This window comes from Perca fluviatilis, chromosome 2, assembly GCF_010015445.1.
Source record: "Perca fluviatilis chromosome 2, GENO_Pfluv_1.0, whole genome shotgun sequence".
Taxonomy (NCBI): Eukaryota; Metazoa; Chordata; class Actinopteri; order Perciformes; family Percidae; genus Perca; species Perca fluviatilis.
In genome coordinates this window covers 39045205-39333562 of record NC_053113.1, presented here as the reverse complement: position 1 = coordinate 39333562, position 288358 = coordinate 39045205, and the positions used below count along the sequence as shown (strand labels likewise).

At 40.5% G+C, this 288358-nt stretch overlaps 7 protein-coding genes across 25 annotated transcripts in view; 1 reads left to right on the top strand and 6 right to left on the bottom strand.

Moving 5' to 3' along the window:
• stard13b (StAR-related lipid transfer (START) domain containing 13b) overlaps positions 1 to 55093 on the bottom strand; it is a 90573-nt gene extending 35480 nt beyond the window's left edge. Inside the window, exons 1-7 of one of the 4 annotated variants that reach the window (XM_039781261.1) lie at positions 54982 to 55093; positions 54094 to 54241; positions 38781 to 39233; positions 38161 to 38603; positions 26174 to 26317; positions 24904 to 25050; positions 19130 to 19166 (exon numbers count right to left, since the gene is read on the bottom strand). In XM_039781261.1, coding sequence (XP_039637195.1) covers positions 19130 to 19166; positions 24904 to 25050; positions 26174 to 26317; positions 38161 to 38603; positions 38781 to 39114 — 1105 coding nt within the window. In that variant the 5' untranslated portion in view covers positions 39115 to 39233; positions 54094 to 54241; positions 54982 to 55093. Of the gene's footprint in view, positions 1 to 3444; positions 3603 to 19129; positions 19167 to 24903; positions 25051 to 26173; positions 26318 to 38160; positions 39234 to 41126; positions 41380 to 54093; positions 54242 to 54981 lie in introns of those variants that run through there. The other 3 variants (XM_039781242.1, XM_039781253.1, XM_039781278.1) reach the window with 3 other exon arrangements.
• Positions 55094 to 57484: 2391 nt separating this feature from the next.
• Positions 57485 to 60309, top strand: hdac12 (histone deacetylase 12). The gene is made up of 8 exons (XM_039781626.1): positions 57485 to 57685; positions 57777 to 57920; positions 58709 to 58868; positions 58947 to 59143; positions 59263 to 59413; positions 59689 to 59805; positions 59872 to 60014; positions 60134 to 60309. The coding sequence occupies exons 1-8, from the start codon at positions 57572 to 57574 to the stop codon at positions 60155 to 60157; spliced, it is 1050 nt and encodes a 349-aa protein (XP_039637560.1). The 5' UTR covers positions 57485 to 57571; the 3' UTR covers positions 60158 to 60309.
• A 3740-nt stretch (positions 60310 to 64049) lies between these two features.
• trmt9b (tRNA methyltransferase 9B) lies at positions 64050 to 73134 on the bottom strand. Of its 2 annotated transcripts, none has more exons than XM_039781509.1 (4): positions 72826 to 73134; positions 67539 to 67738; positions 66404 to 66577; positions 64050 to 66080 (listed from the first exon to the last, which is right to left on the bottom strand). In XM_039781509.1, the coding sequence occupies exons 2-4, from the start codon at positions 67693 to 67695 to the stop codon at positions 65113 to 65115; spliced, it is 1299 nt and encodes a 432-aa protein (XP_039637443.1). In that variant the 5' UTR covers positions 67696 to 67738; positions 72826 to 73134; the 3' UTR covers positions 64050 to 65112. The 2 variants fall into 2 exon arrangements, with proteins under 2 accessions (XP_039637443.1, XP_039637453.1); XM_039781519.1 differs by lacking the exon at positions 72826 to 73134 and adding an exon at positions 71220 to 71427.
• Positions 73135 to 82837: 9703 nt separating this feature from the next.
• n4bp2l2 (NEDD4 binding protein 2-like 2) lies at positions 82838 to 93425 on the bottom strand. Its single transcript, XM_039781462.1, has 6 exons — positions 93297 to 93425; positions 91794 to 92815; positions 91234 to 91358; positions 90360 to 90448; positions 90188 to 90264; positions 82838 to 83127 (listed from the first exon to the last, which is right to left on the bottom strand). The coding sequence occupies exons 2-6, from the start codon at positions 92813 to 92815 to the stop codon at positions 82938 to 82940; spliced, it is 1503 nt and encodes a 500-aa protein (XP_039637396.1). The 5' UTR covers positions 93297 to 93425; the 3' UTR covers positions 82838 to 82937.
• A 689-nt stretch (positions 93426 to 94114) lies between these two features.
• Positions 94115 to 110802, bottom strand: brca2 (BRCA2 DNA repair associated). Of its 2 annotated transcripts, none has more exons than XM_039781207.1 (27): positions 110638 to 110802; positions 110196 to 110294; positions 109737 to 109970; positions 109458 to 109521; positions 108707 to 108759; positions 108583 to 108611; positions 108358 to 108463; positions 108222 to 108277; positions 106977 to 107067; positions 106152 to 106817; positions 101701 to 106044; positions 101288 to 101386; positions 101128 to 101197; positions 100573 to 101042; positions 100297 to 100487; positions 100008 to 100195; positions 98549 to 98719; positions 97805 to 98177; positions 97559 to 97714; positions 97326 to 97473; positions 97102 to 97211; positions 96813 to 97011; positions 96555 to 96721; positions 96300 to 96438; positions 95248 to 95504; positions 94740 to 94883; positions 94115 to 94644 (listed from the first exon to the last, which is right to left on the bottom strand). In XM_039781207.1, the coding sequence occupies exons 2-27, from the start codon at positions 110248 to 110250 to the stop codon at positions 94288 to 94290; spliced, it is 8937 nt and encodes a 2978-aa protein (XP_039637141.1). In that variant the 5' UTR covers positions 110251 to 110294; positions 110638 to 110802; the 3' UTR covers positions 94115 to 94287. The 2 variants fall into 2 exon arrangements, with proteins under 2 accessions (XP_039637141.1, XP_039637149.1); XM_039781215.1 differs by having other exon boundaries at positions 109746 to 109970.
• A 1231-nt stretch (positions 110803 to 112033) lies between these two features.
• On the bottom strand, positions 112034 to 182667 carry frya (furry homolog a (Drosophila)). Of its 14 annotated transcripts, none has more exons than XM_039781161.1 (63): positions 182561 to 182667; positions 159820 to 160019; positions 155449 to 155502; positions 153974 to 154113; positions 153769 to 153859; positions 153492 to 153571; positions 153317 to 153397; positions 152178 to 152346; positions 150844 to 150936; positions 150623 to 150721; positions 149605 to 149706; positions 149163 to 149266; positions 148424 to 148532; positions 148200 to 148286; positions 147774 to 147945; positions 147233 to 147365; positions 146715 to 146822; positions 145097 to 145355; positions 144722 to 144904; positions 144549 to 144635; positions 142257 to 142516; positions 141887 to 142079; positions 141509 to 141633; positions 140998 to 141055; positions 140655 to 140746; positions 140152 to 140324; positions 139532 to 139692; positions 138763 to 138873; positions 138082 to 138236; positions 137684 to 137786; positions 137418 to 137589; positions 136785 to 137041; positions 136555 to 136701; positions 136283 to 136451; positions 135909 to 135999; positions 135740 to 135822; positions 135078 to 135228; positions 134645 to 134748; positions 133681 to 133866; positions 129000 to 129201; positions 128351 to 128472; positions 127924 to 128111; positions 127290 to 127384; positions 125565 to 126145; positions 123090 to 123187; positions 122837 to 123007; positions 122608 to 122748; positions 121905 to 122084; positions 120935 to 121099; positions 120702 to 120776; positions 120424 to 120594; positions 120081 to 120089; positions 118525 to 118725; positions 117564 to 117707; positions 116565 to 116728; positions 116277 to 116484; positions 115778 to 115927; positions 115583 to 115681; positions 115401 to 115484; positions 114263 to 114280; positions 113866 to 113976; positions 113554 to 113759; positions 112034 to 113463 (listed from the first exon to the last, which is right to left on the bottom strand). In XM_039781161.1, the coding sequence occupies exons 2-63, from the start codon at positions 159937 to 159939 to the stop codon at positions 113205 to 113207; spliced, it is 8904 nt and encodes a 2967-aa protein (XP_039637095.1). In that variant the 5' UTR covers positions 159940 to 160019; positions 182561 to 182667; the 3' UTR covers positions 112034 to 113204. The 14 variants fall into 14 exon arrangements, with proteins under 14 accessions (XP_039637095.1, XP_039637035.1, XP_039637024.1 ...); XM_039781101.1 differs by lacking the exon at positions 182561 to 182667 and adding an exon at positions 176268 to 176627 and having other exon boundaries at positions 129000 to 129198; XM_039781090.1 differs by lacking the exon at positions 182561 to 182667 and adding an exon at positions 176268 to 176627 and having other exon boundaries at positions 137684 to 137783.
• Positions 182668 to 200672: 18005 nt separating this feature from the next.
• b3glcta (beta 3-glucosyltransferase a) lies at positions 200673 to 285208 on the bottom strand. Its single transcript, XM_039781475.1, has 15 exons — positions 284955 to 285208; positions 269508 to 269551; positions 248487 to 248526; positions 234845 to 234954; positions 227294 to 227370; positions 226483 to 226594; positions 223143 to 223279; positions 222955 to 223018; positions 221778 to 221909; positions 218081 to 218150; positions 214230 to 214343; positions 205562 to 205661; positions 204839 to 204958; positions 203826 to 203970; positions 200673 to 200933 (listed from the first exon to the last, which is right to left on the bottom strand). The coding sequence occupies exons 1-15, from the start codon at positions 285016 to 285018 to the stop codon at positions 200766 to 200768; spliced, it is 1497 nt and encodes a 498-aa protein (XP_039637409.1). The 5' UTR covers positions 285019 to 285208; the 3' UTR covers positions 200673 to 200765.
• Positions 285209 to 288358: the final 3150 nt, after the last annotated feature.

The window sequence follows — 288358 nt, the reverse complement described above, 5'->3', positions numbered from 1 at the left end:
CCATGCATCATTATTCAGAACTTAATCTCATCTTTAGAAGCAAGCACCCCTCGAGCAGCTGCTGGGTTTTCCCCAAAACATGTGTGTCCCAGGATATTCAGGCTTCTAACTTGCATGTAATTATGTAATATATGAGTACAAATAATAGTATGTAAAAATAAAATGTACAGGAAATAAATAAGATATGGAAGAGGCACGGTATGCTTCTTGAATTAAAATTGGGGGTGAATAGATTTCACATCATATCCAATTTAAGTATAGGGGCATTGTCATGATTTCCAATTACATGAGGGACGATCTGGCTGAGCACTTTGACTAATATGGCTGATTATAACTCCAAAAAAAATAACTTAACAATGCATTATAAAACACTAACTGTCCCCTCGCTCGTTAATGATCTCAACAATTTTCTCATCATCTCCTATTTTCTTTCCTAACATTTCGGCAGTGCCTTTTCACAGTTAAGGCTTTTATATTGTTGTGTTATTCAAAAAAGGGGAGGTTGGGGGGGAAGACATGCAGGAAATCGTCACAGGTCGGATTCGAACCCTGGACCTCTGCGCCGAGGCATAAACTTCTCAGTACATGTGCGCCTGCTATACCCACTGAACCAACCTGGCCACCAAATTTACTATTTTAATATATCTGATTTGCCTAAGTTACAGCTCAAGAGGAAATCAAATTTCTCGGATAGTGTTTCACAGTATCCTGTATTTTCATTCATCTGTGGGAGTTGAGAAATCGACTCAACTCAAAGTCAAACCCACACACGGTGTAAAAAGATTTCATGCATATCTTCCTTTAATTAAAAAAGCTTTGTGATATGCATGCTTCTCTATGGAATCTGACAGCTCACATCCATCTGTATTTGGCTCTTAGCCTGTGCCAGTTGACACCTATTAATCACACAGGAGTAGATGAACCCGGCCGTGTCTTTTTAAATATTTGCTCACTGCAGAACAAAGCAGCGGGGTACAGATAGAGTATCCCAGTCAAATAATAATGTTTCATGCAAAGGCTCCACGCTTCTTATCTGATAGACTGACCATCTGTGATGTGACACAACTGGATTTCCTTGTTGATTGGCCACCATATCAGCTCTAAAGAGCTAGAAATCAGCGGCCAGGGGTCTAAAACACCTGACCTACATTTTGTATAAATCTCTCTGATTTCCCTTAAATGTTTTGGACATGAAAGATTAAGTTTTCTCCTGTCTGCCCTAAATATCACATCAGCCTTGGCTGCAGCCTGATGCGATATTCCTAATCAACATAAATAGTCACAGAAAGCAAAAAAGAAGTAGGGAACTTCCTTGCAGGGATCAAACCGAGTGTAACAATATCCATAACTTTTAATGCATCTGTCAAGTCAGTGCATCAGGTCTATATGTGTCCACTTGTTCAATGTGTACTGTATATAAGCAGCTCAAGGCCTCGAGACGGCAGAGAAAAGAATGCAGTGTTAATGTGTCTAATATCAACGCAGCGCAGGACTCAGTATCGTGCCTCAGCACACACAGCTGAGCGGAGCACGAGTCATACTTTCTGTACAAAATACAACAGCTTTGTGTGAGAGCTGAACAGCAGTTTTGAACCCTGCCAAACAAAGTGAACACACTTGGTCTTGTCTCTATTTGTATGACATGAGGAAGACGGAGCTGTTTTGTGATTTATGCGGTTTTCCCACACAAGGAGCTGATGTGTGGTCAATTCACAGCACCTAGTGGTAGACTTAGGTTACTGCACAAACGATTGATTTCCACTCTTCACACACTCTCAAGACCTTTGACAGAATCATTGCACCAGGGCATTCACCTAAAATCTTCAGTGATTCTTTCAAATGTTTCCCAAAGTAGCTTTAAAGTTATATCCAAAAACAATTATCTACACTTTAGGCTATGCACATATATCGCCCGCCCCCCCTCCCTTATTTGAAGCAATATCTTACCTATTAAGTTTCTATCCCATTCTTCAAATGTCACCAATACACATCATTCAGGAACTATAATGTCGGTTTGAAGAGACTTAATTTGGGACTTTAATAACAATAACGTTCGGTGTGACTGAACAATGCTTGGCGGCACAATATGTCTTGTCCTCCAGAGAGACAGGTGCATTTTAAGAGATTTAAGAAAATATGGATTAGACCATTTCATTTTAATTGAATTGCTAGGAAAACTGCAGGTCTTTAAGTTTATTGATAGCAATGTATTCATATAATAAAACAGAGTAAAGGGAGATAAACTTGTAATGATATATAGTATATTATCATGTCAAATGAAATGGTCTATACTATCTCAAAGAAAGTGATAGAAAGTGAAAGATCCGCAATATTATCATATACACTACAGAAACAGTAAACGAATGAAAAGTGAAAATATATGACAAGCTACAAAAGATTAAATAAAATAATTAAAGTTATCTGCTTGATAGATAGATAGATAGATAGATAGATAGATAGATAGATAGATAGATGGAGGGAGAGATAGATAGATAGATGGAGGGAAAGATAGATAGATAGATAGATAGATGGAGATAGATAGATAGATAGATAGATAGAAAGAGAGAAAATTATGTTTGAATTAGTTTTATTGTTAATTTAAGGTGCTCTATGAGCACGTGGAACCCTTTAAACCACAAATCAAACATCAAATATTGTCCACTCTCACTCAGCTTTCCATTTCCCAGTGAAACCCACTCATCAGCGCCACCCTGCGGCAGTAGCAGGCCCGTGGTCATTGAGAATGGAGAAAGAATAGCAGTGTTCAATAATGCCATGTAGTCAAGGATTTCTTACACGTGTGCAAAAAGTTATAAGTTGATTATATTGTTTTTGTATTTAGCCTGGCATTACAATCACATACAACCCATTGAGATGCATTAGCCTTTACATTTTCAAAACCATTAGCCTATGGAGCTCAAACGAGAAAAAAAGACTCAAATGTACCCTTAAATCTCCAATCCATTTCCAAAAATCGTCCAACTTTTTCCCACAGCTTTATAAAAGTAAATACAGTTGGACCACTATATGACACTGACCTAAAAGCAATATGACAATCGGTGGGATTTTATTTAGGACTACTCAACAGCACACAACTTCAATAGAAAAATTATTAGAACTTAAATTTGTTTAAATGCATTGGACAACATGCACAATGAATATCTATCAATTTAGGATAAATAGCCTAGATGTATTACTATACTGCACCTAAACTCATTAGACAAACAAAATCCAATAGCCTAACAAGACAAATTAATACGGTTTTCAAAAATACATTTTCCCCTCTAGACTACAATTAACCCGGTTGCAGCACCACTGTGATGACACTTAATGCACACCATGACTTAGCCTATGTCATTCAGATTACTGCTATCCAAATGAATGACATGCCCTCTGTGTTGGCTCTCTCAGCGGGCTAGGGTGCGCCTGCAGCGGGCTACTGACCTGCCAGTCTCCGCTCTCTGACATTCTTCCAGAGTAAGTCCCAGGCTTTGGATGTGGAGCTCCGCAGCTGCTCGCTGAAAGAGCGCCGGAGCTTCAGCTTCGAGGAGTTTCTTCTAGATGTCATGGCAAATCCTCCACTCGGACATAATAACTAAATCCTCCTCGTTCCACAAAAAAAAAAAAACCGTTATGTTAAAGTCTCCAGCAGAAAAGCACCTTTCCTTTTCCCGGTTAGAAACTTTGTTTCCACTACAGCAGCAGCAAACCTGACTTTGGAGCCCGCTCTTCAAACGCAGTTGTCAACATTTTGTGGAAAAATAAATATATTCCTCTCGCTTAGAACGAAAATCGATAAAACGAGTAAAAGTTGTAGAGTGATTGTAAAGCACCAAGACAGACTTCACACTTCATACCAGATGTGTGTGTGCGCCTGTATGTGTGTGTGTTTGTGTGTGTATGTGTGTGAAGGGATCCACGCACAGCGAGCGCTACTCAGCCGTGATACCTTCAAATGCTGCGGGAAATATGGGAATTATCAACTGAGCACACATGATCCAGCTAACAAAATGCCAGAGTATGACTGGAAAGGAGGAATGGAGCTTGGAGCACTGATGGCAACAGATGGTGAAATTGATCATCATTTTATAATTGCTATTTTCCATAACATGTAGCTTATATAAGTAGGTCTATTTATGATATGTAGCCTATGTGGGCTATTGAATGTCAAGCTTTGTTTGATATTAAATGTCACACTTTATGACCTAGAAAACTTTTCTGTAATGTCCCATGAAGGTTCCCCCTCGGCAATATTTGATGCAACCTTTGGAAAAGATCACAAGGAGGCCTCCATATAATCTTCGGTCATGGTTGTGTGAATACTGATGGTTCCCGCATGATGATTCATCCCAAAGAACACTAAAAGAACTTTCCCTGAACGTTTCCATAACCATGCAATGTTCTGGTCAAAAAAATATTGATCTCACAGGACTGTTGGAGATACAGTAGCCTATGTTGAGCAAACTCCTGGGGAGGAAACCCCATATGTATTGGCTTTTGTTAATTTTTAATAAATAGAACACGTAACAAGCATAATCATTAATAATACACAATAACATAAATAAGTAATTATAGTGGGCAACACGTTTTAAATCCATATAAACTAAAATGATAGAGTAATATAATGTAGAAATGTACATCTCAGAAGTACAACGTGGATGAAGTAACCATTCAAAAAGCATTTCCTTACACTGTCCTTGAGACTGCAGCTGCAAATAGCAGAAATACCACAGTCGATTAAGATGACAAAATAGTAGTTGTAACAATGCTGTGATGTAAGATACAACCATGTCTGGATGCCATGTCTAATGTCCATTTCTCCAATGTCCATTTCCCCTTTAATCTCCAACCTCAAGTCACATGATCACTGGAATAAAACAAGCACCTGACAAAGTTGCAAATCCAAATACATTCTGTCTCTTTATTTATTATTATTTTTTTTTAGATCAGAAGTGCCTCCAACAGTTCAAATTTAAGACTCTGAAGTAGGAAATAGAGATCTACGTAGAGCACCTGAATGCATCACAAGCTGCGAACCGCTCAACACACACACACACACACACACACACACACACACACACACACACACACACACACACACACACACACACACACACACACACACACACACACACACACACACACACACACACACACACACACACACCTCAGCTCTCATATGACACAATTCCAAACTCAGCAATCACTTTCTCTAGTCCAGTCTCTTATTTTATTATCATCCCAGAAACAGTAAGATGTTCAGAAATGTTCAGTTATAGGGAATCCTGTCTCCGTGGTGATCAATAGCTTCACAATCATAGCACTTAATGCATCTATTATTTCCTTTAAACTGTATTGTAAAGGTTTTTCTTGGTATCCTTTTTTTTTGGGGGGGGGGGATGCTTCGAAAACATTTGATTGACATGGACCTAGTTATTAACTATTATTAGGATTTTGACCTACATTTCCCATCAGCAGGATGTCGTCTGTTATTTTAGAGTTCAGCGAGTTCTCCCCAGGTAGGCTAGAGTAGGTCACCCCTTCAGCACAAACATTGGCTCGGTTTCATTACTTTTTGTTGTCACAATATCTTGCACCGCAGACGGTGAAATAAATAAGAAAAACAAAAAAAGTAAACATGATACGATCTTCTGTGAGGCTGCATACTAGACACCAGCTTCAGTAATCATTATACCATAATTATTTTAGGAATTTCCTCCTATTATTGTGTGCCCATTCAGGCAGCGCATGACCTGGGAGCCGTGATATCATATCGGCTGTATTCATTTCTTTCCTCCCCAGCTGGGATTACTGTTATAACAGGTTTAATACCATAATAAACACACAGTCTTAACACAAAGTGACTGGCTGAAGATTGACAGTTTCTTAAATGAGCAAATCTCTGCTGACCTCAGCTTGCCCTCTCTGTGTGAAGCTGAGCTAACATTACTTCATTTCAATAAGGAGATAGAGCCCATTTGCCACCGAGCAGGACGGGTGATTTACAGATTATTACAAAGTCACATAGTGAGACAGGAGTGTGCAGCTGAGGGGAGAATATTAATGAAGGGCTCAGTTTTCCATTTGTTCCATCTAAAAGTGAAATTATGTGCAGCCAGGAGGAATAAGAGGAGACCCAGTAAACTGCTCTGATCTTACTGGATCCGACATGAAAAAAACATTAACATCTGCATATTTTAGGTTAAGACTCTCTTCTGAAGACGGAATAACAGAAACATCATAGATTGTACCCTCCTACGAAGCAAAACATCAAAACCATCTGCTTATTTGCGGCGCAGGAACTAAATAACTCTCAGAGCGCGACAGCTTTTCATTTGCATTTGGATCTAACTGAATTTGTCACTGTAAATCTTAAGGTTTGGAATGAAAAGAATGAACGTTTAAGAATGATGTGAGAAAACATGGAGGCTTTTTTGGTTCAGCGTGGGTCAGAGGGAGGAACCTGTTCACCGCTGATCAGCATGTTGCTATATATAGCCCTACTTGTTGACACCCCAGACTAAAAATGCAGCTTGGAGGACAGACAAAACACACACACACACACACACACACACACACACACACACACACACACACACACACACACACACACACACACACACACACACACACACACACACACACACACACACACACACACACACACACTTCATTTGATCCTTTGCCCTTTCAGGAAGGGTCAGGGTTAGGCCGAGTCAAGCACCTTGTTTTCCGCTGGTCACACAAACAGGGAAGCTTACAGAGAAAAAAGGCTTAACGTTAACACGCAAATTCTGGAAATGTAACACAAAACCGCTTATAAATTAATCCTTAATTCAAAATAATACCGATAGTCTATTTCCTACAAAAGTGAAGGCATTAACTTCATACAGAACCTATAAACAATCTAGAAAACATCATCTGTACATCATTTTACTAATCCTTTGGTTGATATATATATCCTGAAAACAGGATAACGAATGAGTGTTCTAGATGCCAAGTTGACTAACAAGGCAGGAATGGACAGACAGACAGACAATAGCGTTCCTGTCAGCCCCTGACAGTAAAAGTGATGGAGGAAGCGCAGCAACAAGGTTCTGACCTCTCTCGACATGAATCACCAGAGAGGTAAACGCAGCCCACCGCTGTGCCTCTCCTTTCTTACTTTATTAAAAACAAAAAAAAACTTGTACAATAAAGATGAGCATTATGGCTGCAAGGATCATTGTGGCTAGACGATGACTTAGGTTCTGGAGCGGTCCTTGGCAGTGAAAAGTAATAGCAGATGCAAGGAGAGGAAACATCAATCAGCTTGAGAATGTTTTCCCTTTCGCTGACTCAACCACTTGTTTATTTTGGCCGGCCGGCTTTTTAGAGAGCTCGTTTTTCCCGTTATCCCTGAAAAATGGCCACATTTCCTGGGCTAGTTTTTGTCCACTCTCTCTCTCGCCATCTCCCTTCCCAACATACAGAGACACACATATTTATTTGTATCCAAGTTATCTTAAATTCCAGAGTTTGAGTGTGTGTGCACTGTGTCCGTCCGGTGACTGATGTGGAATTCTGCCCCTTAGCTACAGTGGGAAAATCCCAGATGTGAGGAAACTGGTTTCTCCTCCGTGATTGGGTCATGTTGTTGGCCAGGAGGTCTTACACCAAGCCCTCTTGAATAGTCTGGGAGCCTGCTCTTCCCAGCCTAATGGAAACAAGGCTCGGCGAGTGGAGAGACCTTCCCTCCATCTCCACCCCCCACCGGCCCCTGAGGGCTCGTCCCAGGCATGTGCTATAAATTTCCTGACCATATATTCCCAAGTCGAGTTCATTTTTCCAGAGCAGCCACACATGTGGTGTATATCTGGGTTTAGATTATGGGGTTGGGGAAGGAGGAGTTGACTTTGGTCCCAATCCATTAAAGTGGCCACTAATTCTGTTTTCTTAGAGGGCTGTGTGTTGTAACGTCATGGTTTTCTCCCTTAAGTGGAAGTTGTTCTTGATAGAATCATTAATTCTCAAACAAATTAGACATTACATCAAACCTGTTTTCAAAATAGAGATAATAATAAAGAATATGCAGATTTTCACACGACTCATCCATTATGTTTATCCATGTTGTTACATAACTTGACGTTTTTGCATTAAACTGCAACACTGAGGCAGGTAGAAATAGAAAAACTAAAAAGTTTGTTTCAATGTCATAAAAATGCTAAAAGCTCGCTGGGGTCAAGGTTTGTATAAAGAGGCTTGAAGAATGTAAAACTGGCATGACAAGCGTACGTGGCTATTGTTTCATTGAATGACAAAGCATGTAATGCTGTCAGGTCTGAATCTGTTAAGGCTGCGTTGCCCCCAAAAATGCATGGGAAACCATTTACACCACTGTCCAGCACCTGGTTTCTATCAGAGCAACGAGGATCTAATCGCAGAGGAACATTTCTGCCTCCATTTCACTCGTTTGGTGGCAAATGGAAAACAAACTCGTGTTTTATTGATTGTAAGTCATTTTCAAGCTGGGTGTAAGTATCTTTTTTTCACCAGGGACTAATTTCCATCACCTTTCTGGTGATGTGAAATGCACATTAGGGGAGTTGTGCTCCAAGGCATCTTCACAGCAATCACCATTAAACACAGCTGACAGGATAACTCTTCATAAATTACAGCTTACTGTAGCATGACATTAGCCTCCATGAAACAAATTCAAACAGGAAGTTGTTGTTTATATTTCAAGATGAGCGTCGTCCCAAGAGAGAAGCTGGAGTTAAGAGTCTGACAAAGACCAACGGGGAAAATAACAGCTGCTTAAAATTAAACCTTCTGTAGGGCTTGTAGTTCCCCCTCTTATATGACAGATGTCTGACATTTAGAGCCCTATTTGAAATTACAGTTTTCCTCCAAAGGTCCCAATCTGCTACATATAATTCTCAAAATTCTAGCAGAAGTATAAAGAACATTTCCATTTAATAGAAACCAAAGTGCTATCAACGTTTGTGTAAACACGTTATTCTCAGGCCACAAAGCTCATGTCATGTCAGCAACACAGAAGAAAACTATTTTCAATATACAAGAAAAAGTAAATAGTTTTTTTTTTTAATGCCTCCACTCTTTTGTGCTTTCATTATCTCTGTCTAAAACATCAGCCAATGAATGATCAGTTTCATTAAAGATGCATGTGTGTGTGGCCGGTTAGCTTAGTCGGTGGAGCGGGCGCACATATGCAGAAGGTTCGGGGTTAGAGTCCGATCTGTGACGGTTTTCCTGCATGTCTTCCCCCCTCCCCTTTAATACCCAGAGGTGTCAGTACAAATACTTGGTTACCTTACTTAAGTAGAACTTTTGGGTATCTATTACTGGGGTAATTATTTTACAGCAGACTTTTTACTTCTACTCCTTACATTTTCACACAATTATCTGTACTTTCTACTCCTTACATTTGAAAAATAGCCTCGTTACTCATATTTCAGTTCGGCTTGTTTTCATTCCGGTTTGTCATCGTTAAAAAAAAACAAAAAAAAAACTATCCAGATAAATCGCTCCATCCGGAGAGAGTGAATGTGATTGTGGTTGGATGAGAAGTATAAACATATACCATTCCAACACCCTATTGGTTTGTACGCGATCCATCGCACCTGCACGACACAAATCACGTCACACTCCAGCAAGGAAATAGCAGCCGTATGTAGCCTGGTACCAAGATGTCCGTGGCAGAGACTCAAGAGGACTCGAGCAAGATGTCCCGACCAAGCACCAGCGAGGAGGCTGGTAGCCAGGAGGACCAGCCAACCCTTCTACAGCCCTGGCCGTACCTGGAAGAATTTTTTTGAAATGGTTGGATGCAGAAACAACTCCTTTCGAATGCGCCGCAAGCTCTGCCCACCCAAGTACCACAAGCTAATTGTTTCCAAAACTCAACGTCTAATATGAAAAAGCATATTGATAATACATTACTTTTACTTTTACTTGAGTAAAAAGCTCGAGTTGATACTTTTAAACCCTAGCATCTATACTTCTACCTGAGTAATGAATGTGAATACTTTTGACACCTTTGTTCATATCTCAGCTTTCCTATCCAATAAAGGCAGAAATGCCCAAAAACGAAAAAGAAATGCACGTGTGGACCGCCCAACTATTCTGCTTAACTCATCAGCCATGATAAGCTGGAAGTACAGTACAGTGCAGGTATTGTTTTCAAACCGAGAAACAAACAGGTCCTGCTGGGCCCTTAACTTTTAAAGCCGCTGAGCCACAGAGCAGAGAGGATACAGGAAGTCTGCTCTGTCTCGGCCTGCTATTGCTCTTTGATTACTGAGCCAAATTGTTTAATCAGGCCTGAAACCACGTGAAGGCTGCAGTGCTACACTGCCCCGGGACAGAGCCTCTTTTAACACCGCGCTGTGCTTTTTGTTATCTGGGTACAGGTGGAAGTGCACAGCTATGTAAATCTCCAGTAGCATGGTTACCCGCGGCCCTGCTGCAGTGAGGATTAACACAGTGTTTGGTGTGAGCCGTGCCACGCGCTTGGCCATCCTGAGGATGGGGAGCTGAGGGCTGCAGGCCCAGCGGAGGAACAGACTGTTTGCCTCCATGCAACATCTGGAATCTCTGTGGTTTATGTGGGAAATTTGGTTACTGTATCTAAACCGACCCTGCGGAAATGTTCTTGGCTTGGAAACCGTGTGTGTGTTTGTGTGTGTGTGTGTGTGCATGTAGGAGCACTGAGGAACTACAAAGTGGAGCACCAGATTTGATAAAGCTTTGGATGAGAAAGGAGTTATTGTTGGGATTTATTTCCAGCAGAGTTATGAGCATTCATAGGAAAGGCCCATGTGCACACACACACGCACACACACAAAGGGAAATAACAGCACTTGAGCCTGTTGACTGTGTAATCACTACATCCATGTGCAGGGTCCTGAAGTGGTGTGGACTGTCCTGGCTCATTACTTCCTAATTCTTGTTTCTGCCTTTATTCTCAGTTGGCAGCTGAGTGCTGGACCAACCTGTTAGCTTTTGTGTTGCTTCACACACACACACACACACACACACACACACACACACACACACACACACACACACACACACACACACACACACACACACACACACACACAAAAAAAAAAAAAACACACACACACACACACACACACACACACACACACACACACACACACAGTGCCTGTTCTCCTGCGACTGCCCTGCATCCTGACACGGCGGCCCACGTCTCCTTCCACTTAGTTTACAAAACCCAGGCCTAAATTCCTCAAGGCACACGCACGCGCACACACACACACACACACACACACACACAACACACACCAACACACACACACACACATCAACACACACACACTAACACACACAGAAAACGCTCTCACCTTGGTCGTTTTCAAGGAAGTTGTCCCCCAAAGGATTTATTGCTTCTTTTCTAATTACCAGTGTGCATATAATTGGGAATCAGAACAATAAACCTGTTTCCTCTCACCCTCTAACATAAAACTGTCAGATAATACAGTTTCTGTTCAAACAGCTCCATGAACACATGTGATCAAACCAGATGATTTATAATTGGCAATAAATTATGTCCAAACATGATGGGAATGGTTAAACATGATAATCTCATTCAGTAAAAGGGCCTTGAAGACGGTATTTAATGAAATTATGTGCTATTTTATGTATGATGGCTACGATAATTGCAATGAAAATGCTGAAATTGCAATAAAAACGTTTAAGATTTCAGAGCAGGTTAACCAAATAGTTTCTCTAATGTTTTCACAACCTTGACAAATTACTGTATATACAAAGAAAAGTCTAGAAATACTACCAGGCTTCTTTTTTTCCCTCTCTTTCCCTGTCAAACAGCCGAGCTGGCCTCTGCACTCAGGAAACCACAAGTCATTTTCCATCTTTCCATGTGTGGAATTTTTCATGCACTCGTCATGCCAGCAGCACCCTTTATAGTCTGAGCTGGATCTACAAATGACGACTTGCTTTTAAATTTAGCGCATGATGTCACTGATCTTGCACTGGTTAGGCATCGGACAGACGGGGAGCAAAAATAACGGTACAATCTGATGAAAATGGATTTTCCTGCAGCTATATGTAGGCTTTAAATCAAAGGGGTTTCACAGTGTCCAGGTCTGTCTTTAAATAGTCAAAGAGCAGATGAGAATGCTTGGCCATATTCAAACATCGGGTTGGAAAAAATGTGCTACGTTGCCTTTTCTTCTCAATCCTGAAGCCACCCCTAATGCACCACACATATCCTTTGGGGTGACAGAGAGGTAAGACAGATTCATTAACATGTCTCCTTTTCAAGCACGTTTAAAAAAAACATGTGTTGTGATGAATCCTACATCATGGCTCTTGATGCATTCCCTTCACAAAGAAGACAAAGGTCTCTTCTCTCGGTACACTCAAGCTAATCCACATTGTTGGCCTTCAAGGGATACATTGGTTCTTTTCAAATTTGACATTTTTTCCCGTGTTTACCCAGAATTTAACAGACCTGTTAATGTCGTCTGTATGTATTGCATGCAGTCGAAAGTTACACTGCATCACGGTGAAATGAGCAATGGCTTTTTTAATTGCTGGATGTCTGTAGCAGCTCCACTCAAAACTATGGAAACGTAACTTTAAACTTCCAAAGAGTGACAGTTGGTTTGTCACAAATTTTACCTTTTGGAGCAAGAATATATTGTGCTAAACATTATATAACAGATATATAACAGATAAAGTCAATCCAAAAGATGATTACAATGTACGCTAATGTCCGTGACCATAAGTACCCTTCAAATTAAGAGAAATCTGGATGTTACAGCAGTCACTGATATTTTAGACAATAGTGTGTTTCCACCTCTGTGGTAACAGTGAGGCCCTTGTTAGAGGGATAGTCAGTGGCGGTGTCTATAATTTGAATATAGATATGTAATATTCATCTGTAGTAGGGCGGGGCTAAAGACTGTAGTATTTCTCATCACGCTGCAGCCTCTCTACTGCTGTGTGTCGGGGCTGAGCTCCTGTGTGCTCACGCACACACACACACACACACACACACACACACACACACACACACGCATACACACACACACACACACACACACACACACACACACACACACACACACACACACACACACACACACACACACACACACACACACACACACACACACACACACACACACACACACACACACACACACACACACACACAGAGCTTGGACCCAAGTCAGCAGACAGCAGAGATCAGAGAGGTTTGAGGTTCGACTGATCCTACGGTCCTGCCAAAAAATCTAAATCCATAAAGAAATGTTTTTCCCAGTTTGGTGTGAAGACCTTGACTGGTCTGCACAGAGCTTAACCTCAATCATATCCAACATCTTTGGGATGAACTGGAACGCAGACTCCAAGCAGCACGTCAACAATCATAGGTTTTTGAAAAATAGTACAATTCTTCTAAAATGATCTATTCCTTTAAAACCCCATGGCCTCCCCTTGGGAACTATGTGACACTTAGCTCAGTTTGGACCTTTTTCTGTCACAACAAAAAAAGACTTCATAATAAAAAAACAGCGCTGAGGTCAGAATCCAATAGAGACCATTAAATACCAACAGAGTTAATAATTCTGTTTACAGCGTAAAACATCCAAAGTCACATATGATTTCAATTTTCTGCCCACCAGCCCCCTTATCATGTTGTACATGTTGTGATTACAACTACGTATGTGCCAGGCTATTTCATAGTTCCTCATTCGCAGCCATGAAGCCTTTGTGATGTGTATATTATGGTGTGCAACACAGGCCTCCAGAGAGAGACAAAGAGAGACAGTGCAGCTGCCCGGGGTCACAGTCAGCCTCCACCAGCAGGCAGTGACCCTGGGTGAGACTGAAAGGCCAGGGCTCTGGGAACGGCGGGGGAACATGCAGGAGTCAAAAACAGATAAGACAACCCTGCTGTCATGCATTAGCAGCTATAGACATTATACAATACCCACTGGAGCTTTATCTGTAGCTGCACTGGTGATTTATAAGGCAGTGTATGCTCGCTGAGGTCCCACAGAGGAAGAGTTTTTTTACACTGAAACTGATGTAGGGATCGACCGATACGGGTTTTTCCAGGGCCAATACCAAATATTAGTATAAATTAGCAAAAAATTGCCGGTGCAACACAGATGTCTTCTTACTTGATGGTTTTATTTCTTAAGGTGCATAACAGTGACTAACGTTTCGATGTAAAGTTACATCTTCATCAGAGTCCTTGGAGAGAATGGGCAATGAAGCCCTTAATAAGAATCATCAACAGGTGTGATTGTGCACAGGAGAGGCGGTGACAATCTAAAGCTACACCCATCTCAACCAAGGTGTTACACTCAGTCATTAAAGGGCAAGTGCCCACAACCAAGTCAAAAGTGAATACAAACATACAAAGATGTAAAAATGTTCACAGTGCAATGGGGACTAAAAGTATATTTATCTTAGATACTATACTGTAACATACTTCGACATTAGAGAAAGCAAGTCAGATTAAATTCTTCATTTAAACCTAGAGGTTCTAAAGTGCCAAGTGTATGTATCCAAAAAGCTTCCCTGCATAGGAGTTTATTAATGATATCACCACCCAGATGTAACTTTACATCGAAACGTTAGTCACTGTTATGCACCTTAAGAAATAAAAAGTAAGAAGACATCTGTGTTGCACCGGCAATTTTTTGCTAATTTATGCTGTTGTGTCCTGCCTTGGTTGCACCGGATTGTTGTGGTCTGCAGAAGCGCAGAGAACTTCCCCTTTTTTTTACCGAATATTAGTAGTTAATGAAACCGATAACTGATTTTTGGAACCCATACGCATTTACAGTGAAAATGAAAATCATTAAGTAAAAAAAGATTTTGGAATGTTACATACTCCGATACAAATCTGTGTTTAAATGCTTTAAGCAATTATTTAATAAATTAGAAACATTCAACATAACACATGGTAACAGATAGTCAGATAGTGTTAGATGTTTTTTTTGTTTGTTAACCCAATAATCGGCCAGTGCCGATAATCGGTCTATCCCTAGTCACAACTACAAGGCTGGCAAATGAAAAAAATTTGATGACGTTTCACATAAATAAATAAATTGTTCACATTCTGATCAAAACATCTGATTTCAATCAGTGACTTCCAGCACAAATCCTAAATAGGTGACATGCTTTGAGCTACTGAAGGCAGCACAACTGAACAGGGATACACACTGTGGATAAACCTACACTATAAAGAAATACAGCAACTACAAACTCTCTAACTTAATCTACAGATGACTCAAGAAAAAGTATGTCACACCATTCAATTGACCTGTAATACAGTACATTTAGCACAGTACATGCTGTGCCAAAACACCACAGCTATTACTGCTCATCAGAAATGCCTGAAACAAAGTGTTTGTTACATTCGTTGCCAAGGGCTACTCGATTTAGACATTTCTCTGGCTTTACACATTCTTTTCTTTTTTCTTTTAAGATTTTTGGGGCTTTTTGTGTTGGCAGTGGATAGACAGGAAAGGTGGGAGAGAGATGGGGGATGACACGCAGCAAAGGGCAGCAGGTCGGATTCGAACCCCCTACACCCTACACATTTACTCACGTTTACTTCATCTCACTTTCACAGTCCAGCGCACATGCCAAACACACTACTCTCAGTGCGATGAACAGTTTGCACCTTGATTAGAAAACTCTAAAATCAGAATCAGTAAAAGCAGCAAGGCATTCATTTGGGAATCCATCACCATGTGACATTTAACATGGCAAATGAAGTAGAAATGGCCAGATTTAAACACTCAAAACATCCCTCTTCCCTCTTTTCAACAGCTTTTTATTTCTGGGAGTCCTTCACACCAATGTGTGAGGGAGACAGGGCTTTACATTACTTTCCTTACAAATAGAAGGAAGTCTCCAAGGGATTCACAGTTTCCTCTTTGTATTTCTTATAACCAGTAGCAGGAGATTTCCACATTGAAAGTGGATTAGCATATTTATTCAGAGAGAAGATCTGTGTAAATGCCCACAGTCTGTCTGTTTAAAAGCTCAGAGTGGGAAACTTCGGCCTGACAGTTCTGGGCCACAGAGTGCTGTTTAAGCCTCATTTTCCCTCCGACTGGTGTTTAGGAAGGTGATGTTTATCCTAACAAAGCACATGACTATTTATTTATGCGATTTAAAAGTCAATGAGTTCTGCGTAACTGCTTCTCCTTGGACCCTGTCAATCTTTCTATTTGCCTAAGCTCTCCACTGCAATCTTTATTTTTATGTTAAAATATACATTAGCTGTGCACAAAATCATAACCATATCCATTACAAAATCTTATATCTGCCCACTAAAGACATGTCTCAGGCCAGACAGATAAATGCAGCTTCATTCTCCTTATCTGTAGCGTATCTCTGACAGAAACCTGGCTGGATGTGGAGCCCTTGGCGATGCAGTGTCACTGCAGATTCATTAATTCTGTGATTAATGTCAGTTAAGGCAGCAGGGTTTTTGAGGATGAACATAGCTGCCTCCTCTCACCAGAGGAAGCCATTAATTTCCACCCTCAAATTAAAGAGGCTGTAGGGAATAGATTTCCACACAAATTACGCTGTGTGAGAGGGAATAAGGCACTTCATGCTCATCATGTACTCAAGACTTGAAAAATGCTCTATAAATGTTGAGCAATGCCTTCAGAAAATAAACATTTGAGAAGTAGCATTAAGCTTTTTTTTTTTTCCACCTCCATAGACCAAATCTTCTCTGAGCATATCCATATGCGGTTTCGGGATGGAGCTCTGGGTTTTGTTTTCCGCCTCAGGAAAAACAAACCAGCAAGTCAAGTGGACTAAAAAGTTGAGTTTTTTTTTCTTCCCATTAATGCCTTGCATGATTTAAAATAAATAGAGTTTTGAAATCCCTTTTTAAAAACCTCTGCTTACTTTCCCCATCCTAAATGGTGCAATGCTTTTTATCAGTGCTGACTAGGAGACAAACAGGCAGGCCATTGTTCAGCAGAATTCAAGGCTGTTAAAAACACTGCAGAGATGAGTGAGATGTAAACCAATGAGAGTTTAAGAAACTCACTATTGGCTCCTAAAGGCTCCTTAAATGTTTGTAAGTCCAGTATACTTGTGGGGTCCCGACAGCTTTGTGGGGCCAAAATGCTGGACCCCACAACTTTAAAGGGCTGTTTGAGGGTTAAGACTTGGTTTTAGGATTAGGGATAGAATTAGGTTATGGTTATGGTTAGAGTAAGGGTTAAGGTTAGGCATTTAGTTGTGATGGTTAAGGTTAGGGTAAGGGGCTAGGGAATGCATTATGTCAATGACGGGTCCCCACAAAGATTGTGCCACAAACCTGTGTGTGTGTGTGTGTGTGTGTGTGTGTGTACTTGCAAACACACCGAATGTGTAGACCATGTGCATATGAGAGCAATAAAAAGACACTGCACATTTATAGCACAGAATACCAACGCTTTTCTCACTGCTGCTTTGCTATTTTGGATCTGGACCCAAAGAATGTACTTTCCTCTCCTGGACAATGTCATTTTAATGAGGTGGACAATGTTGTTATGGACGATACTGAGAACCATCTGGCCACCTCGTATCCGTGTCATAAAAAGAGGTCTCCTCAGCCCAGCTGTAAAATACAAACAGGGAATATCACACCTAATGTGTCTGACACTCTGCCAGCTTTGTCCTTTTTACAACATTCATCATTCTCCAAGTTATTTTATTATTAGATTCCAGCTGAAACCATATGTTGATTTCATTACCTTGATAACTAAATAACGTTAAAAGTGACACTGTCTCTGGTCTGGTTTATTACAGCCAAGATAAACCATAAAAGAGAAAGAATGTACGCAGCTTGCTATGAAAATCACATGGGAGAAAAATAGAATGATAAATGTATTTGAAGTGAATCTCATTGCCGTGTTGACAAACTTGTTGATGTTCTTCATGGTGGTCTCACACTCAGGTTTCCAAGAACTACAGTTAAGAAGGACCGGCGATCGGTCACAGCGCATATCTCATACACACCAGCAGACCACACATTAGTTCACTGCTGCATAAAAGTGACATGGAATTTTTCCAGACCATAATGTCCACTTGTGCGTTACCATCCTGCACAACAGAGGTCATGTGAGAGTGCAACCTGAGCCTGAAATGGCATCTACCCAAATCCGCAGCTGCCCCCCAAGGGCCACATCACACAGGCCAAATATTTCCCCTCAGCAAAACAGAAACAATGATCTGGCACGCTGCCTAATTTTAACTGCATCCCGCCAAGCGACCAATATATAGAAGGCATTTTAAATAAGAGACATTCTCGAGACACCGGCTGGGAGGGAGCTCGCAGACACCTGTGGCTGCCAGTCTTAGTAACATTGTCTGAGCCCTGAGCAATGCCACCGCGCAAGCCGCGACACAAGCCAGCGCAGGAACTACTGCAGGGAGCTTTTCATGACGTGCCAGACAGCAGCGCAGCAGGACTGACTGTAGGCCGACACACCGAACAGATTCCCTGAAAGATCGAGCTTAAAAACTAATTCAGACGAAAAAAGTCAGTCAAGAACACAAATCATTCTTAGACTCAGCATGTAAGCAAGAAAATTCCACAAGGCAAGTTTAATTGTACATTTCAGCAATAAGGTTGCTTTTCTTGTTACATTTCAATTCCATTGCCCAGTGAACAAGAAAGATGTGACATACAGGGGGATTCTGTGCTCTTCCAGCTAGATCTGCATTGACTAGACATTCCTTTTCAATTCCAGTGAATGTAAATGTGTTGTACCATTACATTCTATGTAAGAAAGTATAAATATGAAGGCAATGTGTGGTCTAAAAGTAAGTATTTATTGAGTATTCTGATAACCATTTGGTCACTATTGTACCACATTTACTCATCCATTTTCTCTACCTACCAGGGTCACTGGGTGATATCCCAGCATGCACTGAGCAGAGAGGAAGAGAAATGTTCCGGACAGATTGTCAGTGCATCACAGGCTCATGATGGACAGAAAGACACTCAGATTAGAGTCTCCACTATTCTGAGGAAGCAACGTAAACACGCTGCAAGAAGCAAGAAGCTGCTGGAAAAACCACACAACAAACATAAATAATATCTTACCTGCTGCTGCTGCTGCGTCAGTCATCTTATTGAACATCTACAAGACAAAAGAAATAACAAACGATCAGTAACTCTAGCACAGTAAAGATAATCATTCATTTTGAGAGGAGGCCACACATCATGAGGTGGTGGATAGAAGAGAAATGTAACAACCAACAAAATTGAGATTTTGGCTTTGGCTACTTGAATGTAGCTCCACTCTAAAAGCGAAGAAAAACATGGCATATTATTTGGCTGTGAAAACCATTAGAGGCACACACCCAGTTCCCTGAATTCATGGATAGAGGATGTCTCCCTGCATTCTTCAATAGTGCAATCACTGCCGTAGTGACAAAGTCAACTACAAGGGCACTCTGAGAGTGCAGAACTCCGCCAAGGCATGCCCTATCTCACAGCGTTAATGCAGTGTGGATGGTCCCAGTCGGGAAGTTATTTTTCTGATTTTTCAGACACCACATGAATGCAGCGCTAATGCCCTATCTTGCAATGTTAACCAAAGTGAAAAAAATGTATTTGTGTATCTAAAATGGGTTCTTCCATGGCCCATGCTACACCTTTCCAGCAAGTTTCATGAAAACCAGGATAGTCATTTTTTTGTAATCCTGCTGACAGACAGACAAACTAACCAACAGATAAACCAAACCAAAAACATAACATCATTGCTGGAGGAAATTATAGGAGAATTCACAGCAGAAATGGTGCCATGATTTAGCACTTGTTAACTCAAAGGCTGCTGTGCTGCACATCAGTCTGCTGTCCTCAATTATCTGTTGGGAATACAGTGGTGAAAGGGTTAGGAAATAAAAAGAAAAGAAAAGAAACACTAGGAGTTTTAAACTTTAAGCTACGTATAAAGGACATCTTTTTAGCCACGTACTGTTTTTCTGGAATGTTACATTGTTTGTATTTGAAAAGTGGTAGGGAAATGGATAAAACCTGTTACTGCAAAATGAAAGCAAAATAGGATTCTCACTTAACACACTGGGTGATAGAGGTCCTTGGTTTTAATGGTTAATTTAGCATAACAACTAATAAAATGACTGCCAGAGGCGAGCGCACTGAAAGCGCCTTCCGGATATGGACCAGTCAGGATTGCTTTCCCCTCTCTCGCAGAACTCTCTCCTCCTTTTTACCCTCTGTACCCCACTGGTCTGATTTACGCTCGGGTTTGCTTCCCCTGTTACCACGTTTCTCCCCCGGCAGAGACAAAACGCTGCAAAAACTCCCAGCCTGCCTGTTTGCTATACTGTTGACCCTCCGTCATGACAGTCAATTGGCCATCAGCCCACACGGTGCTGATTCAAACTTCCATCAACATATCTCCAAAGGTTTTATTGGCCAGTTGGACCCAACACAATAAGTTGGTCGTGTACTGCATGTTTCATGAAGGCCACGGCCCCCCCCAGTGTTGTCATGGCAGCAGAAATGCTTGCCGTGTAAAGAGGCACTTGGCTGAAAGAGTGACCTATATGGCTGCCACTTTGCTGTGACCACAAAGAGACCTGATTGGTTGGATTAAACAGGACAGGTGGTTCTGTCTTTATTACGTGGTCTTTGACACTTTTAGGCCACACGGCAAATGTACAGCGGGCACCCGGGAATCCATTTTTGATTTATTCAGGAGGTAGAGGAAGATTTAAAGCATAGAGAGAGTCACAGCCAAGAAATGTCTGGCAGGTTACTTTAAACCACCAGGGGTTTCCATGTGGCTCCAGGGTTAGCAGGCTCAACCAATCGGTTGTCTCCGTGCACAAAATCCCAACTCTCTGACTCTTACAGAGAAACAAGGAAAATGGGAAAACAGGTCATAAACGTATGACTCATACCCTTACAGATGTATATTTTTACCTCAGTTTAAATATGGAAGAGGGGAGTTGGGCCTCTGAAAACTATGAGGTGCAGCAACTGAAGTATCCCTCATTATTGACTGTGAGATTTGGCACAGTCTGGCAGAATTTCACCACACATCTAAACACTTCTGTAACACAGTTCAAAGGCTGGGTTTAATGTACAGAAACATGGAGCGCCATCATCTCTGTGCTTTCAAAATCTACATGCATGTGTCTTTGAAGAGAGGGAAATGCAAACGGACCTGATAAGTTAGTCTCCGAGGACCAGCTTTAGACCCAGTTTCAGAAATAAACTTGTGAAAATTAGCACTCCAAAAACCAGATGCTGGGCCCCGGTGGAGATGTGCCGATTTGACAAGGCTTCAAAGACTTGAACACATCACTCTTTCTTTTTTAACAGCCAAGAGAAAGTATTTCATCCTGGCATACCTTGAGCGCTGACCCACTTCAAACACATCGCCGTGGTTCAGTCCAACCAGAGTCAGATGGTGGACACATGTCAGAGGTTGCAGCTCAGGAATAGTGACATCCTCTCTCCACGCAGGAGCAGCACCAGTCCCTTGCAGGGCTGTTGTCAGAGGGAAACCAAGCCTTTGCTTTCACCAACAAGGATGGTTACATGGAGAGACAGGTCTGTGTCGCTGAATGACAGCTGCTGTCCCAGCACAAATGACACCCTGCCTGGGTGTCAACAGGGCAATTACAGGACCGGTCAGTCCCAATGACCGTCTCTGTCAACACCAATTAAAAGTAGGAACCCTCAACCCAAATATGTCTCTATCCAACATTAACCTAGATCACAGTAAAGAGCTGGCCTGAACCAGATTTTGTGCTGACCAGCAAAGTCAGGATAACCACTACAAACATAAATACAATCAGGACTGCAAAAATTCATCTCTTGATTCTTTTTTAAACTCATCAACTGTTTTGTCTATAACACGTTAGAAAATAGGGGAAAATAGTCATTACATTTTTCCAGAGCCCAAGATTGTTTTCACATTGCTTGTTTTGTCTGCCTAACGGTTCAAAAACATTTCATTTACAATGACTGAGAGGCTGAGAGCTGTAAATGTTGAGCATTTTTGGCTTGACAAATGATTTTTTTTTTCTCTACTAGCTGACAATTTATCAACAAATCATTTCAGCTCTAAATACAGTGTATAAGTCATACAAGAATGGTTTTAAGAATGACTAACACATTTGGTAAAACAGACAAAACTGTATTTTTGGAGCAACTTTTCAAACTAACTTTAAATGAAAGAATTTTTTTTTCTTTACACACTTTTTATTAGCAGTATTAAAAACTGGCTGTGATATCAGGCTCAGAAAAATACCTTTCATTGTATACGACAGAATAGTCAGTACCTTAAGTAGGGTTAATTGTTAAAAACTTGGAAATTCCTGATTTTAGGACAATGGCTGTTATGAAATCTTTTGACAAAAGGTTGCATACCATCTTCCTAAAGTCGTGCAAGAAAAGATATAAAGAATAAACTATATATATATATATATATACACACATATATATACACACACACATATATATACATATATATATATATATATACACATATATATATATATATATATACACACATACATACATATATATATATATATATATATATATATATATATATATATATATACACATACATACACACACACACACACACTGTATATATATCCTTCCAACAAGACAAAATCTTAGTCAACACCCAAGACATTCCAGCTAAGATTAGCTCTGCCTGCATGATGTGCAGCAGATTGAGGGAGATATGAGATGCATTCCAGTTTTTAGAGATCATACAGAGGCAAGTGGGGGGGGGGGCAAAGGTTGTCGGGCATGTGCCAAAAACGTTTACCAGATACTTCCATAAAACATCTCTCACTAAAGCCATAACTGCTTGTTAAAGCAGGATGTACTGGCTCACACATTCGGCCTGTTGATTCGTAGACTCCGAGACTGTGATCTGTATCTGTATCGCATTCTCCCTCCCTGCTGTCAGATGTTCCGTACGGACTCCAGAGCTCTTATGTAAGACTCAGAGGGGACCGAGGAGAAAAAAAAATCTCCCTGCATATGCAAAACTGCGGAAATGTCATCTCCTCCTGTTTATGGAAACCTCTGTTCATGGACCACACTGAAAACAGTGCACAAAAATAAAGGAATGGCATTTTGGGGATTATCTTTATTTGCGTTCTGACAGAAAATCAATAAGTTTCCCAAAATGTCAAACCTCTCCAGAGCACCCAGTTTTCCATGCAGTAAATTTCTCAGACATCACTTTGCCCTGCTGAGTTGCTGTTGTACAAAATCCAAGTTTTAATTCAAACCTTACAAGAATTAGCAGTGCAGTATATGTGAAATTCATTGTTTTATTAATTTATGATAAAAATACATCACTCATATAATCATCAAACGCCCTAAAACATGTCGCCACTGACCAACGTGATCTCATTCTACTCAAGGTTACACTGCAGCCAAAATACCATTGTCCCTAACATGTGAACATTCCCAGCTGTCCTCGAGCCAAATTTTAACTCATGCTGCTGTCTTTTTCTAGAGGTAGTTATGGGTTCTATAAAAAAAGACAGGTGGCAGCCCATCTGATAACTACACTTCATTTCATCTGAAGTGTACCCAGCAGTGCCCACAGACTAAATAATCCTCTTCAACTTTTGAAGCTGAGCTCTATCTCACCCCAAGAACTCTCAGTGGGATTCCAACATTCAGCAGTCTGCAACATATATTGGATGTAGGCTAAAAATATCACAAGGTAACATGGTAAAAAGGGGTATCACTAAATGAAATGATGAAGTGTAAGAGAATATGCCCGGACGGCTACGTTTTTCTCTTATAAGCAGGCACTGCAGCAGAGCCATCAAGAAAGCACAAAGCACAAGCTGAAAGCCTTTGAATTTAAACCCGCCCGGCATTCTGCAAATCTCTCAGTTGTCGGTTTCTTTTAGGGCCGTTGAATAGTGACATTTATATACTTTGTCCAGCAGAAGTGAGTCCTGCTTGTTGAGGAATGCCTAAGCTGCCCTTATTCTCAATGTAAACCTCAAATATTTACAGATGTAGAGAGAAGAGCAGCTATACAGAGGGGAGTGTCTGAATTTCAGCTGACTGGTGATGGATTTATCTTAAAAAACAATCCGCTTAAGCAATTGGTGATTTTTTTCTTCTTCTTCCTCTGTCAACACAGTGACCATGGCCAACGGATCAAATGTGCGATTGTGAAATGTAGGTTTCACCGAGTCTGATTTTATTCATGAAGGAAAATGATAAGAAAGCGTGTTTTGTAAGAGGGGAAATAATTCTTTTTACTTTTTTTTCTACAAATGCTGTCATTTTGTTTTTTCCATGTCAGTTTTTGAAAAACTCAACTCAAAACGAAACCGGTGTATAAACACCTAGAACATGATTGGATCTGGATGTTGATACAGCATCTATTGAAACAAGACTGTTCAGCAAAGTTCAACAACGACTAAAAGGTCCAACTGAATTTCATTTGATTAGTTTCAGATAACGTAATCCAGGGATGAACATTTTAGATATGTGCTAATTAACACAAAGGGCTCATTTAGGACGGACACACAGTGAACATTTCCCAGCTACGGACAGACAAGAACTTTGAATTAGCTGGGAGAAATACTTTGTGAAGGGCAGGAAGTAAACAGGTCATGGAAGTCACCCAAAAATGCTAAAGCCAGATTTGAGCTGAAAAAAGAAAAACACGTGCAACCAGTTGTGGAGTTAGACTCGAAGTAATTTAGCAGCTCATAGCCTTAAAGATGAGAATTGGACAACAATACCGCAAGTTTGCATGTACTGGACACACTGGCTGATTGATTTGTCATTGACTCACTTAAACTGTGGGACGCCTACAGGAAGCTGCTATTCTCAGAGAAACTTACCGTCTTTTTGGTTGTTGCTTGTGTTTCCATTGAGGCGCTGCGAGGAGCAGAAGACCTGTCCTGGCTCGGACATTCCCCGCTGTCTGGTTTCTGGAGAACTTGGTCGTTCAGGGCTGGGTTTAACGTGGACTTTGAAACAGCACCCCACTGCAACAACATCACAACAAACAATCAGCACTGGGTCCGTCTCTGTCTGGCCCAACAGACTCAACGGTGGCCAGGGGAAAAGAAAACAAGATGCTGAGGTCAACTGCTGGGGAAGTGAAATCTCCTCTCTCAATTCAGCTCTACTGAGACTCACAAAGGAGCCTGTATGTGCGGATCTTCTTTTTAGAGGAACAGAGATTATGACCTTGTCAAATATCCCAGTAAAGATGTCTCGTCTTGCCCAGTCGTCGGTCATTAGTTAAAGCAAGTAATAGTGAATGCCTGGGATGGTTATGCAGATGCCTGGGAGGCATGTGAGCCTCTCTCAACCATTCCTAATGGACCAAATCATACAAACTCCCTTCAATACAAAAGCTCCTCTGTGCGGTACGTACATATGGACCCCGAAAGAGCACTTTTGTTCCCAAATGCTAACTCTAGTGGGATATTTCATGAAACATGTCACCATGAGAAGAGCCCTTTTTTAGGAACAGTTGCTTGGTCCCAGTCGCAATCTCAAAAGCACAATAGCTGTCTGTTCCTGCCGCACCATTCTGACCCGGCTAAAGCACTGTACACTACAGTATCACATCTGAGAGCTGCAGACCTACATCGTAAAACAGACTCAAGTCAGAAGGACACTATAAGATGGCCTTGACAAAGCCCATAGTGTTGCAGACAGACTATATATTTACACCATATCTCACAAGTCACAGACACAGTTAGGACCCACAAGAGATCAACACACTGAATCAACTTTCACAAAGGCTACTGGGTTTATGGCTCGATTTGAGACAGCTTGTTTGAATCCAAACCTTAACGTGAAACACTTTCTAAAACTCAGCAGGACGTCAAATTCCGATGAACACCTGTTGCTCACAGGTCCGTATAATCCATCGGGATTTTCTCTCCACACAGCAAAGTAAATTGATTTAGCGTAAAGTTTACAAGCATGACCAAGTATGCAGCATGCGATTCACAGGAATGTGTACAGTACCAACCGTGACCGGGCACATACCACATGCTGCCTTTTAACACAGTTCATTCCTGTGTTTATGTCAAAGCATAAGGGACAAAACAGTAAGGGAAGTCATGATGTCAGGGTGCGTGAACACACACTCACCTGTTTCTTGCGGGTGGTGCAGGGTGTGTCGGAGGGGGAGGAGTTTGCACTCAGAGCCTCCTCTATGTCTAGATTAAGCTGGTCCAGTTTCCTCATCAGATGGCTCATTGACTCCGACCAGGGAGACTTGACCTGTGGGGACGCCTGTGGGTAATCAGAGAAGCACTGGTTTAAGAGAAGACAAGCTTTGGCTGCTATTAGAGTAGTGAGTCAAAGATTGAGCCAGTAGCAGCATGTTGATACACTTTTGGGGTCAAGTTTTATCCCAGTTTTCAGTTTACATAATTTGTGTATTTGAGCACACTTACTTAGTCTTGTTTAATCAGTTTTTTATTATCACAAATTGAACTTTGAGTATTTTATGTTAACCACATTTTGAGACCCCCACCCACCCACCCACACACACACACACACACACACACACCCACACACACCACACACCCACACACACACACACACACACACACACACACACACACACACACAAAATTATCTGGAATTTTTTCATGTCATGTCTCACTTTACTTTTAAACCAATTTTCAGGTGCTGTTTGAATACAATTTTCTGATTTCTCCTCAAAATCTCAGCATTTTTCCATCAGGGAAAATTCACATCCATAATTCAAGAAAAATAAATTGTTTAGTCACATAAACTACATACATAATGCCTGCACACCTTTTCACGTAGGCTACAAACACTCACAGGACTTTGATGTTAACGTTTAATGTAATGTGTTAATGTCAAGTTCAGCTGCTGACACTTCATCAAAACGGCTTGGTATCTTAATTATACGCTTCAGCTAAACTTCATCAAAATCAGAAATTCATTTTCTTAATCTGACTTTCAAACCTGCAGTAAAAATAATTGAAATCCGGGGTAAAATCCGGTTCATTAGTTAGTCCAGTAATTGCCTGTCATCCTTGCCAGACTTAGTTAACACTTTCAGGTAAGGTGTGAGCATCTGTCAATTTACCACACTGCCCTAAACACAAAAAGAGTTACAGGCAAACCCAAAAAAGTATCTTGTAAATTGCAGACGCTGTATCAGTGGACTTCGCTGCAGCCACACATGGAAATGTGATCTCCTCTGCTGTGTCTCGGGGTGAAAGAGCAAAGGCGGAGGGCTCCAGACATGTGTGCCATTCAGAGCATGATGGAATTCCCTGCACTGGCTTTCACTACTCCCCAGACACACCGTGGATATAAATAGACCATCCTTCCACAGACAGGAGCGGTGTCTGAGGATCTGGAGGTCCAGCCTCATAAATCAGCAGGATACACCTCGGTCACCCAAGTATAAATTATGATTGTTGTTCTGCTGAGTCCTGGACAGGCTCACATGCTTCATACTCTTCGATAGCATCACTGTGAACCACTTTCAAAAATACCAGACTGAAATCCCCAAAACATTGAGGGGTGGATTTTCTAGAGAATTTCTCTTGTGGATAATTCCAAAGTTTTTAAAACAGTAGTATATAATGTATTTCCAAGGAAGCCCCTCCTAAAATATAGTTGTTGCAGGAAGTCTGTTAGGATTGTATACCAGTAATGAGGGGCAACTGAGAAATTTGGCCAATAGGAGGAGGCCTATTTGGCCCATAGTTTGACTTTTTGGATCGAGGAAGATTCATTCTCAGTTCATCCAAGAAATTAAAGAACGGTAACACTTAAAGTAATAACCATCTGCGAGTAAAGGGTTACTACGGCTGAACAAACAAAGAAAAGACTGATGACTTAAGACGATGAAACTTCAAAATCAAGAGAACACGAGATCCAAAAACACACTTGCAGTTACCGCTTATCGCCATAGGTGCGGTCAGAGAAAATAAAGTTCGAAATTGTAACTTTAAGTTCCCCAATTTAGCATTCATAAGCAGTATATAAACATTTAATAAATGGTTTGTAACTAGGGGTGTGAACCAGAGGGTACCTCACGATACGATATACACGATACCGATAATATCACCATACAGTAATTCTGCGATAATGAATTTATTGCTAGACAATCCTATAATGATACATCACAACATCGGTCTAACTATGAACACAAAATGCCCGTGAAAAGGTTAAGTGCAGGTTTTCTTTCTTTATTTACTGCAAGTCTAAACAGCACGATTCTGCAGCACAAGTTTCTCAATCTGTAAATTAAAATTACAGAACTATAGAGCAACTCTGGGTCCAGACTTTGGACTTAAACGTGGCTGGGGCATCTATTACTTTCCTCAGACTGCGGTGTGCCATCCCGTTGAAAACCTCATCCTCTTTATATATAAGTTATAATATTATGCTAATTTCCAGGTTCATAATTGTATTTAGAGGTTGTGCCAGAATAGGTTTACATGGTTTAATTTTCAAAAAACACCATATTGCTGTTGTACTGCACATTGCTGCAGCTCCTCTTTTCCCCCTGAGTGTTGAGCTCTCTGTTTTAGCTACAGAGTGAGGCATCTCACTTCTGTTCCATCTTTGTTGGGAGTCGCACATGCACAGTAGAGTATGAGGGCGTGCCCTGACATTACCTAGGTAAGGACTACTAGCCAGTCAGAAGCAGAGTATGAGGGCGTGTCCTGACAGTACCTAGGTAAGGACTACTAGCCAGTCAGAAGCAGAGTATGAGGGTGTGCCCTGACAGTACCTAGGTAAGGACTACTAGCCAGTCAGAAGCAGAGTATGAGGGCGTGCCATGCTAGCAGCTAGGCGAGCATTATAACGTGTGTTCCAAAGTGACCCCGTTTGTCTCTGAAGTAAAGGCTGGACTACAACAGAGCTGTTTGGAGCAGTTTGTGAACAGTGTTTTCTGTTGGCGATGGTAAGTCCCTTTAGGGTGGACTTTGGGCTTTTTCACTTTGTAAACCTATAACATGCACAAAAAAGATACAGTTAGGTCTGAAAATATTTGGACAGTGACACAATTTTCATAATTTCAGCCCTGTGCGCTAACACAATGGATTTGAAGTGAAATTATTGAGATGGAATTGTAGTGCAGACTTTCAGCTTTATTTTGAGGGTATTTACATCAAAAGTGGAGGAAGGGTTTAGGAATGACACACATTTTCATACATAGTCCCCTTATTTCAAGGGACCTTAAGTAATTGGACAAATTAATATAATCATAAATAAAATGTCCATTCTTAATACTTTATTGAGAATCCTTTGCAGGCGATGCCTGAAGTCTGGAACCCATAGACATCACCAAACTTTGGGTTTCCTCCTTTGTGATGCTTTGCCAGGCCTTGACTGCAGCTGTCTTCAGCTGTTGTTTGTTTGCAGGTCTTTCTGCCTTAAGTTATGTATTAAGCAAGTGGAATGCATGCTCGATCGGATTGAGATCAGGTAATTGACCATTGTAGAATATTTCACTACTTTGCCTTGAAAAACGCCTGGGTTGCTTTTGCAGTATGTTTTGGGTCATTGTCCATCTGTGCTGTGAAGTGCCGTCCAATCAACTTTGTTGAATTTGGCTGAATATGAACACACATAATGTTCCTATAGATTTCAGAATTCATGCGGCTGCTTCCATCTTCTGTCATATCATCAATAAACACTAGTGACCCAGTGCCACTGGAAGCCGTGCATACCCATGCCATTTAACTGCTTCCACCATGTTTTATAGATGATGTGGTGTGATTTGAATCAAGAGCCGTCCCAAGCCTTGTCCATACTTTTCTCTTCCCATCATTCTGGTACAGGTTGATCTTAGTTTCATCAGTCCAAAGAATGCTGTTCCAGAACTGTGCTGGCTTTTTTAGATGTCTTCTGGCAAACTCTAATCTGGCTTTTCTATTCTTCAGGCTTATGAATGGTTTGCACCTTGTGTTGAACCCTCTGTATTTGCTCTCGTGAAGTCTTCTCTTTATGGCAGACTTGGATAATGATACGCCTACTTCACTAGATGTTGTGAAGGGGTTCTTCTTTACCATGAAAAGGATCCTGCGATCATCAACCACTGCTGTCTTCTGTGGACGTCCGGGCCTTTTTGTATTTCTGAGCTCAGCGGTGCGTTCCTTTTTTCTCAGAATGTACCAAACTGTTGATTTGGCCACTCCTAATGTTTCAGCCTAAAGATGGCCTGCTTTACTTACATTGAGAGCTCCTTTGACCGCATGTTGTGGATTCGCAGCAACAGCTTCTAAATGAAAATATCACACCTGAAATTAACTCCAGACCTTTCATCTGCCTAATTGATGTTGAAATAATGAGGGCCATAGCCCAAACCTGCTCATGAAACAGCTTTTGACTCAATTGTCCAATTACTTTAGGTCCCTTGAAATAAGGGGACTATGTATGAAAATGTGTGTAATTCCTAAACCCGTCCTCCAATTTTGATGTAAATACCCTCAAAATAAAGCTGAAAGTCTGCACTACAATTCCATCTCAATGATTTCACTTCAAATCCATTCTGTTAGCACACAGGGCCAACATTATGAAAACTGTGTCACTGTCCAAATATTTCCAGACCTAACTGTATATAACAAAATAAAGGAAAGGGGAAAAAGCCAAACAGCATAATATGAGCACTTTAACTTATGTTCAAGTTTCCCTCATTCATGTGTTGAGCGCCACCTCGAGGAGCCATGAAGTAGCAACGTGGAGAGCAGGGAAATCTAATAAGAGTGCCTTATTTTATTCATTCAAATATAGATTTTTGGCGCCAGAGTATCGATTATCGTATTGCACGAAGGACGTTATATTGCTGTATCTATATTTTGTCCCACCCCTATTTATAACACACCATAATGTAGTTGTATGCAGCTATAAGGATATTTTTCAAGTGTTTATTAATGCACACTAATAGCCAACAGTAACTTCTGCTATGAAGACATGTTATTTTATGTTTTACTATATTGTCTTTTTTTTACACCAGCCAGTAGTTATAGTGCATCAGAAGACAAAATCTACATTATTTCTGATCCTCAACAATAACCATCCAGTAAAGTAAATTATCTAAATATTTAAAAATGTAATTGGGGAAACCCCCCAGTTCTCTCAAGAGAGTCATAGTGCTTGATCATTCCACTGCATTCTACTCTGGCTTCATTACATTGTTCAAATTGAGCTTTTTTTGTGATAAACCCAACTCCAGGCTTCAACAGATAGTATATGTGTTTCTACCATAGACTGTATAATATTAATGGACAACGCATCCGGTTCGGCGAAGTGCTGCAAATGCCTAAGTGCCTTAAACCTGCATTCTATTTGAATTCCAGCAGGGGGAGACTCCTTAAAGCTGCATTCTATCTGAATTCCAGCAGGGGGAGACTCCTTAAAGCTGCATTCTATCTGAATTCCAGCAGGGGGAGACTCCTTAAAGCTGCATTCTATCTGAATTCCAGCAGGGGGAGACATGTGCGGTTGCAAAAGGAGGTCGGTTTCTGTAGAAGTCTATGAGAAAGTGACCCACTTCTCACTTGATTTATTACCTCAGTAAACATTTTCATAATGAGGTTATGGTCTCAGTCGCTAGTTTTAAGTCTTCTGCAACACAAAATGTTAATTTTTTAAATTATGATCTCGATTTTAAAATCGGCGATAAAGCAGGGGGTGTTTTAGGGCGTGGCTATGATGTGATTGCCAGTGAAAGTGTGTAACGTAGAGTGTATGGGCTCCTCCCTCACTCCTCCCTCTCGTCGAAAATCGCCGCATCCCCAAACAGGATTGCTGCGCCCATAATGGCAAACTCGACGACTCATAGCAGATCTCCACAAACCAATGGGTGACGTCACACATGCTCTGTCCATTAATGTACAGTCTATGGTTTCTACAGTCAATGGTCCTTTGATGTTCATTGACTCCACCCTAATTTAAAAATGGCCTACACAAATTCCTTCTCTGGAATTAAACTAAATACTGTGACTGAGCCCTGGATACTGCTGGTCATTTCTAAATCAAGCCATTATTCCATTTATAACATCAAGTATTTAAATGCACAATCATTTCATTGATGGGACTGGTCAGTGAATTTAGTCATGGGAAACCCCCACTGTGTCTTAGACAGGGGGGTGTGGTTCCTGTCAGAAGGGCTTTGATATACTTTTGAAACTTGACACTTGTTTTAGTATTTGAATTGATTCACTGTGGGATGACTAAAAATAGAAAAGAGAAAGTGGAGTCCAAATCAGGACAGGCCAGCATGTGGCATATTTTGAGAGGTTTTGTAATCACTGTACAATCCATAGACGGTTTACTTCCTGCAACAGTCAAAAAAATACTATTCAGTTCAAGAAATTGAGAGTTTGGTTTCATACGTCTCTGTAAATATGTTATCATTTGGCATATGTCAGTAATAGTATGCCTTTCTACAGCTGTGACAAGCTTCCCACGAGCTGCAAATCATTCTCCATCAAGTAGTACATCTGACACGTTACAAACTAAGGCACTGACAAACCTGACACTTGACATTCTATGTTGCATTCTCCCTAAATTGTGAGGAATTAAGGGACCAGACACAAGACGGTCCATTTACCCTGCTGACCACCCAGTGTCAGCTGACTGACCCAGCAATGGGAGAAAGGGCCTTTTTCCACTCATTCCCTTAGGAATGACCTAAATCTGGCCAATCCCCTGCTGACCTGTGAGGCCTGAGGGGTCCCCTGGGGTCACCGAGAGGAAAAAATAAAGCTTCCCTTCTCTGCTACGTCAGCCCTGCAAGCGTGGTGCTGACCAGGGAATATCAAAGGTTTGTCGTGGGCTCAATATGTTTAGACAGCTCAATCCTGCTGTGTCTGCTTAAAGGGACAGTTCACCCCAAAATTAACAATACATATTTTAGATTTAGATTGTTTTAGTGTGAGTTACCCAGGGTTGGAGATCTTGGCTGTAGAGATAACTGCCTTCCCTCCGAAATAATGGAACTAGATGGCACTCTGCTTGGCAAAAACTCAACAGCAATGTCTATTTCAGAAACGATGACCTGTAGGAACTATTTTCTTTCTTACGAACTACAACCGCCAACCATATCACCACGGAGAAGGAATCGTACTCATGGACGAGAGGCTCGTGGCCCGTCATTGCTAGCTTGTGGAGATGCTAACCGATACTGCTAGCTCACCCGAACATCTAATAGTTCCAACGTGAAACTGCACAAAACCAGGTCTTTGGATTATCAGGTCATGATCTTTGGAAAGATACATTGCTGTCGAGTGTTTTTTTTGCCGCTTGCAGCTCAACAAATAGAAAAACCATACTTTTGTACTTAAGACTGATCTATGACGAACTGTGAACATCCACTCCACTTGCAGTCTACAGATACCGCTGTAATAATAAGTGCGACAAGAATAATGTAGATTAACCTTTGCTCAAACTTTCCTCTCCATGGAAGCCTAATAATAGGATACTAGTTCAAAGAAATGAACACTGACTACGTTTACAAGCTGTCAATTTTCGGGTTATGGTCGGGTTAAGGTCACTATTCGGGTTACTGAAACATTCGGAATAACCCGTTTACATGCGTGAGCAGAGAGAGTTACTCCTACATGGAATTTGTAATCAATTGGCAATATCCCGACGTAAACGGCGACGCATGGTTAGCGTCTGGACGTAGCCCTACGGACAACCTTAAGACGCTAATAACTACTTTTCGGTCACCTTCTTATAAATCTCACTATCTCGGTACTTTCTGCCGTCAACAAAAGACATTATATTCATGGTTTTCACCACACTAATAAAGAAATTGGTTTCCTCCTGGCTCCAAAAGTGTGGTGCTGTGCTGCGTCTCGCCATGTTTACCTCTACTTCTTGTTTACTTCCGGTATACTGCGCGCAGGTTTTCTGCATTGACATATATATATATATATAAATAACTATATTATTATAGTATATAATTATTATTATAACTATGTTTTCTGGCGCATACAAGAAGTTCCTCTACTCAAAAGACCAAGATTCCTTGCGAATAGAACATGCGCAGAACACAAATCAATGTTCCTTTTGATGGGGATATGCCAATACGCGTTTACATGACCAAACTTTCGGGTTAGAAAAGGGGTAACCCAGGTAACCCATATTCGGGTTTTTAAAAACCGGAATATGAGCATATTCGGGTTTTTGCCGGTGTTTACATGGCCGTGCGCGACCGGGTTATTGCTAATATTCCGGTTTTGAACGGGTTATTGGCTGCATGTAAACGTAGTCATTGATTCCCAGAAAACCCTCCAACACACTTCAGTTTCTTTTTCCATCTTTCCAAGATATTCTCCAGGGAGAATCAGTGTCCTCACAGATTACAGACAAGATAGTCCTGTTGCTATTTATAGAATAAGAGACTTAAAGTTGTCAGCAGTGTTGACATTTGTGTGATTTGAAGACTTCGTTTTATATTTTAAGGTGTGACAAAATTATGGTGGTATGGTTGGTATATGGTTAGAACACTAATAACTTACAAATCGACCTGTGACCAGGAACATATAACCTATTCATGGCTGTAGTTTCTTTTTATCATCCGGAGATCAATGTAGCCAAAATGTTTGGACAATTAGTTAATAAGCACCACATTCAAAGGAATGAGAAGAATTTTCAATAAAAAATAAAAAAAATCACATGTGAGTTGCGAACAAATCCTCCCGTCTGCACCTCAGTGGGTATACATTCCTCCAACAAATAACAAGACAGGGACTGACCTAACTGAACTGTTTGAAAGTGAGTCTATGGATATTATGTATTGACTTAAAGATCTGGATTCAAGTTGTTATGATGGAAAGCACCAACCCTAATATTCTAAGCCAAATTAATGGATTTTGTATGAGAAAAGAAAATGAAAGAAGCTGAAGATCTTGCGAGCTGGACTCCTAATTGACCCCTGGAGTCAGACAAACACAAATGGAAGAAACAGATGCCCTATTTTGGCACATGCTCAAGCCAAATCTGGAACACATTCACGCTGTCTCTTTTCAGTGACATCCCCACTAGGTGCTGTTTAGGTATGTGGGCACTTCTACTTAGAATGAGACACATTCCACAGAGGGCTTGACGCTCAAGTGAGACACTACCCTTAATTCATCTCTTCGTGCCTTTCCCCTCGATCCGGCCCCGGCAATTGTGTGAAGTCCTCACACCATGGCAACTGAGCTGGTATGAGTCAATCCGTTAGCTAAATTCATTAATGTTATCTTCTGGGGACAACAAAATGTGAGCTGACTATAACTTTATCAGCGCAAATTGGCCACATTGTTAACCCGAACACAGCGGCTTTGACATGGAAATGAGGAGTTAAGTGTGTGAGCTCTGGGCTCGGTGCCTAGTCTGCGCCACCCACAGAGAGTGCCACAGATCACCATGGACGTAGCAGCCGGTCATGCGAAAGGGCAATGGCTACCTGGCTACTTGGAGGAATAAATTACACTCTTAATATCCTGGGATGCAAAACAGCAACTGAACACAGCCACTGCCATGTCTGTAGAGTAGGAAGGATAGGTAAAGAAATGTGTATTTTAGGGGCATTTAGTCACAGCTGAGCTAAACGATGCAAGCAGGGGGGGGGGGGAGTCATGAGATGACACACAGTGGAAACACTATGCATACAGTGCCCTCATATGGTTCATGTGAATAACTGCATCCATGTGCTATTCCAGTAACTTTCTGACGCTTGAATATTTTTTATAAAAAATTCAATGTATGTTTACAATGTATCAACAACTATACTAAAACATGAAGTTCAATCAATACTGACTCCAGTTGGAGCATTCTGCAGTCAGGTTATTTCTTAAATTTTTGACAGAGTTGTATATCAGGTACTATCATGCCCATACTTTCTACTTCTTCATTCTCTGGTCTTTATGCTGTCGTCATTTTGTCTTTACATAAAGTTTTATAAACAGCGTGGGGTTATTGGGATGCAGTTCAAGTGTTTTTTCTTATACAAATAAGACTCCTTTTCAAGATGAAAAGAGGTATTGGGCTCTTGTTTAGCTTGTTACTCTTTCTAAGCATTAGTTTTAATGATTGTTTAAGAAAAAAATCATTTAAGATAAGTGCATGGCCATTTCAGTTCAGTTGAATTTTTCATGCAATGATTGGCTTGTGTGTGTGTGTGTGTGTGTGTGTGTGTGTGCGCGCGCGTGCGTGCGTGCGTGTGTGTGTGTAAAGTAATATGTAGTTGAGAAAAATAGCTTGTTTTCAATCTTATTTTCAATCAATTTTTCTCCCCAGTTGTCCTGTCCTGTTGAAATTGAAGAGCGTCCGACAGCGATGTGGACATCGCAGCCCCCCCATACGATAACAGAGCTTGTGGTGTGAGAAGCATTAACCTGCTGCCCTATGATAATATGAACAACAGGCTCCCTGGATTCCCTGCATTCTTCCACTCTTCTCCAAAACAACTCATTCAAAGCAGACTGTCATTCTGCACATAAAGCTGGCATTACCTCTACATCTTACTGAACAACACACAGAGAAGCTATTCCCCACCTGCCATTTACTCTGCTTTCTGTTTAAGAAAAGGAGGACAGTTAAGTAGTCATTGGATATGCTCCCTCCAGCTGTAACTGAACACATATCTAACGGATTTGAACATATTTATGAATATTCATGTGAGGCTTTAAAAGGACAATAACAAGCAGGGATGAGAGGTTACAGGATGGTACCAACCGAGGTCAGGGTAAAGGTTGTATGAAAAAGAGACTGACATGTGCCTTGACCTGTTAAAGATAAAGAGAGCGCTTCAGTAATGGAAGTCTAAGTTCAGTGCTAATACAGCCCGCTTTGGGCTCTGTCAAAACACTGCTGCCTGTTGAGGGAGTGGACAGAAAGCAGAAGCAGTTTGCATTCCTTCTGGATCGGCATTTCTCCAGTACAAATGTGAAGTCAGTGTACTCCTACACACTTAAACCAACTATGTATTATATTACAGTGTAATGATGTCAGCTGCTGGGAGCTGGCAAAAATGGACTCTCCCACTGTGGTCCTTTCCTTGAACAGACCAAACGAAGCTAAATAATGCTACTGCAAGTCCATTTTCTTTTAGATCACAAAGTTTTCTAGATTTCTATACACAGGGTTTTAATTGTCTTTGACTGATTTATATTCTTCTTGTATTTGGGGTATTTGGGTGTATCCATCACCGAACTGTTGCTGCAACTGTATTAGCCTACTTGTCTAAAATGTTTTACTTTAATTCCCCTTAAAACGCTCATGGATTTATTACATCTGAAACACAATTTGCATATTTAACAGTGATACAATTCCATGCACACAGGATTTTCGGACACGGCTTTAAGGTATTTCTCGTGTGAAATGTAAGACGTCACATGAGAAAATATACACAAGACTTCACATGCGCTTTTTGTAAGGAACAAAAATCTCATGTGAAATAATTGATCTCATGTGAAACAACATTTTGCATGTAATGAAGTGACATACGGGCACATGTGCTATTTGGACATTTCCCATGTGCGTATTTGTAGTTGTATAAGTTATTGACTCTACTCGCCAGAGGCTTGATCTTATTACAGTGGAAATCTCCGGCACCACCTCTGCATAGCCGTTGGAGAAGGGAAGTTCTTGGCTTTGTCAAATTGGAAAGAATTAGATGTACTGTATACTAAGGGGCTCACTGAGAAAATTCAATTAAATATAGGACCCCTTCTTTCAATTCATTCGAGAAGTGCATTTTCCAAATATCCCGGAGCGATGTACTTACTGATATGATATGACGGACAGCAGACCAGCCCACAGCCTTTGGTTGTTGTTGTTTTTTTTCTTTTTTCTTTGTCTCGTTTGTAGTGTTTGTATTGTCTTAATAGTGCTCTGTCTTTGCTTTAACATTTCCATTATACCCTGTTTGGACCAACTTGGCACTGTTCATTGTAATGTCTACATCATTGTTGAAAAATTAATAAACAGACTGGGGAAAAAAGTTATTCAAATAATACATTATAAAACAAGAAATAAAATGATTATAATAAATCTTGAGATGAATCAATACGTGATTAAGTCTACAATGCAAAGGGCAACAGTGAATAATAGTGGATGCCTTGCAATCAACAACAGCGTACCTCCTTGCTGCTGGTGTCCTCCTCTGCTTCATAACCCCAGTCTGTGGCCGTGGGAACCATTCCTGCTAGGGCACTCGTAGCGCCGCTCGTCTTCGATTCGTCCGACTCGTCTTTGCTCCTTTGTCTGTGGTTGACAAGATACCCTCTACTCTGAGGCAACTCTGGGAACACATCATCATCATCCCCATCATCGTCACCATCATGATCATCTTCCTCCTCCTCCTCCTCCTCGTCCAGTGAAGACTGTCCATCGTCAGAACTCTCATTGACAAAAGCGTGGCCGTCGGCTCCGGGGGGACAGGTGTAGTGGGAGAAGGTGATGGAGCTCGGTTTGTGCTTCACGATGCGTGGGAGATCCAGGACTCTCCGGTCGGAATCAGGGACAGTCACAGGGACCGCGAGGGTAGGAGTGGAGTCCACGTGGAGGATGGGGCACGGGTCCTCTGGAGGCACAAAGACATGGCCATTTAAGATAGGCTCTAAGCTCCTGAAGTCTGTTTTCAAGTCTACTGTCTGACCAGCATGATTATAAACCACCTCCTTGTCTGACTGGCCTTCTGCAACAGGAACAGGAAGTGAACAGCAGCAGTCATTTGACCTAGGTAAAGTGGTCAAAATACCTGCACCATGAAGATGAGCCGGGGCCAGCGGACTTGGGTGCGGGGGTGCTTCACCGGGAATGACTGACTGTTCACGCTCCTGTGCACACACAACTTCTGCAAATTCAATGTTTTTATGACTGACACTAACAAAACTCTTCTTCAGCTTGTGTATGTCCTCATCTGGCTCCAACAGCGAGCTTTGGGCTTCAGGGAGACAATCTTCCCCTCTGTGGTCCGCTGAGAGAGCAGAGCTTTCTGAGGTCAACTCTTGTCTTGAGAAGGCTACTTTGTGCAATCCTGAAGCTGTCCAAGACTCACGTCCCTCCAAATTCACCACGGGTGGAATCTCCATTATTGTTTTATTCTACAGTTTCTCATAATTCAAAACATAAATCCACAGGTACTTGTGCTTGATGTATCGGATGGCCATTTTAAATCCGAGATGTTCACTCAAACCACACAGCAGATGACCTGAAATAAACAGAAATGAAAATATGTGAATGGAATGTAACACATCTGACAAGCCCAGAGAGATGGAGATTATTTCCAAAGACAATAAAGGCACCACAGCATGTACATACTTCTTAGATTGTTTCCATAAGTCTGTGTGCCCTGTAATGAGTCTCAGTGTACTACCAGAGTTTAAGGTAGAGCTTATAGCTATATTCATCTGACTGCATGCCATCCAGCGAGAAATCTGCTGTGAAATTCAACATCTGGCTCAGGCTGGGCTGTTCAAGTCTGGATCTGTTTCTCACACGATCATGGTGACATCACTGCACAGAGGAATCTGACTGCTCGGTCCCAGTCGGTGATTTACTACGCGCTACACCATTCATCAGGGCAGACGACGTCCCGGGTCGACTATGGTTAACATCCCACTCACCCCTTCATTAAGCCCTTCTTCAAAACACACCTTGGACAGGTCCGAGACATCCGAAGTGCACACACGGAAAAGCAAACAATTGCATTATTGCGCTGCTACAGATGATTATGATCTTGTTCAAACCACAAAGACTTTCCTCAGAGGACGTTTACAGACTGGATAACAGTGCAACTGAACCAAGAAACTTCCAAAACAAACATAACCTACACAAGACCTGCTGAGTCCAGTTCGACATGTTTCCCCCCTCATGTTTAAACAGCAACAACACTTGACTGAATAGATGGAGGCCCAGAGATTACTCTGGAAAACAATCCGTTGTTTCAGTGTGTTTTTGTGAAATGCATAACACGGCTACAGAAAGTTAAAAGTTAAACTGATTTACATAATTTACACACGTGTCTCTGCTGTTACTGTGAGAAAGCTGCAGTTGGCAGCACCTTTACCATGGCCTTGAGACACTTGACAAACATACACACACACACACACACACGCAAACACACTCTTTGGCTTTTAGGACACAAGCAGATAAAGCAACCTCAGACAAGGACACAATCTAACTCTGAAGATAATTTTTTATAAATCTGGCAGGATAGTGGAAAAGTGGAAAGTCCTCCATATAGCATAGTATGAATACAGTATAAATAATAAGTCAATTAAATGCTGTGTAGTACCTCCCGTAAAACCTGTCCCTACATGTTTTTTTTTTATTTCACCATATATCACATACATACACGACATTCAAAAAATATCTAAATCAAACCAATCCCCTACCTGTGCACCCCTCATACAAAACCAGTTACAATCATATTTGCCGTTTTCCAATTTCCATCAAATTTTCATTCATTTTTTGTCTTCTATAGTGACTTTAGGAATGCTTCCACGGGTGCCCATGTTTCAGCATATTCCATCTCATTCTCTCGCAGTTCAAAAGCTATCTTTTCCAACTTAATCATTTCAATAGCCACAGTGATACATGCTTTCTCTGTAGGTGTATTAAAAGCAATCAATTATTCATATGACCTTTGTGACCAAAGGGCTGCCTTAGATTTTTCCTGTCCCCACATGGTGAATGTGAAGGGAGTGTACACAAGATTAGGGTTCCTTCCAAGAAACCCCTCTTTTAAAAAACACTATGCAAAGAGGCTCTCATTGTTCTCAAATGAATGCAGAGCAGATTTAACTGGAGGGAAGAAGTCACAGAGAAGAGAAAATGAACTGGAAGTGTCGACTGGCAAGCCAAGACCACAACTTATGTGGGTGAAAAAAAAAGAAAAAAAAAAAGAAAATCCAGCGTTGGAAATTTTTTTTACAGAAATGTCCCGAACAAGTCTTCTCACGCAGAAACAACCTATAGTATAACTTTCTCAACTCAGCCAAGGAGGATTAGGAAAGAGAAGAAATTAGGAGCTGTCATTTCTTTCTTCATCATAAGCAGACACCAGTGAGATTCAAAGGGAAACAGACATAATAAGACTCACCTGTTGGGTGGAAAAAAGCCGTCTGTGTTGCCCAAACAGTGTCACCGAGAGCATGGCAAAACAGTGGCAGTGAGGCTCGTTCCTGTAAGAGCAGAGAGGGTTGCCCCTTGCAGAGCCACACTTACGTCCCCATAGGACTATTCTGCTAAGTGGCAAGCTTGTCATCACAACCACCACCCCCTTCCTCTTGTGTTTCCCTAGAGGGCTGCAGGAGTGTTCGGTTAGCAGTGACTAAACCATTCAGAATATGCGTAAGAGCAGGGAGTGTGTGTGCTCGTTGGGAGATGGAAAGAGGAAGAGAAAGGAGGCCGAGGGTGGAGGGAGAAAAGAGGGAGGGAGCGGGTGGATGGGAGGTGGAGGGAGCAGCAGTGGTTGGCACTGTAAAAGAACAAGGTGTAATGGCTTTCTTTCCAGCTCTCACTAACAGGCTGTGAGGAATGGCTTGACTTCACCGGCCCAAGCTGAGCAGGAGCAAGATGAACTGCAGCCCTGACCCATGGCTTCAAAACTCCGGGCCGAGGAATGCTTTCAAGTCAAAGGGGAAAGCTGGGAAGCGCCATGATTTACTGGAGCATATTAAATATAGAAGATGATATCTCCACGAGAGGATTTGATGCTGAACTGAAACCAAAAACATGTTTGCCCAAGTTTTTATATGACACTATATTTACAAAATCTGCCAGTTAGGAGCAAGCCAAGTTGTGGTGTCACATTATATGAACTGACAGGATATCGAATGGTACGTTATGGCCAATCACTCAGTATTGATTGATGACTCACGGTTGATTCCCATTATGTGTATTAAAAAAAGCAAAAAATGTACTTGAACAATCAGGGAATATCCAAATAATCAAGTTAAATATCTTCATCTCAAATTCATCCTTTGATATCCTTGTAATATTTGCTTTCTTTTCAGTGTTTTGCCTATAATCTATGACCAGCCGTACAGAAGCTGCAAGCAATTCCCATCCGACCGACGTGAACGATAAATGATCTTGCAAAAGCATTTCTTAGTAAACAATTTCCTCTTGGGTGGTGCTGGGTATAAAACATTCATTTTCATTCAGTCTCTTCACCAGGAGAGAGGTGTAAAGCCACAGCCACAAATCAACACTTGGACTCAGTTTGACCTCTGGCCAGGGGCTGAATTACTTCTCTCATTCATAAAATATTTTGCCCATGGCTGTCATTCTCTCTCAGTAATGTTTCAAAGCTTCCTCTAGTAAAAGTCATCCCCAGCCTCTGCCATATGCTCTGAAAACATAAATGGAGATCCCCATAATTGGTTCAGACTGTACTGACTTCTAAAGTTATATACTAACAATCTTCAGAGTATTTTGCCAATCAAAATTTTTATACAAGTAATGAATTACAAAAAGGTAGAAATATTCTGGAATGCTCAAAGAGCCATGCTTGACACTGCAGTCATGCAATTGCAATAAATCCACTGTTTGACCGGTTGGATAAGGTAGGCCTGTGTGTGTAAATGTTGTTTGTTGCTGGATCTTTTGTTCAGAGCGAGTGACATTCCTGATGTCCTTGTTGGATATCTGTGTTTAGATTTCCACTATTGTCTGAAAAGTTATATGGAAAGGTAACAGGAGGCAAACAAGAGGTTTGGCTTTTGCCAACTAATCATATATAAGAATCGTCCTTGTAAAAAGTCCTTTTCAACAGTTTATTTATTTATCTAAACAAAGTTTAAACCAAAAGACATCTTCTTAAAATAATTTTCTTGCCTAGGTTGTGTAAACACATAAATGTGTGCACAACTTGATTATGGAGCAACTGCCAGAAAATGTGCTCTGGGCTTGTTTACTCTGTCTGAGAACACTTTAGGTCAAGGAAAAATATTCATGACACAATTATAATGTTCATGACAGCCAATATACCAACCTCTTAATGACATTTTAATGTAATGTTAACACATACAGCTAAATAGTTTATTAAAGTTGTATAATTGGGTCATGAGGTATTTATGACAGGTTATGTTGTCTAGGTCAATGTCAAGTTGACATTACAAAGACATCGACAGGTTGTACTGTCTTGCTTAATTTCAAGATGTCATAACACAGAGATTGTTGTCTTCGTTAAAGTGAAGTTGTCATGACAAAGACGTCTCGGACAATGGTAGATTTGCATTAAAAGTGTCCTCATTTACTGAATGACACTTAATGACAGAATCGTTATGTCATAAACGTTTATGACTTGTTTGTAATGTTTATGACACGTTCATGACAGTGTCGTGTCACTCTTATGTAGATATCTTCAAGTAAAGTGTAACCAAAAAAACATTTGACAAACAAGTTAAACAATTGGCTGCACTTAATGAATAGCAGCCTTTTCTCTGCCGGATCTATCTAAGCTGTGCAGGTGACCAGTCGAAGGCCAGCGGGAGAGAGAACAGTTCTGCTCAAACACAGCTGGATGTTCTCACCAGCTAACCTGGGAGGCCCTGTCTGCCCAGGGTTCTAGTGGAGATAAGAAAGAAATAACACCCTTGGTTGTGTCAATGCAAGAAAAACACGGACTTTGCTTCCACATAGGATGGAGAGCAGCAGGGAGGAAGTAAAAGAGAACAAGGTCTCTGTGTATTTAAATTAGTCACTTTACGATGGCCAAACATCAAGCTCTGTCTCCGTGCTCCAGGCTGTCAGACTTTTGCTTACTAGCACTCACCTCAAAGTACAGCCATAGACTGTATAATATTAATCAACAAAGCATCCGGTTCGGCAAAGTGATGCAAATGCGGATCCAATTGTGGAAGTGAATCTGAATTCCAGCAGGGGGAGACTCCTCAACCCCCCTTTTTTTCACAGTTTGTTTTTGCTTTTTCCAACATTTTAAATTGTTAAATTTTTCTTCTACACATTTTCAGCGCTTAATTCTACGTCCCATATTTTCTGATGTAAAACAAAAATTAAAGACGGGTCAATGTGACCCAAAGTCAACACAATGGTTAATCCTGCATTCTATCTGAATTCCAGCAGGGGGAGACACGTGCGGTTGGAAAAGGAGGTCGGTTTCTGTAGAAGTCAATGAGAAAGTGACCTACTTCTCCGTAAACATTTTCATAATGAGTTTATGGTCTCAGTCGCTAGTTTTTCTGTCTGTTTTCTTCTGTCTCATCATAACAGGCTGCGCCCGTAACGGCAAACTCGACGACTCATAGCAGATCTCCACAAACCAACGGGTGACGTCACACATGCTCTGTCCGTTAATATTATACAGTCTATGAGTACAGCTGAGGCTGATAAGAATGTCATACGTTTTGCAGGTAGTTAGTCATAAATCAAAGTATTGGACAAAGTCAAACTTTCATTATCTGAATTGAAGGTCTAATTAAAGAGGGTGTCGTATGTTGTACAGATATTAAAGCCGTTTGAAGGAACTTTGTGATATAAATGAAAGTGACTTGACATGAGTCTCAAATACAATGTACAATACATCACATGTCCTCAAAGTGACATGTTGTGTTTTCTGTATTTATTTTATTTTTTTATTTTTCATTCTAATGGTTGAAATGAAAGCTTGCATCTCCTCAGTAACAATGCTTAATGTAACAGAGCTGTGTTGAATCAAATGGAAACAAGACAAGGCCTCCTGCTGCAGATCAACGCTATAACAACTATGTCAAGACAGGACTGGGGGGGGGAGGGGGGCAGACATACCAAGGAGCAGACACAGATCCTCAGCAGGCAGAGAAGCTCAGTGTCAACATCTCCAGAAGCAAATCTGAGGATATTACTGTTTGTTTTTGGCTGATTTACAGAGTGATAAGAATGGTCATTGCTCAGTCTGTTCCGCATTCACTTCAGCTAGAATAGTTGAACGGATGGAAATTGTTTGACAGAGTTCATGACCCGTTCACTAAAGAATTGCAACACCTGAGGGTACAAAATACTTCTTCAATGAATTATTCATCTCAAACTAGGCTGGAAATATACACTTTTTAATATAACATTTGAATCTATGAAACAATTTGTTTCTGTTTGTGAATATCTACTGCTCTGTTCGCATTTTAGACTTGACAGTTTGACACAAGTAACATTCTGACTCAAGCTTGTGCAAGATATTTCAACCCAGAGTACACACAGCCATCTGATACACTGTAAAAAATATTCATCATACATCTCGGTGCTTCAAATCAACTACACTAGTTACATTAACATACACTGACTGAATATGGAGCTCAGCGCAAATTCTTTCAAGACGACTTCTAAATAACTTCAGTCACCACTATCTCTTCCTAAATCTATTCAGCTGTTAAGAGGCGTTCACTTTTCAGTAAACCCACCAGAAGTGGCCACGAAATTCATGATCCAATCACAGCATGACATCCTGCTTTAAATGTCTTCTCAGGTAAACATGCAACCCTCCTCCTCCCCTTCCTACGGTGGGGGGGAAGGGCAATGCAACATTACAAAGAATGAAACACTTTTACAAAGCTCGAGACAAATTTACATTTTGGAAAACAAATTTACATTTTGGAAAACAAATTTACATTTTGGAAAACAAAATAACATTTTCGAAAACAAATTTACATTTTGGAAAACAAAATAACATTTTAGAAAACAAATTTACATTTTGGAAAACAAAATAACATTTTCGAAAACAAATTTACGTTTTAGAAAACAAATTTACATTTTGGAAAACAAAATAACATTTTCGAAAACAAATTTACGTTTTAGAAAACAAATTTACATTTTGGAAAACAAAATAACATTTTGGAAAACAAAATAACATTTTCGAAAACAAATTTACGTTTTAGAAAACAAATTTACATTTTGGAAAACAAAATAACATTTTAGAAAACAAATTTACATTTTCGAAAACAAATTTACATTTTCGAAAACAAATTTACATTTTAGAAAACAAATTAACAAGATGCAAAACACTTTTACCAGTCCCGAAACAAATTTACAAATGACAGATTCTTCACGGAAAGGGAATGTACCACATACCGGAAGTGATGAGGTGTTGTTGGTGAGCGCAGTCAATTTGTGTTGTTGTGAGTGAGTATATGGCGTGAATGAAGTTTATGGTGACTTTACGTGTGGTCGGTGTTTGGAGTTTTTATATGACGCGGACCTGACGGAAACATTGGAAAAACAGGGAACGTATCGACAGCCGCGGCCGGATCGAAGCTACAGCAGGGGGGCAGCTGAGTCCGTCTGCAGCTGCAGGACCTGGAGCTCACTGCCCATTCCTGGGAGCCAAAACCGACACCACGCAGCTGGAGACCCAGGCCGTATTGCTGGGCCCGCTGGAGGGAAGGGAAGCCCGGGAGAATCAGATCCAGGACTAAACGGAGCGGACTGTCACAGCCTGCTGAAGTTTAAATCACAGGTTTCCTAAAGGGAGTCTGGCGGGACTCGGACTGTGGACGACGAAACACGACTTAAAGTCTCGTTAAATAAATAAATACATGCAGAAATAAATGAATCATTAGTGGGGGAGTGAGCCTGGACATTTCAGTCTGTTTAAACTTCACTTTGAAGCAGAACCTCTTAGTTCAGAAGGGTGAAGTTTCCGTTTGTACTCATATCTGTGAACTGATTATAATAAATATTCTTTGTATTAACACATTAATTAGTCTCTTTGTCTTTTTGTTTAAAAAAACAAGAACATCGCATGAGATTTTGACGATTTATAGTGATTTTATTTCCGTTAGACCTTTGCCTACATTGACGCTGATGCATTAAGGACGGCCCATAGACAGTATATAAGGCAGTGCCTCCCCTGTTCCAAGATGGCGGCTCTATTGACGCATTCGATCCATAACTGCCGTAGTCAAGGCGACATGTATACAAAACCTCATCACTTCCGGTATGTGGTACATTCCCTTTCCGTGAAGAATCTGTCATTTGTAAATTTTTTTTTTCGGGACTGGTAAAAGTGTTTTGCATCTTGTTAATTTGTTTCGAAAAATGTAAATTTGTTTTCTAAAATGTTATTTTGTTTTCCAAAATGTAAATTTGTTTTCTAAAATGTAAATTTGTTTTCGAAAATGTTATTTTGTTTTCCAAAATGTAAATTTGTTTTCTAAAATGTTATTTTGTTTTCCAAAATGTAAATTTGTTTTCTAAAATGTTATTTTGTTTTCCAAAATGTAAATTTGTTTTCCAAAATGTAAATTTGTTTTCTAAAATGTAAATTTGTTTTCTAAAATGTTATTTTGTTTTCCAAAATGTAAATTTGTTTTCTAAAATGTTATTTTGTTTTCCAAAATGTAAATTTGTTTTCCAAAATGTTATTTTGTTTTCCAAAATGTAAATTTGTTTTCCAAAATGTAAATTTGTTTTCCAAAATGTTATTTTGTTTTCCAAAATGTAAATTTGTTTTCCAAAATGTAAAAGTGTTTCATTCTTTGTAATGTTGCATTGCACTTCCCGGCCACCGTACCTTCCACCTCTGGTCATCGTCAACCACGGCACCCTGAGTCCCTTTCTGGCAGACAGCTCCTTCGTTCGGTCTCCGGGTTCCCTCTCCACCATCATCAGTGTCTAGGCTCCATCTGGGGGGGTATGTTTGGCTTCTCTAACCCTTTTCTAATCCCCAAAGACTCTGTACATTTCATATTATGCTTATGTACAATACATCTTTGCATATCGGCAACGAAGTCCCCCCTTATTGAAATGAACTGCTCACAAATATCTTGTTTAATGGTTATCTTTTACTCTCTAATCTACTGTAATTGTGTTGGATCTGAAGACATAAAAGACAAAATACATTATTAGAACCTGCAGTGAAAATATCTGTTTGAGATTCATTTAAAAGACATGAGGCTTTGCCAGGAAGAGAGGGTCTAACCAAAATACGCTGTCGATTTTTTGGAGACTATATAATGAAATAAAAGTATATCTGCCTCTGGTGCAACCATTTTGGCCATTCGTTTTTTATATCTTTCCACCGGCCTCCAGAGGGATATCGCCTTGGCCGCCGGCCTCCAGAAGGGCTCAGCCGAAAGGATTCCGCTGGCCTCCAGAAGGGCTCAGCCGAAAGGATTCCGCTGGCCTCCAGAAGGTTTTCGTCTTCGCCGCTGGCCTCCAGAAGGATTCTGCCTTCGCCGACAGCCTTCAGAAGGGTTTCGCCTTCGCCGCCGGTCTTCAGAGCGTTTTTTCGCCTTCGCGGCAGACCTCCAGAGAATCATCACTGTCCTGTCCGTCCTCCCAAGGGACTCAGCCTTCGCCGTCCTGCTCATTCTCCAGAGGGTAACGTCTCTTTCACTCAAAAAAATGTCCAATGTCGAAGTGGAAATCAAGACAATAGTGGCAGCGCCACACCAGTTACAGAACAACATGCATCTCAGTGTCAGTCCAAATTACGCACAATAAGCAGTTTGAACTCACTGATGTAATGCCATTTATTTCTTTTTTAAGTGTTAGTATGCTCAGTGAAACTGAGTCCAGCGCGAGGGAGACCCGACTCAGAGGAGGAGAGGTTAGTGAGGTCAGCGTCTCCACGGCAGGTGACAGTGCGCACGGATCCGCCGTGCCACGCATGGATGAAATAATGAAATAGTAAACAGAACTACAGTAACAGAAATATGTGCAGAATTAAGACAGTCAAGACGGCCCAGCGTTTGGTGGACCGGGTACACCTTGTTCACTTAATAGCCTAAAAATCATCCACGGGATTAATTACGCATCACATGAGTTTGCCCACCCGACACAGCGTTTGTTCCTGGGAAGATGGATCTGTGCGTCCCGCCTCCTGTGCGCCAAGGATGTCTGAGCCTCAGTGAGCAACTACTAACTATAAGATACAATGTGCCTGTTCCCAGCATTAGCACAACACTTTGCGATGGTTAGCTTGTTACCTGTGACGATATATGCTAAATGTAACCTCTCTTTCACATTAGTGTGTGAGTGACTGACCTATCCGAGTGCGTTTTGAGATGCCTGATGAAGTCAGACGTTGTTGATCCAGTGCCACACACCTTACATGTAGCTGTTTGCTTACTGCCACTATTTACAAAGTTATTGAAAGCAAAACTAATGACAAAAGGCACAACTCTGGGAGGACTTGGTTTTCCTCGGGTCAAATTTGACAGAAATATGGGTCTCTTTCAACCACATTGCCCCCAAACAACATTGATGTACGTTGAATGGCAATCTTCATAGGTAAAATCAATGATTATTTTCATTCATTGTTTTATTACATTTTAAATTTTTTTTAAATGGTTTCAAAATAGCATCCTGACTAAACTTTGACATAAACAGTCTGTGATCCACTCAACATCCTCTGATCTTAACTAATACTCAAAATAATTAATAGTTTCTGCAAAAATATTAGGTATAATGTCACATACAGTACATTAGGTTTATTGACCAGGAATAAAATTTAAAAAATGCGTTGAAAAAAGTGACAAAAACGTTATTTTACAAAAATAATCAAAAACATCGAAGAAAGTGAGAAACACGTTGGGGAAAGAAACAAAAAACATTTAAAATATTGACCCGGAAGGACAATAAGTTCATAGTCGACAGTAAGGCAACACAAGGATTAATACTGGACTAATTTCAAAGATTGTTGTTCCCATCAGTCACTTAGACACCAAAAAACGTAAGAGAGATAGAGAGACATAAAGAAATAGTTACCCTTTAAGTTAATATACATCCAACCAGTGACGGACTGGGATCAAAAAACGGCCGTGGCATGTACTACACACGGCCCTATTTCTGTCAATAGCTAGCTTGGAGTGAATCTGTCCACCCACCCCACTGCGGTACTTGAATATTTGTGGCTGCATGCAATAAATAACTTCAAAATTAACCAAAGACAAATCAGTAATCAATAATCAAAATTATCAGTAGTGGCCCATAGGGGTCCATAGGGAGGCGGCCCTTCTGGCATTTGCCCAAATTCCAGATGGCTAGCCATCCGACCATTGAATGGTTTATGGCCTGTGAGAATGTTTTACAGTGTATGAGGAGAAACACATTCTGCGCTGTCATTTCACTTGCTCTCTCTTCTCTCCCTCTTCCCCTTATCAGCGGTATCAACACGGCCGTCAAGATGGGGCAGAGGATCTGATGTGCCTGTGGTCTTCACATGGCATAGTGAGATTAAAGTGAGTGGAAAAGAATGGAGCAAGCTGTGTTGCTGAAACATGTGGCTATATAGTCGCACCTTTGCCTGCCAGCAACGCAACATGTTATTGCTGCACAGAACAAGCGTGAGTCTAAGGTCTAAGTCTAAGGCAGCAAAGACTGACAGGGGTAAAGTACATCTACAGTATGGAAATGCATTACTTTTTATCAGCTCCTTCAACGCCGATTCACATCATGCTGCATTTACATCCAAGGAAAATATGTGTAAAATCTATTTCAGTGTTTTTTATGCTGTTGCACGCAGCATTCTTATGTAACATGAACCGTCCCCGGCTGTGGAACACAGGCGAGTACAGTGCAAAAAGTAAACATCATTAGAAAACATTCCAGCAATACCGCAGTCTGACTCAATATCTCTGCTGCTTTCTGACTCCCCTTCGGATTCCCTGCATACCACGGCCCATTGGGCAGATGTTCTGCATTATCACTTCTCTCTGTGGGTGCAAAGATAATGGCCTTAATGTTCCCACTATTCAGATGGTGTCAGAGGTGGCTATGGTGTAAATTCTAATTCACGTGTTTTTGTCACAAACTAACTGCTCCTTTAAACGTTTATGAAACATTTTTTCATAGATGAGCAATAAGCAAAAGTGGAGCTATAAGTTCTGGAGGTGATCTCATAATTTGACTGGACACATAAACACATTCATTTCAAATTAAGATTTTTGGTTACACTTTACTTGAAGGTATCTACATAAGAAGACACAGTCATGAACGTGTCAAACATTATAAACAAGGGTTAGAGTTCATGTGTCATGACAGTGTCATGTGTTCATGACAGTGTCATGTCACTCTTATGTAGATACCTTCAAGTGAAGTGTTACCAGATTTTGTTTCTCTGTCTTATTCTGTTTTTCAGAACATAGCAACCGATAGCTTATTAAAAATATCAGCTATAATAACAAGCAGCTTTTCAGAGCAAACCAGAACAAATGGGATAGTTATAGAGAATCAAATGTAACAGCTGTATCAGATGATAAATAGATGTTTATCGCTCAGCAGGTGACGAGATCCACGATGAAGACAAGACTGATGAGGTTTTCATTTTTGAGCACTTTGATGTGTAGGAGCACAAAATTGTAAAGGTGTAAAAATCCCTGGGTTTTATTTAATCTGATGTAAAATTCAAATTGTATCCATTGAAATAGTCCAAGATGTCCAAAGTCCATATTTTTCATGCAAAATGGTGCACACATCCTAATGAAACAACTGTGGTATCAAGATCTAAATAGTGTGTCTCCCCCCTCCACCCAGCATGGACTTAAATCAGACTTTTTGTGGAATTAATAAGAATCATACATCCAACTGCTTCTATAACATCCAATGAGAACTATTACTTTTATAAATGCAGGTTTATTACTTTAATTCAAAGACAATTGAAGTTGTTTTCTTAGGTTGTCCAATCGTTCCGATTTGGCTCCTAGTATAGTGTGCCTGAACTATTTGGAATTGAAGTTGAAAAGCTAATTAAATACTGAACTTTATAACCTCTGACGATCAAACCACATATCAAACACCACAAGAGCAATGTTCCCATTCACAACTTAACAGAAACCCAAAGTATGAACTAGTACGTTTGTTAATTGTGCGAAAATATCTGACCTAAAAAATAAAGAAATAAAAAAACGCTTTGGAACTTGGCAAATATTTGGGTAAGTGCATTCTTGGCATTGCTCGTATTCGTGAATTCTTGGTATTTCATTGGCTCACACATTACTGCTTTCTGACAACACATGAGGGTAGCACCCGCTGCTCACCACACGCCACAAAACAAGATGCCAGAACTTAGTTAACAGCTGTAAGGACATTCCCAAACAATGAGTGGTGCTAGGAAGATGTTCATTCCAGTGATAACGAGGGGAGACATAAACATTGACTAAAATGATGGTAAATTATACTTCTGCACAATGATTCCACAGCCTATGTACAGTATGTGATTATAGGAGGACAGGGATAATGAGAGGTGAATCAGCTCAGCTTTTCATTTGACCGGGGGGGCGGGGGTGGGGGGGGTTGCCTCAGAGGGACGAGGCAGCAGGCCGTCACCATCACACACACAGAGAGCAGCTACTGTACAAATGAATTCACTCCAACAACAACCCCTGTCCTCGCCTGCTGCAACACGCTCTGCCAGCACTCGCAATCAACCGCCGAATTCCTTCCGCTGTGAGATGCGAGGTGGAGGGTGAGGACGGTGGGGGTTTCGCGGGCTTGATGTTATGATTGGGAGTTGAGTAATTGACAGGTATGTTTGAATCCAGTGTCTGATACACCGCCCACTCCCCTACTCGGGTCAGCCAACAATCAAAAAGTTGGCTTCCAGCAACGTGAAAATACATGCCAAAATGACAGGGCTATTCAGAGACGACAGAGTTATTCAACACACATTGCGTGCAGCAAATCATTGATCCCATCCTTGTGTGGAAGATGTAAAATATGTTTGGTCCAACAAGTTCTTTGAGTCAAGTCTACATGTGGCTTTTTTGGTTGAACATGTCTACCGTAAAAGCAAGGAAACAACTCGGTGACACCTGAAATAATTTGACTGTAATTTATGACAACAAAAAGCTGCTGAGAGTACAAAAAAACTGTATTCAGATGGCTGACTTAAAGTGCTCATATTATGCTTTTTCCCTTTCCTTTATTGTGTTACATATCTTTTTTGTGCATGTTATAGGTTTACACTGCGAACAAAAATATGGTGTTTTTTGAAAATTAAACCATGTAAACCTATTCTGATATAACCTCTAAATACAAATTATGAACCTGAAAATGAGCATAATATGAGCACTTTAAGTCTGCCTGCTATCATTTTGCTGAAGAGAGAAGAGAGCATTAGATCAAAGCTGAGCAGTTGTCAGCTTCTTCTTTTGTCTGTGCTTGGGATGAGACGCAGAGCTGCATGGCCTTGAACGCAGCTGCCTGAAGCTGCTCACTCACAGCTGACTGTCAGCTGTGGTTTCTCTTGCCCTGGTGCAAAATAGTATAGAAGCATGCCAAAAACTCTACAAATCAAAATCAGAAACTGAAAAAGGTTGATTGCCAAGAACTTACAAGGAACCATGCATATTTTACATTTTGTTGACCTTTTTCAAATGCGTTCTTTGCAGTTTTAGATTTTTGGATGCATTGTCACTGCTGTTCCAGGCAGCCACTGGTTTTCATTGATTTCTGAATGGTATGGAAATCTCTGAGCAGATTCTTGAAACTTGCTCGAGATTTGCCTCATCAATCACAATCAAGTCTGCATTGCAGTTTGTTAATGTTACTTTATCATTGCATGGTAGACTGATTAGAAGGGTCTGCTCTAATTGCTAACTGCTCACAATTAGTTGATTAATCTTTAAGTCGTATATATATATATATATATATATATATATATATATATGAGTCTTTCATTTGAAAAGGGAGTCCCCTTCTACTTCTACTTCCCCTCTCCCTATTTGAAATGCCTGTTAATAAGGCTGAAATCAGTAATTCTCTAATCTCCTCTCTCTATTATGAGGAGATTTCTCCTCTGCACCTGGGGCCAACGCTCTCATCTTTTTTTCTTTTCTGTCAGTGAGTACAGTGGGGGCTGCACTAATCTCTCTTTCTCTCTCTCTCATGGGAGAACTCCACAGCCAACAGTACGCCAGACATTGCCTTGAGCTGCCTGCTAGCAATGTGAAACAGAGACAGATGGAGAGGCAAAACCAGACACAAAAGTATCTAATCACAGGCCATTATAGTGACAAGGAAACTACGGCGTTTTCAAGCTAAAGAAACAAATTTTTTCATCCAAATAAAGCACCAATATGTGAAAATGCAAACATTTTCTATACATTGCAAAATACAAGTGAATGACTTACCCTGCTGCAGAGTCCTCTGTCACCTTAAACTGTAACATGGGGGAGTGAAGACAGTAGAAGAAGACCATACATGATCCTGTGCCACTGTGATTAACCACCTCGGCCACAGCACGCTCTGGCTTAACAGGAGGGGAGTTGGCAGTGAAGGCTGCAGAGGAGGACAGAGGAGGAGTGGATAAAGGTGGCCAGGGCACTGACAAACATAGGAGAGGAAATCTCATGAATGCAGAGAAAAAAAACAACTACTCTCATGTAAATAAACTAGAAAGGATGAGCAATTTGTCATTGGTTGAAAGCTGGAAACTCAAAATGTAAAAAGAGCTTTGATCATTTGTAATCAGAGAGTGCCGAATAAAAAATAACAAAAAACAAATCACCTCATTTGCATGGAGTCTCCAATCATCCTGACTTTGCTCTCAGAAAGATCAGTATAATGCAGAACAAGAGTCATCGTCTGACAGGACAGACTCCAAGTCAAATTGGCCACTGTTTTTCATGTACAAGAAATTTAAACCTCACTGTCTTATGTGTTTCTGTCTAACTATTTTGGACCAGAAAACACAGATATAAATGCCTTGGTGGGTTGTGATTAAAAACATGTGCTAAAGACACTAACATTTTCATTTGGTGAATCATTTCTAGCGCTGATCCTTTAAATGCCAAAGTTCAAGTTCAGATAATGCTTTTCACACTGCAGGATTAATAATAATAATAATAAAATAATTATTATTGTTATGGTGAGCAGGTAAAAAGAGGACCCAAACGCAGGGAGAAGGCAGGCATGTAGGCAGGCAGAAAGTTAGAACTCAGGGTTTTATTTAACAAAAAGTGGCAGTACAGAGACTGGAAAAACATGGGGGAAAAAAAAAAAAACAGGGAATAACTTACTGGAACAAAAGAACGCTGGGAAGATTTCAAAAAACCAGGGCACAAAACAGACAGGGTGGAAACATGAACTGACCAGATGAAGACACAAACTGACGGGCAAGACACAAGGAAGCAAAACAATCTGACAAGAGACAAAGGGAACACAGAGGCCGCTAAATACATGAGGTAATGAGTAAACCAGGAACAGGTGGGACAACAGGTGAAACACATCAGGGCGGGGCAGGGAATCACACAGGCGGGAAAACACAGGAAGTAAAACTAGACAAGACAAGACAGAAAACCAGACATCAAAATAAAACAGGAACCAGAAATAATCACCAACGAACAGGAATACACAATACAAACAAGTATACACAGTTAAAACAGGATAAACAGAAACACACAATGAACAGGGGAATAAGGAACAGAAATATACACAACAGAGAACAGAAATACACACAACAGGAATATACAAAACCAGAGAGCAATATACAAAACAGGAAACCTACAAAATTACAACAGGCAACAGAAATGTCCATAACCATCACAAATAATAATAATAATAATAATAATAATAATAACTTTTATTTATATAGCGCCTTTCAAGAACCCTAAGGACACTTTACAGAATTAGAGGTTTTAGGCTGTGGTGAACAGGTGGTGTTTCAGGTGTTTTTTTGTTTTTTTTTAAATATGTCTAGGGATGTAGCATTTTGGATATCCAGAGGGCTGCAACACTAAAGGCTCTGTCTACGAAGGTACAGAGTCTGGTGTGGGGAATGGAGAGCAGGCCAGCGTCTGAGGACCGCAGGTTTCGGGGTGGGGTGTATGGATGGAGGAGGTCGGAGAGGTACAGTGGGGCCAGGGGCATGGAGGGATTTGGAGGTGAGATGGAGGATTTTATATGTGATGCGGGACTTAATTGGGAGCCAGTGAAGGTGGATGAGGGTTGGGGTGATGTGCTGCCAGGTCTTGGTGTGGGTGAGGACCCTGGCGGCAGAGTTTTGGACATACTGGAGCCTGTCTAGGGTTTTGCTGGGGACCCCAGACAGGACTCCATTGCAGTAGTCCAAACGACAGATAATAATGGATGTCAGAGAGTGATGGCTGGAGTCTGGAGATGTTTTTTGAGATGAAAAATGGCTGATTTGGTGATGGATTTGATGTGAGTATGGAAAGAGAGGGTGGAGTCCAGGATTACACCAAGTATTGATTGAATATGTTTGCCTTTACCATTCAGATAAATAAAAAGCATATGTCAGTGTCAATACATTTTATTGAGAGTCAGTGGTAATAATTGACTTAATAATGATGACAAACTGTCATAATATTTATTAAAAACCTGACGTGCACCATTTAAGGACGTATCAGGAGCAATGTGATGCATTCATAGGGAGATGAAAGCATAACATATCTGAGTCTGACTGATAACACTTTTTGACCATCTGCAACATTCACTCTATATCAGGAGATGGTGACAATCAACCAATAGCTGTAACCCTATTAATTCAAACCTCTAATATTGACTGTTGATTTGTGTCTATCCTACTGTCTACTTTATTCCCATATAATGTCCATATTTAATGCTGTCTTTTTTTAAACTTTATCCTTGCACTGCCATAGTTTTTATATTACTATGTCTACGTTATTCTCTTATATAGTCCATATTTAATGCTGGTCTCTAGACTGTATCCTTGCACTATTGGACTTATTAGCACCATACCACCATGGCACCCCCTCTCATAGAGCACCTTACCATGCAGACTGACTCACAGGGTCGGTCCCTGCCCTGTCACTGCAAGCGTCTCATGCTTATACATCTCTTATAGTAGTGTAGTATCTGAAATGTTGTTGTATTTTGAGTTGCGATGCTGTGGTGATGTGTGGAGAGGAAATCCGCTTGACACTGTACTTGATCATAAAGGTTTTATTACATCAAGTTTCCAGCATCAATGACGGGTCTTGCAACACCCCGAGAATACAAAGCCAATATGTACTCAGACTTATCTGCAGCAAGAACATGGTTTATAAGGGGTACGTTTAGGTAACATGTTAGATAAAGTAAACAGTTTGTGAGTTGGCAAGTAAAAGTCTGAGTCCCTTTGAGGTCTGAATCTCTTTGGGGGCTCCAACACTACACATAAAATCATTGATCTCACTCAGCCACCTAATCACAGAATCAAATAGGACATCCTCTTCAACACATCACTCTGCTGAGTGAGGAAGATCATGAAATTTACATCACTAATACAATGCTCATGATTTGTCAGCACATTTGAGCTGGTATCTTTTCTTTTATTGTCCATATTATTCATGTGGATATGTTATTTTATCATCCTCTTTGTGATGTATGTGTATGTTGTGTGTGATGTCTGTAAGCTACTGGGACCTTGAATTTCCCCCTTGGGGATCAATAAAGTATCTATCTATATCAATATCTATGTACGGTAACTGTAACCGTCATACTCCGTGTTGTTTTCACTCCATCCCAGCAGATGGCAGTATTACACAGGACAAACACAGTGACACTTCCGTCAACACACACAGGACACCTTCAGCACGTCTCGTTTTCTATCAACAAACTGGAAAACATGTAACATCTCTCTGCCTAATGCGAGACAGTCAGAGAATAATGACCTGCATGACACCAACGTTTTCTAGAAGAAAAGTCGGACGGCTGCTCGGTGCAGCTTTCACCTCCTGCAGGTGTTTCCACACTGAACTAGTAAGAACTTCATCTAGTATTCATAAAGTATATAACAAACGCAACGCATTGCATTCAAACTGACCTTACAGTGAGCCTTTCCCCCCTGCAGGGAGGACTGGAGTCCAGCGCCCTTCCGATCGTTCATCACAGCAGCTATGCGTGCGAGCTCCCAGCCGGCCACAGGTTCCCCATGGCCAAGTTCCCCCGGCTTCTCCACTTTCTGATCAAGGATCAAGTCATTACAGAGAAACAGGTGTGCGAGCCATTGGTATTTTCAACTAGTAAGATACAGTTGTGATGATAACTTTTATTATTTAGCGCTGAAATATCATATTGAAATATTCAATATGATTGATTAGTCAACTGATATTCCTGCATTGTCAGACTGCGGAGGAGGGTATGGCTAGAAAAAAAACGTGCTCTGGTTTATTGGCATGCCTTTAAACCAATCACAATGGTCTAAGCGCCAGACGGAGCCACGGTGCCTCTGCAAAATAGCCTCGGGAAGGGACTTGTTTTGGTGGAACATGTGTACATTCAAAGGTTGTTTTAGTCGTGCAACAGACAACTCCGATTGGACAGATAGTCTAGCTAGCTGTCTGGATTTACCCTGCAGAGATCTGAGGAGCAGTTAACCATAGTCCTCAGAGACCAGCCAGAGGTTAGAACGCCAACACAAAGGAAGAGGAAGGTTAGGGACATCCAGCCGAAAAAGAGGGACATCTGGCGGAATTTCCAGCGGCCCCTGAACAATCCCGGAAATGAAACGTTGACTATGGAAATATGAATCAACAATTATTTTTACAATTTATTAATAATAATGGGACTTCCTCTGGTTTTATATCACTGTCAATATTGATTTAGGACTGTTGGTTGGACAAAACATTTACAGATGTTACCCTGGGGTACTTTCACTATTTCACACTGATTGATCAATAAGAAAAATACTGATTGATTATTTAATAGCAAAAAGGAATTGATACTGCTAGAAGTACTTTTCTCACATGTTCCTGTTAATGTGAATGTCCTTCTTCACCGTAGGTGTGGGTCCCCGAAATTGCCTCCGAAGCTTTACTCAGCTGTGTGCACACTGAGGAATACTTAAACAACTTGATGAATGGGACGATAAATGAGCAAGAACAAAGGAGGACAGGTTTCCCCTGGAGTGAAGGCATAGTGACACGCTGTCGATATGAAACAGGTGAGAAGATCGAGCCTCTGGACGACCTAACAGCCGAACAGCCCACTATATGTACTTGTCCTTCTGTGTTGTTGCCAGGTGGGACTGTTTTAGCTGCTGAAGTAGCTCTGCAGAGGGGTCTGGCCTGCAGCACAGCAGGAGGAACACATCATGCTTTTCCAAGCTACGGCTCAGGCTTTTGTCTCCTCAATGACTTAGCAGTTGCCGCCAAATACCTGATGGGCATCTCCTCGCCCAAAAGAAAGGTTCTGATTGTGGATCTAGATGTACATCAGGTAGTGTTGAGGTGCCTCTGCTAATTTAACGTTCTGGGAGCAACATTTGTCTTTGTTCCTATTGGATAAGCTCAACCTTTTCATCAGTAGTTTCACGTTTATCTTCTGCTTCCCATCAGGGTGACGGCACGGCTTTCATTTTCAAAGAGGAGCCGTGTGTGTTTACATTCTCGGTGCATTGTGGGAAAAACTTCCCCCTCCGTAAACAACAAAGTGACCTAGATATCAGCGTGGAGGATGGCATGAAAGACAAGGAGTACCTCTCCACAGGCACGTTAACACATGGACCTAATAATAAATATAATGTGTTCAGAGTTTAGATCCAAATATCAGGCTGTCAAGTCACACAATTTTGAGTATGAATGTCAAAGTTATAAGTTTAGGTGTATTTTAGATATTTATTTTCCATTTTCTCTTTGCTGGTTTCAAATGCGTCTCAAAATGAGCAAGCTAAATGAAAATCATAACACAAATCGATTGCAATTAAGTCAACAGTAGCTTGAAAGAAGTTTGTTTCTCACTAACATGTCTGATGTTGTGGACAGTGGAGGCCCACCTCCCCTGGCTGCTGGAGACCTTTGGTCCAGACCTGGTTCTGTACGACGCAGGCGTCGACCCTCATGGGGAAGATGAACTCGGGCGGCTGCGTCTGACTGACCAAGGTGAGTGATAACTTTGACATCCAAATCATTGCTGGACGTTTATGAATGACTGCGAGTATCCCCTAGGGCTGTATCAGAGAGATCTGTACGTGATGAAGACTGCGGTGAGCAGAGGGGTTCCTGTCGCTGCCGTTATCGGAGGAGGATACTCGAGAGACATCGACAAACTGGCCCTCAGACACTCCATCCTCCACAGAGCGGCAACTCAGGTACAGGTTAACAGGATGTTGGATGACCCGTTTCAATACAGAACCGTTTACTCTAACAGTGGACAAAATGTCAAGACTTTCACTGGACATAAATGGTATTAATGTTCTTCATATTTCAGGTTTGGAGGGAGTGTGGGATGTAAAATCTTCATGCCCTGAATCAAGAGGACCCTCAGAGACTTGATCTTTAGGAGCCAGTATTAATATTTGTGACTACTTTTTTTTTGGTAATTCTCTCTTAATCAGGAGAGACTTCATTAATGGAAAACTAAGTGTAATTAACATGGTGCATGATAGGTTGATATGTTAGTCTTTGGCGATTAGACTCCATCGCAGTGCTCCATTTATAAGGGCTAAAGAGGCCGTGGGTATAAAGGAATATTCCCCCCCCCCGATTAGGGTTGCACGATATTGACCGAATGTGATATTGCGATATCAATATTAATTTCCATATTTTTAAACATATGTAAAATTACACAAGTTATGGGAAAACGCATCAAAATAGATTAATAACAAATAAAACAAATTTTCTTACAACACAAGGTTTATTTCAACTATCGGTCATATTGGACTGGTACAACATGAAGAAATAAATAAGGACCATGTCTACAGAACAGGACATGTTCTACTGGTTGGACAGTATAAAATATATAAATAAGGACCATGTCTACAGAACAGGACATGTTCTACTGGTTGGACAGTATAAAATATATAAATAAGGACCATGTCTACAGAACAGGACATATTTTACTGGTTGGAAAGTATAAAATATATAAATAAGGACCATGTCTACAGAACAGGACATTCTACTGGTTGGACAGTATAAAATATATAAATAAGGACCATGTCTATAGAACAGGACATGTTCTACTGGTTGGAAAGTATAAAATATATAAATAAGGACCATGACTACAGAACAGGACATGTTTTACTGGTTGGACAGTATAAAATATATAAATAAGGACCACGTCTATAGAACAGGACATGTTCTACTGGTTGGACAGTATAAAATATATAAATAAGGACCATGTCTATAGAACAGGACATGTTTTACTGGTTGGACAGTATAAAATATATAAATAAGGACCATGTCTATAGAACAGGACATGTTTTACTGGTTGGACAACATAAAATATATAAATAAGGACCATGTCTACAGGACAGGACATGGTTTACTGGTTGGACAGTATAAAATATATAAATAAGGACCATGTCTACAGGACAGGACATGGTTTACTGGTTGGACAGTATAAAATATATAAATAAGGACCATGTCTACAGAACAGGACATGTTCTACTGGTTGGACAGTATAAAATATATAAATAAGGACCATGTCTACAGAACAGGACATGTTCTACTGGTTGGACAGTATAAAATATATAAATAAGGACCATGTCTACAGAACAGGACATATTTTACTGGTTGGACAGTATAAAATATATAAATAAGGACCATGTCTACAGAACAGGACATATTTTACTGGTTGGACAGTATAAAATATATAAATAAGGACCATGTCTACAGAACAGGACATGTTTTACTGGTTGGACAGTATAAAATATATAAATAAGGACCATGTCTACAGAACAGGACATATTTTACTGGTTGGACAGTATAAAATATATAAATAAGGACCATGTCTACAGAACAGGACATGGTTTACTGGTTGGACAGTATAAAATATATAAATAAGGTCCATGTCTATAGAACAGGACATATTCTACTGGTTGGACAGTATAAAATATATAAATAAGGACCATGACTATAGAACAGGACATGGTTTACTGGTTGGACAGTATAAAATATATAAATAAGGTCCATGTCTATAGAACAGGACATATTCTACTGGTTGGACAGTATAAAATATATAAATAAGGACCATGTCTACAGAACAGGACATATTCTACTGGTTGGACAGTATAAAATATATAAATAAGGACCATGTCTACAGAACAGGACATATTCTACTGGTTGGACAGTATAAAATATATAAATAAGGACCATGTCTACAGAACAGGACATGTTTTACTAGTTGGACAGTATAAAATATATAAATAAGGACCATGTCTACAGAACAGGACATATTCTACTGGTTGGACAGTATAAAATATATAAATAAGGACCATGTCTACAGAACAGGACATGTTTTACTGGTTGGACAGTATAAAATATATAAATAAGGACCATGTCTATAGAACAGGACATGTTTTACTGGTTGGACAGTATAAAATATATAAATAAGGACCATGTCTATACAACAGGACATGTTCTACTGGTTGGACAGTATAAAATATATAAATAAGGACCATGTCTACAGAACAGGACATGTTTTACTGGTTGGACAGTATAAAATATATAAATAAGGACCATGTCTACAGAACAGGACATGTTTTACTGGTTGGACAGTATAAAATATATAAATAAGGACCATGTCTACAGAACAGGACATATTTTACTGGTTGGACAGTATAAAATATATAAATAAGGACCATGTCTACAGAACAGGACATGTTTTACTGGTTGGACAGTATACAATATATAAATAAGGACCATGTCTACAGAACAGGACATATTCTACTGGTTGGACAGTATAAAATATATAAATAAGGACCATGTCTATAGAACAGGACATGTTTTACTGGTTGGACAGTATACAATATATAAATAAGGACCATGTCTATACAACAGGACATGTTCTACTGGTTGGACAGTATAAAATATATAAATAAGGACCATGTCTACAGAACAGGACATGTTCTACTGGTTGGACAGTATAAAATATATAAATAAATAGAACAGGACACAACTTTTCTTTCCCTTCTCTGATTTGTTCTGTTTTGTTGTCTCTATCTATTGCTTCACTCACACTGTCACTCTGTTGAAATAAGCACACACGTGGTACGCAACATGGGGTTTGTCACGTAGTGGACCCGTGCGCTGACGTGCACTAACGTGCAGGTGTGGCGGTAACTGGCCAATGAAACATGATCATTACAGCGTTTCAAGCTCTAAATCAAACACAACTAAGCCACACAGCCAACGGACGGGACGCAGCGCTCCACAATATAAACTAAATATTGCATACTTATCGTGACACTTTCGATATAATATTGCACAACGTTATATTGCGATAACGATATTGAGTCGGTATATCTTGCACCCCTACCCCCCGATGGAGTCTAGACACTAGTGGTGGTGCTGAAGGAATAGCCTGAAGTTCTGGATGGATGTGATTGTTCTTTTGAACAGATGGAACATATTGTTTGTAACACTTTGTAGATATTGTTTTCCTTTTGTGTGTTGCTACACATTTATTGTGTTTTTATATTTAATTTCATTGTTATTTTTTGTTGGAAATAAAAAAAGAAAAAGATGTGGAGCGAGGCTTCTGATGGAGGAACCGTGGGTGCTGGGAATGATGAGAACTGGAGGTGACTGGGGGGCCCATCTATTTAGCCTGAAATGACAACTGACAGCAGCGGAGAGGAGAACAGATTTATAGTTTGAATGAAACAACGTGATAGCTCACAGAGATCGAGGCATAATCTGGTTGGATTACCTGAAAGAGTCAGTTGATGAGGTTGGGAGTGAGCGTGAGAGAGAGAAAAGGTAAAACATAAAAGTCTTCCTAAATGAACTTAATGTTACTTAATGTTAATATGATAAAAGTGTAACGCTGTACAGTCAGCATAACATTTTCTATCAAGAATTCTGAAAAAGACATTGGAGAAGACAATGGATTCCTAACAAATTCCACCCTCTGCTCAGAGTATCCGAGCTCTACTCCGGATATTTTAATTTGGGAAGTCGCCCGACATGGTCATGCAAGTGACTCTATAATACAGTATGTGGTATGTTGGCAGAAGAGATGTTTCACTTACTGTTTACCTCTCAAGATCCTGTATCGATACTTCTTAAGTGGTAACTGTCTGTAGTACTAGTAAATAAACTGTAGTTGAACGATTGGCACTGATTGTAGCTCCACCAAATGATTACAGGTTTCATTCATGACAGTGAATGCAACACAACAAGACTCATGATGAAAAATATTTAATAAGGAAAAACAAATTCAAACTCAAAAGTATTTACATCAGGTCACAGAAAGACATTAAGGTACCAGTGTCCGTTCAGAACAAACTGTTGGTCCACACTACTGAGAAGAAGAGGCGCGTCGTCCGTGGCACAAAGGGAACATTAGTGGGTTTCCAATTCCACCTATTCTTTCTAAGCAGCGACAGATTCATGGTACAGTGCAATGTTTATTCACAGTATATGAGGCAGTTGATTTGCTGAAACATACCGGTGGTATTAGTTCAACACAAGACAGCACACGACTATCACAAACATCGAGCACACGCACACGCTGGCAACACGTTCTCTGAAACACTTGAGAGAATAAAACGCAAATGCACAAATGTTCTTGAAGATATTCTGCTTATGATGGAATACACATGGCCCACCAAGAAGTTCATAACAGATACTTGCTGCAAGTTTAGCTCGCAGTCAGCGCTAAGGAACATGTCACTGTAAAACAGGCAGACACAGAACTACTTTATTCTCACAAATTCCTCTTTGGCTAATATTAAAAGTCTGAACATCTCTCTTGCAGACATGCTCTTTAAAAAAAATAATAATAAAGAGTTAAAATCCTTAGCGGCGCTGGAGCTCGCTGTGGTTTGATAATAAAAACTCATTCTTGATAATAAAAGAGAACACACACCGGATATCTGGATACTGCTAGTTGGTTTCATGACATCGAATAAATACTTAAAAAAAATGTGGTACAGTTTAGAAGTGACAGCCATTGCTGAACATCCTCTACTGCTGCTGCAAATCACTTACAGTGATACCATCTAAAACATTTAATGCTCCAGGGACTACAAAAAGCTAATAAGATAATAATAAATTACATTTTCCAAACAGCGAAGTAGAGAATTTCAGCAGTGGAGTAGTTTAGTGTTTCATGTACTGTACCTTCAGCAATGGCTACATCTGTATATGTATTCACTTTTTAGGTCACACAAATGTAATAATCTTCAAGTGTGTGATTCAGTGCTAAAACTTGAGGCAGAGTTGATGCAAAATGTAAAGTTCAAATCATATTCTCCACACTTGAACTTTCTCTGCCACCACGCACCAGTTGGCATGATCAAAGTAGGTGTGTTTGACATGAAGCTCTTCAACGTGATTCTCTATCAGCTCCGCCAGCTCTCCCTCCCTGAAGACGTGATAGTACCTCAGGCAGGAGCCCTCCGCCTGGCCCTCGCTCCCCTGAGGACTCCTTGTGCTCTGCTGCTGCTCTTCTCCCTGCAGCCCTCCTCTACTTTCGTCTCCAGACTGCTTCAGGTGCTCCTGGAAAGGGACCAGATCTGGCAGGGCCAGAGAGCCACACTCCTGGGCTAAAGACACTGAGACACTCTGGTTTTCTGTGCCGTTGTTGTTGTTGTTGGTGGTGGTGGTTGTGGTGGCGTTGTTGTTGCCTCCAGGATCATTTGGTCCCTTGTTCAGGCCGGGCGCCGAGTCAAAGACGTCCTCCTCTGATCCGATGGCAGACGGCGGGTAAAAGAAGCTGGAGACCTGTTTGATGAGGCCTTGCCGTCTCCCGCGCCGGCTGGCCTTCTCGCCTGTGGGTGACGCTAAAGTGCTAAGGTCTCTGGAGGACGAGCGGGAGACGGACAGGCTTCCGAAGTCGAAGACAGAATCCAGAGACCTGGAGAAGAACCACAGTCTCTGCGTGCTCTGCTGTGGCGCGGTGCAGCTCAGGTCTTCTTCGTCCGCCACGGACGATGTGCTTCTAACCTTCCTGTGCTTGTCGGCGTTGTCGATGGCTTCGCTCGCGCTCTGAGCTGCGGCCCTCGTTCTGGGTGTGGCGTGCTCCGCGTTGAAGCCGGAGGGCGAGTGAGGGTTGGGGTTCCAGGGAACGAAGATGTCCTGTTTCTCAAATTTACGGCGTTTCTGCTCCATGGCCCACACGTAGATCATGATGCGTCCGCCCACTTGCAGGGTGCGAGCCATCTCCTTTATTGCTCGGATACGACGTTCTTTGGTGGACAAATGATGGATGACTGTGACAAAATACATTCATTAATGTCCGAATTGAGTGGGCATTTATTTAATGATGATATCAAGTCACATTTAGCACTTGGCAGTCAACAAAACAACACACTGTGTACACTGTGTATGGCACACAACACAAAGGAATAGTGTGGGTGTCTGCTGTCTTTGCTCCCAATTACACTCTAATTTTTTCACACTGTTGGCTAGGCAACACAAGCTTGTGGTAAACTGATGTTTATCATTATTAGATTATTAGAGTTTACTTAATTTGAGGCAAATGGAAGGTGTTGGGCTTCATGCATATGTGTGTGTGTGTGTGTTTGTCCGTTACCTGCAATAGAGAGCACAGCGTCGAAGCAGCCGTCTCTGTAAGGCAAATGCAGCCCGTCGCACATCTGGACCTCGTGTCCTTGGCTCCAGGCAAAGTCCACCAGGGGGCGACAAACATCGCACCCCAGCTTGAACACCTCCTTGTTGATGTGGAGATACTTGCCATTGCCACAACCTGCCAAGGACAAGACAGTCCAACTCATCAGGAAAGACCAGTGGGCCGGGCGCCCGGATAGCTCAGTCGGTAGAGTGGGCGCCCATATATAGAGGTTTGCTCCTCGACGCAGCGGGCCAGGGTTTGACTCAGACCCGCGGCCCTTTGCTGCATGTCATTCCTCCTCTCTCTCCCCTTTCATTTCTTCAGCTGTCCTGTCAATAAAGGCCTAAAAATGCCCCCAAAAATAGGAAAGACCAGTGGTCTGATGAGACTTCAAATACTCTTCCCTCTCCTTAAGGGAAGACAGACTTAGAAGGACTTATTGTCTTTCCAAAAATAAGCACAATGTAATAATGTAGAGCTTCAACTAAAGATTATTTCCACTGTTGATTAATCCGTTCATTATTTTCTCAATTAATTGATTAGTTGTTTGGTCTATAAAATGTCAGAAAATTGTGAAAAATGTGGATCAGATTTCCCCAAAGCCCGAGATGACATCCGCAAATGTTCACACTTGTTTTGTCCACAACTCAAAGATATTCCATTTACTGTCACAGAGGAGAGAAGAAACCAGAACATATTCACATTTAGGAATTTGTATTTCTTTCTATGTTTTAAAGTTTTCTTTTGTGGCATTTTAGGCCTTTATTTGACAGCAAAACTTAGACATGAAATGGGAGAGAGATGGGAAATGACAATCAGCAAAGGGCTGCAGGTCGGAATTGAGCCGGCAACCTCTGCGGCAAGGACTGAGCCTCTGTAAATGGGGCGCACGCTCTACCAGGTGAGCTACCCAGGAGCCCAGAGAATTAGTATTTCTTTCCGTAGAAAACTGAATCAAACTAATTACGGATTATCAAAATAGTTGGCAATTCATTCGATAGTTGACAACTAAATCGATTAATCTTTGCAGCGCTACAAGAATGACAAAGTGTCGTGGGATTGCCAGGACGACATAGCTGCTGGAGGGGACACCCACCGACGTCAGCCACGATGCTCCCCGGCTGCAGGTCCAGCAGGAACTGGCGTACCTTGGGCCAGGCTTTATAGCGGCTGTCGTTGAAATACGGAGCGATCTTGTCATAGACGCTGTGCACGTGGTCTCTCTCCAGCTGACTGGCAGCCTCCTCCATCATGCTCGTCCAGGCTGCCGCATGCAGCCGCCTCACAGTATCATGCCTGCAGGGACAACAGAACACATCTCCACGCTTATTATCTAATGATAAACCCATCAAATATTCAGTCCATGTCATTAGGAAAATTAAGAAGTAGCAATGTGGACCCCCTGAAGGGGACGGCACAGTGGCGTTCCTCTCTACATGCTTGTTAAGGGTCCAACAAGGTCGGCTGGAAGCCTTAATCAGCAGACACACTCAAACACCTGTCAGGCAGCGAGTGGTAATTTAACACCAGACCCTCTGCTTTGTACTTGTAGTACCTGCTGCGGTCATGATCAGTCTCCCTCCGCACATCCACCCTGCAAGGACAGGCTGATGTTAACCCTTGTGTTGTCCTTCGGGTCCCAGTGACCCGAAGGACAACACAAGGATTATGTACTTCGGTTTACTTTGTTGAGAATTGCTCTCTAAACCCGGTTTCTTGTAAAGTAAGTAAGTAAAGTTTATTTCTAGAACACATTTAAACACAGTTTAAGCTGACCAAAATGCTGTACAAACAAGAACTAAGGTGCTGTATTAACCCTTGTTTAGAGAGCAATTCTCAACAAAGTAAACGGAAGTACATAACCCTTGTGTTGTCCTTCGGGTCACTGGGACCCGAAGGACAACACAAGGGTTAAGCTCTATGGATAAAAGGTTTAACCCTCCTTATCCTCAAATGTACTAACATCTGTTATCCTTGGGGTCAATTTGACCCCAGGATTGGAAACCTCCAGAAAATGTTAGTAATTAAATCTTTTACCAATTTTTTTATGTTGATAGCCTAAACTGGCAACTGGAAAATGTTGACAAATTGACCCCAAGGAACACTGATGCGTACAAAATGCATACAGGACATTGAAAATATATCATCATGTTAATTTTATGTTTACCCAGTTGTCCCCATTAAATTAGGAAAAGTCATTCAATATGAAGCCAAAAAAATGATGTCAAGCACTTTTTTTTAGAGATGTTAAACATTGAATGGGGTCAAATTGGCCCCAAGGATAACAGGAGGGTTAATGTGTCATCAATCGGGTGCAACTGTGAAAAAACCAGAGCGGGGATCAGAAATGAACTAACAAGGTAACCGTGAAGAGGCGGTCCCCATCTCGCAGAGCAGCACTCAGCCGCTCCATTTCCACAGCAGCTGGGTCAAATAGTTTTTATGGTAACGCAGACGCAAAAGGTCAACACATTAATCAGTTTCTGTTGGCAACAAGATGCAAAACAAATCAGTAATGTCTGCGTGAAAGTTCCATTTGACAAGATTTTCATGAGCCATGTTTTACACTCTGTCAGAGAGTTTTATATATTATAATATTGCATTCAGTGTCACAAGCAATGGAAGATTTCAGCATCAGCTTACATTCTAGGAATCACTTTCACCTATGCTGACCCTCATTGATTCTGAGCAGGACTTTCAATTTCCCTGGAAATGCAAGACTAATAGATATTTATGCGGATGGATTTTCAGTCTGACTACATTATTCTCCATCATCTGACAGCACTGCATACCTGAATATCATTTTACTGTGTTACAGCTTTACTGTAATTGTCAAAAGAAAAAAAAGATGTTTCTTTTCCTTTGATATGAATTTGTGGCTACTTTTGTAGTCATTTCACAATTTGGTTTTAAATTGATCACTACTGAAAAATGACATTATGATAATTTGTAAGAAAAGATGATGTCGTCTAGCCGAGCAAAGTGCCAAGTGGCGTTCATTTTTGTTCTTTTTTAGATAATAGCTTATCACATTAATGAGGATTTTACTGTTTAACTTTCCTAGATGAATCATATAATTTCAGAAGTGATTTGGGGATAATTTAATTTATGATGTTTGTGTTGTTTCTGGTTTTCACAGCTCCCACTGCAGTCATCTCAGTTTATTAGAATGCGGCCCACAGCTCCTGCAGTGCTGCTTCGGCTCCCTCAAGCACTATATATATATATATATATATATATATATATATATATATATATATATATATATATAAAACCAGTTTTTCTACGTTATTATCCAAAGGATAACATTGTTGTTTTAAGCAAAGGACACCTCAGTATGCAGAGTTCTCATTTGACCTGTGTGGTTATGTTTCATATTATCATGTGGTTGAATTAGTTTCATGCAAAGCTAACCCACAAAACACAATTTCCATAACACGTTGACCACAAAGATTTTAAAAGCAGATGTGTACAAACGGCACATTTGCAAAGCTGAAGAATTTAATCTTAATAAGATTGTCAAGCTGATTAATTTTATTTTTCAATTAAAAAAAAAAAAAAAAATTTTTAATTTTTTTAAAAAAAATGTGGGCTGTTGTGACGTTTGGTTCAGATTGGTAGAGAAATTTTTTTTTTTTTTTTTTTTTTTTTTTTTTTTTTTTTTTTTTTTTTTTTTTTTTTTTTTTTTTTTTTTTTTTTTTTTTTTTTTTTTTTTTTTTTTTTTTTTTTTTTTTTTTTTTTTTTTTTTTTTTTTTTTTTTTTTTTTTTTTTTTTTTTTTTTTTTTTTTTTTTTTTTTTTTTTTTTTTTTTTTTTTTTTTTTTTTTTTTTTTTTTTTTGTATACTCGAGAGGTTTATTTTTTCTTTTTTTTCTTGGAGGAGGTGAAGGTTGGGGTGGTGTGTTTTTTTTTTTTTTTTTTAAAAAAAAAAAAAAAAAAAAAAAAAGGGGGAAAAAAATTTGGTAAGGGGGGAAAAAAAGAGGGGTTTTTGTCTGCATTCAACACCTGATGGTACAAACACTGATACTAAGCAACAAATCATCCTCCACTCACAGAGTGCAACATCAGTGCACAATATGTGTCCGTTTGCTGCTTTGAAATCAACCCAGTCTTGTGACAAGGATTATCTGCTCTATGTGATCTACGGATCATTTGTCATTTTAAATCCCGAGTGATGAATGAAAGTTGTCAGTGCCAACTCATACCATGCGTGCGTCATAAATCACTGCCATACGCTGCAGAATCAATAAGCGCTGAACATGAAATACAATTTGGCAAATATACCAACAGATACTAGGGAAACATTTACCATTTACCGTTTATCTCCAATTTCATAACATTTCATTACAATTCACTTGAGTGTGAAAACCTGCTTATGGGGGTTTTAGTGCTCTGTTAGATAGCATCACATTTAGAAATGAACAAATTAGACTAGTCTTTCCAGTCGACATCCGTATCTACCTCTGTCTTAAGACTGTCTGCCTGTAAAGACATTCACAACAACAAATCTAAAACAGATGCAACCTAATGAACCATGTAATGCCACAGTGCACTTTGCTGATGAGGTTAGCCAGAAGGAAAGCTATCAGTCACTTCCCCTCCACCTCTCTTAAAAGACATTAGACTCTGCCCTTGAATGTAATATTGTCTGGTGCCCCCTTGTGTGCGCCACTGTACACAATGAATACTACTGGGAACATAGGATAATAGTAACAGAGGCCAGCCTGTGCTACGTGAAATGCAAATATTTCACTCTATAAATTCAATGTCAGATCCGTACCCTCACTGTGCATTTCCAGACTTGCCCGTGTTACTCCTCCACTGGTAAATATATAGTGTGTGCAGCATCCCTTCTTCCTTCACTCAGACCTATTTCTGGACCACCACCATCTGCATCATCCCAGCCAAGTGGAAGGAAAACATCCCTTATGTAACGTTATGATCTGGCCTCCTTCAGTATTGCCGCTGCTCAATTTTGCCTGCGTTTCCACGTCTGCTCGCTAAACTGTGACAGTCCTCGGCTGATATTATGTAACCGGCAGCTGGGGAGGCTCAGAGCACCGTCTCTGACTGACAATGGGAACTAAAATTAAGTCAGGGGACAGAGGCAACGTCTGGCACTCAGATTTGTCTCAGGTATAAAATCAGCCATCAACCATAGGCTTTGGTTTGGGAATTTAGCTTCCCTGGTAAATCTCCAAATATCAAAATAAATTCCATGAAAAGATATTTTGCTCACAACATGTAGCACAATATGAGCAGCGGCTTGCCTTTAAAGTTGTACAATTCTGCACATATCTAACTTTAGACAAATGTTGGTGGATGAGTGAGCCCTCAGGTCAGACCTCAGCAGTGCTCTACTGAGATTAGTGGAGATATTACGAACAGACAGGGCTGCACAGTCACCCTGCCAGCTGCCACTAACCGCTGCATGAACTCAACCACAGAGAACAGGTTCACCAATCAGCTGTTAGCAGTTTATGACTCAACATCAATATGTAGCCTGCTATACTTAGACTCCCATCACTGCTGCAAGCATTTATTGTTCTCACCCTGCGTGTAGATGACCCATATTCTTACTGCATGTTTCTCCATTTAAATATGCAGACAATAATGACTTCATGTAGGCAACAGAGCACAATCGTTGGGCAGACAAAATGCAACTCAATTTAATCAGAATCATTTCTTTTAGGGGGATCAACTTTATGTGCTTTGAAATATTGCAAAGTATACAGCCGAATATATTTTAAACTAAGAATGGATAGGCTATAGGGTATCAGACCTGCCCTGCATATAGGCTACTACTTTATACAGTGGTGTAGTCTACGTGATACGCAGGTATACGCAGTAGTATACCCACTGAGAAAGCTCCAGGATTTCCATCTACCCACTTAAAAATGCCCAATGACACGCAACAACATACTTTCCATTATATTTTTGATACATTTTGAATTGTCAGCTGTGTTTTTCTTCTTCACATAGGCTAAATAAAGGGATTTCCACCGTAAATTGGTGCATAAAAGTGTATCCGAATACAGGAAATTAAGTTGTTGATGCTCAAAAACTTCCCTCGGGGAGGACACCCCCCCACAATATGATATGCCCCAACCCCAAAAAAAGGCAGATTTGGGTTAATATATATAGTAGACTACAGTATACCCACTAGCCTACAATACATTAGACTCCACCACTGACTTTATGTCCCATCAAAGTTTCTTCAGTGGAGATAAAATCAATTCAGATAAAAACAAATATATAGGCAATCCAATGTCGGATTTAACCAACACAAATATAATTCCCACCCTGCAATAACTGCTACAATCATGTCAATATTTGCACACCATCTTCTGCACTTTATGACTGACTGAAAATGCAAAGCTTCTTACCGTCCGACGTGTAGCCTATAAGTTAACGCGCCGTGCTGCGATTCTCCGCCTCTATCCTCGGGTCGCTGGAGGTAAACTTCCCTCTCGGTCTCCGATCTATATGATCTATATGATCTATATGATCTATATGATCGACCTGTGATCAGGATCAGAGGCACGCGCTCGACACGGCGGCACCGGCACCGGCACCGACATCGCGCGGACGGGTAACGTGAGAGGAGGGAAGTACCTGCGGCGTGTGCCCGCCAGCAGCGTACCGTGCACCGGACGGTATCAAATCCATAGCATGTTGACCTCCAACACCTGTCAAGATAAGAAGGAGTTAGAGCAAGGCTTCCGGTGAGATGTTTCAAAATTAAAGCCTCATCGGTGAAAGCGTGAAACCGTTCCCTGCCATGTCAATATTTGGTGTCAGTTTTTTTGTTGAGCTTTCCCCTCTACCATAACACAAGAGAGAGTCTACTACTGTGTGTAAGTAAAGAAGAATATTGTACAAAGCTACCTTTTTAAACGTGTGTTTTCCACTCCTACGGGCAGGTTTGAAACAAACAGCAGTAATTCATCCCACAGAGTAAAGGTGTAAGCATCTTACAATGCATACAGCAATAGGAGATAAAAGCAAAGCAAATGTTAGATGAAGATGATTCCCAATAATGATAGGAAGAACATCTCATCCTTCCCAATGACAGTGATTTAATGTATGATGCAAAAACAATGCCTTATTTCACATCATTATAATCACAGTTAAAATAGAGATCACAATAATTACAAACCTCAAGCAAAGCCCTGTGGTTTCCTAGATGTGGTGGCTTCAAACACTACTGGCTTAATACTGTAGGAAACTAAACATAAAAACGAGTGGAATGACCAAGCGTGAACAACTATTTGGGCACAGTATGCAATGGGACACATGCATTCAACTTTAACACAATTGTTCTTGTTCAGTGCTGCCGTATTGATTGAGGATTTAAATGTTTAAAGCTTTATTGGGTCTCTTTTCGACTTACACAGCGCTGTGGAGATGCAAGACGGCTCTTTGGCTTTGGAATGGATGCAGATGTTGAACAGTTCCAGGTCAGCTTCTCTTGAGAGAAGTGGGCTATAGCTTTGGTATTACCAACATTGAGGAATATATTAAAATGACAAAAACAAGCAAATTGAAATGGGAGAAAATAAACATAGTTAATCTGATCTCTGATCTCAGTCTATTGACCGATATTGCACTATTCCTTCCCTCTCTTTTGTATATTTTTTTCTAAAATTGTAAATTCTTGTATTGTTATACTGTACCCTGTTTTTTTTTATATTCTTACCGTCATCTCTGTTTTTATTCTTAATATGTTAAGTGTTGTACTTTTGAGAGCAAAGATTACCGGAGAGTCAAATTCCTTGTTTGTCTACGCAAACCTGGCCAATAAAGCTGATTCTGATTCTGATTATTTTTCTGAGGCGACCTTTTTTATATATATCATATGCAATTGTATTCACTTGAGTCTTTTCCAGTATTTACTCCACATGTATGTATTTGTAGCCTATACCGTAGGCCTACTTCTATTTCTATACAACTGCTCACAGAAAATAACACAATTCTACGCTTTTATTTTGAAGAATACATAACTTAGTGTCCTGTTTCATTGTGATTGACTTGACTCAGCTGATTGGTCGATGGTGTGTAAAAAGATGACACGCTGTGCGGTTGCAGAGCACGGTTGTCATTGGCTGTCAGAGTCACGTGACAACCACAATAAACAACGTGCAATGTGTAGAGAGACAACATATTTAAGAGCCGTTTCACAGGGAACATTTAGAAAATGACTAATGTTTATACCTGTAATTGCAAAGCCAAACAACATCATTATTCACTAATGTATGTTGTTCTCGTGAAAGCCTTCATTTTATGCCTTATCACCTTTCAGGCTAAATGGATTTTTAACTTTTCATTAAATCCCTGTTTGGAAATGAGGGCTGCACCAGGAGGAAACTGAACAATTTCATCTAATTAGTTTAATTCGAGGTTGACAACAATCTACAAGACATTGGCAGTATGCTACATGGTGACTAGTTGACCTTTACTCGTGAGAGCTATGACCATGTTTTTTTTATTAAAAGAAAAAAAGAATGCATTATTTGAAGCCTTGCAGAAAACACGTCCTCTCTTCAGCACCCAGCATAAATTATAAAGTGAGTCACAGTGTCCATCAGTGTTTCCTGTTCATCCTGATCTTGCAAAGACATAAATGAAATGGAGGTTATAATAATACAACAACTGCCAGAATAATAAAAATAAACTTAGTTTTACATCATTATGCTTTTCTTGGCGGGGGTGGTAATTTGCACACATTAGCCTGAGTATCCAGTTTTGGTAGTTCTGTGCCCGAAAGGTGTCAGCTGTGATTTCATCTGCCCTTTCTGTCTCTAGATGGGTAATGGCAGTGACTTAATTGTGTCTCATCACTGCCATTCAGGGAGCACAAAGCGTTCATCACATCTTCCTCACATCATCATCATTCAGAGCACACATGCTATTTTTCGGCCTCACATTTGCAATTACACACCTTGACGTCTGCAAAGTGCACTGTACAAACACACGCTGTTGACCAGTGAACAGGGTGGGATGTTGAAAACACATGCGTCGCCTCCAGGTGCGGTCTAGAGGCTCGTAAACAACAGTGACTTTGCAAACCTCCACCTCCACATTGCTGCCATTACTCTCGGCTTCTGTTCCATCGCTCTGTTTATGCAAACGTGAATTCAGATAGTAGTCAGGCTCTATCCTTCATAATGTTTGTGTTTCAAGGACTCTTACAGGCCCCCCAGCATGAAGATCAGTGTTTTTATAGAGCTGCAAATGTTCCTCAGAGGCAGAAACAGTCTCACAGGTTGAGGAAAATCTGAAGAGAGGCTCTCTGGCTGCGGACACCAAAGCACAGTAACAGTGCAAAACGTTAAAGAGGAGGTAACTAATAGCCAAAAGCAGCTAATAGCTCAAATGTTTATGCATTTATTAACTTTAGTCACACAAACAGACAAAAATGTAGAAACAAAAGATCATACGTTTATCATAATTAATGTACTTTTCCGTTTTCAGATGTACATTTTTGCGTACAGACTTCTTTTCAGTGCCAAAATATTTGTTATGTCACCAATGCAGGAAGCATGGGCATGTTAGCTCCTCCGCAGATTCAAATTTTTCCTGTTCCTGACATCCTGTTGTTAAAAAACAGCAGGATATTGTGTCATTGTTGCACAAATTACAGTCGGCGGTCGGCATAACCTTGCTGGTAGTTTCACAGTCTACTGAAGAAAGGATTACTAGTTTTCTGGGTGATCCCTGTGGAGAGTACTGATACACAGTATATATTAGAGTGTGTACAAAAGATTCGCTATAGCATGACAAATGTAACTACACTTGTACACTTATACATAGCCATATTCTACTGCTCTTCATACTATTCATCCTGCACATACACTTATTCTTACTACTCTTATAATGGTACTGTTTCTGCACTACAATGGTGCTGTTACCACACTGCACATAGCTGTACATACTGTACATATCTGTCTATATGGTTCATACTGAATATCCATATTTATTCAGTTTTTCTTATTATACATTCTGTTAATACACTGCATATATCTATATTATTCTTACTACTATTATAATGTCACTGCTACTACATTGCACATATCTGTACATTTTCATACATTGTTCATATTACATAGCCATATTTGTTCTGCTTTTATAAGGTAACTGCTAATACACTGCACATATTTATATTTCATTTATATGACTCTAAACCACCTCCTGTTAACCAACTGTATACTACTGTCTTCACTGCACTATATTTCTTGTCCTGTCTATGCACCACCTGTCTATACTTTGTTTATCGCATTGCACTCTTCTGCTTTTTTTGCACTTCTGCACAAACTAAATAAAGTTGAATCTAATTTACTCTATCTAATCAAATACAGTGATGTAAAAGGCTTCCAACGGTTTATTGTGTATGTAGTGTGCAGAAATATTACTTCGCTTAACTTAATGTAACCATTTTAATCCTCATCAGATAAAGGTTGTTGTTGAAGAGCTGGAGGTAAGATTCAGAGTACAGTACAATGATTGGAAGAACTTCTTATCCTTTCTATTAATAATAAGAATATTTCTGAGCACGCCTGAAGAATGTCAGTGACTGAAAGCTTCACAGAACGGATGGGCAGATTGTCTTCTTTTCATTATAATCAAAGTAAAACTACCAATATAAATCACACGCAACGCCCTGTGGTTTCCTAGATGAGATCACATCTCAGATCATCTGTGTGTAAAGGATGCACGCGGTCTGACCAGCTGTTTCAGGAGCTCTGTGTTAACCACAAGCTTGTCTGTATTAGGTCAAACTGTTGGAGTATAACCCAAAAGCCACCAAGCCCCCGGCTGTTAATGAGCCACAGGGCGCTCTTAAGAAGCTGATGCTTGAAATGTATCCCTTTCATTTGCACAGAAGCTGTTTTTGCTGACATATGTCTTCAGGTGGAGTCATATGACAATAAGTGGAATGCATTTTTAAAGATGACAGTGATTTATGTTTGATTCATGTAAACGATCAATGGCCACAATGTTGTTGGATTCAATTAAAGTGTTGGATTCGATTCAATTTTATTTTATTTATAGTATCAAATCATAACAAGAGTTATCTCAAGACACTTTACAGATAGAGTAGGTCTAGACCACACTCTATCATTTACAAAGACCCAACAATTCCAGTGATTCCCCGAAGAGCAAGCATTCAGTGCGACAGTGGAGAGGAAAAACTCCCTTTTAGGGAGAAACCTCGGGAGATCAGGTTTTAAAACAGAATAATCAGATTCCATATCACCTGGAGTCCTTTTCTGCAACTCGCAGACAATCTGCCCTTCTCTTGAGCCTCAATTGCACATGTCAGCTGGACTGGTGCGGTGCTGGGTGCAGTACAATTGCATTATTTATGAATAGTCATTCACTAACAAAATGTACAGGGTGTCTTTCAGAATGTTTAATGTTTTTTAATTTATTTAATTATTTATCTATTTATTTTTTCCCTTTCTTTGACTGTGTGTATGTATATGTATTATGTGTACCCTTGGGTGGGTGGGATCAGGGTGTCCAATGCTCCTGCTCATGTACAGAGCCTGGCTTTCTCAAGGTCCAGGATGTTTGACAGCTTCAGGATTACAATGGTCAACGCTTTCCCTTTAAAGCTACAGAAGGCAGCTAGGAGCCTGCTTCTTGGTGAGAATATGATGGCGTTCTTGATTTGATTTGCAAAGAGGTTATTTCATTCTACGTTAAATATTCTAACAAGAAGAGTGGAACCATCGAAGCCTCTGAAATGTCTATGAGTGGCACCATTTTATACACAAGCAAATAAAAACCACATCTACAAAATGTCTGTAAAAGAATTGGGCCTAAATAGTTTATAATTAATTACAGGAATATCTTACATGAACGGATGGTGAGTTTTGCTTTATAATTCTTGTCCAACATCCAACAGTCTTTCTCATGCAGTTTTGATTTCTTGATTTATTTTTGTTACTGATTTACTGATTGATCTCTGCTCAAAGATATTGCCACAACTTTAAGCATCAGTGGTTTAGATTCCAATAAAATAAAATAGAGTCATTCACAATGACTCAAACTGCTAACATTGGAGAAAGGGAGGCATTTCCATCCATATGATGGAAGGTAACCCCATTTAAAAGCTCCTTTAAAACTGCCTCCACATTGATTTTCTTACACAGGGTCATTGTTCTCTCAGGGAGAACCAACTAAAACAGCTTAGCCTTTATATCTACTCAAAGGCTACGTTCAGACTGCAGGCAAAAGTGGCCCAAATCAGATTTTTTTTGGGGGTCAAGTGACCAGGTCAGACTTCTTCACAAGTAGTGTGAACACTCAAATCTTGACAACAATCTTTTTTTTTTCAAATCAGATTTAGACCACTTCCACATGTGGTCCTGGATCAGACCCAGGTCTTTTGTCAATGTGGCCGCAGTGTGAACAACCAAGGCGGATTTGATGCGACTTTTACGTCAATCTACATCGACATTTGTCACAATTATGCACCGGTGGGAGAAAGCCCTATAGACACAGACAGTAAAATTAAAAACTTGACTAGGCCTACAACATGGAGAAGAGTGATGGAGCAAGTCAATGGAGGGAGAGGGAGGTGTTAGACCTAATTAGTGTTATGCTCATTAATGTTACGTGTGCCATTACACATTTTTTAAATAAAAGCGAAAATGCTTACTTCCTCCATAACCTCCCTAACTTTAGTGCAACAGCGTGTTGCGTCTGATGTCGCTGTTATTGTTCTTTTGTGCATGCGGGTCAGTTCAAAACAATTCAGAATCTGATATAGGCATATTTAAAAAGGTAATGTGAACAGAGAAACAAAAAATTGGATATGAGCAAAACAATCCAAATTAAGCATTAAGACTTGCAGTGTGAACGTTAGCCACAAAAATATACAGTGTGCAGATTGGATGTGCAAAAGGGAGGTTATTATAAATATGTTCAAAAGATGCATTGCACTTTGCTAGAGTTACAGAGAATAATTGAGAAGATTGTAATCCATTACACAAAATGATTGTAATCAGTTACACAAAATGCCTTCATGACCTGTTACCCCGTCAGGACATTAAAACTGGTAATCGAGTTATAAATTAATTATGTTACTTTAATCCCAAATCATGTATGTCCTTTTGTTACTCCCCAAGATTGACATTATAAAACCCCTATATCAACTAATATATCTATATATATGTATGTATGTATGTATGTATGTATGTATGTATATACTGTATATATATATATACACTGCAGAAAAGACTCTAAAAACACTTTACTTGAAGGTATCTACATAAGAGTGACATGACACTGTCATGAACACATGAACCCTAACTCTAACTCTAACCCTAACCTGTCATGACAAAAACCAAATGACACTAACTGACAGAAGCGTTATGTCATAAACGTTTATGACTTGTTTATAATGTTTATGACACGGTCATGACAGTGTCATGTCACTCTTATGTAGATACCTTCAAGTAAAGTGTAACCGCTTACACATTGGCACTGGTGGACTCTATAGATCAAGACCAGTGCTGTGTTAATAAACCTCTGGAGAACAGCTGCAGTCCAATGCATACTGCAGTCTCCATCAGTCAGCGATATGTCTCTTAACTCGTTCCAACCAGGAACTTTTCTTTCATCTCAAAAATCATATGCTAACACACAAAAACAAAGAGAAAGAGAAGGAAATGTGTAAGTAGATGCTCGCCATCACAGACTAAATTAGACTGAACAAGCATATTTGCTCAACAACAATATAATCAACAGACTCAACAACAAAGACGAAAAACTGACCACATTTTTACAGCAGGGCTACTATTGTAAGGTGTTTCTGTTATTTTTGTCCATACCCACTGTTAGTGTTTCAGTCTCAACTGATTATTTATTCAAACACATAGTTAAATAAATAAATAGTGTATATGAGTGTATGTGCACCCAGTGTTCTTTTCCTTTTTGTTGTTTTAAAACAGGAAATGGTGTTGATGAAGCCAAGCAGAGAACAGGGAAGGTAACCCAGATCTGTCACATGAAGCTCCACAGAAAAAATATCAACATGACCCAAAATCCACAGGGAGCAATAAAACACTGAGGTCCAACATGATGATGTTCCAACGTGATTTAAAAACAAAACCAAAAAAAACATATTAGCGTAATGATTTTAGATATCTGTCTAGAATACCTGAACAACATGATCATATTTCCATGCTCAAATTGAGACATCATGCGTAAAAACAGAACAATAATGCCTGGCTCTCAACAGGACTCCACTGATTGGAAAAAAAACATGAAGTCAACAACACAGCATCTCTGTGTGCTGCTTTAATGAGCACCAGAGGGAATACAAAGGCAAAATGGGAAAATCCAGCAAGACCCAGTAATCAGTGCTGCAGTATCAGACTCAGTCCCTGTTACTCTGCTGGATATATCAGGGCTTCCACTGTGATGGGGTCTCTATTTCCCCAGTTATTTAATGCAGGTGGACTTGGGTTTTTCTGTTTGGGCTCACAGGTTCAGTGGGTTTATCAGGACTCAACAATTATTGCATATTTTGTTCATTGCTTCACTTAGATTTTCAGAACAACATTTTACACTAAAAATACTGCAAATTTGGAAGATATCCGCTTGATTTCTCTAACTCAAGACTGCTAATAAAGCTTCATGTAATATTCAGATAAACTCTAAAATAATGCACAAAATGACGACTGTGGATTTTGTCCCCCCCCATCACTTACAGTGGCTTGCATAACTTTACACACCCATGCTAAAGTTGACTAAAAAGAGGAATACAAAAATCATCTTTTGGAAATTAATCTTAATGCCTTAATTAAAACAATGAGGAAAAATCCAACCTTTAAGGACACCAATTTTCTTTGTGAATGAATAATATATCATAAATAAATAAATGTTCTTTCTTAAAATACAGGGGGCATAAGTAAGTACAACCCTATGTTAAATTCCCACAGAGGCAGGCAGATATATACATTCAGCCAACTTAAAATGCGTACAACTTTGTATGAACATAAAAAAATTCAGCTACTAAGAACTAAACTGAACAACATTTCACAGACATGTGACTAACAGAAATGGAAAAATGTGTCCCTGAACAGTTAGCCACATGTCTGTGAAACGTTGTTCAGTTTAGTTCTTAGTAGTTGAATCTTTTTATGTTCAAAGTTTTACGCATGTTAAAAGCAGTTGAAAGTGAGAGGACGTTTCTTTTTTTGCTGAGTATATATTTTTAATATTACTTTTTTGAAGATACTTTTGTAAAAATCTAAATAACTTTAGAGATCTTCATTGTAAAGGGTTTACACAATGTGTTCCATGCTTCTTCAATGAACCATAAACAATGAATGAACATGCACCTGTTGAACGGTCGAAAAGACAATAACAGCTCGCAGGCGGGAGGCAATTAAGGTCCCAGTTAAAAGAAAATTAGGAAAGTAAAGAGACCTTTCTACTGACTCTGAAAAACAGCAAAAGAAAGACGCCCAGGGTCCCTGCTAATCTGCGTGAACGGGCCTTAGGCATGGTGCAGGGAGGCCTGAGGACAGCGGATGTGGCCAGGGCGACACACTGCAACGTCCCTACTGGGAGACGCCTAAGACAGCGCTACAGGGAGACAGGAAGCACAGCTGATCGTCCTCGCGGTGGCAGACCACGTGTAACAACACCTGCATAGGATCGCTACATCCGAATATCACACCTGCGGGACAGGTCCAGGACGGCAACAACAACCGCAAGACCTGGCCAGTCTGGTGCAGTACATGAGGAGATGTACTGCAGTACTTAATGCAGCTGGTAGCCACACCAGATACTGAGGGCTACTTTGATTTTGACCGCAAATATTTGCATATGTTAAGTTTGCTTCAAATATAAAAGCAGTTGAAAGTGACAGGACGTTTCTTTTCTTTTTTTGCTGAGTATACATATACTGTATATCACAACACACTCCTGAGTGTTTTTTAATGCTCTGTCTTCGTTATTGAGTCTGTTGATTATATTGTTGTTCTGTTTAAATTTAAATGTGGCACTAGATGAGCCTGCAGTCATCGGCAAAAAAACAACTCCTTACCTTAAAAAAGAATCATGTTGGCATAACCAAGGGGTATATCAACTATCAAACTTTGGTTTACCGGAATAGAATATTGTAATCAAAATACACCGAAAACTCTTCTAACAACCAACCAACATGAGGCAGATGAGGACAACCTTTTGGTTTTCCATGTTGTTGCATATTGTAAATAACACAAACTGGATTTCTGAAATACCTGTCTTGAATTAAAAAAATGCCAAAAATAATGCAAATTTCCTTTCCTAGTAAAAATGAAAGTTTAATTATGAAAACTTCAGAAAAAATATATTTATTCTTTCTTTACATACATTTACAGTATACAAAAATAATTGATTAAAAATGACATAGAAACAGTAGTTAATATTAAAAAAAAAAAAAAAAGGTTTTGTTCTTCAGGGCAAATCATTTGGGTGGTTAAGTTCCTGTGAAAACCTAAGAGAAATCTGGGGTTTTCCTCCTCATCATCATCATCATCATCTGCTGCTGCTGCTGCTCTGGTCCACGTCTGTGGCTCACGTGAGGCGGCTCTCGTGAACTCATGACGATGTCCACAGATATGGGAAATGAAAATCGATCCATCATCTGGGCGATCTTCTCCTGGGGAACACCGTGCTTGTTCCTCCTGGAGGGAAAACAGGGCAGCGGGGTAACGTAAGCTTCTAGAGGTTTGTGAATGAATGAATGAAATCTCAAACGATTTTTCAAACGATTCAAATAAATGATATATAAAATGTATAAACAAATTTGAAAAAAAAATGTATAACTAAAAAAAACTAATACAAAATGTCAACATAACACTTGACCCGTTTGAAAAGGGGCTAGGTAGAAGCCCTAGGCTTCACAGGTCCCCCCCCCCGCTTCACCACAGCTAAATCACAGCCAAGATACATCAAAAAGAACATTTTAAATAATACAAAAACAAGCAGCAGTAACATCTGTGTACCTCTTTCCTCACTTCTGTACTTTTCAAAAACAGATCTTTTATACCTTATTTTTTTACTTTGGTTTTTACTGAATTTTCAGTACATTATAACAAATGAACACAGTCACCTCAATATGTGAGTAATATATGGAAAAACAAAACAAAAAAGGAAACGGGTCCTGTGAGGAAAGGTGATGATAGCCACAAAAATAGAAATAAAATGTATAAATTTCAAGTCGCTGCTTTATCCACTAATGTGTCCAAGCTGTGAACCGATGTCCTTATGTTTTATTTAAAGAGGCGCCACTTTTTTTTCCCCACCTTGATGTCAATCATGCCCCTACATTCCATAATGATTTCATAAAACAGAAATGACTTTAACGCAGTTACTATTTGGCCTATAAGCATTCATCATATAACTGAATCAAATTCTTGCGAGTTCTCCATTTTCAATTCTTTGTTGTAGTAGTCTCTAAATTGTAAATCCAGATTGTGAATGGAACATTTTTCTTTAAAATGTTTTCTTGTCTATAATCGTACACACTACCTTAATACCTTTTACTGCCCATTCCTTGAATATGGCATCATTAATTCCTGGCTTAAACTGGGTGTCAAAGGCTATCCATCTAAGTACTCTCTGGTCTTTCCTTAGTGTTAGCTGGCTCACAAAGTTCAACCAGAACTCTAGAGCACTGGAAGTTAAAGGGTCCTATCTTGGACCCGGCGCAGAGCAGCACAAAGCCCGAGGCAGTTGTCTATTTCCTGCACCTGCGCCCATGCTGGTCTTACAGGGAGGTGTGTTCAGGTGAATTCTTAGCATATTGCTATCTTGAGGCAGCCGGAAGTGATCGTGCCATTGACCAACAAAAACCTGGTCTAAAGTCAATAGCGCAGCATTTCATTGTTATTTTAACAGCTAATTAGTAAAATGCTCCTAGGCTTATGCACAGCGTGCACACTATGCTTGTCACACACACACACACACACACACACACACACACACACACACACACACACACACACACACACAAACACACACACACACACACACACACACACACGATTACAAATAAAAATATTACGGTGCAAATCCTCCATCATAACAGCAATGCTCCAAGATCCAAACGCGCCTGGCTTTTAAAGGGAATGGGAGATGATCTCTGATTGGTTTATTACACACGGACCTTTGGATTTGGACACGCCCTAAACACACCTGCGCCAGGCGCTTCACGCCGTGACCTTAGATTGGTAAAATAGGGCACATTGAGTCCATTTTACATTTGACTAATGAGGGGATTTCTTTTTCTCCTAGTACAGGAATTTCCCCAGTGTGGGATTAATAAAGTCTATCTTATCTTAAAACTGACTGGATCTGACAGCCTCGATTTCCTTCCATCTAGCAAAATAGTTGTCATTACACCAAAGAAATAAGGGGCGGAACTGAGCTGCATAAAAATAATCTTTGAGATTTGGGAGCACCATTCCTCCTTTATGTTTGGCCAACTGAAGCATTGCATAATTTACTCTAGGCTTCTTTCCGTCCCAGATAAATCTAGTAAAAAAAGCATGTCCCAGGTTAAGGACTGGTGAGGGACCTCTACTGGCAAGGCTTGGAATAGATATAGCAATATAGGTAAAATGTTCATCTTAATTCCGCTAATCTTACAACTAAAATCCAATGGGTGGTAATATTTTGAATTATAGTTCCCCTCATCTAACATCATATCTACATTTTATTTCCTTTGAAGGATTATATTATTGAATGACAGAAGTTGTGTCTTTAATATTCATTTTATAACCAGCATAATAGCTAAAAACCTTTAGGATTTCCATCAATATAGGTAAGAAGGTCTCAGGGTCCATCAAATGAACAAAAATATTGTCAGCAAATAAACTAATCAAGTGATCTTTGTGTCCAATTTTAATACCTCGTATTTTATCATGTTGGCGAATTGCCTGGGCCAGGGGTTCAATATAAAATGCAAATAGTGTGGGACTGAGACAACAACCTTGTCTAGTGTCCCTCTCCAATGTGATAAATGGAGACAACAATCCATTGACTTTTATTATTGCCGCTGGTTGTTGATAAAGTGTTCTAATGATCCCTAGTGATTGCTCGCTAAAGCCAAATCTATTCAAAGTTTGATATAGGAAATGCCAAAAGCCTCTTCACCGTCAAGGCTTAGTAGTATCGCAGCTTTATTTTCCTTTTCTATTCTATCAAATGCAGCGTCCTTCAGCGGCTTTAATAGCTGCAATATGTGTGTTCATTGACGTGCGTGTGTGTGTGTGTGTGTGTGTGTGTGTATGTATATATATATATATATATATATATATATAATAAGATAATTGTGAATAAGATATAAATGTGTTAAATTAAATAATAATTTACTGAGTTATGGAAAAGGGGTAGGATTAAATAAGTGTATACTTCTACTCCTTTTCAGACATGTCGATGTTGGTTAATGTTACTTATTGTTTATTGGAGGTTTTGCTTATTTAACTTATAAGCAAAACATTATTCAACTATTTTTGATGTTTGGTTTATTTTTGATATGTCTGAAATACATTTCTTCATTCATTCATTCTTCTGATATTGTCATGCGTTGGCCAGTTTTTAACAAACCCAGTTTGGTCTTGGTCAATTAATTCCGGGAGAAGATTCTCACGCCTTTTTACAATAATCGCTGTGTACAATTTTTAATCTACGTTGAGAATTGAAATAGGTCTATAGTTACTGCAATATTCCCTGTCTTTTCCCTCCTTTGGGAGTACTGTAATACCTTCTCCTTTAATCCAATTAAATGCTTTCAGCAGGAGGGGAGCTAGCTCTTCTTTAAAGGTTCTATACCACTCTGCTGGAAAACCATCACTACCTGGAGTTTGACTTGACTTTAAGTTGGCTATTGCATTATTAATCTCTTCCAGTGAAACCTCTGCTATGATACAATCATTCAGTCTCTTGCCAATACGAGGTAGATCCAGATCGTTAAGAAAATGTTCCATTGCTTCAACTTTAGTATTAGAGGTTTTGGTATATAGTTTTTTGTAGCAGTTTAGGAAAATGGCCTCCATTTCTTCTGGATGATAATTTAGTGGATTTGTTTCTGGGTCCCGCATCTTATGTATGGTACTATCCGCTTGTTGTTTAAGCAAGCGTCAGGCAAGTAATTTAGCTGCCTCTGGGCCTGATTCCTAATATGTCTGTGCAATCGAGCTTTCTTCTCAACATCTTGTTCTAATAGATCATTAATCGGTTTCTTCGATTGTTGTATTTGCACAATAGTTTTGGATCGCTGTTGTTTTTATGTTGCTGCTCCACATTTGATAGGTCTAATACAAGGTTATTATATTCCATGACCTTCCTCTTTTTACTTGATGTTGTCAAGGCAATCAATTTGCCGCGAATCACTGCCTTCAATGAGTCCCATAATATAGATGGATCCACCTCCCCATTGTCATTAATCTTCACATATTCGCTTATGTCTGATTATATTTTTTCTGCAGCTGCTTTGTTATTTAACAAACCTACATTTAACCTCCTTCCTTCTAGCTGAACTGTCAAATACAATGCACTATGGTCAGACACATCGGCTACCCCAATTCTACATTCCTTCACCCTATAGTAATCACTTTTTGGCATTAAAAAAATGATCTATCCTGGAGAAAGTAGAATGTGGGGACGAATAGTGAGTATAATTTCTTTCGAGTGGGTGAGTACACCTCCAGATATCTCAAAATCCGATTTCATCCCAGGCTGTTTTGATAAATTTTAATAATTTGATTTTGTTCTTTAGACTAGTTGTATCCAGGTAGTGATTCAATAGTACTATATTAAAATCTACTCCACATAAACAGGCCCCCTCTGCTTCCAGTGCAATTACATCCATTAGTGATTTGAAAAATAGTTTGTTACTATTAGGAGGTACATAAACATTTACTAAGGTTACTATATCCTTTTCAATCCTTCCCTTTACAATGAGATATCTGCCCTCGTTTTCTTTTATTTCCTTATTGACTTCAAACTTAAGCGTATTTGCGATAAGAATTGCAATTCCTCTCCTGTGACTTTGCACAAATGAATATCATAATAATAATAATAATAATAATAATAAACCAAAACGTTTACATTTTTCATGCTCTTGCTGAGAAAGATGAAAAAAAAAAATGATACGTGCGTTCTCCTTTTTTAATTCGGTCATTACCTTTGACCTTTTAATTGGGTTTCCCAACCCATTCACATTTAAGGACATTAGCTTTACTTCGATAGACTGCATCACAGCTGAGCTGAAACTATCTTACACAGTTATGTCCCCAATGTTGAAACCATAAGCAAAGCTAACTGGAGCACAATAACGAGCTTAGAATGGGTTAGAACAAGCATTATGACAAACCCCAAATAAGACTTCCAAAGGCTGAAGAACATTCTTAAGTTTTAAGTGAAGGAAGAATGATACCTTTTACAGAAAAAGGGCCCCCTCCCAATTAGTCCGCTACAGGCTGTCTCTGAATTTAAGTGCGAGTCTCTCACTGCCCCCCGCATTAATACAATATAGCGTATTACGGGACAATTATGTCTTTTTTATTTATTTTTTTAAACACTACTTACTAACATCCCGTTGTCGGCGCTGAAATTACTGAAGGCGCACTCTAGCTCGTCTGGTACTACTGACAAGGTCTACACCTGTGTGTGATCCATAGACTGTATAATATTAATGGACAACGCATCCGGTTCGGCGAAGTGCTGCAAATGCCTAAGTGCCTTAAACCTGCATCATATCTGAATTCCAGGAGGGGGAGACTCCTTAAAGCTGCATTCTATCTGAATTCCAGCAGGGGGAGACTCCTTAAAGCTGCATTCTATCTGAATTCCAGCAGGGGGAGACTCCTTAAAGCTGCATTCTATCTGAATTCCAGCAGGGGGAGACATGTGCGGTTGCAAAAGGAGGTCGGTTTCTGTAGAAGTCTATGAGAAAGTGACCCACTTCTCACTTGATTTATTACCTCGGTAAACCTTTTCATAATGAGTTTATGGTCTCAAGTCACTAGTTTTAAGTCTTCTGCAACACAGAATGATGTTAATTTTTTGAATTATGGTCTCGTTGATTTTAAAATCGGCGATAAAGCAGGGGGTGTTTTAGGGCGTGGCTATGATGTGATTGCCAGTGAAAGTGTGTAACGTAACGTAGAGTGTATGGGCTCCTCCCTCACTCCTCCCTCTAGTCTAAAATCCTCACATCCGCAACCAGGACGGCCGCGTCCGTAATGGCAAACTCGACGACTCATAGCAGATCTCCACAAACCAATGGGTGACGTCACACATGCTCTGTCCATTAATGTACAGTCTATTGTGTGATCCCACTCTTTGCCAGGGTGAAGACCGTTCTCCATCAGATGTTTCCTACCAAGCGGTTTCTCTGGCACCTCCACACTGTATCCTCGCTGTCGGAGGTCCTGCGCTACCTCCCAGGCACTGCTGTACACGTGCACACCGCGCTCCTAGTGGATACGCATCCTGTCTGGAATCGGATGCCTTTATCTATCAGTGTCTTTTTGATGCCGCCGTATGCCTTGCGCTGTTGGAGAACGGTGTTCTGTAAACTAGTCGTGGTCAAAAAAACAACGGTTTCTCTCCTATTGTGATTTTTCTGTCGCCATCCTTTCGGAATAATCATCTCCTTAGTACTACATTGCTGGAAATGAACTATAATAGATCTCGGGGGTGAGTTGGGCCCCGGTTTCGGCGCCAGGGTTCTGTGGGCACGCTGTATCTGCAAGTCCACCTCATCACTCAGCTTGAGTTCGGTTTGTAACAGTTTTTCAGGAAAACGCCATCATTGAGCCATCTTCTGCACTCTCCGGTACACCGTGGATCCGCAGATTGTTTCGCCTCACTCTCGACTCCAAGTCGTTCAATTTGTCCTCCAGCTTCTGTTGGTCCTTCATCATTTGTTGGAAAGTGGTCTTCAGCGAGATAGAGACCAAGTCTCTATCTCGCTGATTTTCTCGTTTTGCTCTTGCATAGCCTGCACGTATGTCGCTAGCTGCTGGTTAACGTCTCGCTTGTACTCGTGGAATTCTTCTCTCATGTCATGTTTAATTTCTTCTTTAAATATTTTTAGATCTTGTCGCTGATCTGCTTACTTATAGCCTTGAATCCCGTGCACCCCGTTCCCGTTGTTGAGTCGTCGCCATGTTGACCTTCTTCCCACATGTCGTCCTTAACGTGTTCTGCACGGTGTAAATCTTTACCCGCCGGTTTATCTTGCGTCCCTCTAAATTTGCCTTTGTACGCCCCCCTTCATAATCTTACTTCATTTTCTTTTAATTCAGTTCATGGGGGTCGTAAATATGCCGACTGTCAGGAGCTAAGCACTCAGTCTGCCATTTCGTTCTGTAACCAAACCGGAAGTCCTTTTTTTTAAATTTTTATAATTGCAATGTTTGATCGATTCAGACTATTCTACAAAAGCACCCCACAAATCCAAATACACATACTTTTAAGCTTTTTTTGTTTCAAATTTAAAACCCCTCTCAAGTTATAACCCACCCCCTCCCCCCTCTCTATCTGCGAACAGTTGTTGTAAGTTTCCAGGCAGCTTTTTATTTTTTGCTTAATAACTAGATTAACTGTGCAGTCTTAAAATCTACCAGATCTGTCAACTTTAAAAGGTGTGTAATTTTAAATACAGTAAATTAGTATGCTCAGCACTGGCATGTATATTTAATATGATAATAATAAAAAAAAAAAAAATCATACTTCTCCAGCTCATAAGGATCAAACTTCCAGCTGGTGTCAGGTTCACAAAAGTCCACTTTGTATCCTCTCTCCAAGGCCTGTTAAAAACATTGGCAATTTGATTAGGATTAATGAGGGTGATGTGGTACACCGTAACCAAACACTCAAATTATATTCAAAATCCTATACCCACCATTTTGACATATGGCTTCATTTCCCATGCTTGGGCGTTTGTATTATCAATAATAATGGGAGATCGGCCATCATGCATGGCTCCTTCAGCTGCAAGAGAATTAAACCAACAAAACAAAAGAACGATTGAAATCATTTCTGGCGAGAAAATTTAAATTTCATCAAACCACATTTTCTTAAACTGTTATCCATCTAAGAGAACTTGTTGCTTTCATAATGCATCCATTTTATTAGCTCATAGGGCATAGATTGTGTGGGTGGGGATGACATTTTACCAGCAGGCAGAGACACTAAACTAGACTTTTATTCTGGCTTAAACCAAAGAACAGTGCAACTACTCTTTTTTTATTTATTTAGTATTTCTATATTTAAAAAGGGACAACGCACATTAATCAACATGAGTACAGAGTCCAACATGTAAATGTGCCAGATTTAACCACACAGGCTAATTTTCATCTGCAGTCCCTAGCAAGTTGATGGCTAAAAACAACAGATACGCTACAACAATACAACAAATACACATAAAACAAGAAAGATATAGGCAAAGACAAGTAAAATGACACAACCACTATTCCAGATCAGGACAACTGGCAGGTTGATGGCATGAGAAAAACATAACACAAGTACATCATACACAGTAGACACAGGTGAAAGTGCATAGACACACATTAGGACGCATCAACAACACATAAGCACACAGAGAGAGACACTACTGCTATATAAACTTCATGTCTAAAAAAAAAAAAAACTGACTGTGAAGAGAACACAGCAAAGACGGTCCTGATCATAGTTCGACAGAAATGCCTTTGTGATGATGTGATGAAAACTTATTGCGTTGACCATCTAAGCCATGTGAACATTTAAGAAGACAATACCTCTGTTCTGGTTCCATTCGTGGGCTGCTCCAAGAAGGTCTGGATCATAGCAGTACCCATCTCTGTGAGCAAAGTAGTCATCTGTGCTCAGTATTACCCCCCGGGGTCCAGTGGAGAGCCGCTCCCTGTGAGAAAGATAGCACACAAATGAACAATGAAAATTTATGCTGGGCTATATGACCAAAACCCTTGTATATAGGTAATTTCATATCTCGATAATGATATATATCACGATAAAGCATGTTTTCTGGATATTCAATAAACAGTCTATATGAAATTACCATCTTGATAAGCTTTGAATTAAATACTTGACAAAAAGACTGAGTCTTTTCTGATTTTATTATTAAGAACTTTAGTGCAAAATGAACATTATGTGCAAGGATAAGAACGTAAAGTGTCGTCCAAATGACGTAAATATTGCTGTAACTCAGTTCGGCCGCTGGTTTTTGGACATTGCGACACAAATGATATAGAAAAATATCACATGTCATCTCACCAATGACATGACTCATTTCAACTGACAATGCACTCATTTATGAGACTCGTGATTAGAGACGTACCTGGCCAGTGTTGATTTCCCAGATCCTGGTAATCCCCTCATCAAGATCAGCACCAGGGAAGAGTGGTACGCATTAGTGGTTTCAGGGGGTCGGCAGCGATGCTCCCACGGCTCATTTTCTGAATCATATCTCTGGCACCTGTCATAATCTTCACCAACCTGACATGATTGTTCTTTTCTATCTCTGGACCATCCATCATTTACATCATCTGAGAGTGCATCATAGCTCCGTTCGTCCCTGTCAAAGTGGTGTGGAGAGTCTCTATAAACGCCCTGAGACGGGTTACTGCATACATTCGGAGGTGGGTAGCTGGAAAATGTTGGAAAGTGGGAGTCCTCTTGATACTGGTTTGTTGTGCCCAAATTGCTCCAGTTAGGATTCACGCGTGATGGCAGGTTTTGTGGATTTGGGAATGCAGATGGGGGTGGCGGGCGATGGAATGGGGGTCTGTGAAACCTCGGGTTTGGTGGTCTGTTCAGAGTTTGAGGAAAACACCACTGGTTTGGAGCAGGAGCAGCTGGTCTCGGTCTTCTGGGGTAATACGGCTCATTTTGATACCGGTGTGACCAGGATGGCTGTTTCTGCCCACTGCTCCTCAGGGGGCCGTCTGTTCCTGCAGATTTGCTCGTGTAAACAATGTTCTCCTCGCGTCCGTCCCAAGTCGGTTTGCTGGTAGATGTTTTGGGTGGTATGTGCAGTTGAACAAAACCTGCATTTTGTTTCCCTGGGTTACCGTTAGCAGCATCAGGCGTATCGATCTTCTCAAGCTCTTTGTAAAACTCGCTCAGTGTGTCTTCGATGTCAGACTTAACGGCGGCTGCTTTTGGAGGAGGAAAGGCTGGACCAATGAATGTGGTGCTGGTGAGTCCTACCTGCTTTAACACGCGCTCCCTCACACTTCTGTCTGCACTGCTGGAGTCTTTGCTCACTAATTTAGCGTCTCGACAGTCTTCGGCTCTTCCACCCACACAAGGCTTTACTGAGGCATGAGAGGTCGTACAGGAGGATCCAGTATGAGACATCTGCAAAACAGATTTAACACACTTATTACATTGGACAACTACAAAAATACTAGCTATATCTGCCGTGCGGGCTTACGTGCAGTTTAGTGTCCCAAATTATTTCCCAAAAACTGAGTGTCCCAAATGATGAGGGTCTTATTTGAGACAGGTTAGGGTAGCACATGTGGTTTAGCAGGTTCATGATTAATTAAGGACATTTTATGGGGAATTTGGGACACTAAACGAGCGGGTTATTTCATTATTAGTGTTAAGTATTAGTGTTAAGTACCGTGAATACATCGTTACAGTTTACGTAAACAGGTATGTAACGTTAAGTATTTAAACTTTGTTAGCGCACTTTAGCTAAAACCGAAACTAGCTAAGCAAACGGTTAGCTAACTTCCCCTCACGAGCTAACAAACCCAACTCTGTTCCGTTAAATTATTCACCCTCTTCTAATGTAATTTATTATAAAGTAAATATCACTATCATCAACACTCACCGTATACACTCAGGATGCATAAATTATAGAAAAAAAAACACGACATTAACAAAAAACAGCCAGCACACAATTTCTACATAGCAAGGTGCCTTGTGTTTATGGAAGTGACGTTAGTATTCTTCTTCTTCTCTGCATTGAACCAAGCGTCAGCGCCATCAGCTGGACTCAAAGTGTGTGACAGAGCCGGTCATCACCCAAAGATGCCAATATGATATTCAACCTGTATGAAATATAACATAATGGTGTTGCTTCCATTCCTCTTACTTTTCCTTGGTGGGCTATAGTGCTGTCAACCTTATAAAGTAAAAAAAATAATCTTCCTATAAAAGTAAATTCGTAACAATTTTCTGTGATAGCACTTATAATCAGCTTTTTTGGGATTGATTTAACACAAGAAATGTAATTTTTCAGTGTCACAGTGACACTCCTAGTTATTAACCTTTTGCTACTCATTAGCACATTTACTATTAAAAACACAGAAAATCCCTTTTTTGTTTTCAAAGTAGCCCTTAGTAACTATTTTAAGTAGTTTACATTTTTGTCTTTAAATAACTATTATGAGCCTCCGTTTGTTGAATATTGCACTATCTATCTATCTTATACAGTATATGTGTTATTTTAGAATTTGTTTACTGAAAAACAAAAACGACATACAATATGTCACTATGTACAGGTGTGACAGTTGACTCCCGGTAAGCCTTGTTATTTGTCCTCAAACATATATAGCGGATCATGGAGCTAAACTGCAGGAATGCAATTCTAAATGTGTCTTACTGAATTTTACAGACAAAAAAGTAGACTAAAGAATGTAGAAAGTATAAAGTGATTACATGATTTTACTAATGTGAAGTGATTTCACTTCTTTAATGGGTCCAGTGAGACCACAAAACAACCACAGAATATGTGCCATACACAGCCTTTACATTCACTCATTTGTACAGTTTTTTTTTGTTTTTGTTTTTTTACAGTTAAAAGTTACAGTCTTATGTACCTACAGTAAATCACCAACACGCAATGCCTGAGTATCAATCATAGCCAGTTCCTCGTCATTCACCCAATCATCCTCCATGGGAGAATTGACGGGTTTGCAAGCTGGAGTCTGTACAGTTTTTAAAGTGCTAGGTGTCCCAGACCTCCGAGGGGGGTTGAAGGTCTTATTTATACATGGAGACGCCACTGAGCCCAGATGGGAGAGAGGTGGTGGAGACGGGATGCGAGACAGATAGTCCAGAGCTCTCTTCCTCTTCAGGCTGATAGGGTCTTTCTCTGACAAACAGTTTGCTGTGGGAGGTTTCTTACTGACCGGCGTGAATGCTCCAAGGCTTCTGACTGGCTGCTGAGGGGTCACCTGCATAAAATGACACATATTCAGTTTTTTTTTTTAAAATCAATAAAAAATGGTCATGAGAGCAAATGCTTTGAACGGCGAGTACATAAACTCACACTTGTTTTTGTGTCTTGTCTTCTGACCGTCGCAGAAGCTGGGGTTCGTGTTTGCAGCGCTGGAGAGGAGATGGACTTTAGGCCATCAGAATTGACTAAATGTGAAAACTTCTCCTCAGCCATTGGAAGGAAGTTCTCCTGACCCTGAAGACACAGGATGAAAAGGATAGTTATGCCATTTTCATAGTTTGCAACATTTTATTGTATCCAAACCAAAAGATGCAGAAAAGTAAGATGAGAAAGCTCTACGTGGTTCAGGTCAGGTCAACAGTAAATCCTTTTAAACAATCTTCATCTGATCATTAGTCGATTAAATACATATGGCACTCATACTGAACCATTATACTGTATGTGTCATGTCTGTGCAGTTCTGCATATATGTTTTATGGAATGCTGTTTAAAGTAAATTAGTTTCTTTTCAAGTGTGTGACAAGTGTGCAATAAAGACAAGGTGTAAAATACTTGTCAGACATCAATATGAGAGGCAAGATTGACTAAAGTTTTGTACCTGGATCAGGTTTTTGAGTTGGCTGAGGGATTCCTGTAGATGTACTTCCTTGGGGTTTGTTGAGAAGAGGGTCAGATCTCCAGCGTACACAACGGGAGTGGGAGATGTGGACTGACCTCTCAGCTGCAGGTTGCTCAGAGCCAAGAGCACATGTGGTTTTACCAAATCTTCTAAGCCAGCCTGAGCAAAGCTGCTGAAACAGCGCACTTTAACAAAGTTCAGTTTCCCATCGGTCAAATAAAATGCAGGAGAGAAACCTGTGTTCAAAAGCACCAACAATCATTACTATAACATTTTACCGTAACAATACAGTTAAGGCAGAAACAGTTAAAGTGCTCATATTATGCTCATTTTCAGGTTCATAATTGTATTTAGAGGTTATATCAGAATAGGTTTACATGGTTTTATTTATAATATTTTATAAATATAATATTTTGTTGTACTGCACGTTGCAGACATCGCACTTCTGTTCCATCTTTGTTGGGAGTTGCTCATGTGCAGTAGCTAGGTAAGGACTACTAGCCAGTCAGAAGCAGAGTATGAGGGCGAGCCCTGACAATAGCTAGTTAAGGACTACTAGCCAGTCAGAAGCAGAGTATGAGGGCGTGCTCTGACAGTACCTAGGTAAGGACTACTAGCCAGTCAGAAGCAGAGTATGAGGGCATGCCCTGACAGTACCTAGGTAAGGACTACTAGCCAGTCAGAAGCAGAGTATGAGGGCATGCCCTGACAGTACCTAGGTAAGGACTACTAGCCAGTCAGAAGCAGAGTATGAGGGCGTGCCACGCTAGCAGCTAGGCGAGCATTATAACGTGTGTTCCAAAGTGACCACATTTGTCTCTGAAGTAAAGGCTGGACTACAACAGAGCTGTTTGGAGCAGTTTGTGAACAGTGTTTTCTGTTGGAGATGGTAAGTCCCTTTGGGGTGGACTTTGGGCTTTTTCACTTTGTAAACCTATAACATGCACAAAAAAAGATATATAACACAATAAAGGAAAGGGGAAAAGTCAAAAAGCAGAATATGAGCACTTTAAGAAAAAAGATGCTCTTACCCTGGCCATCTACGATACTGATGACATATCCTGTGAGATCAATTTCTCCACACAGCGGCTGGAATTCTGGGTTTTGAAGATCCACAAAACGGGTAGAGACCCTCGGTTGAAAATGTGTTGCTAACAATTCCTGAGAAGCCTGAATGATAAAACAAATATAAGGTATTATACATCATCAATCTGACTTCAGCAATAATGGATCTACAACTCCATATGCCCACTGAGTGTGCTCAAGATAGTTAGTTTCTACAGTACCTGTAGGTCCTGAAACTGGGATTTCTTTGTCCCAGTCAGCTGAACTGTTGTGCTACAACCATGTTTCTTTCCATCCGAAGTGGTGAGGTTATAGACTTTGTATCGACAGCCTTCCTTCACTAAAGACTGAAGCTCCGAGGAAGGTCGCCAAAGATTCAACTGGTAAACTTAAAAATAAATAAAAATAAACATCATTTGAAAACACAATATAATATACATTAAAGTAACCATAGTACATTTATAAAAATAAAGACACACCACTGCCTGGTTGGTCCATGGAGTCAGCAACGCAGAGTCTCCACACAGGTGTAACCTCTCGCTTGGGACAGATGCCTTCGCTGTCCTCTGCACTTTCTAAAGCCCGCCGGTAGCGATCCTGCAGTACAGCCTGCTTCTTCTCCATCAGAGAACACCGGTAGGCACGCAGAGTCTCCAACTGCTCTTCACTCAAATGAGCCTTGGACACGCAAGTGAAACGGACGTGCAATTAAAACTTTATTCATAGGAGAAATGAAGTAAACGATCTGTAAAGCAAATTTCTTATCACCTCAAGGTAAGCTGGGTCATTCCCCACTGCTTCATAGAGCTCTTCTCCATCTTGAAGACTTGAAATCTCCTGACGGGTGATTGTCCGTCTTCTATGTTGAGGTTTAGTACCTGAAAATTACAATTTTGTTAAAAGGTATCCCATTTAAAAATTTCCCTGGGGATGAATAAAGTATCTATCTATCTATCTATCTATCTATCTATCTGCTAAAACAAGATTCCTACTTTTGTCCTCCTTTTCAAATTCAGCTTGAATTTTGGCATATAGGATCTCCATAGCTTTTTGTTTAATGCTGTTGTATCGTCTCGCCTCCTTCTCTTCTGCACGAACAGAACGGAACACTACGCCTCCGTCTGGTTTCCTCTCCATCCACTGGAAAATGTGACAAGCATTCAGTCAAAAGAGACCATAACATGAACAGAACAGAAACAATACAGCAATGCAAGACTAAACACACCTGGATGGGGTAGCTTCTCAGAATGATAATGTCCACACATCCTACTGGTCCTCCGCTGCTGTACAAACAGGAGACAGGAAGCAGGAATGGCCGTGGATCCCTGTGAAATCCCAGCTTAGCATCCCATCGTGTAGGTCTGCTGCTATTGGCGCAAATCTAAACACATAAACAATTAGTTAGCCGTGTTGTTACTTAGTTGTCTTGTGGAAAGATAGAATAACTTGAGCCGTCGTCCCCTTAAAGTACCTTTAACATGAGAGATTCAGGTGCCTCCAGAGGGGAGCAAGCATCTTGAGATCCCACCAGCTGAGCTCCATGGATGATCAACTTCCCACCGACAGCCACTCGACCTTTGTTAAGCATGGCAGTCAAAGGTTCATCCAGCTGGGCTTTAATGGTGTACCATCCATCTGTCAGCCAGACCACTGCAGAAGGGTTTTCAACCTTGGCATCAGCACCTTGTGGAGTCTTAGTGTCACTGAAACTCTGTCTGTTTGGGGAGTGGCCCCTGGAGACGACCCCGCATACACAGAGGACCAGGGTTTTGGCTGATGTGTCGTCCTTTTCCATGATCTTTCTCAGAGCCGGCCTGCGGCTGTGGTCCACCTCTACATCATATCTGATTCACATAAAAATTTAAAATAAATGCTAAATAAAATTACATTTAAAACTTAAACAGACGTTTTATTTCACATAAACTACAGTGTAAGTTTAATTAAAATATATGTTATGTAATACATTCACTGTGCCTGATATAATTAGCCAAAAAGCGTAATTCATTAGTAAACAATATATATTTCTTCTCATTTCTTTTGACTAAATGCTATAAAGTGTAATTACATCAAGCCTTAAAATCATGAACAAAATGGCAGTGGTCGATGTGTAATACAATAGTTGGTTCAGGAATATATTTACACACATTTTGCAACAAGATGTGTGTGGGTGTCAACAGGAAAACATTGAACTAAAATAAGCTAGAATCTTAAGTACCTGTACTTGAGTTGTAGGAGGACCTGCTCTGGGGTGAGACAGAGGCTGCCCATTGTTTCTGGAAATGATCTTTCCATGGAGGCCTGCTTCCATACAATCCATCGGTAGTGATTGTACACCCACCCCTCACTGATCAGTTTAGGGTCCACCCCTGGGGTGTCACATAATGCTCTGTGGAGAGTGTAGAACAAGATGATATTCAGTACAGGCAGCCTGCATTTGGAGATACCAAGATACACCTGGTTTCTCAAACACTAGAATAGGTTCAACATTACAAAGCCTGTTTTAAAGTGCCCATATTATGAAAAAATTATGAAAAATCCATCCATGCTGTTTTGAGTGAGATACGGTTTCTGAATGTGTCCTGCCTTCAGTCTCCTGGTGAGCTGTTCAAAATCGGCCCGGCTTGTGACGTCACAACAAACCGAAACGAGCTGGCTAACCACAACCGTTAGCTCGTAGCATTAGCATGCTAACACTAATGCTAACGCTAGCATGCTACCTCGTTCTCAATAGCAAAGCACTGCTACAACACACACAAGTTCACCATAATCTACAAAAGAACTACTTACATGTGCGCCCTCATTTAGAAGTCTCCCAGCTAATCCTGCCTTGTAACTAACCAAAGTTGGAGAAACAGGCTCTCTTTTACTGTCTCTAGAGTTAGCTAGCTGACATGCTCTACATCTGAGCTACTGCGCATGTGCGAGTGCAATCAAAGATAGTACAGAAGAAGAAGATGAAAAGAGGTCTCACTCTGTAGCTAAAACAGAAACCAGGTGAAAAGAGGATCTGCAGCAGTGAGAAAGAGCTGTGCAGTACAACAACAATATGGTGTTTTTTGAAAATTAAACCATGTAAACCTATTCTGGTACAACCTTAAAATACAGTTATGAACCTGAAAATGAGCATAATATGGGCGCTTTAAAGCTCCATTGTGTAATGTTTTGAGTTGATTCTTAGTTAAAAAAGAAAAAAAAAAAAAAAAAACTTCTTTCACAAATATGTGCTCATTTATTTGTAATTAATTCCACCAACTAATCAGAGTAATCTCAAAAGCGTAGAATCTGCCATTCAGAATCATTCAGAATACAAACGAGCGACTCGCTCGAATGGCGGCAGCCATGTTGCGCCTCCATCTTTAAAATACATTAGCCAAAGAGGGACATGCCTCCACCTTTCGTGCTTTTACACTCAGTGGCACTGTGACGAATGCCAGCCGGGAGATTACTCGCGACTGTCGGCAGATTTGAAAGCCTGTTGAAGATGGAGGATCGATAGCACTGATACACTGGAAGCCATGTTAATCTTGCCACACGGCAACCGCAGGAGTTAAAATGCGCTCGGAATGGGAGGGGCTAGAAAGTAATATTCAGTTGGTTGTCATATACAATTTCACCACTAGATGGGAGAAATGTTTACACAATTTATCTTCAAACTAAACTAAATTAAATATTACCTATGAAACTCTTCTTTCCCTGCAGTCCCATCATTGCTGGGGATCAGTAATCCTCCATCAGCAAGCTGAACACCACCGCCGTCTATAAAGGATTCCTGTTTGAGGAACTGCTGTAAATTGAAGCGAAAAGATTCTGCCGTCTCACTGGTGATCTCATAGACATGCTGATGAACTCCATGTCCATACAGCTGAAAAACAAAAACAAGAACATGTCAAAAAGCCGTTTTAATGTGATCTCATTTTTAACCAAATACAATAAAGTTGACTGACAAACCAGTGCTGGCCTTGCCTGTTTTTGGCTGTATCTTGCAGGAGGCTTTCCATTTACTGCAGCTTTTAATGGTATCCTCGACACTCCTGAGGTTTTGGTTAGAAACAAACTTCCCGGCAAAGGTCGAATGGTCTGGCGCTTCTTTTTCCTGATCCTCATGTCTTGCATATCTCGTGCCAGCTCTACGTTATGAAGATCCTGAAACATGTCTGTAGACCATAACCACATCATTATTTGACCTATGTTATGCAGAGTATGGACAGTGTATCATACTGACCAAAAAGGTTAGCGCACCTTGGCTTGTGGACACAGTGTCCTCCACACGGGATGCCTCTGCAGCAGAGTCCTCGGATCCACAGCTAACAGGAGAGTTTTGATTATTCAGCGGATTATCATTTGTAGTGTCAGTCGAGGCCGCCGTCTGAATGTCTTCTTTGCTTTTATTACCAGTTACATCTGTATTGCTTTGTGTTTTTTTAGTGGGCGGTACATAAGTGTTGCTGTTAAAGGGTGTTTCCCCCTGGGGTTTAGAGGAGCTCTCTTGGACAATAGTCATTTGCTTTTTGAATGGAGGAACAAATGAAGTAGGTGTTTTTGTGATGTCCTTAAGCACTGTATTCTTGTGACTCTCTGTCTTTGCATCCTTGAGGAATGGAGGAACAAACACTGGCATCTTGGAATGTGCTGATCTGCTGTCTTCTGGGGTTGATTGTTGTGTTGGTTTTGTCTTTTGCAATGTGGTTTCCACATAATTCTTTCCATTCCTGTTAGACAAAAAAATACATTACAAGAGCTGATAACATGTGTCAGCCTTTTGAAAACCTGGCCAACAATTCACAGGCAACTTACCTGTGTGGCCTCGTGATGTTTGGATGGAGAGAGACACTGTACTTGAAAACCCTCCTGTCTTTCATTATATCTTAAAAAACATTTTTAAAACAAGTTATTTAATTTATAATACAAATACATGTATGATGTATTCTTTTGCTAACTTGTGCTGGTGATTTACCATTTGGAAAACTTTTTTCCGGATGGAGGGTTGAACATCTTGGGCCATCGACAGTTCTGTCGAATTCTTCCAGTAATCTTCTTTTCAGGGGAGGCTGACCTACAATATTCCAAAAAACAGTAAGGCAACAGTTAATGGTTAATAGCCATGTTTGTAACAGATGAGAGGCACAGCTTAAGGTTAGTAATATACAAGCATTTAGTTAATCAAAATAATGGTTTATTTGCAATATGGAAACAATCTTTTTAACTTAGAATATCCAATGAAGCTAAATTGGTCAAGACGTTGGCCTATGTAATATTGTTCTTCAAATAATTCGGATTCAAAACAATCTGAAAACTCTGAAACAATCTGTGCATTAACAAAAAACACATGATACTATTACATTTATGAGTAGTAACACAAGCACTTACCAGTCACATCTGGGTCCTCGACTGATCTTTTCCCGGTTCCTTTTTGTTCCTCTACAGATCTGTGGCTGGATTTGGGGTTTTCTTGCAGTGGCACATTTTCTAAAGTCATTGAGAGACTTTGGCCAGCTAAACTTTCATCCTCTAACAAAGCATTAGTGCAGTCCAGAGCTTCCTGGGCGATAAACCTCTGCTGGGTTTCAGTGCAGCCACTTAGGTTAAGTGACTGAAAGTTTACAACTGAAGACTCTTGTGGCCTTTTGACATTAGATCCCTCGCTGCTGCTTGTCTGATTTATTTCACAGTCCAGCACACTTGACATTTCCTCTTCAGGGCTGAGATTACAATTCAAAGTTCTTTTCACATCTTTCACTTTTGATAGATCTGACTTATGGGTGTCATGTGGGCTTGTTGAGTAGGAGTTTGAATGACACTCCCCATCGGCCAATTCTGTCAAAAGGTTTTTTGCTTTCAACAGATTTTTCTGTGACACATGGACTTTTGCCCCCCCTGCAGTTGTGAAACCACAATGTTTTTTCTCTGTATTGTCAGCATTGACTGGTTTCTTGTCACTGTTCCTTGTGTCTGGAACAGCTGGGATCTCTGCACTCAAGCTGATGTCACTGAAGAGATCTTTTGCCTTCTGGAGGGCCTCGGATGAAAATGCTACTGGCTTACCACTGGCTGCAAGAAATCCACTATTCCGGGATTGTGGACCAGGGACTGCCATCTTGGAATCTGTTGGTTTTACACAGATTTTATCCTCAGCTTTATCACATTCACTTAGAAGAGTTTTTGCTTTCTTGAGAGCTGCAGATGAAATCGTAACTCCTTTGCCACTGGCCATCTGAAATCCACCGTTCCGTGTTGGAAAGAGGTCTTCTTTGTGTTTCAGTTGTTTGTTTGCGTCCTCAAATGTAGCACTTTCATTCAATAGAGACTTTGCTTTTGTCATTGCATCATCTGAAACAGATACTTTCTTCCCACTGGCTGTAGAGAACCCACCACCTTTGCTCAATTCATGGTTGGCTGAGGAACCAATTGATGTTGTGCACAACCGGAGAGAAAGTGGCTCGTTCATCAAAGTTGAGTTTCCATGTAAAGAAGGTGCTTTGGTAGAATCCAATGTGTTCTTAACAACACCTTTGTGAATCTCCACATCATCAGGATGCAGCATCCTTTCATGGTTTACAACTAATCCCACGTTCACATTTTCTAACTCAGTACGCCCACCTCCAGGCTCTTCAGACATTTGTATTGACACCTTGTGACCTTTTTTTAATTGTGAAAGGTTTTTCTTCCCAATGCCACTTCCGCTCACAGATGCTATACTTTTCTCATGTTTTACTGACATAGCATCGTTATCATCCATAATGTCACAGTCCTTGAAGAAAGCATCTGCTTCTTGCATTGCTTTTGCTGAAATAGAACCATCGTCAAATTCTTCCAAAAGGTTTTTTGCTTTCAACAGATTTTTCTGTGACACATGGACTTTTGCCCCCCCTGCAGTTGTGAAACCACAATGTTTTTTCTCTGTATTGTCAGCATTGACTTGTTTCTTGTCACTGTTCCTTGTGTCTGGAACAGCTGGGATCTCTGCACTCAAGCTGATGTCACTGAAGAGATCTTTTGCCTTCTGAAGGGCCTCGGATGAAAATGCTACTGGCTTACCACTGGCTGCAAGAAATCCACTATTCCTGGATAGCGGACCAGGAACCGCCTTGGAATCTGTTGGTTTTACACAGATTTTATCCTCAACTTGATCACATTCACTCAACAATTTTGCTTTCTTGAGAGCTGCAGATGAAATGGCCACTCGTTTGCCACTGGCCATCTGAAAGCTACCATTTTTAGATGGTGGAACCTGAATTTGATTGTTGAGATGGCCTGTTCTTAAAGCGTCTCCTTTTTGTTTTGGTTGTTTGTTTGCATCATCAAGTGTATGAATTTCATTCAAAAGATGCTCTGCTTTTTTCATTGCATCAGCTGACGTAGATACTTTCTTCCCACTGGCTAAACAAAATCCACCACCATTGCTCAATTCACCGATGGCAGAGGGGCCAATACTCTTTGATGTTGTGCATGAGAGAGATGAATGTGCCTTTGCAGTCGAAGAAGGGTTATCACAGAAAGAGGCTGCATTTGTTAAAGCCAGTGTACTCTTGACACCAAAATTGTGACTGTCCACATTATGTTGTACAACCTCTGTATGGCGTGCAGCTGGACCAGCATTCACATTTTCAATCTCATTGATTGGTTCTTCAGAAAGGTTTTCTTTTATCCCTTGAACATGTTTACCTTTTGGAAGGGTTTCCTTAAGACTGACACTTCCAGGCAAGGGTATGCTCTTTTTAGGTTTTACTGACATGCCAGCATTACCGCCGATAGCATCGCAATTTTCGAAGAAAGCATCTACCACTTGCATAGCTTTCGCTGAAATAGAAATCCCTTTCCCATTGGCCATCTGGAACCCCCTTTGACGCGTGGCTGTGTCCGTTATGCTGTTTTTCAACGTTTTTATAGCATCTTCATCTCTGCGTGGTTGTTGGTCTGAACAGACAGACTCCATCGCGTTGGAAAAACAGCTCTGAACCCGTTCTCTGGTATCACCTGTGAATTTCGAATTATCCTTTTTACGATTCAAAAGGTCACCAGTGTGATTATCCACACTGCGCTTATGCGGTGTTTTAGCATCAGTTTTGCTATTTTGTTTGTCAGGTGGGTTTTGACTCGTCACACGATTCTCCTCTAAATCTGCAAACAAAGCTCTAGCTTTGCTCAGACACTTTTTTGAAACTTTCAAAACATTTCCTCCTGCAGTCTTAAATCCCACACCACCAAGCATTAAAGGATTTTTGTTCTCTAGGTGGCTTGTTTTAGTCTGCCCATGTCTGTCAAGATTTTTGGGTTCAGCTGACAGAATACTGCTACTGTCTTCAGAGATGTGCTTTGAAGAGAAAGACACATCTTCAGGAGAGGAATTCTCTTTTTTCATTGCACTCGACACTGACAGACCTGTGGATTTACTTGTGACGTTGGATGTTTCACAGTTTGGTTTACCATCTGAAACTAAGGCCATTTTGCCATGCATCACAGTTACTGCCAGGTGCTTTTCAGCTTCTGAACTAAAACTGTCATCAAAATCTATATCTGAAAGAAAATCCGGGTCAAGTTCTTTGTCAACTTCTTTTGGGGGGGTGGCACTATCTTGACAGTGTTGTTTCAGCTTTGCTGTTTTAAACTGTGTAAATTCAAACTGGCTGTCTGCTTCTTCCAAGAGAGTGCACAGCTCAGTCACATCAGCTTTTTGTGAAGCTGTTAACTGGCAACTGATATCCACATTTTTTTCACTTGAAGAAAATAGTTGGTTTGAATAAGTGGTTAGATTTTTCACTGATCCATCACTCATGCTCATTTCATCTTTAGTAACATGTGCACATTTGGTAGGCTGGTCACTTAAAGTCATTTCTTCCTCAGTCTCTTCTAAGAGACGTTTGGCTCTCTCCAGGTTGGCTGAGGAAATGTGTATACCCTTATTTGAAGCCGTTTTGAATCCTGATGCATGGACGGAAGGAAGATAAACAGTTTTCTCTGGTAGACTGCCATGAACTTGACCATTAAGTGGAATCCAATTAATGTTATCAACAGTTCCTTTTGTATTGCCAGGTAGTTGTGTTGATGTGCTCTCAATGTGCAACTCACGCTCTCTGCCGGTGCCCAGTGTCTGGCATTCCTTGATTGCACTGGACAGCCTGTAATGCATTTCAGCTTCTGGTAAAATATCATCCAAATGTGCTTCTCCGTTTTCTTTATTTGTAGATGTGAAAGGAGTGGTCCTGTGGATATCAGTCTTAAAGCCAGTCCACTGTTGACTTTGACCATTGATCTCTGAGCTGGGAAGAACAAATGATGATGCAGTCACGCGAGTGCCATCTACAACAGCTGAATGGAATCCACTGTCACTTATCGTGCCCTCATTGATGGGGTTATTTTGATTAGTGTTAGAAACATGTCTTCTGTTACTGACGGCATCACAGTCAAGGTGAAGGTTCGCTTGCACTGCTTTCTTCTTAGCTTGTTTCAAGGCTGACAGACAAGCTGATGGAGAGAAGCCATTTTGAGGAGTATCCTCTGCTATTCTACTCACTTTGATGGGGTCTGACATTTGACTGAAGTCTTGAGCAAAATCTCTGCAAAGCTGCGACATGTCCAGATCCTGGACTTTTGCTCGTAAAGAGGGAGGTAGATTGTCTTCAGCGAGAATTCCCTGTTTTTGCATCTCATTCTTCCCATTGCTGCAACAGTCATCTGGGGATTTCCTAAACTGCTTCACATTAACTTCTTGTCCTAAAATAAAGCATGACAAAGGATCAGTTTAGTCATTGTAGAAAAGGGTTTTGAATGTATCACAGCATTTTTTTTTTTACACTTTACATACATGAGAAATGTATTACCAGAGAAGTCTGGAATCCCTGGGGATGAGTCCATCTTCCGAGACGGTGTTTCTTTTCCTTGAACCTGCGTTTTTGAAGTCTTAACAGTGTAAATAAATTGTCTCTTTTTCTTAGTGAATCCAGAGTCTGCGAGTTTCATAGGTGGCCTGACTGGCTGGCCAGGGTCACCCCGCAGTTGTTCTGTTAAAATATTGTTTTCCACTTGTTTAACAGGATTCTTATCATGGCAAGAAGTATCCACAGTACAACGTGAAATTTCAGATAAACTCAGCGGAGACCACTGGGTGATTCCAATCTCTCCAGTTTTCATTGGTGGGGGTGAGGGAAGCCTGCCAGGCGCCTGATCAGCTGTTCTCTGTTCACTGGATGCAGCGCTGCTTGTTGGTGAGGTGTCCGCAGAGTTGCAGTCATGTTCTTTTGTCAGGATGATTTGCTTTCTTTTGATTCTGTCAGTTTTCACTTTTCTCAGTGCTGAACTACTGTTGGTGAAAAATATAGAGAGGACATTTTCAGCTCCATCAAGAACACTTGCTACAGTTCTGCGTATATCTCCATCCTCAATAGCGTCTGGTAGCGTCTGTTTCCAAACATCGTCACGCTGATTCAGTGAACTCTGGGGGGAGTCGTGGGACTCTGGATTCTGACCAGGCTCAGGGGAAACAACACCTGTCGATTACAGACCAGCAATCAGTACCAGTATCATTTTGCATTTTGCATCTAAAAGCTTGTGCAACACAAATAAGATAATCTGTTGCAATGCATAGTCTTGTAATTTATATTTAGAGCCACTGCACAATCTTGGATATTCGCAATTGTACACTGTACCTTGGTGAACATTAGGTATGTCATTCTTGTTGGGTGACACGACTCCAACTCTGGATGCATTTGAAAGAGAAGGGAAAAGCTTCCGTACCAACTGAGAAAGACAAGATAGAAAAACTGAGATTCAGAAGCATTTTAAATGCCACACCTGCTTATTAACCATATTTACTGTAATGGCATGTTTCCACAGTCGGAAAAAAGTATAAGTACATGACTCCTCTTCCTGTGGTAGACACGGGCTCATGCAATTTAAGACTGCCCATTGTGTCCGAGAGATGCTTACAACACATGGATTTAACCAAATCCTTTAACGGGCATTTTTTTGGTGTAAAACCAGAGAATACTGCCAGGTCTATGAATACTTACTATATGTACCTGCCTGTTAGCCCGCTGTCTTATACTATTTCATTGGAATAATCCCAAATTGCCTTTTCATGCCAGGTGGCTGAAGGATGTCATGTTTCAATCAAAACTAATAAGAAGGAAATCTGATCTGATTTAAAAAATGTTTTTTTAAAAAGGAACACATTTTTGGGCACCCTGGTAGCTCACGTGGTTGAGCGTGCGCCCCATGTACTAAGGCTCACTCCTGACGCAGCGACCGCAGGATAATTTGAGACCTGCGACCCTTTTATGCATATCATCCCCCCTTACTTTCCCCCCTCCTGTCTTAACTATCCTGTCAATAAAGGCCTAAAATGCCAAAAAACAATCTTTAAAAAAATATGGACACATTTAAAATCCCATTTTTCTATGGACCCGGGAATAAAGATTTAAGTGTAAAAGAGGCGCTTATATGCATGTATGTAGGGTCCCATGAAAAAGTTGTATCCTGTACATGTCATTACCTGTTTTAAATAAACAAATACATTGTAATTCCTATGTTTCATTATTTAACATTTTCAATGTGTGGTAGGCAGTTGTATGTCTGTGTATGCTATAATGAAGTTTTTGCTGAGCGTGTTTGATGGGATACTTTTGTATGCAACTTGGGAGATTAAATTAGGAGTTATAAAAAAAAAAAACTAAAATCAATGTTCACATCTTCTGCCTTTTTTTCTTCCCCTTGATTGCTCATCTATTGACATTTCACATAGTATGACGTGAAGAATTTGTGGTGTCAATATATTCTGTCTTTTACAGATTTTATAATGGAGAAGAAGCAAAACATATTTAACTCTTATTTCTACATTCTACAAATTGGGAGAGAAATATGTGTTGTATGTTTGGGCTGGATGGAGTACTCACAACAAAATTTTTTTCATCAGAAAGACTCACTGGACAGGGACTCTCATCTGTTTTAGCTATTAAAATGAGAAGACAATTATTTCACAAATCTCTTATAAAGATATTTTTAAAACAACCAATTGTGTTATTTGCTTACATAAAATCAGGGTGGATGGTGGTGGAGTATTCAGAGAACTGGTCCATGACATATCAGAATGAATGTGTGCTCCGAGACTTTCAGATACATGCTTGGCATAGCTGACCTGTATCATTCAAAAAGTATATGAAAAGGGTAAACCTTAATGTAATCCATTACTCCACATTCACATACTGGCATTTGCTGAAAGGAAGATAACATCACTGTTAGATTTAATACACTTACTGGGGATTTTTGTGGTGTATGAAGCAGATCTGTACAGGTGGCAAACGCAAACAAATTAACAAATGTTGATTCAACCTTTTGTCAAATGTAATTTAAACAGGCATGCAGATATGCTATAGCTCACCAAAACTGTCCTCACTCTGAGGGTGGAAACCTCCATATTTTGCACCTCGGACCCTATAAAGAACAAGATAGACATCTAAAACTGCCAACAGCAGAGACAATACAAGTAACTTTGGAAAAAATACCTTTAAAGTAATTCCATAATAGGGATGGGCAATATATTGATATTATATCGATATCGTGATATGAGACTAGATATTGTCTTGGATTTTGGATATCATAATATTATGATATGACATAAGTGTTGTCTTTTCCTGGTTTTAAAGGCTGCATTACAGTAAAGTGATGTACTTTTCTGAACTTACCAGACTATTCTTGCTGTTCTATTATTTGCCTTTTCCCCACTTAGACATTATGTCCACATTACTGATGATTATTTATCTAAAATCTAAGTGTGAAGATATTCTGACGAAAAGAAACAATTGTCAACCCTAGAATATTGCCGCAATATCGATATCGAGGTATTTGGTCAAGAATATTGTGATATGTGATTTTCTCCCTATCGCCCAGCCCTATTCCATAAGCACTGAATTAACAATGTATGGTGATGTATTTAAGTTGTAAACGTAGGAGTCTTTTCTCAAAGAACAATTCTTTACCATCAAGAGTTGAATATAAAATCGATATTCATTCTTTTCTCGCTTTAACTGATCAGCCCTTTAGAATGCCTACAAACATTGAAATAAGAACCATGCAAAAACAAATTTGGAATATTTAATAAACGTATAGTTTTTCTTTCAAACAGCACTCACCCCTCTTTTGACATCCGAAACAAATATGGACTTTGTGTTGCTGTCCATGGCAATGTTTCTTTTTCTAGGACGTACCACAGAGAAACATTATCTTTAAATACATCAAAAAAGCTTTTCAATGCAAACACAAGTAGGTAAGTACAATTTACAACAATGAATTTAAAAAGTCCAATACGGACATTAATATTCCTGTTTAGAAAAAGTTTATGTAGTGTGCTAGAAAAATTAATTTAGATTACTGCAAAAATACATAAACGGTCAACTTTAATAATACATTACCTTGCTCACCAGTGAACGACTGCTCATCCTCAGTTTCAGGAGACACAACGCGCCGTTGTCTAAAAACTTTGGGGGTTGAAAACAGCTGACTTTCTACTGCAGTTCTGTCAAAGGGTGTTTTGAAATTTCCCTCTTGGTTGGCACACAGGTCATCTTGATCAGAGACATTTCCCTCGTTAGTGAACGTCTGAGCTGTCAGTGCCTCAAACCAGTCAGGGTCCAGGGGTCCCAGCTCTAAATTGGGACATTAAAAATGATTAATAGAACAGTAATGACTACACAACCTCCACACACAGAATGTTTTGTCTTTTGTGATTGCACACAACGTACCATTTTCTGATTGTGCAGCTGGATTTAAAGGGTAGGACACAATATCAGGAACAGCTGGTAATGCATTACAACAGTCCTGCAGCGTATAATGTTCAAGTTATTGTGACAAAGACACAACTGTTGTCTTACCTTTCCAGATTTCATCTTTGTATGTGTCGTACATGTTTTTTGAGGGTAAATCCATTCCAGTAGATTTATGTAATCCCTAAAGTTTGTTATGTGGCACACCTGAAAAGACAAAGTTTTCAACATGACATCAGTTAAAAAAAATCTGACTGTTATCTCACTTTAAGCTGAATGATAGCCTAGCGTTAGCTGCTAATCCACTACGCTAGTTTACGTCAACGTTGGGTAACTGAATAGTAAAACTGCTTAGGACAAATTGTCGAGAAAGTAACGTTAGCTAACGTTTGATTCACAGCCCTAACGAATGTTATAGTTAGCTGACAATGTCTAGAAAGCATACACATAAGCTACATTGACTGCTAACGTTATGGTTACCCATTCACAAAAAAACACCGGAACGGCAAAAGTAGATTTAACCTTTGAAGTTAATGTTATTCTAACTTACCATGGTAAGTGTACGAAAGTGTTGACTTTCATTTCGTGATGAAACTCTTGACAAATGTTGACGACAAATAATTAAAACCACGATGATAGAGAAGTTTTAATAAGAGTCAAACATAGTCATCATCCCGTTTGCTCCTGCTTCGAAAACAAACCTCGCGCACCGGAACTCCGGAAGTCCGACTTCAAAATAAGAGTCCTGTGGAGACGGTTGTGTCTTCTAAATATGGAGTTTATGCCTCTAATTAACTGAATGTCCACACAGTCAAATAGTTTGGAAAGCTTTGCTCAGTTGTTTGAAATGGCATATGCCATATTTCATTATTTGGCACTTCCAATTCCCATGGCAATGCCCATGCCCGTGCCCCATATACTATAGGTCAGGGGTCACCAACCTTTTCTAAACTGAGAGCTACTTCATGGGTATTGAGTCATACGAAGGGCTACCAGTTTGATACACTCTTCTGAAATAACAAATTTGCTCAGTTTGCCTTTAGTTATATATGATTATTAATGATTAATGATACTCATCTATGTGAAGACACTGGTCATGTTAATAATTTCTCACAATAATTATCAACAATGACTTAACAAGGTGGGAAATATTCAATTTTAATTTTTAGAACAGGCCTGAGGGCTACTCATGTGGTCCTTGGGGGCTACCTGGTGCCCGCAGGCACCGTGTTGGTGATCCCTGCTATAGGTTAATGATTAACCTATAGTATATGGGGCATGGGCATAGGACATGAACTCTACCTAAACACAGTGTATGATCACCCCCTACAGGACCGTTCATTAGTAACAAAACCACATCCACGTTATTCCACATCAGTATAAACCATAGACTGTAAAAGTCATTGGTATAAATAAAGTAAGGACCTAGTTTATTACAGTCTATCATGGGAAGGATTCCTTAACATAATAATAATGAATAATACTATGTCCTTATTCTCAACAGGTAACTATCATCAATATTACTAACATGTCTGTATCCATAGGTAAGTATTTCTAGTAACTTAACGTTAACAGGTTTCAAAAGCTAGGATACCACAGAGACTACAGTTCAGTTTAGTTCATTTTTACATTCAAGGATAGGGGACTTATTACATCAATATTAGGATGACTCTGTAACGGGGCAATTATGGTTGAATATGTCGCATTCTTCCAATAACAGAAGAAGAATATGCTTAAAATGTGTGGGTTCATTCATTCCCTAGCTCCTAAGCTTCCGGCTGTATACCCTCACCCTCCTCCATCATGAGAAATGGCAGAGCCAGATGTCATGCTTCCTCTTTCTGTCAGGGGTGTTCTCAAAGCTGCATCTGACAGGTAGAGCTTATACGCACCATAGTTCCCAAGTTTATAAAAAAATAAAACAGTAATATCACACAAAATGAAACCATAGTTAACAAAGGTTTTATTTTTATTGTTACATTAGTGTGCAGAACACCAAAGAACAGTACATTGCAAAGGCAGTAGTATTTACAAGGCGAGAGGCTACACACACCGTTCTTGTGGAAGCTTTACAAATATGTAGCTATCTTTCACTCTACATGCATCTCAAATTGTAAGTTCATAAAAATACAATCTTATGAGTCTGAGCAAAGCCCCCATTGCACTATGTACAATTATTCAGTTAAAATAATTTCTGTTTTTGTCCATAAGCATTACTATTACACTTTATAGTACATAGAATTTGCAAGCTTGGCAGGTTGAAAGATGAAACAAAATATTTATTTTTTTATAAATCTAGTCTGATAAATGCATGTTTTTCTAATGCAAATAATATTAAATAATTTACCTAATTGCTAAAAGCTGCACAGTTAAAAAGGTACAGGAAGATGTTTTAAGTAACGGGTAACTCACACATCAGCATGTAGTGTAGGTTTGGGAAACGTTACAGTAGTTTTGCAGCATGTCGAAGTAGTTAAATGTGAACAATTTCTATAAATCAGTATCCATAATTCCATCCGTGATGGTAGTCAGGTTTATATCACACACTCGAGCACCCGCACACACACACACGCACACGCACACGCACACAATACTTTAACCAAGTAATGAAGCCTCCCTTTTTCTGTACGAACAATGTTCATGTTTTCCAATGCTATGATATTCAAATACATTCTTTCAGGATACAGTAAAGTTCTTCCACTTCAGTGTAGGATTGCACATTTTCCCTTGACAATTAAAACAACATAACTGAAAGAGAATTACTTAGCTTTGGTATGTCATTTGTTAAATGTAAGAGTTGTTGACCTCAGTAGCAAGTGGTCGCTTTGTGACAATTTTTATAGTTAGTGCAATAAAAGCCTAAGTTTCTTTGTAACAGCAAAGTCTCTCATCTTTAAAAAAAACAACAACAGTATTGCTGCACATCTGAAGATCTGACTTTAAGTCATTCTGATGTGCTGAGAGCAAGAAGAGGAAAGGGGGTTTGGTTATTCCCAGGAGAGAGCAGAGTGCCTGTAAACCACTGAGATGATAGCAGCAGCCCCAGACAGGACCAGAGGCTAGGCATGGGACAGGGTGCTGTGCAGGAAACCGGTGTCACACACTGTCAGACCACCATCAAAGAGTGGAGCCTGAAACCCTGGAGTCTGGGAGGAAAGCTGTGATGGCTCGGTAGCCGTGGGCTCGTCGGATCATGTCCCGAATCTCCCCGTTAAGTTCCATCAACTTCACAGAGATTTCTGTCAGGTCCTGTTTGGAGCCCACCAGAGCAAAAGTTCCCGTCTGACCCAAGGTTTGATGTCTGAAGGAGATGTTGAGTAAAGTCTGGACTTCATCCTCGGAGTGGCTGCCAAAGATGTCGTTAGGCCACAATGTTCTGCAATGAAAAAAACTACATGTTATTCGTCTGGCTGGAGGCACATTTTGACCCTTAAGTACAGAAAAACAAGCCTTTTTATTTTCTCACCTGCACTCACGAATGTACCGGATGGCTGTGGGAAACTCGCTGTTCTTCAGACACTCGAGGATGGCCTGCACAGCAGTCTCAGAGGAGCTGAAGGTGGGCTCAGAGCAGGAGCTCTCACGGGCAGCAATCTCATCATTCGTCACCGAGGCTGCTGCTACTCTCAGGTTGCTCTTCAGCTCATTTAGCTCTCTGGACATATTTGTCAGCTAAAGGTTAAGAGAGATTATTATTATTATTAAACAGGGATGTGGATTAGATGGTGGGTGGCATGGTTCCAAAAAGAGAGGACAAGCAAATGCATGATGTACCTACCTCGGGAATAGAGCTTATTACATGGACCAGTTCAATCAGCTTACAGTAGGACTGAAAAAGCAGCAACAGCTGAAAGTGGAGTTTGTAGAGTCTGTGACAGAGCTCCAGTTGCTGAAAGGAAGAGAGAAGTGGTTGTCAGCAAAAGACCATTTCAGTGGGCTAGGTTTCTCCTTCTTAGATATTCATTTATACTTGATCAGGTAGAGTTCTGCATTTGGTGGATAATAAACTCACATACAACTACTGTAGAAGTACTTGTAAATATATGTCAGACCTGCTGTAGTTATACAGAAGACTTTACAAGTGCTGAAAATGGGATTACAGTAGGCCAAAGTTTTGCTTTAAAAAGAAAAGAAAAAGAACATTGAAAACAACAGAGAGGAACTTTCCAACTTACAGCCAGAGATTCCATTTGCTACAAAGCAAGCATGTTACAGGACAGACAAGAAGTAGGGAAAACAGAATCAAAAGAAGGGCATGCAACTCCTCATTATTTCCATTGGAAAGTGGGTGAAAAGTATTAGCACACATTTTATTGGCATGCAGAGAAGGAGAAAAGTGAGGGTGAGGCTGGTGGTCGCCATGAATTAAAGGTTCCCTGTGGAGTTGTTGACCTCTAGCAGCGCTATGGAGGGGTTTAGCAACGAGTGGGTCCACGTTTTGTTTGTCCTGTGCACGTGCAAAATGACGTACATGGTGACGCGATACACAACCTAGTCCCGCTGATGGTGTCACATTATTCTACGGATCTGCAGGTGGCGGTAAGACACCAATGTGCCAAGAAAGACAAGGAAGAAAAAGACTACAAGCTAGTAAACAATGCTGAATTTAAAATATTTTGCAAATGTTTGTAAATGAGTAAGAAAATGCACTCGACACGTTTGTTAGAGCAGGATGCACACAATGCGTTTTGGTGAGTAACACTGAATGTATCCATAACTTTCGTTTGTTAACAAGAAAACTCCACAGGGCACCTTTAATCAAAGCCAAGTAAAAAAAGCCAAGCAAAGTAACAATTTGGCCTGTTAATTAGCACAAATGCACTCACTTTGGTGGGAATCTCTTAGCTATTAAGTACCAAGTTTTAGCAGCAAAACTTTCCATTTAGCTGTTTCCTTTCCTCAGTTGTGAAGTGAGCGTAATTGTTTACTGCTAGATCAAATGCAACTTAAGAGAACTTGCTCCCATGCCCAGCAGAGCTAAAAATGATCACAATGCACATTGGAATGAGATATCAATGTGATGTGCGGCAACTCAAGGTTGTCAGGAACTTGACATTTACATATACATAGAAAATTAGAGGTAACACTCACAGAGCTACAGTATCACACAGTAATCGTAATGCAGAGAAGTGTACAGTATAAAAAGTCAGTTGAAGTGGAATCTTTAGTATTTCCAGTCATTTTTGTAATTCCATTCTTACAGAAACAGTATAAATGTTCCTTAAAATCATAATTTTTTTAAAATTATCATTTGAAATGATAGCATGTCAGAGTTATAGCTCATATTCCTAAAAAGGTATGGTTTTACTGTACCTTTTCCTCATGCTCCGCTGGTTGACATGTTATCACAGTGCCCCCAGCACTCCTGGGAAAGGTGGCCTTACAGTTGTGCAACCACTGTTGGTAACAGAGACAACAGAATCACAACTTAAACAACTCAGTGACAGCATACAGGTAACATTCAGACTGGAAGGCATAATATTGAATGTCCTTACAGTCAGAGCTGCCTCCTTTCTGTTGTTGTATGTATCAAGATACTCTTGAAGTTCCAATACGCTGAATTTCATTTTTTCCAGGAATCCATTGGACATAATCTGAAAAAATAGAGGTTTGCTGTTGAATTTGTTCAACTACCAAAGTTACTACCAAAAGCATTTGAAACCTGAAAAAAAAAATCTCAGGTTACTCACAGTGTCCGCATCAATAAATAGTGTTGGGCACTCTGAGCAGGACGTCAGCATCTGAGAAGACCTCAAAAGCTTTGATCCCAATCCTCTCAGGCCATCACCGAGGTAACTCACAGCGTCACAGGTCAAGGAACAGAATTTGGTCTGGATATTCTGCAAAGCAAGATAAACAGGCTGGCTGTGATACTGTCAAAGCCACCCCTACATCATTTAAGGCACTTCCATTCTGTCATTATTTCTGAAATTCTCCACTGTCAGCTTTGGTCAGTGAAGTGAACAACATCTGGTTAATGAATCCCTGAAGATTTCCGAGCTGAAAGCATCTACAGAGCGCCCTCTATTTGTAATTAATCAGACCTCTTCTGAAAGGAAGCCTCTCCCTCTAAAGGTTAATCAGCCGATAACTAATCCTGTTACCCTTTCAGTTTAATTATTCAGTTTGGCCAGGCACATGATAAATGGAATTTAGGTGTATGCTGGCTACAATGCCGTGGTGTAATACCTGAAACAGTGAAGAAAACACATGAAAAGTGTAGACTGCACAGGATCCATCGGAGTCGGACACAAGCTGGTTGATGTGACTTCGCCAAGCCTCCTCTGCATCATCGCATACCGCTGGTTGGAAAGCTGCCAGGATGGCGGAGAAGAAGGGCGAAGGTGGCGGTGAAGATCGGGACTCCAGCATGTCGTCTCTCTCCTCCTCGGTGACACTGAGTGGACATAAAGCCATGTTATTAATGGCATTGTTATCTAACTTTATTTAATATAGAGAGAAGTTGGGAGTAGGTACCTGGGTAAGAAGCTGTCAAGGTCCAGTCCTCCTTTGTCATCAATGTGAACCATGTCCATTGTCAAACTGTCGCCACAGTGAAATTCCAGGGGTATGTCACTGATGGAGAGAGAGGGGTCGTCCTCGTGGACGATGGGGTTTTCCTCTTCTTGTGACACATCATGCTAAAGGAACACAGGGAGGACACGTGCTTTCTCAGCAATTGGCAAAATTAACTAGTTATGAACAAATACTGAGACAGCATGCAGTAAAGGTTATTATGAACTGACATGTGTTCCCTCTGTTATACTTCATTATTAAACAGATACGTTCGTGGGTAAAATGGATACACTAACCTTGGCGTGGGACCCTATGGACACTCCTTGTGGGGTTTTCTTTTATCTTTACTTTAAATTTAGTGTGCATAAATTGTGCCAATTAAATAGATATACTTTTTTTTTTTTTTTTTTTTTTATTAAATTCAGCCAGCAACGTGGCCCTGCACACTCATGTTTTGGGATAGGCAATGTGTAAACCTTTCTTGACCTCCCACATGCCAAGAGTTTTTAGTTGTTGCTTAGAGCCACCCACACAGAAGCAATAGGTATACACATTGCCTTAAACAGACAAACACAGAAGGAAAAAGATTGTTTTTCTATTGCTGGCTACAACCCCCTAACACTGCCACAATTAAAATAAGGCACAAACTAGCCCATAGCCCAAAGCGTTATAGACTGCCTGCGTACAGGTTTTAGTTCATTCTCCTTTAGCATGCACCGACTGAAATATCAAGAAAAGACCGGCTCATGCAGAGCATGAAGAGAGGAAATGTAGAAAAGTAACAACGCCACATAATAATACTTAACATAGACTGAACCCAAAGCACCTAAAACATCCAAGACACACGAAAAGATGCAACAGAATAGCTTATTTGGCAAAATTAGTGAAGAACTCAAGTATGGAATTGTGATAGGAGTTAGTAGTTCCCAGTATCTCAGACACTCTGAAGCCCTTATTCACCCGCTGCTTCGAGTCCTCTGGCTGTTGGACCTCGAAACTAGGATTTTTGCTGTTCAGGGGAGTTGAATCAGCTGAAGTTGTATTGAAAAATGCAGAGGAAGAGTCCCTGTTACTGTTCTCTGCTGTTGTAGAGAGGCTGACCATCTGCAAGAGAGACAAAGCATGACATTTTCTCTAAATAGCATGTGTCATTTTTCAATAAACAAACATTTTAGCTAATACTGAAAGAGGACCAGTGGTCATGGAATAACAAAGAGACGATGCAAAAAAGACAATAGATGATGCAAAAGTTTAAAGCTCTGCAAGCAGCCCCTGGATACTGCAGTGTTCATTAAACCCTACAATTTGTGTTGGATTAACAAACAGCATGGGGGCCATTTTGCTATTTGTAGAGTTTTCAAATTTGGTCCTGTGGTTGTCACTAGAGGAGAAGCTACGTGATCATTCATGATCAACAAATTAAATTATGAGATATCTTGTGTGCAAAGTTGACAATAACCTGAGGGTGGCACAAGAGGAAAGCACATGGAGGGACCAAGATCAAAATAATGTATCCTCTGAATGCCCTAAGTAAATGTCATCTGCCAATTGGATTTAATTAATGTTTTGTTAGGAATATGGTTGAAATCAATATCATAATACTGATAACAGGTTTCTGCAGGGTTCATCAAGTTTAATGTAAGATTTATTTATTATGATGTTTTTAATACCACACAGAATAATGCAATGTAATGTAGTTTTACAATCCTGCCTTCACAGAAAAAGGATTGAGCAGCCGTTAGTTAGCGAATTACCTCTCAAAATGAAATTTAAGATGTTTTTAATACATTCTGAGCTAATTTAAAGACATTTCAAGACCTGCAGAAACCCTGTAATAAGGATCGTTTTCCTGATGCTTCAACAGCTTTTCCTCTTCATTATGACATTTATATATTGGTATACAAAACAAAGGTGAACTTACAAGCTGTGAGTGGGAGAGTATCTGGCTGGCCATGAGGGAATCTTCTTCAGACGACTCGTCTGAGTCTTCATGGGTGATCTTGCTGAGGCTGGGCATGCTGCTGGACAGCTGGCTCTCCTCCAGGGGCTGCAGGTCACTCCGGTCCAGACTGTCCATGGAGCGTCTACGCACACCCCAGTTGAAGTTGTCTATAGTCTCTCCCTGCAACAGAGAATGGCTTTGAGTTACCAAGTACCAAGAAGTAAACACAAACACATGCACGCACACACACATACCGTATATACACACATTCACACAACCATGCAGTGCAGGTTCAGGGAGGGGGCAGTCTCTGAGGGAGTTTCCCCCCTTATAGCTAAGAATAGAAGGAATACTGGAGCTTTACGCAGTGTTGTGAGCTTGTTACAGAGGTTCCTCAAACTATAACCAAAAACCAAGATGATGATAAAACTGGCAGACAAATGTGGGTTAGGGGTTTGGGAGTGTGACTGCATCTTGCTTAAAATGCAGAGTGACTTTTCAACAGGACATTACTCTGGAGATGCCAGCCAACATTCCACCAAAGCTCCACATCAACGGATCAAACAAGGGAGACTTCCTGTGGCGATTAGCCTAATGCTTGAGAGCAAGCACAGGCTCTGACTTTGACATTTGTGATCAAAAACAAGGTTTGCATGTGGTCAGAAAACTTAATCACACCTTATCAACTTATAAAAAACTGTCTGTGGTGCACTTTTGTTGACCAAAGCAGTTGTTTTAGTTTTCAGTCCGTGTGAAATGTTAGCAGGCACAGAGGGAACAGCTGACACTGTGTTCCAGGATACAATGTCTGCAGCTTTAGATATGCAGATTGCATCAATTTGCCGAAAATGCCAAGATGTTACTGTGGTTTTTAAGCTGGACTCCAAAAGCGAGATATTCACAATTGAACACTGCAACATGATGTTAAATTTAACCAGTTAAAGCAACAATGTTATTGCTGTAAACAATGGAAACACCAATGTGTATATCATCAGCATTTGGGCCTCAGTGTAATTTGACAGAACTGACTCGAGCAAGGTTGGGACATACAACTGTGTGCAAACAAGGATTTTATTTATTGAGTCAAAAAGTAAAAGAATTAAAGATTAAACTCTAATTAAGGTCAGCCATGTGTACAATATTAAAACGAATACTTGATTTCTCTTCACAACCAGACAAAATATAATAAACACTGTTAAAGTCCCCTGAAGGTACAATTACTCATCAGCTAAAGAAATTGTAATTGTGGTGAAAGACACCTTATGTTGGCATGCATGTCACTGGTGACTATCAGACTACTAGTCCTATGTAATGTGTATGAGAAATATGCTAAACATACTGTGTTTCTAATACTTAGGAGTTGCGTGGATAGATCTTTTACACTACATGAACGTTGCTGAATCGGTTTTGAAAATGACACGCCATGCACCCGCATTTGCTACACTTTGCCATCAGTGTCGCAGGCCACTTAATTATCAGCACAAGCAAACTTTGAAAGAACACAGCAAGGACAAATTGAATATGACTAAACTTACCTGTAGCTCCTAGATAGCACAGACAGAAAATAAAAACAGAAAAAAGAAACCCCATTACACAGAGCAGGCAGACCTGACCCAGTACAGTATACATGAGTGCTCAATCATGTTTTTGAGGGTTTTTTTTAAGATTATTGTTTTTGGCATTTTTGGCCTTTATTTGATAGGACAGCTTAGACATGCTGCTGCAGCAGGGACGGAGCCTCAGTACCAGGTGAGCTACCCAGGCGACCCTTCGTCTTTACAAGGTTGACTATATCCATCAAATGTGTGAGGAGGTGAGGAGGAGGATAAATCCTTTTCTTTACCACGGTTATTAAACGTTTGAGGTCCTGGGACTCACCTCTCCATCTTCAAGCTCCACATCCAGGAAGTCAAAGTCTCTAAAGACTCTGAACTGCTGCTCTGAGGTGGTGTCATCCGTGTTGTCTGGCTCTCGGGTCCCATCATCGGAGGACACCAGGCTAGGCTGGTGCTCCATGAGGTCCAGCTCCCCACAGCTGGAGAAGATCACCTACACAGAGACACAAAGAGACACACATGAACAATGGTTAATGGGTTATTTTTGAATGCATGATAATAAAAAAAACTGGCCAGCAAGTGTTGAGAAGTGTATCTTACTGAAGGATTTTTTGTGAGCCCCACTTCTTGTCCACACAAAGACAATACATTCACCAGTTTTTCCCGTGTTCTTTTCTGCAGAGAAAATGGAAATATTTCAAACAAAAGATACAGATCAAATTTTAATGCCAGGTGTAAATGGGGTAATATTGTGTTTAAATAGGCACCAAATGCAGCTCTCACCCTTCTTACTAGGAGCATAATTCTAAGAAGGAATGGGAGGAAGTGCTTACCTGTGAAGACTGAGGCCTCTTCCAGCTGACCGGCACCAGGACGTTGTTGGAAGCGGATCCAGAGGAGGTAGAGGAGGTGCTGCGGGTCACTGCTGTGGTCCTGCTCTTCACATCTTGGCCTGGAGAACGCTGCAGGTCATCATAACGCCGACCAATCACCGGTGTCTGACAGCGCGGACACAAACAAACAGACATGTGCAGACGGAAACGTCGATGAGTCAGGGAAAGTTTGAAAAAGTAAAGCCCCTCCCTGCTTAGTCGATCCGGGACTCAGGCTCCATAGCAGCTCCTGTTTCTTCTGGACTTTGATCGTTCCAAAATGACAGCAAAGTGATCAATGTTTTTAACATAACTGGCATTTATCTTTTATCAATGTTCACAGTTTTTATTCCTCTTGGCATTTTGAATGCGTGAAGTATTTGTGTTAAAACAAACTTACTTTTCCTGTGCTTTATCCCTCAGTGTAAACGTATCTGGGTATTTCAAGAAATATCAGTGGTTGTCCAGTGTGTCTCAAGTTTAAATACACACGCTGTTGGCTATCCAGTAAAACTCACTGATTCACATACAAAGGACGGCAGCAAAGAGCTGACATCATTTCCTGCCATTCATGGACTACACAAATAGCTCCCTGTTCGGTTCCCACACATCAGCCACTCCGTCTGTATCTTTGACATTCTTTCCACTTTTCAGGACTGCGCTGCTCGGCAAATTGTGTTTACCTTTCAAGCTTTCAAGCTAATCTCAAGGGGTTTGGTCAAAAAGAAATATCAGCATTAAGGAAGGGGAAGAAAAGCTTCCTTTCCAAAAAGCTTAACACGATTCCACACAAGCTCAACAAGCACCACACCCTGGAAAATACAGGAAAAAATACAGGGGAAAACATACAAGCATTAAGGTCTTCTAAAGCGACAGGGGCTTTCAAACCAAAAACACGGTAAAAAAGAAAGTCAGAGAAAGAGTCTCTAACCTCCGATATGTCAAAGTGAAAATTCAGCGTTTTCCCAGGCAAGGCCTTGGAGGAGCGGTCCCATACGCGGCTGACGTCCTCGTAGGAGAGGTCACTGTGTGGGGATGAAGGATGCACCAAACTGGCTGATCGAGAAACCACCAGCTTCAGGATATTCAACGCTTCCCCCCAATGGACAGTCTAGAGTCAACACAGACATACACACACCAATTCACCCGTACATGCAGACAAAAACCAACACAACCACATGTTTAGAAAGAAACAACCTCAAATGTCTTTGTGTGTGTTTCTATTTTTGTTCTAGCAGTTGGCTTACAGTAGGAAGCTAAAGGAAAATGGATTCAGCATGAGAATAAGCAGAGGCCTAGCCTGCAGCAGGAGGGCAGACTGTTTATTGTTTGGGTGTGTCTACAAATTTACTGCGCCGACACAAGACAGATTTTTTTTCTTCCCATGAACACTTACAAAAGGAACAGGAAACACGAGTCTCTTACTCAGAGCATGATGCCTAAAGGTTTCCAATGATCACATCTGATGTAGGGGGATCTGAATGTTCCACTTTCCGAGCACGTCTATCTCATAAAGTAAAAGTTACCACAGAAATATCCTAAAAATATAAACAGCCATTAACTAAAACAAATAATCTATAAAAAGGTATACAGGTGCCACACATAATCTGTGTTAATGTTCTATTTGAACTCACCTGGACAAATTTCTCAATTGTCTTGAGCACCTCCATGTTAAAGGGTTTGGCTTGAATTCCACTCAGGTCCATGTGGCTGAGGAGGCTGTAGATGATTTGTAAAAGGGTCTGCTGCATACTAGGGAGACCCTTCTCCAACAGCTGTCACAACAGAATGAAATGTCATTCATTCATTTAGCATCTTTTGAGAAGCTGTAGTAACGATTACTGTACAACTACTTTTACAAACCTCTGCCATGTAAGTGACCAGGTTGAGGGTGATATCTGAGAAAGCTTCGTGAAGATATCGACACACCACATTGACCCAAGAGAAGCAGTCTCGTGTGTAGGCGTGCGTTTTATAAAGAGTCATGACATGAGCAAGGTTGGAGAGCTTGGCGTTCTTCTCCTCAAGGCATACCTACACACAGAAAGTGCATTAGCTTAAAACTTATTAGTATCTTTGAGCGAAAATGAGGAAAGAAACATTTATAAAGCCAAACCTGGGCTATCTTCTCAGCAACATCTTGACAGAACTGCGTGGGGCCATCAAAGTTCTGCACGAGATGCGGGAGCAGGCAGAGAACATTCAAGGGAAAACCTAATGGATGAAACAGACAAATTCACCCAATATTCCATATGAAAAATGAAAAATCATTTTGGAGGAAGTTCACTGGCATGTATTTTGTGTGAAATTAAGTGGATAAAAGGTTACAGCAATGCTAGTTATTTGTGTGCTTCACCTTTGTCATTGTATTAAATTTAACAATATTGGCACAAAGTAACAGCTTACAGACACCTAAAATGGAATCGATCCCTACAGCGTACCTAGAGCTGGGCACTATGGAGAAAATCAAATATCACGATATTCTTGACCAAATACCTCGATTTCGATATTGTAGTGTTGACTATTGGTGCTTTCACAAAATATTTACACAATGACATTTGTGATGAATAATCATCAGTAATGTGGATATAATGACTAAGTGGGTAAAGGCAAACAATAACAGTCTGGTAAGTTCAGAACATTACATGAATTTAGTGTAATGTAGCCTCTAAAGCAGTGGTTCTCAAAGTGGGGTCCGGGGACCCCAAGGGGACCTTGAAGGGGTTCCAGGGGGTCCCCAACAAAAAGGGGAATAATTTATTTTCACTATAATTTCTTCCATAAATAACACAATGACAGATTGCATGACTATTTTGCTCATGGCTTTCTTTTACTTTCTGTAATAAAACATGTAAAAGCAAAAATGATATCAGGTAGGGGACCCTGGGACAAAGTCTTAAGCCTGGTTCAGACGGCAGGATAATTAGGCCGATTTTAGCCCCGATTCACCCCTCCCAACAATCTTAAGGATGCTCCGATTATCGTAAAATAATCTGATCAGATATTCCTGCCGTGTGTGGTGTGTTAAGACTGCTCTCGTCTGCTCGGAAGGCCGTCGGGACCGCTCCGATCTCAAATCGGGGATATCCAACATGTTGGATTTATTTGGCCCGATTTCTCCTCGTGTGTGGTGTCCCCCGGGGACAAACGAGCACGCAGCCTGTGTAAAATAAATAAAGTCGATGGGCATAACTACATCAACAACTGCAGTCCACCAGAGTACATGGAAACGAATATATGAACGTTTATTAATCTGTGTAATACCTAACGACATTTCTATGAGAAAAAACAAATCACCTCCATATCATGATGTAGCTATCGAGTATAGTCCATGCTCGCGTTGTCTTCTTTGACCATCGCCTTTTCTTTTGATAACGTTTCTTTTCGGTTAAAAACACACTACAAACTATCGCCACTGCATCCTCTTCGTCCGCAATGATTGTTTACTCTGAAGTCACGTTTGATCTCGAGGGATTTTGCGAGATTCCCCGTCTGACCTGGGAATGCTCGGGAGTCAAATCGGTTCGTGTGTGATGTGTTGATTTTGCCGTTTGCTGCGCACCACACACTGTACGACTAAAACTGTTAGACCCGTGATTTTTTATCACCGTGTATCTCAGGATTGGAAAATCGGCCGACAATTTTAAAATCGGCCCGTGTGAACCAGATGGGGGTCCGTGGTCTAATTTGTGTCAGTTTAGGGGTCCTTGATGTGAAAATGTTTGAGAACCAGTGCTGTAAAGGCCTTGGACACACAGGTGTTTTGAGTTAATCTGGCTGATTAGACCTCTTCCCAGGACTGTGTGGGTGTGGTTAGACTGACTGATTGATATCTTCCTGAGCCTTTTGTTAGCTCTGTTGCACCTGATAGGGCGGGACAAATGACAGCTTTATCATTCTTATTGGTAGAAAAGATTTGTGACCTAATGAATTCCCATCATAGCTCCGGCCCACTTTCAACCTGAGCAGAGGTCTAATCAGCCAGAATATCTGAAATCACCTGTGCGGGTGTTCAGAGGGACACATGTATCATATCATGACATTAGGATATCCAAAATGTAAGGCTACGTTTACACGTGGCCGGCTATTTTCATAAACGGACATTTCACCCTCTCCGTTTTCATAAATAACATCGTGCACACCTGTTATCAGAAGAGTGTTTGTTTACACGAACCCGTGTATATATGCCATCAAGAGCACGCCAAACCTGTAGGTGGCAGTGTAACGAGAAGCTCAAGCCCACATTAGCCAATCAGAATCCCGAAAATAGCAACAACAGCAACAAATCACTTCCTCTTTCTCTTTTGAACAAAGATGGCGCCAGGATCAGCTGCCTAAACCGCAGTTTTTCTCAGTTTACATGCAAACGTGCAAACAAAGTTTTCCAAAATCTCCACTCTGGTAGAGTTTTTAGAAAGAATCGTTTTCAGAGGTGAATTCTCCGTTTGCGTGTAAACGAAGGGCACAAACCAAGGGAAATGTCTTTGTTTTTCAAAATAACCATGTACGTGTAAACGGGATATAAGATGATATCTAGCCTCATATATTGATATCGATATAATATGGAGAAATGCCGCATCCCTAAGTGTACCTATGGCTTGTGACGTGTCCACTACAGGCACTCGTGACACGGCTGTGAGCTGGCAGAAGAGCTGGAGCGTCAGGTCAGTGGTGGACACGGACGTGAAGCCCTTCAGCAGCAGCTGCTGGAGCCCCGTGAAGCTGCTCCATTGAAGCTGGCTTTGCAGTTTCTCCAGCTTCTCCCTGTTCTCCTGCTTGTCCAGCGACATGTGGCCCAGCAGCTTATTCAACAGTCTCAAAGACATCTGATACTCAAACTCAAAGTCGGACTCCATCAGTGACACAGCCACCCAGAAGATGGTGGCCAGCAGGTTGCTGGGGTGGTTGATGTTGGTTGGGTCGTTGATGTTGTCTTTGGATGAGGACGTGCTGCGGGTCTTGGTGGACACAATCTGCTGTTCGCAGGCTTGGATACGGTCCAGCGTAGCGCTGCGAGGGGGATCAGACCACCTGTCCGCCTCTCCAAACTTCTTGGGGACAGAGGAGCTCCTCTGGTGTCGGCTCCTCTCTTCTCTTCTAAGATTGAGCTGCCCGGTGCTCTTCCTGTTGGACAGCAGCTTCAGACTGCTGAGGAAATCTGGAGACGACGCTCTGGAATTAAACAAACAAGAAATTAAAGTAACCATATGTTTGAAAGAGCCCCTGTTATGCTTTTTGGATTTCCCCCCGTCTTATATATGTGTTGTATTGTTTTTTTGTGCATGTACTGTAATAGATACAATAAATAAAAGTACAAAAAAACACATTTCACTTGAAATGGAGCTTTCTCTCCCACAGACAGAACTTTTTCTCAACTGCCTAAAAACGCCTTGCCCACATTCCTGTTTGAAATTCCTCAACTAGTGATGTCACTCATTGAGAAAGCCAGCCCAGTTTTTCATATTTGCTGCCCACAGGTGCTGCCTGAGCCATAGAGTTTAGATTATCTGCCCGAGCCCGAACTCAGCCCAACCCGGCCCGTGGCCGATATGTCCCGCCACTATCCTCGGGCCGGGCCGGGCCGGGCCCTTGATCAAGCATTTGTGTTTTTTTTTAATCATTACTTTATTAGCCTAATTGGGTGGGGAGACAGCTATGCCTCTCCTTTAGCAGCAGATATGGTCTCTCCTATGTCCGGCGCGTTGTCGGCCAGTGCGTCGGCATGCAGACCGCGGCGAAGGACAGTATTAATTATGTGATCGAGACAAGAAAGTCTCCTATATGGTTCAAGGGCTTTGATTATTTGCTGCCTTGAACTGTTGCCCACAGGTAAAAGGAATTGTAATTGAGAATGTCATGTATAATGGCCCACGTATTAAAAAATGGTCAGGTTTAAATCCGGCGCGGTCTCATAATTACAGTTAATGTGTCGGGCCGGGCTTGGACACAACATGCGGGTAGGGTCAGGCTTGATTTTTTTGGTCCCGATCTAAGCTTTACTGAGCAAGCACAGCCTGCCCAGTGGCTTGTTTGAATTTGGCTGACCAATCACAACAGAATGGGCCAGCTGACCAATCAGAGCAGACTAGGCTTTTCAGGAAGGCTGGCCAATAGCTCAAACAGAGTGCTTCATGTGGAAGAGCTGCAGCAATGGGCAGTATGAGAAACATAAAATGTTTCTTGAACGTCAAAGTATGTAAACCTATTCTAAGGGACCCCAAGAGTACAAATATGACGCTGTAAAGGAGTGTAATAGGGGCACTTTAACAAAATATACCTTCTTTTAAACATAAATATACCCAGAAGAGACACAAACCTCGTCAAGATAGCCATGAGATCATTGTTCTTGAGACATTCAGCCAAGTTATCCACCACAGACTCCAGTGTAAGTAATACCTCCATCACATAGCCCTGCAAGAGAAAGAAAGACAACTGTGGGGGATTTTCTTGTTTCATTTAATTATAACAGAGCACTTAACTGCTGTTACAATATATACTAACAAAAACAGATAAAAAAGCAGATGGATTTGGATAATATTTGATGGACAGATAGTACAAGGATCTGCTGATTCTGCCATTATATGATAATTAGCTTTACTTCTGTGTTAATATACTTATAATAGGGTCAAACATCAGGGGCATCCAACTCATTTGGTGAACAGTACTGAATTCATGTGCTACTTCCCAAAAAACATACTCAGCATACAAATGATACAGTAAACGAAGATATACTGTTAGTGAGGCAGTCTTTCAGTTTGTAGAATTCCTCAGTTTCTGCTTTAACAACAACTGTATCTACAAACTATATTGCTAATTGGCATTCAATAGTGATGAAGATGCAAAGTCACAAATTCCTACATGTATTACCCATAAACACTTGAACCTATTAATGTCTAATGCTCTCATATGCACATTCACATCATGTACACACACACACGCAGAGCACTGACCTGCACTTCTTCTCCATGTTCACCGACGACTTCCACCAGCCGTGAGAGAAGGTCGGAGACAGCGTGGGCAGAAATGGGCTGCCGGAGGGCTCGAAACACCTGGAAGGAACGGCCAGCGTAGTGACGCGACGAACTGCACAGCGCCGTCTGCAGCGCCACGTCACTGAGCTGCTGCTCCAGGTGGAAATCTAACAGGGACACACGGAAGAATGTGCTACTGAAAATGAAAACTATTGAGTTGAAAAAAACAGCGTTCTGTAGTTATTATAATTTCTGTTAATGCAAGCAAAGTAGCTTTATTTATGAAGCACATTTCAGCAACAAGGCAATTCAAAGTGCTTTACATAAAACATTAAAGAGAATATAAAAATATTATAAGACTGGTATGAAACACAAGAATAAAAGTAAGGACATCCTGAAGGGTTACCTGACTTGGACTCTTTGAACACAGACACCACATGTCGCAGAAAGTTGGTCAGCTGTCCAGTGCTTTTTGAAATTTGGTTCTTTGCTGAAATGTCTTCATGGCACCACAGTGGTCCACATGCTCTATAAAACAACCGTTTCATCGTTACTAACAACACAGTATATTGTCTATGTGGAGGTCTGATGTTGTAGAAATTGGGACAATTAGCTGACTATTCGGAATAGCCTGTACCAAGCCCAGATGTTACTGTGCTTTTGCTTAGCATATTGCGTATTAGCGTATTGCCCGTACTTAAACTGGCAATATCTATATTAAAAAAGTCAAATCCTAAACATTTCAAGAGTTTGGAAGAGAATAGTTTTAACTGGAATTTCCAATATGTACAATTGGTCATGTTACATCTAATCTACTCCTGTAAGAACCTATTGCACTATGCATACAGCACCACTAGGTGGTAATGTACCTCAAGAAATATGAGAAAGCATATCAGCATATCAGAAGTATATTTTTGCTGCAAAACATGCTTTTATGGTGAAAAATACTTCCAGACTTTCTTTACGATCTGTAAGTAAATCTATTTTCTCAGAGTTGAACCACTGCACTTGCTGGAAAGGATTTTAATGGGGGAACAACTTTTTCAAATCAGTACCTTGTGGTTAAAAACTCAATGAGCTTGTTAGTCTTCTCATCCATTTTGTTGGAAGCCACCAGCTCCTCCACCTCATGTGAGATCTCCGGCAGGTTGTTGCTGCTGCCTCCCAGACTCAGACTGGACGACGTGGAAGAAGAACTCAGACCGGAGTCTGGCACAGGAGACGCTTGACACTCCCGCAGGAAGTCAATACATCCTCCTGAACACAACAGAGCAATCAGTGGTTCATTTGGATGTTTGGATTTTATCTCCCTACCTGTAAATTGCAGGAGTTCGTGTAAGGCCGGCTAAACACTGGCTGCGTTGTGTGAGCGTGTCAGCTGTGTGGCGTGTCCGTTTTTATTTCGGCTCCCATGTTAAGAGGTTGGAGCTTGCACACTGCCTGCGTGACACGCACGTCTCAGGCGCGGCTCGAGCCGCCCCGAGAACGCGTGCATGCTAGAAATAGGACCGAAGCCTATTTTTCACACGACACGCAATTGTGTTGGAAGCGTTTCCAGGCAAAATAGAATAGGAAAAGATGTTTGTCATTTTGACATGAATACATTTAATAAATGACATTTTGACGTTTGAAAGTCTCTAGGTTTTGACATAAATGCAGATATAAATGTAATTAAAAAAACAAAAAAAGAATTATTGATTTTTAAATATTGCACCTGTCAATGCAGAACGAAATATTCTGTAGCCTATTTTGCCGTCATTACTGCCGACGTTGTCTTTGCTGTAATCAGATCAGTATAGATTTATGTTTAACATGAAGTATACTACTGCTTGAGTTCAGTAATCAATGGGAAACCTCCATGTGTCCAGACAAAGCTAGCAGCAGCAGTACAGCAGCAGACACGATTCTGGTGTGCAAAGACATAGAAAACCGCCACGCAACTGACACGCAAGAGAAACGCCACGCTGACGCCAAGCATCCACTGTGTAAGCGACCTATGAAGAGAACATGTAGGGAGCAGCGTGACCGGTCTGGAATTTGCATCCAATTACTACTGACAATATTTATTTAATGTGGTAGAACTGTCGAGTTTAACTACGGAGTTGCTGCACACTTAATCTCATTGCTGTTAATTTACAAACTTATTATTTCTGCAACTTACTACACAAATTATACAAATACAATAAACATGAGAGTGAAGATGTTCCAAAGACTGAGACGGAAATGAATAAAAATGTTTTCTATGGATTTCAATGGTATAGCTGTAAAAACTAACTACTAATACTATTTTTAGTATACAAGTTGTATTCAAAAGGTCAAATGGACAGAGAATACGTCTAAATGTCTAGACGTTTGCAAAACAAATAATCAGCAGGGGGAGGAGGGCAGAGCAGATGGCCCCAATTTGGGCCGGAGGACAAAAATAGCATAATGGAATGCTTTAATCAAGACCTTTGATGTCCTGTGTGCTCAATATTGCTTTTGGCACAGTGTCCAAATATTTTCTCCCCCGATAAGAAAGTTATCTATCCTCTGAAAGGAATGTTAGCCATTCCCCTCCTGTTGCTGAAGGTTATATTAGCCAGAGAGAAGAGCAATGTGTCAAGCCAAGCAGCTCTATCAACTGGGCCCAGGTCTACTCCAACCTTTGAGTAAAGAAATTCTTATCATCTCGTATCATTTTGTCAACTTATCAAATTAGTTGATTTAATCGACAGATCTGTGTTTATCCGCAAAGAATCGTGCAAAAGCACCTCTCTAAATCTTGTGTTTACAGGAGATGTGCTCCTAAGTTTCTTGGAAATTATTCATTCAGCATAAAAAACAACTAATCGCCTTAAGAAATCCTAGTCAACTAAGACCAAAACGACCGATTAGTCGACTTAGAGCTAGGCGATTTTTTGAGGGAAAAACTCGATTTACGATTAGATTTCCCCCCCCTTCCATTTAAAACAAAATAACTGCGAACTGTAAATATATTTTAAAAATATATATTCATTGTATTTAATTAAAGTGCATCAACATAAACAAAATTGCAAAGGCAAACCCTTTCTCTAACTGAAAAGTCACTGTGCAGTGTGCAACAAAGATTGTTAAAGATCCAAATTATTTATACTGTATAATGAACCGTAAGACACATGTAAGGCTGCACGGTTCGGTTCGACCACAGGTCAGTAGTGGCAGCGTAAAAGTCAATTCCCTTCAACTCGCTTATTATCTTTTGCCGAGTGTTGTTATACAGCTGAGGAAGAGCGACGTCAGAGAGATACTTGCGGCTAGGTACTGTATATCGAGCGTCCAAAACTTTCCACCTTGCCCCGCTCTTCTCATACGGTACACGGTTTGAAAAGCTTAGTTGAAGAGTTGTTTGCTTTGCAAACGGGGTGCTAGCGCTAACACCACTAGAGTGGTTTTCTTTTCAAAGAAGGTAACACTTCTCCCACTCAGCCGCATGTCTTCGCTTTAAATGCTGAAACAGATTTGTCGTACTGCTACCAGCAACAACAACAGCCTTAAGACATAGTTTGCATCGAGGTGTTTTCTGTTCCTCATCAGATGCCGTAAATCCAAACCAACTCCACACGACTGAAGTCGAAGAGCATTTCTTTGGAAGGAGCTGCTCTCTTTCGCCGGCTGTTTCTTATGGAATGCCCTTTAATTCACAATTAAATTAATTAATAAATACATAAATAAATACATGAATAAATAAATAAATATGCCTTTGAAATAAATCATGAAATAAATAAATGAGGCAATAAATACATACATAATTAAATACATTTAATTATTTCATAGTACTTTTATTTCATAAGTCCACATTTATTTATTTCAAGAGACTTATTTCATAAGTCCACATTTATTTATTTCAAGAGACTTTTATTTTCCTAATGCCACATTTATTTATTTCCCTCTCTATTTATTTCCAGTTCTTATATGCAAATCAGGGGGCGTGGCTATCTCTCACATTCAGAACAAGGTGAATGGGACTTCTTTGGCAGACCAACAACAGGACAATTTTAACAATTTTCGCCATTTTATTCATCACTAAATTCACTTCTGAGAACGTTTTAGGCGAGAAATTAACTGTTTAGATTTCGAATATAGGCAGTCTTGCGAAAATCGTTGCCGAATTGACAATTTGGTTCAAAGTTTTCGGAGTTGAGAAGCTCCATAAAGTAACGCAACAACAAGCAGCGCCTGCCCCGGCCACTGGCTCGTCGCTCGGACCGTCTCGCTCGGACACCCCGCTGTAGGCTGGAGGTCTCTCAGACCGCTCTCGTATATAAGAGGCTTTTATTTCGGCGTTGACGGATCGTTTGTTTAAATATCACAACACATGTCCATCATAAGATTAATGGGAACCTGGGGTTAACTGTCTTTTTTCGGAGTTAAACTCAACAAGCACCTGACAACCTCGCTGGCCGTCCGTCTCTCACACACACACACAGGGCCACAGCGCAGCAGGCAGAGGAGAGAGTGGGTCACAGCTCAGTTTAAAAGTGGAAGGGAGGGGGAGTGCTTAAAACCACTGTAAAATGTTCCAACTTTTCATATTATATTCAGCATTTTGTTATAAAAAGCCATACAAAACAATGGTGGGCGGCTCTAATCTTTATGTTTAATAAGCACAATGCTTAACTTCATGAAAAATGTGACCTGCAATTTACACTTTAACAACACCTCAGCTGTCGTGTCAACCCGCAGTGGACAGAGTACCACGAGCTGCCTGTTGTGGTGCTCTGTCAGGTCAGCGCTAGTTGGTCGTCTAGTTACCCAGAATAGGTGACTGTGGGCTGGGCACACAGCACCGCAAACTGCCGGTCGTGGTGCTCCGTCAGGTCAGCGCTAGTTAGTGGTCTAATTACCCCAGAATAGGTGACTGTGCGCTGGGTAAAGAGTACAGTGTTGCACTCTCACTTCGCCAGCCTGTTTTTTGCCCACGGCTCTGGTCTGAATGTGAGAGATAGCCACGCCCCCTGATTTGCATATAAGAACTTGAAATAAATAGAGAGGGAAATAAATAAATGTGGCATTAGGAAAATAAAAGTCTCTTGAAATAAATAAATGTGGCATTAGGAAAATAAAAGTCTATTGAAATAAATAAATGTGGACTTATGAAATAAAAGTCTCTTGAAATAAATAAATATGGACTTATGAAATAAAAGTACCATGAAATAATTAAATGTATTTAATTATTTATGTATTTATTGCCTCATTTATTTATTTAATGATGTATTTCAAAGGCATATTTATTTATTTATTCATGTATTTATGTATTTATTCATTTATTTATGTATTTATTCATTTGTTTAATTGTGAATAAAACAGCATTCCATAGTTTCTGCCATGTTGTTTGTGTATGCATCATGCGCTGTCCTCGGGGAGGGGCAGAGGGCTGCGCGGCAGGGAGCGTGCTACGGAAACCCTGAAGGAAGATTTGGTGAATGCAAAATGTATGTACGCTATACTGAAGAGGGGGAGAAAAAAAAAAATCAAAAAAATAGATTTTTTTAAAATATGAATTTATTTGACCTACCAACTCGATTTTTAAATCAAATTGATTTTTTTCCCAGCCCTAAGTCGACTTAGAGCGGGCAGCCCTAGTAAAGTGTGAATGTATTTGTAGTTGAGAAAATGCAAACAGGTGAGTATTACTAAAAGCCTGTATTTCAAGTCAAGCCAAGCCAAGCAAAGCCAAGTCAAGTCAAGTCAGGTCAAGTCAATATTTATTTTTACCTGAAGGTAAGTCCTCCGGCTGAAGACCGGGTTTGCAGGTGAGGGTCTTGGTGCCGTTGATCTCACGTGTCTGCAGTAAGACTGAGGCGATGGTCTGGAAGTTGTTGTTACAGGACAACGTGATGAGCAGGTGGAGGAGGAGATGTTTGCTGTGCTCAAACACCTCTGGACGGTAGTGATCCATCCCTGAGGAAATGAACAAACCAGTCAGCCTGTTGCAACACACTGGGAACTCTGGGACAATGTGTTGTTTGTTATGTCAAGTTCCCTTTTCCCATTTCACAACCTTGAATTCAGAGTCTATTGAAAATAATTAAACTGTTGGTATTGGCTGTTTGAAACTGAATAAAAGATTGCAACCAGAGAGGCTTTAACTGAATTCTCCAACTCTTTGTACTTATAATACAATGGTGATTTATAATATTAGACTGAAAATACTTAAGAAAATACGGACGCTTGGTCATGTGCCTTTGGCATTTGTTATTCACGCTAAAAGTCTCCTTTAGCATCGGGGATCTTGACGTCAATTTTGATGCTCTGGTTCGGGACGTACTGACTGACATGCGGCACAAGAATGGGACAGTTAGATTTAGAAAAAGATCGTGGGTGGGGTTATAAAATGTACGTTTCAGTGACACGCGGGACAAGAACAGGACATGAACCCTGGTCTCCTGGGTGAAAGTCCTGTGTTGTTTGACCCATCCACCCGCCCAAGCAACCTCGATACGCGGCATTTCAGTTTTTCATACTACTCTCTACCTTTGTCGCTCTTAATACTACGTCATCTTACAGCCCCGCGGTCGCGCTGCTGCTCTGTCGGTGCGTTCCACACAGACGCTGAAGGGTGCTATTTGCATCATAACTGACGCTGAGAGCCACTGTCCAAGCGTCCGTTTTTTTTACTAATTAGGAGTAATTACATGGATGGGTTTTATAGGGATGACTGATAATAATGGGAACTCACCCAAAAACAAGGCATGAAGCAGCAAAGGCAAGTGCATGGCCCAGTCCTCTCTCACACTGTGGTCCACCACCATCTCTGTCATGAAGATGACTGCTATATTACACCTAAAACAAACACAAACACATAAACTGTAAAGCCTCTCAATCATAAGAAATTCAACAACACACCAAACAAATCTAATCCACAAAAACATGACTTTGAAGTGCACAGCCACCAAATGGAAAAGCTGAGCGGTGCTGCTTTCATCTGTAGCCATTTAAAGGTAAACTGTGGCAGGTTATTAAAGGTCTAAGATCAGTCTGATCTCAAAGTAAAACGGCCCTGGATATTCTTTCAGAGTGACTAGCAGAAGCTTTGTATTGCTTTTTTAACCTGGACCCAGAATGGTAGTCAGAGTGAGCACGTTTTGCACGGTTGTATGCAGCAGTCTAACCTGTGGAGCGGTCCTCTGGGAGTGATGGTCTCTGGCAAAAAGTCCACCAGTGGTGCCCAACATCCTCCATTCAGAGGCATGGGCAGAGGATGGGGCTGATTGGTCTCAATGACAACCACCAGCCAATCAGCATATGGGGGCAGAGGTTCACCTAAATGGAAACAGAAAATTATACTGCTGACATTTATCGCGCACACACACACATAGCAAATTTCAATCAAAAATTTGAGTTTGTGGATTCTCCATGGCTGGACAGGGCATGTGGGGAAATGGCAGACTGGAGATGCATTTAAATAATGTACAACTACATAACATCATAAAAAAGAACTTCAATTTTAAAGATTAGTTGTCAAAGGGCGTATTTTAAGGGTGGTTTTAATTGCAAAATTATACTTACAGTACTCACATTATTCTGCAGGACTAATTCACACCAAGAGAGCATAACAAAGCTGTTTTGGGTCACTAGCAGCAGTGCAGAGTCCTCCAGTGCTTCAGTGCCAGTTCTCACAGATGCCTTTTAAGAACCCAAGGCCACTCTGCACTGCTCATGCATTATCAATGACACCACGCCGGCGGCCACCATCTTACCCTCCGAACCACACTCACCAGACCATGACAACCACATTTCTTCAAAAGGGTGTCTGGTACAGAAATACACTCACTCTTATCTTCATCATAAGATCCTCCTGAGCTGTTGCTGTAGCGTGATTCCAGGCGGTTGTGGGCTCTCATTATATGGCTAAGCCTGAGGTCAGAAAAAAAAAGTATCATGATGGGCCTTGGTAGGACTATAATTAATCTAATGATAAGCTTCAAGATCTTGTTCTCTACCTTTCCTCATTCTCCTTCACAGTCTTGGTATCATCTGTGTCAGGAAAGCTCTCCTGGCCTGCAACAACAGTATTGCTGCTTGATGTGGTGCCTAGGAAACAAAAAAACAAAAAAAAGAGTGAAATACAGTATGTTTAATGAAAGTTAACTGAGCATGATTTTTAACACCAACACTGATTCACATTCAGCACGGAGATCTGTCCAGAACAAACACAGTTTTCTATGGTTGGCCACTAAGTGGTTCCACTGGAGCAGTTAGGATTTCCTGGTTGGTTGAGATTTCCCAGTGTTCAGTGTGTGTGTGTGTGTGTGTGTGTGTGTGTGTGTGTGTGTGTGTGTGTGAGTGTGTGTGTGAGTGTGTTTTTTAAATGTACCTGAAGCTGCTGTGGAGGCCTTGCTTGTAGCAGTGAAGCGATAGAAAGGAGGGCTATCACAGTGCTGCACCACAGGGTTGACTGGATCCGTTTGTTGCAACTCAAATATCAACTCCTCCATGGTTTGCATGGTGTTGTTCCGGCACACATAGATCATCACCTTCTTGATCTGAACAAATGTATCACAGAATATCTGTAAGAAACTGGAAAGAACTAAAAATTTTAAAGTAACTACATGACATTTCCCAGTTCACCTAAATGATATGTCTTACATATGGCAAGAGGGTGGTGTCACTGCTGACACCACATAAGCTGATGAGAAACTGCAGTGTGGTTCTCAGATTGTTGCTCCACTTCTCATTGCTGACTAAAGCATTCCAGGCGTTTTCCATCTCGGGTCCAGGTAGGTCATCTCCATACTGACCAAAAAAAGAACATAGCGTCATGTTAGCTGCATTGACTGATGACACATTTCATTCAATTTTTCCAAACATGACTTTACCTTGGCGGTCATGAACATGAGGTTGTTGAGAACCATAGATGTGGCCTGTAAGGAGCCCCAGCCTGTGCCCTTCAGTGTGTAGGATGAACCTGTGCTGGTCGTCCGGATAGAGGCCTCATAATCGGAGGTGCACGGTGTGAAGACCGGGAGCAGCAGGCAGCTATCCACCAGCTCGATGTTACTGAGCCAGGGCAGGAGGTAGGTTAGCATGATCTGCCTCCCATTGGGATGAGTGGTGGGGAACCTCTGGCTAACCTCTGGAACAAGCAGGGCAAACATCAGTACAACATCATCGGGAACTGCAGTGTTTACATTCTACATGGAAATCAAACACATACTGTATACTCTATAATTGCTGTTTAATCCTGATCCGCATATGAATTCAACTTAAACCTGGGAGTCCTTTAATCAATTTAAGCTCTCTGTGTTTCTGTGGTTGGTGCGAGTGTTCACAGATATAGTATGTGTGTGTGGGTGGTGGAAGAGTGAAACTTCTCTGAAAGATGAGCAAGCAGCATTTAGTGGGTAAACCATAAGAAGATGACAAGCCTGTGAGAGTATTACAGCAGGCTGAAATACCATGGCTAACCCTACTGTGGCCACACACAGCACAAATGTGACACAAACAGCTACCTGAGAATAGAGGTAGAGTGAGTTCAGGGTACATTCTGGCCAGCTGGCTGGAGAGCTGAGGCAGGGAGACACTGTAAAGAGGTGGCAGTGGACCGTGGGTGCCGTAGAGGATACTGTTGGGCTTCTGCTCTGCAATCTTCTTAGAGTACACAAACAACTTAGCTTCAAGAATCTGTTCAATGAAAGAGGAGAAATGTGTCATTTATCCATTAAACCACGGAAAAAGACACAGAAGCACAAAAGGTGACTGTGCTCGTATAGCTCACCTGCATGAGCTGCATTGAAATCTCATAGATTTCTCTGCTGGTGTCTGATGCCTTGAAGAGGACCAGATTCAGCAGTGTTACTATATCACTGGGGTAGTTTCTGCTAGTTAGGAGGGAGAGAGAAAAAAACTTAATGTTCAAGTAGTAAGAAATCAATAAAAATCTTCCACATAATGTTTGGGTTCATGTTTTTGAGATAATGCAAGAGGGTTAAGTGAGCTTCAGAAGAATAGCGAGCCCTTTCAGAGGATAAGCCAATGGTTTCCTCACTTGGAAAAGAACCCTGGATGATCATACCTGATGAACCTAACTGTCCTTGCTGAAAACTGTGTTTCATGCACAGGCAGCTGATCTGAACAAGTTGAAAAGGATGACAGAGAGAGTGTGAGGCTTTGTACCTGCTGCCACAGACTGTGGCGATGGCTTTGAAGCAGCCCGAAGCCAGCTGGTAGGAGCCGGTGTAGCAGCGGTCCACAGCCCAGTTGAATAGGTTGACCTGGTCGGCGTTGAGCTCCAGAAGCAGGATGACGACTTCACAGCCAAGCTGGTGGACCTGAGCCAGGAGACGATACCAACACAGACTCTCCTGAATTTCACATCTTTTTTTATGGATCCCCTGTACTCCTGATTTTACATTACAGAAAATATCTGAGGCTTTTTGTGTTTTTCAAAGATCCGGAGATTCAGTGTGAAACGATTTCAGAAGCTTTACTTCTGTCATATTAAAAAGATTATTAATTGCATTGTCTCCCTGCCCAGTTACTGCTACTCTTCAAGCTGTACAATGATAACACGAGGGCTCAAAGTCAATTTTGACAAGGAAGAATGTGTAAAATAAACATGCAAGTGCTTTATCTTGTATCACAGTAAACTGAAATAAAAACAACATCAGACAAATGTATTTGGATACAAAACTCTTCTTCACCACTTGCCAGCCCTCTTGAAAGATAATGGTGAGCACTTGGCAAAGTCTAGAGCTGGGCTTTTAGACAAAGCAGGCTTCAGCGAGCTATCAGAGGGGCTTTCTGGGTCAGCTCTTTGTTTAAACACACTGCAGTGGTAAAGTATTGGCCACATACCCGCTGATCCTGGCAGGCGAGTATATTATCCAGCCACTTATAGAGGTATCCGTCTGGAGAGAGGCCAACGTTATCAAACACAGGCCCGCAGCACAGCACAGCAGACATGGCCTGGAAGAACAAAGTCAACAGTTGCAATAGGCAACACTGCACATAGCCCAGAATGGTAACAGGAAGTACATGTTTAGTTCCCAGAAGTCTTACTATGTGACGTTAAACTGCAGCGCTCATGTTTAACAACCAACAAGGTCCGTTGTTTCTTTAGACCTTGAGATAGACTAGGACGAGACATGTAATAAATATCTAATGTTGACAAACCCAGGATTTTCACTCACGCTGCAGTTCAGGTGAGAGTTTTCTGTACTTAAGTCTGTATTTGTCTTGTGGGTGGAAAGGAGTCCACACCAAACAACAGAATTACATTTAAAGAAACAGCTTGGCTAGCAGGGATAGGATGGGAGTGATTCAGGGGCTCCTTTTACCAAAGGGCTTTTCACACACTAAGATTGCAAAAGGTGGCCTCTCGGTTCATAAAAGATTGTCGGTCAACGAAACAGATGACATCATCAGATTCCCAAAAAACATATTTTACCATATCATTCTGCAACGACAGAGGAAAGTTGTGGATTTATTGTGCACTTTGTAATTAGCTAAAGACAGACCAATCCACTGCCAAGATACAGGTTCCTGTCTACTATGCATTAGGGGGAAATCATGAAATACATATAAGAGTTTGTGGAAGGCAATAGATTGCATCATGTAGGTTTACCTTTAGGGCACAATACTGATATCTTGTGATCTGGTGATTCCTGTCACTGTAGCGGTCCAGAGGGGTGAACATGACGCTGAAAGGGCCGGCCCACTGACTGAAGAGGATGAAGAGGTGATGGCGCAGGCTCTGCTGTGGAAACAGGAAGCGCCTGTGGTGCACTGGGGAGGGAGACAAGAAAGCCTGTTATAGCTCCGCTCATTGAGAGAGTGAAGAGTCAGCTGAAATAGTCAAGTATCTTAAACTCTTAATTAACTACTAAAAGTGCATATTCCAACAGGATAATAAGGTGTTGATGTCCCTTGACAGTTCATTAGACATTCAGTTGGGACTTGTGAATGCTTGGCAACCCATGAGTCATCACCTGCTCTGTCCTTAAACTGCCCTATTTTTGGATCTACTCCCCTTGGGCTACGTCCAAATCAAGATCATTGTCAGGAGTCTTGTGCTCCATGTGCTGTGCTGCTAACATAAGCCGAATGGCAGCCTATTATATAATTCACAATCCACAAATTGATAAAAAAGGACAAATGGAGAGTATCAGGCATCCATATAAGAGACATGTATTCAGTAATGTATCTGACAAGAAAAGCATTTCAGCGTGAATCTTTTCTGAGTACCTGGTACACATTGGATGAGGTTGGCCACCATGGCGCTGAAGTGGGCTCGGATGTCCTTGAGGATCTCTGCATCTTTGTCATTCTCAGCTTCCAGGAGCATCCGGGTGAGATCCACATACTCCAGGAACAGAGCGCCCAGGGCCAGGGTGTCACGTTCCAGAGCTCCATTTGTGCTTTAAGAAAATCAGGGAGACAAACCGTGAAAAGAAATTACAAACCAAACTAATATTTAAACTGCTTTTACAACATCTGTCAACACGCAAACTGTACCACAGCAATTCATTATGAGGTACAGTACCAGTCAGAAGTTTGGACACATTTTCTCATTCAAGTGAATGGGAAAGTGTGTCCACACTTTTTGCCTGGTACTGTATGTAGCACAAATGTTATATCTTGATGATCCTGTTTCGTTATCTTACTTACTGTATGCTCCACTTCTCTGCACAGTTGGTGTGATACTGTGCAGTGTGAGGCTGAAATGTGTCAACTAATGCTACACCGACCTGTCACTGATGACACCTGCATCAGCCAGCAGCTCAAAGATCCGCAGCAGCTGCAGTCTCAGCAGGTCTCGTCGTTCACGCCGCTTCTTGTTCTGCAGAAAACCATTAAGAAGAAAAGTCCTGAATGACAAAAGTCCTGGTAATAATATAATGAATCCATACTTGGTGACTGAGATTTTCTGATAACATTACAGCCCACTGTATGTATGTATGTATGTATGTATGTATGTATGTATGTATGTATGTATGTATGTATGTATGTATGTATGTATGTATGTATGTATGTATGTATGTATGTATCTTGTTTATGTTGTGTAATGTGCTGTAAATCAAATCAACCAACCTCCGGTCTTCGTTCTAACGCTTCTTTCATTAGAGGGTGTAGCTCTTCCACGAGTTCCCTGTGTGCAGCCAGTGAGCATATAAACAAGTCACAGTGAGATCAAATGCTTCATCAAACAACTACAGTCAATATGTTCAGTTAAACGGACAATTAAACTTCAGTGAGACTATTGTTATTTTTAAGGAAAAGAGATTTAAGGAAACAACGTAGATGCAGCTGTAAATGGCAAAAAGGCACCACTCAGCTATAATCCCCTGTTTAATTCCACCCACATATAGGTCAACATGCACTTGGACTGCAGAAAAAATAATGGCTTGTGCTCCGACTTCCATTCGACTTTTCCTGTCCCATTAAAAGAGACAAAATAAATACTACAGCAGCTAACATATTATGATGCTGTGCTGCTATCCATCTTTGAAACCATCAGTTAATCAAATAAATTGATGTGAAAATTGGTTTGTTAAGGCAAAGAACATTTTTAGAACTTCTAAAACACAGTTTTCTGATATACCTGAATATAAGGGAATTGGTGCGACCAAAGCCCAGCACTAATGACTCTGTCAACTCGATGCTCTCTGCCCTCATCAGTGGAACCAACTGCTTCAGAAGCCAAGCCACAGATGGGCTCCCGATAACCTGAAACATCAAGCATCCACAGTTCAGTCAGACAAATAAGTGCTTGAACACCACCAATTACACAGGGCTGCATTGAGAAGTGTCTGTAGAGTTAAAATAGGAATCAGCGTCCTGTTCCATTCATGTAAGGTAGCTGCTGTGTAATTTGATGCTTTGAGTTTGAATGTCAACAAGCTCTGTACATGAACACCTGATCACAGAAAGACAAAGCATTCGGGGGATGAATAAGGTCAGAGGACAGGAAAGCAGCTACCTTGTTATCGTAGCTGACACCGCTCTCGGGCGTGGCGGCAGCCGCGATCTCAGGTGTCGATGCTCTCAGATGGCCGGGGCTCATGATACTTGGCTTGGCAACACCAAAGCAAAGGATCAGATAGTTTCTCCACAGGGTTACGTAATTGTCCCCACTGCCAGATGTGCTTGTCTTCTTTGCATAAACTGGGTTACTGGTGAATCATACAAAAAGAAAAGAATTATTTTTATCTGAGCTGTTTTTAACAGGTGATCTTGAGGAGAAGTTCATATGCAATGGGGAACTGGTATCAGGTGGCTATACTTAAAAACAGGAACGTTAAGTCAGGATGTACAGAAAATAGAAGCGTTGCATGTTCGAGGACACTTACTTTGTGTCTACCAGGGGCATGAGCATCTGCATTCGAGTAAAGGCGTAGGGCCAGGCGTAGCTGAGAGCTGTGGGGCAGTGTTTGGGCAGGTTGTCCTGTCGGAGGAGGCTGTATACACACAGCACCCAGGGGTCCTTCACCGACTGGGCAAAGATCCACACGTGGGACGGGCTTCTTATGTCATAATGACTGTTTACAAGCAGTGCGTTCCACTCCACGAGCCACTGAAGGTCCACGTGGTGGCCAGCTGGCAGGGCCGCCTGCAAATAAGCAAGTGGGATAGCAGGGTCAAGGGTCAGAGGCCATGACTGAACTAGACATCCAATGGGCAACATGTCTTCCATCTCTCTTTTCATACTCATGCTTAAGAATAATTATTGAAATGTGAATAAGGCAGTTATTATTTTTATTTTATCTTTAATGCCAATCTAAAACAAACCTCAAGATCAGCCTTTTTTCATCTTCGTAACATTGCCAAAATTAGGAATATCCTGTCTCAAAACGACGCTGAAAAACTAGTCCATGCATTTGTTACTTCCAGGCTGGACTATTGTAATTCCCTACTGTCAGGTTGCTCAAATAAGTCTCTTAAGACTCTCCAGCTGATCCAGAATGCTGCAGCGCGTGTTCTCACAAGAACTAAGAAAAGAGATCATATTTCTCCTGTATTAGCTTCTCTGCATTGGCTTCCTGTTGAATCCAGGATTGAGTTTAAAGTCCTTCTCTTGACCTACAAAGCTCTAAATGGTCTAGCACCATCATATCTAGAAGAGCTCCTAATACCCTATTGTCCTACTAGAGCACTGCGCTCCCAGAATGCAGAGTTACTGGTGGTACCTAGAGTCTCTAAAAGTAGAATGGGAGCAAGAGCCTTCAGTTATCAGGCTCCTCTCCTATGGAACCAGCTCCCGATCTGGGTTCGGGGGGCAGAAACTGTCACCTCATTCAAGAATGAACTTAAAACTCTCCTATTTGATAAAGCTTATAGTTAGAGAGTGAGGAGTTGCAGTGTTCACCTAACTGGCCCAACTGCTTCTCTTCATAATTGTTAGATTAATAATACATAACAAAGTAGAGGGAGGCAGGCCAGCCAAGCCAGATCCGGCAGGGGGAGAGTTCTAAGCCCGAAAAAGCTACCTCTCCTTATGACCTGTCTCTCTTAGTTACCTGTTATAGTTACGCTGTTATAGTTCTAGACTGCCGGGGGACTTCCTTCCTTTGACACACTGAGCTGCTCTCTCCTCTCCCTTTCTATTACTGTTTCTATTACTGTTACTGTTTCTATTACTGTTACTATTACTATTACTATTTGTGTGCAGCCCGTCCCAGAAATGCTTGTTACTAATCCTAGCTTCTGGGGAGTTTACTCCCCGGAGTCCTTATGTTTTTTTTTCCCCCAGCGTATTTCCTTGGAGAACGTTGGCACCAAGACCCTGGTTGCAGCTGTCGCCGTGGTCCTGCTGCACTCCCTGCTGAGCTCAGCGATGCCCTGCAATGTCATGCTGCGTCCTGCTGAACCCTGCAGCTTCCCGCTACATCCAGTCACTGTTCCATTATTAATGTGACTACTATCGCCACTGTTCATCACACCCCCAACCGGCTCGTCAGACACCGCCTACCAAGAGCCTGGGTCTGTCCGAGGTTTCTTCCCAAGAGGGAGTTTTTCCTCGCCACTGTCGCACTGCTTGCTCTTGAGGGAATTACTGGAATTGTTGGAATTGTTGGGGCTTTGTAAATTATAGAGTGTGGTCTAGACCTACTCTATCTGTAAAGTGTCTCGAGATAACTTATGTTATGATTTGATACTATAAATAAAATTGAATTGAATTGAATTATTAAAGGAAGTCCCACATCAGATAATCACACAGTATATTTAGAAACACAATTTGATAAAGCATATAGGGACATTTACCGTATTATCCAGTTCTCAATAAATCTGGAGTCTTAGGCATCATGTTGACAGCTTAATGGTTACATAATTGAGAGTCCAGAGGTCAACAGCTGCTCAGTTCCAGCCGTTTTCCAGGAGTTTTTACATACTAGATCACTAAACCGAGCTTCTGTATTGCAGTCAACGTAACATGTATTTGCTGTTTTGTAAACTAGATGCCACACGGCTTGATGTTTAATTGACACCTGATCATTACAATATAGGAGCTGAAGCTCTGCAGTTGACGCAAGTAATGAGCATGTCACTTTTCTATCTGGAAGTCAAGTTTAATGAAATGAATACAGTATGAATAAATCTGGACTGAGACTCCACGTTTAGTTTTGGAGCTACTAACAACTTACGGTGTCAGAGACAGCAATGTTGACATAACTTTCCAGGATTACAGGGCTGAGCTGGTCCATGATCTCTATCATTGGTTTATCATCATCCTGCAGTTGACAAAGCATAAAACCACACTCTGTAAACATCCAACTTCCCTATATTCGGTCACCTGAATTTAACGGTCTCATTTTACCTCCGACTGTCCGATGGTCAAAAAGAGACTTCGTATCTCTTTGAGTATGGCGATGGCGAGTCTGCGGGTGCTCAGCTGACAGGAGCAGAGCAGCACGAGCGCCAGTCCCTCCACAGCATGCAGCACAGTGGAGTGGGGACCTCGCTCTGCAGGGATCTTCAGACTTGAGCTGGTCTGCAGCAGCTGTCACATAAAAAGCCCAAATAAAACAAAATCTGATTTCACGGTTGCATGATTAAAGTGACACCTTTATACATTAGATTTCTATTCTTACAACACACATTTGTGACATTTGTTAGAGCAGAAAAACAACTGAAATTGTGATTAGTCTTCCCAGGCACAAAAATGTGTCATTACTGACACAAAGGCGCGTACCTCGGCTGTGTGTATTATTTTAGCGGTGTCATGGCTCTTCCCTGGCGCGGCCAGGGTTAGTTTCCACTGTGAGAGCAGTTGCAGCAGTAATTTGAGGGATGTATCCAACAGTCCCTGGTGAGTGTCTTGGACCTCACGTAACAGGAAGTTTGTGAATCCAAACAGAACGTCGTCACGCCAGTCAGAGAAATCAACCAGCAGGCTTTGCAAGGAATTCTGGGCTATAAGTCGCAGCTCGTCATCCATGTGGATTGTCAATCTGACAAAGAAGACAAAGAAAGACCAAAATGAAACAGCTTTCTCTATAGGAATAAAATGAAGTCCCGTATTTACTACCAATAAGTAGGTCATATTTCAGATCAATTTAGCCTGAAGATTACCTGACAGGCAGGAATTTAAACACCTTAAAAACCCTTTAAGCCACCTTAAATGTGTCTGCTGCATATAATAAGATACGTTGTCAAGCTTCCAGTTGCCTCACATCTAATCACAAAATAATCATCAGTAGGACATTTATGGATTGTGAGTGCATTTTCATCAGACAAGAGGTTTTTCAGATGCTATTCTGACACATTTTTAAAATAGCCCCTGATTCTTAATCTTCAAACAGAAAAACAGTAATGAAAAATGAAACTTCATATTTACATTGTTTTAAAAGGTCCTATGACATGCTGCTTTTTGGACGCTTTTATATAGGCCTTAGTGGTCCCCTAATACTGTATCTGAAGTCTCTTTTATATAGGCCTTAGTGGTCCCCTAATACTGTATCTGAAGTCTCTTTTATATAGGCCTTAGTGGTCCCCTAATACTGTATCTGAAGTCTCTTTTATATAGACCTTAGTGGTCCCCTAATACTGTATCTGAAGTCTCTTTTATATAGACCTCAGTGGTCCCCTAATACTGTATCTGAATTCTCTTTCCCGAAATTCAGCCTTGGTGCAGAATTACAGCCACTAGAGCCAGTCCCACAATGAGCTTTCCTTAGGATGTGCCATTTCTGTGTCTGTAGCTTTAAATGCTATTGAGGAGGAGAGAGGGGGGGGCAAGGTGGAGGGTGGGGTGTGGCCTTGACCAACTGCCATGCTCCATGGGCAGGCCAAATTCTCTGGGCGGGCAAAGCAGAGAAAGGGGAGGTAACCTTGCTCCTTATGACCTCATAAGGAGAAGATTCCAGATCGGCCCATTTGAGCTTTCATTTTCTCAAAGGCAGAGCAGGATACCCAGGGCTCGGTTTACACCTATCACCATTTCTAGCCACTGGGGGACCATAGGCAGGCTGGGGGAACGCATATTAATGTTAAAAAACCTCATAAAGTGAAATTTCATGCCATGGGACCTTTAAACACAGTAAAATAATAAACTGTATCATGACCTATCATGTGCATACTTTAGCTTAAGAAAATATAATCATAGTTGGCTGCCTACAATCAAAGAAAAGGGTTGGAGACACAAACTGGAGTATCAGGAAATTCAGGTTCTTAGTCTGCACATTTGTTTCTCCAAAATGCAAAGATTAATAACACTTTATTAGATCTCTCGTTAATTATCTTGTGATGTCAGTCAGAGAGTGTGCCTAGTCTACCTTATAGAGGGGTTTTTCCTAAGCGAGACAACTCACCGAGAGAGCAGGTCTATGAGCTCCGGCTTGGACATCCCGTCAGGCAGGATGCGAGGAATGGCAGCGACACACGTCCTGAACAAGTCAATCTTAGGCTTCCTTTCACCTCTGAAAAGATCCGATTTGTAGGTTACCTGCAAATGCTTGCTTTCAACGTGTTCGTCTGTCAAGTGTAAACTGATCAAGCAAGCATCGTGACAAATAACCAGTTTGTCATGCAGGGTTAAATCAAGTTCACGATGAGTTAAATGATGGGAATGTTTTGTTTTAAGATAATTGTTGTTTGGCATTTTAGGCCTTTATTTGTATAGGACAGCTTAGACTTGAAAGGAGAGAGAGGGGGAATGACATGCAGCAAAGGGCCACAGACTGGAGTCGAACCCACGGCCGTTTAATCGAGGAGTAAACCTCTATATATGGGCGCCTGCTCTACCAGGTGAGCTAACCAGGCGCCCAGATTGTTTTTCTAACTGGAAATGTTTTGGCAGTTAGCATGACACAGCAATGTGTGCACTTACGTGATCATGTCCTCAGGCTCTTTGTTCAACATCTGAGCATTAGTCAGCATCATGCAGCGTCCCACCTCCTTGTCCAGGTGTCTGAGGATGTTGTCAATAGCCTTCCGCACATGAAAATAATACTGTGACATCCCTGGAAATGAAGAGGACAGAGGAATAACCTTTGATATCACTGTTTCTCATCTGCAAAAGTGCATTATTTTAGTTCATTTTGGTATGCTGTATATACATTTCTATTTGTTTCTTTTGTAATAATACTGTATAATATATTATATAGTATATATATTGTAAAGTAGGGGCAGGACTATATAAGCATTATGCTTATACTACTGCTGCCTACTGCTCAAACTCATCCTTTTTTGTTCTTTGATGAAATCGGATTGATTTATCTAGGTTTGTGTTTTATTTCTGTTTTTATCCTTTTTTTCCTGTCTTTTCTTCTTTTACAGTATGTCAATTGTCAACATTTGATGCTAAAGCTGTCATTGCTATTCTGAGCATGGCTTTTTCGACATTCGCGACCACGGTCTGTTTCACTCACCAATGACTTTGGCCTCCTCATCTGTCAGCGTTTTGCTCAGGTATGTCTTCTTCACTCGGAGTGTATTCCCAGAGGGTAAAGTGCAGCCAGTGTTAGGCATGGGAGGCTCGCCGTCCTTCTGCTGCAGTTTATCGGCTATAACCAGGAATGCTCTCAGACCAATATTCATTCTCTGCAAAGAAAAGAAACTTAAGGTTCAGCTGTTTGTTAATCAATTTCCAATATTGCAGGGAAAACTGACAATGAAACACCACATGAAGAAAATGCTGAAAGTAGCAAGAATAAACGTATTCTTAATTTCTTTTTAGAACTGTGAATTAGAGAGCCCAGAACAGGACAGAAAGGAAGCAAAGTATTATTACTTTCAGAGAAAAAAAAACAAGCACTGCTTTACATTTTTCTATAAACACATCATTAAATCAGTACCTCTGGATTAAGACTAAAGGCCTTTGCGGGTTTCCCAACACAAAGAAGGTCAAAGATAATCTCTTTCATGGCAAAATCAAGCCTTTCCTGTAACGAAATAAGAAGAGAAGTGTTTAATGTGATGTTTTGAACAAATATTGGTTTTAACTGAGAGTTACTTGAAATATCATGTGTGTGACAGTGTGACTTCTCTACAGTTCAGTATAGCACATTGTTGTGTTTACCTGTGCAATAAACTGGATGATTTTGACAAAGATATTGAGAGGCATGTCTCTTGGTACCACACTGCGGGATCCTTTGGGGAAAAGTGTTGTTATAATGGTGTTGAGGCGACTGTGGACACAGAAAAGAACACGTTATGAGGGTACCTTAAACAAGCATTATAAAAAGTTTTAAAAAGGTTGTTAACATTACATAAAAACTGTTTTAACTGGTCTGTGCAGTACTCCATTGCTTGAGGGGAGTTTTGTTTTTTTAGGACAAGTTTATTTTGAGCCTAATTAACACATTTCAAAAGTCTGGCTTGGCCCGTTTGGGATTCCTCATGTGGGCTCAGACTCAAAATACCATCTTTAATGCTGCTGATAAACCTGTGGGCCACCGGCACCGACGATCTGGTGCAGGCCTGACCCCAGGACATCAAATAAACAGAGCATTCCTCTTTCTGTAAACACCAATGAAATCAGTAAAACAGACAGAGTGTTTGCTGTAAAACTGCTACTTGAATTAACTTTTTTGTTCTTAACTTAAACACAGGAATATTTTTAGTACCAACAAACGTGTTTCAGCCCATGACCTTCATCGGCTACTCACAATTATTTACTGATACATAACTGTAAAAGTGAGAAAGTGAGAAATTGTCATCTGAGCCCAATGGAAATGAACATCTGAGGAAGAAATTGTAAATGCAATCCAATACATCCTTCATGTTTGGCTGAGGTCAAGGAGTTCTAAGATATTTACCCCTGTGTTGTAGTGTTGCTCTCACACTTGATTCTGATCATGTAGACCCACAGCAGGCGATACAGGGACTCCAATCCAACACGAGCCATTTTAGGGTCTCTGTTCTGTAATAAAATGAAAAAAAAAAAAAAAAAAAAAAAAAAAAAAAATTTTTTTAACAAATTTCAGCTTTAAGTTAATCATCTGTCAAGAGTTGTTATGTAAATTACTTGTATACACGTGGCAAAACATTCTGGCCAATAGGGATGCACATTTGATACTTGCTTACTTACTTGCTTACTTGCCTTACTTACTTACTTACTTACTTACTCACTCCTCTTGGGAGGGTAGATCATTGAGCACATTTGATACACACAACCTTTATGTATCTGAATAGTCCTGTATGATAAATAAGGACCCCTGTAGTCTGAATTAAAGGCTGCTGGTTTCCAGGTGACCTTACCTTCAGATTTGAGAGGCAGTTGTTGAGGAAGACATGCCATCTGTTGAGGAAGAACTGTTTCTGGCTGACACACAGCAGACACGTCACCAACGGGTAAAACGCCTGTGTGGAGAACAGTTAGTGTTTAGGGTTCTTTCTTTTTGTAAAGATTACTTTTTGGGCTTTTCTGGCCTTTTATTGGATAGGAAAGTTGAAGACCGGGAAAGGGGAGAGAGAGGGGGACAACATGCAGCAAAGGGCCGAGGGTTGGAATCGAACCTGGACTGCTGCGTTAAGGACTTAGCCTTAGTACATGGGGCTCATGCTCTACCAGGTGAGCTACCAGGGCGCTCCGTGTTTAGGGTTCTTTTATTATCATATACGGCATTGTTAAAATAGCTTCACGTTGACTTAAAAATAGATTAAACAATTATACTTTCCACCTTTAATATTTAAGTTTATTCTCTGAGAGGATCATTTGAGGAATTTTGCATTATCTCTGAACGATATCTGCATTAGTGCAATTTAAGACATAAACCAGTTTTCTTTTGAAGACATAATGAGGTTTCCTCCTTTTGTTATGCTTTTGCTGACACTGTACCTCTCATAAAATGTGGCTTTCAGCCATAATCGCCACAGGGGAATGCAGAGCTTCTGTAAGAGCAAACTGCTGTTCCAAGAGGGTTGTTGTCTTTCCATTTCACCATGAACTGCTCTGGTGAAAAGCTTTATTGAAGACACTTTGGAGGGAAGGAATGTAACAGACGCTTATACTGTATATACTCCACTGCTTCTGTGCTCCTTTTTATGCTTTGAAATGGCATCCCGTCTTCCCTCATAAATGATTTCTAGTGTGGACAATGATGTTGTAAGAGAGCATTACACAAGAGTCATCATGAAATGCTTGAGGATTCGCAGAGACCACAGGCATCCAGGAAATCTGAGCATGCGGTAAAGGGTGTCAGAGTGAAAACAGAAGTGTACAAAAACTAAAAGGACCGACAATCAGTGTCAGTTTGTTTTCTGCCCATCGACTAACCAGAGAGTGCTTCTTTCTGGAGGACAAGTCCAGGGTTGTGTCGTACAAGCTGTCCACAAAGTTCCTCAGGCAGGGTACGTTCACTTCATTCTTCACGGCCTAGGACGACATCACACACGGTCACATGACAAGACACAGTCCTCTGCAGAGTCATGCTATCTTATCATTTCAATGAAATACTGTGTAATGCATTCAACACACACTGGAGGAAAACAACTTACTGCTGCAACAGGAACCAAAATTTCAACAAAGAGACCAGCCAAGGCATGCTTAATGTCCTTGTCCTTGACTTCCAGGAAATACTGGGCGCACTCCTTTGGAAACGAGAGTAGTAAATGATTAAACACGCAATAAAAAAAAGGTATATCACTTTAAATCTACTATACATGTACAGAGTGTTTACCCAAGAGATAAACAGACTTGATACTGCATGGCCAAAACTGAATGTACAAATCAGCAAACTGCATATCAAAGCTGATGGGAAACAGCCAGCAAACAGCCCTGAGAATGTCTTGCACATATTTCTTATCTTATCTTATACTATATTATATTGGTCATATAAGCCTATGTTTAAGTAAAGAAACAAAACAAAGAAAGTGTGAATCTTTAGCTTACAACATAAAACCCTCAGAGTCACTGCAGAGGGGCCACCAAATTATTGGTTAATACTTAGTAGTCTTAAAGTGCTCATATTATGCTCATTTTGAGGTTCATAATTGTATTTAGAGGTTATATCAGAATAGGTTTATGTGGTTTAATTTTCAGAAAACACCATATATTTGTTGTACTGCACAATATTACAGCTCCCTGTGTGTTGAGCTCTCTGTTTTAGCTACAGAGTGAGGCATCTCACTTCTGTTCCATCTTTGTTGCACATGCGCAGTAAGTACTGCTAGCCAGTCAGAAGCAGAGTATGAGGGCGTGCCACGCTAGCAGCTAGGCGAGCATTATAAAGTGTGTTACAAAGTGACGCACGTTTGTCACGAAAGTAAAGCCTGGACTACAATAGAGCTGTTTGGAGCAGTTTGGTAAGTGCCTTTGGGGTGGACTTTGGGCTTTTACATTTCGTAAACATATAACGTGCACAAAAAGATATATAACACAATAAAGGACAGGGGAAAAGCCAAAAAGCATAATATGAGCACTTTGTTTTTCCCCCCCAAAAAGAAAAATATGTCTGACAATAAACATAAACATGAATTCAACATATTATTAGCAAAGATAAATCTGCCTATTCAGCATCAACAACACTGATGATACGTGTTGGTAGCCACCCACAGATACAGGTAAGCTTATGGATTCACTGTGCCTTCCGCATGTATGTTAAACATAATGATTATTTTATTGTCTTAGTAATATAGGGCACCATAAAAAGGTATGTGTGTGAAGGCTTTAGGCCACCCTACACGCTACTGTAGGCCCAGTTTATTATGCAACTCAATTTTATACAATATATGTAGTAGGGGGTCCCAACTTGTCTCTTTCAGGTTAGGGGGTCCTTGGCCTAAACAATGTTGAAGAGACCCCTGGTATAGATTATAGAAGACTGTTGTACCTGCATGAACTGAAAAGAGGCTTCAAAATCTTCGACGGGATACATCTTAATTCGGAAGAACTTGACCCCCATGATAAGGGTTATAGTACTCTGGACTACATAAGGACTCTGCTCTTTCTGCCGCAGCTCCTTTAGCTCAGTCATAAACTTCTTCTTCACAGCAGGAAACCTGAGAGAGAGAGAGAGAGAGAGAGAGAAAAAAAACTAAATGAGATTCTATATAAAGACATGCCTGTATTGCTCAGTCAGACAAATCCCAAATCAGCACATCCACAAAAAGGTTCTTTCACTTCAGAGTCGTGACGCAGTGAAATACAGAGAATATTCAGGGAGCATGCCTCCCAAAAATATCATCCCCTCGTCTTACCCTCAGTATGCAGACTCTGAGTCTGTGCCCCAAGACGAACTCCTCGGCTAGCACCTGATCCCTTGCCCAAATTGAACCAGAGATGGGATTCTTCAGCTGGTCTAAATTTAGAAGATAATTCATCATGGGAGCTTACTATGAGCATCTCTTAACCTCTTCCCTGGTGCCTGGTAGTGAAACTGAACACAGCTGTTTCTGCATCTTAATCATGGGAGGATTTGTTATCATTTATACAGACACAAACAGTGATTGAGAAACCACATGTAAACTTCTTCAAAACAGCATTAATCTCTCTGCAGATACTCCAAATACAACTATGAGTTATACCTAAATCATTTCAGTTCACAGTAACAAATATTGTTTTCTTTCTTGAACTCAGAGAAAAGTAAAGATCTCTCTGAGCGAAGTATCTCCTGCTGGAAATTAAGCAGAGCACACTTTGGAAAGAAGGTATGCAGTGTGCTCACCCAGCCTATCTCTATTTTAAGGGTTTGTTCCTTGCTGCAATGATCTGAAAACTTCAAATAAACAGACATCAATTTCCAGTCCTAGTTTGGTGTGAAGGGGACCTGTCCGAACATCGTCCCTAGTGTCTGTTCCAGATGAGATGTTTTGCAGAAAGGCATGAGGAATGGTAACACATATTATTATGTGGCATGAAACCAAAGCCCAACAGAACAGAGAGTGAAGAATTACGAGCCAATCAAGACCTATGGAATTGAAAAACAATAATATTCTATTATATAATCATAGTTCTGTCTTTGCTACTTACTTGGACTGAGCTAATACTCCTATGATTTCAGCATAAAGGTCTGCTACAGTGTGCATGTTGCCAGTGTTCGGACCATGATACCTGCGGGAAACATTAAATATACTTTAAACTGAAAGACAGAAAGAAAGAAAGAAGGAACGGTGTTGGAAAAAAAAAAAAAAAAATCGAGGCTTACCCCTCTTTGTGTCTAAAGTGCTTAAATGCCAAATTAATGACTTCATTGACCAAACTGTCAAGGACCGGGTGGAGCGGCATCTAGTTTAAAATCAGGAGACACAATGGCATGAGAATGAATGTTCAACAACATATTCATAAACTACCGGACACGATTTTTTTCTTCTTCTTTTTTCAGCAGTAGTAACTCAAACTCATCAAGTCATAAAAAGTCATAATATCATAAAATAATGACATAAACTAAGCAGCTTTTGTGTGCAACAGTTAAGTCAAGTCACCTGTTTCAAAACTTCTATAAGTACAAGAGAGAAGATGAAGTCGATGGCCAAATCCCTCCTTTCAAGTAGATAATCTTTCTGCTGCTCATCGCTGTTGAGAGAAAAAAACAGAAGCGACAGGTTTGCTACAATTCTACCGTACATGTGAGCTTCCCCACTGCACTTACACATTGTTGCATGCAGTAATCAATGTAATGATTCTCACTTCTTGGACTTGGTGTTGGCTCTTGGCCGGTACTCGTGCAACTCCTCATCTAGTCCATTTTGTCTTTTGTACCAGTCGAACAACGTGCGCAGGATGGAAGGTAGACAGTACTCAGCCAAAGAGCTCATGGTGCTTAGCAGCTGGAAGAAGAAGACATACATAGTGCAAATGCATGTTTGTCTTTGGCAGTTAACATACCAAAGTAAGAGATAGCAATCAGTGTTTCCTTTGTTTATTTGTACAGCAATTTACACCAAACTTTAAGCAGCACGAGAGAATTCATTCATGTCTCATGTTTCCTACATTTGAACAATAAACGGAGTTGCGGGGGAAATGAGGGCGCTTTTAAGTAAATTCCAAAGCTACATTTATGGAAAGAGATGAGACTGAAGGGTGAGCTGAACCTCATTGGGACTATGCAGTGAGACAAGGTGCCCATGGGGCAGCCTCCCTCAGTCTTGAGGGGAGGGAGAGGGAAAGGAAGGAACGGGTGGGATGGGCCGGGCACACAGGAAGGGAGGAGAGTCTGGCCGGGCTTGGGAACACAGTGAGCCCTTCATTCAGCACGAGGCCGGAGAAGAATCCTGGCTCTGTGTGGCTGCTGAATGGCCTCACGCAGCAGCACAAACACACCTCTGTGGCTGTGAAAGAGCCTTCTCTGCAGAGCCACAGACCTGCTGGACACACCTAGCGCAGAGCCAGTGGCAGGTAAACACTCTGGCCCTGGACTGAATCTGAAAGAGCTTTTGGGATGTGAGCAGGGCTTTCACCCATCAGCTCTTTCATGTTACAGTGCATCATACTAGAGAAGTATTTAAAAACCTACCTACCTACCTACCTAGCTACATGCCTAGGTGCTCACAGGGAGAGGCAAAACAGTTAATCAACGTTCTTTTATATAATCGCTTGCCGGTTATAATGTCAAACATTTGGAGATAAAAATACAACCACAAAATGTCATCTCGTGCAGTAAGGTGATTTCATCAGCTCAGTACATCACTTTTAGATCACTTCTGTTGCTAACAGCCGCTGTTGCCAGTATTTCTCATTAGGGCTGCACGATACAAGGAAAATATGCGATATGCAATAACGTTGTTATGTATCGCGATATTACTTGTGATACATTCATAGATTAAAGTGTACTCAGTTCTGCCTTTCTGCTGCTTTCAGGCGTCTGCGAAAGTACAACTTGCTTGTTGAATTTGAAACAAATGAAAGAAAATCTTTTCCAACATTCTTTTATTTAACAAATTGAACACTGAATTGAATATAAAAGGCACCATTAAAAAAAGCATGACAGTTACATTTTAAAGTGCAGTTTTCTACTGATATTTTCTTTCAACTGACTCAAAAAGTCTCTGAGTGTCTTTCGCCATATGTTGCAGCCTTTCCCGATGTGTTTATTGCGCAAGTTGAATTTTCGAGGACGATAACAAAACAACATATTGTTTTGTTATCTATTTTTCATCACTTACTTGGTCAAACTGAGGATCTTCTCCCCTCTGCAGTGACTTTGTTAATGGCTTCTCCTGAAAACACAGAGACACGGAGTCATTTTACAACTTTTGTAGGTTCACTTATTTGTACAAAGTCAAACTGGCAAAGTTCTCTCAAGTTTGGTCTGAAGCTCGTAACTCTATCCGCCCTGGCCGGAGACAGTGTGGAGCATTTTTGAACGGGGACTCATTACAGCCCAGCTAATGAGAGAGCCATCAATCTGTCTGATGCCAGGCATGAGCAGGAAGAGTCAGATATTAGAGATGGGACATTCATGACAGCTCCCATTATTACAGTCTTCTATCATCTGAGATAAAGGCCTTTATGAAGGATTTGGGTTGAACACAGTCTTCTCCTGCTGTCAGGACAGTCCTGACTTCTGTATATCATTAGTAGCACATCCTATTTGGAAGTAAATGAAGGCTGAGTCTTTAACATCTTTAAAAGGCCTTGAAACCTGGATGACAACTCAATTGAAATACCAGAAGAAAACTTTAACTTATCACCTTTCTTAAACATTTCAATATTTGATAAACTTCTTTGGACCAAGTGTTCATAAGATATTTCTAATTGGTTTAATGAAGCAGTCCTTTGTTTATTAGTGCATTTAGGGGGGGAGACACTACAGGTTAAATAGAAGGGGTGTGCAAAAAAATGGATTCACATTCAAATTCGCGATTCAAGCCCTACTGATTCAAACTCGATTCATGTAATTCCAAAAATGTATTCATATTTTCTTTTTTATTGTACGTCTACTGCAATCACATGGGAAAAGTAACTACATTTTCATACTGTGATTTATATATATATATTTTTTTTAAAATCGAGAATCGTTTTTGAATCAAAAATCGATTTTGAATCGAATCGTGACATTTTCTGAATCGTGCACCCCTATTAAATAGTAAAAATATTTTAACAAATAGACATCACTATGAAACTTCCTCAGTTGATTACTTATATTAAGGCAACATTTGTTTGTATTACAAGTTTTCTGAACTGATATTTTTAAATACGCAAATTAGGCATTATATTATTGCATACATTTCCTGAACAGAACAAGTTTAATTTTGTTGACATATTAGAGTCAAAGTTTCTTACAGTTTATCACTCCATAAATCAGGAAATACTGTCAACAGCCTTAAAAAAATAAATAAATAAATAAAATAAAAATCTATTCTGGGTATGGGTATGAGAAAAACGAATTTTGAGAAAACGGTCTTTAAAGATATGTATTGCAAAATTCCATACATTTTGCAAGACACTGCAGGTAAATAGGGTAAAACATTTTAGACCGATCACCATGAAACTTCCCCAGTTGATCAAACACTGAGACAAGTATTCTTTGTATTACAAGTTTTCAGAATTTGTATGTTTAAATATGCAAATGAGGCATTATGTAATGCTAACGTTTGGTAAATTTAGGAGAAATCTACAGGCGCAAATAGACAAACTGTAGGAAAATACCTAAATGTGTATTTGGGCTGTTTTATTTATTTTATTTTCCTGAAAGAAGACTCAAAATTGAAAAGTTATGTTTTCACTTGTAGTGTCTCCCTTTAAGAGATGAAAAGTGCTTAAATTAATAATCACAGTAAATCTTCAGTATACAATTACTGAAAATCAGCCCATGAACTATTTCGTTCATCATAGAAATGACAATTACCCCGGCCTATTTCAAAAATGAATTCAAACTGACTAAAGATCGTTGAATATGACAGATACAGTTGCGTAAACAAATTCACCTGAATGATGAGGAGGAGCAGGAGGGACAACTGTATGCCAATAACTACAAGGCCGTAGGGCTGCACGATATCAGGAAAATGTCAAATTGCGATTATTCTGACTGATGTTGCGATTGCGATATGATTCACGATATTGGAGGGAATGATACATTTTTTGGATCATCATTCTCATTTTCATTGAAACACAAATAAAAATGTACTATAGTCATGTAATGTGATTTTTGCAAGAATCTGTACCAAACAAAGATGTTGTCTTTAGTCTGTAGGACAGGATTTGTAGGCCTGGACGTCTCTGCAGCACCACAATACTTCATTCAGAATGGTTAGACACATATTTTGCCTTTAACAAAATATTGGACCCCCCCTCCTGCGATTTTAATATTGCACTAGTCCATACTGCGATTTCGATAATTTTGATTGCGATTAATTGTGCAGCCCTACAAGGCAGGACTAAAACAAATTACTCCACCGAGAGGAAAGACAATGAGAGACACATCCTTCATACAGTTCTCTGGAGGGACTTCCACTGAAAGGAAGGGGGGCGCACACTTTCCCTGTGGTAATTAAAACTTCCCTGCAGACTGGGACCGCTGACTAACAGCTTCCAATAAATCATAGTCCCTAAACCTGGAGACAGCCATAGCAGCCACAAGGAAACTGACCGTATGTCAGACCTGTGCAACCTGCATACTATTATTGTAAATAGTGTCTAGAGAATAGTGTCTTTTATTTGATTTCCTTTCTCCTGGTTCCCCTACACCGTGGTGTAACAAAGGGTAGCTATTTGTGGTAAACAATGCTAATGTGCCATAGGACACAAAGTTGCAGTATGGTGATTACTGCTGTCTGAGGCTTTTCTTAGTAATAATTTAGTTGACTTTCAGCAGCACTCGTGAGATACTAATGTGGTTCTGGGAGCAGGTGGTGAGTGGTGCAGTGGCTCTTCCCTGTCTGCCTGACTGTCTGTAAACAGAGTTATTTATGACAGCTGCTGTTGTGGCCCTACCGATCGGCTTCAACCATTCACTGGACAAAAAGTCTCTTAAAGATTGCATTAGCAGCTTTTACCTTCATCTAATTTTCCAGAAATATTCATCAGTCGGTATCTCATTAAAACAGTAGATAGAACAAATACAAGATTACCAGTCAATTCCAAATTATTAAATGATTTGATGATTAATATTTAAACCTGAAGTACTTTTCTAATCAAAATAACAGGCATTTGACTCAGAATGGTCTCGGTCTATTCAAATGTGATGAATAGACTGTGAAAGAAAGCCAAACATTCTCTATTTCTAGCCTCTTACATGTGAAGATTTGCTGCTTTTCGTTGTCAGTATTATTCTCAACTTAATATTTTAGGGTTTTGGACATTTGTTTGAACAGAATACGACATTTGAAGATGTCACCTTTATCCTTTTTTGATCTTATATATACCTTGGCCTTATATACTAACTAAACAATTGATAGATTGATTGATAGACTGACAGATTGATTAATCGAAAAACTAACCATTTCCTTCTTTTCACATCCAATATCACACTAACAAAATGTGATTCTGGTTTTTGGTGTCGTCCCTCCACGCCCTACTTTCTCCTTGCAGGTGTTGCATATTGCAAACTTGTGATCTTCTGCACACATGCTGAAGAATTTCCAAACAGCTGACATGTTGCAGGTTAATTCACGAGATTCCCTACATGTGGGAGAATGGCGCCGACACGCGCTTCACATGGCGAGCTGGTACGCGCGACACCCGGTCGGAAAAGTTGAGAGAAATGAAAAAGAGACTGTGCTGCTGCGTCTGTGTGTGCGTCCTTGAGAACTGTAACTCTATAACTTATGTTGTCAGTTAATTGTAGCGTTGACCGGCATGAAATCGCCATATGTCAGACTGACCTGCCGGTCGCCGGTCACAGCCGAGCACGTGAAAACCGGCCAATTCCGGTCACTGGCCGGTCTATCGGTGTATCTCTAATCTTAACCAGTGGATTCGGTATTCGGCCGAACCCAAAATATCTGGATTCGGTGCATCCCTAAAATCTATGCATAACTTTTACTGGTAATGAAGTATTTCTTTAATTGATGTATTGGTACTTTTATTTAAGTAAAAGGAGCTAAATAGCTCAATACGACTGTTGGTAATTCATTAGGGTCAAACGAGCTACTGTCTATCAGACTTCCTGTGTGACCTTGTTATAGCGGTTTACAACCTGGGGGTCGGGGGACCCACAAGGGGTCATAAGTTGATTAACAGGGCAGCAAACAAGAAAAAAAACTAAATTCTCCTACAAAATAAAATGCTTATTTTTCTCTAATCTTTCTCACTGTCTAACTGAATACAGTTTTAGCAGCCTCTAAAAATCACTGAAACGGAACTATCTGTAACAACTTTGCTCAAGCTTTGCTTAAACTAGGAGCACACCACTCACAGTCTTGCAACTTTTGATGAGCAGTTGCAAGATTCACAAGCAAAAAAAAAAAAAATTGTGTCTCAACTTCTGAAGCAAAACACATGACACAATCTCCACAATTTTTTAAAAAGAGCAACAATCCCCACAGGACACAAAGAGCAGTAGCCCATCAGTCTGTCACTCTCTGCCGTCTCACCAGCGGCTCAGCCATGATGATGCGGATCTTGCGCTCTGACATGGTGGTGAAGTTGGCGAACAGGCTCTTGAGGACGTACTCGCCCGGCTTGCTCTCCGGGTCAATGCTGATGGGCATCATGGCTGGGGGACCCTTCTCTCCCTGAGGACAGCAGACTGGAGGGATGGGGGGTTTACTGTATCCGTTCCCCACGGGCGAGGCTGCGGAAATGACACAAAAAGCACAAGATGGTAAACAATTTTGTAATTAAGTAAAACATTGCCAATTCAAGCACAAATAAGTGGGACAGGACCAGCCGTGGATCTGTTTACAAAGAGAGATCACCAAATAGAGTATTACTGAGAAGCTTCCAAACATGGACATAAAGTCAAACATGTTGAACATTCCTGAGGGAGACTGTCCAAAGGGCACCGGCTTGCCCCGAGTCTGCTCTTTCTTTCCTACTGCTACAGTGAACGGAGCGCATATGGAAATTAAAACACCACGGCCAGCAGCTGGTGTTTTCGTTTCGTACCAAAGATGTCATTGCCCTTTTGAGGGAAGCAAAAATCTTGTGCATGTGACCATCCTACAGCCGGTGTTATGATGTGGCCCACGTTTAATTCCAGATGGCTTTGCTTAGGCCAAGCTAACACACAAGTTAAAGTTTACCTCAGTGTTACACTCTGCTGCTTCCAGACACAAAAGTGCTAAATATAGTAAAGAAGTAAAGTATTTAGCCTGAAACACTACAACGCCTAACTGCATGTCCACCTCACAAATAGTCATGAATCTGATGTGTACAGGACAGAAGAGACTAACTGCCTCACAATGACAACCGCATTTAAAAGTGTGTGTGTGTGTGTGTGTGTGTGTGTGTGTGTGTGTGTGTGTGTGTGTGTGTGTGTGTGTGTGTGTGTGTGTGTGTAATAAATAAATGTGACAGGACAGAAATCACATCAGCAGCAGCAAAGTACAGCCTGCATAGTGTCAGGAGCACATTACATCTGTCAAAGTCACATATGAAACACCCGGCTTTGTGGTGAGCATACATTTTGTTTTCTTTGCTTGTTAATGGATCAAAATATTTTAAAGTCCCTGTTAAAAAACTGGTTAGGTTAGAGCTTACTAAGACAAAATACAGCATATGAAAAGACCTCGGTTGCTGCATATTAATGCAAAGTGTAACTGTCATATTGAGAGATTTCTCTGAGAGTGTAATGTCGAATGATATGAATGTAAGCTACAAAAAAAAGGAGGGTATTTATTTAAAAAATATATCATCAAAATTGTTAATCAGTGCAGAAGCAGCAAGTATGCTGTAGGCCTGTACATCATGTTTAAGCATGCAGACCCGATGAATATTGAAATTGAAGTAATTTATGTTCATGTAGTCATGTTGTGACAAGACAAAAACCTACACAGAGGAATCTGATAACTGGCTATGTAATTTAGTAGCTTCTGAAGTCTGCCAAAAGAGTAGTCAAAAGCAGGAACATTAATCTTCTTGCAGATCAAAGGTTGAGAGCATAAAAAAAGCCTCTAATGAATTATCTGAAGCGCTTTACTCAAAACTATTACCTATTCACAGGTAGTCGAAGGAAACTGCTTAACACATGCACTAAAAAGAAACCGAGGAACTGAGATACACATCAGCAGAGACAGGCGTTAAGCAAAGTGCCAATCAGCATTTTTTTTTAGAGGCCGTACAGTGTGAGTAAGCAGCTCTGACAAAGCTGCGCAAGAGAAGCTGGAGAAACGCCGTAGAACCAGTAAACAAGTCTTCTTCTCCAGGACATGAAGTGCTCAGATATCTGTCCAGGAATGTGCAGCATGTGTGATGATCTCTGGCTTTCAGAACATGCTTCCCTCACTTGTGGCAACTCAGCACCTACCAAGGCCCTTGATGAAGCTGATGACGCTGGCCTTACTCCAGCACACGGCCGTCCCGTCCATTGTGGGGAAGGAGGATATGGTATCCAGGGTTGTCCTGAATCAAGGCAAATGCTTGCTAGTAAAATCCACCAACGTCCATGTCTTGTTGTGTGTCAGCTGGCACTGTCCTGCTGGGCATAGTTTCCATGGCGCACAGAGCCAACATCGGGTGTGTTTTAAAAAGTGGGAGTAGTGTTTGGTACGGGAGACCACGCAATCACTCTCTCTCTCTCTCGCTCGCTCTCTCTTTCTGAGCTGCTTCTGCTATGGCTTCTTCTAGCCTTGTGACCAGCCAGTGCCTTCCAAGAGTGAAGGTCAGGCAGGAATTTTTAGCTGAGGCACAGTGCAGTGATGAGGTCCAACATGCTATGGTGGCATAGTTGTGGGACTATATTTATCCCAGGGCGCACACACTATACTACTGACAGAGCAACCCTCCCCTTTTCTCCACCATCCTAAAGCACGAGGGCCAGACCACCAGAGTGTAAACACTATTGTTGACCAGCCACTACTTCAAGCACTACTCAGCAAATCAGTAAAATATCAGGTTTTTAAGTTGAGTTCAACGTTGTTGAATATTGCGATAACAAAATTACTTAGGATAAATAAAGAGATATTAAAGTCTACTCAGTTCTGCCTTTCTGCTGCTTTCAGTATTCTGCTAAAATACAGCAAATTCCATGTTGAATAAAAAAAAGAAAATGAAAAGAAAAAAATAATTTCCAACATTATTTTGTTGAACATTGAATTGAACTAATAAGAAAAGAATGACATTTTAAAGTGTAGTTTTCTACTGATACTCTCTTTCAACTAACTGCCGATATGCCGCAGCCTTCTGCGACGTGTTTATTGCTAAGGTTGATATCACGATGACGATAACAAAACGATATATTGCGCAGCCCTAGACTGGATGCAAACCCATCTGATTTAACGAACGTTTTAAAGGGCACAGCGGGTTCGATAAACTTAAATCGACATATCATTTTATCTAAATTCTCCCGTGTCGATTAATTCAACTGGAAATGGGAGGTGAAGAAAGCAACCAGTGTGCATATCAAGCCCTTTCTGTTGCTCCGGGGCGCTGCACGAAGACTCAGGCGCGACATGTGACTCTGCAAACAAGGAGCTCGGGCACAGTGTGCCTTACATCATCGCCAAGCTGGAAACACCCTGGGCATGGTGGTGCTCCCGAGAGGACAATGCAAACAGGCTACAAGTGTCTCTCTCGCACACACACCCATACACACATGTACAAAGAATGCAGTTGACTAAATGCATCCAGAGAGACTGTCCCGCTGAGTAAACAACCACTTTAGCAGTCGTTTGTGAACAGAGTGGGTGGATATTTAGATACCACTGACCTCTTTAACTGGACTAGAAATTCCAATGTCAACATAGACCTTTGGGAGCGCATTGTCCAGCTGCTGTGAGAAACATTGACTCTGCATTTCTGTGAAAGTACTATTTTAACCTCTCCTTCACCACTGTACGGTATTTATATGTTATACTACTAGGCTGGGTATAAAGGGACACTGTTCAGCCTCCACTAAAGGTGGGAGTTATTTAAAATGTTTGCGTCATGTAACGCAATGAGCATGAAAATGTTGTTGTCTGGTTTAGATCATAAAGTTTTAGGTCAGATGAAACAACCAGAGTCCCTGTTACTGTATCAGCCAGATGTGCCACACTAGACTAGATTTCCATATTAAAATCAAACAGAAGAAGTCACTAGAGCTTGCATTTAATCTCTGACTCAGTTTAGAACCTGGAATGCTGTCTAGAGTTAAAGCTGAACTATCTTTGCTTAAATTTATCAAAAGAGGAAGCAACAGCTGGAGCCAGTGGAGCAGCAACATCCCGATTCTAATACATTATCACAAGGTCAAAGTTTGAGTGTCCCAAAAAATATGAGAGTGGAGATAGCGAGAGAGTGATTACAGAGCTCTGTGAAAAGCAGATTAAAATGTCAGTCTCAAACAACTGACCATTAGCCCTTTTTTTTAGCACGCTGACATCATGCTCAAAACCACTGCCTGCTGTGAGAGTGTTTCATTTATATAAGTCCCTGTAGAAACGCCTGCATCTGTCTCTCGCAGCTAAACGGAAGGGATTCGTCTATGTATAACTTCTGCAATTTCATTCACTGTTGAAACACTATTTTTAGCTCCTCAAAAATAGAGCACACGTATTGCATTGCACACACAGTTGCACTAGCCTAAAACACGGAAGAAGAATTTAAAAATTCTGCAAATGTGACAGAAAAACGACTTAACTAAACAGAGAATGGGCTGCACATTATATTGTTTTTCTTATCGCTATCACGATATCAACTTGCGCAGTAGACACATTGTAAAAAGGCTACAACATATTGAGATTTGAGTTATTTGAAAGAGTATCAATAGAAAACTACACTTTAAAAGGTGCAGAGTAATTTGCTGTATTTTAGCAGAATACTGAAAGGAGCAGAAATGCAGTAAATTTGTTGTTTATTTATTGCAAGTAATATCGTGATTGCAATATTCAAAAACATTATCGCATTCAGTATATTTTTCTCATAGCGTGCAGCTCTAATGAGCACAATAGCATTTCATAACAGAAACAAGTGAACTGAACAGCAACATGTTTGACTACTCATCAGAGGAGCACTCGGCCAACTGCAGCTCATCTCCTGCTCCGATTGGTTGATGGTGGACTGGCCTTCAGGCAATTTGAACACCAGACCTGATGCTGCTGCTGCACAATGCCAGTTCTGTGTGTGCTGCTAGTTGTCATTGTTTTATTAGAGCTGGACACACTGACTGGTGAGAGACCGCTGTCTAAAAGGACCTTGACTTTGTTTACCTTGTGGTCACGGTGCAAACAGTATCTAATATGTCTGGAATCCTAGTATTTTCAGATCAGTTTTTATTAACTACGCTTTCTCTCTTGCCATCTTGTGATTCATTACATAACAGCTCATGCAAATGGGAGCAGAGAGATGAGACTAGGAGATCACATACATGTATTTAATGAAAATGTTAAATGCATAGCCGTGGGTCGCTGCCAATACTGTACAATGAGTGCCTGTGCCTTTATCAGCACAGTGACCCACTCCGAGGATTATGCAACATCATCAGGAGATGGCTCAATGTTGAGTGTGTGGACAACAACAGCAAGTTCTATGGTATCTCTTTACATTCAGATTCAATAGATATGTACAAGCTACCACACTGCCTGAGAGGCGCAGCTGACTTGCTGGCCTAATTCACTTTAGATTTTAATCACTGTTATCTGTCAGATATAGCTTTAGTTGCTAAATTGTATTTGGGAATATATACTGCAAATGTTTTGTTGGCTAAGGTGCCACTTCCTGGTTTTGGCTGTTTGATTTTCTTCCAAAAGGAGAGTCCATCTTCACAATCCACCTCCCATATCTTACATAAATCAGAATTATGCCATGATCAGATGCAGAGAGGCGTCGTATCCCATCCTCATGGGCCAGAATGGGAGCCAGTGGAACTGTGAGCTCTAGACAGAATATGCGACCAAGCTGAAGCTCCACTAATCCTATTACTGTGCTCTCGCACTTAATAAGAGCTATTTAAACTCTGTCAGACACTCACAGGCTATAGTAGAATAAGGCTAGAATTGAAAGAAAAGCAGCAGCAATGAAATGCTGAATCACCCATCAGCAGAACTTACTGTATAGGACACAGGTTAATCCGGGTAATGGTAACTGCACCACGGTCCTGTGTGTATAATGTGAAACTTCTTCTCAGCCAATAACTCTTGCTAGATACTTGGAGACTTATGTTGAACAATAAAATCACACTCAGCTCAATCTACAACAAGCAACAGCACATCCCCGTCACAGACCACAACAGGAAAAAGAGGCTATAAAGTCAGGTTCCCCCTAGAGCTGCAGCCTCAGCCAGTCAGTCAGCTGGCTGAGGACAAAAACCACAACAAGAGACAAACTGCTACTCACTGCCGCTCCACGATTTTAGCAAGGATTTGATGCTGATTTCAAAGAAGCCAGAGTCCTGCTGGCTGGCCATGGCTGCTGCTTTCCGTTGAGTTTCCCTCCAGTAGCAGCAGCAGCTGAGCTGGGACCAGCAGGTAGCGCCTGCTGTCACCTTTCTGTGACGCAGACAATGTTGTGCTGACGAGACCCTGAGTAAACACACTAGCACTGCTTCACCCCTCCTCTTGTGTCCTGTCCTTGGCTATCAGCTCTCTCTCTCTCCTTCCCTTCACACTCTCTCAACATCTCTCTCTCTCTCTCTCTCTCTCTCTCTGAAGCTATGGCAGGCAGTGGGCGGCAATGCAAGCTGCCTTTAAATAACTGCGTGGAGGCTGAGAGTGCAGGAAGCAATCCTCTTAGCGGAGTGCAGTTAATAATAACTACTGTTTGTCTGCGTGCAGGGCCGGATAACGATGACAGTGCTGGGTTTGTGCGTCTTTCTGCGTGACTGGGAGCATCTGACATGCCGCCACCACTGACAGAGTAGACGGAGAACGCGGCAAGTGCGACACATAACAGGGAACATCTGGGAGAGCAGAAGACACTAAAGTGGTCAGCAAGCAGAGGGGATTTACTGCACACAAGGGATCTGCATGGGACTAGGGCTGACTGCTGGCTTTTAACCCTTTTATATGCACTGACTTGGTCAAATAAAATGTCAAATATTGTGCATTCCTTTATTTTTTCACACATTTTTCTTCTTATTATAATCATTAGGGGGCACATTATCTGTATTTATTTATTACTTGATTAATCAGTATATCTACAAAATATCATATAATAGAGAAAAAGTTTCCCAGAGTCCAAGGTGACACATAGTCACTGTTCCATTATTAATGTGACTACTATCGCCACTGTTCATCACACCCCCAACCGGCTCGTCAGACACCGCCTACCAAGAGCCTGGGTCTGTCCGAGGTTTCTTCCCAAGAGGGAGTTTTTCCTCGCCACTGTCGCACTGCTTGCTCTTGAGGGAATTACTGGAATTGTTGGAATTGTTGGGGCTTTGTAAATTATAGAGTGTGGTCTAGACCTACTCTATCTGTAAAGTGTCTCGAGATAACTTATGTTATGATTTGATACTATAAATAAAATTGAATTGAAATTGAATTGAATTGAATATTCAACTTGCTTATTACAGCTGAAAAACACTCCAAACGTACACATTTTAAAATGCTAAAAGAAAAGTAAATAAAAATAAAAATAAATGACAATTAACAAAGTAATTAATTTCCTTAAAGCGACTGTTTTTAACCTACCAGTTAAATACTATGATTAATGAATTACTTGGGTAATAGTTTCAGCACTATCATTATCATTTATTATCTCTTAAATCATGCAGCAGCTTCCCCTGTTGTTTGCGTGACAGAAAAATAATCAATAGATTAGAAAAGATGTATTGAAGACATGCTGAAATGGGATACAAACAGGCTACATTTGTATTTAAACACTTCCGCATTTGTATTTTGAGTAGAATTTTCTCATGGATGCGGTTAAATTAATCTTACTACCGCCTGAATTAATGTAAATGATAATAAACACCCTTGTTGCTTTTCTTGGACATGTAACAATTAATCCAATCCAACATGTTGCTATGTAAAAATCAGACAAATGTCATCAACCATATGGAGTATAAAGCACATCCTCCAGTCCCCCCTTCCTCTACTGCCCCTGAGCGCTCTTAGTATAATCCTATCAGAACTATGTCTGTCCATCAAGCAACAGCCACTTGACCTTCATTGCATAATACACTCTGTGATGGAGAAGCCATCACTGGCTGCAGTGTTTGGTAAAAACACGTCAGGGCCTGAATATACCCGAGACAGTGCTGCTCCTTACAGCATGCCTGTGTACGTACTGCCACCCTCCTTTCCCACAGCAGTGACTTTGTTTTTATTTTGACACCAGCTTATACAAAAGTGCTGTTGTGACTTGTGCCATAATGTATGAGGGTTGCGTTTGCAACTTGTTACGCTTCCTGACACTTGTTCATTTTGTCATGCCATAGCTGATTAATGCTCCAGGTAATGGAGTCAGAGAGCTTCCTTTTAATAAATAAGTTGCATTTATGAAATATGTATTAAAGGGTAAATACTGCACGTTTGTCACTTTTACCTATATTTGTTCTTTTTGACATGTAATGTCAGAAGTTGAATAGTTTATTAATTCATAAATTGAAGAATAAAAACCTTTGGACAGAATGGACACTGAAAATGCAATGTGACAATCTAGACAGTCACTAATGAGCAACTGTAGGCCGATATCAAACCTTCCATTTTTAGGTAAAATCATTGAAAAGATTTTTCAACAACTCAACCTTTTCTTGTCACTAAACAACAGTTTTGATGCCTTCCAGTCGGGTTTTCGACCACACCACAGCACTGAGACGGCTCTTGTTAAAGTCTTTAATGACATCCACTTAAACACAGATAGTGGCAAAACTTCAGTCAGTCAGTATTACTCAATCTCAGTGCTGCATTTGACACGGTCAACCATGACATATTACTAGACCAATGGGAAAACTGGGTTGGCCTTTCTGGCTCAGTACTAAACTGGTTTGAATCCTACTTGAAGAATAGGGACTACTTTGTGTCTATAGGTAATTATGCATCTGAGGAGTTCCCCAAGGTTCAGTTCTGGTGCCTCTTCCGTTTAACATCTACATGCTTCCACTGGCTCAGATTATGTAAAACAACAAAATAAGTTACCATAGTTATGCAGACGACACACAAATTGACATAACCTTATCGCCAGGGGACTACAGTCCAATACAAAAAGTGAGTAAGTGCATTGAACAAATTAACGACTGGATGTGCCAGAACTTTCTTAAATTAAATGAAGAAAAAACTGAGGTGATGGTTTTTGGAGCAAAAGAGGAACGATTAAACGTCAACGCTCAGCTTCAAACGACAATGTTAAAAACAACAGAAATCTTGGTGTAGACATGGACTCAGACCTGAATTTCAACAGCCACATTAAGACAATTAACAAAGTCAGCCTATTATCACCTTAAGAATATATCAAGGGTTAAAGGACTTATGTCTCAGCAGGATTTGGAAAAACTTGTCAATGCTTTTATCTTCAGTAGACTTGACTACTGTAACAGTGTCTTTACAGGTCTCCCTAAAAAAAAAAAAAAAATCAATCAGACAGCTGCAGCTGAAGACCAAGAAAGTGGATCACATCACTCCAGTTCTGAAGTCTTTTCTCTTCCAGTGCCTCAAAGAATTGATTTCAAAAATAATTTTGCTGGTTTATAAATCACTAAACGGTTTAGGGCCATAATACATTTCTGATCTGCTACTACACTATGAACCACCCAGACCTCTCAGGTCGTCGGGGACAGGTCTGCTTTCTGTCCCCAGAGTCAGTTCAGTTTTTATGCTCCACATATCTGAACAAACTCCCAGAAAACTGCAGGTCTATGGAGTTATATTCCTATCTTTAATCAAGAGCGCATTCTTTCAATTTGAGAGCATTTCTCACTGATATTACGTTCAGATTTTGTAATAATTTCCCTCAAAACCTTGCTCTCACACTCAAATAGTCACTGCTCGCGCTTGGATTTGCTCTGCTTGCACTCAAACTTTCTGCTTGGACTCAGATATGTTGTTGTTTGGACAGATTTCCTGCTCTCAGCTTTGAACCTTCTCCTCGCACTCAGGCTGATTCTGCTCACTTGCAAAGTTTCTGCTCTCGGATTTCTCCTGCGCGCTTGGATTTTTTGTGTGTTATAACCCTATCAAAAGTCAACAACCAATAGAATGCCAGCTGTAGTGTTGACCAATGAAATGATCCCAACCCCGTTGAGGGTGGCGTTCACTTTACTTTAGAACGTCTGTTGAGGCGGCTGCACTGTAACCTGACTGTAACCAAGTTTATATATCCCCGCCCGTTTATAGCTTTATTATAAGTATATGTCAACAATGTGCACAGAATGGTCACGTAACTTTCACCTGCACCCGTCAGGAAACGGGAGAAAGCTTTGAAGTGGGACGTATGAAGTTATGTCCACAACTACGAGGGTGAGTAACATAACTTAAGCACCTAGCTAGCTAGCTAGCATATGGCGCTAGCATATAGCCTAGCTTGATGTCCAGAAACAAATATATGTTCTTTATTGTATAGCTAGCTAGATTGAACGACATATGACGGACAGTGTGTGTATATGTGATGACCCTACTTTGTATTTTTTCCTCGTTTGGTTAACCATGTTCCTGGGATTTGGCTAATTTCATGTTAGAGCCAGTAGTAAAACATAAACTGTAATATAACTGAAAGAACACAAGAAACTGGATTGTTTGTGTCAGTTTTTGCATCACTGTTGTTTGTTGTTCATCAGAATTTAGTCTTCATTCCTTCATATAACATTAGTTTGAAAATAGATTCATAGCAATCTGTATAAAACGTAATGTTAAGTTCAATTTTTTCACTATAATAAAAACAGATCTAGAAATGATATGGTTTCTTATTTGCTCCTTAAATAGCAGTTATTTGTTTAATTGATACAAAGCAAACTGAACTGAAAAAACAAGTATTTTGTTTTACTTTCTTTTCATCCAGGTGGGGCTGAGGGGTTTGACCCCTGTTGATCTGTGTGTCATATCACCAACCCATGATAGCTAGAATTCACCCTGCTACTCCAGATCTACCTGCTGTATGTCTGGCTACAGACTACAACCATCTGCTCCAGATCTACCTGCTGTATGGCTGGCTACAGACTACAACCATCTGCTCCTGATCTACCTGCTGTATGGCTGGCTACAGACTACAACCATCTGCTCCAGATCTACCTACTGTACGGCTGGCTACAGACTACAACCATCTGCTCCTGATCTACCTGCTGTATGGCTGGCTACAGACTACAACCATCTGCTCCAGATCTACCTACTGTATGACTGGTTACAGACTACAACCATCTGCTCCAGATCTACCTACTGTATGACTGTTTACAGACTACAACCATCTGCTCCAGATCTACCTACTGTATGACTGGCTACAGACTACAACCATCTGCAAGTTTTGTTTGTAGTGAACATCATCAACAGCTGCACTTAAAGTATCTTGGGTTCATATGGGACTTGGTTGTTCTCCATACTGCATCAAACACTGTATTATTTTTTTGTGTTATATTAGTACAGACAACAGTAAGTATCATTACTTAATCACAGTATATATTATTCTGGTGTACACTGTTGACTTGACTCCATGCTATTGACTATACTTTAGCTTGCCACCTCAAAACTTTACCTTAATTGCTCTTGTATAGTTAATTTATCTTCTACTAGTTGTACATACCTCCTATTTAATTGAATTATTCTTAATTTGTGTTGCCATACCTGAATCATCCCTCTTGTGAACACTAGCCTTATCTTATCTTTATTCATAACCTTGCTCACAAACTCACCTGAACCTGGGTCATCTGTTTGCCAATATCAATGTTCCTGCTACAGTTAATCCTATAGGCACATTGTACTGCTTCACCGTAGTATGAACCATACACTTTTAAGGTTTTGTGTCAAATATTGTGCAATTTGTTATGAATTACTCATTGTTTTGACAAGGTAAATTAAAGCTATTTACCAAGTGTCAGCTCTGGTAAATTTAATTGTACTGTTTTTTTTTTATAAATGTTATGGAACATGAAAAACAATTTGCCTTGATCAGGGTTTTAATTTGTTGCAAATGTGAACATGGTTTTAATAATCTGTATCTTATTGCTCTGAAAAATACTACAATGATTTAAGAAATAGCAGTGATACTTATCAACATTTATTGAATTGATTGAATATATGGACAGACATTACAGGCACCTATTCATGTCAACAGAGAAAACAATAATTTGTTCTCTCTTTTATCACTTTGATTATACGCTGATGGTGCAGAAAAGGGTGAAGTCCTTGTAGATCTCTGGCACTTTGAGGACAGACCGATCCAGGAACTCTCCACTGTTGTCTTTGTATAGTATGCTCCTATTAAAGACAGATTCATAGACATCAACACGTATTATATTAGGTGTACATAGCTTGCTTTAACATCATTACTATCTTACCTTACCTTCTCTGATTTGGTTTTGTGGACATCAGTAATTTTCTCTCCCAGGCCTGGTTGTGCACCCTGTGAATTTAAGCAAGAAACATAAGTGTATGTAACATGATTTTACTATTATATTATTATTATTTTTACAATTGCATTATTATCAGACGGCTAACCTTCTTGGTTTGTGCTACTGCTGCCTGTCCTCTGCACACAGGTGAGTGATGTTCTGACTGGCACAGGTCCATGCACATAGTGCAGCTGTGATGCGGCTCAACGGGTACTTAAGTCACACCTGGAAGAAGAGAAACAAACCAACAAAATACTTGTTCTTTCTGCTCAGTTTGCTTTGTATTAATTTAAAAAATTACATTTAAGTTGCAAATAAAGCATATCATCTCTAGATCTGTTTTATTAGTGGTGAAATTGTACTTAACAGACTGGGTCCGTGTACTTTTTCGTTCATTTGATTTTCATTTCATAAACGGGTATTAAAAAACAAATGGTTATTTGATTTTCGTTTTAAATCATGGGGATCAGACCTCCGGTGCTGAGTCTAATATTCTAATATTAGCTGCTGCAGCTAGCTAGCAGCTAGCTACCAGCCCTGTGAGCTTGGTCCCCGCAGTTCGCTCCCCAGTGCTGACTGACTCTGGTCCGTCTGCAGAGCTGCGTTATCCGCTCTAGCTGACCTGGGAATCTACCGCGCTCGTGATTTATTCATATTTTATTTACTTTGCAGTGATATGCTATGCACTGATGTCAGGCAGGCGTGCTGCTGCTTTTAGTCTGAGCCTGTGAGATAACTAAACTTCCTTTGAATATAGCGTCGCATATAAATAGACGGAATAAATAAAAGTCCCCGGAAATAAATATAAGTAAAACATATGTATTTAGGCTATTGAACTATAATGACTAATGCCTATATATGTATTGCCTCATTTATGTATTTCATGTTCCATTTCATAGCCATATTTATTATGTAAAGGGGGCAAAAATGGACGATCAGTCGCTCAGGAAGTTATAGACTACAGTTTCCCTCAACAGCAGCCGGGACATTCTAACGCTTAACGTGAAAACGGTAACTTAATTTACCTAAACAATGATCAATCAGATATCAATCAGTTATCAGTCACATAACGTCCATAATAATTGGACTTTGGGTTAGATTTTTTGACAGTTTTCAGTGGTTATGAGGAGCAATATGAGAGAGAAATTTGGTAATCATTGATCATTGTTTAGGTACATTAAACCACCTCTATTTTTTTTTCTGGACATCAAGCTAGGCCACATGCTAGCTAGCTAGCTAGGGTGCTTAAGTTATGTTACTCACCCTCGTAGTTGTGGACATAACTTCAACGTCCCACTTCAAAGCTTTCTCCCGTTTCCTGACGGGTGCAGGTGAAAGCGTAGCGACCATTCTGTGCACATTGTTGACATATACTTATAATAAAGTATAAACGCAGCAGGATATATATAAACTTGGTTACAGTCAGGTTACAGTGCAGCCGCCCTCAACAGACGTTCTAAAGTAAAGTGAACGCACCCTCAACGGGGTTGGGATCATTTCATTGGTCAACACTACAGCTGGCATTCTATTGGTTGTTGACTTTTGATAGGGTTATAACACACAAAAAATCCAAGCGCGCAGGAGAAATCCGAGAGCAGAAACTTTGCAAGTGAGCAGAATCAGCCTGAGTGCGAGGAAAGGTTCAAAGCTGAGAGCAGGAAATCTGTCCAAACAACAACATATCTGAGTCCAAGCAGAAAGTTTGAGTGCAAGCAGAGCAAATCCAAGCGCGAGCACAAACTTTGAGCACAAGCAGAGAAAATCCAAGCGCGAGCACAAACTTTGAGCACAAGCAGAGCAAATCCAAGCGCGAGCAGTGACTATTTGAGTGTGAGAGCAAGGTTTTGAGGGAAATTATTACAAAATCTGAACGTAATATCAGTGAGAAATGCTCTCAAATTGAAAGAATGCGCTCTTGATTAAAGATAGGAATATAACTCCATACAGGTCCGCCGCAACTCTCAGTTCTTTTAAATCAAGGCTGAAGACCTTTGTTTTTGATGTTGTCTTTCTTTAAATAATTGTTAATTTGTTATACTGCACTGTAAATTTTATTCTCATATTTTATATGTTTTTAATCTTTTAATTGTTTTTAACTGCTCTTTAATGTTTATGTAAAGCATTTTGAATTGCCCTGTTGCTGAAATGTGCTATACAAATAAAGCTGCCTTGCCTTGCCTTTGAGGTTGCTACTGCTACTGAAACTACATTAACTTAGATTAAGAGCAGCTCTCCAGTGGTGGAATGTAACTAAATACATTTACTTAAGAATTGTACTTACGTACATATTTGAGGTACTTGTACTTTACTTGAGTCTTTTCTTTTCATGCCACTTTCAACTTCTAGTCCGCTACATTTCAGAGAGAATTATTGTACTTTTTACTCCACTACAATAATCTGACAGCTTTAGTTACTTTACACATTACAATTTCTGCACACAAAACACATGTAGTTTATAAAATCTGATGTTTTATTATAAATGAAACTAGCCAAAAATATAACGGCCTACAAGTCCAGCTGAAATGATCAGAACATTAAACACTTAGTTGATTGACAGAACAGTTTGGATATAGTATCTTATATTCCTACTATTCATGCAAATCCATATGTTTATACTATGTTTTGCTAAGTTCATCTGTGGTGAATGAAGCAAGTGAACAGCTACACAGGTAAAGCCTGATTAACATTATAGCTTCTTCAATTTCTGCCTAAAAGAAGTAAATCTTCAGATGCTGCCAGTATATTTGCCCTATCAGCAAACATCTCCCAACAGTAACACAATGAGCCCATATCAGCATTTAAACTAGATTGTACGTTATCATTCTGAGGGTTAGAGCACAAACTCTACAATCAATACAAATTACCAGTAATCTGATCATGTTTTGATAAAGTTGAGGATTCTGCAAAGCGACTCTGTTCTTAGATATGATCTGGGCATTTTCAGAAAAAAAAAAAAAAAAAGTGACCTATTACATGTACTGTGTAGGTCATCCTGTTTGCCGACAAAATATGGTTTAGATCAGTACAACATTCAACATAAACAGCGATAAGGAATATGATAGTCTAATCAGAGCAAATTTGACTAATTATGGGCAATTGGCCCATATGGCCTATTATGGTCACAGCAAACAGAGATCAGCCCAAATGGATTCTTTAAACACCGGAGAAACACAGTCCACTTCCGCCTCCTTATAATCTGGTCAGCCTGACTTGTCCAGTAAGAGCCCCTCTGTAGGGCAAATGGTTATGTAATTCCCTCGTTGAATAATTGTAGCAATTTTCAACAAGGCTGCTAAACAGGAAAAATGTACACTGATTGAGACATCTGCCAAACCTCCTATTATTTGAGAAGCAGTAATAACTTGTTTAATAGACCCGTTTCTCAGAGAGATTTGAGGTGACAGTACTAGAAAGCCATGAAGCGGATGGTATACCTAAACTGTCCAAGCCGATCAGAAGACTATGTAATGAATATGCAAAAGAAGACAACTTGATCATTTGTATCACACCACAATGTAATAGCCAGTACTGGAGTGGATATCATTAAAACGTCAGACCTAATGTCACTCTGAAGAAGCTTAAATACAATGTTTATGGCAGAACACCTTATCCGGATATCTCTAAACTTGTCCGCATAACTGCTTCCAAAAGCACTGCCAGTTTGCTGGCACACTGGATAGGATCAGTGTCACTTCTTAAGCAGAAAACGACTTCAGTAATACTTCCATAAATTACCGGCTTTACAGGTCTGTTTATTGGCAGCTTCAGCAGCAGCCACGTTCATGTGTAACAGATGAATAAATCATCTCAATGCTGATTACAAAAAAGATTGAAAACATTTTTCCTTAACTAGGCATTGGGGTGGGCGACGCCTCTTACACATTAAGCACTTATTAAAAGCATTATCAGGCTCTGATGAAGGTTAGGAATGTGAGGTATGTCTGTCCAGTTCAGCCATCTTTGTGGTTATCAAACTCAAACACTTGACTCCCTCTTACTCCAACTCTCTGCCCCTGGCGCCCCTAGTTTCTTCATCTTCTCTTTTTTGGTCACATATTCTGGTCTTTAATATTCCTATTTATTTCAAGTCATTACTGTTAGCTTTTTGCTCATTTTTCTAAAGACATACGGAATGGGAGGTCAGATAGAAAGCTAATGTGTCACAATGAGCTCACTACATAATATCAAAAATAGTGTGATGTACTCTCGCACTGTCTGACTCCATTATTAACAAGACATCAGATTCCTAGGTGAGTGTGACAAATACAATGGGGAGGTGAGGTATTTCACAAAGTGATGGTAGTAGTAGCTGAAATGCTTGTATTGCCTCTGCACCACACTTTTCAAAAAACACATTTCTCGCAGATGAAAAACTGAATTCTTGTGGCAGTTACCACAGCTTCACAGAGTCAAAGCAGTACCTACTTTCAAGAATGGTGGGCCTCTTCTTATGGCGCATCTTTTTAAATTTCCCTCTGAAGTCCCTGGGTGGGAATGGATCCAGAGGTAAGCTGGCAATGCGCCCCATGACAACCTCATCCAGTCCCTCAGAGCAATCCGTCTCACTCTCAGCCATGTCTCTCACAGCACTCTCCTTTAAAGACATGTTGGATGGCAGGGAGCCCACAGCAACTTCTATCATTCTTCCAAAGAAGTCATTGGAAGCTGTGCCAGGGTTTCCCCTCTTTTGTAAGTGTAATGTCTATTTCTTTTCTCTCTTCCTTCCTTACAAACGTCTCCTGGTCAGGCAGCGGATTTCTGCTGTGCAGAGATGCAGCCAGAGCTGTCAGCTTCGGTCTACTAATGTGTCTTAACCCCTGCACTTGTCAGGGCAGTTCAGCAAGTTACAGTAACATTCATGAATTGGGCAGGTATTGGATTACTTGGAGAGGCCCTCCTCTTTTCAGCAAAAAGGCAAGAGGCAGAGAAGAGAGGGGCAAAGTCACAACTAAAAAGGGAGGGAGAGGGGGAAAAGAGGCTGTTCTGACAGCTACAACATCTCCGCCTACTGTATGCCCACGAGGCATTCATGTATAAATATCCTGTGTTTGTCTTGGAGTCCACACATCAAAGTCTAACACACGTCTTGCCTCTGGCAGCGTTAATGAGGTGCAAACTAATTTCTTAAATAATGGTGTACTCTTAGTATAATCCAGCAAATATAAGAATATTTAACTGCGCTTCACATTCAGAGATGTTTGATAGAGAAATACATCCCCTACGTGCACTGCCGAATGTCCTCAGTGGTTCCATCAGTTCAGTACACAGCATCTGCACTTTCTTCTATGTCCAGTCCTATATGCTAAGGCCCATGTTGTCTTCTCACCGCATTATGTCCTGCTGTTTATGGCTGGTGTCATTGAGGAAATGAGTGAAAGGTTAAAACCATCAAGGAATAATAAGTGAGACGTAAATAAATTTTAAAAAAACATTCACACAGCTTGCAGCTTATACTCCATTTCCACCACTGAAGTGAACACTAACTGGACACACCTTCCACATGAACCAGTTTTTCCAAGTCTGACCTACATCAGCAATACAAACACCCTGTGTATGCACGTGAAGTGAAGGCGTTTTCTGTTTTAGGAAGAAACCAGTTAGAACATGGAACAACCACCCTATACACTCTCTTTTACATCACCAATGTGTGTTTGTTTTTTTTAAGAATTTGTGTTGCAAAACAATGTGGCCACGATTAAAATGTCAAATATCACGCCTAAATATGATTAACTTCCTGGTTGACTATGAACATACAGAGCTGAGCTATGTCAAAGAGAATAGCTGCACAACAGGGAGCCCCTGGCAACATGTTTTCCTTCAGTCTAATGAGTCCAGCTGTAATTTCACTTTTCATCCACCTGTCAAAGAAAAAGTTAGCCCTAAGAAAACACTTTCAATGGAATGCTTCTGCAGCAGCACACTTCAAAAATCATCAAAAACAACAAGGTACATTCATCATCTTTTCTACCACTCCTGCAGAGTAATGGAGTCTGAATTACAATAAGCTATGAGCCTGGTCCTGACCTACTTCAAAACGTCCTCAGGACAAGAATCATCATGTTGTTGTTATAGTAAATAAGCCATGTCTTCACAACATCTACAGACATGCTTTGTGTTTGGGGTTGAAGGACATGATCCAAAGCCAGTAGACCAACAGTAGGAATTATTATTATTATTATTATTATTATTATTATTATTATTATTATTAATAATAATAATAATAATAATAATAATACACACACGACATGTATATTATCCACTAAAACACAAACAAATCAGACTGATTAAAATCAAAGTCACACCTGCGTGCGCTCACTCTAATCCAGTTACAAATGAGCCTGCTCAGTTTATCAAGTGTCTAAATGTGCACATTTAAAGCAATTGACTTTGTGTTTGGTTTAAATGTTTACGATTTTGATTTTTACTTTTTCTTTTTCTTTTATCAGAAATTGTTGACCCCGCTCCCAGGGCTCCATTATGTACTGCATCGTGTGCCACTTACTGTTTATTCTTCTGCATATATTAATGTTTAGTTTTTGTTAGAATTAATAGCAATACAAATCTTACACAATGAGAAACCTGAACATTCAAAGCTTTCTAAGCACCTGAGACACATGCTACTGAGTAAGGTAGTAAAAACTGTAAATGACAGGAGTTAGCAAAGGATGTTGCAGTAATAGTGCACCCTCTAGTGTTCGTCAAAACGACACTGACACAACCATAATCAGCCATGCAGTTAACACAAATGTACACACACATAGGCCTACTTGCTTGTCAATTTAATGACCTGAATCTGGCAAAAACAAAAATGCAATCCATCACCATGATACCAGCACTCCCAGTCATCATTCAGTAGGAAATACATGCGTGTAACTGGGTTTTGTATTCATTTCTCTTTACCAAAAATAGTTCGCCATTGCGTCCATTGACAGATACAAATGGAGCCGATACAACGTTCTCAATCTAATGAAGCATATTGCAATATTTTAATATGTCAACAATAAACAACGCAAACTCTCAACTTAGAGAAAACAAGCTGATCAAAGCTAGACTAGCTTTGTGTAACATGTTCTAATTTACCTCCCAATTGAATTGTTTGAGCTATATCAACAGGATTTTGCAGATTATATTGTGACGATAGTTATTATAGCAACTTACAAGTTTATTACAATTATGGCCTACAATAGATGTAGAAACAAAAGGTAGATTAGCAAAAAACACCCTCTAGACCTTATGCACTTTGAAAATAATAGTGACTATAAAGCTACAACTTTGACTGTGCTTTATGCATCCAAGAATACTGAAGTTAAACAAAAAATAACAAGAGCAAATCCATTATCAGCGATGTGGAAATTCTGAGATTATTACTTCTATATAACAGACTGAACCAAATACTAGTTGGCTTAAGTTAAAATAAAATCTACTTCCAACTGTGAAGCTGTCCTAGGTTTCATCGCATGTATCAGATTGTGGAGCAGGACTGCCTGGACTGAGAAACGAGGACGGAGTCCGCAGCCGCTCAAACACCCTCTGGCTGAGACAGAAGGCTGTTTCCATGGTGAGACACATTTAGATTTGCACAGGCAGAGCAGAACACGATGAATAATTGATAGATATCAGGCCCTAAAGTTAGCACAAAGCAGCTGAAGGTTAATTCCAGCTAGGCTCATGCTCATGGACTCTTCAATAGCACACTGATGCAACAAGTAGACAAACACACAGCCCACTGTGGGAAACTGATGCTGGCTACAGACTACAGACTGTTACGCAACACACTTAACAACTTCCAGAGAGGAAACATTGGTGTGTATGAATGTGCCACTGAAGTGCATTTCACTTATCGGTTTTCTCTAGATGCTCAGAGAGGAAGCAACTTTAAGCGACGGTACAGAGAGTGCTGTTTAAACATTTACAAATCTCTTGAATGCGAAGTGGAAAGACTTTGCATAATGACAACCTAGTATGGGATCAAGGCTGTCATCCTTTTACAACTTTTACAGGTCAGGCATACTGATCTTGGCCATTTGATCAACCCATCTGCACATTTGACATAAATAACTGGGCCTGTGTTGTCAACACACATACAGTAAGGACCACTTAAGTAGAGCTGGGTATTGTTAAAAAATATTCAATACCGACACTGATACCAATACTGTGCTTTCGATACCGGTTCCTAAACGATACTTTTTTCCGATTTTATAAAACAAAAAGAAATTACAACATTAGACATTACGGCATAAATCTTCTTCTTCGTTTTTTCTCTCCTAATACGTGAGCCCCGTCTCTGTCTAACGTAGAGTTTTTCCTGCGTGTCTCTACGACTTGTTACGTTAGACAGCCAATCAGCAGCATTATTAGATCTTGGTAGAAGCATGCTGCATGATGAGATTTACTCCTTAGGGATTGAAATTGGGTATTGAACGACGAGGCATTTTTCAATACTCGATATTTTATTGACAATTCGGTCGGTGCCTAAAAAGTATTGAATTCAGTACCCAGACCTACAATTAAGAGCTGCAAACAAGTCCACAAGCTGCACCTGTTCCCTGCTCTGGTGCCTATTATCCACCTGGGGAGGGAGGGGCTCAATGCTGAACACATGCAGCCACTGTGGCCTCTGAAAACAACAAGAGACCAGGTGAGGTGAACACCATGCATATCCAGTTACAGTGAGGTGATAATGTTCTTATGTATTTGTGCATCAACAGGATTGCTTCACTTTTGCGGGGCAAAAATCACTTATTTACAGTATTTCTCCTGATGGATTTTCAAATGTTTGCCCAATGTCAGCATGGTACACTTACTAACTTCAAAGTTCATGTTCATTAGCCTATCCATTCAGTCTCTTTTGGCAGGTGGATAGCCTAAGGGTTTATCGGAGTAACTCAGAAGGGATCATGAATTTCAAAAAGGAAAGCGATGTTCAGTTGAGTTGTTAAAGCCCTCATTATATCCACTGCCTGCAGCCATGCTATGCACAAACTCTCTCATGAGGGAGGGATGAAAATCTTTAAAAGTACTCGTCTTCTCTGCTAAAGACCCCTCGATAATCCCCGTATCAGTCCCTCTTGGAGGTCTTTAAAAATGAATTTCTAGTAACTTTTAATGGTATAAGTAGGCCTGTGTTTTTATTGATTATCTTAACCTGCCAGCTTAAAGACAAAATATTTTATCTCTAACTGAAAGAAAGGCTTGCTACTGAATTCTAAATAAAAAATGTTCCGTCTCTTTATACAGTATTATATTAATATTGACAGTAGTGAAAGTATTATTTTTGAAGCAAACTTTCACAGAGTTTTTAGGTGAGAAACATTTTTGTTTGACATTAACGTTGCAACAAAAATTGCAGCGAACGAGTTTTACTGGTGACAATAGTAAGTCAGTTGGAGTCAACATTATTTATGAATCGCTTCTGCACAAACAAGTGTATTCTGTTTGTGTTACAGAAATAGGAGTACCAAACAAAATACAAGTGTCAACTAAATCCGTGTGCAGAATGAAGTTGGGAGTTTGAGAATAAAACTGACACTGTGACATTCTAGTGATGGTGGATCTGTAGAGATAACAGACCCTCAGTTTGACATGCAAGGTAGTGAACTGCTTGAATTTCCGTGTTGCCTCAGGCTATTCTAAAGAGCAAATAGGGTTTGTTGTTTAATGCAAATTCATTCTAATTTAACGGAGACAATAGTATAAATGTTTTGGCTAAGGCGGAAATTGTATTTGCCATATATATATATATATCTAGTTGTTTTATACTTTTATTCCTAGAGATATGATATATCCCTCTAATGTGTTGATTAAGAGAAAGAACACAGAGGGTGACATCTACTGAAAAGTGTACATATCAAAATAGTCCACCATTGCAATATGCTACTCTAACAAATGAAAAAAAGTGAAGCATCCAGACATGCATCAAGGGTCACCCGGGGGGGGGGGGTCTAGCATCCAGCATGCATAGGTAGTGCCTGACAGGGCTAAAACACATCCTAATCATTGTACAGTTTCACATCTTTATTACCAGCTGAAGGAATCCGGGTTGGATCATTTAGGAAGTTGCTGGGGGGAATCAATTTTAAGGGCTTAGCTACATTTGCAGACAATGAATATAGACCCACTTGATGATTGTGCATTCAACATATTTAACCAAACTTCTTTTTTTTTCCCCATCGCAACACATCGCCCTCTGCGGGGAATAAGGCTGCTTTTACGGACATTTAGCTAAAAGAGATAAGCATATACAGCATGCAGTGTTCCGGTTAACACACGTTTAAACATTAACCTCACTGTGACTTTCGTTTTTAGAATGCAGGGGTCATACAAATGGACTTTAGAACAACATGCTTTGGATGAGCAGGAGTTTGTTTGTATTTTGGGTTGTTGTTTTTTAGAAAAAAGGCGAAACAAAATGTGGCGACATTTTTATTATCCCAGTGTTACAACTTATCTCCACTTAAGACTTCTTATCGCTCGTTTATATTTACAATTCCTCAAAACGCGATTTAACAAGACTCCAACTCCAATTAAAAGCAAGTATAGCGACCATGGCCATCATTTCGAGGGTAGGAAGGCCTCATGTTACTGAAAAACCACAGAGAGAAGAAGACAGTTTTCTTCCAGCTTAAAAACAACACTACAGCAACAACACACGAAGGACAAAATGCAGAAAAAGCAGAAACTTCAACAAACTTGTTAACGGTTGAAAAGATGATAAATACCTTCGACTACAGCAGCAGGTGCGTCTGTTTAGCTTACTCCATCTCCACTTGAGAAGTGAGTCAAGTTTCAGCCTCCGCGTCCCTCCAGGCGATGATCCACTTGTTCAGATGCACTTCTGTGCCTCGGTCTGGTCTCCCTCCATCAGCTCTCAGAGATAGGCCCCGCCCCTAGCTCTGCTCTCAGAGATAGGCCCCGCCCCTAGCTCTGCTCTCAGAGATAGGCCCCGCCCCCAGTTCCCCGGTTCTGCTCGACTTAGGCCTATGCTCTCAGAGATAGGCCCCGCCCCTAGCTCTGCTCTCAGAGATAGGCCCCGCCCCCAGTTCCCCGGTTCTGCTCGAATGTATGCTCTCAGGGATAGGCTCCGCCCCTAGCTCTGCTCTCCAAGACAGTCCCCGCCCCCAGCAGGCAACCTGCTCATGTCCTCAATAATTAAGGAACATGCAAAGCATTGGCTTTCTTCAATCGGCACGATGACCCGGCTCAGGTCCTGGCCCTGTGGTTAGCTTTACAGGGAAGCCTACTGTACACATCTATATCCCAGTTATAATAATACGATAATTTAATATAGCACCTTTTCAGACGTTCACAAAGTGCTTCACAAGAGAAAAACATGTTAAAAATAAGACCCAAAAACAGTCAAATAAAAGCAACAAATTGCAAACATAAAGTAGAGGCTATAGCATATAATATTTTAACACATTGTGTTAAAAATATCATGAAATGATATGATACATTTCGCTATTGTGTTAAACAGAGGCAGTAGAAAGTGTATTTATATGGAAAAACATACAGTCAAGATATTTTTTCAAATATAAAATGGAGGCCTTTTTATAATTTATAGCCTAAAATCATAATCAAATTAAAATGAATAGCCTTGCAAATGTATTAAATGTGCATTTTTATTGCTAACCCTTTTCAGCTGCTTTATATTTTTATGCAAACACCTAATTTGTATTTCCATATATTTATTTATTTCATGTTTTTTGTTATAGGGTTATACAAAGTATGGACCAAAGCCACATACCACAGTGGCCTGATGGGCTTTTATACAAATACATAATTCAGCAGGAAAAAAAAAATTAAATCAATTGAAAACACAATGAAGATACCATAAAAGCTAAAAAAACAAAAAAAAACACCTGATCATTCATGTCTATGACTGATCCCTTTTTAAAAACTTTCTCAAAAGTTTGTCCACATGCCGAGTTACTTGTGCGTCTGCTGTTGCAACTATATTATACACAGAACTGGTGCACGTTGAGAGTTTGGCTTCCAGGCTTAATGAGCTTCCTGGCCTATCTGCCATTTCTATTCCACACATTTGTTTTTGTTTTTCCTTCAACACATTTGTTCAATGGTTGCACCAACAATCTATAAGAAAGGAATATGAAATATGAAAATAATCGTGGTGACAGAATTCAGGGAATTTGTGCCACCATAGCTTTGCCTCAAGAAGTACAATATGGAAGAGTTACCTATTAGCTGCTACTGCGATATAAGTAAACACACAGATACAGTAGGATGTGTGTTGTATTGATTATATGGACCTTTTTCACAGCAGACATTTTGACTTGTCATAGTAGGAAAAGCACAGCTGGAATTGAAAACCTTAACGAGGGGTCAATTCCATCAAGTGTCCCAGTAAGCTATTTCAGTGAGTCAGCATGCACAATACCAGGGCCTCTCCTAAGTGGAATGCAGCCATCATTAATGGTTTAATACCAGGGCCTCTCCTAAGTGGAATGTAGCCATCATTAATGGTTTAATACCAGGGCCTCTCCTAAGAGGAATGCAGCCATCATTAATGGTTTAATACCAGGGCCTCTCCTAAGTGGAATGTAGCCATCAGTAATGGTTTAATACCAGGGCCTCTCCTAAGTGGAATGTAGCCATCATTAATGGTTTAATACCAGGGCCTCTCCTAAGAGGAATGCAGCCATCAATAATGGTTTGGAATACACCTGTGCTTTTCCTACTATGACATGTCAACATGTCTGCCGTGAAAAAGGTCTATTACAGTGAGTGGGACGGTGACGCTTTGAACTTTCTTTGAAATGAATGCAATGAGGATCCAGGAGATGGCGGCAGAGAACATGATAAAAGTGGAAATATGTTTGAGGAGAAGGGGGTGAAGAGCTGCACCACTGATATGTATGTTTGAGAAATAATAAGCCTGAGGAAGGCGCGAATGAGTTTTAAAGAGAAGACCAAGGAAATATATGTGCACAGAATACAACTTGATGTTTTCTTTAGTTTACAATGGATCTTCAGACACCCACATTTCTTAAAAAAATATTATCTACAAATCTCTCTGAGCTGTAATAGATGTGCCAGGAGTTAAAATGAAGGTGTGTGAGTGGCTCAGTTAGTTGGTAGAGCAGACACACATATGTACCTAGTGGCCCTTTGCTGCATGTCATTCCACCTCTCTCTCCCCTTTCATGTCTTCATCTATTTTGTGGAAATAAAGGCCTTAAAAAAAAATGCCTCAAAAAATAATCTTTAAAATTAAGGTGTGTGTTGCTTTGTGAAAAATATCTTTGTAGGGGCACCTTTGTAGCGGCCACAGGTTCGGCCCTTTGCTGCATGTCACGTCTCAAGCTGTCCCATCTAATAAAGGCCTAAAATGGCCAAAGAATTATCTTAAAAAATTAATTAAAAAAAGATCTTTGTAATGTGTGAATTGAAAGCCTCAGAGAGACATAGCTGTTGTTGATGAGAGCTGATACCCTGACAACGCTGGTCAATAGCTGGCCAGCAACCTCTCATGGATCACAGTTTTAGCACTCAGGGAGAGAGCATGCTACTGATTCAAGATGATAGCATGCCCAAGAGCTCCGTCCAGACCAGGAAAACAAAATTGCTTTGTCAGCTGTATGCACACACCAGGGCTTGTCACGATGACAGCAGAGCTCAACAGTACTATTGAGTTACGAGCACCAGGTGAAATACAAGACCAAACACGAATAACAACACATCTTTCTTTTCTAATAACCAACAAATAAACAGACATGTGCATGGAAATAACTGTGGTGTTCTGATAAGACCAGCACGCCTTCAACTTGAATGCAATTTAGCTTCGGGAAAATGTTTTCCTGTGTGTTTTCTCTTCTGAAGTGAGCCAGGTGTTCTTGGCTGCAGCATATTGGCTGTGGTGACAATTCTGTTAGGCTACCCATCAATGAAATAACACACCAGTGCCACTGTGTCACAACACAAAAGAAGGACAGAATTCAAAGCAAGTGCACAACTCAGCACCGTTGCTTTGACATGATCCAAGTGCTTCTTTTCTTAACTTCGAGGAATAGAGACAACGCAGGATAAAGGAGGATGGGATGTTGTCACAGCGCATGCAGCACATGCAGGTAGTTTTCAGCTCAAATGAAAGTCTGCGAACCAATTAAAAAGTGGTTCTATAAACCCACACGTGCATAAAATCACATTATCCATATCTTCCTTCAAAGTAAGTCATGTTTTACTTTCCAGCTGGGGGGGTGTATAGGTTCAATGCCTACTTGACATTTTTCCAGGGGTATTCTGTGGCTGCTGATACTCCTCTTCATAAACTCCATACAGGATTTTGTGCTATAATACGAGTTCTCAGCTTGGAAGCTACCTCACAGCTGAAAGTCTAAGGTATGATGACCCCTTGATTCATGCTTTGGCTCTTTAATGGAGAATACGGGTCTGCCTTTGAAACCTTACAGCACAAGAGATCAGTCCCCCGCTGAGAGGTGGGTGTGGAGGGAGAAGGCGCTGAAGTGCCAGGTCAGGAGTGTGGATTAAAGCTCTCATGTATTGCAGGGATGCTTTGACTGCATGGATTGGGCTGTGCCGCACAATCCCTCAAACAGCATTGATGAGGCCACAGACGAGCTGTGCTTCTTCAGCGAGCTCTGCAAAGTATTTGAACAAGGACACGTGTGACATTTATGTGACATTTTGGTGCCACATACCTGTATGGATGTGTGATGTATGACTAGATGGATAATGTGTCAGGTTTGTCTGTATTTTAGGAACATGATCTAGTTAAGACCAGTATTATAAAGCAGCACAGAGCTTAACATTAACATTGTTCAGATAATTGGAGTCGACTGAGGTATTTGTAATTCTCACCAAAGAGAAACATGGCACAATTACCGGTGGTTTCTCGGAGAGAGGCTTTAAAGCAGCAGGTGATATTGTTGCTAATGGAGAGAAGAAAAATGAGGAATGAGGTCAGAGTGGATATTTTTAAAGACTAAGCAAGAACTTTAAGGCTACTTGACAGGTATTAATGTCTAGTTTTAACACTAACAATCAATCAATCAATCAACATTTATTTATATAGGACTTTACAGCAACCAGCAGGTATCCAAAGTGCTTCAGGAACCAAGAATAAAACATGTCACACAATAAAAAGAATGAAACATAGAAAACAGTAAAATCAGAAAAGGTTACATAGAAACAGGAGGAGAGGGAAACTGTCACACCACTACTATGTATTAGAAGCCATTCTAAACACATAGGTTTTGAGTTACCTTTGACCTTGGGACTTCTAAAACCAGTTGATTTGAAGACCGCAAGGACCGGTTGTGCTCACGCAGGGTTAAAATCTCTGACAAAAACTCCGGGGCCAGGCCATTTAAGGACTTGAAAACGAACAATAAAATCTTTAAATCGATTCTAAAACGCACAGGGAGCCAATGTAGGGTGTAGAGAACGGGAGTGATGTGTACACGTCTAGATGTATTTGTTAAAAAGCGAACAAGTTGAAGTCGTGAGATGGAGGTTTGATTCAGACCAACAACAGACAGCTGGTCAATACAACTAATAGTGTTCAGACAGATGGAAAGTGTACAATTTGCATACAGAACCTGGGGAGCCGTAAAGACGCCACCTTACACCTGATGTTTTTATACCAACATCTTAAGGGCTAAATACTCAAGAAAGCCTTTCAATCACTAGTTTTTTAATCATCTCCAAATGGCAGCAATAAGTAACTGTTTATATCCAGAATTAATGTAGCATCAGTGAACTCATGTTTACTGTACTAACCTTACCAAAGGGATGAGAGCTGACAAGTGTTCAGGTCTCACTTAGTAAGGGTGTGATGCTTTTCTCCACTGCAGCCTTATTTTGTCTTTAACTAGGCTGCTAAAACAGGTGTTTTCCCCTCCCATAAATATCTTGCCTATTCTGCCACCCTTATCATGGGCTATAATGCCACCACAGCAAAGACATGTTTATTGTGCATATCACTACTATTTGCACATGAACAGAGATGATCTATGCATAAACAGTATAAGGATAATACATTCTGTAAGTGAAATCTACAGAATCTACATCTAGTGTGCAACCAAACCTGAAACCCAATGATAATTACTCCCCACATTGATGGATTCTCCTTCACACCAGCGGTCAGAGATAAATTCTCCTTCAGTGAAGGGCCTGGAATTTATATAGAGAGGCCAAGGAGGGACAAGGCACAGTATAAAATTAAAAGACAATGTATTATATTATTCAGATAAACCAGTTACAATTGACTTAAGTGCAAATCAGGAGCTGGCAGCCTCAGCCACAGCAATGATTTTCATTTATGCACAGCTAGCCACTTGGTACACCATGCACGGCACACTGCAGCCCCCATGCACGCTCGGCACGACTAAGAGGACTTTAATGGGTTTTTCTTTCCACTTTAGATTTAGCAACAGAACCTACAGCCACTTGCTGGTCAGGACATCTATGGAGTCACACCTATCTCGTTTGAGTGCATTTAGCGTGGTTAACTTTTCACACACAACAATGTAGCCTTGAGGTGCCTTGTAAGGAACTTCACGCCCTGATCGTTCGCTTTCAAGATGTAGGCCTAGTGATTACTTGACACGCATATCTGTTTATCTACTTGTCACAAAAAGTTGCAGTCAAGGCGTAAAAAGACACAGAAGTAAGTTAAGTCAAGTTCATAACTTTAAGTGCATGTATATATATATATATATATATATATATATATATATATATATATATATATATAGTTGCATTGTCATTAATAATGATCTGTGATTTGTGCCGGCATCCTAAAACATAGGGACGATGCCACAATTCACAAAGAGGTAGTGCCACTGAGGAGTCTTCCAGAGATGAATTCATCACTTTCATGTCTGTGAACATATGATGGATCCGTACAATTTGCATGTTTTCCAGTGGTGGCTACTTTGGACATTGTCATTTTTTATTAGGAATGTATTAGGCTGGGTTGTCAAACTGTTAATGTAATGTTATTTAGCTGAGTGATTAGAAACATTGTAAAAAGAAATCAGACTAGTGTGTGAACATCACTTCACTATAAACTTTAAAGATGATTGAGTGTTGCTGCCTCACTGCTGTAGGGTTCTTATCATTGCTTGTAATAAATATGACGATCTTTACATCTCTGTGTCCAAATCTGGCGTCATTTGCATAACCGGCAATTGTTGCTTCTGATCTCTTTAGCCTTGATGTTTTGGCTCTCCACATGTGAGGCAGCAAAAAATGAATCGAATGGTATTAAATGAATATGAGTTTATAGTGTCATAAGCTGGAACATCTGTGAATGAGCAGCATCACTCTCTTTGGGAAAGCAAAGGTGAGTACTGTGTATCATTCTTTTTGGAAATGATGCTCCAATTCATCATCCCCTCTCTGTCTGATTTCAATCTGCCCTCTGCCTGCTAATCTCCCCCAGGAGGGATGGCAGGCCTGGGCCTGGCACAAAAGCATGCAAAAAGGCCGCTTGTTCATCTTTGATTTGACCAATAATCTGCTTCTCTGGAAATATAACACACCACAAGATGTCTCAACTTCAAGTTATGAGGCTGCTGTAAGAAATACCACTCAGCTCAGATGGGCTTATCAAATCACTTTGGTAAGGGGCTTATTTTTGGGGATGTTATAGTTTACAATAACTGAGATGCATCCTCAGAAGCTGAAGATGCAAACTATATACAGCTGTCAAGAGTTTACAGGACTGACAGGTGGAAAGGCATCACAGACAAAACCAAAGCAATGTCACAAACTGTTAAATATACACAACATTAACAGTCATAACATAATATGGAAATGCCTCTGATTACATTAAAACTAATCTCAAATTCTACTTGTCATTCAATTGACATGCAACTTAAAAAGAGCACAAACATCTATCTCAGAATCTGTACATTTTGCGGGGAGTGTACAGCTCTGCATGTTTTTCACTGTTAGGGGAAGAATTTGTCCTCTGGTCGTCTCTGAATTTGATTACTGTCAACGGATCTAAAGGATGAAGGGCAGAGATATCAAATCATAATCTGCAGAGATATGTATCACCCTTTGTGCTTTACACCAATTTGCCTCACATAACTGGATTGGACAACTTCAATCAGAGCCTCTATCATTGACTATACATCTCTAACAGATGGCAAGTTGAAACTAATAATATTAAGAGAGACATTTACCCACACAGAGTACACTTGCAGGGGAGTAAATGCAGACAAACTACACCATATCGCAGGCAATATATTCTTAATGTTCTTAGAGTGCTTATAATGCCGCTATTACTCATGAACATGCTGTGTAATTCTATTTCAGTAAATCAAACAGGGCAGACCAACATTTTAATCTTCATATATCTTGCCGAATTTGTTGCCTCATATTTCTAACAGTGCAATATCCTCTCCCATTACCACAATCAAATGCATTGCTAATTACATCAGTGATGTTTTTTTAAACAATGCTTTAGATAAGTAGTGTAAACACTCAGTGGACCGCAAAGCCCTTCAGTCCAGAGGTGACTGCAATACAACAAAAATCCATTACAATTTTGGCAAAGCAATCATGTCCGGGTGAGAAGGTTAACGCAAGCAATAAGGACATGCTTACTGGCATCTGAACTCCGTTTGCCTCCCAGTGTTCTCGGAGAACGATGAAGTGAGTATGTAAAGGGTAAAGTAAAGCATTCAGTCGAGAATGGTGTAAGATGTTGAGCCATGAGGCGTGTTGGCCTCTAATATCTCAACATCTATTCACTAGATTGTCATGAAATTTGGTACACACATTCATTTCCCCCTCAGGATGAATTTGAATAACTTTGTTCATCCCTTGACTTTTTAATCTAGCGCCATCATTAGGTCAAAACTTCAATTTGTCCAAAATTAAACGTGTAACAGTTGTGACATCCCAATCAGCCTCAGCTGTACTTTGTGTTAATTGTTAATTCAGCAAATGGGAACATTCTAACACAATAAACTATGATGACGAGTAAACATTATAGCTGCCAGCGTTAGCATAAAGCACTGCTGTGTCTACGTAAAAAAAAAATCAAAGAAAATTCAAAGTACCTAGAGTCATACACTGCTAATACAGCTTTGACTTGAAACAGGCAAGTGAACTGAACAAAGAGCACAGTGAGATTACTACATAAAACAAAAGTGGAGACAGTCTGGCTCTCTTCAAAGTCCCTGCTCAGTGAGGACAGATGAAGAGACAGAGCTTCATTCTGCTTCAAACGTCACGTTTCATTACATCTCTTCCTTTTTTTCTACAGATCAGTCGGCAGTTTCTACACTCTGGCATCATCACTGCTGTATGAATTTGCATGAGGTCTGACTTTCATGAAGCCAGATACTAATGGTGACAATAAAGATAATGTAATACTGACAGCAATGTAAGTGATATTAATGACCATTGGGACACATTAGTGTGGAAATACTGGACTGATATAAGTAGATTTAGTAAATGTATCCCTGAGCACCATGAGTTATTACAAACACAGACAAGGGACATAAACTGTGAACGTGTACGTGTCTGTTATCTGTGTATTTCTACTAACGTGTTGGCTGTAGAAGAATTATAACCGAGTCACATTGAAAGTTGCGTTTGTCTGATTCAAATTTCAAACACGCCTGATGATTCACAATAATTATTCTTTCACATTTGTCACATGGTGAAACTGGAGATGCAAACACTCAAAGAAAATAAGGTTTTATTGACTCACACACATTTTTAGCATCAGAGGATTGTGATCAGTCGAAATACAAAGAGGCTAAAAAAAAACCTGACCGGGTCTCAAAAAAAACTAGAACAGGACCAGCATCTCTGTCTTTATCATTTCATGCCACAGCTGCTGAAGGGCAAACTCCACTGAAAAAAAACTCACATGGGTGTTTGATCTTGTTACCTTCATACTTTAGCAGCACACATACAGCTCTTACATCTACAGTATGGTCCCACGTGATGAGGGAATGAGTACAATAAAAAACTGGACCCCAGCTTCTTAGTCCTAAATAGCAGTTGTGTATTTTAGTCGTCATCAGAAGGAAACTATTTGAAGCAATTTTTAATCAACCCCTGACCCCCTCCATGTTGCAATTTGCCATGTGTACAGTACTCTGCTATTTTAGTTCAGCTGAGTGGGCAAATGCATGTTTTCCCTTTATTATACCTAATAATTTACATTTGTTTGCTGCTTTTATCTCACAGTAAATTGTTCATGGGGAAGATACTGTGGGCCGATTATGATGCTGTTCGTACAAGATTTATGCAAAAAAAAAAGAGCACTTTGGATAAAAATACAATTGCATATATTAAAAACATATATTTATCTAGACTTGACTAAGAAACATGGCTTTACCGCAACTTGCAGCACCTTTCCATAAATGTAACCAGAAGACGCAAAATGAACAGAAACAATCTTATAACAAATATGTCATTTATGATAGGATGATTTAAGAAATGTAGAGCAAAATATAGATCCAGTGTGTATGAAAGACATTGCTATTCAGGTGTAGCTACCATGCTGCTTGTTATTTGCCAACAGTTGTCAACATACTTAGCGGGGGTGGGAGTGTTCATGAGGTTTGCATTCTCTGCATGGTGCCAAAATCACGGTGCAGATTCACAAAATAACAACTGTTTAAAGAGTGCAGCCTTTGTGAAAATTCTCACTGCACAACCATGACAAAGAACCAACATCAACAACAAACCCATACTAGTTGCTGCTCACAGTCAAACACAATTAACCTTTTGATTTTTAGATTTCATCTTTGGAATTCTTCCAGGGTACTCAGGCTACTCATATTTAATTCTGCTCTTCATTAAAATGCTTGTTTCAAAACTGCTCCCCCCTCTTTCACCCACCATGTTATCCCTGCTAAATGGCTGCAGGTCATAAGTTGAAGGTATTGTTATTCATCTGGTCCAGCACTTTCACTCCAAACGTCCTCACACATGCTAATAAGTAACTATCATGTACTGAAGTCTATATTTTTATTATGCATTTTGGTTGGGACATACATGTCACTAGGTCATCAATAAGTGATCAAGGATTTAAAAAATATGACAGATTTTTTTGTACAGTAAGTGTACAAAAAGATCAACTGCAAATCAGATTAAGGCGGAAGTTTCTTGTTGTTTCTATTGCCTTTTTATCTGTAGGCTTTCTGATTTAATTCCACATAAAATACCACAAACAACATGCCATAAAAGGATTATGAGCTTTTCTGAAGTTTAATTTTTTGACCTCCAACAGTAAAGTCAGAAACTTTTGATGTTAAAAATGAAACATATCCAAGCCAATGGATACAATGTTGTTTCCGTCAGTGGTTCTTGTTTTTCCAGCCACTGTTACTGATGCAGAAAAAGAACATTACCTTTAATAACACATGTCCATATGGATGAAGTACTGTAGTTGGATTTTACAAATGGAGCTGTGTAGCTGGCAAATAAAATGTTGGCATTCGGTGAGCTCATCTAAGTACAGATAGAGCACTGAATCTAACCTTGTGAGAAATACACAAAGCATCCATTAAACAGCCCTGAATGGTCTCTGTACTGTGAAAGCCGGGCTCACAGCTGACTGTAAAAGAACTTCCGCCGTCACCTTACTATGATTAAAAAGAAAGTTTAGTTCAGCGAACACCATGTTACATTCTAGGTAATGAAATACTTCAAGTGAGAAGTTCAAACAGCCACCTCCTATTTTTGATTCCGAAAATGTAAAATGAACTGGTGCAGTATTTGCAGACTTTTCTTCACGTCAGAGACTGTAGCTGCGACTTGTTCTGCTCCGACTTACCCACACCTCTCAAAATAATTACATTTCATGCAGAGATGAAAGTGAACAGGTGGCCATTTTTCTCTGCTTTCTGTGTCTCAAAGATAAACGAGGGTTAACATGTGGGGGAGGAATTCTGACGAGTTTCATCTTCATGTTACTAAGGCCCCTGCACACAACGAGCCGCTTTGCACTCTTTATTTTCCAGGTATATTGAACAAATATGCTCACCGTCAACATAATGGCGGTATCCTTGCTTGCACCATTTAAAAGCAGACCAGTGTTGAACAGTATTATTCGCACACACATTACCTGAATATAATATGTGCCTCAGTCAAGGACACTGGCCTCAAAACTGGAGTTGCTCCCCAGGTGCAGCAGGGTGGCTGCCTACTGCTCCTTAAAAGTTGGGTCGGGTCAAATTCAGAGGACAAATTGTCCACAGGCATTGCTAATGAACTCACAGAACCACACCATGCCTACACCATTAGTTTAAGTGCAATGGCAGGGCTGTGTACATTAATGTACAAGGCAAACACATGGCATAGTCCTGCAGGAAAGGAAGACAGACAGTTGTTACTTGTGGGGTTTGACTGCTGGAGCAAAATCATACAGCGCACATTTTGGTTTATGACAGTAATACCGAACTCTCCCCTAATCCCGCAGCTGTGTCACACCTCCGTACGTGCAGCTCATACAGTGTCAGGAAATGGAGGTGAAGGCTCCCATAATCAAGTGCTCCCACTCCTTTCTCACTTTTCTCACAAACTAAGCTTGTTAAAGTTAATATGTTCCCTGAGCCCATGACTATCAACAGAGCTGCTGTCAGCCTCTCCCCAATCCTTGTAACTTTTTACACCAATGGCTGTAAAAAAACAACACTCCCTACATCCACATCATTAAATGACTGCTAAGGCGTGTGATCAGGGGCGGGGCTAAAAGGGGGGGCAGAGGGTGGCACTGTCCCCCTACCCCGGTGCCCCCTAGAGTGCTGTCAATCTGACAATTGTGATTTCCACTGGAACAGAGTACTAGAGACTACAGAGTAGTAGTCACTTGGCTGCCTGTCCTGCCAACTTCCCAGCCCTTGTCACATGACCAATTAATGTTTCCATGACAACTCTCCAAAATTCTGATCCCACGGAACCAGCACTGGAATTTTTTTTTTTTTGTTTTTTTTAAACTGGCAGACTGAGCCTATAGAAAATGTATATTTTATTCAGATATAAAAAACATTTTTTTTTAATGAAAACAAGCAAATTTAACAATTAATGTGATGTTTTTAAATAGCAGAATTGCAGTGTGTTGTTCTATCCTATCCAATATTCCCCCAATTGAATATATTGAATTTCAACATTAAAGGCACACTCCGCTGTTTTTACACATAAAGTGCAGTTTACTTGTCATGAAGAGTACCAAAGATGACCATTCAACCATCAATATACAGCTGTTGAAGGAACCAACAAAGATATATATTTTTTTTGTATTAGGCCATGGGGACATGTAAAAAGTAACATTAACATTCAGGTCATAAAACAACTCAAGATGATGCTGCCAACATCTGTTATTTTTGAACTGTAAATGCGGTATTATAGTGATTTACTGTATGGTGAGGTTTTTTGGGTGTTGACACAGTTTTCCATTTTATCTTTAGTGTTATGGTATATTTTTAAGTCCATAGAAAGTTGATCACACAAGGAATTACATATACCGGGAGTGTGTATATCAGCAGACTCTACTCGCATCCTGGACAGCTAATAGCATCTCTCTCCATCAGGCAGATGATACAGTGTCCCATGCTGCAGCCTCAACAGACACAAGCAGTCTGTTGTTCCCCTGCCAATAAAACTGATTAACTCAGAATGATAGTCTGGGTCTCCACTGCGCACACACACACACACACACACACACACACACACACACACACACACACACACACACGCGACAGCACGCACGCATCGCACGCACGCACGCACGCACGCACGCACGCACGCACACACACACACACACACACACACACACACACACACACACACACACACACACACACACACACACACACACACACACACTGCCTCACATGCCCATTCTATCCTTTCCTTAGTTCCTATTATTTATTTGTGGTTACAGTATTTGGACAAGATTTTGTACCATGGTGTGTGTCATTAATTTTGTATATTTCTTTTTAATCCTGCTCTGCGTTTTTTTTTTGTGTGAGTCCTTGCTGCTGTGACTTTCACCTTCAAGATACATTTCCCTGCAAGGACAATCAGGTTTATTTAATCTGTTCTTTTTTTTGAATAAGCAGCTGGTGGAGGGTAAGTGTTCAGAAATATCTTCATCGCTATCAGTAGCCTGACACTATGACAGCACACTATTTATTTTACTATTGAAGTCGCTATAAAACTAATCTATTGTAGCCGGTGGTTCGAGCTGGTAGTGTTTTGACTTTCAACGCTTGTCCTTGGCATGCTTTAACTGCAACCTGCCCATTTACCGGCACATCTGCACACGTTTAACACCCTCCACTCTGCCTCTTTAAAGAGACCCCTCTCAAGCTCAGTTTTATAATTTGACATTGAGTTTATTCCGCGAGGCTAATTTGTGCAGACCCAATTATATTAACCTTAAAGGACACCGCTGAATTATACATATACATCGACAGCCTTGCCAACATTCATTATCATGATTTCATTATTCCGAATAGACAAGTGAAGCTATGACTCTGGCTGAGAAACACCTTTTGAATGCTTAATGTTGAAAATCACTACTTCATTTGATCGGCTAGTATCAGGGAAAGTTCCCACTGATATCAAACTGTTAACAAAGTTACACATTGGGCTCATCAAACACCGCCGGGCTCATTTCTGTCTTGTGTGACAGAGAGGTGGGAGTGTTAATTGCCAGTGGTCTCACATTAATGAGAAAATATTAAAATATGAGTTTTGAATGAATTGGTTTGCACACTCTATCTGACCCCTAAACTGAAAACATGTAAAAATAAAAATAAAAAACCAACTAGTCAAGATCCGTGTCTGTCTAGACTCATATAATACATTTAATAAAGACTTTGAAGCAATTCAATAAAAAGATATTAGGTATCTTGTTTGATGAATTGCGGATGCTTCCTACACATCTTCACCCGGCAGCACAGATCATCTAAACAATCACCAGTTTCAAGGTGGGCACCCAAGATTACAGGGCCGGCCCAAGACTTTTGGGGGCCCTAAGCAGGATTTGGTTTGGGGACTCTCCACATTGTAACGTTTTGCCACTGCACTTGGCACAAAACCAACTTGTGTATTGTGAATATTAGTTTAAGCACTCATAATGTGCAAATAAGCATTTAAAGACTAATGTGGGACCAATTATCAGCAACACTTTATCTTTAAATAGACCGGCTCTGTTATAAGCTCAATTATGAGACATTTCAAGCGCTCTTGGGGGCCCTCTGGTAGCCACGGGGCCCTAAGCAGCCGCTTAGTTCGCTTAGTGTTACCAATTCAGTATCTGACCAAATGTCTTCACTTTTAGTTCTGAGTTATGGCGTTGAACAATGGCAAGAGAAAAGTTGTTTTTTTTCAGGAACATTATGATGTCACAGTGAAGTTGACCTTTAGGGTATAAAATGTCATCACTTCATCACTTTATCCTATCAGACATTGAGTTTAAAATGGATAGGAATATGGGAATTCTTGAGTTATGGCCAAAACTTATTTTGTGAGGTCACAGTGACCTTAATAATAAATAATAATAATACATTTAATTTATGGGCGCTTTTCTTGACATTCAAGGACACCCAACATGCACAAATAATAAAAGATCAAAACAGATGCACAACAAAGACAACGCAGATATACAAAGCAATAAAAAAACAACAAACAAATACTATAAAAATTACAATGAGTATGCCAGTTTGACTATGGTAGGGTTTTAGAAGGGATTTGAATGTGGGGAGAAAGTCAGTGTCATGATGGCTTGTTGGAGTGAGTTAACCTTTGACCACCAAAAATCGAATGAGTTCATCCTTGAGTCCAAGTGGACGTTGAAAGAAATTCCCTCCAGGCGTTCCTGACACATCGCCTTCACCAGAATGGGACGGACATGAGGTCACAGTGGCCAACAACAGTCAGAGCCGCTAGCATGGCTAAAATGCTACAACAGAAATGTGATCATTGTATTTTACAGTACTCACAGGGCTGCATTTTTACCTAATGAGATAACTTACTGTAACTTGGGAGAATGAAGTTTCCGTGGCTCACGTCTCATAATTGATTTTGCTAAAGAGATCCGTGCAGTCACTGTTGTTCCCCTTGAATGGATGGAAAACAGATTGGCAACAAGTGAGATCACTGAGTGATGATAAAAGCCTCAGCTGAGCCAACTGTGAGAGATTTGAGATGGCACTGACTGCAGCGGCTCTTCTCATCTGCTCCATTTTTGGAGGCCCTGCTGGTCACAGTGAATCCTCTGAGGAAAGCGCACTCATGTTCAAACAGTCACCACTGAAAAATCTAAATCTTCCAACTGCTCTCCAGCCAGGACTCTCCACGGCTTTATTCAAATGTAGCTTTATGAATATTAATCCAGCCATGTGAACCAAAATCTTTAGTCACAAAGATGAAGGCAGACATTGAAATATGATGAGAACCTGAACTTTCTGCACAGTTTATTTGTAATGGAGCTAACGACTTCAAAGAGAGGAGTAAAGGTAAATCGATGAAGAGGGAGTGTCTGATACAGTAGGTGCCACCTTGTTAACACTGTTCCCAATTTAATCCACAGCAATGCAGCCCACAGTTTTTAGGGTGACTATTGCTTTGGTAGAAAGTGTCAAAGGCAGATAACTAAACACCTGGACGAACACACAACCTAGACATGAAACCTAGACGTAAGCCAGAGGATAGTTTTTGCAATTTGAGTGAATCAACCCTTTACAATTGAGATCAGAGGATGAATATTGACAATTAAAGCCTTACAGACCCATTAGAGATTCTGCCTCTTCTCCAGAATTGGGCCGATTCTCGGCTTTTGATCATTTGTTATTATCATGAGAAAATAAGAAATACATCACCACCCCAACTGGATGAAAATTGTGAATTATAACACCAAAGAGAATAAAAAGGCAACATATTTGCGAAAAAAAGTACACAGAGCAATACTGTGGCACAAAAGACTGTGATTAGGCATCCGTGGTGTTTTTTGAAGCACATGATGCTAAATCCCTTCAGTGTCTAAAGTGATGATCAAAGCCGTGTTCATAGCTGCAGAGCTGATGTTCTGAGCAGGGTTAGACTGCGGTGCTCTTACTACTGAGGACTCTCAAGTCATGTCTTTCTTTTCTGTGAACGTTGGATTTTCTCTGCGTTCAAAGTTGCACATGGTGCTTCTTTTGAGCAGGATTTCTTCAGGCCCAAAAAATGTCATATAAATTAAGAATTTAGTATTTCCCCTTCAGAGTGTTATACCTGGCAGTGTGGAGATGCTTTGAAACATTTAGACCTTTATGTAAGGCAATACAATCTACAAAGAATATGATCCAACAGTTCAAAATTCCAAAAACATTTTTCTTTTAACGTCCGTTCAATTTTCTTCTGAGGGGGTGGAGTGCATAACCTCAGTGTCTTCAAAGAACAGGGAATAGAGAATGTCTTTCGGATTAAATGCAGCGCTTGACAAAGTTTTCTGTTTTGGACAAGGATTAAAGCATAAAATTCAACCGCAGACAAAGTCGAACCCTAACGGGATGTTGTTGCTGACACGCTAGAAATATTGGCGGAGCAAGCATGTTGTGAGGACCTACTTAGAATTATGAAGAGGATCTCCCTCAGTGCAAAGTACAGTCTTAGCACCACTCATTACTTTATGTGTGGGTGAGTCCCACAAGGAATTTAACTTGTTTCCTGCAAATAGGTTACAATTCATAGGTGTGTGAGATGTCGGCTTGACTTACTGCACTGCTTCAAAAGCCTGAGGCTAATAGGCTTTTCATGAACTCGAGCCGGCCTACTGTGCTATTAGGACAGTGTAAATTTAGCACCACGATACTGACAGAGACTATGAGCAGAGGAACATCTTCTGTATTACAGTGCGTCTTCCACAGACCGACAGTAATGACTTTTCCCATATTAACGTTTCAAATTTTCATCAGTCCAGTGTAATTAATAGAGCCTTTCCTAATCCTCAGGTTTTCTTTTGCGACTGTGAGGCAGCAGCTATTTCCAGTTTTTTTTTGTTTTTTTTTACTCAGAATGAAGCATTACAGCCGCAAATTAATTTTTTATTTTGGCAAACAGCCAGGAGAAAGGTTTAATCCTTCAACAGAGACTCAAGGTCTTTGAAAGACCTTTAATAATGGTCAGCAAATCACTGGGCACGCCAATGAATTATCGGAGACCGTTCATTTCGTGAGAAAAAAAAATGTAAATGAAAAATGGGTAATGATGTTGATAAAACGCATTTCTACCTCATACCTCAGTGTATCGGCTAATTATGCTCCTCTTTTTTTTTTTTTTTTCCTGTGACTGAGGTCAAAGAGAGCATTGAGAAACAGATGGTCTTAGTGTAATGAGGTTGTTTAGGTGAGTCAAAAGTAAAGGTAAGACGTTGATCTGCCTGAGAAGCAGTTATGGTCTCCATGTTGGGTATGTTTCGGAAGTAATTACAAACTTTCAGCATACTTTAGAGATCTTTAATACCATTTAGCTGCACCACACAGTCTCTTTTTCACCATCTTAGTCTTAGCCTCAATTAACCTTTAACAACTTCATCATTTATACATTACTGGTTAATACTAAATCCTATAATTAGGCCTCCAAAGAAATAGAAAAGCAAATCTCAAATATTTATACTTTTATGTCAAAATAGAGCACATTGTACAGCATTACTGATACTTTTTGAAAGATACAATATCTCCTAGAGAAGATCTTCCTCTGTAAGGTTCAGATTTTTCACATGATATAAATATACACATATTATATCCATATTTCCAAAATAACAGTAACCTCAACATGCAACTCAGCCATGAAGTCTCAAACACACACACACACACACACACACACACACACACACAACAACACACACACACACACACACACACACACACACACACACACACACACACACACACACACACACTAGTTGTGTGCTTAAAATGATTATAGCTCTGTCTTAGCGCTCTTATTAAGTCCATCTGAAGCTTCTGCCCTCAGGTCATTCTTAAGCCATTGGTTGAAAACAGCGATGGGGTCGATGTTCCAGTGTTTATGGAAAGAGATGGGCACCTGGTGAGCTAAGAAGTCTCTGGCATAGTCCTCTGGGCGCGCCTGAAAGGTAAGATTAAGTACAGTAATTTATATTTGGAAGCGGCCACAACAGACTGCGTGCAAGTGCTGCACACAGAGCAAGAGTGAAGGCATGAAAGTGTACGTTTATGTTGAAACAGATGCAGCATACTGAACACTGAGCAATGGAAACTATTGTGTTTTTAGAAATGATTTTTCCACCGCACAAAACACCACTAACTGAATTATTGAGTTGTTGATTTTATTCAAATTGATTCTCTGACAGATGGAGCTATAATTTGGGTTAAATCAATGTATTGGTTTGTCAACTTCTTCAAAATCGGTATCTTATTAAGGATCCTACACACTCATGGTGCACTCACACAGCTGATTTCACTCATTAACAGATTTAACAGAACAGAGTCATTGATAATGTTATCAGCAACACCTGTGCTTTTCCTACTATGACAAGCCTATATGTGTGCTGTTATTAGTCTGTAAGCTCATATACTGTACATCCGAATCAACAACACGGCCTGAAAAGGTCAACAGATATGGATGCCCATTCAGATCAATCATTCAGGGTGACTGAACTCCTATTTAATTGATATAGTACTATAATGGCATTGCACAATGTTCCTAACCTTCACAAAACCAATTCTGCAATCATCTTAAGTTGTCCAATGATGTCAACAGTAGCAAGTTATACCATACGACGTGAATGTGACATGATGCAGCAGTTACATCATGTCAGCAGAATGGGAAGAAAGGGAAACCTCACATAACTGCCAGTATTGCAGTCATTTTTCTTCTCTTTGCCAAATGGGTGATATCGCGGCTGTCAGGAATTCCTGATATCTCCGACTTAGAATTACAAGTGCAGAGATCTAAGATGACTTAAACTTAAGCGGAGGTGTAATCAGCCAGTTAAACTGAAAACACCCGTGAGGGTGTGCAGGGCCTCTGAATATCAGATATGGGCCGGGTGTGCTGTCGACTACCAATAAGATAGAGGTCTCTCTCAGCTCTGGGTGATGAGTCTGCAAAACCGGTGATGAAATTCAACTTTCTTTGCAGTTTATCGTTCAAAGGTGCCACGTATCTCACTGCAAAACCTCCCCTTTGACTTAACAGTGTTGAGGAGATCTAAAATGATTACTTTCCCCCAAGCCATAAAATAATTAAATTATAAATGAAATTATTTCCAGTATATTTTGGCAAGAAAATACATGGATGGTATTTTATTCCAAAATGGGTAACCACTTCAGTCTCACCACCATACAGTAGGAACACACACACACACACACACACACACACACACACACACACACACACACACACACACACACACACACACACACACACACACACACACACACACACACACACACACACAGCACGATATCAGGAAAATATGCGATACGTGATAACGTTGTTGAATATCGCGATAACAATATTAACAGGTATTAGAGTGTACTCAGTTCTGCCTTTCTGTTGCTTTCAGTATTCTTTTAAAATAAAACAAATTGCTTGTTGAATTTAAAACAAACAATCATTTCTAACATTCTTTTATTGAACAAGTTGAACATTGAAGTGACAATGACAGGCACCACTAAAAAAGAACGACATACACTTTAAAGTGCAGTTTTCTACTGATATTTTCTTTCCAGTAATGGAGTGTCCATCACAATATGTTGCATCTTTTCTGGTGCTGCCGCGATTAGTCGACTTAGTCAACGTAATCGACCATTAAAATAAATCGACAGCAATTTTTTTAGTCGACGTCGTCGTTTTACTATCGAACGCCTATTTATGTTTGGTCTCCTGTCTCAAACGGCTCTCTGTAATTCAGCTCCACACCAGTCGGTGCGCTGTGCGCGCCCTGCTGGTTAATCTGCTCTCCTCTTACTTCCCCCTCCACTCCGCCTTCACTGCTTTGATTTGAAAAATGGCGGAGGCTGGTAAAAGAGTGGTCTGTAACTTCGCCGTACAAGTTGAGCAGAGGCTGCACAGTTTGACCAGCAGGCAGTGGCGTGGCCGCGGTACACCAGGCCGCCGGATGGTGTTGCTAAGAACTTGCGATGTATAACTATTATAAGACCGGCCCTTGCGGTCTCAAAACACTACCGGCCCACCGGGAAAAGTCCAGACGCCGCCTCTGAACGTAAGTAAATGATTATTAATGAAACGGCGAGCAAGTCTGTACTGTTTATTAACTCTTGACAAGTACAATGACTGTCTTTGGATGTTAAACAGGCTACTTAGACTTTGGCAGTAATGTTTTAAACCCCGCCATGCACATGCAAGTGTAAACGCGAGCAGCTACACACTGGCTGCGTGGCGTGAGCGTGGCGTTTCTGTTTCGTGTCAGTTGCGTGGCGGCTGAGTGGCATTTTCTATGTCTTTACACACCAGAAACGTTTTCTGACGCGGCACTGGTGCTGCTGCTGCTAGCCTTGTCTGGACACATGGAGGTTTCCCATTGATTACTGAACTCAAGCAGTAGTATATACTTCATGTTAAACATAAATATATACTGATCTGATTACAGCAAAGACAACGTCGGCAGTATTAACGGCAAAATAGGCTCCAGAATATTTCGTTGTGTATTGACAGGTGCAATATTTGAAAATCGATTACATAATAAAAAAATAAACACTTTTTTTTAGTCAACTAATCGAAAAATTTGTCGAAAGATTAATCGTTAGAAAATTAGTTTCCTAGTCCTTTCGCGATATGTATATTGTGCCAGTTGATATTGCGATGACGATAAAAAAAACTATATATTGTGCAGCCCTAACACACACACACACACACACACACACACACACACACACACACACACACACACACACACACACACACACACACACACACACACACACACACACACACACACACACACAGGATGTATTGTAAGAGTGTTAATACAACCTGATGGAAGAGTGGACTGTGTGTGACAGGAAGTCCGAGGGCGTTGAAGCACATTCCCAGCACCATGTCATCCGGCGCGTCATTGCTGTAGCACTTGCAGCCGCTGTTAAGAAGTCGGACCACAGCCTCCCTGCTGAACACCATACTGCAGCATCACAGACACAGAAATGTTCAAATGGATACATAACACAGCCGATTTAGCTGCACTGTAAATGATCAGTTTAGAAGCAAATGTTAAAAAACGACCAGACAATAATAAGCGTGTCTTTCAGCTGTCATCTTAGCTTATTTCATTCAGTCGGTGAGAGGGCGAAAGAGTCGTGAGTGAAACTGAAAATCAAGCTGAGAGGGAGATGTGGTTTTCTGTGAATCAGCTCTGCACAACAGTGATGTGACATCTCTTTGAAAAGCGACGCAATTACACATAAAAAAACAAATCTTGGGTTGCCACTCAAAACAGTTATTAGAAGATATCACTTTGAGAAAACTGGCAGTTGCAGTGCTGTAAAGTGTCACAGCAAGTGACGTGTCCCTAAATAGAGTTTCTCACACAGCTCAAGATTCATCTATTGTACAGCCTTCCTCCAGCACTGACAGCTGACAGCACGTTTGCTTATTGCCTACTTTTTCTTGCATGTAATAAGAAATTATGGATCTTATGGAGTTGTCTTTTTTTTGTGCTATAGGTTTTCTTGCAGTAACCAACAGTTTGCATGACGTAGTGTAGTATTAAGAGTATTAAGCACTGACTCCCTGTCCTAACTTATCAAGTGATGACTATCTGTTTATTGTATTATGCGGTTATTCCATATTTTCATTAAGTATCTTTAATATTACAGTATGCAGCCTGCAAACCGCAATGTCCCTCAAGGGAGCAACGTCATTTTAAACTGAATTGAAATGGTTTATCTGTAAATTACAGATTACAGGTTTTCCATTACATACGTTATAGTCCCTGTGCTTGCGTATATCTTTCATCATTATTCCCCGGGCATCCGAGCTGCAAAACTCACCCTCCACCCCCCGTGATGTAGCTGTAGCCGCCTTGGCTCAGGCCGTAGCCGTACCTCTCCCCGAGACACACTGGTTCTGAGGGGTTGTAACAGCTCAGCAAGACCTGCAGTCTGGAGAGGCTACAGGAAGCACAGATCAAACTCATCATCATTATACACACATCCCTTTGGGTACACACATATGAAACTGTCCATTTAGAAGCTGTGATATTTTTTAATTTTATTGATTTGATAGGGACCATGCATATTTATGAACATTGTTCACAACATTGTCAAAAACACCATGTAAATATGTCAGAATTAGTAAAAAATAACTACTTTTCATCTGCAGTCCCTATATATATATATATATATATATATATATATATATATATATATATATGTATCTCTGCTCTCCCTCAGGCACTATTACACAGCCAGAGGCTTCCATATGGAGGGGCAACCTGATGGATATAAAGTGAAGCCAGCTGGACTTGAATTATGTACTGAGCTTTTTAGATGTTCAGCAGGATGGTTTTATCTCTGGAACTAATTTCCACAAAATGACTTAATTCCAAGCCTCTCTCTCTTTCACTGTGCAAACCTTTTCATGGCTGAGACTGACTGTTACAAAATGCATGAATAAATGTCACTCTTTGAGAGAAATGAAAGCATGGCATTTAAAGAATAAGACACTGTGAAACACTATGTTGAAAAACCCATTTCTAGATCATGAAAATATACCTGATGAGTGTGTCATCGTCCACAACGAGGAGCCACTTGGTGTTTGGGACAGAGCTGCTTAGAAATCTTTGAAGGATTGCAAACGTCTTCCCGCAGTGGCCTGCAAACAGAGACGTGATATCAATGCACTGGCCTGTACCACTTAATCACATATTGACCATGTGCTGTATTCTGCTTTACAAAGATAAATGACCTTGTAAGAAAAATGCACTTAATCAGGCATTTACATGCACACACACGCCTGCATACACGCAAACACACACAGGACAACAGCTCTGCCACAAAAAGGAAAAAGTGTAGTCATAAATTATGCTAAAGGAGTCGAAAAGGTGTCTGCAACATTTTACTTTGGATAAGACATTACTGTAACTGGGGTTCGATTAGATAAGGTTAATTTACACAATATCAAAAAAACAATTGCATCAAACACTTTGTTAATTAGACTTTCCTTCTCTTGATAGTAGCCTTTGAGGAGGCAATACAGATGAGTAGGACTACTGTGCTCTAACCTAGTCTGCATCACCGGAAGTACATTTCCATGATAAAGCCTAATATCCACACGCCAAATGTCAGGCTTTGCTTGATGTGTTGCCATTTTTTTTTTTAGATCAATTTTTTATTATTTTTTAGCACCATCCAGACATACACAACAAATTCCACAATATGTGCCAGGTAATGTCAAGTGGTGTATAGAACAGATGAACACAAATTGAACAAGAACAAAAACCCTCTCCCACCCCCCCACCCTCTGCGGTCTCGAGGAAAACAAAAGAAACAAATAAACAGAAACCACACCTTGCCTAGTCCTCTAGTTCTTGTGGCGCTGAAGTCATTAGGTCTGATATTTGTGCTTCTGTGCTTTTCCATAGGCTGCTCAAGCATAACTATGTCTAGAAAATACGCCAACCACTGTTTTATACAAAGCGAGTGGGTGAAGGGGTGGGGGGGCAGCGCTGAGCTATCATTTTCTTGGTTGCAGTTGAGCCGGCTAGCCAAATCCTCCTCTGTCTCTCGAGCAGGAGTAATTTAGAGTCATCATTAAGTAACAAAACAATCGGGTCAGTAGGGATTAAATATCCTATCACATCAGATATTATTGATGTTGTTTTATTCCAGAACTCATGCACCTGTTCACACTCCCAGACCATGTGCAGGAAAGTTCCAGTTAATTCAGGTTGACAGAACGTACAATAGGGAGTGGGAATGGCTTTAGAGACGTATCTCTTGTGAGGAGTCCAATATGTCCTATGGCATATGTTGAAGTGGATCTGCTGGTGATTTGGGTTCTTGGAACAGTGGGAAATGTTGTCCCAAACTGTCTCCCAATTAATTACGTTCCCCTCAGGGCACAGCTCTCGTTCCCATATCTTTAGTATTGGGAGTTCTCCTATGGATATTTGCATCAGTTTAGCATAAATCTTGGACACTAATCCTCTCACAGGAAAATCAACAAACCATTTAATGACTGGATGCGTTGCCGTTTTAAAAATTTCTTCGCTACGGGAAACAACAACAACATCCGAGCTAGCAAGCTGCATGCTGAAAATTACAAATTACAAAGAGCAGCATTTACTCTATAACTGGGACGTTTTGGGACCAAGTTCCTTCCTGAGACTATTTTGCAGAGCGTCCAGAGCTAAGCGCTGCCCGAGAAGACTGATTGGTTTAAAGAGTGTTTTTTCCTCCTATGCTGGAATGGATCTGTGGTGTAGTCAGACCTTACTCCACAGCACTGTGAAGATAGATCTGGCAATGTGAGACTAGCCCTAACCTTACAAGGGTGCAGAACATTTGCAACTTATATTTCAGCATTAAACTGACAATTGGGTGAACAAGTAGCGGTTCTGTATTGAGCTCAAGGACACCTCAAAGGCAGATGTGACTGTAGGCGGACATATCAGCCTCTGCAGTGATACAACAAGTGTCAAAAATTCAAGGGGCAAAATGACTCCCCCAGCTTTTTAAGACTCCTATTGTACAACATAAAGGAAATCTTTCCAATGTGAGGATGCGTCCTCTCCAAAGCTTTGTGAGCAGAGAAAGCTGTTGTCTTTATTCTGGCATCTCAAAGAAATAATAAGGTATGTCTGGCATGATGGGCCAGGAAGATCAAACTTTTCCTACTCTGGCATGTTTGACATAACTCTCAGATGGAACAAAATATTCTGCCAACTCCTGAAAACAAAAACAGTGATGTGGTAGTACACAAGTGATACGAGGAACCCGAAGAAATATACTCATCAGAATCCAAATATATGCACACCATCAGAGAGCTGAGACATGGAAATCCCTGGTGGCAAGCATCGCAAAGAATACTGAGGCCCTACTGTTTTATTTATAAAAGGCACCCAAGGTGTTTTTCCCCTAGTATCTGAATATAATAGAAGAAAGGACACCTTGAACTGCTGACAGGAATAAAATCCAAAAACACACTTTTAGAGGCAGATCTCCAGACAAGCCAATCTTATTTCTGGTTTGCGGAGGTTATTGAGGGATGTTCAGGGGCATGGGAAGATGCAGTAGGTTCCATGGTTATGTCTCACGCAGCATCTATCTGTATTAAAATATCAGCACAAAAATGAGACCCATCACCACTACACCTGAGCATAATACTACACAAAGTTCCTCAGCGAGTGTCTATCAGCGAGTGTTTTTCTGTTTATACAAAAATTAATTTTTCTTTGTGACTACAGATGGCAGCATAATTACCCAGACAGTTTTAAATGGAGTCAAAGCTTGATTCTACAGGCAACCAAGTGAATGTATTTCATGGTTATAGTCTATAATTATCTATCTATCTATCTATCTATCTATCTATCTATCTATCTATCTATCTATCTATCTATCTATCTATCTATCTATCTATCCAACTATCTATGATCCATGGCTGCTTTATTAGTCATGATTTTTCCCCAAATCTTGTAGCAAAATATATTGTTCTGCTTTTTACAGAAAAAATACATTGCTTGGAATTGATTATAACTTACTTGAAATTCTGAACATTCTCCCAAAATATACAAAAATACTGTATTTTACACACACACACATACATTAGTGATAATAGTTTTATGACTTGGCTTTCAAAGCACAGGCAAGTCAATGGAATCAATGAAGTCAGTGGAAGGTGAAAAATAATAAATATTAATGGTGGTGGCTGCAGATTCCTCACATATTGATGACTGTTGACGAAGTCCAAGACAGCTCTCAGCAAGCATTAGCATAAAGCTTGAGGTCTTAGAAATGAAACAGAAACAGGTCAACAAAAAGAAAGAAATGATGTCCTGACTTTGACAGTTATCGGATCTGAATTTTAGTCCGATAACTGATTCAGTACCATTTGGGTATTTGGCACTGAGAGATAGATTAACTGACTTTTCATTTGACCTCAGTCATATATCATTTCAGTGCATACTTATCTGATTAATGCAGTGGCTAGTGGCTTTACTGTATCCCTTTGTGACTGACTCCATTGCATATTTGTTTTTAAAGATACAGTACAATGCGCATTTTATTTTCTGTTGTCATGGTGTTTAATCAAGGGCCAATCAACTTTAAAATCAAAATTTTTCTAGACATCAGAAGCAAACCACTGGTAAAAAAAAATCCAATCTACTGCTCTGTTTGATTGGCAGTATGCATAGTTACTAAACTGACAGTGGCTTCAGTATCTGGCAGCTTACCAAAGTAGAGAAAATCCCACTGCCTTGATGATGGACTGTGGATTGCTGCCAAAATTCCAACACTTGAGTGTTGTCTCCCGAAAGTAGAAAATATGGCATGCAGTGGAAGACAAAATTAAAGGAAAAGAGACACTTTCCCCAATATGATCTATGATAAAGACTCATCCAATGCTGGCTTCCGAAAATACAAACAGAATTTATCGGTTGAGAGGAGCAGAGCCAGGGCCTTTTCTGGAGTAAGACATCAAACTCACACAAACTTCACACCAGCAGCACCCTGGGTTAGCTAATATGCCGAGGTATGCAAATGAGCAGGTTTGAGAAGCCAGACAACATCCACTCTGGTTTTTTTCCTCTCATGGCCTAACCAGCTGCCAGCCTGCCAGCTTCGCAGTATGCAAACTGTGAAAAAGAGCACAGAGCATCTTTGCCCTGACCCCAGTATTTGTCGTATGGAGGGACAACATCATGACAGACCTCACTTAAAAACATTGAATATTAATATTGCTCTGCTCAGTGGAAATGAACGGACGACCATTTAACACATCTTTAGATTAGAATAGGTTACCAGTTTATTTACCTAAAACTGCATCAATTACTTAAAAAATCAATAGATATTTCAAGAAAAAAATGGTAAACACTCGCTAGATCCACCCTGTCAAGCTAGCTAAATATCATATAGTAAACTTCTTATCTTTTTGGGACTTTTTGGGGGTTTTGTACTGATGGTTGAGTAAAACAAGCTATTTGAATAGATCTCCTTGGGCGGTGAGACCATTACAACAGACATTTGTTTTAAATTATTTTATGACATCTTTGACACCATATGATTAATTAATTAGACACCTTGTGGAGGCGTCAATGTGTTTTCTTTCTCTGTCACAGGTGCATGTATGAGTTGCATTTTTTTGTTTTTAGATACTGATCTTATACTGGACTCACTTCATCACTTCAGTGGTTTATTTCTCATATGGACAGGACGTCAGAAACACAATTCGGTATAATGTAATCTAGTACGTCACCACCAATGGGATGGAAACCATGCAATCGTTGATATAATACACAGCAATCAGTGCGAGAACTAGAGAATAGGTAAACAAAAAAGCTGCCAGATTGTATTTGTATCTATTTAAACCATTAACTCTATTAGGTGTAAATTCAACAAGTCATAAAACTATTGCTGCACAGTACATGAACATTAAAAGGTGCTGTAGGTAGGATTGCGAAGATCCAGGACTTAGCCAAAAAATTTGAACATCGACAACTTCTCAGTCCCTCCCCCCTTTCTGCTAAAGCCCAAACAGTCTCCTAAGCCCCAACCCCCACAAGGGAGAATCAATGTGTGTTCATGAGCAGTGATTCACACGCAGTTAGACACCCGACCCCTGATTGGTGCATCTGGCCGCTGTTGCTATGATACCGGCGGGATAAATGAGTCTTGCGCCCGACGCAAATCTAAAATGGGTTGGTCTGATGTAGCTAGGTGTGGTTTGGGCGTAACATGAAAATAACCAATCAGAGCGTCATCTCACATTCCCTTTAAGAGCAGGCGTGCTTGTTCCATGGCGTATTGCTATTATGACGGCGGATTTGCCTGGTGCACGCCAGAGGGAGCTGTCCGGGATGCGACAAAGTAATAAATGCCCGTCTTGGCTGGGTGGCAATGTTGCTGCGGCCTCTCGGGCGCATCTCCTCAAGTCTGGAGAGGATTGCTGCAGCCATGGAGCGTGGGCCTCCAAACGCACCACCTGCTCCGGTTGTGCCCCTTCCTCCTCCCCCAACTCCATCTATGTCCACCCGCTCCATCAGGAGCACATCATGCATTGCCAATCCCGGACCAGATCCCGCCGGAGTGTCCAATATAGTAGTAGTTCTCCTTAAGTCCTCTAATATTTCCTCATTTATGTCATCAACACATCCATGATTCATGGAAATGTTGTGTAAAACACAACAAGCCACAAATAATGCTGCGACTTTTTGAGGACTGTACTGTAAATGCCTCCTGATCTATCCAAACACCTGAAGCGCATTTTCAGTAATATTTTTCCTTGTAATTATGTATGGTTTACAAAAATGGGAACTGCTGCGTCTGTGTAGATGCAAAAGCGTATGCGCGTTGTGCGCACGCTACATTATGGCCAAGCATGCGCCCCTAACATAGCATCTGAATAATGCGCTACTTACTTTAGACTAGCGCCACTGACTTTAGACCAGGTTTTTCCTGGTCTGTGGCGGAATTGTTTTCTGAAACCGCAAAATAGCACCAGGGAATGTTTGCGCCTGAACACGCCTCCTCTTTTCGCTGAACCACCCCCGTGCGGTTTTAGATTTACCGACATGCGTCTGTGGAGGTAAAAGTCCACTGTGCGTCGGGTGCAAAATAGGAATGATACATGTCTCGGTGTACAAAGTCAATTGCGTGCAAGACAGGGCCCAGAGTTTTTTTTAAATAACCTGCTTCATGTAGTTCTACTGGAACATAGGGTCAATTTCAGCAAATATGACAGAAAGTTAGTTTTATAAGGCTTACCTACTGCACCTTTAACCACCAACAGTTAATTCTGAGCAGTCATTCACTATATAATACAAACAGACATGTTTAACAATTTCTCAGAAATGTTATGTTTCTAAAATCAATGTGATTTTAGCTTTCTTTCTTTTCTTTCTTTTTTAAAGCAGGCTGGTTTCAGTCAAATGTGGCCTGATTCCAAACAATTGCACATTAGTGATGCATTATAAGCTGAAGAGGGATTGTACTGTCACCTTCCTTTTTACTTTTTACATATCAGACCTCCTACTTTACACTAGGTATGCCATCTCAAGATGTTCTGCAGTTATGACTCTACTTTTACGAGATGTATCAGTGACGTCAGGGTATACTACACACACATTTGCATTTACTGGTGGCATTATACCGATATGGAGGGAAAGTAACAATCAGCAGGCTGGACGAAAGACATTGTCCTGCTCTTCACTAGACTCAATGTGAAACTCCTCCATCACTGCAGATTCTTCACCTTCACAAATCAGATTTAATGGTCTTAAATGAGATCAGCAAAACTTTGTTTCCTTGTGGATATTTCCCATGAACATTTGATTTAAAAAAAAATCATATGTGATGACCCCAGCGAGCATACAGCACACCTGAATCAGAGAGCACTGACAGTTGGTGCAAGATTTATCTGTAGCTGTGTCAGGAAGGCAAAGGAGCTGGTAGTGGATTTGTTAGAAAGCGAGAAGCCGCTGAGACCTGTCACTATCCACAACGAGGAGGTGGAGATGAGGCGGCCCTCAAGTACGGGGGATGCATATTAACAACAACCTGGACAGACAGCAGAGCAACTTTACAAGCGAAGGTTTGAGTTTCATTCTTGACGAGGCTCCGCTCTGTGACTGACTAGACTACATGTTCCAGCAAGTAGCCGGTGGCAGTTTGCATCCTTCACTGATTCAATGCAAAGAGATCCATGTTAAAGAGCTGAGCTGCCTGGAGACAGTCAGCGAAGAGAGGTTGCAGACTAAACCAGAATCTTTCAAACAACATCCCTCCCCTCTCATGCAGTGGACTGAAAGTTGCTGCAGCCGATGCATCATCCCATTAAGGTGCAACATGAGAGGTCTTAGGTGCCGTTTTCTGCCAACAGCCATCAGACTGGAACATATTTCTCGCCCAAATGGCCTCTGGCTCAGGCAATCAGGAGGGTGCAGAAGCAGAGAGCTACCGCTGTCTTTAAAAAAACTACCCTGGGTAGCTTTGAGCAGTCCATGTACATGTTCTCCTACTTGTTTCTGATTATCTACATTATGCATTTCTAGCATCCAGCATATTTCTTAAAGATGTTGTTGGATTAAAGCTTCTCCTGAGGGATCACCAGGCTGTCAGACGAGCTGGGGAATTTGTTTTCCGTCCAGAGAAGCCTGGTGTGTTCCAGGCTCTCTCAGTCGGCCATACCTGGTGCACCCACAGTGGGAACCACCTTTGGTCTCTGTAACCAGGTGCAGCCTCTCAATGCAGAGGAACAGAGGAACAGTGGTCATTAACCTCGGACTTCTGATGAACTGATTTCAACTTACTTTTGAGCAAATGTAGGAATACTCTAATTGGCTTCTTGCAGAAAGTTAAATGAGAAGATAAATACCACTCTCATACATGTCCCTTGCCTGGCTCTGTCCAAAAGGTCACACAATTGGTCAGCCAGTACCTCTAAAGCTTACTAATTAACATGTTATATCTTGTTTGGTTGTTCTGTACAGAAACATGTCACAATGTTGTAGTTTAACATTGGGGTTATGTGCCAACCTTTTTGGTGTCACCGCTGGTTGCCTGGAAACAACATGGTGATGACCAGACTTCAGGAAGCCACTGCTCCTGGCCAAGACATGGTCTATCACATTACCCCCACATGAACCCAGGTCTAAGGCACTTTATTGCCTTTAGAAAGAGCCAGACCAGCTGTTTTATCCCCTTTTCAGTCATTACGCTAAGCTAAGCTAACCTGCTGCTTACTGTAGCTCCATATGTAATGTAAATAGAAGAGTGGTATCGATCTTCTCATTTAACTCTCGCCAAAAAAGCCTAGAGACGTTTCAAACACACATACTATCCTTGAAACAACACTTGGACCTGCTATAAGAGTTTATACAGATGGACCTGACAGTCCGTCTGGTTCAAAAGGTCAAAGTGTGCCAAGATTAAAAATAAACTACGAGTGATGAAATGAATTTATGAAGGTTATTACCAGCTCTTTAATAAAAAAATTCAACAATCATTGTTAAGCGGATTAATAGCATAAAGTATACATTTATTATTTCCTAACATGGATAATTTGTATATAGAAGTATGTTTAAATCAAAGCTCTTGCATGTAGTAAATGTGCAGTTTATAGCTCTCAGTCAGAGAGAAGCTCCACACATTGAAGAACAAACAGAAGGCACAGCCCCATCTGTATCTGACTGAAAGAGTTTAGCCTATAAAAAGGTGCACTTACCTCTTTCAGTATTTGGAACTCCTAAATCAATGGTTGGTATTGAAGGATCGGCGTGGTCACTGTAGTACTCTAAAGAGAAGGCATCCTTTTCCCAAGTCTTCTTTATCACAGGAACTGGAGCAAAGGGGAAACAAATCAATAGTGTTCACTAGGTTTCACAAAAAGCAGACCTCTGGTTCTGTGCAAAATAGACTTCCCTGAGAAAATGATTATTTCATTGCAATACATGGTTTCTCTCACGTTTCTGTCAGTTTTTGATAAAACATTCTATTAAAGAGGATTGAAGAGGTTTCTAAAAAAATAATTGAGCGAGAAAATACATTGAAAATAAAAAGAGGAAAAGAAGATAAAGTGTTATGCTTCTTTGATCCTCCCACCTTGCTGAATGTTCAAGATAGCTTGAAAATGAGCAGAAATATCATAGCTAGTATTATGTGAATGCCATAGATAAAGTTTGAAGTGTACAAACCTTTTGTCATTTGAGGAATTCCAGTTTGAATACATTTTAAAAGGTCCCATGGCATGAAAAATTCACTTTATGAGGTTTTTTAACATTAATATAAGTTTCCCCAGCCTGCCTATGGTCCCCCAGTGGCTAGAAATGGTGATAGGTGTAAACCGAGCCCTGGGTATCCTGCTCTGCCTTTGAGAAAATGAAAGCTCAGATGGGTTGATCTGGAATCTTCTCCTTATGAGGTCATAAGGAGCAAGGTTACCTCCCCTTTCTCTGCTTTGCCCGCCCAGAGAATTTGGCCAACCCATGAGAGAGAGACATCATGGCTTTCAAACGAGAAAAGTGGCAGTTGGTCAAGGCCACACCCCCACCATCCACCTTGCCACTCCCACTCTCCTCCTCAAAAGCTCAGATGGGTTGATCTGGAATCTTCTCCTTATGAGATCATAAGGAGCAAGGTTACCTCCCCTTTCTCTGCTTTGCCCGCCCATGATAAAGAGAGAGACATCAAGCAAAGCATGGCAGTTGATCAAGGCCACTATATATCTATATAAAAGAGACTTCTGATACAGTATTAGGGGACCACTAAGGTCGATATAAAAGAGACTTCTTATACAGTATTAGGGGACCACTAAGGTCTATATAAAAGAGACTTCAGATACAGTATTAGGGGACCACTAAGGTCTATATAAAAGAGACTTCAGATACAGCATTAGGGGACCACTAAGGTCTATATAAAAGAGACTTCAGATACAGTATTAGGGGACCACTAAGGTCTATATAAAAGAGACTTCAGATACAGTATTAGAGGACCACTAAGGTCTATATAAAAGAGACTTCAGATACAGTATTAGGGGACCACTAAGGTCTATATAAAAGAGACTTCAGATACAGTATTAGGGGACCACTAAGGCCTATATAAAAGAGACTTCAGATACAGTATTAGGCGACCACTAAGGTCTATATAAAAGAGACTTCAGATACAGTATTAGGGGACCACTAAGGTCTATATAAAAGAGACTTCAGATACAGTATTAGAGGACCACTAAGGTCTATATAAAAGAGACTTCAGATACAGTATTAGGGGACCACTAAGGTCTATATAAAAGCATCCAAAAGCAGCATGTCATAGGACCTTTAAAAACCTTGATACTTAAAAGGGAATTTCGGTATTTTTTAACCTTGACCATATTTTCCAATGTATTTGTGTCTGAGTGACTAATGGGAACAACAATTTTTGAAATTGGTCCAATATTAAGCGAGAGCCCTGCAGCCAGCAGCTGCGAACTGGGCTGAAATGTAATCCTGTGGGGCAGATACGCAGCGTCGATAGCTGTCCAGTAAAAGTGCTGCGTTTCCACTAACAGGCTCAGATTATTATTAATAAGTGTCTGACTACATTATGAGAAGACAGCAGTGTGGAATGCGAGCGAGAGAGCTGGAGTTCTGGGGAGTTTGTTGTTTTGGAGTACAGAAAGTGTAGCTTTGTATTATCTAAAAGATTTTAAATTATGCATTTCGGACTTGTGCCAACAGCACAGCTTTTGAGTCTGAAGTTGAGGCTAGCTGTGCTAGCATACAGCTACAAATGCATCCTAACATTGGTCAATGGCAAAAAACAAGCACTTTTAGTGAACATATAGGTGGTCGCTGTTGTCCATAGGATTATATTGCAGCCCAGTTTGCAGCTGCTGGCTGCGGGTCTCACTCAATACTGGACCATCACAAACCTTATACATACATGACATATTGATTTCAGCAGTTCTTTGTTCTGCTGTGTTTTTATGTTTTCCTGTAGATTTGATTGGGATCCGACTGATGAGATCTGGAAGTTTTTTGGTGAGTTTTGTGGTTGTCAAAGCGAGAGTATACGCAGGCTGAGAAGGACAGAATACCCAGAAATCTGCAGCAGCATCAGCAGCTCAAGGCTGTGTTCAACTCGCATAAATCAACAAAAGTGAAGCAGAGCGACATATATAACACTGACTGAATGAACTAAAAAACAAAATGTTGAATTGGCTGGCTTCTGAAGGCTCTAAGAAACTGACAACTGAGCTGATGAAGAACAGAAAGTACAATGCACTATTCAGCTTTTATACACAACACATATGTGTTGTATGCTATTTACTGTTTTGTTTTATTTAATTTTAGAATATAATCTGTCCCATGAAGCAAATCAATTTCTGTCTTTTGTTTTGGTTTCCTTCTTTATTGTTTTGTGAATATATGGAAAAGTGTGTTATGTGTGGCCGGGTTAGCTCAGTTGGTGGAGCGGGCGCGCATATGTAGAGGTTTATCCCTCGACCCAGAAGGTCCAGGGATCGAGTCCTATCTGTGACGATTTCCTGCATGTCCTCCCCCCTCTCTCTCCCCTTTTCATATCTCAGCTGTCCTATCCATTAAAGGCGGAAATGCCCCAAAAAATAATAATCTTAAAAACAAAAAGGAATTTTTTTTTTTGGTGTTTCAAATCTACACACAGCCACACATAACATGGAGACCTGGATTTCCTATTTCTTTTTGATGAAAGTTCAAGGTAGTTTTACAGCAGTATGAAAGTATCAAAAGATCCAACTTAGTAATGAAGGTTGAATCTTTCATACTGTACCGGTAAAAGAACTACTTTGAGCTACAATTTTCCAATGATTTTAATAGAAGATAAAAGATTATCCACCCAGTTTTATACTCCAATTTCTAAATAGATGACTGCGCATTTTCATGTCCATATAATTGTTTTTGTACTGTATATAATCACTACGGATAAAGATGATAAAAAGCCTTCACACTTAGTGACACTGTAATTAAATACAAGGCTCTTTCATGTCTATTGCTTATTGATCTAAGCTAACCTTTGATATATAAATCAAAACTACATTTCCCACTTGTCTACATTTAAAACTGATAATGGCAGCTTGCCAGAGAGAAATAGTAATTAAGGTAATTAGTGCAATCACTCTTGAGCGACACTCTTTGAATGTAGTGTACAATTTGTCTGATCCCTTTGAAATAAATCTGCAATCTGATCTTCTGACTGAACCCGCAACATTTCTATCAGGTTAAAAGAGAAGCAGATTTACTGTGGATAGCTTGATGTCAGGCAGAGCTTGCAGATAAATGGCTTACCATCAGTAAGTGATTGGGATTGTCATTGTCATTTAAAGCACCAAGGGGGGTACGCAATTAGATATTTTTCTTAGCCTCAATGCTATCAAATCCTTTCAGACATAACGGTGAAATAATTTAGTGAAAGATTTTATTATAATAATGATGGAAAGCTCTTACACAGTAACACATGTCAAAGGTACAACAAATCCATTTAACAGGATAAAAGCATGTGCCACTTAAAGGGAAGTTGTGCATCTCTGGCAAATTCTGTAAGAGCGTCAGTGTCACTTACCTCTTTCACTGTGAAACTTCCTACACGTTTTCACAGCTACAAATATATCTTCTTTATTCACAGGCTCCCCCTTTGATGAAAATAGGAGACATGAATAAAAAACAATGCTCACATGAACATACCACATTCATCACATATGATAGAGACATGATCTGTTTTATATGCAACCAAATGGTTGAAATTGAGTTTACATTAAGAGTCTAAGTGGTCTGTTGGAGTTGTTATCTTCAAAGTGAATTAATTAGATATTTCTGTAAATGGTCTGAGGTCATTTGGCCCTCTGATTGTCTTTGGCTCTCCCTGTGAAACTAAAGACATACCGCAGCTGATAACACTGCCGCATATGTAAAAGAAAAGTATGCTTGCAAAATGTAAAAGCGTTGGATATAATAGAAAAGCAACAAGTGAGACTGGGAATTAAATGAGAGAGTATAAAATAGAAAATGAAACTTCTCCGTGTGGATCTCGGAACGCTTTGTTACCACACATGCAGTCCCAAATGAAAGAGGCTGGATTGTGGTTTTTTCACAAGCTCAAAACAGTCATACAGAAAGATTCACTAAATCAACAACAGACAGAATGCATTAAAAATCTACGATACATTAAAAATGTAATTGGCTGCTGCACAAACCACACACATTTGGAGACTGGATGAGATGTGCAGTAACAGGCTCTTGTGCCCTGATAAACCCCAAGGATCACATGGAAACCAAAAGCTGGGCCTTTTAACAATCATGTACAAACAAGGGGCTGCAGCTTGTGATTATTTTCATTATTTCATTTATTTACTGTCAGGAAACAATTGCTTACACTTACACATGCAGCAGTTACAGAGAAGCTTTTATTTTTATAATCCAATAATCACTCCCTTTTTAGTTCTGTTTTTCTCTACCAACTCCTGAGGGAAATATCTGGCTCTTTAGCTGCTAAACACTCCACTACAGTACGTTCACCAGCTAGTCGCTAACGTTGTCTTTGTGCTGTTTGGTGCTGAGCATATAGTGTGCAGTAGGTTTTTAGAGCTTTTAAGCTGCAAACAGCTGCCTGGTGGAGCTGAAAACGACACTACAGTGAGAGCAGTGAGAGGGAAGTTGAGGGTCGGGCGGATAAACAATGAGCTGGAACTCGCTGTAAAGCTCCGTAAAACTGAGGGGAGCTGTGGATTCATGTGATAACTTTCGGTAGATTTCATCACTACCAACGACCCACATTTCACATTTGAGAATCTGGATCCTACAAATGTTGATTGTACAGACCATCAGGCTGCAGACAGTTATCTACGGGAGTGTCAAACAGACAGGCAGCACCTCATCCAAATATTACCGGACTGAGCGTATAAGCACAGATGCTTTGTTGACCAAGGCTCAAAATACATCACATTATGGGCTTTACTGCTCAATTTCAGTTTCCTCATCAGACTTAATGGTCTCTTTTTTGTCAGTTTTTCTCATTTTATAAAATTTGAACAGGCCTTTGCCTCTGCATGCAGAGAGCAGCAACACCACAATAAGTTTATTGCCTAAAATAAAAAGGACATGCTTTGCTGCCGCGGCCACTTTATTGGTTGTCGTCATTCACCTCCTTGAATCTGCCTCTTGAGACTCTTGACTCTTTGTTGACACTGCAGCCAATTGCTGCTGTGGCCCCCACTTGGCAATTTGTCTTCCAAGTGTTTCAAACACTGGCCGATTACAATATGTCCCCTCTTGTTTTGTCTGAATGGAAACTTCTCCCTGAATACTTATTAAACCTGTGACCTTCATGTTTCTCCACTGGCTGCTCCAGTCTTTGCCCTGTTTCCTTGTCAAATAAATACAGTTTTATGAGGATAGCGATTTCCAGTGGGAGGTAAAAAACAACAAATCTGACAATTCAGACTGCCACAAACATGTATCAGCCTCTAGACCACATATGCACATGCAGTATGTGATTTGAATCACAAATTAAATCACTCAGATTGTATTTCTTTCTGTCACAAATAAGAGAAAAAAAAAAAAATCAGAATTGGGACACTTTCTGCTGCCAGTTCTGTCATCCTAAAGTCAACTCACCTCACCCACTTTTAACAAAGCCACAGTCACATCCGTGCACCCATCCGCACACCCATCTGCTTTTCCCCACATTATTGATTGTTTTAGGGTGCACGTGGGGTCAACAACTTGCCAGCTAAAGGATGGCTAACCCTTCCGATTGCCTCGCAAACCAAATGTTCTTTCAGCGTTGAGCTAGAGCAAACATAATACTAACAATATATCATGTGGCAAAGCATTTTTATAATTCTACACACCAACATGGTCAGAAAAATAATATACTGTAACAGTAAAATCTTTTTACAATAAACTCAAGTGCACCGGCAATCATGATTAAAGCTGACTGAAATGGTTCTTTCTACAGGACACTGAAAGTTGTGACCTGATTGACTTTGTGACCCACTAATGGTCTTTTCCCTCAGCCAAACCCACTCACAGGCTCCCACTCAGATACAACACAACGTCAAGTATGGCCTCAAGATAGTGCCAATTATTTCCTGCAAGATTATTCTACTGCAAGAAACTGTCTGCCTCCTAGACATTGGTCCTGTGCACATACAAAAAAAATTGTTATATTTGCAGTATAATTTAGTTTATTTTATATAACCCAGTTTCCAACACTTGTACTACATATTTTTACTACAAATAAACAACACAGCCAGCTTATTCAGAAGCAACAACAACCCCTAAGACAATTCTGCTTTATTTGTAATTCATCACATAATGTGCGCTCATGAAAAAAATAATTCTGAGGAGCATGTGTGAAAGATTGATAACAAAAGAGGATAAAAAGGGAAAAAGGAGAATGAGAAATAGAGAACTGGTTAGTCACCAGCTGTGGACAACATGAATTTGCATATGAATTTCAATTCCCTTGGTCCAGATATGATGAAAGGAGAAATCTAACAGACGAAGATTAGCCAAAAATATACAAATCAATATCGGAGATGGATAAACTGGGAACACATTTAGATGAATATCAAAAATAAGTAAAAAATAAAGACTCCAGGTAATGATGTGACGGCTCCTAGGCCTCAAGACCTATTAATTCCCTGGTTGCTGGGATCTAGGGATTGGCTAATAAGGACTGATGATTGACACCTGGAGGAAGTGATTGCTCACATGTCCAGAAATAGGAGTGCCTTCCTCTCTGCCTCCTCAAGATTGCTTGGATTGTTTGGATTTACTAATGCGTTCTAATATTGCTACACCTACACACATCACTACACACATTACTGATAAACTTACTTTAAACGTACGTTTACTTTTGTTTATTTAAATAAATGTGATTTTTATTATTTTTTTGAAGACGCAAAATGATGTTGCTTAGCAACATACAGTATGCGTATTTCTTTGCAGATGAGTAAATAAAATTTAGCAAGCAAAAAAATGACTCATTTCTTGTAATGCACATTGTTCTACTGAATGGTGTGTAAAGGCAAGAAGGTATATAACGTTCAAGGCCGTACTGCATCGTGAAATATTGGTGCCGCTTGGATGCGGCCGTGGGCACGAAGGCCGACACACAAGTAACGTACATCACCACAGAGCTGCCAACGTCTCACAGAGAAGCACCCTCCGTTTCATGTCGTTTCATTTATTTCCCTTTACCATTTCCTGGGAATTGAGGACAATCCAATCGATGTGCACACAGAGCAGATACTCACACACGAAGGAGGATCAGTGCTCAGAGTGGTGGCACAGTGGTGGGTCTGAGGAGAGTCCTGCGGCTCCGTGCACAGCTCAGGAACAGCAGTAAGATGTGGACCGTTCCCATTGTCCCAGATATACAAGGCTACCTGGAATCCCAATCAGAGTCAGAAAAAGGTTGCAAACATAACTAAACTAACATATTACACATTAATATGAATAACAAGATGCCATCTTTCAGACATAAATGCTTTATCATAAACTTAACAGAAGAGATGTGGAATGTTTTTTGTCATCTTATGTAGTGAATACAACAATTTCACTCACAGCTAATTTAATATTCAAGATGACTTACAGAAGATATAAGGGAATGACAGAGGGAGAAACAGAGCTGGTGAATGTTACGGTACCCTTTTCTGAGAGAAGAGCTAAATAAAAATGTAGGATTGAGTTGAACTATTCTGGGGAAGATCCAGATGTTACAGTAAAAGAATACGCAATGAGGACAGTACAATCAATGTCTGAATATCGGCAACTGTCTCAAAGAATACGGAACTATAGAAACTGGAAACTGAGGTTTTGCCGACTTACAGCCTGGAGCTAATCTACTGAACTGAATTGGCACTGAGGATTCATGCAATATTTGTCGGTTTCTGATTTTTACTTGCATGAGGTTGCATGTGCATGTTTCCGACATGCATTATAGTGTTTGACAGCTCATTCATCTGCAAAAATATAACTTACAATTCCTTAATTATGTTTGAAAATTCAGCAGAAGAAAAAATTCCAGTGCATCCTGTTATTTTTACATAAAGATTGTACAGTTTTATAATTGAATGTATTGGACTGCACCCATGCCATCTCCAGTTGAACCACCTTTTCCAGACTCAGCCTGATATGTCTGATGCCGTGTTTACTCAACGAAATCCCTAGATGCCTTCCTGACTGAATTTCAGTGATAAAAATAAGAACCTCAACGCTGCACCATGACAATTCTCCAAAGTAATGAGATTTCACTTCAAGGTTAGATGGATTTCACGCCTCACTCTTTTTGTGCAAATAAATTACAGTAGGTCGGCGTTGGCTTGAGTGTGAGAAACGAGAAAATTGAGAATGGCTGAAAACCAGCAGCCTCATCATCACTTCCCAAACACAACAGGTCTGGATGGAAGCGCGTTCCTCACGTTATCTCACCTCATGTTTCAGGTCAATGGTGAAGTCAGATTTAAGTGGCTCATTTCTCACTTTGTCTGCAAGCCTAAAATGACAAATCACAGAATTTTAATTGAAAGTACAAAATATACCGTAAACTTTCAAAAGAATATCACTGCACTGAATAACTCAATTCCACAGACACAAAGACAGTCACAGCACATACTCACCGAACAACAAGGGGGGCGCTTACGGCCCAAGCAGCAGCGAAGTCTGGGTATTTAAAGATGGAGGGATTCTCTGCAAACGCGTAATGATGGATGATGGTGGACTCCTCGTCATGGAGGGGCTTACCAAGAAACCACTCCTGATGAATAGGAAGTACGTGACAGGGTGTCAGCTCAAGTGCAAGGTTACTTCTCTTCACTTTAAGATGTTACACATTCATCATTAACACATTGAGCTTCCTAATTTGGGAGTTTTCACACCGCGCTTGCCAGAAAACCTTTGAAATTCTTTCCGGGGACTAAGTTTGTCATTGGCTGGGAAGAATAATGAGATTTCTTGATAGAACAAAGTTCAAGAGACACCAGACATTAAAGCCACAAAGGCTCTTATCCTAATTCTTTAAATATCTGGAGTAAAAAAAGAATCTTAAATTATTGTATATATTATACAGAAAATAATGTAAATTTTAAAAGGAATAGTTCAACATTTGGGGCAATTTGCCTTTTTGAGAGTTAGAGAAGAAGATGAATACCAGTCTAATGTCTGTACGGTAAATATAAAGTGTGATTTATGGTCCTGCGGAGGCTCTACACAGAGCTTTCGCCGTAGCCTACGTAAGTGGCCTGGTGTTTATACTTGTGCGTTGGTGTGTGCCTCAATCTCTTTAAAGGTCCCATGGCATGAAAATTTCACTTTAAGAGGTTTTTTAACATTAATATGAGTTCCCCCAGCCTGCCTATGGTCCCCCAGTGGCTAGAAATGGTGATAGGTGTAAACCGAGCCCTGGGTATCCTGCTCTGCCTTTGAGAAAATGAAAGCTCAGATGAGCCGTTTTGGAATCTGCTTGTTATGAGGTCATAAGGAGCAAGGTTACCTCCCCTTTCTCTGCTTTGCCCACCCAGAGAATTTGGCCAACCCATGAGAGAGAGACATCATGGCTTTCAAACGAGAAAAGTGGCAGTTGGTCAAGGCCACACCCCCACCCTCCACCTTGCCACTCCCACTCTCCTCCTCAATAGCTTCAGACACAGAAATGGCACATCCTAAGGAAAGCTCATTGTGGGACTGGCTCTAGTGGCTGTAGTTCTGCACCAAGGCTGAATTTCGGGAAAGAGACTTCAGATACAGTATTAGGGGACCACTAAGGTCTATATAAAAGAGACTTCAGATACAGTATTAGGGGACCATTAAGGTTTATATAAAAGAGACTTCAGATACAGTATTAGGGGACCACTAAGGTCTATATAAAAGAGACTTCAGATACAGTATTAGGGGACCATTAAGGTTTATATAAAAGAGACTTCAGATACAGTATTAGGGGACCACTAAGGTCTATATAAAAGAGACTTCAGATACAGTATTAGGGGACCACTAAGGTCTATATAAAAGCATCCAAAGAGCACCATGTCATGGGACCTTTAAAGAGAATAGCAGAGCCGGCGTGTGTGTGTGTGGTAGAGCGAGTGACTGAGATTAGCTTCGGAGCTAGTAGTGACTCGTCCTAGTGAGAGAACCAAAGTGTGTCGCCTGTTCTTTCTGACCACAGTGGGAAATCTGTAGCAGGAGAAGTTAACCCTCTCCTTGATTTCACATTGTTTATGGAGAAGGAGAACCAGGAAATGCAACATGTGTCGCCTCAACGTGTAGTTTGAGAGGTGCACGTCAGGCTATGGAGTAGGGTCCGTGTCTCCACGTACGTAGCCACAGTGTAGATTTAACGCAGAAGCATAAATCACGCTTAAGGCTACAGCTAGCAGGAGGTTAGCTTAGCACCAGCACCTCCAAAGCTAACCATTTAAACACATTGTAGCTCATTAATTTAATCAATCCAAAAAGTGAAGTGTAAGAATGGTTTCACAGCAGGTTATGTGCAAGACTGTTGTCCAAGCACATTAACTTCCTGCAATCTCCGCTGGTTGCCTGGCAACTGCTCATAGCCAAAAAAATAGTGCAGCGCATAACACCCCCAAATTAGTTTGTGCAATTTGTTTTTTGTACGGATATAACATGTTAATTAGTGAGCTTTAGAGGTGCTGGTAGGTAGATTTATCTTACCTTTAGACAGAGCCATGCTAGCTGTTCCCCCTCGTTTCCAGTCTTTGTGCTAAGCTAACCAGCTGCTGGTTCTAACTTCATATTGAATGCACAGATATAAGGGTGGTGTCAATCTTCTCATCTAACTTTCCGCCAGAAAGCAAATAAGCGTAGTTCCCAAAACATTGAACTTTTTGCTTTAAATGTATTTAATGATGGTTATGTTAGCTCATGAAGTCATTCTGCTAACACAATATAATAATCCAACACACTGACGTGGTTGCCAAATTTCTTAGATACATCTAGCAGCAACAGTCTAATACAACAACCCCACTATAAATAAAGGTTGCAACGTTCAGTTGTTAAAACTATTTTACAGACTTCACTCCACTCAACTTGATCCCTGTTCAGGCTGTAGTTTATGGCGCTGTTAAATTGTACCGCGTTAATACTGAGAGGTTTTTGTCTTGCTTATCACAATACGTTGCTGGTCACACTGTCCTGTAACAACTGAGAGAGAAGTCTTTGCTTTAGGGTGTGTTGAATAAAATCATAAGTTGTTCCCATTGTTGTACCCATTGTCTCCTCCTCAGGATAAGGTTGTGAATACTCACAAAATAATGAATTCCATCTCTGAATTGAAAGTGAAATACAATACAGTGTCAAAATAGTCCAAGATGACAATAAAAGAGGTTTCCACTCATTGTTGTGCAGACCAAAGCAAACCTCAGCATTTGCTGATAAAAAATAAGTTATTTCTTCCTGTAGGCTTTAAATCACAGTGTAGTTATCATTTTTGGCCCGGTTCCATTTGAAAGCCTGCTCTAACTTGTAACAAATAGCAACAAAAAAACAAACACAAACCACAACGATGGGCCAGTTGTTTGGATTATTTTATAAATTCATAAGCAAACAATTTATTGAAGGAGAAAGCTATTTTGCTAAGGTTTATTAAGGAAAAAAATCTTTTCATTACAACCCCAATGTATGATTTTTTTGACTGCAGTGTTTAGCCAACATTTATATTCAACCTACCCCACCGACCCATATACAAGAAAAATAATTTCATGAGTGGAGAGACGGGGCTTAAATTAGGTTTCCAGCAGACTGGACTGACATGTCTGACAGGTGAGCTCAGTGCAGCTGCACCAGAGCTGGAGCCAAACCAATACTGGATCTGTTAATTGAAGCGATGATCAAGCTGCAGCTCCAAACAGGGAGCTTTGGTCTCGCTGATGATAGAGAGACAGAGCAACGTATAGTCAGACAGAGAGAGATGGAGGTTTGGAGGGAATATTGTATACTTGCTTTATTCGTGTCAAATTTTGTAAGGACTTGAACCAGCTTAGTCATCTTCACATTTGTTTCCTCCTCCAGAAATACAATCCAGGATGAGTTTTTCCCAAAGGAGTGGGACAAGCTGAGGACACAAAAAAATAAAGTATCATCAAAACTAGAGTTAAATAATAAAACAACAACAAATGTAACTGTGCCACGCACAGACAAACTCTACACAAAACGGTTGTTTCTTATTTCAGTTCAGTCTGAGGAACTATCTAACTGAGGCTCCTGACCCAGTCAGATCAAGGCAGCCAGTTTTCTCTAGAGGGCAGAAAGACAAAAAAACAACAACATCACAAGCACACAGATTTATTTTAGGAAGGGTGGCTCTGTAATGATTTGGGGTGCTTTTGTTGATCTGTGTCTTAAATCTTTATGATGGAGGAAGAAATAAGATTCAGATGTTATTCCACATCTCCAATACAAACAATTATTGAACACATATTGGATTTTTAGCATGTAGATGACCAAAAAGCATTATCATGCTGTTTAGACCACTGGATTACTACAGCAAAAGACATACCGCTGCATGTATAGACACATTAGGAAGGCATTCATCATAATGTGAGGCAATCAATCACAGTTACTGTCTTGGAAATCGCTTCTCAGCATGCTTTAGCCTTAAAACATGGCTAAGAAAATGTCCCCAAAACCAAAATATAACCTCCAAAATCTCAACTGAAGGAAGATGCAATTTTGTTGACATGCTGTCCATATTTTGAACCCATAAAACTATTATGACAGGCTTATTCCATCCTGAGAGTTCATGGATACTTACTAAGGCAGCAGAGGAAGGATACTCCAGTCTCCCTCGTTATCTGATAAACTGTGAAGAAGCAAAACCACCGGTGGCGTCTGAAAGAAAGCAGCACACAGACCAGACATACTGTTTGTTAACTTTACAACAGCTACACAAGGCGAAAGACAGTAACGGATACTTTTCTGCAATGAAGGACCCAAGGGTTGCCTGGTGTTTGAGAGAGAGTGAGTGAGTGAGACTATCCTGTAATTGGGACATGCATGGTCCAGAACTGGCTCATCATCACTGAACTTCCACACTTACTCAAAAAGGACCATGCCAGCGTTTTAGCCCATTTAATACAAATCACATAATTATACTCTGCATTAAAGCTAACCATTTTGCAATCCAGGTAGGTGTGTTTAACATTTTTTCATATACATTTTCTACCACTCTATGCAGCCAAGCAGTTTACATGTCTGTAAGATATGAAAATCTATTAGCAGACTGCTAAAACGTGCTTGAGTTGTTTACTCCATCTCAGCGAACATCAAGTGTGGCATTTTATTTGTTAATTTAAATTATCACTGCATGGAAATGCAATTTGAAAAATCTGCACTGCTTGACCTCACAGCAATATAGTGTATTGTTGACAAAAATGAACACTTGTTGCAAAGCTGCCAAAGTCCTGATAACACTGGTGATATTCTATATTCTTTTCAATGTCAACAAAGCCCATGAAACGACTAAAACCAACAATACATTTACCCTACAAGCATTGCCTGTGTTGCTACAGGTCTCCATTGTTATCCAAAAGCTGATCACTGTTGCATTAACATGTTCCCTTTGTTACCATGAGTCTGTCCACCTTGCATACCTACAGTAGATTAACGGTAAAGTGCCAGGAAACGTCATTATGCCCTCCGACAACAACGAATGTTTCCGTAAACAGTCTTTTATAAATGAAAGTGAACCTGTAATAATTCATTGTCCATGTCAGTGAAAGTGGGTTCTGTCATTGCTTTTCTATCCCGTCAGCGCAGCATACATAGCTTGTGTGCAGAGGGTGACTGTGATGTCAAACTCAAAGGTTGATTAATTTGGCAGAACGCTGCTGACCAGAGGGTGATATATTAAAATGGTTTCATTCCCAACGTCTTTCCACTCAGGCTTTATCGGGCACATATTGTCTGACCTTGGCTTTATTAGGTTTTTGTTTTGTTTTGATCTTTCCATGATCTTCTTAATATGAGGAAATGCGGAATAATTTCAATCGTTACTTTAAAAAAAAAGGAGATAAAGCTTGTAAACACGCTGGTATTATCATCCTTTAACACCCATATTGCCTTCGAGGTTGCTGCTCTTGCTTGCCCGAAATAAACAGAAGGCAAGACACAAATATCACTGGAAACAAGCACAGGATTTTTCAGGACATGGACAGTGCATGTAATCTCGTCCAAATAAGAATCTGTTTCAGCCAAATTTTTTATAGCGAGCAATGACAGTAGGTATGTGAGGATTGTGTGAGAGAGCCAACGTTTCACACCGCGGGGAAAACAAAGCAGCAGAGCGTAAGAGCCTGTGGTTCATTACTGCATGGTCCACTCATCATGCAGGAAGTCAGGGGGAACAGTCTCCTCTGAGCCAGTCTGTCTAACGGCAGCCTGTTTGATTTAGGGGATGACGCTCACATGGTTTACACTTATTAAACCCTATTAGTCAGTTAGCTCTCATCTAATATGAGCTTTATCTTAAAGCAAATAGTGTAATGACACCTACCACGTTTTATTAAACTGCTCTCTCCTTGACGTTCACACCACCACGGCAGTTTAAAAAAAAGGATTAACTCAGAGGAAGGTTAAATTAAAAAAAAAAAAAACGTCGTATTTAGCTAATAATGCAATCTCAAAACCAAAGCTTTTGCTTCAAAGAGCTATTGACATTCCTGTGATGAAGGAGGCGTTCAATAAATGGAGGCCGATTCTTTTATGGTGATTGTGTGCAAGCTGCAGACTCCTCAACAGATAAGAGCTGGTCCTCGTGTGGACACGCTTGCAACGAATAGGACACTGATTGCTTGGTGACTTGAGAGAAGATGGGGGTCACAGACAGCAAAGCTATGCTTCTACCCATAGGAAGGGCTAGAGGGAAGACAGGAGATAGCCACCTGTCAAAACCACTTCAGTGATGAGCTGCAGCCAAAAATTGTGGATGCCAATGAGGTGCCAAATCTCTGACTGAAGACCAGGAATCCATATTAACAAATCCCAGTGGCTCCCTCAAATGCACAAATTGTTAAGATAATCCATGTGATGCATGAGAAAGCCTTTAGAAACACGTGCATTTCACTTCTGCTGTTTAAGGTTTCGGAGTTTAATCTCATTCTGTTGTACATGTGCGTCTCTGTGGATATGAGCATTGGCTAAACGACAAAAATACTATATAAATGTAATGTGAATTCCTCCCAGAAGGCAGAATGTCAGACTGTAGGAACATGGGCTGTGAGCCGCCACATAGAATACACAAGTTCCTGTCTGTGTAAATGTGGGGATATCACAAAACCTTCCAGTCAGACGAGGATAAAACTGAAATATCTGCTGAGGGTGAAAAAGGCTCAGAGACAGAAATACTGATAGTACGTGCAGTTCCCGTCTTGGAAGTGCAGTGATCGGGTCATAAATCTGAAACTTATCACTGATGTTGGTCTAATTAACACTTAGTCAGCCTTAAGTCATTTCAAAACAAAATAGTGTTCCAATGCTTTTTACCACAATACTCGTCATATTTTTCTTTGCTTTGTGACCTGAAGAAAAGACAGTTTCACCAAAACCTGAACCTTGGGTCTCGAGTAGGACTAAAAATCAAAAGTTCTTTCACTTCTCTCATGTCTCCACAGTCAGATTAAGATATTTTCAACACATTAAAAAAAGGGTTTTGCGCCAGGGTTTCCATGGCAATGCACTAGAAGATACTGTACATCAAACATGTTTAACAGCTACAAACTAAGCAAACTCCTTGTAATATTTGGCTCTGATCTTTTAACTTTAGTATCCCACGAACACATCTAAGACTGTTAAACAGCAGAATTATAAGCGTGTGTGTGAAGTGCCTCCAAGGTGGGAGTGAAGTGGTGGGTGGCTGGTTTAGCTCGTGTTTGGCATAAGAAGTTGGGGGGTGGTAGTATTCAAGATGAATTAGAGAGTTTACTCTAATGTTAGTTCAAAAGTAGAAGCATTTTTATTTTGTGAAATCAAGCATCAACACTGTGCCACAAATCAGACTTTTCACACGGGCCGGTATTCACTAGTCTAGTTTAGTTTCAAAGCTACTCTGCTGGAATTTTAAATAGACCTACAACTGAAAAGACAGTTATGGTTCAGTCCAGCATCCTTTTAGCAGGATATCTCCAAAACTAACCTTTATTTATCCAGGTAAATCGATTGAGAACAAATTCTCATTTTGCAATGACGACCTGTCACATTCACACAGTTCCACATTCATACCTGGAAGCTGCCCAGCACAACCACAGTCTGATCTGCTGGCCACTGAGCGCTCAATGGTGTTTTAAGCCCTCAACGTCTCCTTCCAGGCAACACTGCGACCGTTGACTTCAAGGCACCTAACCCTAACCATAACCATTGCCTAATCCTAGTTCCTTCCAGGCAGCGCTGCCTGGAAGGAGACGTTGGGGGCTTAAAACACAGATAAACCCCACTGAGCAGCTACACTGGAGCGGTTGGGGGTTAAGGGCCTTGCTAAAGGGCACCTCAGTGGTGGTAATGAGGGAGGGACAAGCGCTGCTCTTTCACTTTCCCTACCCAGATTTTATCCTGCCGGTCTGGGGATTGACCTCCCGGTCCCAAGCTCGCTTCTTTAACCTCTCGGCCACCACTGCCAGTTTGGTCATGGAGCTCAATGATTGTCTAAAAGTGGATGATAGGACATTTCTAACATGCTTTTCATAAACTGCTGCTCTTACTCTCTGTATATTCTGATACAAATTCATTGGGGATATACGTTTACCCTAAAATTTAACTTAAAATTGTGAAATGGGGATTTGAAAACAGAAATGGGAAACAGAAAATCTTAAATGTAAATGCAAAAATTAAAAGCTTAAATGCAAAAGGCTTAAGGGGCTGTACTGGATATTCAGCACATTAATATAGCAGAAAACAGCTATTTGCCTTGTAAAGATACAGTGGAGTATGCGATAGTCGATCCGGAAGCACGTGCATGTCAGCATGTGGCCGTGAATTTTTTCCCCGGTATTTCACGTATCGGGGAATGGTCTGCGAGAGCCGCGTGGAGGCAATCCCAGCCCACTATACTTTCTCAGTATTTCGAGTACACACCTTTTAAATTGTAATGTGTAACGGAAAAGGAATAATAAAAACGTATAGGGCTGCGGCTCAGGAGGTAGAGCGGGTTGTCCTTTAATCAGAGGTTCGATCCCCGGCCCCGTCTGTCCACATGTCTAATGGCGTTTTTCCATTACATTGTACCTACTCTACTCTGCTTGACCGCGGTGCCCCGTCCTCCATTTTCCATTGCAGATTTAATACCTCCTCATAGCGATGCGGCAGGAAACTGCTGTGGCTTGGTAGTGTTGCATTTCCCCCAAGGGGGTAAGCCTCTCCCCGTAACACGTAGCTCCTATGGCGCCATTTTGATGCTAACAAGCACTCACGCACAGTTTGCATCCCATTGACTGCCATTCATTTTGACGCCACTTTAACAGCGAATAACTTCACATCTGAAGCATTTAAAGACTATTTGTCCATTGTTTATTTCTAAAGAAACAACAATGTATAAAAGGCTCCATTACCTTGTACCTCACGTTATGTTAACTAGCATTTTAGTTAGCAATAATTAGCCTGTGCCCATGTTATCTCCATACCTACACTCTCCGTCTCTGCAACATTGGGAATGAAGACTTCCTTTCAACAGAAGACTTCCAACTTTCAGACAGGTTGCTCACGTCACATCTACGTCTTCAGGCTCAGTTGGAGGCTGCTCAGTAACGCTCAGCCAGCACCGGAAAAGTGCTTCTAATATCCTTCACTGGTCTCCGTCCAGAGACACGGGATCTGTTGGTCCAGTTTATATATTGTCTATGGTTCCCCGACTCATTTCCTGGTTCTCCTTCTCCATAAACAACATGAAATCAAGGAGAGGGTTAACTTCTCCTGCTCCAGATTTCCCACCGAGGTCAGAAAGAACAGGGGAGACACTTTGTTTCTCTCACCATGACTCTAGAGTCGCTACTCGCTCCGAAGCTAATCACCGTCACTCTCTCACTTCTCCCTCTCTTCACCACACACACACAACCACACAACCACACACACCAGCGCGCAAGTATACACATCAGGTCACATGCGTAGCAAAAGAAGCTGGAGGCAGCAAAAAAAACACCGCTGGCTAAACTATTTAAAAATGGCGGGTTTGTTCAGGACACGCCCGTCTGTCGCTAGCAACGATGACGCAGATTAGCGACGATTCTCTCCGACCAATCAGTAGTCTGCAGGTTTTCACGTCACCTTTTGGTATCGCCTCAGCTTGCTTGGAACCGCGGCAGAGCTGGTACTAAAAAAAAAGTACCTGTTAGCAGGTACCAGGGACTTTTTTTTCGTAATGGAAAACCAAAAAAGGCGAGTAGAGTTGAGTCGAGCAGGTACCATGTAATGGAAAAACACCATAACTGTCCTTGACACTGAACCCCAATTTGCTCCTGATGGGAAAGCCAGAAGCTTGCATGGCAGCTCTGCCGCCATCAGTGAATGAATGCGTGTGAAAATGGGAAAATTGCAATGCCCTTTGTCCAGTGAGGTAGCAAGTCGCCAAATAAATGCAGTCCATTTGGAAAGGGAAAATGAAGTTAAAATGAAAGCTCTTTGTTTTTCCATTTTCATCCCTTCCCTGAAATTTTAGTATTCTTTTATTTTAATAAATTCTCTCTCAGGACTGTGGAGCCTTGATGGAGGTACAACATGTGCTCTCTGAGTGCTTTTTATGTTCACCTGAGGCTGAAGGCATTTTCACTCAGATTCTGTGAAGATAACTCATTTTGATCACAAATCTTTTGGTCTTATATCTCTCTGAAAAGCTGTCAAGCATTTACTGCCACCTCTGAGAAGTTGCTGATTAAAATTCTCTCAGGACGTGGACTTAGCATGTGTAATTGCATGCAACAGATAGTAAAACCAGCCAGACATCTCTGAGATCATAAATGCAAACACAACATGATGTGGTATTCATAAATTCTGTCTCTTCTTATAAAAGTTGATGTCCATTAGTGTAACTGGATCTATTCCTGACAAATCTTATCCACTGGCACAAACTGATGCCACTATTCATTACAGGAAACATGAAACAATCGTTCCAAATTGTGGACACAATTTGACTTATCAGATTTAAACAATAATACATGTATATTGGATTTTGTATTGCTGAAGGGCGGAGTAAAGGATAAATAGGAGACAGAACAGACAACAGGGTGTCCAATACTTTCCCAAGAGCATAGTATTTACATGCTGTGGCATACTTAGTATTTTTCAAACCACAACAACAGCAATAAACTGAAAAATAACTCCCTGTGATTATTTAAATATTATTTCAATAGTGTAGATAAAAAGGAATTCTATGTGACATCCAGCAATGGAGGAACAAAGAAAAAATCCAAAGCCACAGAAATATAAAGCCACATATATGAGATCTAAATTGGTCTCCTGCTTCAGGAAACACATCATTCATCCAATTTACTGTAATATTGTCACTAGTGATTTAACCAAAAGGAATATAACTGAAGAGACTCAGAACGGACAAAAATTGGCATTTTGACCTGTAAATGTGCTCAGTGTCCTCCTCTAACAGAATTCTGATGTGCCTAATGATATTGTACAAATGGCATTAAATACTGAGCTGATGTCCGAGGAGAAAATATAGCTTTTTCTTTCCTTGAGCCTTTTTTTCTATAGAATATCTGAATTACAATCAGGAATCACAAAATTCATAAAGATGAACAAATGCGTTTGGATGGTTATCACTTCTCATTAAAAATGTATCTACAAGAGGCCAGAAATGGAAGGTTGATTTGTTAAGAAAAGCATCATCTATCCAAACATCAAAGCTGCACAAATATCTGGATCTCCTAAATACATCAAATTATAAGGAAGCACATGATCTGCTGACACAAGGAACTAAGAATGTTGCATATTTCAAACTACACTTTCCTATTTCAGACTTAAGGGGTTTAATAAGGAGAGTGCCATGAATAATTCTTTTTACTATCATTTAATATTTAAAACTATGAGTATTGTGTAATAGTGTAACAAATGGCACTTGGCAAAGCTTTTTTTCCCCTCTATTTAGTGTATTCATGTTACAGTTATGTGTACTTTCTCCCAAATGGATTTCCAAACAACAAAATTACAGCTTGTTACAGCTTACAACCAGTCATACACAGATGTTCCTTTTACTGCTAGTGATGATCGTTAGCTAGAAATGTCTTTGGAAACATGTGAGCTTTCATGTACTTTTCCTATTCCAAAATAAGAGTGTGTGTACGTGAGTGAAAGGTGCCTTGAATCTTACCTCTGTGAGACTGTGTGCCTGCTTCAGCAGGTCTGCTCTCAGTCTTTCTGCCTGCCTCACATGGAAGGAGTTGCTTTGACTCTGGATGACGAAAACTATCTCCCGCAGGTCTGGAGGAACACAAAGGACAGAGATGAGAGTCCGCTCACATAGTGTGAAAAAAGGATCATGGCAATCGATGACCTTCTGAGAGCGGGACGAGATAAGAACCGCGGCCTAAATAGCTGGCACAGCCCAGACTGTGTTACTTAATAAAAGATTAGCAGTCAGAAGACTCTCCCCTGCGTAACACCCAAAAGGTTGACACAGCCCAGCTGTTCTTCTTCTTGTTGAGCAACACAGCTGCCGTCACAGTGAAAGTCAGTAATAACACTGCTCAATAATGTCAGTTCAAAAACTGCAATACAGGCTACTTCAATGTAGGGATAAATGATTCATTGCATTTGCAATAATATTGCGATATGTTAAAATGAGATTTTGTAATCGCAAAGGCTGCAATTACACTCTGGTGCGCCAGAGTAAAGCAGTCAGCAGAGAAAGCATCAATTTGGCCCGCTACGCCGTAGTTTGACCTCAACAGAACCTGACACTGCGGAAACTTTAGTGTAAAGAAGGAACAGTATGTCACTTGAGTGGGACCATTTTGGCTTATTGATCCTTTTGGAAATTCATCTTGCACCATACAGCCCATCAAATAGACAGACATGTTATGTTCGTTGCAGGGAGGACCAGGAAACGGTGGACCCAAAACGCAGAGATAAAGCTGGTAGGCAGGCAGCAGGTAGAGCTCGAGGATTTATTACAACAAAGAGTCTATCCAACAAAAAGGGTTCCAAAATCCAGCAGGCAAAACTAATGTTCACAGTAAAGCAACAAAATAACTGAATAACAAAACAAAGGAAAACCAGACAAAGAAACTATTGACCTAAACTAAAGACCTAGAAGACAGGACTGAACACGGTAGGGTAACACACAAACACACAAAACGATCTGAGAAGAGAAACACAAAGACTAAATACAGAGGGTAATGAGATAACACAAGACAGGTGACACAAGGGCTGGGAAACAGGTGAATCACATTAGGCTGGGCAGAGCAATCAAAAAAGGAGGGAAAACACAAGACAGGAAGTAAAATACACAAGACAAGACAGAAAACCAGAGACTTCAAAATAAAACAGGAAACCAAACAAAATACAACACAGAAAACAGACCAGCATAATAAGGCAAAACCCCCAAAACCATAACAAGACAACAGACCATAGACAACGGTAGACAAGACAATATCACTAACCCCTCCCTTCCCCCCGCACAACCACAATACAGATGCGGTGTTGCGTCAGGTATTGTGCAAAAACTGCCTTGCTAACGTTGCTACCCCAACGTAGCAACACTACTCAGCACTGACATGTACAAAATAACCGCATATTAAATCGCGATAATTGTTAAAAATAAAAAATAAAAAAATTTAATTAGTTTCCAAAATTATTCAGCCCTACTTCAATGCCGACAACATGTTTAGATACAATCTTTGTCATTGACCCAGCTTGCTGCAGTTCCTCTTCATGTGAAATCCATTTACTGTACAGGGCAGTAATAGTGACACAGCTCAGTGTAGAATGACATGGCATGGCAGAGGGGGAGGGAATAAAAAAGAAAGCTGTCATTTTGTCTTTGGCTCTGTACAATTACATTTGACAACTCCTAAATCCTGTAAGCTGTCCCTCACATCGACCTGAAGTCTGCAGCAGCTGGCTGAAATGACTGTGTCAACAAAAAGGCTTTTCAAGGATTTAGAGCTGTGGGGTGGGAGCCAATATCCAGGTGTGAAGTAAGATGAACAGCAGAGGAGATGTCAGAGTGACAGGCAGCTCAGAAACGTCCCAGTAATTACAGTAGATGTGCTGGGTTTTGTTTTGTGTATGCTTCCCTCGGAATTTGAGCTTACACAAACTTTACAGGCTTTGTGCCAAATTATTCTCAATTGCTTTAGACATTTTAATTAGCTACTTAAGTATGTGTACGGAATAGAGTCATAAAGAGTATACCATGTCATAAATTAGAATTTCCAGAAGGAGTTTTTCACATTAGGTTTCGCTAAATATGCTGACTAAGTGTATTTTAGTGTTTCAAAACATCAATAAGTAGCAACCACTGCTGACAGGTCTATAATCATCCCAGTGGAATAGTGTAAAAGCAATACAATGAAAAAGGGGAAGGGCGAGTGCTGACAATGGCAGGATTAGATGGATCGCCTCCTCCTCAATTACACTACTTGAACCTATTCCCACCCTGGGCTCAGAAATATTAGTGGGGGGGTCAGGGGTAGACACGATGTCAGAGTGCAGTTTCTGTGTCAGATCTTCTTAATTAAGTGTCCGGTGGGTGTGTCGTGCCTTTTGCTCAGCTCATAACAAAGATCCCATTGATCCTGGAGCCCTGGTAAGAACGGGGGGGGGTTTACTTGCTAAATCTCAGCATGTCCATCTCCCAATAGATCTAACCTCCGCCGAGAGCGAAGCTTAGAGAGAGCAAATATCACTACGCCACCTCTAAATGTCCTTCTGCTGAGTTTGCTAAATGAAGGCCTGTGTGTGAACGTGTGTGTGCATCTGGTTTCACATAAAGCAGTGCATTTCAAAGCCCCAGGTGAGGTAGCAGCCTCCAAAACCACCCCCCCAAAAAAAAAAAAAAAAAAAAAGGGCCATCCCTCATTTTGCTTCGATAATGACACCCACCCGCGCGGCGCATACCCCCAATGCCAAAGCAAAAGGAGAATGAGGGGTAAAAAAAGAAACTAATTAAGACTCTATTCACTGGCCTCGTCTCCACACTAATGGCTTTCGATTAATCATCAAACAACAGGGAGGAAAGGAAAAATCCTGTTCTTCCTTCACCTCCATAATCCTTGTGTCCTTCTCCTATCAGGTTTGTGCACTCCCTTGACACTCATGACAGCCCATGCAAGATTACAATTGTGCAATCAATACGTCCACCTGTATTTAATTATAAGATTTTAAACATGCTTTTGGTGCCAAGGATGCCACAAAGCACTTTTCACTGGATAGGTGAGATAGGTATCACACAGCGTAGGATTGTGTGAGTTCCAGGCGAAACTGCGAGCTTTAGTTTTGGGATTGTTGAGGTTTCTTCAGTTTTTTTTGGAGCCGGCACGGCGCTGGGAAAACGTCAATCTACTGTCAGCTGTTATCACAGGACGCAGGGGAGAGGAAGAAGAAATACAAACAAACTCTCAAAATGAAACTGCCAATATCAGCTCGCTAACCCTACAGTCACATTAGCTACAAAAGAGAGCGACACGCACTCGCTTGTGGGTGCTCCCTTATTAGAAATTATTTGGGCGTGCCTAACCTACCTATTCAGAGGTATTGTTAAGTCACAAAGAACAATGTTTTTGGATTTAAAAGTATTTATTTCTCGATAGAAGTAACAAAAAATATGAGATAATATGAGTGGTGGTGATGGTGTGGGAGATACGGGTTTGATTCCCACTGCGATACATCAACCAATGTGTCCCTGAGCAAGACACTTAACCCCTAGTTGCTCCAGAGGCGTGCGACCTCTGACATATATAGCAATTGTAAGTCGCTTTGGATAAAAGAGTCAGCTAAATGACATGTAATGTAATGTAAAGATAAAATGCCAAACATATCAGATATGTACAGAAATATGATGTCCTGAAGCGTTTACGCCGTCTTGAATGATTTTCTTCGACTCGAGCAACCAACGTACATACGTCACGCTGCCTCACTCCGATTGGCTGTCGCTTTGTTGCATCGCTCAGCATTTGCATAAAATAGACTTTGCCGCTTGTCACTGGCAAACGGCCACTCCCATTGAAAATGAATGGCAGCCTGTTGCTTTGTCGCTGTCTCTTGTAGCTAATGTGACTGTAGGGTAAGCTGTCATTAAGTCGTTTCCTGTATATCGGTAGTTTAATTTAAAAGACATATAGACACTTTATGATCCATTTCTGTGTAAAAGGGCGCACACACCTTGCGTAAAAAATATAAATAGAAGACCATCCTATTTTTACGCTCGTAGAGCGGATCTCCGCGGAGCATACGCACCACTACGCGCTGCTCTCGTGCCCGGTGTAGCCAGTTGCATTGATTCATTGGCCGCCTCCCCAAAACAATGCTACGGGACACACTGCCCTGGATGATGAATCCTGCTTTGGTGATCCCCTGACTAGCTCTATCATCAAGCATTTAGTTGAAGGCCCTGCCCAGTACAGCCTCAGAGAGCTGCTAGTGTGGCTGTAGAGTCATGTTTCCTTCTGTCTTCTTCCTCCTGTAAAGCACTTTCAAACTTGTGCTTTACAAAGCGCTATATCAATTAAGTTTGCTTGCCTTTTTGCCTTTTACTTGGCAGTTGCTAGTGTATTTGGGTAGGATGATGCCAGATGTTTGCTCAGGAGTTTGAGGTCATTGCAATGCTTGTTACGGTGTCTGTGAGTGCTTGACAAGGTGTATTTAATGTTTGCTTGGTCTGTTTTCACAGAGGTAATGCTTTTAGTACCAGCAGTATTAACTCTAGTTGCATTAATAGCAGCATTCCCAGAGGTGAAAGTATGCAATCAATTGCACGGTTTAATGGTAGGGCAAAGATATTAAGCAGCACCCTGGTGCCAAATATGCCACAAAGCTCTTTTTTGTTGGTTAAGTAAAATTATCTATGGATGCTCCTTGGCTGAAAATATGCCTTGAATGAAATAAACTGAAGGTTAATGGGAAGATAAAGCCATGGCCCCTGTCACCTTGGAGCAGATGATTTTATTTTACCAGGCTGATGGAACTAGAAAGCCTAGTCTAGTGTTCGTTTGTCTCCCCTCACTCATTCAGTATTCCACAGAGGCCACTCCATAGAAAATAAAAGAGACTGTAACAGCCTTGAAATATATTGGATGAAATGAGACACAGGAGAATTCTGCCTCCTCCTTTCTCTGATCGGATACTTTAGTCAGTGCACATAGCCACCTTTTAAAGGCCATCACCATCTGGTCCATGGCCTCCTCTCTGTGAGAAGGCTTCTCTGCATACAAGACGGGCAGAGGATCAGACTGATTAAAGAATCAAGGACGATTAACTAAAATGTGTTTGTATTTCTCGTAGTAATTATCTGCACTTGAATGTAGATTGTGCATTCTCGTAGTGGCCTGGACCTGCAGCGTTGTCACCTCGTTGACACAAATCAATAGTGACACTTCCTTAGAGCGGGATGGCCGACGTTGCCAAGTGGCAGAGGAGCTGAGAGCACACTGACCTCTAGGCACTCCCGGAGCTCTGTCATCTCCATCAGTGTCACAGAGCAGGTGTGTGTAGTCACCAGAGCTGTCACAGAAACATTTCATTCAGCCGGGAGTATCCCCATCCCCACGGTTAAATAAACACACGTCCGTGGCAAGGCAAAAGTGACAGTAAGCATGCACAAATGAATGCGTGGATAAGTTAGGGAGAGCAGCATTTGAAATCTAGTTCAGGATTCTGAAAGGAAAGGGAGCCGCGTAAGGAGGGAAAGCAGATCAATAGTGCAATTTCAATGACAAACATCTGCAAAAGTAGAGAGGGATACAATTCTGCAAGTGGGGCCATTACGCTGTTGTGGTAACAATGAAACTGCCATGACAGATCCAGAGTTCTTCATTGCCAGCACATATTCAGAGATGATAGAGGATGTCAATAGCTCATTTCCATAGTCGGCGGGCCTGACGTCCCCATCCAGCAGCTGATTGTGCTGGTGTAAAACCTGCTACAGTCCAATGACTCACATCATTAGACTCCCAGAGACAAGATGGCCTAGAATCATCCCTCTCCTAAAAATCCCCCTCCATCTCCCTCTTCCTCACGTCTAAAACGGTGCATCTGAGAGACAAGCTACACCGAAGAGAATTGGGTTGCAGTTATTCTGACCAAACTAACCATGACCGTCACACCAGACAGCACCAGGATTTAATATCCAATCCACAGACATCCGGTGATATTCAATCTGGAAGCCCAAATTCAATATAGCCAACTTTTTTAGGCTGTTGAGTTTGATTTAGCCATATAAAAAAAAAAGCCTTCCCTATAGGCAATCAGAGGCCTATGTGTCACGCAGCAAGTGAAATGATTTTCTATCAGCCTAAGTCTCATATTAATATAGACTTTTAATTGCCTTGCACAAGATCAATAGAGAGCATGGGGTATTTAACTTTCAGCTTACTGCTGAAAAGGTCAGTGTCATAAATATCTCTCAGTAAAACAGAGAGAGGAAAACAGAAGAGAAGGGGCAGACAGAAAGGGAGCGAAATAAGGAAGCAAACCAATCAAGAGGTAGGGAGATGCACTAACATTGCAAAAGAAGAGAGCAAGTGTGTGTGTGTGTGTGTGTGTGTGTGTGTGTGTGAGTGAGTGTGTGAAAGAAAGGTATGCATAAGGGGGAAGCAATCAGAGGGCAAAAGTATCTCTCTCCAAGTAGTAATGCAAAAACACAAAACAATTATACAGCAGATGCAACACGTAAAGTAAAGTTGGAAAATAGGGGTCTCCAATCTGTAATAATCGCACTCATTACTGGTTCTTTAGAGTTCACGACTCCACAGACGACTCTGCTAAAGACTAATGAGAGCTGAACTCAAGCCTTAAACCTCACTTAGCATCAATAATTCAGCAAGCTAAGGCAATTAACGCTTAACAGACTCCAGGTTTTGATTACGAAACCCTCATTATCCATTTTAGTATTTCTTGACACCACTTGAAAATACTCATTTTTGATTTTGAAAGAAGCATGATTTCATAACTCATACACGGTCAGTGACATTTGAGGATGGATGTGTGGTGCTCTTTTAATTTTGGAAAATGAAGTCCTCAGCCGTGTTCAGAATAATAAATAAAGAAAAGCAGAACAATAGAGGTGGCATGCAGCCAGGCACTAGAAAATGTGACAGGGTAAGAAAATAAGGAAAACTAAATACACAGGGAATGTTAGTTGGTATGCAGGAAGAGTTCCATCAACACCTTGTGAACACTGTACCTTCCTAAAGATACAGTGCACATCTCCCTGGTCTGAAGAAGCTGGCTCTGAGCCACTTCGTGAATACAATACAACTGCTGAGGAGACAGTAGCACTGCATTCCTGGGTGTAATTATTGTTATAGTGATAATCTGATTTAAATTCTGGCACACCTTCCCTGCTCTCAAGCAATACCATTCATTGTTCATGGTACAGTGTTGCTCTGTGTCCTCAACTATCAAACACTATACATTATAAAAGAATAATCCACCTTTAAAAAGGTGATGTACCTCGAATTTGCCGTTTGTCGTTTCTTCCTCCCACATGTAAAGAACTAAACTCACAGGTCATTTATTTTTCTACGGCATCAACAGTGAACACCTGATTCAGGTGCTATTCCCTAAAAGGTTCAAGAGCAAAGGTTTATTTCTACATTTGCAGCAAAGTTTAACAATCATACTAAGAAACACAGATACTGGCCATAACCAGAAGAGACAGTAGACAAAAAGAGAGTAGAAGGGGACGAAATACCAATTTCTCCACCATTGTAGCACCACTAGACCATAACGTAATGCAGCCAGGCGGTAAGGAGTTCAAATCATGATTGAGCAGAGATAAAAATCCTGCTTCATGGTGTCTGAATGTCTCATGGTTTCTTTCCATTTAAACACATTTTTCACACATACAACTAACAGGAGATGTAGTTACTTTGAGAGCACAAAGAATGTTCCACCAACCAGTGTCTCGCTATTAGAATAGAATACATATATATACATATATTATTTATTCTCTTAAAGCTATAGTGCTTAATTTCTGTCTCCCTTGTGAGGAATTCTAAGTAACGAAAACAATTATGTCGGTGCGTCCACATGATACAAGGCTTACGTGACCAGGCACCACCCCCACCCTTCCTCCACGCAGTTGCTAGTAGCCTAGGAGGACACGGAGGATTAAAAAACACGATGGACTCTTCAGAAGAGGTAATTATCTTCACTTGAAAAATCACTGAGAAATCCAGAGAGAGTTGTGTGGAGCTGATAGTCTTAATTAGCTTTGTAGCAACACATTTGGCAATGGCTTGAATGTAACGGACGTTCATTAATATCAAAAAGTTATGCACTAAAGTTTTAACTTATATTTATTAATTGTTTGTTTATCTTTAGAGTGTCTTGTACTTTTTCCCCTTGTGGGATTAATGAAAGGATTTAGAATCTTGAATCCAAGACACAATCTCAGCAACAAAATACATGTGTAAAAAGTGGAATATTATGACCTTTAATTTAGGACCTTGTCATTTCCTAACGAGGTCTCAGTGGGTCTCAGTGTAAAAGGAGCAACTTGCAATATAAAATCTTGGACAGAAATGTTTTATAACAAGGCAGCCAACTGTACAAATGTAATATATCAGATCAAAACGTTTTGATTTTTTTTTTTTGTGGCCGGGTTGGCTCGGTTGGTAGAGCAGGTGCACATACACTACTGGTCAAAAGATTTAGAACACCCCAATTTTTCTACTTTTTTATTGAAATTTTAGCAGTTCAAGTCCAACGAATAGCTTGAAATGGTACAAAGGTAAGTGGTGAACTGCCTGAGGTTTAAAAAAAAGTAAGATTACCCAAAACTGAAAAATAATGTCCATTTCAGAATTTTACAGAAAGGCCTTTTCAGGGAACAAGAAATGGGTAAACAATGTAAAGCTGTTCTGCAGCTATGGAGGTTGATCAAGCTTTGAAAGTTGGTGCTACCAATTCCCACAGGTGTTCCAACTTGTCTGGATTACTTACAACCCCCTCTGTTTGGATAAAAGTATTGTTGGAACACACTGTGGTACCGTACCCTCGTGAGCATTATTTGAACAGTATTGTACTGCAGAAAGTAGTGTGTTGCTATAAAAATGGCGGGAAAAAGGCAATTAACAATGGACGAGAGACAGACCATCATAACATTTAAGAATGTTGGTCTTTCCTACAGAGAAATTGCGAAGAAAGTCAAGGTGTCAGTTAGTACAGTATTCTTCACCATCAATAGGCACTTAGAAACTGGGGGAAACTCTGACAGGAAGAGGTCTGGCAGACCCAAAGCCACAACAGAATCAGAAGACAAGTTTCTGAGAGTCAACAGCTTGCGTGATAGGCGGCTCACAGGACAACAGCTTCAAGCACAGCTTAATAGTGGTCGTAATAAGCAAGTCTCAGTTTCAACTGTAAAGAGAAGACTTGGAGCTGCAGGTTTGACAGGTCGAGTTGCAGCAAGAAAGCCATTGCTAAGACGTCAGAATAAGAAAAAGAGGCTTGCCTGGGCTAAGAAACATCGTCAATGGACTACTGAAGACTGGAAGAAGGTGTTATGCACTGATGAATCAAAATTTGAAATTTTCAGTTCATCACGCAGGATTTTTGTACTCCGTCGAGTAGGCGAAAGGATGGTTCCTCAGTGTGTGTGACATCAACTGTCAAACATGGAGGAGGAAGCGTGATGGTCTGGGGCTGTTTTGCTGGATCCAGGGTCGGTGATTTGTACAGAGTGAAAGGCACCCTGAACCTAAACGGCTACCACAGCATTTTGCAGCGCCATGCAGTACCCTCTGGTATGCGCCTAGTTGGTCAGGAGTTCATCCTACAGCAAGATAATGACCCAAAACATAAGTCCAAGCTATGCCAGAACTACCTTAGCAAAAAAGAACAAGATAGTAAGCTTAAAAACATGGAGTGGCCAGCACAGTCACCAGACTTAAAGGACAATTCCGGCGCAAAACGAACCTCTTCAAAGCTCCAAACTCATTGGATTAGCATGAAAACATGTCCCAGAGAGCGACAGAGTAGGTACACATCAGTTAATAACCCCTAGGTTCGTTTTGCGCCGGAATTGTCCTTTAAAACCCATTGAGCTGGTTTGGGATGAACTGGACAGAAAAGTGAAAGCAAAGCAACCTATAAGTGCCACACATTTATGGGAACTTCTGCAACAGAGCTGGGAAGAACTTTCTGAAGAATATTTGATTATCATTGTAGAAAGAATGCCACGAGGGAGTTCAGCTGTTATATCTGCCAAAGGGGGCTACTTTGATGAGTCAAAAATTTAGAATACATTTTGGTTTATAAATTGATTCCATGATTTCTTTTTTAACTTCAATTATTTATTTGTTCTATTCTTTCATTTCAGAGTACAATAAGACATTGAACTGCATGAATTTCAATAAAAACCTGAAAAAATTGGGGTGTTCTAAAACTTTTGACCAGTAGTGTATATAGAAGGTCCGGGGTTCTAGTCCGACCTGGACGACTTTCCAGCAAGTCTTCCCCCTCTCTCTCCCCTTTCATATCTGGCTGTCCTTTCCATTATAAGGCTGAAATGACCCAACCCCCACCCACCTGATCTTAAACTAAAAACTTAAAGTTTAATTGAGAAAGTTCTTTGTATGCATTACTGTGCATCATCTACTGTGACTCTGCATATAAAACATCATTTTATCTATTCTACTTTTTCGTCTGTGAATTGACTGAATTGATTGGGCTCGACAGCCAAAGGCCTTCCAGGATTTGCATTATGTCTATTGTTTTTGCGATACAGCAGAGTATAACTTCATATAACTATAGTTTTGATAATGTATTGTGTAATATAAATTGATTTAGAGAAGAAGAAAGCGAACGATGCCGGTGTAATATTTCTTCATTTATGAACTAAATTTAATGGCCAATTGAAGAAGTGTTCTCCTGTCGGCTAACATTTATGCTGGTGCTGTGAAGAGACAATAGAGTGTGTGGAAAACAGACATCTTTTGATTGTGCTGGAGATTGTGTTACATTCAGTTGGGGCCCTGGGCACTGATGGAGAATGGTTTTAGCACTTATATTTTAACAATGCAGTTATGTTTGTTTTTTTTCCCCCAAACATTATCAGACAGGCCCAGAAACCATCTCATGTCCTCCATCCGTGTCAGCTCCTCCCCTCAGGCAGAGCGTACAGGCTTCCCCTGAGCAGGCTTGTTTCTCCCAACTCGTCACATACTGAGGTTTGGTCAGAGGCCCTCAGCGTCAGATACCAACGCACACGGCACCCTTTAGCGCCTGTATGGGTCGACCCGGGCAGAGCAACTGCTCGACTGTGGCGCTGGAAGAGGACATAGTAAGAAAGAGGGACAATGGTAGGGACTGAAACTCTGCATACGGAGGCAGGTTGGGGTAGTTATTAGGTCAAACACCACAGGACTTTCACCCAGGGGGCCCAGGGTATGTGTCCCATGTGTCACTTAAACATACATCTTTTAACCCCACCTATGATCTTTTCCTAACACCTAAGTGTTTTTACCCTGCATGTTGCAAAAAAGGCGCAGTGGGGTCCTGACCAAGCGTGGTGACAAATGACGTCATAGGGATAGCCAAAGCGTTAAAAAGTGATGCCAAGGGGGCCTAAAGTCTTCTGGTCTTATCTTATATTGTGGCTGGCTCAAACTATTTGTTTTCCATTTCTGTAGGGGATGTTCTCCAAGGTTTCAGCTCTCCGTGTTGTTGAGATGTAGCATGATGCGGTTTTTAAAACACTACATGCAGCACTATCTGGCCAGAGGACTCACACTGCTTTATGTAATCCAATAATGTAGATGTACAGTGTGTACATACTGTACATAATGCCTCAATTTATTCAGACGTAAATGAGAAATCATTCCATTTAGATCTGAAGATAAGAAGAAACGTTATTGTGATTATACTGCTGTACAAGACAACGATACAACGATACAACAACATTACGATGGCACTCTCAGTACTTAATGCACAGATAAACAATGATGCAAGCATGCATCAGCAGCATTTGGCACCCTGCATTCCCTCCAAAGAAACATTGTTTGAGTGATTATTTCCAATACCTTCTAAAAGGTCAGCAGCTCCTTTAAAATAAGCAAGCCAGTCGTTACTTTTGATGTTCGCTGTATTGTTAAAACAATAGAAAGCCAGAATTTCCTTTATCCATCTGAATTTCTGCCCACAAACAATACTCTCTGCAGGGGAGCGTAGCCTTTCTGGTGTGACAAAGGGAGTTACTATGGCGGTGCCAGATAGTGGAGCTCCATTTTTCGGATAACTGTCTGTTTGTATTTCCTCTCTGTGCTGAGGTGCCAAATGAGAGCATTATGGAGTTGCTTTTGTGTGCTTTTGCGTCTGTGGTGACCCAGTTGAATGAACAATAGGCAGAGGTCCAGATAAACTGGCTCCAAACTCCTCTGCAGGCTCCCAAAAAACATTTCTCAGATAGGGAAAGTTTGAGCCCCCTGTAGCATGAAATGCATGCATTAGATCTTTGTATTTGCTCAACTTATGAAATTCCTGGTTGCTGTCAAATCAATAAAGAGATATGGACTATATTTATGAAAAGGTCTGAGGAACTCTGAAGATTACATTTTCAAGGCAGGCATCAGAACAAAGCCATCCATTTCATTTAACAGCATTTAGTATTCAAATGTCAGACTCTCCAACCTTTTTTCATTTCAAAATTTACAATTCATGATTATATCAAGTAACAATGTATTTCAACCCTTTGAGCATACAGTTAATACTGAAAAATACTCAGTAATAGGTCTTCCCTTTGAATGTCATCCAACATTACAAATGAGTTCCTCTGATGCAGACGGATTTAAATATCAAACACAAAGACCAAAACATGACCCGTACTATAAATATCAGCTTTGAACACACAGGTACTATCAAAGACAGCAGCAATAGCATTGATATAAATGGATACAAATATGAATAGACATATGATATATTATAGTCTTGTTAAGTCCTGAGATTACAGTTTGAAAAATAAAATGTAATTATTAAGTATATATGGGGTATCAATAAAATACATCCTGGGTTCTGGGTACAGGTTATCGTATAAATAGATAACAACTATGTGTTTAATAGAGAAAGTTTTACTCTCACTTAATAAACATAAGATACAGTAGTTTTCTTAATGGGTTATTAGACATGGAAAGTCTTTTTATTAAAAAATGTTGAAAGCTTTTCATTGTTATGGTTCGCATTATTGTTGCTGGGGAACAAAACATCAAGCTAGAACGATGTGCATGTATAAAACGGTTTATGTCTTTGAAATGATGATAAAATATTGTAAAGAAAAAAAACGTAATGCAGTTTTGGGGTAATATCAATCGGTAAATCAAAGCTGACATTAGTAAAGACCTTCACCCAGAAATTAAATGTCTTGCAGTTTATTATTGGACAACATACAGTATAAAGAATAGCGTGGTGAACTATTTCCCCTTTCAGTCAAGTCAATATATCGTTATTTTATATTTATATTATTTTATTCATGTCATTTCTATAAAGTTCTCCTTTTCATTAGCTATTATAGCTTTTGCTAAAAATGACACAAAGGCTAAGCCCGTTGTATCCACACTGTAATTACCTAATATGTACTGGGTAATTACAAAAGTAAAAACAGTAATTTAGTTCAGGGTTCCTTCCAAATGTGTTATTGCTTACTCCTTGGCCTTTAGTAAGTATTCCATTCCAGAATACTGACACTGTACTGGATGGGCTGTAATCTAAAGGGCTATCCATTTAAGTTTTGCTTCTTTTTTTGTCATACTTTCCTACTTCTGCTTCTACTGAAATTAGAATAAAATAAGACTTACCCAGTTGATTGTTGTGGATGACATGCATATCATCTTGGCTCTAAAAAGAGAGAAAGACTTCAATAATTACAGCAACAAAAATATCTTTAAACACATCTTCAAATAATGACCTATATACATACACGTTTGTTTGTACAAAAGATGCAGAAACTGTCGGAAAACGGCTTGTGCGAAGATGCTTAGTTTCAGCTAAATACTCCATTGCATCTTCCTAATCACTAATTAAGACTTAGTGATACTAAATATGGAAAGCCCTAAGGGTTATTTGGTGTAATAATGGGTGATACCCCACATCATTAGTCCTTCCTAATTGTGTGGGTTTTGTGCCTGCAGCATTTAGGCTCTGCGCATTCGGCTCAATTAAGGCGTTCAACACTGTTCCACCACCAGAGCTGTCAGCGCACGTGGAAGACCACGGGGGGGGGGATGAGTAAATCAATCAAAAGATGAGCAAACTTTGAAGAGCTGTCTTTTACCTCCATCTTTCAGAGGAAACCTTTCAGTCGTGGGAGAAAGCGAGAACATGTGAGTTCCGGCTGTTTCCAGAAGTCTAGAGCAAGAATGGCAGAGTATTTATAGATAATGACAAACTGAGGCCTGTTTTGATTTATGACTTCCTCTAGACTAACAATCATTTTACTGGCAAGCTGTTGCAGCATTCAGAGAGCTTAACAAAGTCATAAATTCACTTTCAATGGGTGTGGTGCTGTGGTTACAGGGAATCACAGCAGTTTGGTGGCAGTTGTGTAGTAAACGTCTATATGCAACTCGCTATATCAGCACATTTGGAGGGCTGGCAATTTTCATACAGTAATAGAGAACAACCTATCAATTTCATGCCAATGAACACTTTCCTGAAAATGTCATGACTACAAATCATTATTATTATTTTTTTTGTTTCCTGCACTTCCTATCTTTCCTATTATATTCATCAAGTCCTGAATCGAGCGTTTGGACAAACATCGCACTGGCATATTTTTACATGTACAAATACAGTAATAGTAGAAAATTATGCACAGCGAGGATTCGTGCATATATGAGGCTTTCGATCTTCTCTTTTTTCCAGGTGATCAGAGTTAAAGGCAAATATATGCACAGGCAGACAAGATCATATCAGGGTGATTTAATTCAGTGGGTACAAGACATCAGCTTAATTGGACTCAGTAGCATTAGTCATGCCCGCAAGGTTTCTGTCTCATCTTATCACACACTACTCCTCTGAAATCATTTCCTCAGCTGAAGAGAGAGGGCACCTCAAGGAAAAAAAATGCATCTCATAAGGCAGGGGAATCTGATTCGTTATCAGATAATTACTCTTGTAAAATCTTTTCAACTTGGGAAAATATATTATAGCGACAGGCAAATACTCCTAAAACAAATTTGTCTGGATGAATATGGTAGTTGTGACAGAAAAGTGGCAGGTGCAAAGTTTTTTTACTCACTCTCCTCCAGCACAACTCAACTCTCAGGCAGCGAGGAAACAGAAAATCACTGTCAAACTAAATGAATCAAGACCTCCAGTGTGATTAATTAACTGGTCGGTGAACATTCCAGTTTGTGAGTGTGTGTGTGTGTGTGTGTGTGTGTGTGTGTGTGTAACTGTGCGTCTGTAATGTGTGCATGTGAGTCTACTACATGAATTTCCATGACCCTACTGTAGATAAGACCTAATGTTTGATGACAGGTTTTAATGAGACTTTAATGAGAAATCTCCAAATCTAGCCGAACTGTAGATACCCCGAGTCTGTTATACATCAATATGTAATGTTGTGCATGTTTCAGGAGCTCTTTCGTAATGAGCTGTTTTAATATAAAAGCTGTGTTTAGTCCCCAAAAAAGGCAGCCTTTCTCATTCATTTCATTTAGAGCACTATTTTTGGCACAGGCTGTCTCCTAATGCAGCTGCCACAGGCTCATCTGGCAATAGTTGAAGCTGGCTCAGCTTTTCCACAGCACGCATCATCCAGCAAGGCATTGCTTTGGTCAATCAGTTACATGCAAGTGCACATTCTTTGTACTGTAGATTACTTTTTACTGTTACTTATTACTGATTACGTGGCGATCACTGTGGAGGATAAAGTGTTGCTGGGATAACTTTACAAAGTTGTAAAATCTTGTCTTCCAGTATTTATACTTATTTTTTGCTTTCCTACATTTTTCATGGCCACTTTGCATTTACAAGTGATAATTTACACAAGATAGAGATTGAAATATCATGAAATGATGTCAAATTATCTTCATTCAGCCTAATCAATAGAAGTAAAACCCAAACAACACTAAATAACTTTTTTTTTAAGTTTTTGGTTTATTGACACTATTCTTATATATATATATATATATATATATATATATATATATATGTATGTTAGGGGGGGAATCACCAGAGGCCTCACGATACAATATCATCACGATACGATATTATTATCGCAATAATATCGTATCGTATTCTGCGATATATTGCAATGTATTACCTTTTTTCCAACTTCAAATTTTTCCCAATTTCAAATGATGTCCCCAAATGAAAATGTTGTCAACATCTGTTTTATCGAAAAAGACACATTTCTCTGTTTGTTCATCTCACTTCAATTTTATTGCTGCAAAATGGGATTGTCAAGCAGACAGACTGACCAAAATTGAAAAATAATGTACATTTCAGAATTTTACAAAAAAGGCCTTTTCAGGGAACAAGAAATGGGTTAACAATGTAAAGCTGTTCTGCAGAAATGGAGGTTGATCAAGCTTTGAAAGTTGGTGCTACCAATTCCCACAGGTGTTCCAACTTGTCTGGATTACTTACAACCCCCTCTGTTGGTATAAAAGTATTGTTGGAACACACTGTGGTACCGTACCCTCATGAGCATTATTTTAACAGTATTGTACTGCAGAAAGTAGTGTGTTGCTATAAAAATGGCGGGAAAAAGGCAATTAACAATGGAAGAGAGACAGACCATCATAACATTTAAGAATGTTGGTCTTTCCTACAGAGAAATTGAAGGTGTCAGTGAGTACAGTATTCTTCACCATCAAAAGGCACTTAGAAACTGGGGGAAACTCTGACAGGAAGAGGTCTGGCAGAACCAAAGCCACAACAGAATCAGAAGACAAGTTTCTGAGAGTCAACAGCTTGCGTGATAGGCAGCTCACAGGACAACAGCTTCAAGCACAGCTTAATAGTGGTCGTAATAAGCAAGTCTCAGTTTCAACTGTAAAGAGAAGACTTGGAGCTGCAGGTTTGACAGGTCGAGTTGCAGCAAGAAAGCCATTGTTAAGACGTCAGAATAAGAAAAAGAGGCTTGCCTGGGCTAAGAAACATTGTCAATGGACTACTGAAGACTGGAAGAAGGTGTTATGGACTGATGAATCAAAATTTGAAATCTTCGGTTCATCACGCAGGATTTTTGTACGCCGTCGAGTAGGCAAAAGGATGGTTCCTCAGTGTGTGTGACATCAACTGTCAAACATGGAGGAGGAAGCGTGATGGTCTGGGGCTGTTTCGCTGGATCCAGGGTCGGTGATTTGTACAGAGTGAAAGGCACCCTGAACCAAAATGGCTACCACAGCATTTTGCAGCGCCATGCAGTACCCTCTGGTATGCGCCTAGTTGGTCAGGAGTTCATCCTACAGCAAGATAATGACCCAAAACATAAGTCCAAGCTATGCCAGAACTACCTTAGCAAAAAAGAACAAGATGGTAAGCTTAAAAACATGGAGTGGCCAGCACAGTCACCAGACTTAAACCCCATTGAGCTGGTTTGGGATGAACTGGACAGAAAAGTGAATGCAAAGCAACCTACAAGTGCCACACATTTATGGGAACTTCTGCAACAGAGTTGGGAAGAACTTTCTGAAGAATATTTGATTATCATTGTAGAAAGAATGCTACGAGTGTGTTCAGCTGTTATATCTGCCAAAGGGGGCTACTTTGATGAGTCAAAAATTTAGAATACATTTTGGTTTATAAATTGATTCGATGATTTATTTTTTAACTTAAATTGTTCATTTGTTCTATTCTTTCATTTCAGAGTACAATAAGACACTGAACTGCATGAATTTCAATAAAAACCTGGAAAAATTGTTGAAAAAACAACCTGTTTACAACAAGATTAATGTTCCAAAAATGTACATGGTCAAAAATACTTATTGGACCTTTAACAAAATACTTTTCTTTTTTTAAATCCATCTCCTTGGCCACACTCCAAAAATCCCTGCAGTTGAGTGACACCAGGGCTACAAATCGTTCTCTGGTAAATGATCCAATATTCTGCGGAAGAGTGAACTCCGATCAAGTCGAACATCATTTTTGCAATTATCGAGAGATGAATTATTGTTAGCTCACAGAACTCGTCTCTTTTTGGCCTTCTATGCTTCTGCATGCAGGTAACGCTCTCTTTAATCCCATCTGACAGCCGGCTGTCAGCCATTTGCAGCGGGAATCAGACACCCATAGGTGTTAAAAAGGAATTGCTAGGAGTCTACACTGACTATCTAAAAGGGGTAAGTTTCACCATGCCTCGAGCGCTTTTGGTCAGTGGCACCTCAGCACTGTTGCAGACAGACAGAAAGATTGTGCCTCATCTAGTTTAACCTCAGAACTACAGAAGCACGGCGGCTAAGGTTTTCTCGGCTGAGGTGTACATGGGTAAACTCCTTGAGAGCGATGCACAACCTACTTAATGGGATTGTTATGTAATAAAGGACACCCGCAAAGCCAACCCTTTGAGGCCTGTCTTTGATTTAGAGGCTCTTCACATACACACACGGCAGAGCTCCTGCCCCCTGCTACATCTCTCACTCCCTAGGGCACAGACGCTCCACTCATGTCAGTGACCCGTCAGGTCCCATTAGCTTTCTGTTCACTGATGGGAGGCATGATTCAAGGTTGCAGGATTGTCTGATATTTGACATGTGAGGAAAATGTGGCTGGCTGTCTAGAAAGACTTTGAGCACTTTACGTACCTGAGGACACCATTATTCATGTTTCCCCCTCCACATTTACATTAACTGAGGACCAAATGATTTGTCGGTAAAATGCAAATTGCCAGCTTCATTTTGAGGATGCTTTCAGATCTACTGAGCGGTTTAAGAATAAAAATGCCTTTTGCATTGCTCCTCCATGTCATGGTGCCAAACGAACTGACAGATTAAAATTTTATTCAATAGTAGCAAGCAAAAGCTCTTAATGTGTGATGACGTAAAGACTTGGACTGTCTGCTGCCTTTGAACGTCAGCAGGCAATTCTTTCCAGATTTTCTTCATAGCCTTTTTCTGCATTCTGTTGACTTCAATTGGAAATTAGGAGGGGAAAAGTTAAACTGTTAATGATAATAACCATTCCCCCCATGTGCATGATGATGTGTCCAACAGTAACTTTTAGAAGTCAATTTCAACCTGGCAACCAAGGACCTCTGTAACTGACCTTTCACTAAGGCCTATCAAGCCTGGCTTTGCCTCCTCTTCTCACACATCATCAAATATGCAGTTTACAAAGATTACAGTGGCAGATAGAATGAGTCTGGCCACTCTCCATTGACAAGTGTTAACTTCCTTGAAGGCAGGTACTCTGTTGAAGTTTAAAACTATTGGATCTGCCCAGAGCCACTCTGGATCTGCCAGAACCAATCGCTAACGTTTGTTCGTGACGTATGTCATGCACCTGTGCAACAGGAGGGGAGACCGACAACATTCGGCTTTTATTTAGCATTAGCATCGCTAGCGTTAGCCTTAGCCAACTCCTTCACCGCTAATGGAGCGAGCTGGAAAATCAAACTGTTCCCGAACCCCGTGGGGAGGAGGGCCACAACATCATGGCCACCGACACAACGCAGCAAAGATTGTTCTTGCTCAGGCTTTGACTTCTGGATATTCGGCAGCGTTGTCACAACGGACCGAATGGCTTCGCTCGCATCTTTCTAGCACATCCTCAACGTCATCGTTCTCAGCCACTCCCTCTGTTCGCTGATTGGACCACCAAATATTTGGCCGGAGAAAACCCAAGAATATACCGCGAACCCAGACAGAGTACTGAAGGGAAATGAAAACTGAGCGGAAGTATGTAGGAGGGCGGAGCCAGGCTACACTGTTCTGGCATGTGGAGCCAAAGTTTGACAGACCTGCCGGGCCTAGGTAGTTACGGTTGCTAAGCTATGATTGAACAATCTCAGTTCAGGGGATGGATTTATATAATTGGATGGTATCCATAGCAACAAGCATCATCCTGTCCCCCGTGATGTGTGTTGAGCGTCTAAAGTAGGGCTGGGCGATATAGAGAAAATCATATATGACGATATTCTTGACCAAATACCTTGATGTCGATATTGCAACAATATTGTATGGTTGACTATTGGTGCTTTAAAAAAAATGTTATTTACACAATGAGATTTTTGATAAATAATCTCCAGAAATGATTTAATGACTAAGTGGGTAAAGGTAAATAATAGAACAGCTAGAACAGTCTGGTAAGTTCATCACGTAAGGGATAATCACCTCAAGGCAGGGCAATAAACAGTTTGATATGCCCGGCTTGTGAACGGATAACCTGTCATTCCAGGGCCCCGTCTTCAATTGTAAGCCGCTCCTCATCTGTCAGATCTCGGAAACGGGTACCCTGGGCCTTGTCTTTTTCTTTTGTCATGTCATCCTCGTCGCTCTTCAACCAGTCCTCAAATGTCTTCCCTACTCCAAATATATTAAAATTGACAATGAATTTGTCCATTTTAAAGACACTGTAATATTTAGAACTAGCCTACAGAGAATAATGTTAGCTCAACTGTAGCTCAACTGTAGCTAACGTTAATAGTTTCTATAGCAACCACACAAGGCTGCATCTGATCACTAACGTTAGTTTAATAAGGTAGTTGCTACATTGTATCTCGCTTGCAAAACTATGTATCGACTGACCCTCCAATAGCTTTCAGACACATTTTAGAAACTTTTTTTAAACAAGGTTTATTTTTACAATGGACCTCATGTTTGAAATTTCTGTGATAGAAAAAAAAATACAAGCGGCGTATTGATCTACTATTTGATGACGCTGTACTCAGTCAGCGGGCAATACACAGCGGGCAATATGCCGGGTTAATGCCCTCCTCCCAGCCAATCAGAATCAAGCATTCTTAAACGAAGTAGAATAATTTACTGTAATGCAGCCTTTAAAACCAGGAAAAGACAACACTTACCATATTACGATATCCAAAATCTAAGACGATAACTAGTCTCATATCACGATATCGATATAACATCGATATATTTCCCAGCCCTACCCTAGAGCACTTTGAGTGTCTATGATAAAGCGCTATATAAAATAAATAACAAATTATTATTATTAGTAAAGTAGGTAGCAATGAACACTGAAGTAGGCCACTATTACCCATCTAAATTATGTTATATCTATGAGTTAAAGGTTTGTGTATGTGTTCTATGTTTGTGTGGCGTGAAGGGGCTACAACTTACATTTCATTGGGATATAAATAAATGAAACTTGTAAACAACTTCAAATGGCACACTTTTTTCCTTTAAGATGCCTTTCTTTTTTCCCCTCTCTCTTTGTATACCAGACTACAATGGACACTTGGATTTGATTTTCAAATCGGGAATATAAAAGTGAGAGTGACTAATGTTGCTGGATTTAAATTTCACATTTGCAAGGTAATGTAATCAGCGGGATAAATTACAATCGGCTGAATATTTAACTCCTGCAAGCCTGGTTTAATCTACAGTGCAAATCTGTCTGCAGACGCAAGGCAAATCTGGAAAAAAAGGCTCTTTGCTGTCCAGAATGTAGTTGTTTGCCAGGATATTGCCAGATTTCTTTTTTTCTTTAAGATTATTTTTTGGGCATTTTAGGCCTTTATTTATAGGACAGCTGAAGACATGAAAGGTTTGAGAGAAAGGTAAGCTCATTTTGTTGAGTACAGTTTTGGTGAGTTCTTGTATAGTGCACCTGTTGCAAAATGCTTTCTACCTCCTGTAAAATGTTGTAGCTGCCTTCTCTTGGTCATCAGCCACGTCACTCTAAGGCCGGCTACACACTGGCTGCGTGGTGTGAGCGTGGCGTTTCCGTTGCGTGTCAGTTGTGTGGCGGCTGCGTGGCATTTTCTGTCTTTACACACCAGAAACGTGTCTGCTGCTGCTGCTAGCCTTGTCTGGACACATGGATGTTTCCCATTGATTACTGAACTCAAGCAGTAGTATACTTCATGTTAAACATAAATATATACTGATCTGATTACAGCAAAGACAACATCAGTAGTATTGATGGCAAAATAGGCTAGAGAATATTTCTTTTTGTATTGACAGGTGCAATATTTGAAAATACATTTTTTTTTTATTTCATTTTATATCTGCATGTATGTCAAAAGCTACAGACTTTCAAACATCAAAATGTCATTTATTAATATGTATTTGTGTCAAAATGACAAACATCTTTTCCTATTCTATTTTTCCTGGAAACGCTTCCAACACGCTTGCGTGTCACATGAAAAATAGGCCTTGGTTCTATTTCTAGCATGAGCCGTGCGTGTCATGCAGGCAGTGTGCACGCTCTAACCTGTTAACATGGGAGCCGAAATAAAAACAGACACGCCACGCAGCAAAATTCTTTTTCAACAATGGAAGCATAGGTTACTCAGAGCGTGTGGTGTATTATTTCTGTTTCTTTAAAGGTGCCCTGCCATACAAAACCGTTTTTACTTGCATTTTTTGAAATATGTTAGGTCCATATGTGTTTGTGTTATGTGGTGAATGTGAAAATGAACTGCTACCTCCTCTGTCAGCTCTAGCCACTGAAAAGAAATAAGCAGAGAAATCAGGCCAATTACAAAAGCTGGTCAGTCTGACATCATATTGCCTGAGCTCATTACTATTCATGAGCTCGCCCAGTTGGGCTGGGTAAAGGATTCTGACAGCCAGGCTCTCATTGGCTAGCTGTTAGCCAATCAGATTCAAACAGCTTAGTCTGTTGAATATTAATGAGAACTGGCAGAAATCGAGCTGACTCTTCCTGTAGGCTTTCTATACCACGCTAGAATGGCTTGAAACAAGGTAACCAAGGCATTTTTTCCACAAAAAAATCTTACAGAGTCCATGGTAGACCTTCAGACATTACCACAAAGTAATGATATACATGTGGCAGGTCACCTTTAAAAGTTTCTACTTCTCTTTACCTCAGGTCTACTTGTGTCAGTATCAATACCAGTCGTGTGTGTTATTCTATAAAGTTGATAGGTTAGTATTGGTATGTAATGTATAGGTTTCATCCTCTCACACAGTTCAGCAGGGACACTCAGTCAGAAGACTGTACTCCGAGGGATTCAGCTTTGTTTTGCTAAGCACAGAAAAAAAAAACTGTTGCCAACAGAAGCGACCAGACCGTACAAAATTGTTGACCGTGGTCCAAATCTGGTTGCCTGGGACAACGGGGCAACCGTTACAATCAAGCCCTGCTGTGGAAGTAATTTAGTTTCACAGTATGCTCCCTGGCCTCCACATAAGATGGCTGATGGATATTTTTTACCGGATTTTAGACATAAAACGTTTTGGTTACAAATGAAAACTTTACTCAGCTTTCTGGACTATAGCTCAGTATTTTGGTTTACTTGAGCGGTTTGCAATCTCAACCTGTATCTGTTTATGATCACTCAAACTGATCACTCCAACTCAAAAGAAACTAATAGCAAACACTCAAAGTAAATTAAATTAGTTGGCACAAGAGAAGTTGTTTCCAAAACATTTTTTTTTAATTAAGGGTGGTTAGTGCCAACAGAAAAAAACTAATCATTTCAGTTTGAATACTAATTTAAATGAAATTGGTTTGCTTTGCTGATACAGCATACATACAGTATCTGCTCTGTAAATAACTTGTCCTGCGTTTTCCTTTAAGAGGGCGCCTCTCCCCGTAGTTTTGCACTAATATGACATGATACCGTTCTGATAATCTGTCTACGTCGACACCTTATTTGATACGTCAAATCTTTCATAAAGCAGTAACGTCAGCGTTCTGTCGCAGACTGAACAGACGGACACACTGCCAGCAGCCAGCAGCCAACACTACAACCTCAACTTTTTTTCTTCCTTTTAATAATCCCATTAATATTTGTGTTGACTGCAAAAAGGGACTGTACTGATATCGCGAGATAACTTCACCTCAACCAGTAATATCGCTAGAGGTTATTAATTAATCAAATAATCGTTGCATCGAATCGTGGACATGGACGATGCTGCATCGATAATCGGCAGGTTCATAATCGATTATTTCTGTTTACAATTTAATATAGGCCTAACAACATTTCTGTTTACATAGTCTGTTATGTTTTGCACATTCAGGAAGTGCCATGTGCTCAGTGCTGTAGTTTTATGCATCCAATGTATTTAGTATTAGAGCACTGCAGAATGTTTGGTTTTTGAAGCTTGAAAAGCTATGAATTAAATATCCTAAATGGCTTTAATAGGAAAATGTATTTTACGCATAGCGAAGCATTGAGATATCGAATCGAAGACATGATAATCGTAATCGAATAGAAAGACCAGTGAAGATTCACACCTCTAAATATCGCCACGTTATCGCCAGATCTTATCACACCTCTAGCATTTCTGTTAAAGGTATGCCATTTATATGAATTGTAACTGTACCGCTTCAGAAGGAACACAGCCAAGTACACAGTTTATAACTTGTTAACACCTTCTGCTAGTTTTTGCTATATATAGCTTGAATATTAAAAATTCTGACTTTTGCAACTCTAGCCTTATCCAAATAATATGGTTCCAGAAAAAGATAATGATAATGGATGCAGGCGAGTGTGTACGGCTGATAAGCACAGCTTTTGTCCAGTTGCAGTGGAATCTCCAGGTGCACACTGGCAGCATTCATGCAGATTTGTAATGACAGAAAGATTTTTTTTTTTTCTGCTGAGATAAGGTCACTGCAGAAGAGTTGAGGCAGTGATTCTGACATCACTCACATATCACTCCTTGAGTTTTATTTTCTGCCCAACAACTGCTCAAGGTAATGAGATGCTGGAGAATAAGAAAAGCTTGTATGCGTGTAGTGACAGCTATTTAGGCAGCACAGATGAAAGCTCGAAAACAAATCTTTGCAAAATGATGATTGACAGAAAGCATGCCAACCTGCAAACAACAGAGAAGATGGTATTCTCCAGTTAGACGTGATGACTTTAATGGAGTGTGTCGTGAAGGAAGGCAGCAGCTATTTTCCTTCAAGACTGGTCATTATGCCAACAACAGAATGACATTTACGATTCAGTGCAATCTATACAGAGCTGAAGATCTCTGCTCTTCAAAAAACAAAGGGTGGCAAATAAGAAGTGTATGTCTCTTATGTGGATTACAAGTTTACACTAGTGTTATTCTGGCATAATTTGGAATTGAAATACATGTGCCGTTCCTGTCACCTCCTGCACAGCCTTGGAAGGTCCAGTGTGTAACGTGTTTAGTTGTTCATTATCAAAATCTGTGTTGCCCGTTCACCAACTTGTCCTTTTTCATGAATATTTACCTCCACCATCAATTCCTAGTATTCCTATTGGCTTGAAATTTTACATTTGCAATTGCATGAACTGGGGTAGACGCTCCATATTCATGCTCCATCTTGAAATATGTTAGGCGGTAAGGGACATACAGGACGTACTGCTCCGCCTTTCGCGTTTTCGCTGTCACATGATAAACTTACAGGTGCTGCTAATTAGAGGTCGACCGATAGTGGATTTTACCGATACAGATAGCTAGGTTGGGCCGTATTTGCCGATAACCGATTAATCGACCGATAGTATTTAGAATTGATAATGGATAAAACAGTTGACAAAATACATAAATTTTTTTTAAAAAAGTCCAGACGCTTTTGCCAATAATCAAAATAATAATGTCATATTTATTGATATTACACCCACAGCAATGCTACACAAGCATGTGTGTTGTCTAAAACAGTTCTCCTACATATTTAGAGTCATCCAGTGCAAAAATATATATATATATATATAAATAAATGTGGATAACGTTAGTGATAGCGACATGCTTGCTACAGTCGCATTTCTAGAGATGAATCGGCGAAAACACGTTTTATTTCAATGAGTCACTTTGTTTTAACGCCGCTGGGCGCTCCCTCTCTCCAGTCTCTCTCTATCTCGCGCCACCATATAACGCTACCGTGCTTTTGGGCAGTTGTTGATGCTCCTCCGCTGAGGATTTTAAAATGAATGCGCTGTAGATTCTACACATCTCAATTCTCCAGCGGAAGCCACTAGACGGATCGTGGACGATTTGGGTCGGACTTGCGTTTATTTTTGTCAGTGTTTAACCGCTTGAGGTAAGTTAGCCTACTAATAATGTTTAGCGTCATCTCAGCCTCGAAAGCAAACAAACATACTGTTGTGCTGTTCTTTCTCTACTAATGCAGCCATCTATTCAAAAAATTAATAACTTTATAATGATATGACAAAATGTACTGTATACATACCTTTTTGCTGTCAATGCTTTAAACGTAGGCCTGTCACGATAGTCAATAAATCAATTAATCGCACGATAAAAAAAATGAGCTCGATAATTTTTCCGGCCGCGATAATTTCCATTTGCATGCTTGTTTGTTTTTCTCGTCTCTCTCTACCAGAGAGACTGGAGGACCACTCTCGGTTCCTTAGCGTAACGAGGAGTGAACCCTCTTGTCAGTCGCATGGTCTTTGGGAAGTGGGACTCCTGGCGGAGAGAGAGACAGAGACAGAAAACGCTAGTTGAGAGTTGGGGCAGGGTTTCCGCAGGCACTATCGCTAAGGGGCGCCCAAAAACTAAACACGATATATGAGCGATATCAACCGTGTTACTCGGCGTCCTGTTTTCTCCCTTTCATTTCAAACCACACAGCTGACAACCTGCAGGTGGAGGCGGTGGAGACAGGCTCAGACATACACGCGGTTTCAGGAAAGTGGCTGCATGTGTTCGACAATGTACAGAACATTAAAGTGATGGTTCGGAGTAATTTCACCCTAGGGTCCTTTGCACCATGATCTCGAGCCAAACACCCCCCCAGAAGCTTTTTTCACCTGGGTCGAACATTGGGAGCGTTAGCGTAGCGTAGCGTTATCAGCTGAATAGCTTAGCGCAGAGGCTAATGGATCCGAAGTGTCTCTTAACATTACCCGACTAATAATGCCCGAAATGATACCAAACGTCTAAAGTAGTACAAATAGGTTATGCACATAAAACGATGGATTGTAAAATTTGTAAGTACACCAGAAGTTTATGTAAATAACACTTGCCTGCTGGCTTCTGCTCTCTGCTGCTGCTGCTGCTGCTGTTACTACCGGGCAGTAAGAGTGCTTAGGGACATCTACAAATTACAACACCGAAAAGAGATGCAACAAAAATATTTATTAATTTAATGATTAAATAAGGTAATGTCTCCAAACTTGCTAGTTATACTACAGCACTTACTTTAAAAAATAAGTTAAATAAAAAAATATTTTTGTTGCATCTCTTTTCGGTGTCGTAATTTGTAGATGTCCCTAAGCACTCGTCTTACAGCAGCAACAACAAAAGCAGAGAGCAGAAGCCAGCAGTTAAGTGTTATTTACATAAACTTCTGGTGTAAAATTTACAATCCATCGCTTTTATGAGAGCATAACCTATATATACTAGTGTAGACCTTTAGTATCATTTCGGCACTATTAGTTGTAATGTTAAAAATATACGAATCCATTACTTCTGCGTAAATATTTCACGGTAACGCTACTCTACGCTACGCTAACTCTCCCATTGTTAGACCCAGGTGAAAAAAGCTTCTGGGGGGGTGTTTGGCTCGAGGTCATGGTGCAAAGGACCCTAGGGTGAAATTACTCCGAACCATCACTTTAACGGTACAAGCCTACAGCTGTCCGCGGACACAGAGTGTGGAAAGTATGTCAGAGGTGTGTGTGTGTGTGTGTGTGTGTGTGTGTGTGTGTCGGCCCGCCCCCACGAAGCTCCGACCTGCAGAGGAGCAGAAGCCGCACCTTCGCCAAAATGAAGACTGAAAAAGAGAACTATTTTGGTACAAACATTTACTCGCCGTGTGGCAGATAGCCATATAGATAGATTATATTTATTAATTATATATTATTTATTTAATATTTAGTGTTAAATAATTGTAAAATGTAGTACAGAGTCTGTAGTCTATCGCACAAACACTCGAGGAATGCAGCAAACTTTTGACAGCCAGTAGGCTATGAATTGCCTGGGAGAACATGCGTGTCACAAACGGCAATTCCACAACTGTACATCAGCGTGAAAGACGACATACTAAAGGAGATCAAAGACATATTGTGGATATTTAAAATGTCTTCCAGTTCCAGTGTTAAATATTCTTTAGAAATAAAAGTGTATTGATCTTTGAAAAAGTGTACCTGCATTATTATGCCATTATCATTAGATGCAAATTGGTCTCTCAACGACAATATTATCGTTTATTGCAATAATTTCTGGGACAATTTATCGTCCAGCAAAATTTGTTATCGTGACAGGCCTATTTAAACGCGCATCTGATGTCAGCCTTCTCCGCACAGCATGTGCTCTCCGTGCAGCGCGCAGTAACACGTGTCGAAAATAAACACCACGAGGCATCAGTGATGTTTTATTTAGCCTCTAGAGGCCGCTATTGTAATGCATGATGCCAGCAGACCTTTCTCAGCTCTCGTGTACTGTGTAATGAATGACAGCAACGGACGCAACCAGGAAAAACTATCGGTATGGATTTTTGCCGATAACGATAGTTCCACCAATCAACTATCGGTGCTGATGAATCGGCAAAACCGATGAATCGGTCGACCTCTACTGCTAATGCTGCTAATGGGTATCGTAGCTCCCGGCCCCAGCAAATTTGAAGAAGCAAACATGGAGGACCACACGTATATAAAATCCAAATTTCAGGAACAGGAGTCTTCTTCTTCGCCCAGAAAAAGAAAATTGAAACGAGCAAAAGACCGTCTTTTTGAAGCGTGAAGGCTACCGTAGCTGTAATACCTACTTTGAACTACGTGGTGCGAGAGAGTTGATATATGATCTCAACGCTAGATGAGAGAAATTTCTACACAATGGACCAATATGAAGCTACCATTTAACCTGGAAAACACATGAAATAACTCAATGACCAGAGGTGTCAAGTAACGAAGTACAAATAATTCGTTACCTTACTTAAGTAGAAATTTTGGGTATCTATACTTTACTGGAGTAATTATTTTACAGCAGACTTTTTACTTCTACTCTTTACATTTTCACGCAATTATCTGTACTTTCTACTCCTTATTGATAGGTTTGGTATGTGTGCATGCAAATGTTTGAATGTATCTTATCTATTCTAAGGAGTTTCTAGAGACCAGTCAGTTTAAGATGATATGGTCTCATAGTGAAGCCTAGCTTAGAATGTGTGAATCTATTATGAGTTTGGGTACAACTTTCACACAGAGGAAAAAATAGCCTCGTTACTCATATTTCAGTTCTGCTTGTTTTCATTCTGGCTTGTCATCGTTCAAAAAAAACACACACACAAAAAAAGTTCTTTAATGTCGCCTTGTGCTCCTTTTTTTTTATAAACTTTTTATTGTTTTATATTTTTGAACATACAGAACAGACAAATACAATTGAACAAGGTGCTTCCTTTTTTTGTGGAGGTGGGGTAGTGCACTATAGGCCTCTGTGTGGCCTAAGCTTTTGTCCTTTTACCCCTTACATTACTTTGACTTTTATACTTTAAGTAGTTTTGAAACCAGTACTTTTACACTTTTACTTGAGTAAAAAGCTTGAGTTGATACTTCAACATCTACAGAGGTCTTTTCAAACCCTAGTATCTATACTTCTACTTGAGTAATGAATGTGAATACTTTTGACACCTCTGTCAATGACTCACAAAGATCAGCACTTTCAATTGCTTCTGCTGTACTGGTTGTGTTCTTATGTGTGTCGTATGACTGGTTTTTGCTTTTTCCCCAACATCTAGGAACATTGTCTGAAGGCAAAGTCGCCCCTTTCAGAATAAATCTTCCGGTTGTGGCGCTGCAATTTCTTTTAAAAGTGTCCTCATGCGTCTTGAGATGACCCGAATGGTGGCAGAGTGACAGGAACATTAACAAGTTGAAGTTATTCATTGGCTTTGCAGGACCCTCAGCAGGAAGTTTCTAAATAATTCATTAGTGTCGTCCTCGTGCATCCTCTCACTGTTTGGAGTCCTCTGAGTGCATGAGATCAAGGCACTTCTGCTCACATTAGCAAACTTGTAGTAGACTTGTTGTTTAGGCTTGAAGCCCTGAAGCAGCAGATAATCACGCCATGGTACCTGTGCTTGTCTTCGTCAACTACTCCAAGTCAGTCTAAGTTCAAACTGATGACAGTCATCAGAAGCTCCAGGCGGTCTTTAAAAGGAGGAGGGGGAGAGGATGCTAAAACATGTTCTGTATGCAAGCCACGGAGAGACAACCACTGAAAATTACTGCTGCAACCACGTGTCCTGCTTTACATATCATAAGCCTTTTGTAGCAATGTTATTGATCAAACAAAGCTTGTAACGTTTCAAATCCTGCCTGCAAACTGAGACGGATGATCATCTTTTCCTCCACCGTAAGGGAGCAAACAATAAGCCGCAGAATCACACTGAAAACATATTTATCACTTTTACAGACATGTTGTTGAAAGACTTCTGAGATCAGTGTTACCCATCACACACACACACACACACACACACACACACACACACACACACACACACACACACACACACACACACACACAGTCAAAAGTTTTAGAACACCCCAATTTTTCCAGGTTTTTTATTAAAATTCATGCAGTTCAATGTCTTATTGTACTCTGAAATGAAAGAATAGAACAATTTAAGTTAAAAAAAGAAATCATGGGGGGCGGCCTCTAGCTCACCCAGTAAGAGCGTACGCCCCGTGTTGGCTGAGTCCTGCAGCGGCGCAGGGTTTGAGTCTGCCTGCTGCCCTTTGCTGTGTGTCCCCCCCATCTCTCTCCCCCTTTCATATCTGTACACTTTCAAATAAAGGGAAAAGCCCCCAAAAAATAATCAAAAAATAAAAAATCATGGAATCAATTTATAAATCAAAATGTATTCAAAATTTTTGACTCATCAAAGTAGCCCCCTTTGGCAGATATAACAGCTGAACACACTCATGGCATTCTTTCTACAATGATAATCAAATATTCTTCAGAAAGTTCTTCCCAACTCTGTTGCAGAAGTTCCCATAAATGTGTGGCACTTGTAGGTTGCTTTGCTTTCACTTTTCTGTCCAGTTCATCCCAAACCAGCTCAATGGGGTTTAAGTCTGGTGACAGTGCTGGCCACTCCATGTTTTTAAGCTTACCATCTTGTTCTTTTTCCCTAAGGTAGTTAATTATCTTGCTGTAGGATGAACCACTGACCAACTAGGCGCATACCAGAGGGTACTGCATGGCGCTGCAAAATGCTGTGGTAGCCGTTTAGGTTCAGGGTGCCTTTCACTCTGTACAAATCACCGACCCTGGATCCAGCAAAACAGCCCCAGACCATCACGCTTCCTCCTCCATGTTTGACAGTTGATGTCACACACACTGAGGAACCATCCTTTCGCCTACTCGACAGCGTACAAAAATCCTGCGTGATGAACCGAAGATTTCAAATTTTGATTCATCAGTCCATAACACCTTCTTCCAGTCTTCAGTAATCCATTGACGATGTTTCTTAGCCCAGGCAAGCCTCTTTTTCTTATTCTGACGTCTTAGCAATGGCTTTCTTGCTGCAACTCAACCTGTCAAACCTGCAGCTCCAAGTCTTCTCTTTACAGTTGAAACTGAGACTTGCTTATTACGACCACTATTAAGCTGTGCTTGAAGCTGTTGTCCTGTGAGCCGCCTATCACGCAAGCTGTTGACTCTCAGAAACTTGTCTTCTGATTCTGTTGTGGCTTTGGGTCTGCCAGACCTCTTCCTGTCAGAGTTTCCCCCAGTTTCTAAGTGCCTTTTGATGGTGAAGAATACTGTACTCACTGACACCCTCAATTTCTCTGTAGGAAAGACCAACATTCTTAAGTGTTATGATGGTCTGTCTCTCTTCCATTGTTAATTGCCTTTTTCCCGCCATTTTTATGGCAACACACTACTTTCTGTAGTACAATACTGTTCAAATAATGCTCATGAGGGTACGGTACCACAGTGTGTTCCAACAATACTTTTATACAAACAGAGGGGGTTGTAAGTAATCTCCGTTGCTGCAGAACAGCTTTACGTTGTTTAGAGGCAACCGCTCTTTTTCAGCAGTTGCTCCCAAATTATGGAATGATTTACCACCGCACATTAAAGTTGTGCCCACCCTCCACACCTTTAAATCTCGTTTAAAAACATATTTTTACTCCCTGGCTTTTGATTCACCATAAGAGCTACTGTGGTCTTTGTTGTCGCTGTCATTGTTGATGTGTTTTTTGTTTTGTTTTGTTTTATATTTTTATCTCTGTAAAGCACTTTGGAACCTTGTTGTTTGCTTAAATTGTGCTATATAAATAAAGTGGATTGGATTACCCATTTCTTGTTCCCTGAAAAAGGCCTTTTTGTAAAATACTGAAATGTACATTATTTTTCAGTTTTGGGTAACCTTACTTTTTTTTTTTTTTTTAACCTCAGGCAGTTCACGACTTACCTTTGTACCATTTCAAGCTATTCATTGGAATTGAACTGCTAAAATTTCAATAAAAAAACAAAACTTTTGACCGGTAGTGTATATATATATAAAAATACTATAAATCTCATCTTCTCAGAAGCCATGTAGATAAGTACAGCCATTTATTAAAATGATAAACACAAAAAAAGCCACTAGTCCGTAATTTTAGGCTGCAACAATCACAATGAAGCTCTGCAAGACTGTGCCAAAACTGTTCCTGTGAGTCGATTTTTTTATAAAATCCAGTGACTGACTGAAAGATAGAAAATATGCAATAAAGCAATCAATCAATCTATACTTTAGAAAAAGAAAAGACAATTGCTGGATATAATATAAAGATTGACTCTTTCGTTGTAAAAGGGTTAAATCATCAAAACACCAACTTGGTCTTCAAAATGAAAGGGTGTGTAGCATACTCTGTGTTTAGGCCAGCGTGACGTAGTCAAACTATCATTTAGTCAGAACTACATTAATACTGTATGTTTCTAAACAACTCGGCACAGTTGAACGAAATATCAAGTTTGGTGAGTGCAACAGCTGAGGAACTTTATGGCTGTTGGCCACTCAAGTTCCTAAGAACCAAATCTCAAATATTTACCTCACAAAACACTTTATATATCTAAACATCTTTGTTACCATGGATTGGAGAGACATATTTTTTTGGATTGGCTTCGTCCAAAACACTACAAATAATTCATTATTGATCTGGATCTTAGATATGCATTGTGTTGTCTATGAACAATAATTGCTGATTTGTTGTAACAAATTGGCTTTAAGCTACACTGACAAGCCCCCACGTACAGTAGATTGCAACTTTGTTATAAAGGCAATAATCCTCTGTGGCTTTACTCAGCAACTGGTTTACTTTTGAAATAATAAATCAAGTGTGTTAATTTTAGAATCCGTTCATTTATAAGTATGTGTTGCATAGCCAACAGTATGTAAATGACTGCCCGGCCATGACTTTCCATGGCTAATCTGGAGCGCTTTCATGGCCTACAAAATTGTACTCCTCTCTAATTTGTTAATGTTGTTGTTGTTGGGCTCAGGAGATCTGAAACGGGGCCACAACCTGGTTTCCACTCTGCAGGCGGGCTTGGTGAGAAAAACACATGACAAATATTACTGGGTACAACAAATGTCTGATACAAGGTGCAAAACACACTTTGGCCATACTCTCGGTCTGAGAAACGCCTCTAAAAAAATAACAATATTAAAAAATCAAAATGCATGTGAATGCATTAAGAAACAAGGGCCACGTGGGGAAGAGTGAAGGAGACGAACTACTGCCGTGTTCCCGTGGTAACAAGGCAACACCCCCCACGAGCTCTACAAAACAAAGCAGCCCCATGTCAGGGTCAATAAGGGAGGAGTGGACACAAAAAAAGGTCTTTCTGATGCTTTTCGTGTAAGAGTTTAAACAAAAATGAACTCCACAAAGATTGTATATAATGTCCTCACACATTTTAGACTCTGTTTTTGGCAACAATGGAAATCAGGAATAAAAGTCACTGCTCTTTTCATTCCTTTAATGGGTTTCTTCTCCTGAATGAATGGATGTCATTTTAATCATTGCTTTGACACTCTGACAGGCAGCTGTCCCTAATCGTTCTTTTATAGGAAAGAAAAAAACAACTGGAGATTGTGTGAGACCGTGTTTTGACAGGATCCTTTCCCTAAAGGCACACTGGTAATGTGGCACAAATATTTTAGGGAAAGACAAAGGACTTGAGCTAAGTTTTTTGTTCAAATAAGAGGCCGATATCTTTGTGGGCTTCTCACAAACAATCTTAACAGAGAATACATTGTTTCAGGAGGTTTAGTTACTGCCTAACACCATTTACAAGAATGTGAGCAAAGTGAAAAAGTGACAAAGCTAACGGGTGAAACTTCCTCTGCAGGGAAGGAAGCGGCTGACATCAGTAAAAAAGCAGGACAGTAATTTCCCATTTTTGTGAGGCTAAGCACCTCTGCCAGGAGACTTACTGTCAACATCTTCTCACACCAATGAGAAGTAGAGCAACTGAACATGTTAATTATTTATCGAGCAGCAACTGCAGACTTGGAAAATGCAACAGCAAGAAAATCATCACACACCGGGGGATAGAGCGAATAGATTTGTGTGCCGGAGCAAATTAAGCGTCTGTTGTGGAGGACAATAATCAATCCGTTTAAAAAAAACATGGTCCTTCATTTCACCTGGTCAGGTAATTAAGGCTTTAATAGAGGTGAGGACACCAGCAAATGAACGATTAACACTAATTATCAAGAAACTAGTAAAAGCACAAGGGTTCAGACTAATCTGCACACAGGAAATAAGAATCACATGTTTTTTTTCTTACCTGTGAGCCTTTTCCTGAGCTGCCGGCAGAAAAGTTGATAAGAACTGTAAAAATAGAGAAAATTATGTTATTTTAGACATGTTACAAACAGCAAGGACTCCTTTTGAACTGTCTCCTCTTTTCTTCAGGCTATCTAAAAGCTGCCGTACACAGGCAGGGATGAACAAAACAACTCACTTTGGGTTATTATATTCGGAAAAAATAAAAACAAATGTATCTAAAAAACTTTTAAAAGAAGAGCCCTCAGCCCTCAATTCCTTTGTGATGTTGGATCTCTGACAGTACCATTCATCTATTTCGAGTTTGTAATTAGAGCCCAGAGGGATTCTATCCAATTACATTGCCATCGATTCTGAGATGAGAAAATCTTCCCAGAAAGATTCCCAGGATTTCAAATCAATACACATCAAAAACAGCAGTTTTCTCAGAGAACAAATTCATACAGCTATGTTTGTGTGTTACGTTTACCTCAGATCAGGCTGCCCCCACTCAATACCACTCAGCTTTAAATCAGACTTTAATTAGGTGATAGAACCGAGAAAGAGTTACATTTCCTCTCCTGACTTGTTGCAGTAGCCATTAGAGTGTTGATTAAAACCTACAAAGCAGCAATCAAGTTGAAATTCCTGCTATAGGGTCATATCCAATATACACACAAAAAGTATAATAAAATATAAATATATAAAAAAAGTACATGTACATCTTTAGATGGATACAATCTCTGCGACTCTGCTTATATGACCCAATCTGCAGTAATTTGGTCAGATTGCAAGGAAACCCTCTTCTTAAATTATTCAAAGAGCTAATTTAACTTCAAAACACTTCAGTGTGTCAAGCCTGGAGTAAAGCCACCAGTTCAGAACAAACGAACAGTGTAATGAACCTAATTATTTTAGTCATGAAAGCACCAAAAACAACAATGGATGCAAGCCAGTTTTTAGCCAACCAAGCCAACGAAATATTATTTTTGCATGTTTATTCCAAAAGGGGAGACATATAAGATGTCTTTAAAAGAGTAGTAAATACCCACATTGAAAGGTAATGATTACAGCTAAAGGTATTAACTGATTTTCACGGAAAGATACACAGAATCTTCAAAAGAGATTTGAAATCTGATTTTCACACACAATTTCTTATGAAATGTAGTTTGTTTGTTGCTGCAAGAGGACACTGTTCTCTGCAATTTACAGTTAATAGAAGGGAGTAAACACAAAACAGCTGCTGATGATCCTTCATATCAACCCAGCGACCTAGAAATCATGAAAAAGAAACTGAGAAAAACAACAATCCTTATGTAGAAAGTGACATCTTGTTAATCAAATTTCAAACAGACTCAATGTTCACCTGTATAACAATAGGTCACAATATAATCTAAATAAGTGATATAATACAAAACAACTTTAGTAATAATATAATGATTATTGCATAATAATGTTTCTTTGTATCGTATTTTTAAGAGCAAAACGTGCTTTCCATGAAAACGGTCATTGATATATAAACACTCAAGAACAGCAGAACAGCAGCACACCATATAAAATAAATTTACAAATAAATAATTAAAAACAAGTCAGAACAAGTGAAACTATTGAAACAGACTTAGAATTAGGTGGTTGCACAACAGAGCTGTAATCTGTAAACAAATAGCAAAAAGGCAAGTCTGTAAAAATGTGTCTTAAGACAGGCTTTAAAAGCAGAAACAGTGTCAGCTGATCGAAAATACTAACTGGAAGACTGTTCCGAAGCCGATATTAGACTCGAACAGCTAGCAGGCCTAACCCAAAGGGGCTGAGAGGCCTTTTTGAACAGTAACCGGGGGGGTGGGGGGGGGGTTACTTTCAACCATAAAAGTAAGTGGTCTACATAGTTAAATGGTTTATTCCATTTAGTCCAGTTATGAAAGACATACATGGATAAAAGATTTGTGGCTGTGTTTTAGTTAGTTAGTTAAACTAGTGTAGTGATGGGATATACAATCGGGAGTCTTCACAGGGTGTTTACTTTGAAAACTGACCGGTCGCTCTAGCGGTTCCATCACCTGCCTGGCTAGTGCAATGCCCGCGGCGCTGTTGGAAAATAGACTTAGCATGTATTCTTAGTGGAGCAGAGTGAGTCAGGGCCGCTTCAGGGCCGCTTCAGGGCCGCTTCAGGGCTGCTTCAGGGCCGCTTCAGGGCCGCGCTGTGGCTGGTGGAATCACAGGCATTGTCTTGAGTGGCGGCCGCAGCACAGACGCGGATAATGGAATTTAAGGGTTAAGAGTTCACTGATTCACTCTGGCGCCTCGCCATGTAGAGCCTTCTAAGTCAAGAATATGATTTTAAAATGGATTTAAAAAAAAAATTGGTAACCAGTGATGGGAGAAGGGTGTTTGGCCTACGTCAGAAGTCTGGCTGCAGAGTTCTGCACAGTCTGAAGTTTAGCTGCATCTTGGGCACTGAGGCAGGTAAACAAAGTCTTACAATAGTCCAGTTGCAAGGTCTGATCTTGAAAATATTCCTGAGCTGGTTGAAACATGATTGTAGAAATGTCTTTGGGCGTTTTGTCCAAAGCTTCCTGTCATAACACAGAGGTTCTTAGCAGTTGCCTTGATATTTGGAATAAGGGGACCAGGAAGGGGCAGGAGTTGATTACGGAGATCTATGCTTAGGGCCCTTCGATGATAAGCCCTTCTGTTTTGTCAGGAGTTCAACTGCAAAATGTTTTGTGACATCCAGTCTCACATCAGCTATGCAGTTTTGGAGTGTGGCCAGCCTGTTGCTTTCAGAGGGTTTAATGGAGAGATGTAACTGTGTATCGTCTGCATAGCAGTGGAAGCAAATGATATGAGCTTATGGTAGCATATACAACTAGAAAAGGCACTCCAAGAGCGCAGACCTCTACCAAGGCATGCCCTATGTCACAATGTTAATGCAGTGTGAATTTTCCCAGTATGAAACTAATTTTTATGATCATTCTGACACCACATGAATAGGGTTGGGTATGGAAAGCTACGCAACCGGTAGGAATCGGACTTTAGTCTTACTTTAGTACTTTAAAACATTAATATATTGTTAAATTTAAATAATTTTCAATCATTCTTTTTTTTAAAACTCCATAAAAGAGCCTCTCTGTCTTTGTCAAGAATCGGTTTAGAAGTACCGGTTCGGCATCGGAATCGTAAAAATCCAAACGATACCCAACCTTACACATGAATGCAGCACAAATGTTTGCATTACATTCCCTCCTTTTTTAATCAGTAACAAAAAAACAGCTTAACCAAAGTCAGACTAAACACATTATTGTCTAATGTCTAATGCCCATGAAGCCTAAGTTCACAACACAAAATCTGATCCAGCAAATCACGAGCTCCGTAGAGCAAGTACATTGTCATCTGGCATCACACAAAGCTTCCTACAGGAATGTGTACCCAATACATTCTGCTACAGACTTCAAACTTCCCATCTTTTCATGGCTCACCCCAGAGAGGGAGAAGTAGAGACACATAGTGGGAGAGGGGGAGTAACTCCCAACATAATGTCAGTAGTGCTGATGGGAGCACCTCCATCTCATCGCCTCCTCAGCCTGCATAATCAAGTCTGTTGTTTCCAACTATGTTTTCAATTGTGCCGCACCAAGGGGAACTTGCGTGCTTTGATTAGAAACTCTGAAAATCACTCTACATGCTGAAATATCTGAATGGTTTAGCTGAATGCTTTTCAACAAGCTTCTCAATTAACATTGTCTTTGTAACTAAAGCAGATGTCCGATGCAATTAGCCAGGAAACACTGTGCTCATAACCATGGGAGGGATTCAGAATGGAATAGGTGTACAAAGAAAATATGCACAGTGGGTACATAGCCTATTTTACAGGACTACAATTCCTCTTTGTTCAATGTGAAATGTTCTGCCAGGCGCCATTTGCTTCTAAGGAACTACATATAAATGTTGATGGATTCATATTAGTATTTAAGCAGTGATTTGCTTGTTTGACAGTTGGGTTGTGCCTGACTGAGCTTTCCACATCATCCAGGATTTAATGGGTACAGCGCAAGTGGAAATAAATGGAGACAACACATGAAAGTACTTTGAAGTTACTAAATCACATTAACAGAGGCAGGTGTATTCTATTAACATGAATGCTAATTGGCAGTCAGTGTCAGCTTTTAAAAGGGCTTTGATAATCAGCATGTCCATGTGTGAGTGTTCAAAGCAAAATGAGACAACTAAAGGCTTCCAAAGAAGTTGAATAGTGAAGAACACAAACTGGAGCTGCACTGGTCCCCAAGCTAAGGGAAATTAAACCTGAACTCAGCTCGTACCAACCTCTTCTGAAAACAAAGACAGACGCTCCCAGCACTGGAGTTTGTACAGGAACGCTATCGGCATGGCAAAGAAAAATGGCGTGGAGTGGCTGGTGAGGACAGGCAAACATTTAGCAAGCCAAGGAGACTTTTTTTCCTCTACAGTTGGCAAATCAAATGAGAGATAAACGATGAGTAAATATTGGACTTCTACTGGGGGTGACAAAGTAGACTCAAATGGGATTCTCATGTCGCCCTGTTTCTGCCATTAAGGTGTGTTAAAATTTAACACAGTCAGTTTTCATCTTGCTTTATTCATGCAAATTTGATGGCTGCAGAGTTTTATTGCAGTCCACATTCAGCCCAGCATGAGTGCTGCCTACCAAGGTTAGCTGTAGCCGTTAGCTGACTGACCGTGTGTGTGCAGATTGTGCCTCCAACCCAGCATACCTAGAAATTACGTCTATATTGGATGATTCTGTGATTCTAATGCCAATGTTAATGCCAATCAAGGAAGAAGTTTGCCTTTTGTGTAGTGAGGCAGAAAGTAGAGATGCACCGAATATTCGGCCACCGAAAATTTTCAGCCGAAATACTTTTATCACCGAAACAATACGGCCAAAAATGTTGTGATGACGCAAACAGAAACCGCGACCTGCACGTGTGTCAGTACCCGTTCCACCTGCAAAGAGTCTCCTAAACAAAGAGGTTGAGACGGACCACGGAGTGAAAACAATGAAAAGTGCTCTTAGAGTCTGTCAGCACTCGTTTCAGTGAGATCTATTCAGATCCTCTGCACTTCATCACGACTGTACTTGATCCGCGTTATGAAGACCATTACTTGGATGCGGAAATAAAGCAGGGCGCACGAGAAATGATCCAGGCCGCGATGGATGCGGAGAACCCGCGCGGAGGCAGAGCGGGCGCAGGAGCGCGTCGCGCCAGGAGATCAGAGCGCAGAAACAAAGACTCGTCTCTCTGCACCAGATGAGGGGCATGCACCCTCGTTGTCTGATATGTTCAGTGAAATCCTGCAAGAAAGTGCCTCAAATAATAATAATAATAATAATAATAACAATAATAACAATAGGTAAGCTATTCTGTTCTTAGGCTACTGTATACTGTATGTGACTATCAGATTGTAGCCATATTTCTGCTAGATATTTTTTAAATTAAACTTTAATATTAATTTATACAATTGCAATCCCTTGATTTTAGTAAAGTTAGTACACAGTCATAGCCATAAATGCAATTGTACTAATAATTGGCTTAATTTCTTTCGGTGTTTCGGTTTCGGTTTTCGTTCTTGGTTTCCTCTTTTTTCGGTTTTCGGTTTCAGCCAAGAATTTTCATTTTGGTGCATCACTAGCAGAAAGTATAGTGTGTATGGATGTTTCGCAAGTAAGACTTCAATGCAGGAGATGGGTGTTTGCTACTTGCAGTGTTGTAATGTAACGGAGTACAAATACTTCGTTACTGTACTTAAGTAGAAATTTCACGTATCTGTACTTTACTTCGCTATTTAAATTTATGTCAACTTTCACTTTTACTCCACTACATTTCCTAGATAAAATGTATACTTTTACTCCGTTATATTTCCACTAAGCATCTTCGTTACTCGTTACTAAAAAATAAAATTAGAAGAAATGTGTGCGACTGCAATAAGGGAGGTTTGGCGAATCACTGCTCCTAGATTGCATTACGCACGCTCCGCACGCCGCGCGCTCTATTTCAGCGCTTGTTTGTTGCTAAAGGAGGGATAAGCAATGGCCCGATGGCCCGGGGCCAGTAAAAACGTATGTCGGGCTGGTTGCAGCCACAGTCACTGGTGTGTGCGTTACTTCACACAGCACATGTACTGACTGGAAACGTTACCGAGGATTATTTACCGCCGATGGCGCAGATGAACTAACGCTACACTCGTTACTGTAAGTAGGTAGCCTACAATAAAACCTCCATGATTAAAGAGTCAATACTTATCAATAACCCACGTACCTGTTCTACAGGCAGAAACACGTAGAAACCCATATTTCAGTCTGCTCTGTCTGCGCTGTCCACTCTCGTCCAACGCGCTGTGCAAACACAGCTCTACTCTGCAAATAACGACTTTACAAACGAGCTAAAGTGAAATATGTCAGTTTGCAGTCTAACTGTTTGTCTTAATTTGCACGCAACCTATTTAAAACTTTGGACAAACTCTTGCTAAACGTAGCTGCGTCTGCACGAGCCATCCTCTCGGCTGTTAGGAAACCTATGGATGTATTTTAAGACCAAAACAAATACATGTGGCTACTTAATATGCACATGAATGACGCGTTCTTCATTGTTGACGATGTTGCCGGTTGTATTATTTAGCAACAGAATTGTCTTATTTCAAATTAGGCATACAGGACTAATCTGAGATAATTTTCTAGTTAAGTAGCCTATCTAGTTATCAATGTAGAAGGGGCCAGCAAAACTCTGATCTACTGGCCCCGGGGCCCAGTAGATCAGAGTTTTGCTGGATCAGAGTTTAGATCAGAGGTTTTTTTTATGTTGAGCCCTGCGACCACCCCTAAAACGTCATACACCCGTGTTGCAAGAAATGTTTCTGTACATTGATGTCAGCTCTAAAAATATGCTGTTTGTTCTTTGAACTTAAGATAATTGTGCCTGAAAAATCCTAGAAAAGAATGTGATTTTGATTTGATGAGTGAGATTAAGAAGATATGGGAACCCTGAATATGCTTTATGCTTTACTATAAGAAAGCCACAATAAAAGTTCTAACCGCTTGCTTTTTAAAAAAAAAACTTTTACTTTTGATACTTAAGTATATTAAATATCAGAAAATTACTTTTGATACTTAAGTACAGTATATATCAGATACTTTAAGACTTTTACTTAAGTAATATTCTAAAAGGTAACTTTCACTTCTACCAAAGTCTTTTTCTAGTACGATACTTCTACTTTTACTCAAGTATTGCTTTCTAGTACTTTATACAACACTGGCTACTTGGCACAAATATTGAATTAAGGTTTGCCCTTCTATCTTAACCATGTCTATTGACTTTTTTTTACCATGCACAGACATTGCATGAAGTGAGAATTTTTCAAACGTTGGCATTAGATGAAACTAGACATTGTCATTTTAACCTATTCTGGGGTTTTGCAGAATCGTTCTATATGGATGCTCTTGTCAGGCGATATGGTTTGTGCCCCTGAAAGTGTGACAGCTCACACTGGGATTGATCTCAAAACGTATCAAGAACTCCAAATCTTTCCGTTATGACCCCTCTCACTTTTATTCTTGTCTCTGTGCATTCAAGGCGTGGAGTCACACAGCTCATAAGAAACACTTTAAAGTCATGCAGACCCGTCGAACCTCAAATTTGTGTTGCATCGAACAAAACCATGGCTCTGGTCGAAAAGTAAAAGAAATGAACTCCTAAGTCCTTTTCCTAACCCCTTTTCCTCAACCCCGATGGTAAACGCCATGAGGTCAAGGAAAGGTGTGAAGGAGAATTCAAAAGGAATTAGGATAAGACAACCGTGATGCGAGGAGAATCCTACACTCGGCTGTAATCATGCGTGGGCGATGTTATTGACGTGGGTCTGCCGGTGAAACAAGCGCATCTGGAATACTTTGCCCCCGAGCGTTCTAAACGTGATGTTTCATGCAGGCTTAATAAACGTGGACATTGGACAACTCGGTGGAAAATAGGACTTCATCATCATTTTTCCCCCTTCTTATTCTGCAATAATGATGTCGTTTCATGTGAAACACTCACTACATGTCATTCTGTTATTATAAAGCACTGAGCTGTAGGTTGTTTCTTGTATGAAAAGGTGTTCAGCAATTAAAGTTTATTTTCATTATTGGTTGCTCAGCTCACCCTCCTGTCCACTCATTTTTATCCACATGAATCCCGATTAGGATGACTGTATAAAAATAATTGTTACATGTATGCAAGATAAGCAGAACACGTTAGACCTACGAATCTACATATTCTATGCTATAAGGGTTAGATGGTTGCAAGTGGGTGACAGAAATACATTATTAATGAAGACAATCTTGTCTTAACTGTCAACAGAGCAGAGCTGTCCGCTATACTGTGCGCATTTACGCACAAGGACAGCAGTCAACAGCGTAACTCCATCGATTATTTCATAAGCTAAAAGTCGAGTTATGTTTTTTCTGTCAAGTCAATAACTACAGATTTTAGTTTTTCTGTTTAAATATCCCATGATATCAGCTACAGTGACATTACTGCGCACTTGGAAACATTTACGGCTGAAAAACAGCCTTACTCATCATTACAGTAAATCGTTGAAGAAAACACTGATACATCACTACAATGCATCATTTAAAAGCAATAGCCTACAGAGACTGTAGAAAGGGTGAAAATAACTTATTATGGCGTTACTGCGCTAGAGCTTAGATCGGGCCCAAAAAATAAATAAAATAAAATAAATAAAAATCAAGCCTGACCCTACCCGAGCACGTTGTGTCCGAGCCTGGCCCGATACATTAACTGTAATTATGAGCCCGAGCCCGATTTAAACCCGACATTTGTTTTAATACGTGGGCCGTTATACCTGACGTTCTCAACTACAACTCTGAGTTGTTTGAACTGCAGAAATCTGTTTAGAAGGGGTATGCTTGCCTTGGAGAAGTAACAGAAGAGGACACCGAAGGCTGACTATCATCTTTTCTGCCATGGCGAGCCTGCTGATGTGTCTGTTCATTGTCGAAGTCCTTTTTTTTTGGTGTCATAGGCGAGCAGCGTGCCGCACTTAATGCACTCGACAAAGCCAACACACGTTGTCACTGCCCACAACTTGTTTAAAATGGTTCCATACCTCTGACTTTCCTCCAAACTTGCTCAAAGGTAGGCTAATTCTCCTGTTTTTCTTTTTTTCTTTACATATTCAAGCTCCATGTTGCACTTAAGCTACACCATACAGCACAGCAGGCCCGGTGTGATGCGTGCGAGCGGAGGAGACGCTGCGCATGATTATGGCATAGCTTTCCCTGTGTTTGGATCTCTCCTCGGCGCAGCCCCCCCCCCCATTCACTCACACACGGCTCCCCTGCAACATGGAGAGACACAGCGCCGCCGGTCCAAACTGCTGACATTTGTCTACAGTTTTAATTGTTATTAACACAGCTGTATATTGTTAAGTATGAGAGGGAAACCTGTATTGGTACCAGTGTTTCCGCTGCTAACTCTCCGTTATTGCGGCCGCCACGGTGAAAAACACATTAGAAGTTATTAAATACAACTAACTTCAGTTCGTTGAGTAATAGCGTGTAAGACGGAGCCTGCTGGATCATAGTTCATAAAAATGCAGCGCAGTGACGATACAGACATTTCATAGCCTACACAAGACGTGTGTAACGCCGCCAACACGCCAAAACGCATTTGACCCGTGCTAGACCCATTCATAATGAGTCAGCGGTCACTCTCTGAGTAGCATACGCTTCAGTCCATCACACTCTCCCTCTCTCCCTGTCTTTCGGGCGTTTTTTTTTTTTTTTTAAGATTTCGGTCTTTATTTTGATAGGAAAGCTGAAGACATGAGAGGGGAGAATGACATGTAGGAAAGGGCCGCAGGTCGGAGTCAAACCTCTATATTTACCCACTGAGCTATCCGGGCGTCCTCTTTCTCTTTTAATTAGTCTGTTATTGTTGTTGAAAACAAGCGAAGGAGCTTTCTCAGAGATATATTTTTTTATATATCCTAGGCTATTTATTTCAGATTTTGATCATTTACATGTGTTGCAGCTGTATACAGGAAACCCTGTCTTTGCATTTTATTTTAAATCACATCTGTTTTAATAAAAGAGCTTGGGAAAAGTGGCTTTGACTTAAAACTGAACATTTAGCCCACTTTGTAAAAAAAATACAGAGCTATATATCGTGTATCGCCATTCAGCGCTAATGGCAACGCGAGGAAAAATTTGGGTGCACCTAAATTTTGTGCTGGTGCACCTAAATAAAAAAGTTAGGCGCACCAGCGCAACCAAGGCAAAGAGTTAGTCTGGAGCACTGCTCTGGTCCCTATTTATAGCAATTACTTAATGCAGCTTTAACCCATTTTTCTTTGTTGATGTAAAGTTAAATCACAAAAAGTGTTTCTTTCTATAATTACTATTTCATGGATAACCACTTTGCAGTGACAGAGGCAGCAAACAAAAGCAGCTCCTCAAAGAACTGGCACAGATGGCACACAGTTTGCACTGCACATACAATTGTAACAATGCATCTGATTTGTATGTTAGGCATGCAGGAAGCCCAGGCTTCATCTGGCATTGTGTCATATTAAATCCAAACTTTTTATTTCCACTCAAGCACTGCCTGCAGCCATCTAGAACCCGTACTGACAACTCCAGTTACTTCTTCCAGTTGGAGCTCTCTCTCTCTCTCTCTCGCGATACTATCTTCATACAGTGAACATCTTTTTCTTGACTTAGGATGCTTAATATGCAACATCCTCAGGTGTTTTGAAAGGTGCTGTTTAATAAAAAATAAAAATTCCAACGGATGTCCCTTATTTCGGCCAGATGTGCTTTACCTTCCTCTTTCTTTGTGTTGGCGTTCTAAACTCCGGTGGATTTGTGAGGACTATGGTTAACTGCTCCTCAGATCTCGGCAGGGTAAATCCAGACAGCTAGCTAGACTATCTGTCCAATCGGAGTTTTCTGTTGCACGACTAAAACAACTCTTAAACGAACACGTTCTACCAAAACAAGTTCCTTCCCGAGGCTATTTTGCAGAGACACTGTTGCTCCATGCGGCGCTTAGTGTCGCCTAAGACGACTGTGATTCGTTTAAAGAAATGCCACTAAACCAGAGCACGTTTTTCTCCCATCACTGAATGCTGTGTGGAATAGCGCAGCGCTGTGGAGGAGGGTCTGGCAATGTGAGACCAAGGATAAAGTAAATGTGAAAGTCATGGTTTGGGCCGATCCAGGCAATAAAATACCTGAAAATCAAAGTACTTGATCACATTGATGCAAAAATTGCATATAAATCCATTGCCAGATAGCAGTCCTGCTAATAGTGGAGCTCAAATGGTAAACTGATGTCCATTGTCAGAAGATTTATTTTAAAAAATGTAAATGTTGATATCATGACCTCCATCCATCCATCCATCCCTTAGCCAACAGCTGCTCATTCAGGACAGGGTTGCAAAGGCAAGTGCACAAAGGGAGACTTTCAGCTGGTCCTGTGGGATCCTCGAGCACACCCAAACCAGTTAGAGACGTACAGTAATCGCTCCAGCACATTTTGAATCTGAAAGAGTTTGGCCTCTTTGGACAGCATCTTTACCAGGTGCCTGATACTCTTCAGCTGGCTCCTTTTAGTGTGTGGGAGCCACAGCAGCAGCTGGACCCTGAAGCCATCTTGAATCACAGACATCCTCACCGTCTCACCCACAGTGAGGCTGTCCAGCCTGCAGAGAAAACTCAACGCGGCTGCTCCTGTCTGTGATCTCAGTCCTTCAATCACTACCCAAAACCTGTGAAAACAGCTGGCGCTCAGTTTTTGGAGAGCTTTTCTCTAGTGATGCACCAAAATGAAAATTCTTGGCCGAAACGGAAAACCGAAAAAAGAGGAAACCAAGACCGAAAACCGAAACCGAAACACCGAAAGAAATTAAGCCAATTATTAGTACCATTGCATTTATGGCTATGACTGTGTACTAACTTTACTAAAATCAAGGCATTGCAATTGTATAAATTAATATTAAAGTTTAATAAAAAAAATATCTAGCAGAAATATGGCTACAATCTGATAGTCATATACAGTATACAGTAGCCTAAGAACAGAATAGCTTACCTATTATTATTATTATTATTATTATTATTATTATTTGAGGCACTTTCTTGCAGGATTTCACTGAACATATCGAGCCCACTCTCACTGAAAAGCGTACAAATACCACGGGTTTCTACCTGTGAAATACGTGCAATGTGTACGCGAAAGTCAAATTGTGCGTACAGTAGATACGTGGAGCGCTCCAATTACAGTAATGGAAACCGCTGCATTTATAGTATAAAGGGACGTGGGACCGCGTAAGGAGGTTGGTTGTGGTGGTGGATGGGTAAAACACAGGACTTTCACCCAGGAGACCGGGGTTCGCGTCCCGTGTTTGCATTATTTTTCTAAACCCAACCATATTTATGTTTTTGTGTGTGATGCTTTTCTCGCGATAACACACAACGTGGTGACGCGAGCTGCGTGCATATAAAACGCACCGGTCCCCCTTACTTCAATTGGAGCGCTCCGCGTATGTAATGCACGTAGAATTTCACTTTGGCGTACACATTGCACGGCTGTAAACCCGTGTTATTTGTACGCTTTCGAGTGAGACCGGGTTGACATGTCAGACAACGAGGGTGCATGCCCCTCATCTGGTGCAGAGAGACGAGTCTTTGTTTCTGCGCTCTGATCTCCTGCGCTGGGCGCTGCTCCGTGCGCGCTCCGTCTCCACGCGGGTTCTCCGCATCCATCGCGGCCTGGATCATTTCTCGTGCGCCCTGCTTTATTTCCGCATCCAAGTAATGGTCTTTATAACGCGGATCAAGTACAGTCGCGATGAAGTGCAGAGGATCCGAATAGATCTCACTGAAACGTGTGCTGACAGACTCTAAGAGCACTTTTCATTGTTTTCACTCCGTGGTCCGTCTCAACCTCTTTGTTTCGGAGACTCTTTGCAGGTGGAACGGGTACTGACACACGTGCAGGTCGCGGTTTCTGTTTGCGTCATCACAACATTTTCGGCCGTATTGTTTCGGTGATAAAAGTATTTCGGCCTTTTGGGCCATTTTTGGCCGAAAATTTTCGGTGGCCGAATATTCGGTGCATCCCTACTTTTCTCTGTGGCTGAGCTCTCCCCTTAACATCATCAGCCACACCAATCTGTCAGTCCTTATTGGCACTCTGGAGTGAATCCCCAAGACAATTGAATTCAAGTCCAACCTTAAATTAAGATGACAAAGCAGCAATAACCTTTGAGATGTTGCTTGTTGCCATGTGATAAAAATGTCATCGACCAACCAACCATTCATATTTTACTTAAGCGATACATTTAGAACCAACAGGTGCAAGGAACATTTCTCTGCAGCAGAAATACGCCAATTGTAGTGTTTCGCCACACTCGCATCATAACAACATTAAAAGCTGCTTTAAAAACGTAATCCACAATTTGTGTACAGTACTCTCTCCACTCTGTGAAGCTACCACAAGTGTGACAATTGAAATGCTGCCCATGAGGACTCAAAAAGAGTGCTGTAGCCCCTAACTTTCTTATCCTGACTGCGTCACCGCTCCAGTGCACATCAGAAATGACAGTGTGTTGAAGCCTCATCGAAAAAACACCATTGAAAAACAGCAGAGGTGGCACCCTAATGTCACCAAACTGGACACTCTCCAGACCTCGACTGCGCCTTGATGTTCGATACATGAATATTACATACAGGGGGAGCAGACAAGCAGTCTTGTCAGACTCTGATGTCCAACTAAACAAGCTGGACTTAGTGACAAACACACAAAGAGCCTTCGCTCGTGTACAGGAGGATTGCACCAGTGTTTCTGGCTTCCCATACTGCACTGTATTTTGGACATATCCACAAGCTTGAATAGTAGCTCTTCAGTATGTTTTTGTTCAATGTGCAACATCTTCAGGAAAACTAAAAGTGCAACATTTCACCCCTATCCAGTTGTTAAACACAAATTAAACTGAAACACAGATTTGTGATTTATTTGACCCAAAACCAGGAATTAAGAGTAAAAGATGATCCTAACTGATATGTGACAACTTTTCTTGCATTCCCAGAGAACTTTAAAATGATAATTTTTTTTAAACAAGCACGATCAGGTGTAAAGCAAGCAGATGACACTAAAATAGGTGTAGGTTTAAAACTGATTAACCTAGGTCTAATCCAATTAATAATACATCTGTTTAAGATTCATACATACTTTATTAGCCTGTAATGTTTTTTTTACCCAGGCATATGTTGCCATTTTTTCGCAGTAGCCTACTAAAGCAAATTATTTGTAGATCCTATCCAGTGATAATTTTCAGTACCAGCTATGGTAGACAGGCAGAGTCTCCAGCGCTCAGCATTTATCTATTTATCTTCTCTGCTCAGGAGGACATCCACATGGAACACAGGGCCAAAGCAATATTGGTCACTCACTGTAATTCTCTCCACAGCTGCAGCCACACATAATGTGCTGCAGAACACCCAATGGACACGACACATCACTGAATAGATTCTGCATGTGCAGGACATACTGCATGTAAAGATTTTATTCTTAATGATGAAAGACATAGTTCTGTATGCAATGCCCTGAAGTGGTTCAAACATGCTTTTATTCCAGTGAAATTAAATTCGCCCAAAGTATTTGACATTTAAGCCATTAAAAAGGCTATGGCAATCAACTCAATGGAAGGTGAGTCAAAACTGAATTTATCTACAATTTGACATGTTCCTGCAGCAAATGCAACAATTTCTTTTTTATATAGCCTATATATAAAAGTACAATGACACTCTTTCAATTAGCTGGCAGGACTGTATGATCCCTCCTCTGACAACACAGAGGAATAAATAATGTATGTCGTTTACTCTCCTACTTTTGTTGCTAAATTCCTGGTGCCCATCCAGACTGGCAGAGAGAAATGTGACTTGGTAAAGCTTACAGTAGCTGTAGCCCGGGGTGGCTGGACTCTAGACCACTAGACTAGTGCAGCGTCGAAGTGACGCCGATTGTCGCGATTTGGGAACGGATTTCAATCAGAAATGCCGTGATTCCAAAAGGAGAGGACTTTCGACCCCTTTCCTGTGATCAACTCTATTGTAAACGTACAGTCAGTGGTTTGCATAAACCCACACGGCAACCAGGAGCTACGTGCAAAATCGCCTTTCAACTCCTCAGGAAGTTGAGGCACATCATGGCTCCGCACTTCTCAAACACTTCTGGGAACCGCTCTCACAGCTCGAGTCTTCTCGCCGCTGCTGTATTCTGTCGCTTCTTTACAAACCCAAGCTTCACCCTTTTTTTTTTAAAACAGCACAAACTGTTCACTGTTGAGGGTGTCAGTAGCCTACGTCCCTCACAGCTGTGCGGTCCGAGCGCCCTCCCCGACATTAGGATTAGAAAGTAAAGTGAGTACTTACAGAGGGAGAGGAGAAGCAAACAGCCTGCCACTTTGTGCCCGATGTGAGGGTTGTTCGACAGCATCCTCCTGGGAGAGTCCTGGGAGCAGTGGAGGTGGTGGAGAAAGCTCGCAGTGCATGGGCTTTCTGACTAAAAACAACAGGGCTTTTCCTTTTCATAGTTTCACGGAAAACGGGGAGTGTGTTTGTGCTCTGCTCGGAGGCATCCCCGTTTTCTGAACGAGGCGCAGGGACGCGCTCTGCTGGCGGGAAGGGTTCACTGAGCTCGGCTAGCTGCCAGGCACACACACACACACACACACACACACACACACACACACACACACACACACACACACACACACACACACACACACACACACACACACACACACACACACACACACACACACGGCGCGGGCTGCTGCTGCTGCTTCCTTCAAGTGCTCTGGTGAAACTACTGGTCCAAGCTGCGCGGTTTGTTCAGAACTCAAATTTATACAGAGAGAACTTTAATGGCAGGGCCGTAGCCATTTTTCATTAACGATTACTCTGTCGATTAATCGCTTGATTAATAAATCATCCACACAAAAAACTGAAAAATGCTCATCTTCGTTGTGACATCTTGTCTTATTTCGTCTGGCCAACAGTACAACACTCAAATATATTAATTAAAGGCTATAGTGATGTAAAACAGAGCAAAGCAGCCTAACATCACAGTTGAGGAACTGCAAGCAATGTGGGGACTTTTTGTTTAAAAAATGACTTAATCTATTAAACTGATTATCAAAATAGTTGGAGATTTATTTTCTGTCCACCAACTAATAGAATATTCCCCAAGCTCAACCCACCCCCTAAATATGTTTTGGCTAGCCAACAAAAAGCCACTAATTTCTCTTCTCAATCACATGAGCTAGCCTACATGTACATTTAATATCACCGCATGATCTAAATGCTGTTTCAAAGACCACACTGCTGAACAAACATATGGTTACCAGAATCAATCAATGTAATTTACTGTAAAGTCCTCCTCTAAGTTATGTAGAACAACTAGCATGGAAAGGCACAGGTGTAACTAATTGCATTAATTAATAATGGCTCCATTCCATTTAGGTCTACCAGTAAGTACTGTTATAAATAACACCTGTGCCCTTCTTGCAAAGTCAAACTGTCTGTTGGGAAAAATGTCAGACAGGGCTCACAGTTCATGTCCCTGACAGTGATACCCTCTGTATAGTAGAGACCAGTTTGAATGATTTAACATCAGTGCCTTCCAGTCAGAAACATGCTCAGTGGGATTCTGTGCTGCACTTGGAGAAGCCACAGGAACATCTTATCGACCCTTTTTTGACCCAGACATTTTAAAAGTGTCTCAGTTTTTGGGAAGGACTTGTGTCTACTAAAGTCATACTTTATTAACTGAAATTATAAAGAGCAAGACCCAGCGCCGCTGCTCCTACCACGCCGCTCTGCGTGGGGCACCAAAAAATGCCTAATGAAAAATCATCATAGTCATAATAATTATAATGCCGATATTATTTCAGTATAGAAATATTAGGCACTTTTTAGGCATGTATATCACAAAACAGGCAGAATAAGAGATATATTTAATTGCTCAAGAAAGTAACGATGGTGCCCACCCCCAAACACACACACACACACACACACACACACACACACACACACACACACACACCGTTCTTTTAATACATCCATGACACACACACACACACACACACACACACACCATTCTTTTAATACATCCATGACACACACACACACACACACACTCAACTTCCCTATCTCAGTGGTCTGTTGGATTCATAGACAGTAAAAGGTTGAGAGTAGGCTAAGTCAACTTTTTTGGAAATGGCAGAGGTGTCAAGTAACGAAGTACAAATACTTTGTTACCTTACTTAAGTAGAAATTTTGGGTATCTATACTTTACTGGAGTAATTATTTTACAGCAGACTTTTTACTTACTTTACTCTTTAAAAAAAAAAAAACCCTATCCAGATAAATCGCGCCATCCGGAGAGAGTGAATGTGATTGTGGTTGGATGAGAAGTATAAACATATACCATTCCGACATCCTATTGGTTTGTACGCGATCCATCGCACCTGCACAGACCCGGTGCTAATACGGCACCGGTGCCTTAACGACCATTATCTACCGGACCCAATAGCAACGCAGGTTTCGTTGCCTTATTTAGGTGCCACTTAAATGCCTGCGCTTCTCTCTGATGCTCCGAAAACGGACTTTAGAGGGAACTGAAACATCGCCGCACGGGACGCTAGTTAACGCTACACTCGACAGCAGGTAACGTTAGCCTACCGTCAGCTAGCAGCTGGAGTAAACACGGTTAAAATGCTGACAGCTAAACGGTGTAAAAGTGTGTCTGTATTTCACTAGAGAGGATTCTAACATCAGACTGTAGCTGCTGTTGTCTGAAACACAGAAGAGATGTGTCACCTTTTTCAGCCCTTCTGAGTTTGCACGTATGATTTTAATATAACATTATTATAGTCATTATGGCCTTTAGAAAAAAACATTTTTTCGGGCTAAGCTTTTGTCCTGAATGGCATTTTTTCCCCCTTACATTACTTTTACTTTTTTACTTTAAGTAGTTTTGAAACCAGTACTTTTACACTTTTACTTGAGTAAAAAGCTTGAGTTGATACTTCAACTTCTACAGAAGTCTTTTCAAACCCTAGTATCTATACTTCTACTTGAGTAATGAATGTGAATACTTTTGACACCTCTGGGAAATGGCCTCTAAAAGACAGCAGGAGTCAGGAGCAGAGAAAAGAAAAAAGAAGAAACTGTGAGATGATGCCTGTGCGTGACTTGCAGGTAAGTCCACGTTTAATCATTCTTAAATACGGGAGATGTGCTTCTATGGTTAGCCTATGCATACACCTCGAACTAGCTGATGTTATTGCTAATGTTAGCAAACTCAAATATGTTATAACTTAGGTGCAAGCTAAATTGAGATTTTACTGTTAAACACTATCTATGCCTTTTACAAGTAACTGACGCCAGCTAGCTGTTACTTTACTGCAGATATTGAGCAGTAGTTTATGGTTTATTTTGACGTGACGGTGGTCAATACATTCTCACTAACAGTCAGTGCACAAGGTAGGCTAACAATTCCTCTTACTTCAGACCATTTATTACCATGTAGCGTACGATTAATAGTCTTTAGCCAGGCATTTAGCAGAATTTAACTAGCATAGTGTCATTTGAGAACGCATATTTTGATGTTTGCAATGCATAATAAACCCGCAACCATCATAAAGGAATGGTACCTACAAACCCATGGTACACCCACACAGGCGTCTTCAGACATCACTTATTTAGCCTCATTAGACCTCTTCTCAGGACATCTGTCTCACTTTCTTTTGAGTTAAGTTGTACTTGTTAGA

Bases quoted from the DNA above. Each gene is read 5' to 3' on its own strand.
- hdac12 (XM_039781626.1), top strand. From the start codon at position 57,572: ATGCGAGACAGTCAGAGAATAATGACCTGCATGACACCAACGTTTTCT. The intron at 59,144-59,262 runs GTAGTGTTGAGG...GCTTCCCATCAG, and splicing joins TGGATCTAGATGTACATCAG to GGTGACGGCACGGCTTTCAT. The intron at 60,015-60,133 runs GTACAGGTTAAC...TTCATATTTCAG, and splicing joins TCCACAGAGCGGCAACTCAG to GTTTGGAGGGAGTGTGGGAT.
- trmt9b (XM_039781509.1), bottom strand. From the start codon at position 67,695: ATGATGGAGGAGGCTGCCAGTCAGCTGGAGAGAGACCACGTGCACAGC. The intron at 66,578-67,538 runs GTGGGTGTCCCC...TGTCCTTGGCAG, and splicing joins GAGCATCGTGGCTGACGTCG to GTTGTGGCAATGGCAAGTAT. The intron at 66,081-66,403 runs GTAACGGACAAA...ATTTTGTCACAG, and splicing joins CGCTGTGCTCTCTATTGCAG to TCATCCATCATTTGTCCACC.
- n4bp2l2 (XM_039781462.1), bottom strand. From the start codon at position 92,815: ATGTCTCATACTGGATCCTCCTGTACGACCTCTCATGCCTCAGTAAAG. The intron at 91,359-91,793 runs GTACGTCTCTAA...TCTTTCTCACAG, and splicing joins GGGAAATCAACACTGGCCAG to GGAGCGGCTCTCCACTGGAC. The intron at 90,449-91,233 runs GTATTGTCTTCT...ATTCTCTTGCAG, and splicing joins CGAATGGAACCAGAACAGAG to CTGAAGGAGCCATGCATGAT.
- brca2 (XM_039781207.1), bottom strand. From the start codon at position 110,250: ATGGATTTACCCTCAAAAAACATGTACGACACATACAAAGATGAAATC. The intron at 97,212-97,325 runs GTAGGAATCTTG...TGTAATTTTCAG, and splicing joins ATTTGAAAAGGAGGACAAAA to GTACTAAACCTCAACATAGA. The intron at 96,722-96,812 runs GTGTGTCTTTAT...TTTATTTTTAAG, and splicing joins CATGGACCAACCAGGCAGTG to TTTACCAGTTGAATCTTTGG.
- frya (XM_039781080.1), bottom strand. From the start codon at position 176,484: ATGATAGAAGTTGCTGTGGGCTCCCTGCCATCCAACATGTCTTTAAAG. The intron at 148,533-149,162 runs GTAAATATCTTA...CTGTGTCCACAG, and splicing joins AGCAACACTACAACACAGGG to TCGCCTCAACACCATTATAA. The intron at 123,188-125,564 runs GTACACTTAGGG...TTCATCCATTAG, and splicing joins GGACACGTCACAAGCCATAG to GTTTTCCCTTGAATGTTCTC.
- b3glcta (XM_039781475.1), bottom strand. From the start codon at position 285,018: ATGCTGTCGAACAACCCTCACATCGGGCACAAAGTGGCAGGCTGTTTG. The intron at 269,552-284,954 runs GTAAGTACTCAC...CTATTTTTACAG, and splicing joins TTTGCTTCTCCTCTCCCTCT to TTCTTATCAACTTTTCTGCC. The intron at 204,959-205,561 runs GTATATTTTCAT...TGCTTCCTGTAG, and splicing joins GACGATGACACACTCATCAG to CCTCTCCAGACTGCAGGTCT.